Below are 242,622 nucleotides of genomic sequence, written 5' to 3' on the forward strand. Positions count from 1 at the left end.
TTGTATAATATATATACCATGAGCAATATTTTACGCGCAGGGCTAAGAACCTATTCGCGTGATGTGCGTGTATTTCGCGGAATGCTATATGATTAAATAATAGACAAGTCGTTTGCGGAATTTCTAGCGAACGGATGATGAGAAAAAAGAAAAATATATGTATAATAATATATCTATACGAATAAAAATAAAACGGTACGGTATATAGGCGGCGGAACGAGCTCTAAACGAGTCGCGCGAGCATAAAACGCGCGCGGGTCGACGAGGAGGTTTGGTCCATTGTTTTTGCTGTGGCAGTCTCCAATCGTCGTTTCGCGCATTCCACAACGGGCGGCGACACGCACGCGATCGACTACGCGACGTGTACAGATAGACTTTTTTTTCAAGCACCCGACCAGCGGGAAAGGGTCGTGCAGAGCAATGTCTCTCCTGTATATATATATATATATATATATATATATATGTGTATAGATACATGTGCGGTGAACACATTACAATGTCATATACATATTATAAACACGTGCCGATGCATTAACGGTTTAAGCTAAGTACCTACACGCGGATAGGTATAAAATATGTATATAATATTAGGTATATATATATATGGGGCAACGGTCCAGATAAATACGCGCTCGTATTATGTAGGTTCTCGAGGTACTCTACATAGGTATGAACGTATAAAAAACGTATTGCCGGACAATAAAATTCTGCGACGTATATACATATGAAAACATTCGACACAATTGGCGTATTTACTATATATTTATTGCTGGTATCTATATATATATAGGCACCTATGTCGTGTATAAAATGCGGTCCCACTAGATATATATGTTCATATAATATACGAATCATGAATGCACCTATATATAATATTAGACCACACGATAGTACGGAGTTTTATAATTTTTTCCCGGCCTGAGACACACGATATCGTCGTTGAACTGATTTAAAGAATAAAGGTAACTACATATACAGTTACTTTATCCACAGCTAAACACGTATAATACATGTAAAATATGTTATGTTACGTACACGACAAATATTATATTATTATTGTATTATTATTATAATAATAGGTTTATGTCGTTTAAATAACTAGGACACGATCCGTTGTTGTAAGTATATGGTGGTGTATTTTACGAATTTCTACCCTTTCACTTGTCGTCGCACACACTCCATATATATATATATATATATATATATATATATATATATATATATCCATATTATATACATTTAATATCGTCGCGGGTATTTCGATTTTTTAATTACGTTTCGTAACACTAGGCGCGCCTAATAATATACGGCATACGCATTATATTTATATATTAATATCATTGTGTGTTTGCGATTACAATCCAATAGAATATAGGTACATACCAAATATAATATTATAAAAATTATACACATTTATAGGTAGGTACGCGTTTTTCACCCCTTCCCGTTGATACTATTTACAACGTATATATAAGATCGGCGGAAGGTACTTAATTAGCATATTATCATGTAGTACCTACTTACCACCAAATGAGTGTTATTTACGATCCGACAAGTAATATAATAATAATAGGTATCACACGCCATTTATATATTATACAACATTTACGGTTAATATATATGTTGTTATGTTTGTATAATAATATATGTATTTTACTATTATATACTGTTTCGCACCGCTACAGATATTATACTTGTGATTATGGACATTTGTGCAGTATAATAAATATCTAGTTGTAATATATTAATTTAATTATGATTATCATGTTTTTAATTGTTAAATAATTAGGTTACTTGATTATTATTGCGATTTATTAAAAGTACCAATTAGATACAATGCTTAATGAATTTCAAAAAAAAAATTTAGATTAATCTTATTTTTGACTTGATTGTTTTGTTGTATTTATATTGAACGTGAAGCTATGCGCAGTGCATGACATCCGGACATTCATATTAAAACGTTCTAAATAATTTAAATCGTATAAATTGTAGACGAAACCGCTTGTTTTTTGTAACTATAATATTTTGATCTTGAACTATACACCCGAATCGGATAACGTATGTAGAATTTAAATAATCGTAATTTTGTGTCAAACTTTGACATAATACGATGATGCATAATAACCACCGTTTGAGCGTAGTTTATTGATTGTAGTTGCATGATTAGTTATTAGTGTTATTGCCTATATACCTATTAAACATTAGTCTTTATATAATTAAGAAAAGAAAATCTTATTCTTCAGGTAATATCAATTCGATATATTTGCAATATAAATACTTCTGTCTTCTAATAAAGTGTTATACATAAAGTACTTAATGGTAAAGTAAATATATCACCAAAACGTTTCTTATAACAATATTATAGTCTTATAGAACGTGTTATTTTCCAAAAAAAATACGTATCGTAACTCGTGAAGTGTTCATTGCTAGGTCTTAAAAGACACTTTATAGATTAGGTTCAATAATGTTTTATATTCCACATACCTATACATACCTACTTATAGAGCTATAAACAGCTTTAGCTGCAGTAGCTATTTTATAAGATTATACACCTACCGCACGAGTCGGTATTTTATATACCTATAATTTTTTTAATAATTTATATAGGTACGTATACATACGTAGGATATAATGTACACGTCATTATACTGCGAGTGTATTATAATAAATTTTACGCAAAAATATAATATACGCCTATGATATAATATGACGCGTCGTACCTATACACAACGCGAGTCCTCCGATCCTGTTTAAATTGCTTTTTATGATTTATTATAACACCTCGCGGTAGTTGTTTCCGTCCGAGACATCTCGGGTGAGTCCAAGGAGAACCACTACTTCTTTGGCCGGTGTCGTATATATATGTAATTGATTTTGTGCAGCGCGCGACCGCCAGTGGCTCATCTCGTTAAAATCTGTTATGGGTGTAAAATCCGCCATTTAAATTACGTGAGTATATATATATATATATACTACTACTACTATACTACTACGTTATTTTTATTCTCTCCAACCACCGCCACCGCCACGGCTCGTCCGGTCCCGACAACAATCGTACGAAATGATTTATGCACTCGCTGGCTATAAACCATCGTCCGCCATCGTCAGCAGCGGCAGCGGCGGCGGCGGCGGCAGCCACATCGCGTGAGATCATATTAAAATAATTATAATATGACTTGTCTGCAGGCTCACATATGCTGTGCAGCCGTAGGTTCCTATGCGTATATTATGCCTATACAACTATACGCTGCACATCCGGCGCGAAAACCGGCTGCGCGACAACGCGTCATAAACTGCCACCGAGATTTAAATGAAAACATTTTCCTACAAAATAATGGTTTTCGTAAAAAAATAATAAACCATAATAATGCAATACATCTCATATTATATAGATCGCGTATCTCGTGGTGTAGTATTATCTGCAGCTATATACACCTGATATGAACCATAAATATGGTCTGGTCTTGTACTCTTGTATACCTACCAGCGTGCGTTTTATTAATAAATAAACGTAGAGCGAGTTCACACTGCGCACACATCCTATAAAAAATATGTAATAATAATACATTATTATTATTATTATAAGGACTGCTGTCTGCCGTCACACCGCGGTCCGGTGTCGCGGTTCGTGATTCGTACAAATAAAAATATAACACGGTACATGTCTGCAGGTACATTATATTAACCATTATAACGTATATTATAATATATGTACGTGGTAGGCGAGGAACACTGAAATATATGGCGTCTGTGGACGCGTGTAAATAGTGTTTTAAATTACATTTTTGTTATTCGATTAATTGTCGTATATTGCACCGTATGTCAAGAAAAACAACTTTAAATTTATTATATTTTACTAAACCAAAACTCTCAGGTATATATTATTATATGCTTACTGTTATAAAAATGATTTATGCATTTTTTTCTCGTATATATATATATAAAAAAAATTCACAATATAATATTATAATATATATTACACTTAAACTTATATAGCGTGCAGTCAAAAATAAAACGTTTACTCAACAATAATTATGGAATATTTTATCGTTTGCGCGTTTACGTTTATTCGGCATTCCTGGATAGGTACATATATAACTGTAAACTGTTTATCTATACCTATTATCTACCTCCAACGGGCTCCAACATTTATTCTATTGGGAATATACTTTTTTCAACATTTTATTTTATTTTACAATATTGCTAATTCAGTCATTATAAAAGTATTCATTACTTTATTTATCAAAAAAAAGTGCCTGAAAATATTTTATACATTCAGTAATTTAAAATCGTATTGAAAAATGATCAGTATGAATAGTATATAATACCAGCTACCTATTGCAGGCTATCATAATATATGATATTATGATACATAGTTAGCAGCATATTCACTTGTAAAATTTACAGTTTATAATTTATATTAAGATTCGAATGTGGTACAAGACGGTCTTATACTAAAATAATAGTCAATAAATTATACATGTTTTTGGTAAATTATGTATCTAAATAACAATTAACAACATAACTACACAATATATGTATTTTTGATCTCGAGACGTGTATTATAAACATTTATGATCATACCTACATATAGTTAAAATAATTATGTCTGCCACATATTACATATATAATGTTATTACCTGTGCTACCTATATACCATATAGAATTAATAACATATACTCAATTATATGACGAGCATTTCTAAACGATTGTTAATGTACAAAACGTAACAACTTTAGATCGTAATCAAACTATTATCCCATAAAATTGCATAAATAAATTTATGAAAATTAAAAATAAATATTTGTTTTTGATTAACATGGATTCACATAAGAAATGTGTAATAAAATGTTATAATTTTGGGATTTTTATACTGAAAAGAATAATATTATTTTATGGTTATTATCTAACAACAAACATAAAAATAATGCATTGCCGCACGTCTGTACTTGTTTACAGGTTTTACGGGTTAAATAAATGTTATAATTTGTTTAAAATATTATGATATACGCCATTAATTTTATTAATGTACAATTAACTTTTATTAATAAACATATATTTTTATTTTATTGATTTTAAGCACTGAAATTACGTACAGCAATAAATAGTAATAACCATATTATAACATTTAATATTTCAATATAATAATATGTACACCTGTATATATAAATAATAATATTTATTTATAACAAAAATTATTCCCGAGTTATTATATTGTCATTTAAATCTTTCTATTTGAAAATTACGCATTAAATATATTAATTTGTATAATATGAAACTATTGTAATTTATATAGATTAAAATACTTATAAGAATTAAACAAATTTTAGTTGCATATTAATTATAATAATTTATAATAAACCCATATATTATATGTGTATAGCAATAACTGCACATATAAATACACACACAATAATAATAAAAATACTATAGTTTAAAATAAATTAATGAAAAGCTGAAATTAAGTTTTTATTTTTTTTCATTAAATGTACAATTGAAACTGTAATTTTTTTTTTAAAATCACTTATTTAATTGTACCTACTAACTAACCATACTATATTTATATATAATATATAACATTGGCTTATAATATAGGTAGACCTATAATTATTAATAAATATTTATAATTTTATTCCAGTAGTAAATATTAAAGACCTATACCGACTATACCACCTACGTATTCTATAATTAAGTATATTTTATTTCCATTTACTATAATATAATACCTATATTTAATTTATATAGTTTAAAATAATATGTTGATTGATCTTTAAAATTAAACTTGTTTTAAAATGTTTAATATTAGCTTAATTTGTATAATCTTTGATATTGGGTCATATAAGGCATCGTACTTATTAAAATCCGCCCGAATTGATCGCGAGTAACGCTGTTGGTTCATACATTGTTTATAGAATTAATATCCTTTTGAAGATTTTTTGTTTCGATAGCTCCCGCATGGTTATTTCACTTTGCTCTGAACCCGTATCACGGCCGATCTATTCGATCAGTATTATTGCGCCGTTAAAATTTCAAACTTGCCGTTTTCGGTAAAACGAAAAACAAAATATTCGTCGTTATAGCCTGAGGAGCCGCTAACCGGTTACCTATATAATTTCCGGTAATTATCATTGGTGTGTGCGGGCTGCTTATATTTTCATTCTATCCCCAAATAATAAAAAAAAAAAATGTCGAAAAAATAATCAGATTTTTAAAATGGTCTAGTGGTTGCGTGAGAAGCCAACACAACCCAACGAGTCTTGAGGGTATTTAAAACCGCATTATAGGTATCACAAACACGTGGAAAACGGCTTTTTAATTATTTGAGTACCTACGTAACCTACCTTACCTATCTATCTAATAATAATATGTAATTGAACTTGAGCGTGAGTAATATATTATTTTCTGTAAATAAAATATGAATGATAAATTGCTGCAGGGTCTGCGTGACACTGTTTACCACTCGACGAGAATTATATATTATATACAATTGTCCCATAAAGATTGATAAGGTTGTTATAAATAAAACGAGGGTTGTCTTCGGTCACAACGATGGCGGGGTCATGTCGTAAAATCGATATATTTTTATATGATATTGCGACTAAGGCCGTTGATTAATGTCATGAATATTATACTTGTGCATTAAAAATAGAGCGATATAAGTGATACGGCGGTAATATTCTAATATACTTATGTTTTATATTATATAGATAGATAATGTGCTTTACATAAAAATAATTATATTTTGTGATAAAACGTCGATTCATCAATTAATTAAACAATATAATATAGGTATATAGAAATTATATTACTATAATTTTCTTATTATATTAAGTTAAAACCATAATATAACATATTTGTATCATTATATTCATTAAACAATATAATGTAATGTGGTAGCGATGATATGCCCGAAGATAAGTTTTCATTATTTTCAACCTGCATGTATATAATAAACTAACTAGTCTGCATACGTATAGTTATATATTTTCACAAATAACGCAAATTCAATAGGAATAATGCTGGATTTTGTTGTACCTACATGGTGCTATTGAATACTAAATTAATGTTATTATAATTATTTGCCTCTATGCAAAACTGCACAAACTTAAAACCTATTATATAGTTGCAATTAAACGTCAGTAACACTACTGCAGTGGCCTTGCGTCATGTATACAGCGATATATAAACATGACATTTTCAAACTAAAAATACTATAAAAAAAGAAAATACGACATTAACATGTATATAGGTACTACAGTTGTAAGTATACTATTATAAAATATATTATGATTTATACGATTACACATGAATCAAATATGGCAGTGCAAGAATGACAATCAGACACCTATCATACCCAACTATACTTGCTTATGCATAATACATGTATCTTTATATCGGTAATTTGTATATTGGTATAAGAATTAGGTAGGTTCTAATGTACCTACTATTTGAAAAATAATAAAAAATTTAGTATAGATCTACTACACGTATTTAATATATTATGAGTTATGACACAGGTATACCATATAGATGTGTGTATCGAATATTGTATTATAATATAGGTACAATGTATTAATAGAGGAACCTGGAACATATAATAATAATATTATTATTGGTGGAAAAAGTATGTTGTAATAATATGATTATTATTACAACATACTTTTTCCATAAAATTGGAAATGATCGTTGAACCGTAGTTCTTAGTTACTGTAATGTGCACGTTCAGCCATCAATAGTTTTATGAATAATTTACAAAATATAATACATAATTTACAATACATGCATACACACACACACATATTCAAATATATATATATACATATAGGTGCACGTATATAATGCATTCCAAAATATTTAAATTGGGTATAATTATAGCAGGTTAACTGTCTAGAAAAACAACACACGAAAAAAATAAAAGGGTTTGTCCTAAATCTAGAGTACTTATACATAGTAAAAAACAAAAACAAAAACGAACTACCGTAGGCCGAATATGTTAGCTTTAGACAAATTATCCCTACTATATACCTAGTTACAGTTATTACATTTAGGTACAATATATTTATTACATAATACAAGTTGTTCGACGATTTATAGGAGTTGTTTAGTATTTATATTATTACGATATTATAATATTACACGCGTGGTAATTAATAAACGAAAAATTTTTGTTTATCAATTATACTTCGGTAGTGATGTAGTGCACGTATTAGCGTTTGAAATTAAATAATTGTTGTTCAAAATAAACTACCTTCGTATGTTTTTATAATAAGAGGAATTATGTTTGTTGCTATTAATATGTATATAACATTTACGTTGTGGTTAGTTAAATAACAACTTAGGTAAACACAAAGTAAATGAAAATTATCTAATATTTGAATAATATAATATATAGGTAGACATGAAAAATAATTCTACAATTATTTTTTAGTACGTGTAATTATTATTTAAAATAATAATTATCATAACAATATTATAATTTATAATTTATAAGGTATGTAGGTATATAAGTATAACATTAGGTCGGTATAATAGGTAAGCTATAATATAGTTCTTGTTTCCCAAAATAACAGTTTAATTTATTTTTACCTAGTTCAGGTATATAATTATGGTATCAGTTTTACAACTGGTACTTAAAATTATACATTTTTTAAGTATACATTTATGAATTTGGCTTTGAGCTTTTAAAGCTATTAAAACTAAAAACGTAAACAAATCAAAAACATGGTGACCTATATAAACTTTTTATAAGATTTCAATGAACTGGAGTTGGATATTATTTTAGGATTTTTAAATATCTTTTTTTCAACAATAAGTTTTAATACATAAAAATATACGTAGGTATGTCAAAAATACATAGTTTTCTCTTTTTTTATATTTCTAATCTCTTGCAATATAAGGTATATGTATTAATTTTATAAACTGTTTCAATTATCTCTCCCATTTTTATATATTGATATAAACTCTTAATGTTTTTTGGTGTATATTATACATTTTCTTCATCTCTAAAGACATCTAATAATGTATTTAATATACAGTTTTTGGAAAAGTATTATACTATTAAAACTTGTTCCATTTGTTCTATATTCCAGCAGGTTTACTTAATCATTTACAACAAAATGCCAACTGAAGCTACAAAGTTGTTCATGATTGTTTGAAATATGTTTTTAATCCTTTTTATATTTCTTTTACTTTTCGGCCCTTCAATAAAACTTGCGGAATTCGACAATTATTGTCAAACCCTAACTTAAACTATATAATTTGTTATGATGCTTATGAGTAAGTTTGATGTCCAAAGGTTTCTAATAATATTATGTATTATACACATTAAAAAAAAAAATGTTTATAATTAGTTTAATATTAAGTTCAAATATTATATCATTGAAAACTATAAATGCTATAATTATGTTCTCGAATTGATATTGTATATTTATATACCCATAATAGTATATTAAGCTTTTATTTAAAGCATGCAGTGTTCAACAGACCTATGAATGTTATTTTTAAAACAAAATTCTTCATTACATTCGTAAAATTGAATGTAATATTATTAGAACTTAATAAAGATTTTATACGTGTGGAGAATGGTCTTAAGACGCAAGTATACCAATATAATACGAGTATCTATTGTACATGCTATATTATACACTGCAGTTAGATACATTCAATGCTTTATCCTTTAATTTAATTTGATCTTGAAATTACTACCAAGAATAAAATATAATTTGAGTAACCAAATAATTTACTTAAATGTTTTTTTAGTGAACAAAACCGAAAACAAGAAAATAAATAACTTGTGTTGCGGTTTACTTGTGCTATATTATATATATATTATAATAATGGCCATTTATTATTTATATGGAACATGTCACATGCAATAACGATACGTAATAAATAACCGACTTATTTTTTATCTTTAAAAATATGAGAAGGATTTAGTCTCATTAGCATTTAGTCGGTTTGAAACCATGCACTGACCCATTAAAAGCGTGTAAATATTTATAGTATTTGTACATAACAGAGACAGCCAGCAAAAAGGGACTCGCAATAAGCCATATAAAATAAAAAATATGTAAGAGCTAAGAGCAAAACAAAATGTTCTATAAACTTTCGTAAAATACAAAAATATATTGTCCCAATATTATTATTATTATAGTACCGATTAGGTATCTATCAAAATATTTATGGGTAGGTACAATAAAATATTAATAATTACTATACATTTACATAACACATAATATTCAAAACATTTTTTACACAAATAAAAATGTTTTGTGTCTTACGACTTACAGTTAGATACGAGCAACAACTTTTCCATTTTTACATGATATATAAGCTTTTTAACAAAATTGTTGTTCAGAGTTATAGGGAATACCGGCATAGATATTGCAGGCTTGGGTATTAATAAGTTTAATTTTAACAAACAAACACGCATATTACCAAAAGTCACATATATATAGGTACTGTCGAAAAAAATTTGAATCAGTATTGTTTTCAAACGATTTTTATCATTGCAGTTGAACTGAAAAATATATGTACCTATGCATTGAACTGCAGATTGATGCAAAATGTTTTGATATAGAACATAGATAATAAGATCTTGGTACTCAGAATATGTACTTTAAACTTTCAAATTCCAAGGAATAAAATATCCTATATTGATAAGAAACAGATTTAATAAACAATACCGTTAATTTATACATGCCAAGTGTAACAATTTGAACAAATAAAAAAATATTATAATTTCGTTTCACATTAAATTTGTATAGATAATATGTGAAAATACATGAAATCATGATAGTAATAGGTTTGAAGTTAGTATATATTTTAAACGTTTATCTTAACGCTGAAATCACATCCATATAGTCCAACGTTTTTATAGGTATACAAATAGTATAGGTATTTAATATTTATGCTTAGTGTCATCTGTCCGAAAAAGTGTTTTTTTTTTTTATATATATAAAGCATAGAGTATATAGGTACTTTAAGTAGTTAGATTATATACCTATATTTACGACATTCGTATATTACTTATATTTCTACTTATATAATATGTATACAGTAAAGTCATATAGCTCAGTGTTACCGAAGAGTCACGTATATTACCAAACCAAGTTGCTTATTATATAGTTATACTATAATATAACCTAACCTACCTGCAATATAACATATATTATTATATATAATACACTTACTGAAAACGCGGTTTGTTCACCTAACTAATCGTTACCATCGTATACCAATGCATGATAATATAATAAATGCATTGCATATACCTTATAACTATATGCCTATACATAATATATATTACCTATGTATATAGTTTGTACACTATACACATCGGACTTACCGGACGGTTTGTATAGCGCTGTAGTCGAATCGCGCTCTAGATATACCACGGACGATCCACAAATCGTAGATATTTAATACCTATACCGCGTAGCTACGTACATTTACACAACCCTTTACATGACCATACTGCAGTTGCGCGATATGAGTGAAACGTTTTTGAAACATACACACATATAGTAAGTACACGCGAGGTAAACAGACGCATACATGTATATAGGTACATACTATATATACAGGCAGGTACACACATATAGGCGTGTGATGGACACGGATATACGAAACGGTTTGCGGACAGTATATACCCACCCGTGTTGTTGTTATGGACACACGCGAAAATGAAACATGCGTGACGGACGGACGGACGGACGGACGGACGGATCGCGGACGTGTACGCACGTGTCATCGTATACCTACGTTGCAGCACACAGCATGTTGTACACGACGAGACGATCCCCGGCCGGCCCGGACGAAAAAATAATAAAATAATTTGTAGGAGAGAATCGGAGGGCCCCGCCGTATAATAACGTATGTATAAAAGACCCGACGACGACGAAAGTCGTATTATACGGCCTTTTTTTTTTCCCCCGTTCTCGGGTTTTATGGCGACGAGGCTATAAAAACCTCTGACGATCGCGCAGCCATGTTTGAATGCCGTGGCCCGGCCGCGCATCGTTGTATGATAATAACATATAGTCACCGCGAACGCGGTGTAAACATATTATATTATTATACTCTTTCGACGACCGCTGCATACCTTTTTGTACCTACTGCACGATATTCTGATGGAGTATATATACAGTGAAAACGACTGACAAGCCATATTATATTAGCATATTATTATTATGCGGTTACAGGACCTCGGAATACGTAGATTTTTACCATGATGTTTTATTCCGTATACCTAAATATTATTATATACCTATATAATGGTTACAATTTCCAATCTTGGTTTTGACGTGAGCCCAGTCGGTCGTTGGTGATGATCTCATAATATTACTAGGCACCTATTATTTGGTAAAACGACGAGTTTTCTATCGTTCGCCAGAAAGCGCGTGCGGGAATAATGTTAGTCGTCGGCCGTCACCGTCGTCGTCGTCTCCGCTCGTCGTCCCGACCGACCGTTGGCGACGACACACGACGACGGCGACGACGTATGCGCCGCGGCGGCCACTGGTGTCGGTCTCGGGCGCCGACGGGTCGGCGGGGAATCGATCTCCGCGCGCGCTCGCACACCGCATTACCCGGTTAAGATGGCTTCCAGGCGCGCGCAACCCGAGGGGCGGGACTCACGATTGAGTTATTGGACGGGCGTCTGGGGCGGCCATGAATGTGCCTCGACGGCGGCGACAAAAGGTTCCCCTCCGCGCCACGTCCTGCCACCGTCCGACCGTTGGCCGAGCTACTCTGCAGCCGTCCGCGCGGAATTTCGTGTGGGTATTTTTTCCGTATTTTGTTTTCATTTTTTGTTTTTTTCTTTCTTTCGTTCACCCACACGCCCGCCCGCCCATCAAAACGCTTTGTCCGAACGCTGTGTCCATTGTCGCGATATGGCGAAAAATTCTTACGACGACAATATGGTTTTTATACATACAACGTGGAACGCGATTTTTCTGCGAAATCTTCGGCAACATTTGCGTTAGGAAACGTGCGACAAAAAAGAATTCGTCGAGTGGAAAATATAAAATAACCGATGACTTCTATTTAAGGTGGGAAAAAAATATACGAACAGGGCCCGCAACACATGTATAGGTACAATATGTGCTTTGTATACTTGTATCTATATAATATATATCCAAAAGTACCTATACCTACCTATATGTAATATGCATTACATTATAATATTACCTATATAGATTCATTATACAAATAATATATAACAGATATAAGCGTGTATAGTTTGATCGATTTTGTGCCGTATGAAAATGTGCACGAGAAAAAAAACTTCACATCTGATATCAATATACTTTTCACTATTAGGTATATAGCTATATATATTAGTATATATTACTATAATTGTTGTTATAATGTTAGGGTTGTAAATTAAAACTCCGTTAACACTGTTTTGTATGATGATGAGTGATGATGCCATATGATGATGTAATAATAATCTAAGGAATATTTTAAACGTGATACACATCATAAGGTAATAATTCTTTTTATACTCAGAAGTTCGGTATATTGTAAAATTGTTTGTATGTAGACAATATATATATATTTGTATAGGTATATGCCTTTATAATATGTCTATATAACATATTTTATTGAATGATTCATTTCAAACGTCTTAGGTTTAATGTACGCGTAAATTGAAAAGTGAAGGTTCGATATAATAATAATATAAATTATGTATTATATATATGTATTAGGTATATATACACATATATATACCTAATAACCTAACTAATATATAATAAGTTCACGAATCATGATCCATAATTGATATACAGCTTTTAGTTAAACATAACAATTTTATACTTAACTATGATAATTTAAAATAATGATATATATATATAATAATTATTACGTAGTTATAGATGCACTTTTAAGTAGATTTAATAAAAACAGTAAGACGTATAGGTATTAAATGTAAAGAGAATATAGTTTATTATTTTAACCGTAATGGCTATTATTTACGTATGGACGGTATGATTATAATATAAATCAATAAATCATATATAATGTATACCTACACTTTGTATATTATTAATTATTTAATGATATGTTTTAGTATATTATATCTAATACATATAGCTACACATATATTATATTAACAAATTACAATTTACAAATGCTAGTGCTAACTTATTTTTATAGTAGGCGGTATATAAACGAGCATCAAGTTATTTATACTTAGGTACAGTACTACTATAGTTACTATCTGCACTGTTAAAGTACGTCGTTATATCTACCAATAGGCAATAATATTATGAATTATAATAGTTAGGAGTTATCTATTTAGTATCTATATTTTGTATATAACAAATTTGTAAATAAAATTATAGTTATTAAATATACATTTCAGGTATGTGTATCTAATACATATACATATATAATAATCATTCCTTATTATAATATATATGAAAAACTAATATATAAAACTGAAAATCATTAACAAACATTTCGTTATTCATAGACTATTTGTTTAGTATAATACCTATATATAATATTATTGATAATTAGGTATAATGATTTAGTCAAAAATCTAAATAATGTGTTCTCCCGCTAAATACTTATACCACACTCCTCACTCTTTTAATTAGTAAATAACGCCATAATAGCCGTGAGTAAATTTATAGTTTTATTGTGATGCGTTTGTTACCTATATATATATATATATATATAGGTATATACATTACATATATTCAGTTGAGAGGCGTATCGTGTATAGGTACTTATTGCAGCTGCAACCGTATATTATGATCTTAAATACTTATAAGTGCACATGCAATATTTAATTCTGTAAGCATAGCATATATTAAACGATTTTGAGAAAACCACGCCATGGTGCTAGAAATTCATTTACTGTATCTCGTAAAATGTTCATTATAGCGATTTGGATTCGTAACATAACAGTGGGGCCTGTGTAGAGCTGCATGTAAATTTAATATGCAGTGTATATAAATAAAAAGGTGAACATATTATTATATACCTATATATAATATTATTTTGTGTTGTCGACGACCAACCTCAACCCGAGTCAGACGTGCCGTAGGTCGTGGCGATAACTCGCGTATAAATAATAATACGCACTATAATAATAAAAATAATAATAATATGTACCGAGATGTCGGCGAGCAATAAAATTGGACATAAAATTTTTTTTATAGCCCGCATCGTCATTAATGCGTAATAAAAATGACAAGTTTGTATTATAGTGCCTACGCGTATATTATATTATAATATAATATACACGAGGCAGTCCGTTATTTGACTGGGCTGCGCGCGCCAGCTTTGATCGACGCGCGAACTATATTATATCGTATACCTACATATAATATAATATTATTTTATTATATAAACAAATAATATACTCAGTTTTATATCACCGACGGAGTGCGAGGTGAATGGTCTTAAACGGTCGTAATGTGGTGAGAGGGGGTTCGATGGCTGGGGGAACATCGAGAAGTGGCAATTCGGCCCAGATAATAAAAACGTATTTTACGATTATTGCAGTGCTACTCATTTCCTTCACACATACGCGGGGCTTCTTGAATGTGTGTATATTATATACACATGATATACACTCACACTATTTATATTTATAGACATAAATCTTATATTTTATATACATACGTAAGTATACTATACAAACACAACACTGTAGCAACGGTGTGTGTACGTCGCAGAATGCTGCTGCTGCTATAGTCTACACGCGCACGGAATGACTTGTGGGTTTCGTGTTATGATACCAATTAAACAACAGTACAAATAATGATTTAAATAAACTATATATTATACCTATCAGAGGGGGACAAAAATACTCTGTCGACGAGATTGGCCAGTCTGCACATATTGTTTATATTGCGGTATACTCAATACTCATATACATGCACTGTTGGTCATAATAATACCTATGGTCGTAATGTACCTATATATCTCTATTTATACGCAGCGATTTTATAATTGTTTTTTGTATCGCACATCCGCGATATAGTGGCGCCGAAATAAAATCAATATTACTATACAATTTTATCAACGGAAAGCCGTGACTCTGCACGGTAAATTTACTGTAATTTATACGGGTATCTGCAAGTATTAAAAATTCGCACGTTAAAATCAATAAAATTTAATCGTTCGACACGAATAACATACGCACGAATAGTATTACATGTGATGGGTGTATAGGGTATTATAATATATGCGTATATTATCTCTTGTAAACGAATCGTATATGTATTACATTTTGAAATGCACTTGCAGCGGTGCATATAATGCACGCGTACTATAAACTGCAGTTGTCACAAGCTAGAAATATGTAGGTCCAAACCGGTGTAAAATTATCTTCGTTATATCATACCGCCGTGTAGGATAATGAACCATATATGTAAATGATAAAGTGCAAACATCATATGATGCGTTTTTTTTCATACCGGTTTTGAGGGAAATATATTTTTAGATTAACACCAGATTTCGTATCGGTACCTAGCTAATAGCTAGGTATATAATATAATATACGAATGGTGTTATAAATATATAAATTATAAAATATTCTGTGGATAAAAATGAAAAACCGTAAGCCATAGGTATATATACAAGTATTTTACGATTTTTCATCATAGACCAAAAATACAATGTTTCAAGAACTCAAGAATTATGATATTCACAAATTAACGGTTGGAGGTTTATAATGATGTGTAGTTATCTAGTACTTATATATATATATATTATCCTACAAGAGTTATGTAGGTACACGATAACCGTAAGATAACATATTATTATGGTATAGTGGTCGTAATGGACGGTATCGGGCCTTTTTAATAAATACATTGCAGAGTACCTACTCGAGTAGGTATCCCTATATAAACCAAGAACACTCGACCGAACAAATAAAAATTTACCAGATCCTAAAAAAAAATATAGTGGCCCAGGCCGCGTTCGGGTTTGGGGTTCAGTGGCCATGACCAGGCCGACGACCGCGACACTGTATACATAAACGATTTCTTAAACGATTATAATTTATTTAGGTATGCCATTTATACCAGTGATGCCCAACCTTTATTGTTCGGTGTATATACCACTTTGGTAAGCAATCATCTTCGAGTGGGCCACCAAATATACATATATTTTAATTTAATTATTATCATTATTATTATGAAACTAATACCTAAATATAATTTTACCTTTTTTAAAATATTTTGTTTTATTTAAAAAATTGTAACGGGCCACACAGAATACTAGGTACCTTCGCGGGTCATGGGTTGGGCACCACTGATTTATACCTAGAAAAAACATACTCATATAGATACATACCTCTAACTGATTATTGACGATTTATCTTCGTGTGTTCAGTGTGTTATAAATACCTGCACATACAGATTTAACGTGTATAGGTACATACAAATATAGAATCGTTTATGCAGATGGAACAAAACAATTATAAAAATGCACCACATGCATTACGTCGTATATGCATGGACTATATTGTGATTATGCATGCATTTTTTTAGAAAAACGATCACAATCAGTAGCTTACTATACGCGAGATATTATCGAAAAAAAATCACTTACGTGCGTACATGACCATCGTATTTGTGTGTTGTACATCACTGACTGCAGCATACGATGTCCCATACAACACGCCCGGAGTCACATCTGAGGTCCGTCCTTCGAGTGATTTTGGCTCTGAAAAGGATGTAGTGCGTGTCATATTATTATTGTGTCTGCAGGGTGACCGAACAAAATTTAAACACGGGTGTGGCACCGCGGCAGCGGTCCCGGTCGTACGTGTACCTATATATATATATAATATATCCATTGCTATATATAGGTACGTGTGGTCGAAAAATAATAAAACGTAACAAAATAAATGTACCGTTAAGGTTTTTTTTTTTTTTTGTATAAATAACGCGCCGTTGCGATGATATATGACCGGGTCCGGCCGTAAATCAAAAGGTTCCGCCGGAGACGAATGCGGCCTCTCCGACCGCAAAGGCATTTACGCGCGCATCTAGGTCGTCGGTGCCCATTGTCGTCCGCACGTCCAAACAAACGCAATGTTGTCTGTACACAAAGTGAACGACGCGGCCCAACAGAGTTTGGGTTCAATATTTATCATTTATATAATAAACGTTAGATCGGCCGATATATTATTATCGTTATTATATTATATTTTATACCCTTCGCCGACCGGGGTGGTGCGTGTAACAAATTGTTCAGAAAATTGCGGTCTGGACCTTCGATTTGTAGAGACCCACACCAAACTATATATATACACGTGGGACGTTATATTATATGGACATAACATAAACGCATAACACTGTAGCGTATTATATTATACGTTTATAGTTGACTTATATTATACATATTATGACCTCGGGTATACAATCCTTCGGCTTCGTCACGCGCTTCTATATATTATGAATTTTCAATAAATACATATACGTAGGTAGGTACTGCAGTCATGAACATTCACGCCTATATTATATACGCTCGTGGTGTTTCAGTGGATTGTCGAAACGAAAACGTTTTCAATATAATAATATTATGAACGTCGGACCGTCAGAGATGTAGGTATATTCAAACCAGCTATATTAGACTGAAGTGGTTCTCAAGTTTTTTTGGTTCACGGCACACTATTTTACATCACAAGTTTATGCGGCTCACTCAGCACAAATTTAATGAATTTAAAATACAGTTTTAAATATTTTTACCAGCATAGTTACAAATATCAGATATTTCTCGCGGCACACCGGTTGAGAACCACTGAGCTAGAGCAATCCATGTATCATAAACATATTGTGTACACATATACGTATGTACTCTGTGGGTAAGTGTATCGCCGAAAACGCGATGACATTATTGTTTCTTGCTTTATTGAAGTCCGATCGCCAAGACTACTCCTCAGTTCAAAGCTGAAACAAGTTGTTTCATCAAGTTGATGAGTTATAACAAATCCACGTACCTATACAATCATATACACAATCTTATTATGATTTAAGTTCAATAACGCATTCAAATATAGTTAAATTATTGTTTACGAGAGGGTCGAGAGGACATTTTCAATATTATAATTTGCGTCATATATAGTGAATCAATATTATAGAAAACATATTTTAACCGAAAAACTAATTTTTTTAGTTGTTTCAGTTCTAACTGGGGCGTCGAAGGCACGACATCGAGCTGATGTTTAGTATACATATAGTACCTATAACCGTAGAGGTAGTTATATTATACTCGGAGAGTCGGAGATGGAATATTGTCTCTTATTATTTTTGTGCTTATTGCAGTATGCTATTTCGTTATACGCCTTTACACAAAATAAATGATATGATGAAGTTAAATAAATATGACTAAATGTAAAAATAGCTTATTATTGTATAGTATTTCGGTTAGGTTAACGTTACGTCGCCAACTATAGCTTTACCGCAGCTGCAGTATACTTTGACGTGCAGCATAAGCCTATAATATCGATGCACTCGTATAACTAAACTATTAATACATTTATATCCGTTCGTATATACATATTATGTGTACGCAAGTGTGTGTGTGCAGTATATACGTAATATATATAAAACGTAAGTCTTGCGCGACCGTAAGACATAATATATTATTCAGAGACTTCCATATTATAATTGCTTTTCTCTCGTCTCTTTCGCCCGCCGAGTGCGAGTCGAATAAATCGTACGGGGCGAAATCACACGCACACACACACATATATATATATATATCCATGGGGGTTATATAGCAGCGTGTGCTGCTGCAGAAGGGTGCAGAATGCGCGGGGTGGCAGCTGAGCAGCACACCACGTGCAGCGGCTCTTCGCCACTCCTCGTCTCGACGCCACGCGTTTCTAATAATAGTGATTCCGGCTATGTATATGTGTATACGATACATTATTATATTCAGAGGGAAAAGCGCTTGTCTTGTGTATATTATACATCACGCACGCACACGATTTTAGATATATATATATAACCATTAGACTTGCTTCCGTGCGGGAAAGTTTCTTGGCGGCGCGAACGTTGAAACAACATCGTTACTCAGCCGGTGGAAGTGGTGCGGTCTCGCAGTGATGTGGATGGGTGACGGAGGAGTGGGAAGTGGTTGATATAGAAAGACGTCTTCCCGAGGGTTCGACCGCCGCCGGCCATATTTCTTTTTTAATCGCCCGAATGAGTCGGGTTGCCGCCTCAAGAAAACCTATATCATGTACGTATATATATATATATATACACAATATATATTCCCGTCGCGGCAGCTGCAGCGTTTGCTTATATATATAGTATAGGTATAACATATATTATAGTTGTATAATATACACACGGCACTCATCTTTATCATCGTTCCTCTTCCGATATACGCTCTTAAACGCACACACATAATATAATTTCGTATATATTTTGTATATATTATATTGAACAAGATTCGAGACCGATTGATATAATATACACAGCTCGCCCGCAGTGTTATATACCTATACAGCGGACGTACGAGCTCTATAGTGTAGGTTATTATTTATTCATTCGTATGGCAGAGATAGTATAGGTAATACTATTGGTATAAATCGCCTTCATCGTCTGCAGTATAATATATTGCAAGTGTAACCTCTGACGTTTAAAATTTATTTCTCAATGTAGGTACGTACCCTATAACAATATACTTAAGAGGACGTTTCACCCGCATGTGTTGTCTCCGTCTTACAAGTGCGTAACATTGCAAAAACTGTTTCGCGCGGGAAAGAACCGAGAATGATACAGTTATAACTAAGAAATGAAATTTTCATCACATAAAAAGGAGAATTTTGTCTGTGCAATATCGTTTTTATTTTTTCGATATCAGAACTACAAAAAAAGTTATTCGTGCTTAAAAAACGCAAAATTAATGTATTATAAAACAATAAGAATTTTTTTTGTATAAGTGATATCGAAAAAATAAAAACGATATTGCACAGAAAAAAATCTCCTTTTTATGTGGTGAAAATTTCGTTTCTTAGTTATAACTGTATCTTTCTCGGTTCTTTCCCGCGCAAAACAGTTTTTGCAATGTCACGCACTTGTAAGACGGAGACAACACATGCGGGTGAAACGTCCTCTTAACCTAACGGTGATAATTTAACCTATAGTGCACCATTAAAATTATATTGAATAACGAAGTACGGCTGCGATATTACCTATTCTTAATCAGGTATTTGTTTCATTTGTTTTACTCCGCGTGAAGTCGAGCGAAGTGTTGGCTCTGTAGTTCTGTACCCATATTATGTACTTGAATATAATATTTTAATTATTATTTTCTTCGAATTGTGTAATTTGAATATAATTTTATGAGTACTTTTTTACAACATGATGCATAATAGGTGCGTGCACAATGTCCCTTTACAGCATTTTTATAGCGTTGTTATTATGCTATTGTGCATGATATAGGTACCCTATATGGCTATATAGCATACGCGCGTGCGGCGTGCATGGGGTACACACTATATTGGAGCGCAGATCGCTCACCCTGTCTATTATAAACGTAGGTCGTATACTATCGTACCGGCTTATAATATATAATATAATACTTAGGTACCAAGATCACGATGTATGTATATTATTCTATACGTAAATCGTCGTCTCGAGTATATTTATGAGTGCGGTCTCAGATGTATAAATATACGTGTAGATCGTGTGTATATATTATGCTGCAGTATAAACGAGGAAAACGTTCGCGTGATAAATTTATCCAAATGCTGTACAGCCGTAGTACGCATATACTTGAATACGTGTGTGTGTGTGTGGCGGGCGACGTGTATGTTTTACGGGTTACAGAACTACGGTAATCGAACTGTCGCGTTATCGACGCGTACAAGTTTTTCCAATTTCAAAGTCCATTATAATATAATATGTACGACACGTATATTTATATATATATATATTACTATTATTATTATACTTGTACAAACTGTATTATTGTATATTATATATTATATACTATCGATGTATCGCTATCATACTTCGGCATTTTTTCGGTTTCGAGGTGACGACACTTTCATATGTAGATTATATAGTATATGTATAAAAAAAAACAAACTATATTCTACCTTCGTATCAGAGTATATTATAATTTATAAATAAATACAATATTATATAAATATAAGTACCTATGAATAGTACTTATAGTAGGTATTATATGCACCAGTAACCAAACAATGTGTACATTTTATGTTATATAGGTACGTTTCGCAGCGTTTTTGGGCCAGTATTATTATATTTTAATGTTAATTCTAAAGTCAAATAAAATCGTTTTCACCGCTCGTATATTCCGAATGGGGAACGATAAAAAAAAATGTGCACGACGAGACGCAAAACGCGAACGATAGTAAACATAATACGAGGACATTTGCAGTTTAAAACTACTTTAATTAACTTTTTAATGTTGAATTAGTTCGACATGGACCATTTGGAGTTGTTTTATTTACATAAAAAAAAACTCTACATTCATATTATTTTAATTTGAATTGAACTCACAGATATAAGTTTTTTTTTTAGATTAAAAATGTTTTATGTGAATATGACTACAAGGTGAGGGACTTCCGTCTCCGTGTATTTCCCCATCGATGTTCAGTAGCTGATGTAAACGTAAACACTCATTTTAGTAAATGATCCCTTCATATTGTTTATCAAAATAAAACATACTATTTTTTAAAACCAATAAATTATTGATTTCTTTTTAGCGACTATTCGCGCAGAGTTATGAATTTGTCAACTTAAAATGTTGAACATATTATTATAATAAACAGAGTCAAACACGTGGCTATATAGAAGGCATTCAATAATTATTTATTTAGGTATACAAGGCTCGGTGTGTACACAAAATATAATGCGTATTATACATTATATTTTATGTTTGAGGCTAAAATTGCATGTAATTGTTATTGTCAGGAAACAATTATTATTACCTGCTTAAAACGATCGTTGGTCAGATTAATATTATATATGCTTAATTCATTTAATTATAAACGTCAGTTGTCCAGTGTAACCGCGTGTTAGGCGCACTACATAAATTATACCTCAAATGGAATCGTTTCGGAACTACACGCAATAAATCCTGAGCACGGTTCAAATAGTATACAAATTAAAATATTAAATATTACGTACCTATATAATTTGTAGGATGAATAATGTCGTGCGATGATTCCGTGAGAGTAATATTGCAGCTTAACTCACAGTTTGTATACAACTTAAGTGGCCGTTTAGGTGATAATAACATAACCATTATTAAGGTTAGCAAGAATACTTATACTATTAAAGTTGGCGGATTATCTGTATAGGTAGATAATAGGTAACTATGCCGCGCCCGTTAAAATCGAACGCTTTATTTATTTGATCAAATACCCAATATTAAATAAATTCTAGTCGTCGTAACATAATAATATTATAATATAACTTAGGCCATATATTTTTTTACCGTCCTCAAAGCATAAACCCGGTAAATATGGTTATTACTATAGTTAAGGTACTACATTAAGGCAAACAGTAGGTTGACATTTTTCATAGAACTATATAATTCTAAGTAAACATAAGAGCTAGTAATGTATGGGTGTACATCTTTTTTATATATTGAGTTGTATAAGTGTGTTTTTTTTTAAGAAGGTTATTATTTTGGTGTTGTCCTCGGTTTCTGGTCTCAGTGCAGTGTCAAGGAGCGAATCTATTTCGATATTTGGTCTGGCTATAAGATTTGAGACATTCGATTATAATATGTTTCACATTCAGTTTAAGACTATAGACTTCTGCACATGTGAGATCTTCTCCATCGGTCATTAGTCATTACTAATTAATGAATTACCAATCAAACACTTGTCAGCTCAACAAAACCAAATGCTTCATTAATTTTATCAAACACCAAAAATTATAATAGCCCTAAAATCCCAAGTCGTCGTAATGGAATAATATTATGACACAGGCCATACATATCGTTTTTATAGATATTATACCTCCAATTGAGATACTCAAGCGTGTCTGTCTATAGCGTCTGTAGCGTAATATATTCTCCCGTACGGGCCCTTATTTCCTGTTAAATTCATCATTATATACGTGACGCCACGTTCAAGCATAAATCATTATGTACATGTATACACACTGCGGGATCCGGTTTAACGTACCTATTATATATCATGTTGAAATACAGTCGAAATATAATACAAGATACATTATAATATAACCGACGGTGTTTCTTAATATTTTTTAATTATAAGACGTATCATACCGCACCGTACCGCGGAGAATCAACGATTCGTCGAGCGTAATAAAGGTCATTATTTTTTATAGCCACACATTATATTATAAGTGAGCACATGTCATGTATAATATGATATAGGCAAACAATTATATATATATATATTACTTGATCATAGAGATATTTTATTATAATTTATATTTATTAAAAATAATTATCCTATGTGTGGTTTGCTTATAAATATAAATTTTTGTTTTTTACATATAGGTGATAACATAGAGTGTTAATTGCAAAAAATATTTACAATTTTTGTCAAGTGTGACTTAAAGGTTATAGGTATAAGGTTACTGAATAATAATATATTAAATACGTCAACTTTTAAATTTAAAAATATTTAATAATTTTAAATAAATTTATTGCACGAATAGGTCGGCTATATTCAATACAATAATATATTAAAATTCCAAAAGTTGGAAATCATATTTATCCCCACACGATTATTGAATTTTTGCAACAAAATAGGTATTAAACAATAAATTAAATTGCTTAAAATAATTGCCCGTAAAATAAATACATCTATCGTTTATCATATACTATTCATTTTCTGCTAAAGTTCACTGGATTTCCTGCAAATACAGTTATTTATTAATAATAATACGTGCCTAAACCATTTTTTTTTTTTTTGGAAATGTAATCGAATATGATATATGTTGTATGATATATATAAATAAATATAATGACTGTTATAACTTAAATTGTGTAGAGTTGTATAGAATTGATTTGAAAACGTATCCCCTGCAAGTATCTTTATTATTTATTATCGATGGTATATTGAAAGTCCAAATAATATACTAGTATATCAATTTAAAATTATTATAAAAAAAAGGTATAGGTAAATTGAAACCTTATCTTTAAAAGCTACTTTGATGCATTTTTTGTTGAATGTAACTAAAGGTAAAAATACCTACATATTGTATACAACCGATATTTTCAATTAATCATTCGATTGTAGCTACAATTAGGTACCTAGATAAATAAAATTTGAATGGATCATTAATTTTCACTGTAAAATCAATCGACGTTTCTATTATACCCAGGCATGTAGTCCTAAAGTTATTTGTGAGTATGCTACATATGTGGTAGCTTTTGTCATTAACCAGACCCGTAGCCACGGTGGGAAAGGGCGTTGCCACCTTAAAAATATTAGACAGACATTGTTTTATATATAACGCCCCCCCCCTAAAGCTTGCTTTGCCCCACCAGAAAATTTGGTCTGGCTACGGCTTGCATCAACCCCTCCACCTCCACATCCTTTCAGTTATATAAATTAATAACATATTTAATTAATTATTATTTTATTCAGTTGATTTTAAATTATAATAACTTTAACAATGTAATTACCTAATATTATTATAAAGTATATTTATTTATCTAATACATAATACAATAATAATCTGTCAGCTATAGTTTAAAACAATTTTTGTGAAGTGGGAATACGCATGTTCTTCAGCACATACTTCCGGTCTAAAGTTTTTTTCTTTAGTATGCTCTCTTTTAAAAATTTGAAAAGTGGGTATGCGCCGCATACTCACGCATACCCTCCACTACATCCCTGATTATACCTAGCTATAAGAAGCTTACACCCATGGGTGTAAGGTATTTTTGATAAATACAAAGAATAGTTCGTAAAAATAGTATTCCGAAAAAAGCATTTAAAATACTTAAATACTATAAAAGTATTCCAAATATTTTCAGGTATATCGGTAACAATCAATAAATGCTACAAATATATATTATATTATATATTGCTACTACGTTAAAATACCACCCAAATCTTCTTACACATATATATATATAAATCAATAAATATGTATAAAAACTGGTAATATTGTGGTCAATAGACGTCTATACGCCGTATAATCAATGCGTAAAAAATGAACAACATTCTTATTATAAAAAATATTCGATTAGGTAGGTATCTAGACATCTATTATGCTATTAGTAGTAACATTATTATGAATTAGTTATTATTATATTAGATAAAATAAAACCCGAAATTTGTACACGAATTTTATTCGATTATATATAATATATTGCTATAACTATATAGGTACATACACTCACTACAGTGTACGTATGAATATTTAAATTTATGAAGCGCGTATTATAATGCAATACGTATAACATAGGTATGATATTCTATATTATAGATAGTTATTATATACACACATTTATATCGGGTTTACCATATACCTACGTTATTATAGAACCACGACTGTATATAATAATAATTACTGCCGATTTTAGACTATATATTAACACATTTTAAATTTAAATTAGATTTTTAATCTAGTGGTTATTTATTATTAATTATTATTATATTATTATCATTTTTTTTTTTTTTTTTGTCACATAAATACAATCACTCTGGCCAACAGGGCCGTAATTTTTCGTCCACTATCGGTCTTCTGCAGCAACAGTAGCAGTGGCAGCGTCGGACAATGCAAGAGCGACACGAGCTATATTTTTGCCAGTTCACATACATTTTCGGGTAAAATTTCACGTTTTGATATTTACGACATCGATTAAGCACGGTGTAACACGCACCCGGTTAATTACTTCGGCGTGCGTATATCCCAAGGCGTTAATTAAAAATAACAGAAAAATCAAGGCCAGATACGGATTTATATTTTATGATTATTATTCGTTCGTATAACGCACATTTTATCAAATATATATTATTTTGAACACCTCGTGCATGTACACATGTATTATACATGCACCCGGCGAACACGTCCTGCCGGCACTTTTTTAATTTATATACGAACTACGAACGCGTTATTATTGTTCGCCATCGTATATAACATAATAAACATACCTGTTCTCGTAATTTTTTATTTTTATTTAATTTTTTAATTACCATTATTTATTATTGCCGTTTTGCCAGCGCTTAGTACTATAGTAGGTAGTTGGTACCTATATAATATGATACAAGTTGTTTCACGCGTTCGTCCGCATTCGATTTTCTGTTTTTAATATTTTTGTAAAATATATAATTTGTGATTTTTTACAAATATAGAGAGAGAAATCCACGATCATTTAAATTCAGAAAATTTTCAGTTTATCTGAAACAAAACAATTTACTATCGTTGTATCGTGGTATGAATCCAAAGCCAATAATTTAAGGAGTAAACTTTAGTATGCTTGCCATTGGATATAAGTATGGAATAATAGGTACCTATGTAACTTATAAATTACATGTAATATATTAATATTTATCAATTTACGATAAAAAACTGGTGTTTTCGAATTTTTAAGCATAAAATATTACCATAATATCAAATATCCTGCGTTTATGAGGGTTATTTTTTTATTTCGTTTTATTCGTTGTTAATTATTGTCGTTGTATACAGCTATATAATTATTATTGGTCGTTAAAATATTATATATTTATAGCTACTACACCTCATACGTACTACTACATTATGTACATGAGGAGGTAATTGCATGCGTGACATCGTCCAAAATGTACACGAATTATATCGCTATAAAATATTATATTAATCGTTGACATCACGGAGATGAATAATTAGCAACAACCGATTAAATATCCCGTTAATATGATCTGTAATTATAACAATGCTAATTATAATGTATACACGCGCATACCTATACATATACAACTGCTGAAATGAATCGAAACAAGAATTATTATTCGAAATCACGCTTCTCGTAACTCATTTTAATAGGTCTGTAAATTATATACAGCGGGAAGGTTGTGTGTATGCCTACACTCGTGTTCATTTTACGTGTTTTTTTTTCAGCGACTCGGCAAACCAAACGCGATCGTCGCGTGAAAAATGACATTCCTGAATTGTATGATACGAGCATATATGGGTAGGTACATGTAAGGGGTCAGAGGGTGCCTATAAAATATATAGGTATATAAGTGTAACTATACCTATAGTTATGTGGCTAGGTGGCTTAGAGGTACTTAATAATAAACAAATTAGCGGCACCACTAAACCTATATAAAATAGTTAGCCGGTCGTTTCGACAAACACCAAAAGCTAACATATAAAAAAAAAATAAATGAAAATAATAAGCAATTATTATTTAAGGAAACAAAAATACGGAGAAACGTCCTGCCGATGCATACTACAGCATAACATAATATTATATTATATTATATTATATTAAATTATATTATATTACCCTGTTATTAGTTTATTGCTACAGAAGTAGTTTCCATTATAACCTGTTAAATTTCAATATTATCTTTAAACGAACATAATTATATTATAATGATATATTATATTCTCGCTATACAGCAGCACGCGCTCGTGTATATCACAGTATCAAAACGGAGTTTACGTTTGAGATGACTTTAATAATTAGCATACAAAACGATACTTTGCGTCATCATATTATAATGTCTAGTTTTCATTGTATATTTTTGTTTTATATATGTATAGGTAATGCCGTTTTAGTGTTTTACCTATTATCTAATTACTTAAATAGTCAATAATAATAATAACAACGATAAATTCTAAATTATAGAAACAAAACACATCTATGGCACACCAAAATATAATTTTGTTGGTATAAAATACATGCATTGTAATATTTATAACGCACTATTATTATATACATTATTATTATTTATAACTTGAATATTTCAAAAAGTCTGTTTTGTCCAAATATATTATATACCTATTCAATATGTATTTAGATGTATTTTTTATTTACTAAATTTTGTCATTTCGTTATGCTAGATACCAATAATTGTTGTTAGGTTAGGTTATTTTGCAGAAACTTATGTTTATGTAACTAATGACGCCACAGTGATGATTTTTCAATAGTAAGCAACAGTAACAATAGCTGGTATTAAAACTGAAAAAAATATTAGTAACTATTTATTGTAGAACGTAACTAAAATACATATTTAAATTTATTCAAAATAAAGGTCTAACGAAATTTTTGATTTTAGAAACCATTTTTACATACATTTATCTTAAAAATCGTTTATAAAATATCGGTAAGTTTATTACTCTGCCGGTTTCTAATTATGTATATATGAAATCTATAATTTAATTTGTTGCACATCAGTCAATTCCAAATATATTATCATATATATTTGTTGGCTAATTTTTATCGTAAAGACAACTTTGCGGTTCATAATTATTATCACACTTTATTTAATTAAACTATTTATTTCAAATAAACAACATAAATAGATTTTTTATCCTATTAAATGGTTATAATATATTGCGTACACATCCATTAGTTTGACAAGTTTTATTTGCTGGTTCGTGTTATTTAATACTTGTTGTTGACGGTTCGTGTTGATAATGAATACTGCAAGTACAAAATAAAAATTCAAATACCAATATAATAAATATACAACGAATATAATATTATACATTATATTTTATAAGAGAGTAATAATTAATTCATCTCGCTAAACTAACTTTTCAAACTTTGTAGGAGGAAAAAAGTTTATTGCAGATCTATTAGCTGAAATATAAAGGTGTTTTTACGGGTATTCGAATTGTTTTAGTACCGAAACCGTTTAAATGCAATGTAACCATGGAAAGAAATACGTAAAATTTAATTGCGATCAATTTAATTTATGTAATTGGTCAATTTTGTGGTAAATCTGTACTCAGACACCAATGAAGTAGTTAAAAAATAATAAAGTAAAAAATAAGAGGGTATAAAGGTCTTGTTAATGGATTGATTAAACTTAGCCGGTCGTAGATGAGCGCCGTTAAATGGGGTGAGTTGTTCTCGACTTGTTTTAACGGCGCAGTAATATCCATTTTTCCGTTACGTCAAATTTATGGCGGCCACAAATAAATTTAACGTTAGCGAATGCGCGGGGGTGGGACGATAAAAGTTTACGGCCTGATAAAAATCGGAATCGCTTGGTGCCGCATAAAGTAAAACGAAGAAGACCTTAGAAAATAGTCAATTTAGCTGAAAGTTTTCTCAGAGATAATGCCCTGGGAGTTAGTTAGGTAAACCTTGCCCCCGGACGCAGATCTACGGTTATTGCTTTATCAGAGTTTTCTTCTGCCCCCCCCCCCACCGCATATCTAACCGTGCACTCTTATCCACCAACTCTTTCCCGTTTTCTCTCTCTCTGTCTCTATCTGCTTATATACTAGTGAAATTTATTTATATATATATATTATAAATGTTTGTGTGTGTGTGTTCTTTATATAACGCCCGCATTGCGGAATTATATTGCCTCTTTTATCTCCTTTAACGTCCTCGTTTTGTTTAATACGTCTTTGGAAAAAGTAGAAACGAACGTCTCCGTAAAACACCATTCCCCGTAGGGTCTTACCACGCAGAACGATTTATTATACCCATTAGGTTATATTTTTTTTCTTAAGGGAAATTCAAAGATACGAATAATAAAACATGTAAAATTCATTGTTGGATCGGTTGGAGTAAAACGATTCTAAGCGCACTATTGTTGCAGCACCAGTACAATTTTCAGAAAACTAGATTTTGAAGTAATTTTATTTACTACTTATAAAGTATATACGCGACAGTAGCATAAATAGATACATAATCTACCTATGTATAGGATTTTATAGGTTGATTTATGCAAAAATAACAGGAAAATAAATTATTCATGAATGTTGTTGGACTCTGGGTATTAAAAATACATAAATAAACTGAGTAACTGCAGATAATTTATATTATAGTTAAATATAATGGTATACTATTATTATAATAGGACTGCAGCGTTACTACAATTTTATTATTGATAATTTTAATATTGTTTTCAAACGTGCAATCACATAAAAGAATTCTCTTTCAATGCACTCGATCGTAATTCACTACTATTATCTATTTTAGAAAATTCTTAACTATTTAATGGCATAATAAGGGTCATCAAATGAATGGGTAGGCAATCCGAGATCAGTTATCTCACGCATTCCGTTTGATAATATAATAATATATCCATATATAGGTATACGAGTAGGTACTAAAGTACTATATAATGTAGTTAAGCATATGACCGAGTCCGATCTCTTTAAAATATTATAATGTATAACATCCATATTCACACATACGATAATCTCAGATGCCTACTCATTAATAATTTTGAAATTATAGGTACATGTATATTTTATAACTTCATAGCTTTACATATTTAATTACATCACCCGATAACTTGCTCCCAATTTCAGTGATTTTGGAATAAGTGCATACACATGTGTTACTTTTGTGATTATTATACATTGATTGTATGCAATTCTAATAAAAAAAAAAATTACAATTAATAGAAAAATTATATACCTAGGAACTTTGGTTTATCATCAAATATTAATTTATACCTATATATTTATTGCAATATGCAACCTATTTGTATTTATTTCTCGGTGTAATCATTTTTTTCAGTAGCGGAGAAAAAGGAAAATAAATCCCAAAAGAACAGAAAAAAACTCCAAGGGATATCGTAAGTTTAACTCTATTATACACCACTGCGATATAATAATAAAATAATAATAATACTAATATTATAATGCGTATACGCTTGTTTTGTATACAATATAATAGTGTGTTATTATATTACATTATATCATATTATATACTGCTGTGGAAACGTCCAGTTGGCCTGGCCTGCCCGAGTCGTGTTGCCGACCAATATGGGAATTCAGTGTCCTGTTTCGTCGTCGTCGTAGGCGTGTCTCCCCGTCTGTCCGGTTTTACCTTTGATTTACAATGTTACCGGTTGTTATCCACCGCCGTCCCCTCGCGTCCCGATTGTGCACCTCTTGGTAGGTATATACAATATTGTTATGTATGGTGTGCGTGGATTCTATTATACACACACGACAATAATAATAATAATAATAATAATAATGATAATAAAACGAAAGGGAACACACACGAGCGCTTTACCTATATAATAATAATAATATTATTTTTATTATTATACACTCTCGCACGTTATCACGCGTATTATATTATAGGCAGTACAACGCGTACACCTATATAGTGTGTTTAGTGTAAATCTTCAGAATAAATACAACAATGCGCCACTATATGTCTATATGTAGGTGACGTCACGCCGGGCTTATAAGGTATGGGACACGAATAGAGTTGGAGTTCGTGCGTTGTATACGTTATGTCACACGTGGACGGGTAAAAAAAAAATAAAATCGAATGTCGTTTTGTTTTGTTTTTTTCACTCAAGGGTTGGACGCGACTTCTGTTTTCACTTATTTTAATATTTTATTATACACGCAGCGCACAAGGCACATATAATATTATTATGTTATAATAAAAGAATATTAATTATTATCGTGTGTGTGTGTAAGGTTGCGACGGTCGTGGACGTTTATGTAATAGAAATGTAAATGTTTTTTAATTTTTTTTTTCTCATTGAATTTAAGAACTCTCAATAGAGACCAGTGCTATAAATCGTATTAAATATTCATATATAGCTTGTATAGTTACTAGTTTACTACAATAGGTAGTTATATTATATTTAACGCAGTTAAAAGCAATTCTACAATTCTACATATATATACATATACGCATATACCTATAGGCTATAATATATAGGACACAGCGTAACAGTGATATGTTTTATCATTGTAGATATAAGATGTACGCTCGATTGTTTGTAGTACGGTTTAACTCTATAATAATATGATCAGTGACATAATATGTGATTTATAGACAACAGAGATTTCAATTTTCAAATCAACTCTGTTGCAACAATAAGCTAAAAGTGCCACTTATAATATGGTGCTCATTTGGTAGGCTTCACGCGATGACCATTACATTCACACTATATGATAGATTTTTTCCTCGAGGATTTTCGGAACCCGTTTGAAATATATTTTAACATGAGTCAACACAAATATATAAAAATTACTACATTACAGTTTTTAGATTTTCTAAATTATTATAGTTTTCATGTGATCATTCCGTATATTTGTTGTTGTAACGTAATAAATGATATATTATATGTATGTTTGTATATTATAATAAATAATAATACTTTTTTTTTTCATTTATATTATTTTTCTCACTGAAATTATGTAATAATGATATGCGAAAACGGTTGAATCCAAAAATCACACACTTTTGATTTTGACCTGAAAAGGTCGATGGACAAAAACTGCACACTTTTTCGGTCATTATATAACAAAATACCCTACACTTATAGTAGTTAAAACCGCACACTATTTTTAGTTCTAACTAACGGATTAGATAAGATAAGGTTATAAGATATACTGCAATAATCATGCTAACACGTTTTAAGACTTAAGTCGACACTCATTATTATTTTATTAGTCGGTTTTGTCTCTTGTGTATACAGTACCCAATACAGTGCTTATCTATAGTTATTCAGTGGTTTTTGTAGTTTTATTAAATTATTAAAATATTTTTAATTAGGAATAATAATGGATTTTAAAATAATTGAGAGTAATAAACGTGCTAAGTGCTCAATACTCGACAATTTTAAATACAGAAAATTTAGATTGTGTAATGGTGTAAATGTGGTTTGGGATGTTTTATTGAAAATTGTACGTCCACGGTTACAACATGCAGTCAAATTATATTAGAGACCTAAAAAACGTTGGTAATAGATTTCTGCCAATCAAACTTTAAAAATTTTACACGCTTTACATTTTTTTTTTTTTTTAATTAATTACAAATTATTAAGTGTATCTTATCTAGGTAAGTATAACCTTTTTGGGGTCGTAATTAAAAATGTGTGGTTTTGTTCTGTACTTAATTAAAAGTGTGCGGTTTTAGGAGTCAACGGCAAAACCAGAAGAAAAATGAAATTCGGCGACCAACCACACCCTTTGCATTCAGCAAGTAAGATATCGTGTGACAGCTGACGGACTTCAAAGCGTCGGATGTGCATAAATTTAACGTAATAACGTGGTCTAATTACGACCAGCCGCATAGTTTCTTGCGTATAATAAGTGCTGTGCATCAGGAGAGGTCTCACGCCGCGGGGGATTTATATATTTACAATAATATTATACGGTTCGCGCGAATTTCATTTTTTTTCGACCAAGGTTCTTCTTAATAATCTGAGGACGGGTTTTTTTTTGTCATTCTCGTTATTATTTTATATTCAACCGTATATAGTCGGCCGAGCTCACTCTTTACAAAGCGTTTTTTCCCTCTGTTTCTTTAAAGTTTTATACTACTCGCCGAAATAATTTCTCTTGTGCGGCGGCGGTTTCCAGTCGCTTTAAATATCAACCTTAAACAAAATAAAAAAAATTCGACGAGATTTATCGTTAGTCTGTTTTTTTCTCATTCTACTGGCACAAACCACTCACTCATTCTTTCTCTCTCACTCTCTCGAAAAACATAATAACATCAGAAATCTCCAGGAAATCTAAAGCGATTATATTATATACGAGCGACATGACCGTAGTAGATTTTCGTCGTTAGCGCGCCGCCGCGCGTGTGCGTATATTGTATACGTATAATATGCATATAAATAATTTCTATATACCTGCGTTTTTCTGTATCTATATAGTTTTTTATCCACAAAAATATTTAAAACCCGTTCACGATCAAACTCGACGACCGACATCCAAGTGCACGTACTAAAACGTTGCATTCTGATCACGAACTGATGCATTTCTGATTGTCCAAGTGGTCTTTCTCGCGCGCTCATATCCCTTGTATTATTATACATTTAGGAAGGTACCAACTTGGTGGTATTTTCTCCAGCGGAAATACATGTTTTATTTAGGTGTTTAAGTGAAAAACTTTGATTGTACAATAGTAATACATAATTTTAATGTATCATCTTTCAAGTTTCAATTATAATATGACAACTTACTTTCTTTTTATTTGTCACATTAAAAAAAGCGTTAAATTATGATTACTATTTAAACGCATATGTACAGTACCTACCTATGTATCGAAGATTTTAATGTTATATCAAAAAAAGTTACGGTACACTGCACAGTTATAATCGTAATTGAATCGACGAGTACTTATAGGTAGACTAGAAAGTTTTTTTTACAATGAAATCGTTTGTTTTATTATAACCTTTCACGGCCCATAAGTAATCACAAATGCTATTGTTAGAGGAATGGTAGTGTCAAATTCATAAAGTAGCTACACACTACACATACTTTGTTTTTATCTCGTAATTTAATTTAAATATTATTACAGAAAAATAACATAAGTCAGGCACTATATATAATACCTACAACTGTATGGTAATAAAATCGATAAATTGTTTGTGCTTTAGTAAGTGAGAGTTAGTAATAGTACGTATGTAGTAGTGTATATTAATTTTTTCAAATGTATATAAATGATCCTATACAGTATATATATATATATAAATCAAGGCACTAGCTATAAATTGAGAGATTAAATATATCATTATAGTTACAATATAATATACAATACCATCGAAGAAGAACGATAATTTAGGCACTGTAACGTGTATTTATTAGTTATTGGGTACTTAGAAGTTATAACATAATGTATATGATTATATGGACACTGAATCACACAAATCATTGTTTAATAACGTGGAAATAATTTATCAGACTAATTCTCGCGCGTAAGAGATATTATTATTACCTAAATCTAAACGAATACTTAAATACTATGCCATTTTAGTATGTAGGTATTATACTATAACTTCTATAATATTAGTATAATTAATGCAATTGCACTATGTTGAAGACAAATTACAAAGACTTGTTTACTTTTTATGAATTTGGAAAACGTATTTCAATCAACATAATATAATATTATTGCATTATTTTATTCATCGATTTATAACACATTATTTTTCAATCGTAATTCCATTAACTTTTTTAAATAAATAAAAATTTTATTTTATTTATTTAATTTTTTTAATATTTAAACACTAAAATACTAGAGAAAATATTATTGTAAATTACTTACTAATATCATAAATACCAAATGGTTTTTAAGCAACATCAAATAATTTATACCTTACATTGGTATAACAGATATATAATTAGGTATACTAATTCAATGATTTTAATATAACAATTTATTTCGGGGATAAATAGAAATTAAGCAATAATATATCATAATATGATATCTGATTAAATATAATATCAGCTATATTTTTAAAATTTTGTTTTTGGTGGTGAATCGTGGTGCTACGAGGCGGTACTTCACCCTTGCGGACAGTCCTTCCCCTCACTATAATATCTATACTATAATATTCATTACCTCTATGGATGAGAAAGCCATTTTATGAACCTAAATGTACGTGTATATATTTAATCTATATATATAATATAATATATAACCTAAATTTATAAATCTACAGTTGAGTGACATTTTGTGATTGCTACTAATCGTTGATATCTGATAAGCTGATAGGATGTGCTTGATAAGTATTGATGCACGATGACGAAACACATTATTTATGCATAGGTCCTTATATATTATTATGCGATCAATCGCATGTGATACTTATCACATGATATATTTGCAGGTTAAAATTCAACAATAGTTGGAAAACAGTTTACTTATATATAATCTATTTACAATAGATGGTTGTACAGGACGAATATACTTTATACTTCTAGAATTAAAATTTTCGCAAGTTAAAGCTCTTTCCCAATCAACTAAAAATATTTATAGGATCCCTTCCTACCCACAAATACATTCCGCAACTAGTATATCCATCAGATACTTTGGAATCTGAGCAAAGTGAAAAATGTATTGGTTATATGTATATTTTATATTCATTATACATAAATTAATGTCGTTAATATATAAATATTTTTAATTTTATTTTATAACAATACTGAACGACAATCGCTGGTAATAATTGACAATAGGTACGTTCCTATATGTGTACTTATACAAGCCATAGACTATTCTTAATTGTTATAAAATACCGTAAGCATAATTTTTTATATACCTACGTATTTAATGTATATATATTTTTATTATTATATACATAAGTGTGTAAGTGTACTCAAAGATTACAAAACATTGTTATACGTCAGTTTTATTCATTTTCCACGCGTAGCATATTATACATAATTTCTAAAAGTAATAAATGTATAGCTAACTGTGAATTGTGATACATAAAGTTCGTGTTGTTATGAAATTATTACACTCATAATGTTATGTGAAATGCTTAACTCGGGGGGACCAATTCTTGAAAACACACGAACATGATAGTGTATAATATTATATGTATGTATGCTCGTTTGCGCGCATATACATTACGTGATATACTTGTATACATAAATACCTTTGTATATATATATATATGTAATATTATATTATATGGATACGAGATAAAAAAAAAAAAAACCAAAGTCTGAGTTGGTTCCGTGTTGTCTGGCGTAGGTATAATACCTAACATGCCTACGAAGTATGATAATATATTATAAAGTATACTGTATTATATATCAGATGTAGTTTAGAACGAACTTTTTAATTTCCTCGATAATGTGCGTTTTCTATAAATTACAAAAAACGCATTATGAATCAAAACGTCACGATTGTTATCGACTATGTAATATATATATATATACACACACACACATATAGGAACTTACGTCGTATGTATGTATACTGCAGTTTTTGTACTGCTTCGGCGGCTATTCGAGTGCAGTGTAGTCTATACATCAGCTTGCTTTATATGTTTGATCGTAAATACACATTGCAGTACTTATAATGTACAGAGTATATTATATTATATTATATGATATGTATACGCGTGTACATTCGTTCGAAGTATACTATGGTGAGTGTGTGTGGGCACACGGAAAATTTTATAGTCTACATCCTACATGTCGTCTGTTATTATTTACTTTTCGTGTTGGTTGACAACTTTTAAACCGTGAATCATGGTACAGGTAGACTACATATAGTTAAAAAACATAATATAAAAAGTCGTGAGTTTTCTTCCTATGCGGTACAATATACGTTTAATATACGTATATTTTTTTTTTATCAAAATGCATTTTGACCCCGCAGTCGAAAGCATGAAATATACTTTGTACATGACTTATTCTATATATATTATATAATAGGTACAAGCCGTACATATATCAATACTATGTAAACAGAAAGGTACTATATATGTATGAAAAACTGCATGGTCCAGTTCATATATACCTTGTCCCTAGTATGTATAGAAATTATTGAATTTTTAGTTCAGAAAATATTTTTTATGAGGTATATGTCAAATGCATGTATAGGTATGTTTCCAGTATTATTCAATAATCCGTATCATATATATATAAATAGTAAAAACTTGGATATATAAAACCTAGTTAAGTTATTTTTTAAAGATATATATCTAAATATAATTTTTTTCTGTTGATATATCGGGTTTTATATAATATAATGTTTACTTAGGGGTTCAATACTACAATGTACAAAACAGAAACTCACGCAGATAAAACATCTTGCAGCATTCAGTACGTACCTTATAACAATGTTCAGTATTTTTTCAAAATGTTTGCACTATTTTATTGTGTGGTATAAATGAAAATGACAGATATCGTATACCAAATGCCAAATGGCTAAAATAACAGAGTTCTTGTAATTAAAGTTTGTGAACGGAATATATATACAAAATATGAATTTCATATTATCAAGTGCCATTTACTGCTATTGCTTAAGCTATATTTTAGTATTATAGGTACATAATGTGGTAATAAATAAATGCTGCAGTTTGGTTATTGTGGTAAAATATTTTCGAAGTTTTATCAAACGTATAACGAATTGACTTACTGTATCTAATCACGATGTACCTACTTTACTATTTGTTGTTATTCGGAAGATAACAACGTTTCGATATTTGTGTTGTGTCAAATATTGCTTATTTGCACCATTACTATTATCGTTCAATATGCGCAAAAACAGTATATCTATAATTATGAAATGTCTAGACGAGTAGCTTATTAGTTATAAATTTATAATAATATTTAAATTAAAGCTTAGATAAGCATAGTATGGTGGACGAAATTTTGTGGAATACCACTGTTCTAGACTAATACATTTATCATTTACTGCACTTTAGAATATCATATAATAACTAATGAACTAATAGTCGGAAATTTCATCTTTATGGATTGAAATACTCCAAATAATATTCTATTGTGGTAAATGGAAAAGGTATATGCTCATTGAAAAAAACAATTTTTTTTCTTAAATTACAATATCACATAATATTATATAAAAAAATATGTTCAAAAAATCGGACACTTAAACGGATCACCCTTTTTGAAGGTATATACTAAACAGCAAGTACCACGCGTGCATAGGCTTACGTTAAATATATAATATAAATATTAAATATGCACGGCGAGTGTTTCTTTATGATAGGTACTTATCCTGTATAATATATATTTATATATGTGTGTGTGTGTGTAGGTTACCTATATGAGATTGTGCGCCGCGTTTCGACACTATATGCGTCCCAGCAAATTGTTTACGACCCGACAACACACGAATGTGTAGAATACCATCCGAATTGGCCGACCCGGTGCGCTGTATATACCTACACATTTTATGCTATAGTGTCGCATAAACCAGGTTACCTACTATATTATACAATATTATGCAGTATACTGCGTGTGGTGTTTAGTGGCGGTAAAGCGATATAATACGTCGTTCAGAGGAGAAGCGCACAGTCCTCATAATTTACCATATTTTGTTATTATATACATAATATATTATATGACTATATAGGAATTTCGACCGTTCGTCGGATGTAAATTTCTAATGAGGTTCGTTTTTCGCCACAAGTGCAGTAGGTAAACTTACGTGTTACGTCTTATCGTATAGAATATTCTCATTAGTACCTACCTACATTACTTACAGTAGAGCTGCGATCTCGGTATACGGTGCGGGTCGCGAGACGAGAAAAAACTATACGATCATATATAGGAATAATACATAAATGTGTGTATTATATTGCAAAAGTATAGGTATATAATATAATGTGTGTTTGGTAGTGTAGTGTGTGTTTTTCGCGTTGTAGGAAAAATCGAGTAGCGTGTATGTATATAATATAAAAACGGAAGAAAACTATTCGGCCGTCGTACCAAGCGTCGTTTGCGCAACCCCTCGCACCACCAACAACCCGACCGTCATCTATAACGGCTCCACCCCGTATGTACACGGCGGTTCTGGTCTTCCGCGTGACCGAACGCCGCAGCTATATAACGCACACTTTATGTACAATAATATATGTGTAGCTGCCGCAGCACTGCGTATACCCACTTTATGTTATATACACACGAATACAGAGAACGCGGGTGCGGGAATTCACGGACCATAGGGTCCCCGTCCCCCGGTTCAATGTACGTCGGCGTCTTCGTCGCTCTCCTATCCCTCGGCGGTCGGTTCCGGACCGGAAGACGGAAACGGTCTCCGCGGGTTTTCCTTCCGAACTGCGTCTCGGCGGCAGCAACTGCAGCGGCAAACAAACGCGAAAGATTAACATTCCCGCGCCAAAAGCTCGCTCCGGCTTCCGCCAATACTCAGCTGCTGCTGCGGCGCGACAAACACCGTCGCACAAATGGCAGATTTCAATCAAAGAGACTTGCAGGCCATACCCGACGAGAAAACATAATATATGTCATGCGAGCTTCGGCAAACAATATTATTATAGCTGGTGGTATATATCTATATTCGTATGTGCGTCTACATCATACCTATATATATATAGGTAGCGTTCACGAAAAGAAAAATATATAATAATAAAACCACCGGGGCCGATCTTCTTTGCACGAGTGCCATAAACACGAATTTATCGCCCGTACAATAATGATCGTTTTCCAGAAGAGGGTCGTTACACACACACACACTGCAGAGCAGTAGCATTGACCATATTAGTATGGCGTATATAGGGGATGACTCGCGCATCACATATAAACATATAATTGTAAGACGGCAGTGATGGCATTCCTTTTTCATTTTTATCGCGTGTAAAAATTAGACCTAGTGATGGTGTTTATTACGTGTGAGCTATATACTACGCTGTTACGATGATGTACGATGTACCGACTTATACAAGAAAATTATATAATAATAATAATAATAATAATGTAGTGTTTGATCATATTATATTATAATACACGTTTTATTATGTATCTATATAATATTGACCGCGGTATATATGAAGTACTCGTATATATAGGAATAGGGTTATAATCTATATATTTTATCATATCAAAATAGTGCCGCGTTCGATCGCTACTACCGTTTTTTTTTCGGTTCCTCCTTGTTATATCGTGTATACAGGTTGTAAATAATTGGACACGTCGTTTTACCGGTATAACATCGGTATAACATCGGTTTTTAGAGAATATTGCGCTATAAAACGTAGGTGGGTGTATATATATATTATATACTGCTGCGTAAATAGGTAAATTATTTATTCTCATATCGCTGGCCCGAGGGAGTCAAACTTACCTATGTGTATGCCTTGTGCTGATATAAGATACCTAAGGTACAATAAAGTCGGGTAGACAATGGTGCAGCGTGCGTGCGGTGGGGTGTGTTTCGGTGGATGAACTGCTGCGGAGTCGTTCCCGCGGCAGTTATATTATATATAGGTAAAGGTGTATTTGTAATGTATATATATCTATTTATATACACTATAATATGTATTACGTGTAATATATAATAATACCTATGATATAGGCTGGTCGTCTCGAGAGTTGCAGCTAAGATATGGACGCCGTAAAACGAAATTATTAATGAAACGCGTGCAAACGGGTACGAAATGATGTGGATAAATATGCAATGTGCGACATATGCAACTACAACACCAATAATATATAAAACGAGTATCGCACATACTATTATCCTCGAGACGTCTACGCTTACTGATACTTACACTTCGCGAAGATCGCGATTGGAATTGATGTGAAACTGTCGCGCGAGGGACGGCAAATCGGCGTCTGTTTCGATCCGGAGACGAGCGGTTCACGTACCGCATATTATATATATATATATATAAAAAAAATAAAAAAAGGTTTTATTCTTCATCACTCGTCATATTTTCCCACCACGAGCCGGGGATGCGGCACATAGATTATAAACATAAATAGTCGCTTTAATATTCCCACACGCTGGAAAGCATCCGCGACCGACGTTCACTGTCTATTTGTATTATTATTATTATCGACGTGAGGTTTCGTATAGCTGCGGATCGTGTATATACCTATATATTATATGTACGTACATCGCATATATATAATTTTTTTTTTTATTTGCTTTATATGGATTTTCCCGCGTATACAGTTAAATAATAATGTTTCCAGCACATTCAACACGGGGCACGCGAGCCCATAATATTCGCTGGAACCTGCACGCGTTAATAGACCCACATGCGTTGCGGAAAGGCGAAAAAAAAATATGAAATTCGACGGGGTACGCGTATATATTATTATGATATGGCTATTGTAGGTCCAGCGACCCGGTAATGTTATAACGATGGCGATTGTACGCCGTTATTGCCGCGTCGCCGCGAGTCCGCTGAGAAATGGCGCGTAAACGCTCTGTGCTGCAGTATATAATAATAATATATACTATACCTATATATATATATATACACATGAACACGGCCCCGGACGTGCAACCGACCGGAAGTCCGATATAATAATGGCGCGCGCGGAACGCCGGCGTCGTACGCACCCCCTCGACGCGAACGCGGTGCATCACCCCACCCGACGGCGTGCGAATGTTAATTAAATTAAATACTGCGAAAGTTTTCCCGAGACGAGTTATCCCGCACGTATACTATACGCCTTTAGATCATTATATTTTATAAAATATTATCGTAATATATATTGTAAAATGAATATAATAATACGCTGTTCGTGAGTGTGGCGGAGGCTGCAGAGGGTGGACGAGAGCGGTGCGCGTACACGTGTCTCGGGATTTTCGGAGACAGCTCCGCAGCGCCGTAAATCAAATTCCGCGAACACAATGGCCGGCGACAAACGGCCATGAAATTTAATGTACAAGCGACCATCTCCCTCTCCCCCACATGTACCCCCACACCGCCAGTCCGGGTGACCGACCGTCGCTTCATTTTTCTACACCGCGCCCGCCATCATCGACCGCCGCGCCACGCAGCCTACCGATTTTGTTCCGCCGAATGTGCTAACTTTCATCGCACCGATAATAATATATTATGATTACTATACGATAATATAATATGTTTATAACTACATAATATATGCAATGTAATTGAATAATTTAAACGCAAACGCATATAAATATAAGTTATGTATATTATGTGCTTTCAAATATATAAAGAAAAGGATAAAAATATTATTGTATAAATTATATTAATTTGATTTACCACGCAGTTGTTATGAACCGTATTATTTTTTACATAGTCGCAAATCAATAAACAAATGCGATTTCTGTAGCTCGCAATTACCACGCGTTTAATAATATATAATAGTTTAGTAGGTATATACACTTTATAAATACCTATATAAAATACGTAATTATATTTCGTATAGCAATAATGATATTATGAATGAGAATCAGGTGTTTGAGATGGTCTATACTTCAGTACTGCTATATTATAACGTGTTATACACGTTTCGATGCAATAAAATACATAATATTCAAACGTATATAAATATTAAATATATATTCATATTTCAATATAATATGGACACCGATTGTAGATCATAATAAATTTACCTACCAATGCTGTTCATAATTAATCCTCTAGAAAACATATATTTGTATAAACGTAGTCTAACCTTTTGGATATTATAAGACTTTATTATTATTACAATGTAGCTATTATTTAACCTTAATGTTAAAAAACAAACATTATATATATATATATATGTGTGTGTGTGTGTGAAATATGTTTGCTAATTTAAATATACTCTTGTAAATCGTCCATATATATGTATATAATATGTTGTACACTTGTAACTAGATATCTATAAAATTATTGTTTATACACACATATAACTAATTCTAGTTTAATATATCTTGATAATATCTATATGTATAGTATATTACTATGTAAATATTTGTCGACACACGACTGTTTAATGGTCTATATATTATAATTATTGGTATATCACGTAGCTACGAAATACTATATTATATAAATGCGCATTATACCTATAATAATAAGGTACCTACATATAATGATTTACTAATCTACGCGGGACGTTTTGTGTTACCCCGGCAGTTAAAATGTCGATATCGTATAATAAACTATACTCGACCAAATTGCACGTGTAATAGTAGTAAGTATATCATTTATATACTTTAATGTTAAATTTAATCATATATACACGTACTATAATATATTATGTAGGTTTGTGCTCTAAATCTGTAATGCGTGTAGGCATAGAGGTATAGTAACAGCAAAGGCTCTTTAAAATAAATAAATCGTATAATATTGGCAGGCAGGTCGTATTACCCGTATAGTTTTGTAGGCGTATATAATACACTGCAAACTATAAATTATATAGCTATTCGATAGTTCCAATTTTTTGTTGTTCGGCCATTATATAAAATATAATATTATAGTACCTATATTACAAGGCTCCCGTATATGAATGTAACCATAATATATTATACTGCTGCAGTGTAGCATTACAGGATGTATTATAATTTATAAGAGACGAGCGCGGGAAAATACACGTGTAGGGTGATATAAAACCCTTTTATACATTACGTATATACATGTACGATATGTATATATATATATATAATCTCGATGGCATGACACCTTAGGAGAAAAAAATAACAAAATATATTGGGGCAAGAACGAGGTTTGTTCGCGGTTCCAGGCCAGTGTAAAATATCTGCTGGCCTGCAGCTGCAGGTCGTTTACCTTCTATTCGTGTATCTATTTAATAATATTATATATCATGTTTAATGCAACATAAAAATATAGTATAATATAATGAAAAATTTAAATATTTTTGGACATCATTCAATAGGTATATTATATACGCGTGGTATAATAATATGTAACTAAATATACGAATAATGATTAGGTAGGTATATACATTATAAATGTATTTTATGCGTATACAGAATCGTAAATTATCATAGTTAACTAGGAGGGTGGGGTTTATTTGGAGTAGGTACATGATATTTAATACTTTTAAAAAAGTAAACCTCAGTAAATTAGATTTTTTTGTAGTCGTCAATATGCCATTTGGCGATTGGCTGTCGTGTTTACTTCCTATAAATTATGAAAACAAATATGAAATGTACTATAAATTATTACATTATTCTTGATAAACTCTAAGAAATGTCATACTTTGATTTGGAAAATGGTTTATACTAATAATTTCATCATGGTCAATGGTGCAGTATAATAATTCAAATTACTATAGTAATCTAAAGTGGAATAATATTGAAATCATATAAGTACCTAATATTATAAATTATACTATAACATATCTATAATAAATATAGGTATAAAATCAACGATTTTATAGTATATCTTTATTTGGTGCGTATAATATAATGATATAACTAGATGTATATTTTTTTGTGATTTTTTTAAAAATTATACTTTTATTATACAAATGTATAATTTGGCTCAATAATATATATTTATTCAGTAGCTTATTTCAAGTGTAATTTTTTATATTATTTTTTTAACTGTTAGGTAAATCAATTTCTTTAAATGTTGCTGTACTCTTGATTTTATCTGGGTATTTTTAATAATAATTAAATTACAATAAGTCTGTACCGTAGTAATAATATAATTCACTGTTAAAAATGCTGAAAATACAATTGTATTAAATATCTGTTGATCACTGATGCATCGATTATAGTGATTATACACAATAATTATACTATCCACATAAATCAAATCCATACATAACGTGTTATTCAGTAATTTGTATAAAAATGTTTGATCACAATAAACACAAAATCATGATTAATCGGTTTTACAGTATCATATTATTACATATGTACCTATTTATATTTGAGGTACTACTTTGGGGTGTTTAAAACGTTGACACATACTTTATTGACTTTGCAGTACATAATATATTGATATTTTTTTTCAGATATTATACTGTTGTGTTTAAGTGTCTTCCACCAGAATCAGTATAGTAACAATAATATAATATCATATGTTTTATTTGCCACATAATCGTTACCTACGCATATAATAATAATATAATATAGTTTCTGCGATGCGACAAATGATGGGTTCGCGTAGCCTGCAGAATGATATATAAATATAAATATATATATATTGCGTATACCTAAATATCCACCGAACTGTTCGTCTACAAGAGTTGCAGAGTGCAGTAGGTACGTGTATTATATTATATTGTATTTCTCTTTATAATAAAAACCATCATAAATTTACGGGTTACCGCATTTTTCCCGCGATAGGTGTCGCACGGCCGTTTATTTATACGCGATGATATAATGTACATATTATAATATATTATATTGTATACATATACCTACACGCGTAGGTATAAATTTATTACGTCTACAGTCCGTATCTACTATATGACATACACGTAAATGTGAACGTACACGTAATATATTTAGAACTGCGGTCTGCGCGGTGGAGGTGGATTAGTTTTGGTGAAAAACGGATTGGTATTTTATTATTATTATTTTTTTTCCCGTGCGTTTCTCGATTATTTATCACGTAATTTTTATTTTTTCATTCCAGCGCAACTGCGACGGGTTCTGCCATATCTCATCCACATCATACACTATATATACTGTATATATATAATATATGTATGTTACACTGCCCGGTGGCAGATTCCTGGCAACGCGGATGACCGTGGAAAAAAATATGATTAATATACCGCATCGTAGGTATATATTATTATGTAAGGGAAACGCGCGAAGATTATGAATATTATAAATTTTGTTTTATCGGATATACCAACACACAACACACTGCTGCGGCATGTTCATGATATTATGTATATTATGCTATATACACAGTTGGACGATAGTCAAGACGTGGTCCGTGAGGTTTTCTTTTGCTACATGATAGAATACAATATGACGTCATAACATGACATTATTTTGAGTAAATTTGGGAAAGATTGAGCACAGTATATTGTTACGTTTTTCATTAATTCATTGATTGTCTAGTAGTATAGGTCTAATGGTTTGTAGCCTACATTCGAACTCAATATAATTAAAAATAAATATAAATATATATTTATGTCTTTATATACATATGCAAACAGATGACATGTTTGGGAAGATTTAGAATTTATCTTATGGACAAATGTATCTACAGATTATTGCTTTATACTCTTTGTTGAAGGCTTGGTATAAAGTGGAAAAAAATAATGGTCGTTTTACTGCACACTGATAATGCACAAAAATCTAAAAACAGTTTTCCACGATAAAAATCAACTGATCTCTCCCGTATACATCAATATACGTGAGAGATGATTAAATTAAATCCAAAAATCAAGCTGCAGCGTCAAACATCGTATCTTAAAAAACTGCGCTTTCGCGTGAATAGACTTATTATTATGACTATTTTAGAGTAACTACTAACTATATATATTGCAGTATATTTAATGTTAAATTATGTATGTACATATATATTAAAATCAATGCATCGTGTCGCCCTTGAGGTTTTCCACAAGATACGTTTTTCTGAAAATTATACACCTCGCGTATTAATAATATCATGTATATGATATTATTATATATGCCTATATAATGCAGCTCAACATGGTATTTATGACTAAATTCCAAATTATATACCTATATTGGTGGGATATGTATACTTCATTTGAATTCATTCTTAAATTCTAGACATATATGTATATACATATATATAAATGATTTAGCTGACTTATATCATTCGTATATATATAGACGCATATAATATCGTCCCATATCATATTATTAGTCATTAGGTATATATAGTATATATGTACATATGCTTAATAAGGTGTTAGAGGTTCGATGTATACAAAACGTTGAACTACCAGGTTATAGCTACCTATATTATTATCACGATATAATTTTGGTAGATATATAGCCATACCAATATAGGTATAAGAAGAAATACTTTATATATATAATATATATGATATTATGCACTGATGCTGAGTTAGTGAGGTGCAATTACAAAATATCTAGTAAAAATCAGTGTAAGAATGCATTTTATAGATACATCTTATAATACAGTATAAACAGTAGATATAATATAAGTGAATTTTAAATATTTTATATCAGAAGTGCAGTTAAATTATTTTTAATTAAGTATATTATATTATATAACCTTGTATACAACTATTAAGTCATCAAATATGAAATTAATAAAGTATTATATAAATATATAATATCGTCCAGATATATTAAGCTGAAACGAATAAGAGCGATCATCAAAAAGAAACCCTAATAATAATGTATTATAAATTATAGTGACATATATATTGTATAGTCGTGTTATTTTCGAAAATAGTATTTTTAAAATTCACCGGTTTGCTAAAATATAGGATAGTTTACTTTTGTTTTTTGATTGTGAATTTATTCAAATTCTGATTTTTGTAATTTTTAAACATACCTGATACCTATTCAAATACGATTTTTCAAGTTCTTGAATTTTTTCGTATAGGTAATATTTAAGAAGTGTCCTGAAACAATAAAAACTTCTACTTTTAAATGAAAATCCCTTTTTTACAGTGAATTATTAAGTGGATATTTTTTTCAAAAATGTTAGTGTGTCTTATTTAAAGTTAGAATGATTATAATTTCTTGGTTATTAAAATATTTGTACTAAAGATAAAAGTCCTTAAAATGGTGTTATATAAATAGTAATAGTAATAGTAGTATTATTGGAACTATAATATCTATAATTGAATACTGAAATGTTTGAAATTATTTACAAGTTCATAGTCTTGTTCTTGGATAGCAGTTTTATGATTTTTGTGGAATTTTTTTCATTGAGAGCTTTTTTCATGTTCATTGGTATGTTATAATGAATATGACATGTATACAATACAATATAAAACTTTGTATGAACATAAAATAATACCTATAAATTTAACACATTTATGTACCACTGCATGTGTAGGTATATACCGGTATGTTTTGTTATATAATCGTATACAACGATTGATAAATGATAATATGGCCAGACGAATACACTATGTTTGGAATTAAGCCGTTTTTTTTATCATTCTCGTGGTCATGATTTATACGAATACACGGAAAACCCTTTAAGTTTACACGAGCGTTATACATACATATACATATGTATATATATAAAACTAATAAAAGTGACGTTGGATCGTACAATTTTTTACACTGTATTAGTGCATTAACTCATCGGCACCGCCGACATATTTGTTTCAACGAACGCGAGTATAATACCTGTATATAATATATATATATATATATATATATATATGTATGTATATACACTAAGTATTTGTATAAACTTAGCGATAGCCAATAATACATAGTAGGTATACCTACATTTATACATACGTCTTCACTGCTGTAGTAGTCATTTCTTTCTCGCAACAGTCTATCGTGTGCGATTTCAACGATTATTGTAACAATATTTTTTCACGGTCGGTATAACAGTTCCGTCAACGACAAGTAAAAAATTATCAGCTTTAAAAGTGAACAAAAAAATCTTAATGTCATAGTATTATATCTATATATATATATATAATATATATGTCATCGCGAGTATCTTACGCATATATAATGTGCATATATCTGTATATATAATATAAGTACTGTAATAGTCCCACGGAGATTTTCATTTTATATATTTTTTTTTTTAAGTGGTGGGTGTAGTTAATATATTGTCGTGCACACTGAACACCGCCATTAGGTACCACACATACCACTTTAAAATCGTAAATCCTCGTGTGACACCCTTTGTATATAATATTATATATTATGTATTATACAGAATAATCTAAGACAAATATGTGTATTATTGATATATACAAAAAAAATCCGTTTCCTTTGAATTATTCAAACGACTACAACGAAGGTTGTATTCTTATATGTTGGTTTTCAGACAAATATTATACAATATTTAATAAATAAATATATTAATATATTATACATAAAAATATAACTGATTATATAATAAATGCGAAAAGATTGAGGGTGACATGATATAATATTCCGGATGGAAGAAGACTTTTATTCGTATGTTATTGTAAAATTCATTACAACGTATATACATATATGTATTTATATTATACAATTAATACACACTTTAATATAATTGGCCAATAAAAAATATACACACTCAACAATTTTCTATCCGTACACATTATTTCCTATTATTAAAATGACACGTGGAAGTTAGTTAGCAATAAAAATCATCAGGAGCGAACTCACCTATAAGCAGTACACAGTTATCTGTATACTTATTAGAGTATTATTTTCAATATAATAACTATTATAGATCTATAATCTAACCGATTCTTATTATTTATTGATAAGATGCCTCATACATAGTGCTCTAACCTCATGCAACGAAAAACTTATCTATAGAAAACCTTCTCTGGATAACGTATAACAAGCCGCGGTTCCCCCGACCACGTTGCATCCAGCTAACTAATTTTTAATCAAAATCGTAGTGTAATAGGTCTCTCGAAGCGTCCCTCCATATATACCCGCGTAATAAACATTCATTAAAACGTATGTGTGTGAATAATATTATTATACATGCATATTCTATATATCTGAACACCACGTCGACCACCCTCCGTACTCCCAACATAATTGTTAACCTGACCCAAACGGGGTCGATAATACTGCCCTTGTGTCCGGCGATTTAATCCCGCGAATTGACCGTCGTCGAGCATTATACGAGTATGTGTATGGTATACTCAACACCCCGTTAACAACTAGAAATATTTTACGCGGGCGCATACGCATATAATATGTATATTGTATATATAGCTGGTAACTACTGTATACGGTCAACGATGTTTGCTATCCCCTCTGATCGCGTTATTTCACCCTTTCGAAACGACTTTCACCTCTTCATCAACCCCCTCCCCCGTTATAGTTCTCCATAATATCACTCCCACCCTCTTGTGTGTGTATATATATATAGGTAGGTACACACATAATAACTACGTCTGGGAGTGTCGAAACGACGTTCGGACACGTCGCTAGAACACTACACCTACTTCGCAAATCACGAAAAGTAAGTATCCACGCATAACTGGCGTTGACCGGTGTCGCAGAAATCGGACCCGACAACGGATTGTTCAAACAGACCGCAAACTTATCGGACGAAACGTGCCACGTCGTATAAAACGCTCCTGCTGCACCCCTACCACTCGCGTGCTCTATAGACCTTATTATATACATTATCGTTTACGCAGAGTTGCACGTTTTGCGGGTTACGCCCGTCGGCTACGTGTTTGCTTTGCGCACAATTTGTTTACACATGCAGTATAATAATAGTATTATATTATATACCAGCGAGAACCCGTGAAAAGGTTTTTTCGTTCTTTGGATTATTGCGGACGTTTCCTTATTCAATGTCGGCGATGAAACGAATTTCCACGAAAGTACCTTTGCATAAGTATATATTATATATAGGTACCTATAGGTACAGCTGAGCTTATTAAATTTCGTGTTACAAAAACATCAGAGATTGCGTCAGAGTTCTAACATAATATAGCTTCCACTATTTTTGTCGGACAAAATTTAGAAGTCCTTGTTGAAGCGTAATGATAGTTGATTTTGTATCTCTTTCGGTAGTTGTTTAAACCAGAAAATGTTAATAGTTGTCCAATAGTATCATTGACGCTGATCAAAGGCGTGACGTCATGATTTCATATGGCTATAGACAAGCGTATTAAAATAATAATTTATCCTATTTTTCACATAACAATACTAGAATTATATATACATACTTACATATTATTATAATACAATAACGTTCACCGTCGTACATTATCGTACATATTATTTTTAGATAAGAATAAACATCGCAACAACCATAGCCGTATAATATTTTTATGCACCTAACAACGGACGTGTGTATATATTACATTGTAGTATTGAATGAGAGGGAGAGAAAGAAAAAAAAGAAATAAGCAGCTATAGAGAATGATATAGAGAAAGAAAGGCAGACAAAGTGAGGTCCCAAGAGTCCCGATTCCGCTCCGAGTTTATGTGAGCGCGCCCCCACCGTTATTTTTATCCGAAAATTTTCCATCGAATAAATTATATGCTATAATATAGTACAAGTGGTTATGTTTACACATAATATATGTATATATTATGCGAATAATAATAATAATAATATAGTAGAAGCCACAGCAAAACGACTTTAGCGGCACTTCTAAACACGTGATAATATTATATACCTTATTATGTGCAAATAAAATATGGCATATGATTGCGTATTGACGATCTACTGTTGTACAATAGCGGTCCGGACGTAGCACGTCCTTTATTGTCGAGACATCGATTTCCGATAACATTGCCTTTCCCGCGATCGTATTCGTTTAATGTATTCACTGTATTATATTATAATATTATCACCATTCTTCGAGACCAAGCAGCTCGAGTTTTCTATATACCTATACTAGGTACTTACATTATATACAGGATGTCAGGATGTAACAGAAAGTCCTGAACAAGAAAAAAAAATTATGCTAATTCAACACATGACGAACATTTTTAATGTTTATATGATAAGAAAATAATTTAAGAAATATACTCATATCAGCAAATTCTCAAAAATCATATTTTTTAAAAAGTTCTTAGGTACGTTCCAAATTAATTTAATCAAAAAAATATTGAATTTTAAAAAATAAGCTACTTGACTTAGATAAATCTTTTTACCATCAAAATTGTTCTTATAATCAAATTCACAAATAGGTTATTTTGAATTTATCCAAAAAATTTTTTTATTAAATTTAAATTTTTTATATTAAGTACTAAAACATCGACATAAACAAATGTATTATACATGTATAGCGCTATATGGTCACTTAATGGACAAAAACTAAATAAATAAATAAAAAATATTAATTTGAACAAAATTTATTCCAAAAGTCAGTTATATCTGTTACATCTTGTATACGTACTTATATACCAGCTTACTGGGTAATTACTAATTGCCTCATCAGTATTTGTACGCCTGGTCAGGTTTTTATTCCATTGAGAGAACTAACAATTAAAATTTTGATACCATAATCAAGGGCACCGTGAGGGGGTTTTTTTTAAATATTGATTAGAACAAAAGTTATTTCATTTGTCAGGATGTCAGATCTCCGTGGGACACCCTGTATATGTACGAGAACGGAAATGAAAAAGCTAATTATATGTATGTTCTTCAATGGTCACATATTTTCGAGTCATATTTCAAAAACTATTCATCAATTTCATTAATAAAAATATATTATGTACCTATTTATATACGGCATAATGGTTGAATGATGGTTAAAACAACAAACAATTATCATTCACCTGTGAATCGACCTTTAGAAATTGGAAATAAATCAATAATATTTCAATAATTAAACGGACTTGTACATATTTATATACCTACCTATAATAACAGGTGATAAATTCCCTATATACCGTCTCATCAGGACTATATATTAAATAATGTTTCTGAATTACAACAAATCATTATTTATTTATAAATATACCTGATATCAAAAACGGGCATATGCCATAAATTTCACTTCATAATTTTTTTTGTCGTTAAGCAATCGTTCAGAAGTTTTTTCTCTATAATGTAAAAAAAAAAAATTTCTGAAAATGCTAGTCACAGGTTCAAATTAATGTTTCTTTACAAAAATGTGAGTGCAAATCGTGAGGCTGAAAATAATCAAACAATCATACAATTCTATTCTGAATTCAAGTTGTTCTCGCATATACACATAGAAGCGATTAAATAAAACATATATTATTAAATATATATTTATCTATAGAATAATAACGATGAACCGAACTTATAAAGTTTCAACGATTTACACACTCTCGATATATATATATATATATATTATACATTTATTAAGTTCGACAAGCGTGAACCGAAATAGTTGAAAAAGTAGATGTACATATTATTATATTGTTTGTCTCGACAACTTTTCTATCGTTCTAACAACAGATTTGAGATCTTATTTTCCAACAAAGTGCAGATTTGTACCAATATAGTACATAAAACTTGTAAGTATATAATTTGTATAAAACATTGTGTATAGAGCATAACGCTTTAAAAGCGTTGCTTTTAGTAAATTATATATGCCAAATATATTATATAAACGTTCATTTTAAGTTTGAAATTATGTTTGTATATATTACTATTATTATTTATTATTATTATACAAAGCACAGCATAATATAATCAACGCGAAAAATTTTCGACTGATTGAATATAGAAAACACACTGTAATATCTTCATAGTATATAATAAATTATCCGTGTAAACGGAAAAAATGCGGCAACATGAAAAACAGTGAAAAAAACATTTGTCTTGTGAAAAAAAAAAACTGTATGATTAAATTTTTTTCAGATGCTACAAATAACAATGAAAAAAAACATTTAAACATAAAAATACGTATCGTATGTACAACACTGGAACGCGATTTAAAAGTATCTTTTACGCTAAAATAAGTGAATACACGCGACTATATAATATATTATATAATATGTACCTATATGTATAAATGTATATAAATACATATGTACTTACGGCGTTTAAACCAAAAGCATAAAAAAAATTATTCGTGTTTTATAATAATATATTCATCTGGCGTTCGAAAAATTGAAAAACACGTGTCGCACACGAATTCTAGTGGAAAATCGGTAAGTATATAAGCGATGCCATAGTAATATTATAATTATTCACCCTGTAGCACACGCGTATTATATCGTTTGAATAATCGTTATTCGCAAGCCATTTGATTTCACGAAATTTTTTTAAACTGCGATGATCACAGCCGACGTTTGGCGTTAAGGTTGTTATGCAAACAGTCGTCACGGAAATTAATTTTTATTTCTACATAGTCAAATACGTCTGTTTTTATATTATAATATATATACTCTTCAAAATGTTGCACCCTGCACCGTGCCTGAGGGGTTGAAGCACGAAATGCGTTCTATGCGTCGTTATGATAAAAAAATCACGTGTGTCTTGTACACACGACTCGACTTATTGACGCCTCTTTTTAAAAAAAAATACTAAAAAATCGTGATAAAAATCGAATTAAAAGAACGCAATGTTGCAGGAATTTGTTGTCTCCATCTTATGATTGCGTAACATAACAAATTTAAACACATCGGATCCCGTCAAGTTTCTTTAGTTTAAAAATTTGAGTGAATCAACATATATTATGAAACATATAACGATATAGTAAGAATATTAGTTTTGTTTGTATGTGGGTCTTATGCGATACTCACATTTTTTAGCAAGTTTTGTATATATATATAATATGACATAAATTAAAAACGCTGATAACTATTTTAAAAATCCTCAAACGAAGCGATAATGTTGATACAATCGTCAAGCTTCATACGGGGTTGATTCACTCTAACTTTTGAAGCAAACGAAGGTACATATGTTGCACGTATAATGTTGTGTAACGCGCACTTGTAAGACGGAGAAAACAAATGTCAGTAATGATTTTACGTCCTTTTAAATAAATGATAAATACAGGTGGCTATACGTGATTCGTGTAAATAGTTGCAGAGGGGCAGCGTCCGCGATGAGACAGTTAAAATTAGCGACACCAACTCGTTCATTATTATATACATCGTGTCAGGTGGCCGGTACTATATATATAACATGATCTGTCACACGACAGCCGTGCGTTAAAGGTCGTAAAAGTCTTTGGGCCTCCACATGGAAACGCTAACCGAGTAATAAATTCAAACGAGTCCGGTGCGGTGGCTGCGGCGACGGATTTACGATGCGATTCGTGCAAATCCACGCCGAGACGATTTTTATCGCCGTTTAAGTGGCGCTATATATCGCATGTATAGACGTACTTTAGTATACCCATTTATACCTACCAAAACCACATTTATCGTTCGAACAATGTATATATATGATTATATTTTAGACATGTATTTTGCAGTATTATACGCTAATAATATCGTATATATATATATATATGTTTCCGCTGCGGTTACTGCAGCCCAAACGGTTTTGGCGGGCAATAGAGGTCTTCCACAAGTGTTGATACAAGTCATTACTTTTATTGACCCGAAGAAAAATACAAGGATATACCATATACTGAGTATATGTGTGTGTGTGTGTGTGTGTGTGTGTGTGTGTGTCGCGACCTAAGGGGGCCCGAATTGATGTATATTATTATGTGTGGGCGAATGGGGCACTGCACGTTTTATTGCCAATTCCGTGACCTGTACCGCCATCCCGTATGACATTTGCCACGGACGATTTACTCTCGATCTTTACTGTGTTTTTTTCGTAAAAACCGGCCCGTTGCGCGTTATCGACGATTCGTGTAGGAGACTGGACGCCAAAGATTTTTTAAACAGAGTAGAATTAATGTTTCAATCTAAATCAAACCAATGATTAGGACCGTAGTCCTAATATTGAAAAATCGTAATAATATTCAAAAATAAAGCGAATTTTTTGCTCTGCTATTACTCAGGACACATCGATAAAATGAATTATATCACGCTTATAGTACATTCTACGTACATTATATTATCATTATACATAATAATCCAACGTAACCCAAAATTGTGACCCGATGGCCTATGTCGCCGAGGGTGAATTTTTGTTGATAAAAAAAAAAGAATACTAAAGGAAATGATACAAACAAATATGAGTCGTGGCGGGATTACGTGATTTATAATGATATGATAATATTATTACTTCGTTGAAAAAAATTTTTTTTATACAAATCAGAATATAGATATATATATATTTGCATACATACCTACAATGCAAATATAATTGGTTTTTTTTATCGGTTTATACTGTGGTGTGCTTCTCCGATCGAGCTTTTCATTTATAAACTGTATAATGTTATCGTTATCTACATATATTTGGGTACACGGCCGCTAGCACTGAATGTGCCATAAATCGACACGACTACGCACACCATTATAAATATTTCGTATATCGTCTGCAGTGGCGCGCAAGGGGAGGATCAGGGAATATATAATAATATAAATATATATTATATGCGGATTTTCATGTCGGGCCGCTGCAGGCTTTGCGGGGATTGTAATAATAATAATGATCGTAGTTTTTTTTGTGCGATTTTTTTTTCCGCAGCGCCATAATAACGGATGAATGCACCGCATCGAATATATCTCAGGGGCGCATATTAAATATATACGCGATGGCATTATAATTGTATATTATGTTATTCATACCAATGCCGATTTATTTCGATCTCCGTCTACTCGCCAACATGCAAATAATATTTAAATGCATGCAGTCTATACCTATATTACGGATACTCGACGAAACCAAACCTACAATAAATCGCGAGGCGGCTCGCGGTGATTTATTTACGTGCAGTACCTATATAGGAGGCATACCTACTTATATAGTTTATGTATTATTTTATTAATCGCGAAGACTACACACATATAGAACAGTAGTCGGCAAAATTATATACGAGTAATTATAATATATGAATGCACAATGCACATTGCACATAATAAATATTAATGATATATATTACATTATTGTATAATACCACGCGTGGGTAGGGCTTTTGTCGTCGTATTCGTGTACGCACACTCACACGAATCGAGACTTCTGTCGTCGCCGACTGGTGTTTTCATTTTTCACGATGTGTGTATACGCGGTGGTGTTGAAATAATAGCTAGTGCAGCTGTAAAACGATCATCGGCGGCGGGGTCCGTCGGATTTATGTGAACCTTACGACGACGTTGCGTTTATGTACGAACACTACGCACCAAGAAAAATATCGTTATTATTATATCGAGTATGATGCAATTGTATATCGAGACGAGGAAAAAACTTGTGTCTGTTCGAGCGCGTTTTTATCGTACACCGTTTTTCGTCGCCGGGCCTATAATAAGTCGCTGCTGAGTCTCTACACGTTGCACACCAACCCACACCGCGATGGTCTTATAATAATAATAAACCAACTATTGAATTGTATATATATATATGTGAGTGTGTATAAATCGTGTAACGAGTCCATTTTGAGCGCGTGTAGTATATTATACTTGACAAAACGTGTGTATCTCGTTCACAGTTTTCCATTCGAAAACACGTCTTCTATATATATATATTATATTAATGTATGTCGTATACACACGTATATATGTGTTCAAACAAAATGAAAGGTTTGTATTTAAAATATGTATGAAAGCGCTCGTATTTGTCGTAGTGTCTATTTTTACGTCTCGTTAAACTCGTGCATAGACGTAATATTATGTATATTATTCATCCTAGTTCCTAGGTATATTTTCCAACCTCACTACTTATCATCGACCTATATTAGCCTTAGGACACAAAGTTAAATAGTTCAAATCCATGAATTTGAATTCTAGTTTAGATACCTAAATCAACATTTTCACAAAAGTAATCTAATCATGAATTATTCGAAACGAATATTGAAAAATATAATGAGAAATATTTTCACTGTAACTGCGAATTTGAGAAAATGAAAGCACAGTTGATAAAATGTCATCGGCTCTCAGAAGAAATCGATTTGCAAATTCTCTGCATTATATATAAAATAATAACATGTGTTTTTTTGTTGATATCTGTCAGTTTCTTTGACACTCATTTTTGAGTGACAGAACATAAAAATTACTTGTAATCAAATATTCTGGTTTTGCTGTAACTCTTAATATATTGTATAATTATAGACATTTGGCTTGTAGTTTTTAACAATAAATTTGGGAATACGATCAACATATTATAATTAGCGGACAATATGATTCACGACGAACTCAATTGTAGAACTGAATAGTGATTATTAAATTACATAGTATGTATTTCTTATATACTATATTGCTTCAATTAATAATTAATATGAATATTTTTAACCAGTAATCGATAACTATATTATGTTCAGCGGTTTATCGTCAGACTCTGTATACACTCATAAAAATACATACAACTAGTCGGTGGTGTCCCATCCCTCGTATGAACACACAATAATATATGAAGACAAACAACAATCGTTTTATCTTAATCGCAAGTGTACGCGCGCGTGCCTAATGCCTATATGTGTTATATACTTTTTTAGTACATTATATTATTACCATAAAACGTTTAATATCAATGCGCGAATTACGCAATAAACGTCATCGTATTAACATTTACCACTGCCACCATCACATCGTGTACAACAATATAACAAGTTAAATATATATTATTATTAAGCCGACGGTCGTAAAACAGACTCGGGTGAAGTGTGTTTTACGATTGTCGTTATGTGTATTATAAACGATTTTATGCGACACACAAACACACACACACACAAATATATAACTGTCTGGTATATATTCATCGTAGCACACGCGCTTTCCCGCGCATACCCGAGACTACCCGTCGTAAATAGGTCGTTTTGAAATGAACCATTAAGTGCAACAACGGCCTTGGCCGCGAGATAGGACGGAAAAGAGGAAAGAGATAACGGGAAAAAATTTGTTTATACATATATAGGTCCAAGTGGAATTTTATTTTTTACTCGAGTGAGTGGACGAGACGTTCGGATCGTAACAAAAGGCAGGGTAGTGGTCATGATGCGGGTGATTTCGGGGAGAGAGTTGCCTCCCCGGATAAAATAATCGGCGAATATGTGTATATAGGTATTTATGTATATATTGTATGAACTGCAGTCGGTGGCCGTCGGCCGATAAGTTTTCAGATCTGCCACGAAGTTTCGGCGTTGGTTTTGAATATTTTATCGGTCGTTTGGGCCGGGGGCGTGGATAAGAAAACGCTCAGAACTCAAGTCCCGCGAGGAATTATATATTTTATATATATTGTTATCGCAGAACAGACGTATCCCCTTCCGTCCAACCCTTCCGGACGCACGACCCCTGTGTATCTCTTCTCCGGCCTGCGGCGTCTTGGAGGTTATATTATTATTATGTTATAATATGCGCAACGATAGGGTGGTGGCGTCGGTTTAATTTCGAGATCTCGAGGCGAGCAGGCACCAGTGCGCACTGAAACACACACACACACACACACACGCATACACCATGTAGACTTTGGATTATTAAACTTCCCCTAAAGGCGGATGTACACCCACAATAGCCGCCGCGGACGGTGTATATCTTTTTCCGGCCGGGTTCGTTTTATTTTAATTCCCCCGCCGCACCGACCACCACTCTTCTTCTTCAGAGGTTAGCCCATCAAGACGTTTTCCGTTTTTATTTTTAATCCGACTTTTGGCTCTCAATGACGTCGTTTATTTTTTCAACCGCTTCCTCTACCCTACACAGTTCCCGTCGCTCTGCCTGGGTGCGATACATTTTTAATTAAGATATACATATATATATATATATATACATGCATGCACCACGTTGATACTTGTCTACTTAGTAGTAGACGTCGGTTTTACATTATTTCCTTTCCGCGTTCGTTATTTTTTCCTTCCACTGTCTTTTAATCCGCATAAACGGTAAATTGCCCATGGACCCGAGTGGGTTGATTATTATCATTATTATTATTATTTTTATCATCATCATTATTATTGTTGTGTATAGTGTGCAGCGCTCGCACGTATATATATATATATATATATAATATTGTGTAAGAGGGACCGCGGCGGATTTAATTCGTGAAACTTTTTTTCCCCGTTTTTTTTTCTCATATCATTTGCATTCCGTCGTAAATCTTGGATTTTTTTTTGGCGGCACCGGTAGGCGGGTCTCGTCCCGAGATCGGAGATGTTCTGCAAACATGCGTATGGTACCTATATATATATATATATATATTATAAACATACAGCGACCTATCTGTATATATACCATGTACCTGCAGCAGCAGTACCACTCTTGCGCTTCATATCGCATATATACCTACATAATATATATATACATGACTATATCCTGTGTACTCGCCGCTCCTGCAATCCGTTCCGCTCCACGAGTACAAAATCCGATTGTCCAGCAGCAGCCGCCGTAAATCACGGACGACGCGAGGTGGTCGACGGACAAGCTGGACGTCGAGTATTATAATCGTACATTATCGAGGTATATATAGAATCTCGCACATACACACACACACATACACGGTGTGTTTATAATGTTTTCGATTGCACGACGGTAGGTATATTATTTTTATTATTATCATTGTACGAGCACCTACGTATGCGTACACATATTTTAATCGCCGCGACACATGTAGAGTACCTATATATGTATATTATATTATAATACGCATGATGTACGTGGCCCGCGCGTATTATGTATAGACACGGTGGATGTGAAAACATGACGAAAAAAGGGTAACAATAACGGGCGTATACCGGGAAAAAAAATAACTGTCACACGTATAAAATATATCGGTCCTTTTTACATACCTGGGTTCCTATTTCGGTAGGTACCCTATACGGTTTTACAATAATAAATGTTATTACCGTATACGTACGGACGACTGTCCGCGCATATTTGGGTGGATCTTATGCGGACGAAATACACCTAGCACGTATATAGTACCACACTACAATGCCGCACCTGTGTGTCGTAGGTATAAAATATTTTTAAAACTGTAAAACTGGCACGTATACATTATAATATTACCGTATGACTGTAAACACTATGATATATTTAGTATTTATTTTTTAAACCAACATAGGTATTAACTATTAATATAACTAATGCTGTCATCACTATATTCAAGTTGATAGGTTGATTATTAAAACCACAATACCTTTCACAAAATGCAATTAATCCCTATAATACAAATTCAAAGAGACGAGCGAACAGCTAATTTAGCATACCATTTTTAATTTAATTGAAATGAGAAATATATTATTCTGGCACAATGTTTTATTCCATATATATGTTTGTTGAACAGAAATATTATCAAAGTCAGACTTGTTTAAAGTCGATAGAGCATTTAAAATGATCATTTTTTAGTTACAACTATTTATAAGATAATTTGTTAATTGTTGTTCTATAGGTACCGAAGTATTACTAGACTTTGCAGGATTTCTTATACGAAATTATACCGAAAACCTTAATCCAAGGATAACTAACCTATACCACAGTTATTGTAAGGATAAGACATTGACAAACTATTTTAAAATACTTAGATATTTCTTTGACAATTGTGCTGTTTACTTAAAAAATATATAGTGCTGTATAGATTTAAAAAAGAAGTGAAATTTCATTATCAATATTTTAAAATAGTAAAAAGCTACCACAACTTTAAAAAAAATCTAGCTTTAGCTGCTTCCACAAATGTGAATTTAGTGAAATAGCAGTGATGATCATCGTACCATAATATAATATTAATATTACAGTATAATTTAATTTTATGTATAAACCGTTTTGTGTCTTTGTCCGTCGCCGTCGCATGTATTAATAATATAAATTATCTTATCGAAGTTCCAAAACGAATTGGATTAATTTTTTTAATACACCGAGTGGCGAGTAATATAGAAAATGGACGGAAAATACGAGAGGGACGAATCGTAAGTATATATATATTATATACATATTACACATATACACATATACATATATATATATATAAACCTAGAAGGTCAGACAAATTACGTTACGATAAAATGTTGTGTATATTACGAGCGCCTCGTTGCCGGTCTCGTATACGTTTATATATGTGTGTATATATATAAATATGTATATATATATATATATATACATTGATGCTGCAGAGTCAACGGCGGCAAAATGGTCGAGACACTGCACGATGCAGTCGCATATATATTTTTATTTAAAATAATTATCGAAATGCGCTTCGGTCGCGTGGACCATAATATATATGCATATAGTGTATATATATATATATATATATATATATATATATAATATTATATGGATAATATAGCTGTCACAGTTTCTGCGCCAATTCTATGCGTTTGTTCGGTCGCACTGCAATAACAGTTATACTAAATTATATATTATACTGTCCGTATAGTACGTAATATAGTGGGTGTGGAAATATTATACGAGTTCGGGTCCCGCTGCTGTTGGGTTAAAAGCCCCTACAGTTATGTATATCATGTACTCGTAATTTTTAAGTTCCCGAAATAATATGAAATTGTTAATTTTAGAACTGAAAATATGCTTACGGCCTTACGGTAGGTACTTAATGATGATATTGAACAGCGTACATTTTGCATAGACATTTAATGTTTACGAACATTTTGAAGTTATGGTACAGAAGACAAATTCGTGAAATGTTGAAGGATAGACGGTTTCACATACAGTGTTCCCGGGTATAGTTTAACATCATGATATACCATTAAAAATATTTTCTCCTAGTGAAAATCGGCGTTCACAATTCGCGAATAAACGAAATTATTTAACTGTAACCTACAATGTTAATATCTACAACGAGTGATTTAGGCACAAATACAAATATTCGGTTATAAGATCGATAAAGGTTTACATGATGTTATAATAACTAATACGTTTCATTCTTTGTTTTAGGATAAAGATCACTATTCTGAAGTACGGATTATAATTTTTCAACGAAAACCTAAAAATATATAATTCAACCAACCATTTTCATCTGGTTCTAAAAAATTAATTCCCATAATATATATTTATGTAAATTTTAAAGCCATCTGCTCTGGCATTCATTTAAAGCTAAGCGTTTACACTGGTGTATGAATATTTATTTTTCATTTTAGCCATTTTTATTTGAATACAAACCATTACATACCTTGGCTAAAAAAAAACTGACTATTACATCATGTTATAATTAAAAAATATTCTTATTTCGGAATAATCAGTCGGTATAATATGCACTGTTCTAAGTTAATGAAAATTACACCACAAAAACAAGTGTACCCAATATCTTATCTTCTATAAAGTATATAAATTATAAGTAGTTACACACACGTCGTGTATTTATGGATGTATATTTCCTAAATTACACACGGATGATATCGTTGAAGCGGATCTCTGAAATAACTATTTAGATTATAGAATACCCGCGTTTAATAACTGTAATATATGTACCTACTATCTATACGTATAATAGGCTCCGATAAATAGGGAAATGCGATTAAAATATAAAAACTAATCATCATTTTTGACTTAAGGTCAACGAAGCTAATATACGGTATAGAATTCAAATAGTGCGGTATTCCGGGAGTTGAATAATAATAATAATATTTTAATTTAATCTTATCTCTGTTATTATCTCTCAAGTCTCTAACAGTTATATATAATGTTATTATAGAGCGCGTACGGTTGATTGATTTCTCAGCGGATCGCGTGAAACTAAAATGATAATACATAAAATAAAACTATAGCTGTCTACAAAATGTATAAAAGTTAAAAACATTGTAGATACGCACCAATGTAAATTAACTATATTTATGTTAAATGACTAAAATTTATTATTTAACTATATAATTATTATTTATTAATTAATTATATAAATTACTATAATTTAATCATAATGTTAAGAAATTTATTTTTATTCTAAATTATCACGTAGCTTAGATAACCTAGCCCAGTCAAGAAAATATTGAAAAACACAGTTAATATAGAGGATAAGATTTTTTTAGAATTTATATTACTTCTGTTTCATTTCATGGTCGACGAGCAACTATAATAAAATTACTGCTTAAAATAACCAAAATAATATTTCATTAAAATAAGTGTCAAAAATAAATTGCACTTGAGTGAATAATCCCGATTTTGAATGATCTCCGGAACGAAAGAAAAAACGAAATAAAAAGTGCAAACCCATTTGGATCAATGGTATTCAAATTTCTTTCGTAAAATCTATATTAAATAATTGCATTTCGATCACAACTGAGATTTCAATTACAAAAAAATAAATATCATTAAAATAATTAAAACCGTATTACTTGGATTAAAGTACCCATATTTATACTTAATAATAATAGTATTAATAAAAAAATATTTACATATTCTTCACTAACTCCCACTATATTGTTAAAAATTACGAATATCCCTATAATTTTAAGATCAATATTTTGTAATTATTACAGACTAATGACCTTAGAAGTGAACCCTTATTAACTCAGTAATAAAAAAAATAAAATAAAAAAATAACTTTGGCAAATGAACACTTTAAAAAAAAAAAATTGAATTTATAGTCTATAGTTTATAAGTATTTTAGATGCAAGTCAGTGAGTGCTAAAAAAAACTATTCATTGACTGAACAAGGCAGATGGACTAATCTGGGGAATTTATCTGCATTAGGGACGTATAAATAAAATATTATGAAAAAATGCTTTTTAAAATTTATGAGAACAATTAACAAATTAAACTCATTTTTAGGATTGAATTCCATAGTTTCTCGTTAATTACTCATTATGATAGTTTAAACAATTAAGTCGATTAAAACTGCAAAACATCAGAATTGTGTGTCATCGTGTTGTAAGTCAAATATTAAAATCCAACTTAGCTTTATAACTCAGCTAACCTATTAATTATATAATATATTATAATGTTTAGCATCTGGGTTTGTATATATACTTCTATAAACTAAAGCTTAAGTATTTAAATATCGTACATACTATTCAATGAAACCTCTAAATACCTATAGTGTAAACTCTAGGTTACTGAAGTTATGTCTGCTTTTCAGATGAGGATTGTAGAAAAATTGTGGTTTTTTTACGAAAATATGTCCGTTATTTGGAGGTGTGCACTATTGGAGAGTTCATAGTTTATTATATACCTATATAATAGAGGAGTATGTGTGTTTATGTTGCAGTATACTGCAGAAACTGTATAAAAGGGGGAAAATCAAAAGCGTCGTTACCGCACGTTTTATGGTCGTTCCGGAGCAGCAACAACCGGTTAAGAAGAGCACTTACCTAACGTTATATGTACATTTCTATAAACATATATACTTAGACGTCGATTGGGCGGGCTAGAGCGCTTTCGAAAATCGCCGGTATATAGCTTTTAAATGGGTCCTTCCGGGGGCTTTTGAGAGAACGGTTATAACCGCCGGATCGACGGCAAAATGAGCCCATTGAATGGCAGCCCAAATGAATTTTTAACGGCTAGTGGCGTCGACGTGTGGACGAGAGGGCGGTGGTGTAATCGACCGGTCCCGTCGATGACGATGATGATGGCCGCCATCAAGACGGTAATATAAGCGCCCCGTTTGCCGTTCGGCACGAGCCGAGAGGGTTTCGTTTTCGTACACCCGACGGGGAGCGTCGCAGAAAATAGAATAAAATACCAATGACATAGACATATATTAATATTATTACGTTTTTAGACATTTGTCTGATCGTTTCGATGTTGGGTGAACTCAATCGGAAAGACTACACTGCAGCATATACGACCGACCGATAAAAATGTATTTTCGCGATATTCATCGCGTTCGACATATTTTATATTAAATAAACACCTTATTATCGCGGAAAAGGACTATCATTGCAGTGTAAAAAATAAAAACAAAAAATAGGCAGAAAGAGGAAATAAAAATACGATTTGTTCGTTAACGGACTTTAGAAAGCTGTTTTATTTGATCTCATTGGAAAACAATCGTTTTACCCTCTCGTAAATAAACCCGAAACGATTCATATGAAATTTAAATGACGATCGCCATGAACAATGTCATTACTACGGCTAAATATAGATATACGTCCGTACTTTTTATATTATATATATATATATATATATATATACCTATATTATTACACCTAGCGTGAACAATTCTCTGGTTAGGTTAGGTATGAATATATTACACCGTAACGAGTTATATGTCTGTACACTTTTGTATATAGATATAGATTCGTTCAATAGGGATGACGACAAAATTTTTTCTCGCGAGTACCTATACATAGGCTTTCGTAACGAAATATATAAGTGTAGGTATCTTAATATTTAATATTATTTTAATTAATTACTACAAAATACAATAATATATTGTTTTAACGCCTATAGAACCGTCTGTATATTGCCACAATACTTTAAACATAGGTTGACGTATTGGTATTCTGTTGAGCACTAAAAAATCCTACGAAATTGACATGATACACATATTACAGCAGTTTAAATCCTATATATGTATATGATAAAGTTATAAGCAAATTTAAAATGTGATATAATATGTACCAATTGTACCTATATATTTACAAACAGTTATACAAATAATAATAATATAGTAGGTATCTCGTCAAACAAGTTAAAAATGAAGGTTAACATATTATAACGTAGTAATGTAAATACATTTCATCTTTGTAAACATACAAATGTAATCGCATCACGTACATTAACAGATTATACTATTATGAGATTAGGCACTAAGATTACTATTATAATATTTTACTTTAAATTAAACCTATAACGCATAACATAATAAATATATGTGTCACTTTGTTCTCTAGCAATGAGTTATCTTAAACATATTATTATATTGGTACATGGATAAAAATGAATTAATATCACAGCGGTATTGAAACACAATACTCACACACAGAAAAAAAAAAGTTCCTGCAGTTATTTATTATATTTATCCATTATGAGTAATTTGGTTTATGAACGTCTGAACGTGGTATCATTTTTTCAGCTTAAGCTCATATATACGTATAATATAGGGGAAGTTTGAAATTTATGCTCGGTTTCGTAGAAAAAAAAAAATGTTCGCAATGCACAAAGATCGTACGCGTCCACCTATTATACCTTTTTAACATTATAATAAACAGATTTAATAAATTTCGATTCCCGGCTGTGAACTGTGCAGGGATAAAAGGGGTTTCTTTCGGGACATATATATACTGATGTAGTAATAAAGCAAAACGTAATAACCCCCTCCCGCCGTGTCCATTATCTTTTCGCTTCTTCCCCGTCACATCGCTCAGTCAGAACCCCCATCCAATGATAATGTTATATATATTTATTTTTTATATAAATAGGGTGAACCCGTATCGTTTATTGACAAACTTTTGGGGTGCACTCGAAATATTAGTTTTGCAATCTAAAACTTCACTATAACATGATGTGCATGATTAGATACAGTGGAATTTTAAATATAGTTAAATATACCTGTAAGATACCATGGATTCATAATATGTGCAATTTATTTTATTTTCGTAATGATTTTTTAATTTTTTTAAGTAGATAATATTTCATATGAAACAAATTAAGTTAGTGAATACGATTTTCGTATCAGCGTACAAATTATAATAACACGCACTGTCAAAAATAATCGTGTAGATAAAATTAATATTATACTTCATTCACAAACATATGCGTATACATCCGTGTTATTCCTATACACAAAACATATGGACATTAATTAACTTCACACGAATATGGAAACCAGACATGTTATATAATAGACTACCTTTGATATATATACATAACACACGTACCAACTATAAAGGGTTATATTGGAAATATATGTAATTTGCCTTAAATGGACCTAAAAAGTATCAAGTAGAATTCACGTTTGAATTTCGAAAATTAATGCGTACAATCGAACAGTTTACTACAGACTATCGAACAAATGTCGAGAAACCTCGGTCTGGCCGATTCACATTTTTATATTTCTAAGTACTCGATGTTAATCAAACAGTCGGAGTATAATTTTATTTATCTATTTATTTAACGTAGTGTATTGGTGTAGAAATAATCAGTTGTTGGCTGTTGTTGACGGTTTTTAATCTACTGTTTTTGTTTATTTCTTATATGCGATACTGTCCAAAATATAAGAGCTTCAATAATATCGTATTAATAAGCACGTTTTTGCGAAAATACTAACAGCAAACAATTTATCATAAATTATTTTGGCGATAATTTTATGCCATAACTGAAAACTGTTTACTATTTTCTATAAAATGTTTGATCTTATCACTAACCATATTTTTCAACGGTTTAGTGTTTCTAGTACACTTTTGATGATATATTTTCTTTTTTTTTACAAACAAAATTTATGTGAAAGTAAACAGCCTGCAAACTAATTTCTTTCGTTACCTCCACGAAAACACTTATACTTGATTTTTTTGTTTCAATGTCTCTCCCCGCCTAAAGACTCATGCCAATGCAGTGTGCAAATCACAAGAAATCGAACATCAAAATATATACAATCTTGACAGGCAGAAACACATGGACCGATTGCTTAATTGGGTTATGCTTTAATACAATATATTGTGAAATATGTCTACCCGCACGAACGCTCTAGTTGACATAAAAAACGACCACTGATCGACAAAATCCGCATGACAGGACTTTAGGTATAATATCCAACATATATGCTCTCTAAAATATAAGCACATATTCGTGTTTATACTATACAGCTATACTGCTGCTGCAGTATTACGTATTACGACACGACGCGAGGTGCAAAGTTTTTAATTAGGTTTTTATCGCGGCGCGCCGGTACTCGCGGGTTTGTTTGAATTCTGCAGCGCGTCCGAATTTATAATAATATTACGCACCGCCGCCGCCGCCACCGCCTCCGACGTCCGGATTTCCGAATATAATTATAATATATTATGTTATTATACGAAAACGCGCGCGCTTCGAAGAAGTGGATGTAACACAATATGGTTGGCGGGCCGGAGGAAGAGATAAAGATGGCGGCGGCGGAAAGGTTTTAACTTTAATCCGAAAAGCTGATATTTCACCGGCGCGGCGGCGTTAATGGTCGGAAAAGCCGGGCGCGCAACACACACACGCATACACAAACACACTCACACTTAGGTACCCACCGCCGTTTCGGATTCATCCCGTATTCGCGCCCGGATGTGTTAACACCCCCACCCGTGATTTACAGACGCCATTTACCCGGGGATTTCGTGAAAACCGTATACGCGTATAATAATATGCGCGAGTATAAATCTTTGTAATCTTTTCCCGCCTATGCGTAGTACCGACGCGCGCGCACGTGCTCACAAACACACACACACACGCACACCCATATTATATTATATTATATTACGCTGAACTCGTTCGAACTGCGTAAATATTATTCGTATAGTTTTACTTATATGTTTGTATGTACCTATGTAACGATGTATGTATTTATGTAAGTATGTATTTATATGCATAACTACCCCGCGAACAGGACAAGCGTACAACACATAACGACGAAACTGCATCTATTTTCAAGACCTACTCCTATATATATATGTTACCGTCAATGATGTAAATTAGTTAATAACGTAAATGCCTAGCCAATATTATAAATTCCTAACATTAGTAGTCGATATTGTCAATGCCTAGGAATTAACTGACAACATAGGCAAGGTTGTAAAATTTAAATATTTTGTTAACACATTTAGAACTATGACTAGGAACTTACTTTAATGTCTAATACTGATAGGCAATGTTGATAATTATGTTTAACGAAATATTTTAATTAGGTCAGAAATGTAAAAATACAAGATAAATTATACATAATTAATAATTATTTATTTTCACAATCTCCAGCAGCCTCACGAACCGTAATTTCTTTTACTCCGGCAGTCGCGATTGTTTTTTCATAATTCAATATATTTTCAGGACACGGAACGAGTTGTGCTCTAGTGAACCTATTTTTTAGCATGCCATACTCCGTACCTACATAGTAATTTATTTTAATATTGTTATTAATTTATTTTAACAATTAATTTTTATTGTACTTACATAATTTATACATATCAGCTTCATATGAAACAATGACCGCCAAAAGATTAAGGGGTGAGCCACGTGCTCTATCCACGTCAGGTATAAGTACTCTTACAGTAATTCCTACTTGAAGTTCTGTTAACTTAGTATTAGAATACTTCATCATTTTTTGTGCTTGCTTTTAAAGGTTAGTTATGGCCCTTTGTCTATGATTATTAATTTGATCTTTGTTCGAATCTAAGATATTACAAAAATCCAAAAATGTAAAAAGGATTAGATTTATCAGCTTTATCGTACGTACTTATTATATCTAGATAAATCGATTTTACAACGCAAGAATATTTTATATTTTTGTCAATTATGCCTGAAAAATCCCGGAGTTATTGTCATTACCTAGGAGATATTTCTAATTGCATCATTGACTGATTATAATAGACATTAACGATATTTACTAGTCAATATCGTGTACTGCCTAATTTGATCGGAAATATCGTTATTGACTAGTCATTAACATTAATTCCTTAATTTACGTCTTTGCCGGTAACATATATATATGTACAATCGAAATTGTTCTAAACCGTTTTTCGTATATAATGTTTACGATGATATTTTAATATAGCAGGCAATAATTTTAACATGAAATAATATATATATAATTATGTCAAAAATTACTGATTCGACCTGTAAACCTATAATATTATGTGTTTAATATTGTATAATATAACCGGTTTAAAGTTTAAATCGAACCTAAGCCGCATGACGGGAAAAATAGTGGTTGTTTCAAAACTATTCACAGCCTACTATAATTATATTTTAAAACAGTCAAGTACATAATAATAATAATATATACCTACATATATTACTGCAAAACAAACAATTTAAAATATGTACATAGTATATTATATAATTTATAAATGTTCATAAACTCGAAAACGCATAATAACCCACGATGATAATATTATATATAGTAAGTGTATGAATTCAGAGCTTTTTAAGTGGTGTCGTTATACCAACCCCCTTCCACTCCTCCTCCTGTTGACATAACATTGCACATTATCATAACTATATCACGTTTAGTTATAAAATATAGCGTATAAAGAATATAAGTGTTTTATTAAGAAACTTAGCAAAATACTGGATGAAGTACTTAATTGATAAACTTAAAAATTAATTTTTACTCATTAAATTGATGCAGTTCAAAGCATTAAATTCATATTAATTTTGAAATCCCAAAGACAAATTAAAGTATTGTAACAATTATGTTGGATAAACATATATAATATAAATATATTATATATTATATAAATTTTACTTTACGCACACAATACAGACATACAATTCGATACGGTTAACCACCGACCGCTAAATGGCTCTACCTGATAATCTCATATTTAACTGGCCATCACTAGACCATCGTGACGGTATCAAATTGTTTAGTCCTCATTGGGATTTTTTTTTATGATATTAAAACTATTCCCAATTATGTTACATTACATAATATTATCAATTAACTATTGTAATAGTTATATTACAAAAACCCGTCATTTGGAAAAATCGAGAAACCAGAAACCCTTATCGCGTGGTGCTCATTCCGCATTGACGACAATATTACTATTATAATAATATAGTATAAACTATATATAGTTATGCATAATATAAAATATGTTCCTGGGTCATTATTTCAGCAATTGCTCGTGAAATAATAATATTAAGCGCACGATTATTAATAACATCATATGCCATGTAATAATATTGTAGTGTACACAATATATTTTGTAATAGCCGTCTGGACGCGATTTTCCGCGTCGCACATTCGAATCGCTCGTTCCATTTGGCCGGCAAACGGTTATATGACCGTCGAAAAGACGAAGAAATTATATTTTCGAAAACACCGCCAGACCGGACCGCAATAACAATGACCAGACTATTATTATTATCATTACTCGTTTAGTATGTGCTTCTGTCCTTGCACACACTGACACACATAAAACTTTAATATGATATGATATTGAAATTTAGGACCAGTGTGACCGACACAAAATATTTGGGAGAGAAAGCGAAGAAAAAGAAGAAAGATTGCTAACAGAAATGTCAACGACGACTCCAATTAGGACGGTTTTACACGCATTCCGAACACGCATATATCTCCTGTTTATTTGTCTGCAAGATGATTTTTTTTAAAGTTAGGGCCTAGATGGCAGTTACGTTCTAGTTGTCACTATTTGCACAACAAACAGTACTGAATATCGCTTTCCGATACTAAAATTGGTTCTCATTCCCACTGCCAAGAAACAGGCTGACATATTTCAACACAATCGTTTAACTTAGTTTCTCGGCGTTTTACCCCACTATTATCTATCCTTATATATATATATATATATCCTAAAAATTTCTTACTCACCTTTTTTTTGTTTAAATGTTGCAACGAATATAAATACCTTTATGCCCTTTTACTTAAACCATCATTTATAAATCAACTAATATCAATTTTTCAAGAACCAAGGGGGAATATGTTTGTGCCACAATATATTAATTATCAATGTTTTACGTTATCATCTTCACGTTAGCGTAACAGTTCATGTCGTGTAGTATCGTAGGTATAGGACAGGTACTATCGTTATAATAGTACCTATATTACATTTTACCTTTTTTAACGACAGCAATGTTTTTAATTTCATATATATATATATATTATATAAGTATATATACCGAAGAAGTACTTTAAAAAATATTTTATGATGATAACTTCAAATTCTGGAGTAAAATAAATAACTATTAAACAAAAACGGTTGATCAGTAAAGTCCGTCACGGAAACGTCCACCTAGTGAATCTAATAGTATATAATATATATCTAATAAATAGTAATAATAAATAGAGACAACTAGTTACTTACATAATTTATATTTTTACATGTGAGGTGTATTAAATTTAAAAAAAAACGAAATCAAAATCATTGAAGACCATGGGAAATGAAATAAGTAATCTATTTTGGTGATACTATCTTAACTATAAGTTTATTAACTACCCATTAATTTTGTTCATCAGTATAATAATGAAAACCCTACTAATTAGCTATTATTTTGCATGATTTTTCGATTTTGGGGCTTGTTGTCACATATTACATCATAATATTTTTTTATCAAATATCTTATAGCGTAGATTATCAATTATATAAAATTACATATTACGGCTTCAAATAAAATAGACACTGTAAACAATGTAATAATATCAAGATGGTAATAATATGATATGCCCTTATTTGTTTATTTTAAATTACCTAAAGAGTTAAAACATTGATAGTTAGGGTATATTGTATTTGTTTGTGTAGTAAATTCTAACAAGATATTACAATCTAACAGTAATTATTTATCACAATATACTAGTACATTAAGCCTTAATATTAAACTTTATTTTTTAAGGCGGTGCAGTACAACCTGCAACTGCCCGATCATGTCAAGTGTAATATTATATTTTATACTATTTGTATTACTCTGAAAAAAATTGTTCATCAATAAACTATCGCAGTGGAAGAGTAGTATTGTTCCTACAGAGCTTCATTTTCTCTCGGTTATATGGAAAAAAGGTACATTACATACCTACCTACAAATTTATGTTTATATAGAAATAAAATACGAATTGATATCATGATGTGTTATAAATTATAATATAAATAGGTTTTTCAGTAAATGTGTAAATGGTTAAAGTTTGTTTGACATTTATTTAAGGTTAATATAGTAGTTATTTTAATATTATTGGATTGCTACAGATTAAAAAGGAAAACAGAAGTTAAAATATCGATTACCTACTTGATCGTTTTACAGTTAAATCGTTATTATATTTTGCTTTATTTTTTTGTTTTACCATGAAGACTAGGTGAAAAAAATAAAAAATTATACAATTTAATTTGACGAAAACATGTTTGTAATCATTTTTGAGAACCGGTTACTATACGGAGGATTATAAGCGTATAATAATAGGTAACCAAAAAATACATATAGATAATAATATTATTTTGATACCTATCTTTATTTGAGAACAAAAATGGTATGATTAAATTTAAAAAACAAATCATGGTTCCACGATTTTGACCTTATAATTCTCACATGTAATCATACAAATCTGACGTAGGTAATCATATTATTTTAACAATATAATAAAATATGTAATAATAGATTAACGTTATAAGTGTAACGTTATTCAAAAAATTAGCAGTTAGTTTTGGGCGTGAACCTTTGTTTTTAAACATTTATACCTAATAACATAAAATATATTATTTTTTTTCATGAACTGTAATAATGATATAGTCGGTGGTTTTATCCAACGTTCATTGGATAATGTTTTATAAATAATTACCACCAATTAAATCATAAATTCCAGAAATGTACATAATATTATACTTTATATAGTATTTTAATCTCACTTGAATAACGTATATAACTATTTTTTATATAAACTATATAGTCGCAATTTGAACATCATCATATTATAATATTGGTACCTACATAATAACAGTGAGCCTAATCTGTTTTATAGAAAAATCTGCAAGGATAAATAAAAATATATAATTTCAAACAAATAACTAGTAAAACTCAGTATACACATTTTACGTCTTATAAAGTAGATATACAATTATTATTATTTTTTACATATTTTGATACAATAATAATTTTTGCACCGTTTTAAGAAATATAATAACACACTATAAATTTAATCACACGTATAATACAATATGATAATAAAAGAATAAAACTAATATTATAATAATGTTGATATACTCTAAGTGTTTAATTTAATATTATGATGGCTTGCACCCTCTTTTTCAGAGATCACCATAATACGGATCCAAAAACTTTTTCCAGCCCCCTTATATAGAACTGCAAATGTTGTGTATACTGCAGAGATACTTTATTTAAATAATAACAACTGATGCCAAAACATTATTATTTTTTTCATGACTTTATTGCAGTCGATATTTAACTTTTCATATCTAAACTCAAAAAGAAAACAAAGGGAATAAAGCACTTGTACGTTTTTTTTCTTTACATAATAATTATTGTTTTAATGTACACTGGTTCAAGTCATTTGGTTATGAGTCACAATAAAAATATTTATTTACTCACTTTTAGAATTCAAACAACATAATTATTATTATACTATGTACGCGCGGTTTCTTAAGTGAACCCCGAAATGGTTTATATTTTCCTCGTTGTTTTATTTGTTTTCATTGTTGATTTTACAATGGGATTCGATTTTCGAACACTTGGAAAAGCGTGTATGTATGTTAAACATATATATGTAGCTTGATTGATTATATACATATATTAAAAAAAAACATATAGTATCATTTTCAGCCATTATCTTAGGTTTCTAATTGCATTAAATATATTTTATATGACATTATATTGTAACTGCCAATGAATTGTCGTTCATTTTCCAATAAAATAATAACAATAAATTTTTTGGGGAAAAAATCGAAACAATTTCTACGTATAATACAGTTATACGTATCAAGTTTTAAAAATGATTCTTATCAATGTAGTTATATAGGATGTCTAATATTCAATCGTTTTATGATATTTTAAAAACAGCTTAAACGACCGGACGTTGTTTAGTATGCACGACGGATAATTTTCAATTTATTTAATTTGTACAACCACGTACAGTTAATACAATAAGTCTCAACTTTTGATTTACCTTTTATTTATTCAGAAAAATTGAGTAAAATACGTTCATTTAAAAAATATAAAAATAAAGTACCATACTAGTCACTATTTTACTAGTCTTATTTAAGGTTTAAAAACGTAAGGTTGAGTTAAGATGAATTAGCTGGCAATGTTTTAAGTCCAAAATTTAATATAAAATGAAAAATTAACTTATTGTATGTATAGATTGTTATATTATTTTAAATGGTAATACCTACATTACAAAAAACTAAAATTTAGGAAAGATGAACTAAAGCCAATATAAGAAGTCTCAAGTTATGTATCATACTGTGTAACAAATTATTATAACAGTTAATTAGGGTTTTATATTAACATGGTATCAATATTTTGTAGTATATATACAGAATGTTCCATGAGGATATACTCATTAGCCGTAGAGGGGGACTCGCCACCCGGATAAAAACTAGTTTTTTGCCGTTTTATCTTTAAACTTAAAAACTAAAAACTAAAAACTAAAAAATGTTTTAAAAATCATTTGTTTAATGAAGATAAAATAATGAAAAGTCAATGTGAATGAAATAAAAAAAAAAACAGATTTATGATATATTTACTATTTCAGGAGATAGCTCAATGAGTAAAACCCTTGCGGGACACTATAAATATTGCAGTGAAAATGTCTAAATTCTGTGCACTCGTTTGACGCATCTCGATTGCGATAGGCACAGTGTTGATCGTTGATCGACGCACTGGTAGGCTCATTCCTAAGAAATAATAATGCTCAGATATTCATTTTTTTTCAGGGGTTGTTTTTCACACGCATTCAATCCAACTTCACACTTCAGGCTAGTGGTTGCCCATTTCGTAATAGGTAATTGGATTAGGTGAACGCAATCGATGTTTTTACTACGAACGATTTGTCACCACAATTTATCTTCTATTATGTGCGTTTAGAGTAATTATTATTGTCATGACCTCCAGTGTAACAATAATAATACAATGGGAGTGCGCATGGTCTTGTAGTGAGGTAGAACACGCGACTGTTCATCTGGTTTTTAGTGAAATGAACGACCGTGGATCATGATATTTTCTATTTTGAGTTCTACGTTTGTATAATATATATATATATATACATATTTATTGCACACGAGCGTGTGTGGGTGTGTGTCAAAGTATTATTATTTTATTTTATTTTTTGTTTGTTAGTTTTGTACCAATCGGCAAAACCTTAATTAAGTTATAATGTAGCCGAGGCAGAGGATAGGGTGGATCGGACTGTGGGCGTATATTGGGGCCAACGTGATTTATGCTTCAATTCCGTTGGATATAGTCCCCACTGGACAAAAAAAAAAACAAACAAAACTAAACTAAACTAAAATAGAGAGAGAACGAAAAAAAATAATCTCCGACGAAACTTTTACATCAACTTAATGCTCCGGGGACCGTGACCGAGAACGAAAATTGGATTTATACACACACAACGTTTAATTGATAATATAAATTCAAAACCCGTTTGTAGAAAAACTGAAATATAAAATTACAAAACGTAAATATTCTCTTTATTTAATTTGTTTTTAGATTGTACAAACTTTGTGCAAGTGGAACGGAATATGCTACGCAGCGAATGAAGTATATATGTTATACGGCTGCAGGTATATTTATCATCAGAGTTCGGGTCCCTTAGCAATTAGCATTTCGCTAATTATTAATAAATACTGGATAAATAGTGGTGTAACTAACGACTAGTAAGTTAAACGCTATGTCCGTGTATATATTTTACGACCACAGCCATTGTTGATGTCGTGGATTTCAATAAAATAACATGATAATATCTATTAGTTCTCATTTCTTCTAGAGTGTAATTTTATTTTTATTATATTTTAATAATGTACATTTTTTTTTTTTTTTTTATAAAGTCAAATATTCTACGACAATACATTATATTTATGATTTAATGAGCATGACATAATATGAGTAAATCAATCAGATGTATTTCAAAATAATTTTTTTCACTCAATGCCCTCTTATATATCTTATACAGGTTTTCATATCTTATATTATTTTTTGGTAACGAATTGAATGCAATATATATATATATATATATATATGTACCTACATACAAGGGCGCAAGCAGGAGGGGAGGGAGTAGTAAAGCCAGTTTCCCTCTCACCATTGGCCTTTTCTGGGTAAATGATCATAATCGTTATTAGGGCTGTAATTTTAACTCCTTAGAAATTCTGATGTACTAAATTATTTTTATTTTTAATAGTTTCGATACGAATTCGGTATAAAAAATTTTAACATACTTTTCGAGGAATAATAAAAAATATTTACAGACAAAACTGTTCATTTTGGACTCCTCCAAACTAGAAAAACTATTTATATAAGTATTAGTTATACCTACCTTATAATAATTTTTTTATTTGTTTAAATCAATTTATTTACGTATATTTAGTTATAGTTTGAAAAATGTATATAAAAACACAAGTAATATAGTGTAAAAATATAAAAATACAATTTCAAATTCGAATTCATAAACTCTAAAAACCTTAAAATACCATTAAAAAATGATCTTAAAATAAGAAATTATATCCTGATTCAAAAATACGCAATACGTATATGGTATATAACAAGCATGACGTAGTTAGATTAGTAAAACAATGAAAAATTCAACGATATCCCAGCCTTGGTCATTATTTAGCATAAAACATAAAAAATTAAGCAATCTTTAAAGTAAAAATCAAAATAATTTTGTTTACCAAGTTTTTTATTTTATTACACTCAATTATGAACTTTGAATTAAGATTTGCTTTTGTAGATTCATGTCATTAGTGCTGAAACCAAGTGCATCAATACAGTGTCAACTAAATTTTAACTAAAAAAAATTAAATTTTCATAAATACAATAGTTTAAAATTTTAAATGTTTAAAATGTATGGTATTTGTGTGACTAAAAAAGTAGAAATTTTTAATTGTAAATGTATCTAAGATTATGAAATCGATGGAATTCACTAATTTAAAATGACATACCAATTAATTAAATTTAAAATTAATTTTTAGTTAAATTTTACGTCAATCGCATCTTTGCAAGTCAAAAATGACAGAAAATCGTACCTAAAATAACGACAGTATTATTTGTTATATTATTAATATCATTAATATTATTATTATTGTTATTGTTATAATGTACTTGTACTCAGTGGTGGATTTAGTGGATGCTTGGAAACAGAAGCACTCACCGTTCCGCATATTGAACATTTGTAATTATAAATTACTTAGATATCAACTATCAGGTAGAACTAAACGTAATAATTGTAGACTACTACCTAAAAATAGGTTATATTTGTTTTTAACCAGCAATGTTGATCGTGATAAGTACCTACCTAAAAAGCTTAATTATGTCAATATAGAATTCATCATAAATATACCATCGTCCTAGATTCGTCAACGCATATATAATGCTCGTTTAATTATTGTCCTCGGAAGTCATATAAAGTCGCACTCGTCTACTTATATGTAGGTATACCTATAGGTACTCATATAGTCATATAGACATTATAGTCGTTTGTGCAATACAATCTGTTGAACTCGTGGTGGAACTTTGGCGAAATATCATATATATATATATATATATATATATATATATACATCTCGCATAATAACGTTTCATCTCGTTGGTATTGATCTCGTGTAATATATATGCGTATATATACATTATTATTATTATAATATATACGAGAGCACGAATTCGATAATACGGAAAATGCACGCGATCGAGGAAACGATATAATGTACAATAGTATATTATAATGGTCGAGTATATAGACGACATCGACGGGACAACGACCGGAGACTAGCGTCGGACGCTCGCACGGGGAGGAGACGACGTATTATTGTACAGCACAGAGAGGGCGCACAAAGGGCATTCGTGTGCAGTATACCATATTATTATTATCATGTATTATTATTACAGCGACTGTGCAGTGGTGTATGGCGACTTATTCGGTGTTAAATCGCTCGTGTACTCGCGGGGTGTATGATATGCACACATAGGTACTGTAGTAATATAGGTATAATATCACCGCAGTGTTGTTGCTGCAGTTCTCAGAATACCTAATTCTGCTTGATGCTGGATGCTTCAGAATCGATTTGTGTGCGAACATCATCGCACGCACCGAATAGCCATATACATGGCAGAAAACGAGGAGATATTCGTAGTATATATATTGTTGCATAATATACTAATATATTATAAAAAAAAAAAAAAAAAAATGAGACAATATTATTCGTGCGATTCACATAGTGCGCGTGTGTGTCGATTTATTTTTATTTATCCAAATACGTTACACACATAGTATACGAATGACTATAATATATGTATATATATGGTTAGAGGGGATTGCGAGTATATAGTGATAATAAACGTGGTATATAATAGTACCATAATGTAATATTACCTATATATATATATAATATATATATTATAACACGGTATAGGGAAAAATGCGTTTACGGAGATTAGATATTATATCTAATATATTACATATATACGCAGTAGGGAGGATCGCATATTTATTGTTATATGCAAACACGATTACTTATTATATATACACGTTTATTATGTATAAGCGGTGTCTATGACATTTAATCCTTTGAAATATTATTATAGGTACACGTTTTTAAAAAATTGGATTTCACCGATCGAGCAAACTATAGGTATATAGTTTTACTTCATCTATAAAATAGGTACTTGCCTTTGCGGCTCTGTAATTCACCTGCAATGTATTATTATAGGTATCATCACTCGCGTGCGTTTGTACGATTGTTTTATAATACTAAACGACCAGCCTAGTTATTGTAAACGCAACAAGGGTCTTAATCATTGGTACGATAAACGCCCCGATCGACACCTTATAGTGCAGTGCGAGTAAGTTCTGAATATAATACGTTTAATGTTATATAATATACACACATTATAATATTATTATTATTATAAGTCTACATTTTATTATACATTATACTATATGTTTATTATAGTAAGAGTGTGTTAATTCCCCTTAATTTTTTTATGTACATGTGATTTAACTACTACCGTTTCGTCGCATGTAATAATAGTAATAATAATAATAATAATAATAATAATGATAATACACAATGTTTTATGTACATAAACTGCGGCAGCGCGCCATCTACGCGGAGTGTTTATCATGCGGTCTCTTATTATTTTTTCCAACCTTTTACGACTATATCGGTTTCTTTCATACATCTGTTCGAATAAAAAACAGATAAACACGAGTCGTTTATAATATTATCATTATCATTATTGTTATTATTATTATTATTATTAGTAGTAGTAGTAGTAGTAGTAGTAGTATAGTAGTGTTATTGGCTATATTGACTGAGCAGTGAGCGCGCTCGCGACGTATTAAAGCGATGTTCACACGTTTATATCCACATAAAAATCCCGATAAAAAACCTGCAGAATAATAATACAGCGTGCCACCAGAGTGTGTGTGTGTACAGCCTTTTTAAACGGTCAAAAATATTCATTACCCCATTTCGTATATTATTATAATAATATGTCGTACTTGTATAATATAGTGTGTGGGCGCGTCTTTATAACGAACGGAAAGCTGCTGCTGCAAAGGCGCAGAGGCGAATAACTTTGAACATTACATGCACCGGCTTAATTAAAGTTTTAAGACGCCACCGCCACGCCGTTTCGCCCTTCGCAAAACTTAATAACACTCGCGCGGTTGCGTCTATATAAAATATAAATGTGTGTGTGTACAAACTGTAACCCCAGAAGTCTTCCCTCACCGCAGAGCCTTTGCTTGTGATAGTATATATAGGAACCCTATTTGTGTGGTATCCACTACCTACTTATATATGTGTGTGTGTGTGTGGACTACACGGCGCGGCGGGCTGCTGCGGGTCCATTAAGTTTTAATACAATAACGTTGCGGCTTGGAATTTTTTCCTCTCCCTCTCACATGCACTCACTTTCTCGAATTTTCTCTAAAGATATTTCTCGCACCGTGCTACCAGACGCGTTTTCAAATAATACGATAATAAACCAAATTATAAGACGCGTGACCGAACTCTGTGTTCTGCTGCTGCTGTAGCTACTGCAAACGGTTTCTACGGAAAATGTATTTAAAAATCCAGTGCTGAACGATGTATGCACGCTTAGTGCCTCTGGCAGTGTTAGACGTCACATTATATTATATAGGTATATTATGATAAGAGAGAAGAACCCATTAAAACGGCCCCAGTCACCATTCTCTTAAGTTTAAATCTATATACATATAACATATTATGCGTGTGTGTGATGATAATAACACGCTGCGCTGGTAGAAGAAGTAGAGTCGTCGACTATAGTGCTGTTGTAGCTACAGCCGTTGCTGCGATCCAATACAAACACGCGGTGGTTGCCCACCCGCCGTTGGGGAGGACAACCGTGCCCGACTGCTGCAGTTGCAGGTCGCTATTCAACAGGAGGAGCGACGGTGGAACATTTTTATGGAAGTTGTTCGTTTTTGTTTACTGGAGATTAAATCTGTTCCGAGACTATATCATACGATATATATATAAATATATGGTCGTCGTTACTGTTATTGCTTTTGTTTGTTATTATTACTATTTTTCCCCCTTTTTTATTTTGTTTTTGTGACTCGAGAGAAATATAATTTAGTAGTTACTGTATTATCATTTTTATATTTTGAAGAGAGCTTTTTCGATTGTAATGATGTTGTGTATTTCAACTACACGCAATTTATTGTACACATATAAATCTCTGAAAGACAAAAACCAACGGTGTTAAGAATTTTAAACGTTTGTATACGCGAGTTGATAGAGAAAAGCTTTGGTCATTTTCTATTATTGTTTTATTACATATTTAATAATTAATAATTATTATAATATACTCACATGAATTTTTAGGACTAAATAACAAAACGTAGTTTTCTATCATTCAATTTTAATCGATACCAACATATATTATGTTACATAATAAATAACTATAAATAATTCTTGTAGCTGTGGCATAGGGAACATAAAAATTATTGAAACATATTTTTAATATAATCTGATGATTTTAAATAATTGTATCAAATGTTAATCAATTAAACTAAACTAAGAACCTAAACATTTTCCATTATAATATGTTTATAAAACGAAATTATATGAGGACAATATATTATATCTTATACTATCTATGAAATATTTTTACATGAAATAATTATAAATTACTCGAGGGAAAAACAATTCCTCTTTACGGTCTATTAAATTTTAAATACTTACAATAAAACGATTGTACAAAATAATATGACAAGATAAGGCTGTCAACACAGTTTTATTTTTATTAGTAATAAAGTTTAACTGTACATAAAATATATTATATTTAATTAATGAAATAACAGTGAAATTAATTGACCTTTTTCAAATATATAACTTTATTATGTAATAATTGTATCTAGATACTTAAAAAGACGGATCCATTTCATTTAGATAAACATTTAACTGGATTGAGAAATCGAGGTTGACACAATATAGGTACCTATATGCAGTAGTATAATACACTATAATCTGTGACATTATGTCAATCGAAACGGTAAAAGCATATTTTTTCTCTTCTTAATTTTATACGTGTTAAAAAACTATAAAAAAAACTATCAGATTACAGTTTATGTTTTATATGCGATGAATCACGTTCGCTGTGGTATCTGATGAAATTTTATTGATCGTTATATAGAAATAAAAATAACTAAAACGAAAACAAAATACGATGTACATATATAATAATATATAATAATAAGAACCCGTTTATTCATATAAGAAAATCAATTTACATAATAAGTGAATTACAATGTTAAACGATCAAATCCAAGTGTGAGATTCCCGCGGTGGTTCCAAAATATTTATATAATAAACAAATTATTATGAATAAAGAAACATAATATACCTACCTATGCGGTACCATAATTTTCAATTTATAGGAAAATAATAAATTAACTTTTTTTTTAACGAAGATCCTATTCATACCGTCCTATGATATTATATACACAGAGACTTATGGATTCCAAAATTATCTAAATATCGTTTCATTATAAGCTATTATAGGTATGCATGTTAATAATTTGTTGAATGAATACTTAATATTATTTTAATTTATCAGTATAATATACAGAATAATTCCTCCAACTTAGATCACCCTATTTGTCTTCTTGAATAATAATGCAATCATTCAAAATCTGCATTTTTACATTTTGAAATAAACTTATAAGAGGACCATATTATTTACAAATTTTTGAGATTTTTCGTAGTTACTGCTTGAGAATTTTCCTGTGGAGCTATAATCTCATGTTTTATAAATGAAAACCCTTTTTACCGTAAATTATTTAACAGATAATTTTTATGAAAATGCTGACGCATTTAAACGAACAGTTTTTAAATTATTTAGCCTTTCCTACAGAGAATAAAAGGCCTTTATAATGGGTTCTGCACTTCGGAATTTATGAGTGATATTATAATATAAGGTTGTGAGAAATATTTTATATTAATCTATACATTTTCATAATTTAAAAAATTATTACTAGATCCGATATTACATATGTTATTTTGTTTTATATATTTGTAAATCCATTTTTAAGGACTATTACTCTTCATGTAAATATTGCGTAACGCCTGATAAACAACTCATTATTCACTTAATAATTTATATTAAAACATATCTGATTTGAAAAAAAGTTATTCTTATTATAATATTTCTTACATATTACATTTTTTTATTAGAATAATTGTATAACCTGTAAATATATTTTTACAATAAGTACAAATTATGTATTTAAGTTAATTTGAAATAAAGTGTAATATACCTAATAAAATTAATTTTCTAGATTTTATATAAACTATAATTTATATATTTTATTATCTACTTGGGTGAAGTAGCCATATATTCATAGAACTTCATGACATGGAGAATTTATAGCTACTTTAGTTATTAGAGAATCAGTTGATCACGACACCATGTTTGGATGAGGAGGGGGATCAATGTATTACACTATTATCTACTATTGATTTTTATTTTATTAGATTTAAAATAAATTTAAATTCATCAAGAAACTAAAAAAAAAAATTGTATTGAATCATAGGAGTTTAATTTACAAGTCTAATAAGTCTTGCTGGATTGATGATGAGCTTTTTCAAAAATGTTGAGCTAATTGTTTTAGCGTGATACTAATATAATTAGTAAATAATTATACCTCGAATGTATATTAAATAGAATATACACATTGCAACTTAATCTAGGACCATAAATTACGAAATGCAGACAGTAATAAATATTTGAAAATGTGTCCATAGTTCTAAGCGAAGAAGAATACGATCGGTAGTCGGTTACCCTCACACTGAAAACGCATCATGGCAAAACCGAACCGTTTAGAAATAATAATTTAAATTGATATTTTCATGGTATTTATACAATTTGAATTGTTTTCAAGTGTTTATTTTCAAATCACTTTAAATTATAAACGCAAGAAAATAATAACACATAACTCATAATTAACTCAACCACCTGCAAGCCAAGATAATAGCCAAAATGGATTTACTATATAATAACCGTTGCTATTATTTTTGGTAAGTTCTCTAATTTTTTTAATTATCTGCTGGTAATTTATAAAAATAACTTATCTAAAGTGATACTTAAATATTGATGAATGTTAAATATTTATAAGTTAAACTCACCTATTAATTATTCATCATATTCTATTAAAACAACAGGATAACTTTGATACCGCGCGTACGAAATTACTATGAATATACAATTGACTTTCTCATTTCATTGATAGTTAAATATGCAAAATGAAGTGCTTATTTTAATTAGTTAAAAAACGTATATCGTGTATTTTCATGAAAATAAAAACATTTTATACTTCAAAAGATATTTACAAACATCAATACATAAATTAAATATTTTTTTAAGTTTAAATAATATATGAATTAAAAAAAAAAAATATTAGAAGATTTTGTGTTTAATATTATCCATTTTTATATTATTCTTTAACTATTTCTCTTATAAACAAATTCTAAAAACTTTATATTTTATTTTTTAATGGTGTGATGGGTAAATATTTAGTTCGTGCTAGGTTCATTATTTTAAATCATTACATAATAACTACGGTCGACAAATTGAGATCATTTTATTTTAACAATATTCTAATTTTATTTAACTGTGGTGTAGGATTAATTATTTCATCACATGTATACATAAATAAGTATTATATTGCACTAGAACTTGTATTGTATTTGTACCTATTAACGATGACGGTTTTACAATGCTAAATTAGGAAATCGAACACAACGGACCTACTAAATTATTTGAAATATCTTTTGTAAGTAATACCTTTTAAAGTTTAAAACTGAATGCCTCCTCACAAGAGACGCCAGACACAAACTGATGCCCAACAATCTGTGTGAAATACTTGCACCAAACGAAGAGAGAACATCATCACTTTTAGAATTTCTCAAAGAGACCAACCTAGGTTAGAAGATTCTGCATAAAAATATAATAGCATATTTAGTAAAACTTAAAATATCACACAAAATGTAAACATATTTCTCTTAAAATTTATTGTATCAATTTTTCACCTATTTACAATTTATTATTTCGTAAAAATTAAGTAAACTATAATATGTATTTTGAAACGCCAATAACCCCAGTAGTAAAGGCGTATTTGTTTAATAAAAAAAAAAAAGTTTAAAACGCATGTCAATAATATAACTCACGATCTGTTTTTTTTTTCAATTACACGATGTATATAGTTTTCGAAAACTGATAGTTAATGTATCGGAAGGTTAGTTCGCCTTTAGATGGCGTATGATGATGGTTAATTCAATCGTCTACTCGTATTTCATAAATAATAAATGTATCTACCATTTACATTTTCAAACGACTATTATAGTACTATAAACGAAATTTCATGTCTGCAGAAAATGATCCGACTGATAAATTCGAAAATAATGGTATATATCTAGTTCAAGTGCGTAGGGTAAAGTATTGAATATTTTAACATCGACCATTTGTACATTATTCTGCAGCTTGTATTCGCGTACTTTTTCACTGCTTAATACACGTGAAGATCTGGAATTCGTAGGTAAAATCATATAAAATAGAAATAAGGTGAAATATCGAAAACAGAAGAAGGGGATAAGATAAGCGAATACAAAATGAATGAATTAAAGTATTAGCGAAAACATATACATAAAGAGCGAAATGATAGATAAAAAATAAAATTCAAACTGGATATAAATAATATAATACTTTTTAATATTTGATTGTAGTGACGCATGATGGACGTGGTATTTAGTATACAGTTCGTACCTATAAAATAATTAAAAGACAAAAACCTAAATGATAAATTTTTATTAGCTCATTTTGTTTTCGATCTCATTCTTTCGCTCTATTAATGGAATACCTTATTACATGTATCCGCTATGAAAAATGGACGAAGGCGAACGATTGCTCTACAGTGCAGGTAAGTATTCCTCTTTATAGCGGTTTTCACGTGCTATATTCGAAATAACATAAATTTGGTATTTATTGTACTACGTCATACTACAATATTTACTTGGGCACTGCTGCTGTATAGTGAAAAAAATATCATACATAATATTATGGTGTACACGGAGGTGTAGGTATATCTAGCTGATACCTACGAACGCACGTGAAAGTTAAAAATTTAAATTTTCATTTCTCGTGGGCATAATACGTCCTATGTATACATTGTAAAATATAATACGAACACACGTCGTGCACATAGCAATACGATGCTTTTTTGGAATTTTTCTACGACAAAAAAAAAAGCTTATATATTCAAAAGGCGGATTTTATGTGTGCCGATAACAATATCAATATCTTATACCGTGAGTATACACTCCGGTATCCGGTTTATTGCGCAGGTTGAACCTCATAAAAACGAAGGGAAAATACCGATAAACTTTACGTCTACATATCCACATATATATCGACTCGATGGCGTGTGAGGGGTTGGGGGGGGAATATTCCCGGCCGGATTATCTGCGTGACATCCCTAACCGAATCGCCGATCGGGGAAGGTTCGAAAAAATCTACAGTAATAATAAGATGAATAATGATACGGAATTATAAAATATATTATATTATTATAGTACATATTCGAAAGACGACGCGATAACAACTCCCTAATATATAGTATACCTCCGAGATAGTACCTATACCCATGTATAGTTATAGCGGTGTGATATTTTTTTTCGATTTAAAATTCAATTCCTAAAATATATAATAATACATATAGATATACATCTTTATTATAGGTGTATTATGTATTACGCCCAAAATAGTTATAAGCAATATACGTAAGTATATTTAAATAATATTTTGCTACCGATCACAAGCATGGAGACTTGCGCTACAATATAATACATAATATACTGAACCAACGATATCAACGAGAACCGTGGTCGCGGTACCTCTTGCAGGCTGACGGGTAGTTGATAATGAACCCTCATCGGCCCTTTTTTCGGGCTGCCACCGTATTTAGATTATATTATTATTGCTATATAACGAGGGCGCGTTGGGCGCGGTCCGCCGTTAATTCGACTATAATCAACAATGTTTTATCGTCACGTCCAGATTAAAACAAAATAATAATAACATCATAATATCATAACGCAATATTATCCAATTATAAAAATACAGCAATAAAACAACCCGAATATAAAACTGTGTATTATACTATTTATATTACAAAATAAGAACATCCCACGATAATATAATATTATATAGCGTCATTGTATGTTACAAAAAAGTGTTTCAATGAGCATATAAGACAACAGATTAACGAAGTCACATTATAACAATTAATATGTAAATCATAATTATAACTTTTCAATGTAAAAAAATCAAATTTCTTTTAACTAACTGTTACCACTATAGACATGTAAACTATTGTAGGCTAATAAACCTTTGTATTTGGAGCCTAAAAAAAAAGTTTATCTAAACAATGCGAGTATACAAAGACGAACAGGTGATCATAATTTTTTAAGCAAAAGTTTAAATATTTATACTTTCCGATTTTTACATAATATTACATGCTTATAAAATTATAACAATCGTTAGCTTTCAGGCGGTGACATAATAGTCTAAAAAAAATTGCATTGTGAACACAAATAAATAGCACTAGTATATTTGCTAACGTTTTTTTCATTTAATTAAGAGTGGAAAATTGTTGAATTTTCTTCAAGGCGTTTTCAAAATTATTATTTATTTATATGCGTAATATTATCTGCGCTGCATGCCTAAGTATTCTAGTCAGAAAACGAGATATATTAAAATAAAATTTGAATATTTAAATTATTGTTCAGATTCACAGAATCCCATCGGACAGATGAGCAATAAAATTACAACCACACACTCACCATTCTTAATAAACCGTAAATGAAAATGCAGAACTTTTTAATATACATACATAAGTAATATAATAATAGCAATACTTAAGTTATTTAGAAACCACAATAATCAACAGTGGTATTATAGTACCTAATATATATATATTTTTTTTATTGGTCTTGAAATTTACAAAGAATTTCCGCTTCGACAACTATGGGCCATTAGCGTTAGATTAATTTATATAATTAGAAAGAAAGAGAAAAAAAATTTGTTAATTTTAATATACAAAATAAATATGGAAATTTTTGGAAATTTTGCGTCTTATAATTATGTACATGTCAAAATTGTTGTTGTTAACTTATAATAACTTTAATATTTGTGATTGTTTGAAGAAATGTATTGTTTTTGTTTCGTTTTCAGGATTTGGACCTAGACTTTCTCCAATGTCGTGGCTTATGTTTAATTCTTCTCTGGTTTTTAGTACCAAATATATTGTTTATAATTTTGTCCAACCCTTCATGTAAAAATTGTTTTTTTTTTCAGACGAAATTTATATCTATAAAATTGGATTAACGAACCGCTAAACGATGTTCGGGAAAAAAATGCAACCAAAACATAACATAGAGTCGAATTGTTTTGAGTTGAAAGTTTGATTTTAAAATAGTAAAATCTTGTAAAATAATACAGGTTGTAAAGGTCTATTTGACTAATGCTATACATTTTTTTCTATTCAATATTTTTATTTTTATTTTTTTGTTTTTAGAATGATTTATAGAGCTCTGCGCTATAGTTTTTGCATGTTATATTTTATTTTATTTTTTTCCACCCGAAATTAAATAATTAAAAATATATTGTTTCAATTTTAAAGATAGCTATTTTATAAATAAGTATATAAAAACAGTTTTGGCGTTTAAAACTTTGGATTTGGTTACGTTATTGATTTTTAAAAAATTTTCGAAGTTTGTTAATACACAAATTTATTTCTTAGTAATCAGTGTCATGTTTTCATTAAAAGGTAGGTAATCAATAATAAAAATACATATATTTTGTCAATATTTAACATGACCACGTGATGCATACCACCACTATTATAGTCAAATAGACCTGTTACACTCTTTATATTAATTTTTTATTGTTTAAAAACATATTTTCAAGTAACGATGACGTATTTATGCCCTATAAATGATAGGTATACCTATTAATAATATCACTATAATCATAAGATACATAAACATTTTTTTAATGGAATTTTTCTAGGTTCTCCAGCTTCTAGTAAGCGATATGATGACAATATTTTTACATTTTTTAACTTTTAATTATATTTTTAAACTCAAAAAACTTACACGTCGTGCAATCTAGTAATGCTAAGTCGAACTACACAACACAACACAGCGCCACAGCTGCAACAGTTATCGTAATAATTCTTGTGTCGGCGAGTTAGTACACGTCTTATTTTATATTATTTCGTAAAATTCTATGTAGATATTATAATATGCTATTATGAACGACGAAGATCGTATCCCTGCGTAAGGCCATATCGTATTTCTCCACGGACGATCAAAATGGAGATTGTAAATTATAATAAATATGACTACATTTTGTGGCACGGATAGTGTATATAGAAACTATTTTCGTTCACCGCCAGTAAACTATATCACGTTATAACTAGACATTATGTACGACGATAATTGTGTTGTGTAACTACAGATGACGGGAAAAGATTTGTTATAAACGATTCGTATCGCCGAATTCATCCGTCGTTTGAATTCTATGGTTGGATTTCCGCTTTTTTTTTTAAACGTTTCGTTTACTACAACTTCATTGTTTGCGTTGGTATATGTATATGCACATTAGACGTCTTGTATGAATAATAACAGTGGTATTTGAATGGCGAAAAGCAACCACTCCTTTGGCATGGTAACCACAAGTTTGCTGTCGTAATGTCGTATATATATATATTTCTATTAAGTTGTATATTACACTACAACTTCATCAGTGTGGTTATTATGACGTGTTTGGCTGAATTAAATCATTATCTTTTAAACACGATTAACATGCATAAATATATTTGGCTATAAGTTAATAACTATATGAATCATTTACACATTATGACAATCGACCTTCGTCCATTGCATATGGAAACTTGGGTACGTTATACATTTTAATGTTATAATTTGTTTAAAAATCAGTGTAAAGGTATTCTATAAGTATATATATTTTTTCATGAAATTATATAGACATGAATTTATGATGCAATGATATGCACATGATGTGTACATATATCAGCAGTACATTGGGGAGCCAATAGTAAAAGTTTCCCTGATAAATACTTTAAAATAAAAACCAGAAAAATTAAAAAAAAAATTTACGAAAAAAATGAGAATATATAGTATCAGCAACACGAGTTTTTGTCGTGTTCAAAAAAAAAAAAAATATCAGTAAAGAATTCTTGAATTCTTGAAACTGTGACCAAAGATTTATGTAAGAATTTTCTGGAAATGATATAATTTTTAAACTATTTATAGACATATGACATTTTCAACTTCTTAATTTTTTTTCTATTTTTATTCTAATTCAAAAACTTAAAAATATAATTTGAGGTTATATCAAAATAAGTTGTACATAAAAAAATTTAAAAGAATCAAGAAACTTGGTTATATTTTATTAAGTAAACGTTTAAATTTAAAATAATTGACAAATATTAAAGGATATATTTAAGTGAAAATTACGATTTTTATCTAATTATTTTAGTTTTTAAGTTTAATTAAAAAAATTGATTAAAATGCCTTTAAACATATCATTATTAAATATGTAATTATTATCTTTACATACACAATAAAATTTATTTATACAGTTTATAATATAATAATACGTGCATTATATATTATTATTAAATCATAAAATAAACGATATATTCCGAAAAAAAAGTTCGACATATAGGCAAGAGTATATATATACCGTATAATTAATTGAAAAATGAATTACTAAACATTTTCAGAAATACATACGGCAACCAATATCTTCACTCAGAAACGTTTTTTTGTACAATTATTTATCATTGAATTCAAATTTAACACATCCATTATGGCGACTTACTCAATGACAAGGTACACACAAAACGTACTTCACAGCAGAGAGATTACAACGGGTTTTCAAAAAATATTTTCGTCTGCAGTTGTAATTTTTATTAAATTACATTGAAAAAAACTCGTAAGTATACTCAATTTATTGCGACCAATCTCCACTAGAAGAATGATTTTTTTGCAAATCATATTATTTATCTATTCTTAAATTCTTCATTGCATCTATTATGATTTAGTTGAGAGTATAAGTATTATTTACATGTATCGATGTATGTATAAGAATTTATAGTCACATAATATATAGATATGAATATATTATATAAATATAGTGCAGATACATAAAAGTCATATAACGATTGTAAAAATAAAAATAAAAATGAAAGTTCTGAAAAATGTGAAGTTTGCATATTTATATTATATTTATATCTATACAGCGCGTATTAAATCACTATTTATAATACATAATAAGTACCTACTGATCTACAGACAAAAAGGTTTTTATGTATTTTTTTTTGCACTTTAAAAAAAACAACAGTGCACACCATTAAATGTACAATAAAACCAACCGACAATAGATACCTTACCATCCGCACTCAGATGTCAGAACATATAAAGTCAATTTCAAAAGGGTGGCGGTCTCCTACATTACCCTTCAGTAAACGCGAACCTCAAACATACTCTAACTTGAACACACATACCTACGTATATAAGTAAGAAGTACTCACCTTGCATAATTCTTCGTTATTCATCATTCTCCGTACTTTTGGTTTCCGATGTAATTCGCTGTGTGTAGGTAAAGATATAATGGTTTATTCCGATATCTTGGTCTGGAAAAAAAATAACAAAAAGTAACTTATACATTTTTTCTTTCGATTTACAAACATTAAATTATATAGGTACCTACCTACATAAAATAAATTAAATATTATTTTAATAATTGGTAACTGCACATTTATGTGCTACAATATTATAATATTCTATACAAAAACACACGCCAACGCCAATAGAAAGAGGTATAGCTGACATAACACTATACATATATATATATATATATATATATATATATATTATATTAGGTATAATGAGTAAATCTAAATTTTTAATTTTATAAAGAATTTTTGCCATATTTCATTTGTAGTGTTTACTACGTAATCGAAAATGATTGTGTAAGCGTAAGTTTAATTCCAAGAACATCGACGGATCGACGTATAATATAATATAAAATTATATATTAATATCCATGATAATTTACTATGAAATTCAAACGTGAGAAAAATGTACTGTTTGGCAGAAAAATTCACGCATATTATGCGATATAGAATATTATAATGTATAATGTATAATTTATGGTTGACTTGTCTTGTAGGGTAAAATATTTCAATACGCGTGACACCATTTTCATATCTATGAAAATTTTCATATGGACTACGATTAAAAAATTCAAGGACGGATTGGGATTCAAATTCGGCGATCAGAGAAAATTTCATGTGACCGCGACCGATTCAGTATTTATTAACAACATAAATAAATATTTATTAATGTTTTTATAGTTGTTATACCTATGAATTCACGCGTGTAAAATAAAACATCCACATAATCCAATAGCAATCCAATAATAAAATGACTGACTTACAAATTACGATTCTTTTAAGTATTTTCTATATTTTTTTTTAATGGAATATTCAAGCCAATTAGTGGAGTAGTTTTTAATCAATGTTACCCTTACCCTGCAGTTGTTGACCGCAGGTATAATAAAAGAAAATGAATATTAAGAATTATTGATTACAGTACAGTTTTTTTTTGTTGAAAATTCGATAATTTATTGACGAATCAAACAAGTTTCGTGACCAAAATAATTATTTAATTCTAACCTTATAATGGCTTTACAGGTATGACTTTCTTATTCATCATAGTGTCCTTGTTTATCCCACGTGTATCACATTTAGAAAACACACGCTTATAGAAAAACCCGCCACATTTGTATTATATGCTATAAAGCGAAACGAAAGCCATATTATTTGATATATTTTTCCACTATTATTTAACGTATAACACTTTTTTTTTTTTATAGATTTTAGATTTTCTAAGCGAAGTGTTGACCGTTTGAAGTTATAGTATCTAAGTAGTGGTATGAAAATTGAGCGTTGACGACACAGACAAATAGACAATAACTGCACTAATGAACTGATTTTTATAGCAATCTGCGGAAAATAAACTTCAAAGATATATTATTATTAACCAATAAACACACACACAGATGTGTTTAACCTGTGAATAATGCCACCGATAATTTCTAGTTTAGTAATTATAGTATTTTATGTGATATATTTATATAAATCGTAGGTATACTCATAGGCGCAACTAGAGGCCGATCACTGGGGGTGCTAAAATTATGCAGAGGACACAGACTCGTGGGGGCATAGCCCTCACACCCCCAAACACCTACCATACAACAATTTTATAATTATTATAATCATTCCAATCCACACTATAAAACCATAAGTACACTAATATTTAAGTATAAAAGCTATAGTACACCGTATACCTTATAAATACATTAGGTGTAGTATATAATTGTTTAAGTGATAAAAATAATAATAAAGTTTAAACTGAATATATACATATATGTATTATACATAATAATATTATTTTATACTAATAATAATTTTCTATTCTTAGTAGAATACTTTTCTAGTATTTCTTCAGAATTAATTTTGTTAACAATGTCTCTTTCGATGTTTAAAATTGATAAATTTGTGAACCGCTGTTGTTCCATACTTGCTCTTAGTCAGTTTTTTAAACGACACATCGATGAGAAGCTTCTCTGTTACCTAAAACCTTCATATCTTTAAATGACATTAAAATTACTGCTGATTGAAGAATTTATTACCTATCTATGATTGCAACGATATAAATATATAATATAATATTATATTATATTATAGAATTATTATATTCTTAATTCTACAATAATTGTATATTTTAAATAAATACCTAATATATGATATAACTATAATCATCACAACCAATTTGTGTTTCTCCTAATAAACGTCAAATACAAAAAAAAACAACATTTTTTTCATGATTTTTAAATTTTTAGTGGTTTTGGCGTGGGGGTGCTAAATAAAAAGCTGGAGGTGCTTCAGAACCACCAAGCACCCCCCTAGTTGCGCCTATGGGTATACTTCACAGATTCTATAGTATGTATTATAACTAGGTCAATGGTTGTATATTATAATAACACACTAAATATATGCGTTTTCAGCTGTAGTCGATGCAAGTCGCTCTATTTCAATAGAGATTGCCCTAAGTTTCATATATTTTAATAATTTAATCACAATATAACATTAAACGACTATACGATCTTTAATTTTACCTATATAGATACAACCGGTGCATCCACTGTGTTGGTTTTTGGCATTAAAATTTCGCTCTAGAAACCACACTGAAGAGTTCGCACGAGCATTTAAACGTAACAATAAATTATGCACGAGCGCGCGTGTACCGAATACTGTACCGCGGTATATATTATGTCGGTATGTTAATATTGGATGTATGTCTCGTGTAGTTAACGTGAGCTAGGTAATCATACGTACCTATTCATATACAATGGAAAGCGGAAGTAGGTACTTCCGAAAACTTTTAAACACAACCGCCGCCGCCGCCGCCGCTACCTACCTATATATAATATGTATACGCGTCGGGTAAATGTTGAAAGACGACGCGCATTATATTATATATAGTCTGATTAGCGTCTTAAGCGACTTTATCATCCGGATGCGTGTGCATTATATTGTATCGGTAAAAACTAAAAATAAACAATTCCGGCAAAGGCGTATAGCAGCAGCAGTCATAATATTAACGTATTTGCAGCATATACCTATATTACATACCCCCGTTCAGCTGTGTACGTGCGTATATGCGTATACTGCACTTATTTGCGTGCGGATATACATTCATTGCAGCACGCGTTATTACATATATTACATAATACGATCTAGACACACACACACACACACACGTCATACTGTATAGGTAAGTATTATATCCGCACGTGTCTGCGTACACACACGTCACACACAAGACTTCGGTGATAAAAACAGACGATCGCGCGGGGGGGAAGTGTTGCCTATATATATATATATATATATATATATATATTTATTGCAAGTACACAGATAGCAATATTACGGCGGGTTATGCTTCCGCCGCCGAGTGTATAATATGTAAGACGACCGTGTCGACACGTCGTCGGAATGTCTGTTGGGAGTTTTCATTAAGGACCCGGCGGAATATAAAAGGGCGACACAATATCATATATATATATATATACAATATACACGACGATGGCCCCGTTACAACGTCGTTGGCCAATTTTCGTAAACGTTTTGTGTTTCGTCGTGCCCGTTATGCTCACTTGGTATTACTACGACGACTGCTATACTGCTGCTACTACTTTTATATACTACTATAACACTATATACTAATACTTCGCTGTGATATTATAATATATATATACATATGGTGGCATCGGCGAAATTGCGCGGCGCCACCGAGTAAGTTCGACACACGTGTCCGTAACAACATTTATTGCGATTATTAAATCGACCGCCGCCAAAGATATCATATAGAAGCTGCGGACACAATCGATCAAAGAATGTGTATGTTTGTGAGTATAGCCCATATTCAAAAATTGAATTTAAAATGAAAGAATTCATAATAATTAACAATGTAGGTATACTATCTATATACCGTGATATACGAGTTAGAAACGAGAAATGGTTGGTGCTGAGTATTGAACAAACAAAATAACGATTGGAACGGAAATGCAGAGCCGCAGAGGTACTTATATTTCATCAATTTAGTGTTTGCAAATTTTCATACTGTCTTAAATAAGCGATTAAATATCGGACAATTTGTATCAGCTTTAGTACTAAAATATATATCATAAAGTCCTACTCCTACTTCTTCTTTGTACACCTCTAAAAATGTAAATAAAAGTCTAATAGTCGAATAAAATGTTTTTATCGACAACGCTAATAGGTATTCAAAATGTTCACGTGTGTATGCATATAATATGGTGTAGATACTATTATGTTTTCAACTATAGATGTACATTTAGACATTTAGTGATTTACGGTCGACAGCTATGTTTTACGATTTAAATTTGCTAGTTGACGAAAATTCGCGAGTGTGTATATTATATTAGCCTGACGCCACAAACGAACCCTTCAGCAATATTTTCAACTTACGTGAATGCATTATTTACACACCTCATCGGAATAAACGGACGAATCGACCGAAATAATGACAACGGATGAAAAATGGACTTTCCAGAGTGGCTATCTCGTCAGATTTTTTTCCATATATACTCGCGGTGGAGTTCGTATCCGACAGTTGAAAACTACGCATATCTCGTTATGTATATGTATATATATATTCGACTATATACGAGTATAACTATTTACAGATGTGTAAAAAATTCTGAAAAAAAATATAGAATAATTAAATTTTATTTCAAGCACAAAGCCCATATACGTCTTTACCTGTAAATACCATATATATACAAGAAACAACTGAGATGTAATATACGATTAATAAAATGTTTTTTCAATAAAAAAAAACAACGACTTAATGTATTTAAATAAAATGTATTCTTATACACTGCACACGGTCGCCGGTTTCTTTTTTTTTTTTAAATAAATTATTACCGCCGACACAATCTATTTTAACTTGGCGTATTCAATGTTAATTGACTTTTATAATGTTATTTTGTGTCACTCTTTACGACTAGAACAGGTTTCGAATACAGTTTTGATAAAATCGTCCATACATGAAGATAATGTTCAAGTACGATTTATTAAGTCATTTGTTATGTTAGTAATAAAAAATAATTACTTTTGTAAACAAACTTTTTTTTTTTTTTTGTGGACTTCAAAATACCATTAAAATATAATTGTGCACAGGTACTAAACAATTCTTTATTTCTCTTAAATTCATTAAATATTTCTTTAATAAAAAAACTTATCTCCGTCCATATAATGTATATTAGTTAATAATTGACACTTTGTTTTTTATCATCGCTTTTTCAGATTTAATTAGTTTTTATTGCAATGCCAAGTGGATGTTTGCGGTTAGATATAGTTTGAAATCGCTGCTGCAGCGCTATGGCGACAGTAATTCTCCCGTTGAAATATATCTTTCAAAAGATCCCATCGGCATGAGTATTATACAATATAATATCGCGAATGAGGGAGGAGAATGCTTGTGAATTAATAATATATATCATTCACGTGGTCGTAATGGCTGCAACGATTTTCGCGCTTGGGCGGCGGCAATCACGTGATAATAATAATATATCGATACAACTGGCGACAGCAACATATAACCAGTCGAAAACATTGGTCATTGGCATATATATATATATATGTAATACTGTACACTACCATATAACATATACCGAGCGTATATAAACAGTACGTTATACATACTGCACCGAAACCGAACTATATAAACGCAGAACGGTTGTTTTTATTTCGTTTTCTCTCTTTCTCTCTCTCTCTCTGCAAAATCGGTTATACAACACACACACACACACACACACACACACTTACAAAATGTGTGTGTGTGTGTGTGCGTAGAGGGGTTGAGTGTATAACGTCTACTCACCCTTCTCCCACGCAGCAACAGCCAGCATTGTATGCGCGATACGGTCCGGGTGAAGGTTCGCTTATCGATTTTCGCGAGCATTATATATACACGATTTTCAGAGTCGGCAGCGGAGGTGGTAGTGGTGGTATAAACCGAGAACGCGTTTCTCTTGGGCCAGCTGCGGTAAGAGAAGTAGTGTCCCCCGCAGCGAGACGTGAGGGAGAGCTTCGAAGGGTCGAAGAGGGGGTTGCGTTCTTCTTCTAACTTCTTCTTCTTCTTCTTCTTACATATACAATAATGTGTTCGTATATATATTATGCGCACCAGTGTACGCGGGTCGCCCAAGATTCACGTGCGCTCAGAAGTTTAGCCGGATACGGATGTTGATATAGAGGAGAGGGATCGGGGAACCGTTGTATATATACATCTATATCCTAGGAAAGAGAGAGAGGTGAAAGAGATGAGGAAGACTGAGACGGAGAGGGAAAGCAGCAGTGAGGACTTCATCTCGGTTGTGTATGGCCCCGGCGGGTTGGCGGGCGGTTGGGCGGTCTTGGCCGACTCCCGGGCACGACGCCGTATCACACATCATTGCGCACCCGAGGGATTTAGGTGGTGCACGGCCCGCTGCTATCTTAATGCTTTTCCGAAAAGCTTTTCGCCCCATTCCCACTGCGGCAGCAACTCGCCGACGACCCGCGGAGGGACGTAATTGCAGCCAGCGCTCGCGATTTCTCTCTTCCTCTCTCATTCTCTACCTCTCTCTCTCTCTCTCACTCTCTCTTTCTCTCCACCCGCCGAGTTTCCTCTAGCGAAACAACAACAGTAATAATAATAGTAATAATATACAGTTACATATAATATTATATATCTATACACACGACGACGACGCCTTGTGCAGTTGTGCGCCTATGGCCCAAACTCGAGAGATTATTACTATTGCCGTATATATATATATATATATATATGATCGACCCCACGTGAGGTGTGCGACACGTGTTTCTATATATATATATATATATATACCCTTGAGCTTAGTTGTATTCTTATAAATACACAGATATGTATAAGCATATATAAGATATTTGCCATATTTATTGTACCTACTGCAGCAGCTGCGACTTCTGCTGGTAGCTTGCTGCAATACATTATATTATAATATTATATAGTATTGTCACGGATATCGCACTGCGTAGAAGCTTTAATTTAAATATAGTGTATGTTTTTCGACTGTGTCTATGCGATATGAGCATATGCGTAAAGGCCACGAGTCGTGTACGACTCATTCTTAAGACAGATAATTTTAACCATATATATTATATATATGTGTGCTAATGAAGGTATCATAATAAATTATTTAGAGAATTAAACTATAAACTTTCGTACATATATCAGCACATACAACAGTACAGCAATACATCAGCCCTCCATCAACCATATTATTTTACATACATTCGCAATCACTGCCTACTATCAATGTTTAATATTAAAGTTTATTCTCGTGCATGATACACAAATTGTAATAACAGTACATAAAACAAATATTATATCATGGTCGCTTTATTGGGTTGAAGATATGAAATTTCAGTTATCTTATTATGTATTTAAGTCTACAAAGAATTTTTTTCTTCCAAAACGTTTGAATCGAACCTTCAAAAAACCGTTTGGTCCTTAATGTTGAATACAAATACTTGTTCTCGTGATATCGGAATTTGGATTACGTATCGGTTAACTCATTGTACCTAGGTATATAAATATTAATGCGTGTTCCTATAAAGTGCATTTTTTTTTTTTTTTAATTAACTCACATATTTAGTTTCGATCCTTAGTTATTATATGCATATTATAGATCAAGTACGAATGATAGGAATAGGTACATGTTATTATTTATTATTTATATTATCATTGAATCTATACAGGTGTACGTTTTTCGACGAGAAAATTCATTCCCACGAAAGACCCGCCGCGGTATTATATTACGACGGTAAAGTTTTTCTACTTTCATTTCTTTTAACCGACGCCGTTAGTACCGTCTGATACCGCATTCCGAAAAATCTCCATATAAATGAGATTTCCCAAATGGCCGCGTTTTCTAATGCATCGTTTTTATAACGCGCGCAAAGTTAAACGATTCGTAAAATAAGCTCGAGACCGACGCGTTCTCTTCTACGTCGACCTATATATATTATAGTATATATAATATATACGTATATATAGATTGTACACGCGCAGTTTTAAACTTATGTGTACTTTAAATAGTGTATGCTTAAAAATAATAATAATATATAGGTAAGTACTTGAATATATCTCGTTGGGATTTTCTATTAGGCCAAATGCCGTTTATTCTCAGATCTCAGATACCACGCGCTGTGAAAGTCGATTCAGATCACGTTAACCGTTCTTATTTTTTTATATATTTTATTTTTTCGTTCAAATAATTTTAAACCAAACTTTTCCGATGGCTTAGGTATTACTCGCGATACAAACGTATATTATAGCGTGGCACAATGCGTGATCATATATATATATATATATATACGCGTGTATGAATTCACATATTTATCTTGTATTATAATAATAATATCGTGAGTGCACAAAGTAATACCATATGATTTTTGTCTCGTATCGATATACGCGCGATTTCACCAAACACAATTCATTGTTTTTCACGTAATAACCCATAAGTGTATTAAACTACTATATATATAAAGATAAAACTACTCGATCTGATATAAATCTCTGTACTCGACACAATTTTATACAATTTGATGCATAAAGGTACTTTATGAACAACAACATTATATATTATGGATACGTGCATATAATATATAGTATATACTATTGTGTATATAGAATATCAGACCAGACAGATAGATAATATTAAGTATACCTGCACTTCAGTTGTGAACATCAATAATATAATACATAATATTGCTATTATTAATGCGCATTATATCATTTTATTTTCAAACAACTGTCTTAAAACACGTCATAAATTTAAATTTAAATTTTTTAATGACAACGCTAAATGTTTTTTTATTTACAGAAATGAACAGTTTGAACATTTACACGTGTGTATCGGGTCACATGGATAGTACGTTATACGCATTTATCTACTCACGTTTGAATATGAAATCATATCGGATTATTGAGGCACAACATCAATATAGATGATAGCATAATAGTGTTAAATTTTACTCTGGGTTACAAGACGTATAATAAATTATTATGCTTATAATCGACAGAAGACAAGGCTATACGTTGTCGTCCAAGTACTATAAGCTATACAATATTGAACAAAATTCCATCGGATAATACGAAACGATTTAGGTCAAACGTAAATCATTTACTGACATCTGAGGCAACAAAATAGGAATCCCGTGACCACTTAAATTAGTCAACCCGTATCTAATATAAAACACATTTTTGGGAAAATCATTGTTCGAAACGGATCCAAGTGATTTATGTGTTTCAAAATCAGGTCAACCATGTTGGGTTTAAGTGGCTTACCGACGATTTTACAATGATATATAATAATCTAACAACAAGTCACAAAAGTCATTGCATTTAAAAAACGATTTTCGGCTATCGTTGTTTCCATATTACGAGTATTAATATTTTTTCTTTTTATTACTAATATTATTTTATGGCTTAATTTGTTCCACAAACGCGTTCAAGTGAGCCTACACAAAAATTAAATATATAATATTGAAAAATGACGTATTGTATTGTATTGATAAACATATCATAACCAATAATAATTTATAATAATTTAATGATTTCTGATACAATAATCAACAAACTTAAAATACAATATCATTTATTACTTATTACTTATTACTTACTAGTATTTTATATTTTCATGTTAATTTAATATGTAGATAATGAGCTCACTGTCATGCAAATAAAAAAAAACCTAATTAAATTAAATTAAATATAACTCAGAACATCCAAACTGAACTATATTCTACAAAAAAAATATATATATAGAATTTATTAGGGTACCTTTACACATCGGCATTGCTGCCTACTGGCAACAATAGATAGCCGATAAGTCAGCAGACAAAGCAGCTAAAACCATCTTGCATCCAACAATCACTGACATACCAGCAACGACATAAATATATCCATTAGAAACAAAATAAATACGACATGACAAAGTTACTAGGATTCTGTTCCACCTTCCAACAAATTAAAAAAAAATCAAAAAATGCACCCAGAAGTGGCACCATCTGAATAATTTAAACAGACGACAAGAAGTCACTCTAGCCAGAGTGAGAATTGGACATTCCTTTCTTACCCATTAATTTTTAATCAGTAAAGATCCACCACCCATATGCAATAAATGCCAAGAAGATCTTCAAAACATCCAAAATACCTTATTAATAGGTACCCAACAACTTAGAAGAAGCTCTCCATGAAGACAACACCATAAAAATCTTAAATTTTCTCACACAAATTAACATTGTTAGTAATCTTTAACTAACATGTATTCATAATTTAAGACTATTGTAACTTTTGAATTTTAATTATTATTTATAAAATTTAATATATACACAAGGCTTATATGTAATAACCTTAATTGTTGAAGCCCCTTTTCTCTTTCAATAAAAAAAACCTAATTATACATATTATCAGTAAATGGGACACACAGAAAGATTTTCAGAACAAAAAAGAACAATTAAAAGCCCTGCAGGATTTGGTACTAAAATTCAAAAGTGGGAATGGCAGGATTCTGTACCTAATAGGTATTATTGATTACAAACACTGTAGCTTGCATTTATAGTAAAAAATGATTGCCGATCGGTGTAATATGATACATTCGAATTTAATTTTATTCGGATTTGTTTATTTATGATATAAGTATCAACGTAAACAAAATTATATATTGTTGTGATATTTGATAAAAATATAAAGAGATATTAGCGATATTTAATAAGAGTTATTAGTTATTACACTTTTTAATTATTATCCACTTAAATACGCTTCGTAAATATAAAGAGTGATTTATTCCAAACATTGATCTATATAGTAGGTACATGTGTTAAGAAATAATACCGCACTTCAATACTACTTAATACACTTAGGCACTGATTATAATACTGTTAAACTGTTTACTACAAACTTTTTGCCTCTCGTAAATCGATATTAAACTGTTGTATAAAAAAACCGTTTTTGTCTCGTCGTAGCTCGGCAGATCACTTAGTTTTATATTACAATGTTTATTAAGACATTTGGGATGTGGATTGACCTTTAAAAGCATTACAATCAATAAGCACTTTTTTTTCGGCTCACCTCGTTTTAAACGAGATTTCAACTTGACCTCCATTCACACACACACCCCTTGCGCACCCTCACAGAATTGTACACAATTATATATTTTAACGCATCATTGTATAAATTACGTGCAGACACAAGCACAGCCTGGTATACTATATCACTCCGTATACTCGGGTAACAAATAACAATAATATATTATCATATAAATATATACTTCGATATATTACAATATGTGTGCATAAAATTTGATTGTTTAGGGCATGTATACAACTGTTTTGCAATCTGTATAATAGTACCTACATATATATATATACGAAATATATAAATACTTATACATATAACAGTTTTGTATAAAAATAATTGAACAAAAAAAAAAGTTAGAAAAGCTCACTCTGCGGGCGTACTAAATGCCAGGTTTCCAAACTTATTTTAATGTACAAAACATTTGACTATAATTTCGAACACGATTTAAAAAGATTTTGATAACCTTAAGAATATTTTGGTACCTAAAGCACATATTTTTTTTACACAGAATTTTTTTTTAAAAATATTTATGTACCTAATTCAAAATTCAAATGAGTATAGTTTCTTGATTATTAAAATGTTTGTACTAAGATAATAGTTCTTCAAATAGTTTTTCCAAAAATATACAAAATAGCTGACGTAATATTGCAACTAATGCAACTAGTATCTATATTATTATACTTGGGCATTTTGATTAATTATTAGGTAATGTAAATGGATTAATATAAATGGCTAAAATCTTCGAATCACCATAGCCCCCATATAAGATACCTATATAATATAATACCATGGACGTTTTAGCCATAAAAATCAAAATCTACTAGTACAAATGTTGATTCTGATACGTTAAATTTTTCAGAAAAAATATGAAGTTGAAAAGCAGGATTATCATTAGAAAAACTGCTGGATTTTGTATATATTTAGGATATTCCTCTTATGCAGTACAAAAAAATTTCAAGAATTTGAAAATATGGTCTTTAGACCTTAAGTATACATACAATTTTTCAAAATTTTAATTTTAAACAACTGCATACTTGGTGAATCTTTATATCTCTGCATATAGAAGGGCGAAGGGTTATTTGTTCAAAAATTATGTGTACGAATGAAAAGTGTTCAAATTTTATATGTTAGAAAATTTTAATGTTCGAATATTATGTGTGAATGAGTGTATCTAAAACTGAACTTTTTTGGAAATCTTTATTTTTTGGATGCCAATATTGATTTAGGTATCAAAGGCACAACATATAGGTACAATGTTCACCTGCACACATGTTCCGATACGAATAAAATGTAATCTCGATTATCCGATATTGTTGTAGTCATTAGAATGATGACTACGAATTTCTATAATATACATACAATATGGCTGGTCTTCGCACGATCATAAAAGCACACCTATTATCTGGCTATTAACAAATTATTAGGTACATTATATATCTATATCTGTGACTATGACCGATATTTGTATACTCGTAATTATGTTCAAATAGGAAAATATAAAATTCGTGCATAATACTATTCGAACACAAGTCCATTCGAACAGATTTGTTTGAACACTCTTTATTCGAAAACAATTCATTCGAACACTCGACTAGTTCCCATGTAGAAGAAACTTTTACTATAGGTATCGTATCGCTTGTAGTTTATCTTGTCTAGGACTATATCACATTATTTTAACTCGCGTATTTCATTACACACGTCATGTATATATAATATCATATTATATATTATTTATGGTCGTATACTAACATAATGCGCATAAATACGCTCACTTGCAAGAAAATGTTATATTATTATATTGAATAATATTATATTCAAAAGAAAACGCCCGAAACAAAGGGATGAACCTTTATTATACCCTCGCTTGCACGTATATATAATATAATACATATATACATATTATACGCGTGGGTTTTATACATTTTTTCTCTACGCGAGTTGTATGTCTAAAAGGACTCTGCGCTATTTCTCCACCTCCACACTTCCTCCACCACCACCACATCCGTACTTCCATCGCGGCGTAGTATCTGTGTACACATAATAATGTATACGTATATATATATATATATATTTATGTATACGTAGGATACGCGAACCGTCACTATTATAACTTACTGTTGTGCCCTGTAGGAAAAATAAGTTATTCTGGCAATACCAAACGGCAGTTTGTTTTAACGGCCTCAGTTTTCCCGGGTTTATCCCCGTCTGAATACAAATGGCTAAGAATGTATATATATAAATATATACTCGTCGGGCGTTTCCTCCTTTCTTTTTTTCCACGCCACTCTTCGCCCCACTCCCACCCACGTCACCGGTCAAAGGTCCCGCAGCTCGTTCGCTTCCGCCGCCCGGAGGGTTATTTCCTCTCTCGGGTTCTTTTTTCTTTTTTTTTTTTTTTTAACTCTTAAATATATTTCTTTCCGAATTTCCCGTCGGGTCCGCCGAGCTGCTCCGTTACTCTTGCGCGCCGCCGTCGTGTACCATTTTTTCTCTTATTTTCCCGTTCACCCGCCGCTTGCCATTACAGTGGGCAGAGTCGGCAGCTACGCGCGTTTCATTCCTGCCACGTAACGCTGTTAAATCGCCATGCGGAATCCAATTCCTGAACCGGGGAGAATAAAAAAGGGGCGAGGACGGACGGAGTGGAACGGGTACGATGGCAGGCCGTAAGAGGGAGAGTGGTCTAGTATAGGGTTAGGCGGGGAGGGGGGGAGAAGTGGAAAAAACACGTGGAAACGAACCTACGAGGAGAGAAAAAGCGATAAAAATAATTCACGTATTTCTTAGCGGGCTTGTTTTTGCCGCCGCTCAGATAAACCTATGTTATATTATTATAGGTACAATGTACATCTATATATATATATGAATGAACCGATGTGGAAATTGCCTTCCCTGCAGCTCCGCACACGCATCATCGACTTACCAATAGCTACTTGTGCACCAACACAGGCACGCCGCCGTCACCGATACTCCAGCTGCAAAAAAAGCAAAAGAAAAAAAACTGGCTTTTCGCAATTATTTTTCGTTATATATTTTTATTTTTTTATTTTTTCCGTTGAAAAACTATTTCGATCAAATGGTCCGATCGGTGAAATGGCTGTCTGGAGACGTTTCGCTCAAGTTACAATAATATATTATATCGGATACAATCGAGATTCGCCGAAAATAAAATCCGACATCGCCTATCTACAATACACTGTATATACTTATATATAGGCAGTATGCGGATCGTTGGATAAGTTTTATTTTTTTACGTTTCGATTAAAACTACCTACGCCCTCTGCATAAAGTTTTTTTTTTTATATTTCTACCTCCGTTCGTGAATCACTATACACACTGCAGATTTCAGTAAAGATATAACGTGTAGCCATCATGTATGCTGCATACTATGTATAATAAATAAGTGTGATACGTAGGTGTTAGATTTACTATGGCGTTAAAGAATATTCAGTTTTAGACTCAAACATTCTGTAAGATGGCAAAATAAGATTATAAAATATTTCTAAAAGCCAATATTAACTAAGCCACACAATGTGTAGTGTATAATGTTCCGTTATATGCGGCGTTAGTAAAGTCACGTCGAGTGTTTTTAACTTAGTTTTATATAAAGACTTAAAAACGATTTTCTTTATTTATTTTGGCGTCGACTGCTGCAAGGTTGTTCGGTTCAAAATTATTTTCATTACTTTATTATTTCTCTGAGTCAACTTCGTTGATAAATCAGATGAGCATTATAAAGCTTTACTATAGTCGACTTTTTGTGCCAGAATATTAGCCTATTCCCCTTTTTTAGCAGATATATCGTATATTTATTAAGTATATAAAGCACATAAATATTATGAAGCTGCACAATATTCTGGGTTCAGTTATTATTATTTATACTATTTTGTCGCATTGTCAGTCTGTACTCTGTAGTAGCCATAGCCCATAGTTATATTAAACGTTGATGTGACTAGAGAATATGTTTTAATTTATGTATAATTATTTTAGAATATTATTATTGAATAATCGTAAAATAAACAAACAAATATAAAACAGAACAATAACGAATTGTATTTACTAACATTGTTCATATAAGTATTTTATTAATATTTTATCATCTTGGTACGACATGTATAAGATATATACCGAAGTTTGAAAAAATCATATATTTTGGATCATCCAATTACTTCCTATTCAGATCGACCAAAAAATTACAATTTTATATTATTTACTAGATATTCATAATAATAACGATAAAATATTGAACTGATATTTTAAACATTTTTTTGGATATTTAAAATATCAACTCTTATACAGTGCCAATTGTATATTATATATAGTTAATAATATATAAAACTATCAAATAATAGTAGATTATCCAATAATAAAAATAAAATAAAATAAATAAAGAATCAAGTTTTGTAGTCGTAATATAGTATTGTGGATAAAATGATATTAATATATTAAATAACAGCACGAATTGAAAACTGTAATAATTATTATTGGAATAAAATGAATGTATCTTATTTGTAGCGGCAAATCGATATTATATAGTAATATAATATATACCATGTGAGTTACATTTGGATATTACTTGGAAAATTATAAGTTATATTTTCGTTACAGCTTGTCAACATTGCCGTCATGATATGTAATTCAACGAAGAAAACGTCGAAAGTCTTAACGGCGTGATTGTTCGCGTTTAAACAAATATATATATATATATTTCGACAAGATACTCTGAAGTTGGATCGTAAATCGCTTAAAAACCGATTGCGACAAAAATGAAACGACTGCAGTGCTTATACTCGGATATTAAATTATGCTATAAATTTGTATTATAATATGCACACTGCAGGAGTCTACAAAATAAGGGATTGCAAGTTCGTGCGCAGTTGCATGTGTGTGTGTGTGTGTGTGTGTGTGTGTGTGTGTGTGTGTGTGTGCAATAAAATATGAAAGTACGGTTTGGCGAGTGAATGTATGGAATTACGAAAATGATCGTAATTTTTTATCGTCGATAATAATATAAAATCCCCAATTTCACGTTGTGTCGGATGATATATACACACGCACGAATTCTACCACCGTCGTCGTCGAGACGACTTTTTATTTTCAAAGGGGCGGCGGCGGAGGCGGTGCAGTAATATTGTTAAAATATATAAAATATTAATAATAATATATTGTGCGATTTTATTTAGGTAAAATGTTGTTCTGTCGGCGATTGGCCAACAACTCACTAATTCTTAGCTGCACACTCCTCCTATATATATACAGGGCGATTTTTTTATCATGAACCACTCATTATTTCAAAAAGTATCAATGTTTTTGGAAATATTTTTTTACAAAGTTTCATGTTGTTAAAAAAACAACGTTTTTATAAAAAAATTATATTTTTTAATATTTTTTATCCTTATAATTTTTTAAGTTTTTTACTTTTTTGAATGGCAACCTAGAGTTTTAATTTCATATTCCAAAGCAGAATATTTTTCTAAGTATTTTGATACGTAAAAGTCGAATTTTGGACGAGTAGTTTATGAGTTATAAGTATTTAAAGTTTAGATTGGCGGAGTGGAGTGGTACGGGGTTACCCCGCAAAATGTTTGTCCACTACTCCGCTTGTCTAAACTTTAAATACTTATAACTCATGAACTACTCGTCCAAAATTCGATTTTTACGTATCAAAATACTTAGAAAAATATTCTGCTTTGGAATATGAAATTAAAACTGTAGGTTGCCATTCAAAAAAGTAAAAAACTTAAAAAATTATAAGGATAAAAAATATTAAAAAATATAATTTTTTCATAAAAACGTTGTTTTTTTAACAATATGAAACTTTGTAAAAAAATATTTTAAAAAACATTGATACTTTTTGAAATAATGAGTGGTTCATGATAAAAAAATCACCCTGTATATATATATATATTCCACAGTAGTACGGGAAAACCGAAAGATTGTACAAGCCGGCGCCTATAGATCGCACAGTCGAAGAGTCGTACACGCATCGTGTCATATAATTTTATAATATACAACAGTCATGCGGGGATCTTTATATAATAATAATATGCAATTTATTATTACAATAAATCGTTTAATTTTTTTTTTCTGATCCTCCTCTCGTAGTGGATTTTTTTTTGTATTTTAATCTCGTCCACCGTCATACGGTTTACTGCTAGCAGCGCGCGCGTAATTTATTCGGGTCGCACGGATGCCTTTTATCGGCGACGCCTTTTTCGTTTTTCAGTTTCGTCTTTTCCCTCGCGCGCGCGTTTCTCTTTGCCGCCGCGCCACACGCAGTACATTGTATTATACATATATAATATCAAAACCGAAACGGCGGCGGCGTCTTATGACTTATATACGCGAGGCGACATGTATATTGCGTAGTAGGTAGGTACATACGAGGGGGAGAAAAAAAAACAATAAGAAAAACAAGACATCGGCCATTATAAAAACCGATAAAGAAAACAATGAAAACGTTTTTATACTTGGCACGATACGAGTATATATTATTATTATTTGTTTTATTATTATTATTGTTATTATTGCATTTTATATAATATTATGTAGGTAAATCCTCGGTGCTGCTGCACGTACTACATTACACTGCACATAATAGCCAATCCCCATCATTCCTATTTACGCGCACACATAATATAATATAATATTATGTGTAGGCGGTGAGTGTGTATTATCAAAATGAGTAACGCCTGTATGGTCGTTTACTGGGAATACAGAAGACAAAGTTATTAATTATTGATAAAAATTTACATCCGAGACTCATGTCATCTACCCCTGTGATCTCCATCGATTGATTTACGATCGGTGGCTCGGCACCGCAGTAAGTTTATAATTTCGTATGTATATTGGTATATATTACGTGATAGTCAGAGTGGCAAATCAAAAGCCTCTAATATTACGTGTCAATAAAGTATAATATGTCAAGTTATGTTGTATCAACGGCTGTATATTATGTTATACGAAGTATGTAGAAGGAGGAACAATATTAATTTTCGGACGTCTTTTTAATTTTTTGATTTTGTAATGCATTATGATATATCAATACAGAAAAATGTCCTGCACGCACATTTTTAAATAATTTATGAAAAACAGATCCTAACAACTAAAGCGAAAACCTATTATTTATTAAAAGTAAAACTAAATTACCCAAGGTATTCGCATATTTTGATATTTTAATTTTATTGCAAATTTTGAGGAATTGAAGCAAATATTATTATTTTGAGCTTATAATCTATCGATCACCGCATTCGTAATAATCTTTTTTGATCATGGCATGAAATATACACAGTAATTTGCTCATATTTTAATTTTTGGTTAATGTATATTTTCCCGCGGATAAACTTAAGATGTGGTTCTAAGTTGTAAGACATAGATACCACTTACTGAACAGCTGCACATAACCTAATTGGCAATTGCTTAATAAATCATATTATTATTATGATTTTTTTTTGTAATTTTCTAAATGGTTACATCAATATAATCAACAGATAATATATAGGTATAGTTATAATGGTATTCCAACACTGTATAATAAGATGCATTCAAATAATTTATGTTATTTGACGTTCTTTAGTGCAAAAACTTGTAATATCAAATCCGTAGTCTTTCCTTTCAACCAAATTACCTTTTACGATTTTAGCATTGAACCCTTGTGTATAGGATACACAATACACGGTGTATTTATATATATATATATATTATATATACTGTTTATCGAAAGACATAAGACTTCAAAATTATTATTTGATATATTCGCATGTACCATGTACGTATAATAATTGCGTTGTACATCAACTTTCATCGGTTCTGGTATTATAGGTCGTCCTCGACGAATCAGATTGCGACTCGTCCGGGCTTGTTATCTGTATTAAGACATCAGTTGAACTTCCTGAAAACATTTATGGAAACGATTTGGTAAGACGCCAGTGAATTTCAAGTCTATACGACTATAATATATATTACACAGTATATGCAGACCAACAGTTACACTTTGTTATATTAATACAATATAATGCCATTATTTTAGTACTCCTCACTGCGTCGCACACACGCTATTGTATTATACGGTAATTATCCGGGATAATTTATCTCACGTTTCAATTGAAAACCTATTGAAGATTTTGTTTTAACCCTTTTGAGGAATTACATTGTGCTCATTAGAATTCATGTGAAAACACGTCGTTAAAAAATACACAAAATACACAGTTCTATAGTTCCCACTTATATCCACTTATTTCTATAGTTCCCACTTGTGACTAAACGAGAAGTTGTTTTACATTGTAATGAGGTTAAGATAACAATAATCTTTAAAATATACATACAATAATATAAAAACAGTTGTTAAGTTTAGATTTAAACATAATATTAAAGTCATAAAACTATAGAATAATAGGACCCATTGACTGTGTAAATTAAAATGAATCTTAATTAATTTTTCTGTCATAATAAGAATTATTTGATGTCCGTGTAAAATTATCAACCAATAATATCATACACTTAAATAAAAAAATTAGTGATTACACTATATATGTACTACACACACATGTCCGATCAGAACATTTTGCGATTGATCTAAAACTTCAGCAGCTATAAAAGGCCATTCGTTTTCTCACATTTTTACACAAAGTTAATCTATTTATATATATATTTAAGTTATATAATATAACATTAGATTACATTATGTGCATTGGCAGGCCATGATTAATAATGGACGTTAAATTATTATGTGCAACGAAAATCTAAATATTTCAATCGCAGTATCTTCTACGATTCAAATCGAGATTTTATTACTAGTAGACTATCTAATCAAAACCTATAGTTATTTTTAAATTCTATGATATTAATATTTTGTTCAAATTACTTTATTGCTTTATATAGCATGTGATAAATTGCTTGTATCTTACATCTTACGACAATGTATTTATTAAGAAACATTGAAACAGAAACTGGTTTTAAAGTCAGAATTGAGTCATAGAAATTAGATTTGACACACCCCTCGCGCATCTAAACCTTTTGTAATCTATGTATACAGAATTTATTGTATACTATACATAAGACTACGTTATAATAATTCTACGTGGTATATGTGGTATGCATAAGGGGAATTGAGAGTATAAAAGTGGTCAAAAATATTATTCAGAGTGGCCCACCGTGTTTTCCGTTTACTATTTAGCTGGCCACACCCTTTGGTAGCTTATAAGTAATAATATAGGTAGATAATAGTAAGTATTTTGTATAATATATAAGTAGTCAGTTAAATTACCTTGGTTTCTATATATATTCACCTAGGTTTGTTTTTACAAGTCATACATTGATATTCACCTATATTATGCATTTTCTAAAAATTTCCATAACATTTGTTTTTAGAATCTTGTATCTGTTTTTTCACAATCTCAATACGATTATTTATTATCATGATAATATAAAAATATGTAGGACGACAAATACATGTACTTACCTACACGTATATGAGAATACCTTCATTTAAAGATATTCATGAAATACCATGTCCTAAGTAGTTACACGTATACAATTTGACTATTAATTATTTATTTAATATTTATTATTTGAAGATGTTGATAGCAATTACAATCTGAGATATTTTTCTTCGAATTTTCGTGAAAATATAACAATATAAATACTAATAATTTAAAATTCAAAGCTTTGTACAAGTGAAGACTGAAATGTTTTTAAGATCAAAATCGTCAAACGAGTTAAATTGTATTAATTATGTAGAATCATTACAGTTGCAATATTAAACAACGCAAATCCATAATGTCTGAAAAGATTTTTGTGCAAGAAAATAATAATAGGTAATACAAACATTGCTGCAGGACGTCGTGCGGCGGTGGCGCCGGGAGGAGTACAACACGTCGACGGTGGTATTATAGTTTTCTACATACCTATTAGAAGTCGCATTATAATTTATAATAATGTATTTAATTGGGGAGAGGGATAGGAGTGGCTCGTTAGACTACTGCAGAGCATATAATATACACAATATGCATCACATACTTACAAGACGTACACTATCATCATTATCGTTATTATTATATCGTCATTATTTTTATTATTATTGTACGACGTCGAATCAGTATTGAAATGTTATATTTTTACGACCGGTAAACAGACGCCTGAGCGGTCGCCTCCCCGAGCTACGATCAAAAGAGAAAAGAAAAAACGCAGTTTATCATTGGCCGGTGACTTAACGACGTAATCACGCGTTGTCGTTAACGAGATTTACGCGCGTATTTTCGTTACCTGTACATAAAATAATAAGACAAACAACACGACCGCGCGAGCCACGACGACAGGACAACAATATAATCGCCGAATTAATTAGCATTAACGGCCCGTTAAGGTGACGTACTTTACGACTTTACGACCTACATATACACGATACACGTAACATAATATTTTAACGCCCCGTTCAGTATTCACCGGCGGGAAGGGCAGTTTACAACCCGTTGTATACCGCCGCCGTCATTGTTCTAAGTATACAACTATTCTATAATAATAATATTATAATCGTATACGACTTTTTATTTGTATAATGTCTCGTGTATATACGGACACGCAGGTATTCGAGAGCGCGTGCGTTTCGTCCGTTTTAATGAGCTCGTAATTATGCGCATTGCAGCGTGGCATACCCGCGGAGACTTTAACGACTCACTCGGCGGTTGCTGCAGCAGCAGACCGGGGGGCTAACTCTGCTGCTCCAAACGTACACACACGTGTTGATTTACCCATGACGAATACGACGAAATCATTTGAAATAAACGCTGCAGTAACGTGAAAAAGGTATTCTTCTATCGTTTCTCGAAATAAAGTGGAACCAGTAATGCGACTTCTGTACACACATACCTATATATATATATTCATATACTATTCTACCTAATTATTTCCTAAAGTTATGTCAGAACCTAACCTAATCTAAGATCACAACAAAATCTGACCAAAAGTTACGAAGCACTTTCTTCCATTTCTCATTTCCCACCGATACCCTGTATTTCCGTTCAAGATAATATCTGAAATCCCACTATGTTCCACGAAAATAATTCTGACATAGGTACATATAGTATCTGCCACGAATTAATATTTAAATTAAACAATATTATTACATGTACGAAAAAATAGAACTATCAACAATCGTATATTTGATTTCCATCATCACTGTGCTGTAAATGAATTATCTCAGATTTTTAAAATCAATTTTGATGGATATTCAGGATGTTGTACAAAAATAATGTTCATATAATACAAGTAGGCAGTGATAGGTATCATGTACGTACTATAATAGACTAATTCGATATTTATATTCGCTTTAACGAACTCTCCTGAAGTGTTATATTATATGCCATTGCAGTCTCGCGTCGAATTTTATAAGTTGTTTCAGTGCACCACGGAAAGAGATATTATATTTTATTCGGTGGGAAATTATATTTTAATACCAGCTTGTATTATATAGAAGTACGCGGAGTATAGCACGCATACATACATGTATACAGTGGGGTAATTATATTATAATATAACGACGACGGGGTGCGGGAGAAAAAGAAAAAAAACGTCTCGTGTACTATAGGGTATACAATACGATGTAGTAATAACAATAATATTATATTGTATCCGAGAAACATGGCCGGCGTGATTAATGAATGCGACCGGTGTGTGATACAATGGCCTCCGGACGGTGAGCGTGCGATGTCCCACGTCTACCTGCTGCAACTGCAGAGAATATATTATAATATTATATTGAGACGTAACTCTGGCGACGCGTCCTCTGAGGGTCGTGCGGAGACGTTATGATTTACTCGGATAGGGCCGCGACGAGTATCGTATTATTATGTATAGCAATATAATATGTACGTGGCACATTCCTCTCGCGTCCAAGCGGCCATTCGTTTTTATACGTATATACATATTATAATATGTACAATAAATTAAATGGGTAGGTGAATGTGATATATCATATTATACGCGGGCGACTTCTCGTACTTTGTTATATAATAATAATAATAACGATTTTGTTGCGTTGTCGCTCTCTTGTGTTATATACGTACGGCATATTGTATTATATCATATTATATTAAATACCTATTCTTATGGCCGAGACGAAAATTTTAAAGGGATTTATTTCGCGATAAATAAGACTATCCGCTGCTGCTGCTACGACGACCGGGTTTGTTGTGCTTTAAATCACAATATCGCGCAGTGTGTATAGCTATATATTATACTGCTGCAGCGTCAGCATTCAGCACCCGTCGCCTGTATATAGTATTACTATACACATTACAATGGCCTGCACCTATACATCTATATATGGTATACATATATATATGATGCGTATGACCGCGGCCTATGGTATACGCGCATGATGTGAGATCCTTTTGATCTCTTTATAATGTATACCTACCTACATATTGTTGTGCGCTCGTCCTTTTGATTTTCTTTTTAATATCATATTATATTATATATTTTTGATATAATACATTATGATAATGTCGTTTCTTTCTCGGGGTGATTTTTTTTTTTTTTTTAATCGAGTTCTAAACGGCTTGTGTGGACATGTTTATTGCGTTCGCATCGTTGTCGTCAGCTGTTTATCGTATAATAATAATATAACGCCGATACGCCGGTCGAATTAAAAATCGTTATACGCCGCCGCCCATCATGAGAACAAAAAAAAAAAAGAAAAGAAAAAACGCGAGAATAGACTATGGGCCGACGGCGCGCGGAAGGGGGACGTGGTCGGCACGCTGCTGTTGGCGCAGCGGTGCCGACGCCGCCTTTGCCGCCGCCGTCGCCGACTCGCTGCGGGCTGCATATTATATTATATACCTTAGGATCGTGTGACAAGAACGCGTACAGGTTTCCTTCACGTGTCTGTGCATGTGTGTGTAGGTATATATATAATATAATATATATTAAAAATATCACAAACGTACACGCCGCGTTTTACCCATAGGTACGATACACCTATTATATACATAGGTACATGTCGACATTATTCAGGACCCGCGGTGTACAGCCGGAGTCGTTCCCAAGGGTCGTTTTCACCCCATAGATGGTATCTGAGTTTTTTTTTTTCTTAATTTTTTGTCTTCTTAACAAAATAATAATAATCCATCGATGTATCCCGTTCCCGTGTATATTGTATACCTGGTGTACACGTGTATTCGTGTTGTATGCCGTCACTGGAAGACGTACCAGACACTGATGGCCCATAATAATAATATATTATTATAACACACACACGTGATGGTATATAACACATAAAGGGGACTAGAATAGTTGCATTAATATATACTATATGTATATCTATACACGCGACGATGTATACTACTACTATTATTATTATTATTATTATAGGTAGGTATATTACACTTCACAGCACACTATATGCTGCAACCGTATACGCCGCCAGATCGTGTAAACAGGGTACTTATAGACGTAAATGGCTAATTTTAACACGATTTTGTGTGAAGATTTAAAGCGATTTTATAGGCTACAGAATATATTTTTATTTTTATCAGGTGACCTTACTTACTTATATGTTCATATTTTTGTACACGCGACCAACGCCTATATATATGACAAATACGACACGTCAATACTATATGATATATTTTTAACGATTGAATTCATGCACTGCACTCGCAAAAGTATCTTTACTAGAGGCAATATTGATTGCGATGTAGAAGGAGGAATACAGTTAAACCATAATGGTCGCATTATAAAATAAAAAACTATAGCATCTTATACTGCACCTCAACCGCTTATAAAATTATGAAGTAAAAATATAAAATTAACAAATAAGTTAATCCTTATTCCATAGATGATAGATACTTACATTAAATTATATAGATATGGGTACCTCAGCACATGATTTAAATTAAACTATCTGTAATTCACTATTTGTATCATATTGATATTAAGTATTGTATTATTCATATTAAAAGTTCGAATTGAAAAGTGTACATCCACAGTATATAGATACGGCTCAGATCCAATGGAAATTGGATTGTATGCAAATCTAAGCGTTCAGCCTGAATAATGACAAATGTGTGTACCAAATATTTCTAACGTGTTTACAAAGTTTAAATATTAATAAATCAATACAAAATTAATCATCCTTTTTTACCTCGACCTAAATTTATACCAACCGGTTTTTTACAATTCGAGTACTTAGTGCTTATTTAGTACCTATTTATATTTTTCTATGATAATAAAACATTACAGTATAAATTACAGAACTTATTATTGGTTAATATAAATAAACTATATACATATAGAGTTGTATATTCTATGATTTTGTATGATTTTACCTTATTATAAGTTATTAGTTATTACTTCTTTTATTTATTTGATATGGACAAGTTTACTATATATCTAGGGATAAAATTTCTAAAATTCAGAACTCTTAGTGATTTAAAATAATTAGAATATATAATTGTAAATTGTAATATAATTCATATACCTACTTATATCAATAGGAACAAATTGTGTTCGAAATTTGGGGGAGAGGCTGAAGTTCAGATTCATATTGGACACTTTATTGACACTTATAAGTTATGAGTTATAATGTTGTGTATAGTGTATGAATGACATTAGTTTTTTTTTTTGGAGGGGAGGCTATACAAAGTTTAGAGTGCTTAGTCTCCCAGCCACCCTTATTTGTATCTATGCTTGTATCTATTAAAAACTATTTTGGCTGTTAATTTAAAATAATTATTTACAAAACCTAGTTTATAGAAGTTAGATCCTTTTCATAACAATCATTATTTATAATCATAACAATACAATTTGTTTTAAAAATATTAATCTTTTATCATCATTATTACTGGAATGATATTTGCGTCAAATGAATTTCTATTATTCTGTTGTACATTTGTTTAAATTCTGAAGGATCAATATAAGCTTCTATAAGTTATACTAGATTATAATAATTAATAAGTATAAATAATTTCATGTTTAATATAATATTAGGTAGGTAATAATAAACAGGAAGTACCTACATATTATTATGCTGGAAAATATCACTAAATACGAATCAGAATTAGTAATACAATTTAATTTTCAATAAATATACCACGCAAAAAAGTTTATTAATCAATTATTAAATTTTTTAAAGCTGATCGAACTTTATCTACAGTGTTTTCTTTAATAACATAAACGAAAATGACAATTACAACAATATATTAAATCTTGCATACGGATAGTGGCGAAAAAAAGAATGTTTACTGTTTAGATAATAAAGTACTTGTACCTTATAGACTAAATAAGGAATGTAAGATTGTAGTTCCTGTTTCAAATATATAGAGATTTACTAGTAAGATACAGTCAAGAAAAATAAAAATATATTTGAGATTCATTTATTGAAAAAGTAATGTGTATTTATATATTATAATAAATTAATAAAGATCAGCAGCTTTTCAAGTGCGGTAAAATGTTGCAGGGACGCCCGGAGGGAGGGGTCAGTAGGGGCCATCGCTCTCGCTGAGATTTTTTGTGTCCGTTACAAAACTTGAAGGTTTTTTTTACATAAATCTGGTCTTGGGTTTTCAGCGACTATTAGAAAATCTTTGTACCTAACAACTCATGTAGGAGGTATTTAATCGTAAAAAAAAAATATTATGATTAACGATTATTTTCAATGACTGAGTCACTTTTGAGTGGTTCCTACAGATTGTCTGTTATCACAAATGAGTCAAAGTAATTAAAAATAGTTGATCTCACTTATTGCCGAAATCGGTGAATACACGAGTTATGTTATACGAATCGGGTATAAAATAGGTTAATTTATTTACTTCAAACTTTTTGTAACTTTTTGAATAAAATACGATGTAAATTCAAACAAATGAAGTTGTTTTTTGTTTAAACTTTATTATGTTTTTTCTTATAAATATTTGAACTAATAGTATAATTTTCTTTTAACTTAAATTAGTTTTAAGTAAAAAAAAATTATTAATGATAGTATTGCAAAATATGAGTACTTGAAAGATGTAGTGGTAAATCTTCTCATAAGTATTTAGGTAGGTACTTTTTTGCCCCCTGAGCTACCTTTCTGCGGGCGTCCCTGAAATGTTGTATCTGTAATATTTTAGACTTTGATATATAAATTTTTAAAAAATCAATTTTTTTTTTTTTTTAATTTCGTTTTCATATTATTGTAACTCTATTTTGTAAAAGTTCTATAAATTAAGCCACTATATACGATACTTCAAGTAAATAATTACTAGCTCAAAAGTGTCTAATAACACAATATTTTATTGAAAAATATCTGCAGACAATTTTTGATAAATATATATTTTTCCGCTTTTAACTTTAATAAACATAATATTGAACTGTGTAAAATGGTACAAACTAGGTCGTGGAACACAATATACTAGAATGTATGCATATCATATATATATATATACACGTAGTATATGCGTATGAAAGCAAAGGCTACCACCATTTTTTTATTAATAAAAAATGTAGGTATACTGTTTTTCAGAATTTTTGAGGATATATAAGAGACATCATTATTAATTTTTAATACTTAATTTTTCATATGCTATTAAGGAGTGTCCTGAAATGATACAAACTTATAGCTCCCTAATGAGTATCATAGTAAGTACTCTATAATTGTTACTAGATGATATAAGTAGATGATTTTTTAAATAAAGTTATAGAAGCTCGTTATGTAATTTTAATATAAACAATCATAAGTCATAACTGTGTTCAGTATAAAAATCGTAACAATGAAAAATTGTACTGTTGTATCTATACTGTTAACTATATGTTCGTAAATGAACAGACACAACAAAGATATAGAGTGTTCTACATTTGTGTTTAGATACCTAACATATTGTTGTATTTAAATCAAAATTTGAATGTGTTGTTCCTTAGTCAATAAACTATATGCACTAATATAGTAATAATAGTAATTAAAAATCATAGATGATAATTTTTAAAAGTAGTTTTTCAAAAATATTAAATAAATGTAATATTTAATATAGTATACCTACATGTCCTATATAAATGCTTATAATACCTATTTATAAAGTGTTTACAAATTATAAATACTGTTTATCTATATTAATATTGGTTCCTAAAAGTTTAAAATAATTTAGCTCCCACGGGGCCTAATAATAGGTACCTTCCAAACAATTCAAACCTATTTTCATGGATCTGTTCTCCTTAGCAATAGTCAAATTTTTCAAAAACGATTTTGGTTTCTTAGATTTAAAATTGTTCATAAAAGTCATCTGCTTAACAGTATTTAAAGAAAAATTACAAATATTAGAATTATTTGAAACGCTGTACATTATTATAAAAGCAAAATTGTGAGTAAGCATGTAGCTTTGTTAATCACGCTGTATAAACCGTATAATTAATCAATAATTGACAATAATCGATGTTTGGGCCAGAAACGAATTGATATTACATTTTTGTATTAAGCGAAAGCCGCATCATAAATAGATCGCGGTGTACTGTTGTGACTTGTAAGTTATTTTCCTGGCGGAAAGCTCACACGCTTTTGGTTCTATAGTTTTGTATATTCACGATAGTATGAAGTGTCATAGGAGAAAAAAACTATAAATTTACATTCGCATTATAGTGTTACATTGTAATTATAGTTCCTCCGTTTTTACAGTATAATCACGATTCGTTTATAAACTTGCAGCTTTAAAAAAAAAAATTAAAACAAAATAGCGGGAATGGTGGTGGAGATTATTATTTAATATCTGGAAAAGGGCTACGAATCGGCCCGAGATGTGTCTAAAGAGGGTCAAAGTTATACCACACTTAATACAGATTTAATGCTCACGGAAACGCGACATTTCTCGTTTCCGTGCGTAACTAACTGCAAACAATTTTTTTTATTTTATTTATCTACAGTTTTATATTCACGAGGTGGAAAAACGCGGCGCGCCGTTCCTATGGCATTTTAAATTTAACATTATTGTGTAATATTTTCATTTTTGCGAAACAGTAATATTACCACACCACGCTATATATACTGTAGCCAACTTTTTTTTTTACACCGTAATAAGAAAATATTGCCGCGAGAACGAACACCTGGCCTCTTAATCGAATCGTATATTTTTTCACTAACCCACGACGAACAAAAAAATATAATATAGTAAAGTAGTTTCTGTACATATATATATTTATACTTAATAAACCTAATTGTTTTCGAAAACCATTTTTCAAGACTGCTGCAGTGTTATCATTATACGAAACGCGTATAATATAATATATATATATATATATATATATATGTAGGTGTATCGCAAGTAAAACTATATTATACGCAGTAAATGTCGAATAAACGGATAAAAATGTGTATTTACTGCGGCGAGTAACATCGATCCAAAAGAACTAACCATATCTACGAGTATACTTGATACGATTTGTTTTCTCGCCAATGCTATGTAATATAAAAATGTTATTTTAATAATTTTCAACTCGTCGTCGGCTTATATTTGACTCCCTATAATATAGGTCCTATATACACTATGCGTAATCAAATATTATTTTAAATTTTTAAATTACCAGAGAATGTAATTCAATACTACGATGGCGTAATTGTCCTGTGTATAACATGGTTCTAAATTATAGCTACATATTAAGGCTCAAATTTAGTGAAAGGAATCATGTGGAAAATTGCCCCATATTTATATTTCTCTGAGGGGAGTGGCAATTTTTTCATACTCAAATATTTCGTACATCATTTGAACCATTCACTGTATTCACACATTATTATATTATTATCATATTACTAGTTAATTCCTGTATTATAGTTGTTTATGAAACATATTATTACAACTCGAAATCATAAATAATAATATATTGACGTACCTACTTATAGAATATTATGATTCATTGTGACAATTTCCTCAGTGGATCTCGAAATTCTTGTTTAAGGACATTTTTAAGATACAAATTTTAGAATATCCTTTCTCAGTGGGTTTCAACATTTTAAAATGAAACTACTGACCATATCTCATACTTACATCTTTTATAGTTCTGGCAAGTCGATGGACTAGTTATTTACTATTTAGATGGTTTATTGTAAAAATCAAAGTGTGAGTCCCACACATTACCTATTATTATGCCGAAGGAAAAACATATAAATATATACCTAGTTCAACCTTTAGATCTAATTAATATAGTAAGTTATATAATATCGTAAAATGAGTATATAAAAATGGTATTGCTGAAATCATTGCAATATAAACGTACTAACAGTTATAGCAACAGTTGCATTTCGAACTTCGAATGGTACGTCGCACATATATACATAAGCGGTTTTACGCATACATCTAAAGTATAGGTAATATAGCTGCAAGGTGGTGGCGTGCCAACGATTAAATCTGCAGAGGTGAAATTTTTTAACCCGCAGTAATACGAGGTAATGGAAAGTAGGTTGCTGCTATATAATGTAATGATTTTAATATATGTACAATGTTTATAATATATATATATATATATATAATATTTATATTATAATATATGGCGTATAATCTGCAGTTTGCCAGATTATGATAATAATATTGTGCATATACAACCCGCTCATGGTACATAACATATTATTTTGTCGCGATAAAAACGCGTCCACCGCCCAGCCAAAAGTGCCATAAGGCGCGCGTTTTTGTTTACGGCATGCTCGCTATATACACATACACTTATATATATATATACTCGGTATGCTGCTTACGCTCGCAATTTCCCGTCAGAGCCTGCGGAGCACTGTGAAATTTAACGGCGACTTTAATCGGCCAATTATAGGGTTATGAAAACCGAATTTCCCTGCACTGCCGCCGGTTCCGAGATAAGGATATATAAACCGGGAGCTTTTACCCGTCCGGCCGATTTATGCGTTCAATTTTCTCGGCAGCCACCGCCGATGCCGTGTTGCGTATATACATATATATATATATATATATATACAGACAGATATTACCTATATAGATAATGGTAGCTGGGTTAGGTACCATCTACAGCTGCAGATGCCATTTATACATCATATATACATTATACGCAACACACACACACACACACACATATATATATATACACACACGGTGTTAACCTTCGCATCCTATACCGCACTGCAGTACCACCAACTCCAGCGCGGGATTTGTCACAAATGAAATACGTGTCCTATATATACCTATAGCTGTATATATCGTGAAAAGCGTTGTCATATTTTGTGATTTTTTCGCCAAGAATACAAGTATAATAAAAATAATACATAGCGTACCGGAAAACAAAACGTGTGAACCAAAACATATGATATTATATACCTTGATTAGGATACAGCAGCAGAGTGGGTAATGTTTAATCGCGTTATCGTATTATATTATATTATAAATTATAGTGCTTATTTGCATGTGATTCGGCCCACACGAAAGTTCATATTAAAATGTATTGCTGCTATATCGCATAATGCTTTTGTGTAGTATTGCGTTTGACTCAGCTAGGGTTACGACTTTTTTTCCGATAAGAGTGCGAAAATTGGTATTTTATACAAAATGCGTTGTTACGAATGATGTATGGGAAAAATCCACGACTTATGTGGATGAAAATTTTTCCACGACAATCAAAATGTTTTTATTTTTTTTTTATGTCATGTGATGAAAACTTTGTTATTATTCATAACAGTGGTAATATACTGCACTATCGGTAACCACATGGAAAATAGTGTTTCTGCAGAAGTATAATATATAATACGCGATTAATAAAAATGTGGTGTAGATATACGGAACAAAAACCATTATTGAATGAGTGCCATATACTTTTTTTACTCTAAAAATTGTATTTATTTTATTAGAATTTTTTCCTTTTTTTTTTTTGTTATAAATTGCCTATGTCGAACTCCTTAAACGCACAATTCACTCAACATACATTCGCGTCGCTTCAACGAAGCTACTCAAAGACGAACGATCGACGGAAATAAATATTTTTTCTTGAAATCGTGTTAAGCTGTGTGCAGTTGATTACCGAAACTATTATCGTTTTATGCAAAACGAACAACGTGATGTGACGCGTATTTATGCGTTTTTCTCGGTTTCTTAAAACCACCGACACTGATACAGTCTAATATAATATAATAATATTATTATATACGTCCCGGAATGTGTATTAGTATGACGTGCTCCATCATCAATAATCGCTTTATTTTCCATTAGATCCGAGTAAGGGTAAAAAATATGATTTGAAGAATAAATGCGCACCACACGCTGCACAAAAACGTAAAAAGAAATCGAACAGCGATATTTATTTATTTTTAAAACATGAGTTATTGTCGATAAACGAAAACGTAATCAGTTCGTAGTTTACATGCCTTTACGTAAAACGACTAGCCATCGAAATACGAGTATCCAATACCTAAGAGATGAGTTTTATCTCTGAAACGTGTTAAAATCTATACGGAAACGAGAACTGAATGGATCGAATCATTATAGCTTCAATTAGCGCAGAAATATCACTACAATGTATGGCAACAATTACGACAATAATACATTATAAATTATAATAATATTAAAGTATTTTCATGATGATATGCGTTCGGAGTACCTAGGTACCTCAAATCTTTCTACTTTGCATCGAAACAAGATTTAAGGCCACGTGATTATTTTTACCGCATAATCGATATAATTACACATCAACGATAGCGACAGCGTTTAGATGTCTATATATGGGCTGATTCACCAAGCACGCTCACCCTTTTTTTCCTTCAGTTATTCAAAACCTGATTTTTGAAATTTTCAAATGTATACTTAAAAGTCATGTATTAAAATTCTTGAGATTTTTTTATACTTGAGTGTCTTGTGAAAATACAAACTTCCATTTGTGAAACGAAAACCTCCGTTTCAACTATATATAAAGTATTTAAAGGATAATTTTTCTGAAATGTTGTCATATAAATATCAAAATTCAAACGAGTAATTTTTGAGTTATTTAACTTTGTGTAAACACAAAGTAATAGTTTTAAGAGATGTGCTGAGACTAATTTACTGCATAATAGTATGGTCATTTTAATAACTCATATTATATATTAATCTATCAATATTTAAAACTTATAACGATGGTCCAAGTAAATAATAAATATTAGTCTAATAAGTATTAGATCTATATATGACTATAAGGACTACCATAAAATAACTGAAAAAAAGAGTGAATGGAAGTGAATATTCTTAAGGAATCACCTCGTATATAATAATTTCTCACATAATTATATTATAACCCTCCGTATACTATCTGAATATTTGATCGAGAACCGTGGCACACATGGTGCATACTTTGTATTAACATTGAACGCAAATTATACATTTATTATAACTTTTTAATCATATCTTACATTACATTCTTATAGATAAAATAAGTAATGACCGTTATTATAGATCTGTTAGCGTGACAACGTGTTCCGCACATCCAACGATACTAAGTCTTGGGTGTTGGGTAGAATTTACAAGCATATAATAATTTACGAGGAAGAGAATACATACGGAAATTTGCGTTTCCAACAGCGCATAAAAGGCGCACGGATCATTTTGTTGATAACAATATGACGTGGGTTTTATATGCTATTTTGCAACAACCTTGACATTTTCGGGCCTCGGGGCAACAAACATCATATATAATATTATAATTATCAAAGACACTAATGCCGGCGTAAGCTTCAAATAATTGCACCCTTAAACGCGTGGTAGGTATGTATATTATAAAATCATCTATTATAATAGATATAACTAACCTAACCTAACCTAAGTATAGTATTATAAAGTAGGTATTACCTTGACGTTTAAATCTTCACGACCTCAAATGCATAAAAGTTATGCTGTGACTTTTTATATTTCTAATTTCAAAATGCAAACGGTGTCAGTGTACTACAGTAGTTAAATGCTTTAACTAAAAGTTTCCATTTTCCTTTACATGATTATTAAATATTTAAACAATACAGATTTCAATTAATAATCTAACAAATATTAATTTTTTTAAACCAAAAAACAATTTAAAGGTCGTATTATACTATATGGTCGTCTAATAAATATATCTACATATATTATACAAAATAGTTTTGTTAAGAAAAAACATAACATTTTGTATAGTAATATTATTGGTTTGTTTTTATTTTTTTATCAATATTTACGTATAAAATCATGAAAACGAAGCATCTCAAAATACTTTTAACTTGAAGGATTGATCTAAAATTAACAGAGAAAAGCTATTTTGTTTCAACTCATCAATTAAACCAGTTAAGTTCATGAGTCGATTAAAAAATAAATTTATTAATTAAAGTCTAAAAGTTAAAATCATTTAATATTTAAACTAGTTATAATACCCACATTTGTTATTTTGTTATTGATATTACCAATAACAATGATATTAATATGCAAATGTACCTGTACAGTGTACCTACATACATTTGTAAAATATGTTCGATTATAAATTACGGCTATATTTTCAACTATAGGGTTACGAAATATAGACGACTTTCAAAAATGTTACAAAAAAATTGTATTTAGGTACATTAAAATATTAAAAAATATTATTATTTTTAAATATTTAACATTGTCAATCATAGTTTAATTGGACTATTTGGATGCTTTTCACAACGTACAATCTACACAATAATTATCTCAGTTAGATCTCTGATTAGATAGATGTGATATAGATTATATCTGAAACGATTATTCAATTTTAATATAAATACTAACAAAATAAACTGCTGAACTAAAAATATTTTATAATATTTTTTTAGTTTAGTGTAGTCACCAAGTTATGAAATTAAAAATATATTTAGGATCTTTGGGATTATTTTAGGCCCCTATAAATTAAAAACATGCACGGGTTATGGTCTGGTCCGCGGGGCTTGATTTCGTTTATTATTGTTAACAATAAAACATTACGATTATTATTACACCTGATAATTTAGTTATTTACAGAACTACCGGGATATTATAATTGGCGTTCAGATCAATTCTGGTCATCGTAGTATATGCTTTGAAAATTAAAAATAAATTTCCTTTCTAATTTACTTGGCACTAATCGGTAAGTACTCGTCGAGAAAAATCAACATTTAATGTTCTAACGTCTTATAATACCTTGGTATTCTAAAAAGTGAATAGGTAAAATTAAAACACGTATTATTAACAACACCATATATATTGAATAACTATAAGGTGACTAAAAATACAAAGATTGTTATTTGAAAACTTTTTTAGTTAACAAATTGGTTAGCGAGGTTAGCGATTATATCGTGTCTTCTTTCGAGTGAAGAGAATGCATAAAAATATGTATAGCCTATAGTATAGGTCTATCATGACCATAAAAAACCTAATAGTTAAAATAGTACGTTTCAAATTATTTAGTAATACTATGGGTGAAAGTCACTTTTGAGCTGCCATTTTAAGTCGGTAATATTACTTGACACTACAAATGTTGTCACGACCACAGCAGTATAAAACTACAAATTTTAATTTATATTATTCTTAAACATCATTATAAAAACCTCTTATGTACATAACTATATAATCTAATTGTAAGCTAATAAAGTAATAACCACGATGTTGATGCTGTAACAATAAAAAAAAATAAAAATAAAAATTACTGAAATATTATTAAAACGTTCGTTTATCAGTAGTTACTAATATAATATAATGTATACCAAAATTTCGATTTCTGTCTAGTTTGGTTGAATAGATACATAATATAATATTTGTGGAGTTCCGCTGGCACCTGAAGCAGACGCGTATCGAAACATCGAATCGTTTTGGCAAGCGATCAAAAACCTCCCCAAGAATAAAACAGATATAGTGAATTTCGACTTATGTATAATATTCAACCCAATATTAACGAGACAATGTTTATTGTAATCCCGCGGGAGAACCGTGCCCGCGTATAAATTACATTAGACTGAAGCTTTCGGGTCGTCAGTCAGATTTTATCTCTCCAAGTCTGTTTAACGAAATAATAATATTAGTATGTCGAATATAGTCACACGATGTTGGCGTCTTGATGTTAACTCAGACAACAATCACAAGAAAGGGCTAAATTTAGACTAATGAGTGATTGGTTAAAGACGAAAAGATGTGGTATTGTCCTTAAAAATATTTAGAATCTAAAAATAAAAATATTGCTAAACGTAAATAATTCAAATAGAATATAAACAAAATACATAATACATTGTTTGCTACAAATTCCACAAACTCCACAAACGATGTCTAAATAAAATGTAAGTTAATCATTTCGTTAAAAATATTCGTGGATTCATTTTTTAGAAAAAAAGTGAAATAGTACCGATGGCAGAAAAAAAAATACAAAATATATAATATGTGTTATACTATTCAATTATTAATCATCAAATAGTATTAAAAAAATTATTTTTGTTTTCAGTAATACAGTCAAAAGCAGTGCGAAAATTTCAATGAGACCATAGATATTAAGAGGACACCATATACTCTCGTGTACTGTTTCTGTCTTAGAAGTTAATAACGTGGTAAATTATTACTAAATAGTACATTCTGAATAATTCATTTATCTCTGTTATGCTTAATTTTAGAAAAAAATGATCTATTACAAAAATTAGAATTAAAAATATTATCTAGACGATGACATAGATTTTTTATATTTTAATATTAAAGAAATTTATAAATATTTTATGATAATGAATTATATTTGTATGGTTATTGCAGTAATTATTGTAGTCTTATTTTATATTAAAAACGTATTAATTATATTATTTTATGATCAAATTTTTTTTCTTATCAAATTCATACCATATAATTTTATTGAGGTCATTATAATCCGAGCCAGAATAGTACATACTTACCTGACTCACTCCTTCCTCATCATCAAGGAACTTGCTCCAATATGCAACACATGCAACGTGAAAATTATCTATCGACCATATCATCACAAGATGCCCAAAATACACCAAAGCTTGAACAATTTTTAAAAATGCAACTTTTCTCCAACTCGCTCTCAGCGAAGATATAATACTGAAGCGGTTTATAATTTTTTTTATTATTATTAGAAGCTTTATCATTATTTTAAAAAAAAAATTTTATTTTTTTTTATATAGGTATATTTATCAATTAATAAAGTTAACAAATCAAAATTAATAAGTAATTTCACTTTAAATTTATAAAATTTTAAGAAACTTCTTAGTATAAGCTTTTAACTTTTTAGAAGTGAGTCAATATACTACAGTACTATATTACTATAATAATATATTACTTTTTTTTCAGTCTTATTAGTTGCAAAATGTTGTTAATTTATTTATAGGTAGTATTCTGATATATATATTATATATATATATATAAGTAAACCTATATTATTTTTTTTTCTGGGCTGTTAAATTTTATATCGGGAAAATAAACATATTATTATTATTATTATTATTTACTATTTTATTATTACTATTTAGGGGTAAAAGTTTACTGATATTACACATTCACTACACCATGTATCTTTCGAGTTTTTGATGAAACGTTTTTCAGTAAGTACTGTTTCTTCTGTATGGTTACTTATAAAGATTCAGAATCCCAACCACCTTAGACGCAGCACTCGGTCCAAATGCAGACTTCACACTACAAATCTTGAACTTTTTAAGAAAATATGAATTGTACAATTTAATTTAAAATATTATATTTAAGATACTTAAAAAAAAAAATGTAATCAATGTAACGTTTACGACTAATGGCCGTTGTCGCCGATGTCTTTTGATCAATAAAAAAAAAAAGATTCAGAACATATAGAATACGAGTAGATACCAATAAACCTATAAGTCTTTCCATAATATATTATTAATTATTAGTGTTTTTTCGAAACCAGCCATAAGTCAGATCGTTCGATACGTTGTTGGGAAGGGGGTGGCGAATTTCTTTACCTCCGCGGTACCCTTCACGGACAAAGGGGGATACTATAATATGGTATTGTCGTGCAGAAAATAATACAAAAAGGCGTGGTTGATGGTTCTTTTGCACAGCACTTTATATTATATTATTATTCTATAAAGACGCTCGCATTCGCATCATTAACGTCCGCGGGGGTCAACGGGATGGGCCGTATGGAGGGAGACACCGTCGAAGCGACTCTTTCCAGATTACAAATATTTATTTACCTACACATAGGCGAACGCGGCCATTGTGCGGTGGCGATAAATAATACCAGTGACATACATAATACATATATATACCATGTTTTACGCGCACATAGATGTATATAATACATATTATATATATATTGTATTGCGCCCGAGACGGCGGGAAAACTGTGACAAATTGACGGTCGATGGGTGTTGTTATAATATCATTGTCATCTGATGTATCATTATGTGCTTGCGGTTTTCGCCCTGACGCGGATATAATACGACATTACATAATATATTTAATTCAATTATTTCTTTACACGCATGCACTATACACCGAGAGCGTCGAGTGTGAAGATTAAATGAGCTAGAAACGCGACTATTCGGTACTATACACAATAAATTAATAATACCGTATTCGTCGTATAGGTTAGGTACGAGTGGTGTGACGTGGGTATTGTAACCGTTTTCTCGGCGACTCGCTGAAGGAGAAGAAGTTTTCCCGCCCTATTGTTGGGCGCGCGCTGGCAAATCACAAACGTAAAATAATAAATATATATCACGACATCGCTGAAGAAGTACACGAGCTGAAAACACACTCGACACGCATAATACAATATAATATAATATATAATATGATATTGTTATGTATGTACCGATCTACTATACTGCGCGTCTCATGAACTATATGACTGCAACACCGCTCATGCGCACATGAGTTACGATTTACGTCGATTCTCGACATTCCGTATACGGTATTATTATTATACAGTATATAATATAAAATAATAATAATAATATTGTTGTGTGGAAATCAAACGACACGAAAAACCGTCTGTCGACCCGGGACGTTGGCGTTGGTAAGTATACATAGGAGGAGTGTGAGGGGTGGTCGGTCCATGACACTAAAGGTATACGTGGTCTGAAAATCGAAACATTATTCTTTTCCCTCCCCTCCCCGCGATGAGACACAACACCACTCGACCGTGTTATTTATATCTATCCGTCTTGAGCGCGTACCGTACCGGTACCACAGCTAGTCCACACCACGCGGTTTCAATGGCCGACGTATTATATTATAAAATCGCTGCATATACCTATTATAATGCTTTATCTTATTTTGTTTTCGGTTCTCGTGTGGTACCCGGACGTCCCATAAATTTACGTCGAGTGAGTGGGTGCGACGGCGAGAGGGGATGGGAAAGAGAGAGAGAGAGAGAGAAAGCCATCACACAGCGACCACTCGAGGGAGGAAAACACTGCACGCCGATGTTGCTGTAGTCATCGCCTGAGATTAGACGAAACATTGTATAATGTAAACTGGTTTTCCAAGAAAAGATGTATCTGTACATAGGTAGCTAGGTTAGGCGACGATAATTTTTTATCGGGTTAACCGCGGTATCTATCGATATCGCTGAGGTCGCTCGCAAGGGCTGCAAATATAGGATCAGTGTAAGAAAGGGGACACTTAAATGAAAAAAGTTTAACGATACTGATTTTTTAATAAATACCTAATGAAAAGTCATGTTATATTTTGTGTGTGTGTGTGTGTATGTGTGGACGGGGGTAGACTCCCCCCTTAGATCCAGCCATAGTCTATCGGTGCGTACATAATACGATCCGGATGCCTGGTGAGTTCGTCTGAAATTTCGTTCAACGTAAACTGTACGATTCCCGAGACACATGTATCATAATCTGCAGCCCTTGATTAACTGGATAATATTCAATAACTTATACCGCGCATACCTAACCTAACCAGAAGGTGCATATATTATAATTTACATATTAAACATAACTACATAAGTATGCATATTTATTTCATATCTGTTATACCTACAAATTATTATCTGGCAATTTCGGTACAAATACCTGTAAGACACTGCTCTATTTATACGTTAATACTTCAAATTCTATAAAATTACTTCATGTACCTACCTTATACATCTGAGATACCTACTCAGATATTTAATTGAACATAATAATATTATCCTATAAAATAATCGAATATTACTTTAGTTTTAATCATTATAACTTAGAACTAGTACTAATATACTAGTAATACTAATATGAATTTAAAATGTCTTTGAAAATAGAGACTGAGTAATGAGCGGCTATTATCTTACATACTGTCTCCGTTGCAGAAATAAAATAATTAATCTGGGTTTTATTATAATCAATAATTTCGCATTATATTATATTTACATGTAATTCCTAGGTAAATTGAGTTTTGAAATATTTACTTTTATTTAGTACCTATGTCGTTTATCTATATCATATAGTTAACGTGTAATTTATAATTTTATTTAATTCATGTATATTTGTACGATATACGATCACGTCTTATACGTGCTGATAAAACTATGTATGCACATAGAATTAGTTACTTTCAATTTTTTTTTTTTTTTTTTTTTTTTTTGTCATACTAGTCATTATAGTATTGGGATTAGCTATAGTAATTAGATAGTAGTTGATAAATAAAATTGGATACTAGGTAATAAAATAATAGCTTAACACGATATTATACAATAAAACATACTGTAAAATTTGAATATGTACTAAAGCAAACACCCACTGTATGGCTTGTATGCTTTAACATGATTGGGGATGTTAAATAGATGGACATGGATATTAGTCGTCACATACGGTCTTCACCCGAACGATGTACACATAATTAATGTATCACTATAACCGATACTTAGTTGGTGGTCGAATACGACCTGTGGTAGACTTAGTTATAAATTGTTTCCAAATGTTTTAGAATGTGGTAAACATTCAACTTGACATTTGGTCAGTTATTAGTAACGACATTCACGTTAGAAATAACCAAACGTATTATCGTCAAAATATGCTCGTATACCATAATGGCGTATGTAGGTATAATAATATGAGTATTGAAATAAACAGTTTTTACTCGTTCTTGGTTTTTGAACTGGAAAAAAAAGGTACAATAATATACAAGTCTTACAGGTCATTTTTTATGCTTGCAATATATTACAATAACAATAATATATTAATTAATATAAGAACGCTCATGCAGTTAATGCAAACATGCTATAATATAGGAGACTATAGTATAACACTTTTATATTTGATAAACTGTATTATAGCTATTACAGTTTTAAATTTGTATAAGATCAAGATGGACAGTTTATAGTTAAATACTTTTATTTTCGAAATTTTCTAGAAAAAGATCTTTATAATGCTCGATATATAAATCGAATATAGGCGTTCAATTTTCCAAACTATTGTATTAATGGTGAATTTATCACATAATTAATGCATGGGACTTGTGAAGCTGTTTTTTTTAATTAAAAAAATAGTATGTATTAACAACACATTTTAATATGTAATACTATAATACTATAATAGTATAAAAAACAAACGGAGATGTGCTTCTTTGCAGCGCCGGCGGAAGGGCAGGGCAGAAGGGGCAGCTGCACAGGGCCCCGCCATTTTAGGGGCCCCGCGCCTAAAATGGCATGTAATAATTTGTAATACTATAAATTTGTTTTTAATATTAAAAATACAAGTCCCATCTGTAGTGGTGCCTTGTGGGTTTTTAATGAAGTGCATATCAAAAAAAAAAAATGTAACCAATATATTATATTACGAATAATTTTATGAATATTTAATTATAATTTCGATAGAAATCAGAAATGCGATTGTTGTTTTAAATTTACGATGATGATTGATGAATATTATCAGCTTATATAATAATACGCGTGAGAGTAAAAATAAATTATAAGACTGACTAACAACGGCAACGGCGACGTCTAAAATAATTCGCTGAAAACAATGTAATTTATTATGTGTACATCAATTCCAATAATTCAATTATAACCCGAGTTGCGTGTTTTTCTTCCCAAAAATACGTATACCTAGTTTATCGTATTATTATTCATTTATAGTTGAAGAATGATTGTGTACTCCTTATCTTGTATGTGATGGGTGTCCGCATGACCACGAAGACACAATCGGAGTGCACTTTCTGTTGTCATTTCATTTTTTTTTTCATTTTAGAGTTTTAAAAAATAAATCCAAATTGAAAATTGTACGTTTAATATACTTTGTTTAATTGTGTACATAAAAAATAAAACATTTTTTAGGGGTTATGTAAAATAGAAAAAAAATGTATTTTTCTTCTTTAATTTGTATAGGGCCCATGAAAAAAATCTGCCCTGGGCCCCGCAAAATCTCCCGCCGGCACTGCTTCTTTGACTCGTTATCGTTATAGGCATAATATATTATGCATTTTACTAGTAGAAATATCGTCTGAGCAAAAAACTCTTTTTAAGTATATATAACTAAATAATATATTATATTATGATGTACTAATACGTTACACATCAATTCGATAGTGCCAACTATTGTATAGGCAATATAACATACATAGAAATTTTTAAACATCCTTACTTAACATTCAAAAAAATCAATAAGTGTGTAACGAGTTTAATTGATTATAAGAATTGGTTATTTTAATTTAATATTTTATAATAATAATACGATAAGTATAATAACCATATCTCATAATTATCGTTTTTAATTTCGTTTTTGAGGGTGGCATAATTTTAGCTTCTCCGTGCAAAACATCATTATTCATGAAATCAACAAACAATAAATGGTATCAACATTCTAACTAGTTGTTCTAGAAACTTCTATTTTCTTCAGTAAATTTATTATTATTGCGTATGTTGTACAGTATATTGTATACGAATTTCAGTACAGTATATTTTATAAGAATTGCTTGAAGTTTTTTTTTTTATAAAAATGTAAACATCGTAAACCAACTAAAACAACATTTGAGATAAAATGCGTATATTCTAAAATTGGATCTTACCAATCACAATTATTAGACAATAGATTTCAACAATAAATAAACATATATAATATAATGTATATTACATTACAGTACTACTAAAAAAGAAAAATTAAATGGATAATATATCATATATTATTTCAGTTGTTCAACTAAAATTTTGAAAATTTTAACAACCCCTGTAAAGCACCCTTAATACTTTTGTGCTATTATTATAATTAAGATAAACTCATCGAAAATATAAGATGACAAAAGACTCTTTAATATAACTTATATAATTACTATATAACATAAGGGGGTAACATGTGTTTTGAACGCGTTCTTGAGAAAGATACAAAACAAATTAAGTGGCGTCTTAAGTCCCGCAGCACATTCAAACCATCTGTAGCAACTTTCTAATAATATATTGTAAAATTCGATATTATAAAATATTATGGTTTATACGTGGAGGAAATCCTATTTCCTCGTTTGAACCTTAACGTATACTACATAAATCAGTTACCTTTATTATCCGTCCTATATACCCGTATCCCCACCCTAGAGTAATTAAAATATAGTAATTTTATTGACAGTTTAATATACACAGTGCAGTACCCTTTTTTCGCGGACGCACGGTTCATCCACACAAAACACAACTTTACTTACAATACGGTGTCACGGCAATTCACGCGTTTGAAGCGAAAGAGTTCTGCGGTGAAAATGGTAATAATTTTATTTAAGCAAAAAAAAAAAAAATAATAATATTCTAATATTCTAATTAGTCACGGGATTCGATAAGACATTATACTATTATTGATTTGACCCGCGCCGCATCTTGCCGCAAATAGACGATAATAATATTAAAGATGATTTAATAACATAATATAATATTTAATATTATTATGATAAAATTGTGTTCGCGCCGGCGCGGTGGCGTCGAACAATCATATACGATCCGCAGTCATCGCGATAAATCTTCTCTGCGGTCGTTTTCGGGTTTCGTATATACATAATATATTATAAATTATACATCCATATAGGTACATCACGAAGAATTCGTACATAGATACACCAATGTATTATAATAATATGTGTGTGTACATGATTATATGCGAGATTACGCAATCAGCCAGCGCCCAGCGAGCGCGTGTGCGTGTGTAATATACGCGTCCAGTCGGCCGTGAATTATTCTCGCATTTAATAATATGAAAGCGTAGGTAATATAATATATTATCGCTAGACAGTAGAAGGATATTATAATAAATACGACGATTTTTTTTTCCCCCGGCGAACGCGTAATTTTTTCTTCTCTCCAAGCTCGTAATTTTATCCGCGCGGAATATCCGCGTCAGGACGTCACCAGATACCCCTCCCCCCATACACTCCTACCTAACACACCGACCACCCTAGGACGTGCTGCAGTGTTTGTATGGATCCTCGCTTATGCAAATCGCGTTCGTCGCTATATAATAATATTATAATATTATTGTATTGAGAAAATCAAAAAACTGGTTGGCGTCCGCAACGCGCGCTTCACTGTGCTGTGCGGTGTATTATAATATATATAATACGTATAGGAATTAAAATATTATAATAAATATCGTAACAATATATATACCTAGGTATAAACCTGCAGCCCTCCCGTCTACCGCGTTGTACACAGTATAGGAATAAGATACCTAACCTACCTAATGTAATATATTATATAGGTACACCGCGGCGGCGGCGCTATACATATTATACGAATTACCGGTTTCGGCGCGGGGTGCCAACAGGGTGCTTGTACGCGCAGACTGCTGTGAGCAAGACGTAAAAAATGACATAGTAGACCTACCGATTATGGACGAGAGCCATTAATATCGCTGTTATTATTGTTATCGCATCGTTATTTTCTGTCGTCTTCGCGCGCGCATAATTCATGCACAGCGCGCGGGGTACTCCGCCGTGGAGGTCTCGGGCGGATATATTATATTATTATTATGTGGAGGCCACCATTTTCGTGCGCATAAATCGTTTTTAATGGGCGACAAAAGTACCCATTATATTATGTTATATTATTTACGCCACCGCCGCGCGTCTTACGTGGAAAAAAATTAAGCGATATAACTACACATGCACTGCACCCCCCCCCCCCCACCATCACATACGGGGCCGTGACGGACCGCTTATTGGTCCTTATGATGTACAATTTTATAGCCGTCGTCGGTCTCGTTTAGTGTAGTTATAGGGAGGCCTATAGGTACACAAATATTATACATATATATATATTGTATAGTTATAATTTATACGTTTTATTTAAAGACTTAATTTCACTGCAGTCTGCAGCGGTATGTGTATATTATTTTATAAATATATCGTTAGGCATGATGATAATATTATACAAAGCACAAGAATTCGATAATCACGTGAAGGGGCGTCGTCCAGAAATCGGTTATTAACGACGACAAACTCCCTTCGTATATAATATTATGTTCTCTGAAGTTAACGCGCACCGCCCAATATACCCTTAACATTATTATTATGGCCATTTCTTTTAACTGCCCTTTAGGAGACACGTACATTCATATTATCGCTAGTATTAAATATAATTAAATTAAATTAATTATTAACAATAAAGGATAAGGTGCGTAAGACCCATTACATCGCATGTATAGGTAAATTATAACAAGTATATTATATACCAAGTACGTGTGACGTATATATGTATATTCTACCTCCGATAATAGATACCCTATAATTAACAAAACGTCAATCTACCTACTTATAGACTTACACTTAAGTCTTACCTTAAACAAATATATGTTAGAGTAAGTAAATAACATAAGCCTTATAACATTTAAGTGTAGAACACACACACATATATATATATATATATATATTTATCATTTATGTATATATAAGAAAACGTATTAAACATTAAAAACACGAATAATTATTAGTATATATCAGTTTTAAATTAGCCGAATATTTTACTTATTATACAGTTATACACATTTTCATAATATTTTAGTTTGTTATTTTGGTAGATATATACGAAGAATTATAATTGTCATTTATATGAAGAAGAAAAAAGTAAAAAAAAAACATCGCAGTAACTATCTTCCGAATGTCTTAGAACCGAAATCAGAAATGGCCGAGTTAATTAAGATAATTAGCTCTTTTAAAAAGTCAGTTTTGTTATAAAACAAATTTAAATGTTAAATAAAATATATTTGAAAAACTTTAACAAGCATTAAATTATTATACTCTAATTATAATTCGTATTGCATACATTTTTCTATTTCTCGACATAATATTATTTATAATGCATATAGTAAAGCATAGTACATAGTTAAAATAAACCTAACCATTTAAATGTATTCAAACTATAAATGTATAAGCTATAACTGTAAATAATGTTGAACTATTATTTTTCCTCGTATTCAATTATCGAAATCAAATGTCCATACTTATATTATAATTAATGTAAATACCGCAATCACAACATATTATATTCGTTAAAAATATACCAAAAGTTACCTAGAAGACAAAAACCGATAGAGGAAATATTTAAAACATAATAAAAACTATATAGATATTATTCTCATAATATTAAAACATCATAACACCTATAGGTAGAGATTTTCAGATTTATTAGATTTATAATCTAAAATAATTTTGAAGGACCAAACCAATTGTTATCATAAATGATTTTAAGAATATACATGATATATTTTATGATATTTATATGAATATATTATTGTGTGTGTGTGTGTACACAGCGTATCTTATGACATCCACAATTGAGACATAAGCCGGCGTTATGACTTCCAAGTGTCATAGTGACCTCCAAAATCCGAAGGTCACAAAAGTTGATGTCATTTTCGTAATTATAACAAGTTTTTACCTTATAAATTGTCTTTCAAAGATAGGAATCCATAAGGTCCAAAATAATATTATTGTGTGTAACGCTGGTATGTTAAATAGTACCAATTTTTGAATATAGGCGGCGCAACACTTTGAGATTTATACGGGTTTATGGTGTTTAAACATGCTAAAAAAGTATAAGCACTATTAAAGCTTCCAACTGAATATTATTCAATATTTTACACGTCTTAGTCAGGGCCTCAGGCATTGGTTGACATGGAAATAAAGTAGTAGAGGTACTCAAGCTACTTTTAAAATGTAGCGTCCCTAGAATTTTAATAAAACTTACATAATCATGGCGGTGGGGGGTTAAAACTTTACATAACAATCCGTCCCATGCGTTTCCCTTTAAAAAAAAAGTAGGGGTACACTAGCGTATCCTAAAAATGAGTTGAGGTACTCAGTCCCCCTCGCGCCCCCCAAGTCAACCACTGGCCTCAGGGGATGCTACTATTGACTCCAGTTAATATTACAATAATAACACAAATTACAATACACAAAATTGCTAATTATAATTTCTATAAGTATAAAATACAGACCACCTTTTATCACACATCGACAATTTCAACATGTATTGCAATTTCTACGCAATGAACTTCAAAGACAATGTAATACAGCTATTAAAGTACTAACGAAATTGAGCCGGCTTAGGGCATTGAAGAGCCAGACAACGGTGAGGTCGTAGGTAGGCTGGACCCGCCAGCAACAACCGGAAATTCCGACCACCCACGAAGGCACAAGACCTCGTGCTGGAAAGGCGTCAGGCGGATTTTCCGACGTCTATGTTGCTGGCGAAGAGAAACCGTCCGCGACCCACGTTAGTCTGGCGGTCCCCTAAGGGCCGATGATTTCGTCAGGAAGACGGTGACGAATAGGAGGGGAGGATACGGGAAAGAGCACGGAAGGTGCACGGTGGTAAATCACCCGAACGCGTTTCCCGACTACCCACGTAGCGACGGGTTCGCGAGCGTAGCGCGCTCGGTCGTCGTTGACGCGCGAGACCCTCTGGCGGCTGGGCGGGCGCCCGGCAGTTACGGTCACGTGGATCGACGGACGACGATGTCGACGGCACGGTGGTTAGTTGAGGTAACGGCGCGGGCAACAATTACGCCCCGACCGTACCTACACGATGATGACGACGGCGATGGCGACTCTTTACGATGGCAGTAGCGGACACTTTGGCTCGAGGTAAGTGGTATAGAGATTTATGCGCTAGGAGCACGGATGTCAGCGGCACTGAACCCGAGGAAACTATGAATGTTTTAGGGTCCGGTGGCGTGTGACTTCGTGGCGACGGTCATTGCAGTGCAAAGACGCGGCTGAAGGGTCAACGCCAGGGCGAAAATTACCGATTGTCAAGGATCGCGGTCCGATGGCTCTCGCCTTTTCGTCTCGCGGTAAACCCACATCGACCCGGGTCGCTTGTCCGTATAGCAATCACCGTCCATTCCGCATGTGCCAAATCTCGATTCTCTCGCTTCGTGTCCAACAGTATCCGCTGCAAGTCTGTCGCCAGAGTCGTCTCACCGTCAATCATCAAAGCGCTAACATCGCGCACTAACCGCCGTTGCTTGTCGCCGTCGACCATCGCTCCCGCGGCCGTCTCGGTCTGGCCTCGCCGGCTGGGCAAGGTCGTCACGCGTCCGAGCAAACGCGCCCGTGACACTCGTCTACCCGTGGGAACGGTCGTGAAATGTTGTGGAGGTGACCAGTGGCCAAAACTGTTACAAATCCGCACCCAATCGCCATCTCGTATCCTCTCCTCCTTGTTTTTGTGTCTCCTGACTGACGTATTTTTTTTTTTTATTTAATTTTTTAACTTTTTTTTGTGTAGGTATATATTGTTGTCGTTTATCTCCTTCTTCTATGTTGTTTGTCTCCCCCCCCCCTTTCTGCTAAATCTTGTACTCGCAACATTTAAATCATAGTCATTTTGTGCTATTTTTCTCATTTTCTCATTTTTTTTTTAAATGTGTCCCCTTTTTGCATTTGAAGCATGTGATAAAAATTATATTTTTGTAAAATTTTTTATTAAGCTTCTACTGTAGTCTGTATGGGACATTTATTTTGTGTATTAGTTTGTTTCTTAATATTCATGTATATTGTTTATTCCACCAACCCCTTTTATGACTTTGAAATATTTTTACTTGTAAAAATGTAATAATTTAGCCATTTTGTGCTAATTCATAAAAAATTATACATATTAAATCTTCAAAAATATTTTCCCTATAATAATAGCAACTTTGCTTTATTTTTTATTGCCAGTTATAAAATATTTTTTTCAAAACTTAATTTTTTTTATTTGAAACGTACCTATATAAATTTATACATTTGTAACTGTTCGTTCAATTGTTATAATATTTGAATTTTGTAATTGATTATACATTTGTTAAAAATAAAAGATAACTTTTGTATGCACAAGCAATTTTAGTTTCTTCTTTTTTCGTATTGTTAAATGTGTAAATCAAATTTTAATGACTAAAAAATCATTAAAAGGTATATTTTCAACAAAAACCTTGTTTGTTATTTATACAGAGTCGAGAGTATATAAATCCGCCGACGTTCAGTATAACCCTTCACGATTATCAGATTATTATATTGTATTCAAGGAAATGTAGTCACATATGACATATCGTGTGTGTATGTGTGATGGTGGTACGTTGCTGCAGAAAGAATCACTGCGATATATTTTCTCGACAGTTTACTGCGGGCAAAACATATAATAAATATAATATACACTCTTATCGAAGAAAATAAATGATAGTATAATAAATATTCTTCACGATCACGTGCCTTATCATACGTAACGTTTTTGTCGTAAAACATAATATATATTTTTGCCGATGTTATCTTATTCGCTGTACGAATTCACATTTATTGGATCCACTGTTCGGCATGTACAAATGCTGCCGCGAACAGAAAAAATATACATAAACATACATATTATCATATTATATGATTCATATACTGCAACATATTTGAGATTTTTTATTTTGATTCTGAATAATCATTTATTACTTTAAAATATGAATACAGTTCGTTTGTGTTCATCAAGTTATTATATGGTGTTGTTTTTATGCATATTTACCGAAGCATTATAAACATTTACATCGGCACGAGCATATTTTTTTATATTATATGAATTTACTCATTTATGGCGCAACACATGAATAATTGCAGAACAAACGAATTTGTTACATCGTCGTGAGGGTTATTCGATAAAAACTTTCGATATTTTTAGTTTAAAAATAAAAAAAGTTATATTTTATATCAGAAGCCATATCATACATAACAATATAGGACTATTCGATATGAATGATTTTAGATGCTTAATCTTAACAGTGTACCGTGTACCTATAAAGTATTTTGAACAGCGGTAGTCTTCAGGGACCACAAGAATTGGTATATATAGGTGCCTCGACCGAAACAGAAAAAATCTCAAAGATAGATATTATCCTTCATGAATCCTGATAACTCGTGTATACATTTAATATTTATATACCTACCTATATATATATATATATATATATATAATATATTATTCACAAAATATATGTCTATCGGACCCGGTCCTGAAACTGTGCTCTTGCCCGTTTAGACCACTTATTATTTTATGACAATATACTTTATTACTATACACCATGTTACAAGTGGATAGACGACCACTTATGACTTATTATATCACTATGTAAGGTTTACATTTTATCTACACACACAACAATGTACGTAATAACCGTGGAATGTTTTAAATTATATTTTGTTATATCGTAGTATCATACTATCACAGCATGACTGCGAGATTAGTTCAAATCACAATAAGTGCTTGTGAAATTCATGTTTTTTTCAAATAGGACGTATGATATAATAGCTCTATTATAATTTATAACGAATGAATAATAAACACTAAACAGAATAGTGGCGTGTACTGTACGTATATTAAATACCTATTGACATTTAAATTTCAAACCTAATAATAATTATTGAGTTGAAAAATTAATTTTAATGGAATACTCTCTTTGCTATAAAATAGCTACCTACCGTAAACCAAAAGAGACAGCCTTCTCATTTCCATAAACAATAGACTAGGTAGGTACCTATAGAGTTGTGTTTTCATACCTATATAATGTATTATTAACTAACCATTGATACATTATGTATGTCTACATTGTAGACTATGGAGCACCATACAAAACAGTAGGTACTTTTTTATGGAACACATATATACAATAATACTCTAAAGGTTTACCTACTCAAAAACTTAATCGCGTAAAATAGATTTCTGAAACTTTTGGATTTTCCTTCAGAGAAAAAATTTTTATATTGATTAAAATATGCTTAAGCAACCACGACCTTTATTAGTTGTAACCCTGCTATATACCATTCATCAATCATTGTATACGGATTTCCATGGGTAAAATATATCTACATCCAATTGAAGTTTATAGGTAAATATAATATTATGGATGTGATTACATAAACATATATTCTTTTTGTACAAAAATATAATATATGGGTACTCGATTTTATTTAGGTATCCCTCTAACTCTCTCTCTCTCTTTCTACTTATAGCTTATATCCGATATTAAATAATACTTAAAAGCGATAAATACCTAAATATTATAATATGAGATCACGTTATTACACACGATATGCATATTATATCATAAGTCTACATATATATATACGTGAAGCGGCAATAAGCGTCCATTGTAAATTCTACTTAACAGAAAAAGGGAAATTGAGAGACTTTAAAACCGTCGTATTCGCACCTCGTTCATTACAATTTACTTGACCGTTATACAGCCGTAATGCCCGGATGATGATAAAATATGCGCGTACGGACGACGAAAAAAAAAATTAATACCCGCCGGACGCGTTTGCATCGTCGCAATAATAGGCAATAGCCGAGCATTGCGATTTATGGATGTATTATAATAACCCAGAAATATTACATACGGTGCCCAATAACAAAATCGATTCATAACGACTATTATATTCGCGAGCATTCATATTCATACAATACTGCCAAAGAAACCTGCTCTAGACGTATAGGTGCGATTTACTAACGAAATATTACAATTTTCCATCCCATTGGTCCGTTTATGCATTTTCTACATTTCATAAGTGCCTACTATAATAAATAGCTAGGCATCCCCAAACTCGAAAAATCAGTAAATAACGAATAATATTAGGCCTACAACAAACTTCACATGGTGATGGTAACTAATTATCTATGCTGAGTGATGGATTTTCAATATTTTTCTAGGAGGAGAAGAGTCCAGTACCCCTGTATCCCTGCTACCATAAATCCACCACTTTCTATAATATGTATATAATATTATATGCATAGTTATGGATAGAAGGAGAGGTTTAAATGATGTATGTTATTGTATTGTGTGTATGACGCTAAAGTATGATTTTTCTAATTAGTTTAGATGTGAGAAATTAAAATTACCTACATGTAGTTAGATTGCATTTTATATGCGCTTTCACTAACCTAATTTTGAATAAAATGTAAAATTTTTTTTCTTACAAAATATAATAATACACAGACTTCAAAATATAAGTATAAAATAATCATTTGGTTCATATTAGTTAAATCCTTATCAATTTAAACGTTTGGTTAATTAAATTCAAATAATTTACTTATCTCAAACACAAAAATAATAACCATAGCCATAGTCATAAGATCTACATCTAGTACGTGGTATAGTATAACCAATCAGTCTTTATTGTGATAATTGTATAATCCGTTTTATTACAACGGAACCTGTCTATTCAATGTAGTCGTAAATTTCAATTGAAAATAAAATACCAAAATAAACGGTAACAAACTAACAAATAACCCAATAAAACCATAGAATCTCGCGTGAAAGATACATAATATTTTATTATTTGTATTATGGTTTGATTTAACGAGTATAAAAAAAAAATAAGAAAACTGGCAATGAATTTCAAAATCAGCTTATTATAAATGTCGATATTTTACAATTTAGGTAGTAGCCAGCAGTCGGTACTCTAAACAAAAACAAAGTAATGTTAGGTTAGTTATTGCCTTATAAGTTATTATAATATAATGAAGGTAAGAAAGCCTGCTTTAAATTAAATAAATGTAGGATAAAATGTAGAAAAAAATACCTCAAGTGTTCTATCATATATTGTAGTACAATGATATAATAATACATGATATTAAATGTAAAAAAAATTTGAATCTCTTTCTAAAACTCATATTATTACTATTAATTGCAAATGTATTTGATTTTAACATCAAATGATAAATTCACGTGCAAGAATATTTCTTGACGGATTACTATGGGTACGTAGATATACGTATAGTGATTACTGATTAGTAGAATTTTTGTATATGACTTTCTATGTACCTATGTAATAAATTTAAAGTCAATTACAATATGATATTAATATGTAAATTAACGTTTATGCAAAATAAGTAATTTTGTTGACGCAAGTGAAAATTCGATAATTATTTAATATGTTAAAACTATAACACATAATATATGGTTGGATTAAAAATAATATTTAGACATTAATGAAAACCAAGAAGATTTTTTTGCAATGATCTATAAAATATAGAATAGCCAATTGGTAATAAAAGTAATCCCAATTCATATGGTTTAATGGTTATAAATTATAATATTTTGTAATATTACAAAGAAGGTACTTCTGATAAATTTTATAAATGGGATACATAAAATAATTAAAACTACGTCGAAGTTATAGCATAACACGTTTGTTTCGAGTAGTTGAATTTGATTTTAATTGAGATTTGTGAATAAGTATAAAGAGTGTAAATCCTAAATGCTCATTATTTTTTAGTCAAACCGTACAATAAAATAATATTATTATGATGCTTATTGATCAATAATTATTATACATTGAGGTCATCATTAATCGTATTCATTCGTAAACAGATAACGCAGAATGAAATTGATTGATAGTTATTTTTTAATAAATTATCACCTTAATTTGTGTTCACTGTTCAGATATGTACGGTGCATATTATGAATCTATATATTGTGAACTTCTGTATAAGTGTCGTAGATAAGAATTATAACTGGATACAAGAAAAATTGTATTTATAATAATTCTTGTTATTTAATTTTTTGATAAGCCTACTTAGAGTGAACTCAAAAATCATTCCCAGTGACAACATTCAAACCGATGGAGCAGCAAAAAAAAAAACAATTATTGATTTAGTCTTAAGGTTTATAGGACAAACCATCATAATATATAGATGTGAGTACTTAAACCTATTATATGACTAAATATAAATTAAATTAAACCAAAACATGAAAAATACACAAAAAAATGTGCGGCGACCGAGAAACTATTTCATATTATTATAAAAAAAGACCTTTAAACCTAAAAATTGACTCGACCCATTTCATCGAGATAAAATCAAGTACTTAATTTTAACGCGTCATTATTATACGTGTCTATATATAGGACACACACACACACACACAACAAATATGTAAACATACGCATCTCGTATCCATTTCTATTAGGAAAATAATCTGCATTGGAATGAGAAAAATGTGCCTAGTACAAGTTATACAACTTTCACGGCACTTATGTTTATTTTATTTTAAATGCTATATAACAAGAATGTATGCCATAAACAATATTATGATATATATATATATATATATATATGATTAGTTTGTACAATGGGCCGAAAAAAGTACTACGTTTGAGAGTAGATAATCAAAAAAAAACCTCGGACATTCTTAATGCGTAGGTATAAGACATAATATAATAAGTAAATATAGGTACATGTATTACTATAAATAGAATAATGTAAAATAATAACATTTAATGTAATTGTAAAATAATAATACATTGTACTTACATTAATGGTAATTGTATTGTAAATAATATTTACAAATTGTCTACATTATATTATTATATGAGACTCTAATTAAAACAATAAAATATCAACGGTATAAATTTGTATAGCAAATAAACGCCGAACTTTTGATGATGATATAATGATACGTTATTTGATTTTAAAAATGTATTACAATTTGTAATATTTTAACTTGTTTAGATACCTATTATTAAAAGGTTATTTAATTTGTGTTTATGAAGAATTGAATTAGTTATCAAAAGGAACCACGCATGAGCATCTTATAACAGCTATTTTATATACCTTTCATAAGATTATAGTATAGCACAATGAGAATATAAAAACACTGAAAAATACCTAAAATTACATTTTAATTTAAATACAAATGATAGTTATTATTTAAGTGACCTTTCAGTGAAAGGCTTTCACTTTATATTGTGTCATTCATAATAAAACGTTGCGCATAGTCTCTGTTAAAATCCCAGATTTCTTATTGACCGAACAGTGAGGTCATCTTTTTAATATACTATTTTATCAAATACCACAGTTAAGTTGAAAAACACTAAACTTGTAGACGTCTGATTACACTGAATAATCTCTAACCATCCTCTAAATATGCCTTCCTACATAAACATAATATTGTTACAAAATAACAAAATACAACCAATTATACGATAAAGTGTAAAGACACATTTAGCAAAACCATTATAACTTTTTATAGTGTTTAATGAAACAAGAAACAAAAATCTTATTAAGTAACAACCTTGTATAGTTATTAGGTAATCTGTATTTGTCAAATAATGATTTACGTACATCATTATTCTTGATTTTCGAATAGAACAACAATATAAATCTCGTTTCTCATTTATTGTTTCTTCTTGAATTGTTCGAATGGGGGGGAGTGGGGGTCAATAACCGAAAAATTATTATTTTTATAAGTCATAACCATAGACTTCTATATTAATTTCCCTATCCTTATACTTCCTACTGAATTCAAAACTTTCATCAGGCCAACCGATTAAATGAAAACCAAAAGAAAATGCATTTAATCTTCTAGGTATTATTACACATCAACGAAATATATTTGAAGCCGATACAAAATTTAAACTGCCCTGCATAATATAGCAGAGAGTTTATTTATAATTGTTTAAACATAATAATAAATACAATTAATACATCGTAAAGAAAGTTTTATGTTCATTTTTTATCTGTCGTGTATTATAGGTACTTACAATACAGTTTTATCGTTTTTTTTTTTTTTTTTTTTTTTTTTTTTTACTGTTGTTTTGACACGTTACAAAAAATACGAGTTTATATATGGGTTATAACGGTTTATTATGCATTAAAATCACTGGAGAATAGTTGCAATTTTGTTATACGACTGACGGACATAATAAAAACCGTGTACATTGTAATTTGTTCGTACATGATACACACCCCCTCGTATAATCATAGTGTTCCAAAGAAATAATTTTACGAAATCATTCGTTATATTATAAAAAACGTGAAGAAAATTAATATAGTTATATTAGGCGCCACCGTATTTATACGACGCATTATCGAGAAGTCGATATTATTATAAGAAATTGGATTTAAACACTACTTAAATAATATAAGTAACTAAAAAAATTGTGATGTAAATAGACTATAGTAATATTTTCTAGAATATCCATTAAATCAAAAAAGATTAAACCTTGAAAGAAAAGTATTTTGATATTGTTACGATCAAAACACATCTATAAAATAATCAAACTTTTCTCACCAATAGATATTATTATTATCGATGATTACTGCCGTCGTGTTCAAATTATTAAGCCCGACGTTTGTGGAGGACATAACAGCAGCGCTAGCTATTGAACTCCAATCCAATCACGCGGGCCCGGCGGCGAGGTCGGCTGACAAACAGATGGCGTGCACGCGACTACCGATCGTACGGCAACGACGAGATCTCTCGGACACCGGAAAACGGTATAAAATATATTATTTTCGTATTCGATTGGCGTTTAAAAAATATAATAATAATAACACATCAACAATAGCGTCGTGCAACATGATATGAGGAATCTGCCGACACCGTAGTACAATGATAAACCTCCTAAGTAATTGAAAATATTTATCGAGTTTCATGTTAGTTATATGTATACGTATTTTTCATTATACGGCGAAACCTCTGAATTGCGGACAATCTCGGTTACCGTAATCTTTTCTACTATTCGGAAGTGTACGTTATTCAGATGGAATACATTTTAAGAGTTCATAAAAAAGGTAAATATTTTAAAGTAAAAATTTGCCTAGTATAATTATAGTGTTGTTTAAACTTTTAAAAAAGTCTGTCAATAAAATGTTTATACATTGAAAAGTTAATGGAAATGTCTCCGAACCTAAGAATTTGTCCGCTATTTGGAGGTCCCGTTAGAGAAGGTTTCACTATTCACTTATTAAATTATTTATCGGGCACCAAAGATATGCATTTAATGCGCTAAAAAAAATGTTTTACAAACGACTAACAAAATAGCTGAAACAACTTCAAAACATCTTAAACCACGCAATTTAATTTTTTTTTTTAAGAAAAAGAAAAATGGTTTTTTTAAATACGAATTAGATATAATGATAAAAAAATATTTTAAATGAAGAAATACACCTTCATTGGAACATGGGTACTTTTAAAGGGAAGTACTTATAAAAGTAATGAAAAATAGGTACAACTGGTGAATACAATATTTATCAAAGAGCTGCAGCAAATAATACATTTATGCTAATCTTGCTGATGCTGATGGTACATATTATATAATTTATGTAGTATATGCGAATATGTGGAAAAATGGGTATTAAAAAAAAATAAACTAAGCAAATAAGAATTCCTTAATATGGTATTATACACCAGTAGTTATTTTTCGCACATTTTTGCCGACTTATTTACCAGGCGTAAAAAAAATATTCAAATATTAATTTCAAACCAAAAATTTATTTTATTTTTTCGTATTTTCAATACACACTGGACGACGTATGCTATGTCGTTGCGGCGTAGACGAAGTTATTATAACGAAAGGAACGAAGGTGTAGGCAAATCATGATTTGTCCGAGCTCTGCCTCGACGAACACCGTACAAGAGGGAAAAACTCTCTCGTCCGTTTTGTATCGTTGCGAAACGTTCGGCAACGATGGTGATGGAGCGTGCGCGCACGCCACTCAACAATCACGCTCGGCCATCTTACGGACGCCGCCGACGCGCAGCCCGCGAACCGAACGTGAAAATCGATCGATAAACGATGACCCGTCAAGCGCGTTTTTAACACGAGTTTTATATAAAATCCTATTTTCTGTACGTGCAGTTGCCGTTTATTATAGATAGGTATAAGAAACTATTATATAAAATTAAAAAAAAAAAAAATAGTTTTGTGATATAAAATAGCATAATATATAGTACCTAATGTTTAATAATATGATCAATATGTATTTTGTGATATTGGTATAGCAAGAGTGGTGAACCCATCGCACACGTGCCAAATGTAAGTACATATGGGCAAATTTTCACGGTGAACGCAAAAATATTTGTTGTTTAATCACAAAACTGTTTACATTAGATACGTCTAGAAAATAAAGTCATCAATAATTTAAGTTTGGAATTCACTGATCATATTTTAAACATAGTAGGGTACCTACACTTCGAAATTAAGAGCCACGTTCCAAATTAACTCAATATTTGCGGTGACCTACTATTCTATTATACATAATATTATTATGGGAGTTTATTTTCCACAATGAATTTTTATTTCATATCAAAACATAACAATAATATTATACTATTGAACGAAGCTAATGCTCCTTTATTTTATAAATATGTTTTGTCAAACAAAATATGTAACAGATATTACAATCAGTTCAGTGAGCCTTTTTATAAAAACCTCTTTCACCACGAGAAAAATTGTTTATATAGGACTTGTGAACCCAATACAACACTGTACGTACACTTTTTTTCTTCAAAACTGATAACAAAATGTCGGCACGTGGCTTGAAAAAGATTTGACACCTCTTATATTATACAAATTTTCATGCTCATTAGAATATTCGACAAGACGCACATGGTTATTATTTTTTTACAAGAAAACAAGTACCTATATATCTCGCTACTTATGTTATGTAGAATTAAGTAAAATACACCGCAATATTAACTATAAATAATTATGTAATGTGTTACGAATTTCTGACAATCGTACTATTTTCGGCTGAACTTAAGATAGGTACTTTCGTTTACTGTCATTTTTTCTAGGACATGCTTATTTACCTATATCATAATATAAGAACATAATACACATTTAGATAAAATCATGTGAAATTATTTTGTTGAACTAGATTACAAAGGTTAATACTATAAGATATATAGGACGAACCTCTGAATAACTAACAAAACAAAAAATTTGTTAATGATTTAAAAATATAACAAATTCAGTGTTTAATAAATTGTATTAGGTATTGAATTCACCTATATATATATATATAAATTGAATTTGATTACTAGTATTTCTCATAAAAATTTTAATACCGCACTTTTCAATTTTTTATAGATAGTTAATATAACCGTGTAAAATATAAATATGAAAATAATATATAATTTGTTCATAGGAATACCACAATACTAAAATTTACCTTAATGTTTCAAATATACAAAATTACGTAATGTGAATATTATAATAATATTTACTATATTATATAGTTCAACTGCATTGTTCATATTACATAATAACATAATTATAGCATTAAAACACAATTGATAATATATATTATTATCACAATAATATATAGTTACTATATAGTACCTAAGTATATAAATTATGTTCGCTGGTCTGTTACTGTTAACGAAGTCCAACCAAGCTATAAACTATTGATCGCGTAAAGGAACTTTTATAATAAACTTTAATGAGAACTAATAACTCTAATGTGGTTTACCTACATTTAAACAAGCCGCCGTGGTCCACAAGCATTTTACTTTATTGCTTGTATCAATGCGAATTTATACTACCAAAGAAAATCATACAACAATATAATCCAAACTTAAAACGACACTACAGTAAGACACTATATATTATATGGTGGGTTAATCATATAAAACTAAATGTACAAATACACTGTATTTTATTGTTATACATATACATATATATTTATATATGCTATTCGATTTTATTCGTCAGGAATAAATTTAGTTGTAAATACAATTAGTTTGCGAACCCTAAAAAATAAAATACAAAAACGTCTTATCGGTAAAACTATTTATCGTATATATTGTACAAATCTAATCAAATAATATTATGTTGTTGTACACGACTGTGTAGCAATACGATCATACCTATTTAATATATAGACCGTAATATTATTATGTATTTATGTGTATTTTTAATTATTTTTAACATATTATCAGTGTTTAGCGTCAAGTATATTTTGCTACATTATATTTATTATTTTTATAATCTATATTTATAGTTTCATTAATATTGTACTTTATATCACATAATATATACAATATATAATATTCTAAATAGGTTTATTTAAATAATATTATATATAGGTAGGTATTTACCTAAAGTTTGATTTTTTTTTAACACACATTCCTCACAAACTTGCACATGATTAATTAGAAACACCTAAAACTGTTGAGTAGTCGTTATTTTTGGATTTTTATTTTCGAACCGGGTCGTAAATGACAAATGCACATGATTAACGGTTTCCCGCACACTGTCCCCGCGCCAACCGCGCGTTCGCGTCAGTCCTACATGTACATGTCGAGAGGGCCATTAAAAAGAGAGAAAAAATTTAAAAAAAAAATCTAATCAGTCGTAAAAAAATGAGAATAAAAAATCCCTACTCTCGAGGTGCACGTACACACATATTATTATATATTATATACGCGCGCATACGTGTAGTCGTCGTGTATTCAAAGGAGCTGGGTGCGTGCCACCAGAGTCGTTAAAAATCTCTGTTTTTATGGGCACCTGTAAATTATTATCCGCTATGATATCCCGACACACAACACGGCGATTTAACGAAATTTAATGTCTCGCGTACACGTAAATAAATCCATTTGAATATATTTCGAGGTAAATCGTAAAAATGTCGAATGGCGGGGACGCACCACGTATTACGTTGGTTCGAAAAATCGTATAATTACGATGATGAACCGCCGCGACGATCGAAAATCCGTGACTAAAATATTATAAATCGATATAGAATAATAATTTATGCACAGTCGTATTATAGGCATAAACCCATTGACGACTGACACACTATAGACTCGATTTCCCCATCTTTAATAAGAAGTATAGGATAATTATTATAATATGTAAGATAATTTTAGCGTAATAGGCACCATAAAATATCTATCAAAACTTTTAATAATAATATTATGATGTCAATATAGTGATAATTGTACCGTCGTTACATAACTTTAATAGAATAACATATTTTGCTGTAACTCTATAATCCACATTAAACGTTTCATATTTGTTCTCATTTTCTGCACACAAAATGTCACATAACAATTTATTATTTTACTCAAACAACTGTAAGTAGCTTATCCAATCTATTATCCTATCCATTTTTCTAGGTCAACGTGGTAAACTCATTGGAAAATACAATAAAGAATATGAACGTATTGTATTAACAGTTTATTATATATAATTTTTTACTACTTCTGTATGATAATATATGGTTTGGTAAAAAAAAAAAACTTTAAACGAGTACTAAAATCGTGTTTGCTGGCGTAATTTTATTAACTACATTAACCGGTGGCGGAAATTAATCAGCTTTAAGTACTGCTGTCTGCTGAGCGCATTATATTTAACCTACTAGAATGGTTCAGAACTTTATAGTTTATATATAATATATATGTTATATTAGTATTATTATTTATAAAACGTCAACACATGGATATAAAATGTAAGCATCTGATTCTATATAGGATAGGAATAGAAAATGTTTTGAGAACGGCTTATACTGTGTAGTAACAAATAACAATTATTACTTGTGTGACTAATATAGTAAATAGTAATATATATATATATTTTAGTTAGATAAGCCATCACAACAACATAGATCATTGGTTATGATAAATAAAAGGGTTAACATGTTTTGAATTTGTAAAATATCATATAAGATTATACAAACTGGTAGTTTTTAAACATTTCAAAATTTTTTCCGTGTTGGCTGGATCAGAACCAGGTGCTTCCTAATATATTAAAGTGTCTATAATATGACACTGGCGATAGACAAATATAATTTTATCGATTATATTAGACACCAGCGATGGTTTCAATATTCCGTTTTTTAGAAATGGTCAAACTCAATATTATACGTATACCTTTAAGACTTGATTGTAGATACCATCGCATATTATGTTACATATATATATATTTAGAAACATCAAAATAACGTCTTCCAAGTAGGTATATTTAATTCTCACACCTGAAATATCTGCAACGATATGCGTCTTGTAATATAATAAAATAACAGTGCAAAATAAAAAATAAGAGTAAAGACCAACCTCTGACTAAATAATATATTAAGCAAGACATATAGGTATACCTATAATTATACAAAATTATATTTTTTTCAAAAAGTAGGTTAAACGAAGGGGTGAAAGTATAAAAGACATTCAACAAACTTAAATGTAAACCAATAGACATGAAGACCCAGGTTATTAAATTTAATCAATAGCCAATATTAACGCATTCTGTGAATACTTAAGACGAGTTTAAGAAGATATTTATTTTATTATTTTTTTTTTAGTGCCACCTGTGTTAAAAATGTGTATAAACCTATGAATGAAGCATTTATTAATTTAGGCGGATACTTTATATTTCAATAAAAACAGCTTACATAAAACATTTTAAAAAGTACCAACATTGACAAAATGTACATAGTGAATAAAGTAAAATATAAGGTATTAAAATTATATTATACAATCGTCATCTGTTATTTTATATGTACGGAAATGTAAATTAATAGGGTGTAAGTTTCAACGAAACGAACAGTTCGGTATTAACAGAACCTATTCAGCCTTTACGTAAATAATTTCCAAATTTTAATTTTTTTTCAGAAAATTATTCGTAAAAATTTGATAAAAACTGTTTACGGAAAAAAGTGGTTGAATATCACTAGAAATGAATAAATTTAATACCAAATGCGTTTCAAATCTATTGTCTCACGTTATCGCCCGATGCTGCGTCAAACTGCTCATTTATTTTATTTGAGTTTATTCGATCAACGTCCGTCCACCGTCGTTTCACGATTTATTTTCGTGTAATACACAATTGTAGGTATATATATTGCTTATTAAATGTTGGCGAACGGCGGTCTTTTGAACTATGATTTTTTCATCAGGATACTAAAGGACACCGTTGGGATTTTTTTTTCCCATTCGCCATCAGACACGCCGCATTTACCAACCGTATATATATTATATCCACATTCCTTGACTGTCCCCTTGGACATATACCCCAACACCTACACCGCAGTCGATGCGGTTGCTTATCGCCGACAATGTGGCTGGTTACGGGTCGGATCGCGTTCATTGTCGATTCGTTATAGGACCCTGGGAGAAATGAACGCGAAATAAAATGCATACTCGTGAGTGCAGAATACATTATCGCAACCATTTTCCACGGTCCCATTTTGTCTGAACGTTTGTCGAGCCGCATTGTCCATAATATGTGCGTGAAGTACCTACCCTGCAACGTTATAATATATCACGTAGGTATATGTGTTACATTGTAGTATTATGGCTTTATTATATATTATGTTTTGATGAACCCAACCTGAGGTTCTGCGAGTATTGTACGAAATATAATATTATAGATATTACACATAAAGATGGTAGACAATATCTATATATCTATATGCGAGTTGTTTAATATTATGTAAATCCGCATGAAACCAGTTTTCTTTTTACTCCGTCGCATTATTATAAACTATGCGCATACGCCCGTTTGAATATTTAGTGTAATAATTCTGTACGAGGGTCTTGTAAATTAGAATAGAAGAACTACGGGGTAACCCTTGGCAACAGCAGAGGGAGGTGCTGGTTGTAAAAATGAGTGTACCTATATAGACGACATGATAAAGATGTGCGCGGTAATACTAAAAAAAAATTCCCAGTTCCGTTTAGTATAGGTATGATATAAACACTGTACTCGTAACGAGTATGTATTTCATTTTTAATAAGCATACAAATATTAAGTGTCAATTAAAAATAATTATATTTTTCATATAATGTGATGAAATGTTCAAAACGCATGATTTGATATTTATTATAGCCACAAATACGATCATAATAATATTATCATGAACAATATTATGTATTCGTAGGCATCTAAATCAAAATGATAACTAGTTGAATGTTCAAATATATTTTTAATGTGATGCACAAACTTAATAATATAAAATATGTATTTAAGCTTGCAAGTATATTGTATTAACTCGGTTATACCTAAATGTTTTTCAATTCGTCAATTGACTATAGGTAATAATAATACCTACCCACAGTCTAGAGAATTTCGAAAAATCGTTAAATGGATTTATATATCAGGATCAGATCTATGTTAGTATTATATTATCTTAAATGCGATTAATGATGAATCTATAGTAAAAATAAAAATACGATGACCAACATCGCTGCACATAATGTAAAGAAACGGTTGCAAATTGCAATGTAGGTTAGACCTTAGGGTATATGTCGTGACAAACATTAGAAATCTTGTATTTGATGATTTCAGATATAAAATAATGATAGTGGTAATGTATTAAATTCACAAATACGCTGAGGCAATGTTATAACTTATATGTATAAAACTATCATTGTTCAGTTATACGAAAAAAATTAATATTTTTTAAAAATCTTGTATAATTGTCTTACGGTAATTAAAAATGTAATTAATTCATAAAATTACATAAATTATGTTAGGGTTCTAGTTATTTAAAAAAATTAATTTCAATAAGAAATTTTAGTTATTTTTTACAAATAAATGGTTAAATTTTCCTAAATTTAACAACCAAGTTTTAATTCTATAAGGTGTAAAAATATAAAAATCGTAATATCATCAAAGAAAATATCAAATCGTGTGTTAGTATCATAAAAACAAAAATAATATATAAAATTACAAAAAGTTAAGTAATATAGGTACCAATCAACGTATATTATAATATTTTTTAGTGTTTTAACAAATCATACAATATAATATTTAATTTTTCAATTGTTATACTATTAACATTTCAGCCAAAAACCATTATTTCTCATTAGTTAATATTTAAACTTATTTCACTAATATTGAACATTTAATTTCACTCAATATGAGAAAATGGAATATTTAAACATATATTTATTATAAAAATATTTAGACATTTTTAAATATTCAAAATTCAAATACGATTGATGTAAAACAAAATGCTGAATTATTGTCTAAATAAAATAACATAGTACATTTTACACAACGACATGAGTATATAATATAACTTCCACATAAAATAAAAAACATAAAAAAATTTATAGTAACTAAACTGACAACCATAACAACTTTATTGTTAAAATATTATAGTTACTATATGGTTATTGGCTAGAAAATGATTCAGACATCAGAGTTTGTTATTTTACAAGTCAAATATAATATATTAGATATTTATCTGCCTATTTTGTTTAAAATATTGCGTAAAAAACGTAGAAAATTAATTTAATCTATTGTTTTTTATTCCCTTTTCAATCAAAATATCTTAAAAACGTTATGATGTTTATTATTTGTACATAATTATTTTTATACGAATTTTATACACGTGATAAATGTTGCGGTTTAAGATCCTAGCGGAATCATAATATTTAAACGTTTGTAAAACATCTATAAAGTTTGAACAATTGGGGAGACTTCAATGAAAATATATACAGTATGTTCATTCGTAAAGACGGTTTGTCGCGTTCTTAACAATACTCGGGCTATAAAATATTATACGACGGCTCCGGGGAAGGTGTTTAGTGTGTATTTGATATATGTGAAAAAACAAGGGAAAACATATTATATTGCTCATATAATACATAATAGACTGATAGTATAGTATATAAAGGTCCATTTCAGATTCAGATATAAACGACCACAATGGGGTGTTTAAAATATTACAACACCGCGTTAACATGACATAATATAACTATAAAAATGTGTAGTTAATAAAAATAAAGCAAAAATATGCTAATTTCCAATATTTTTCAAGAAACAGGGTCTGAAAATCACCGATACTTTATTTTATTGTACATTCGTGTGTACACAAAGGGTGACAAAATTGTTTTCATCGCATCCCTTCCGATACATAATTTGTAGTTTAACAGACAGTGGCCTTTGGCCTTACAGCTAGATAACGGAATTACAGAAGAACTTATACTACACACCTATAAAATGTAATATACCATATTATTATTTAAGATGGTAAATAATTTCTGAATAGTTTGATACAAAAATACCCAAATAACGATGGAAGTTGTGCACATACTGCACGTGCCAGTCAATATACTCGTAGTTTGTTTTCCGACAACAGATCACGATGACACGATACAGATTTAGGTACAGTTAGTATACACTGTAATATACTTGATATTTGATAATTAAATTATTATTTAAAAATCTGAATTGTTCAAAATGTTCCTAGTTAGATTGGGATTTAATTAAATTTACTGTAAGATTGTATACAAATAACTTCAAAGCCCTAGAAAATTAACTGACATTTCAACGAGTAAAAATTTGAAGTATATAAATATAATAAAATTGTATAAATAAAACTAAATGATTAAAATAAATTAAATTAATGAAAGAACTCAAGTCGGACTTCTTCTTGATCTTCAAAAGTTTGTAACATTAAGTATTTAAATCTCAAGTTAAATAGACTCAATAATACAATGATAAAAATATGATATGGATATGAAGAAATTCTCCTAAATATCATGTAAAAATTACTAAATTAGGTTCACAAAAAGCAATTTATGTATTGATGTAGGACTCAGTAAAATGCAAAAGTAAAAATGTAACACACAGGTAGTTGGGTTTGTATGGCAATGTATTTAAAAGACAATAAAAAATGTAATACATACATATAATAACACATTTAAAATGTAAAAATCAATAAAAGCCTATAAGATGTTCTAGTCTGCAACTTTCGGCCCACCAAGTAATTTTTATTCCAGGTCCTCGAAAATAAAATTTTTAAGTATAACATGTATTTTTTTTTAAATAGTACACGTTAAAAAGTATTAGTTATGCTAAACGAAAATTCATTATTTTAAACACTTCTGTCTTGTACGCGTTTGTAAGGCGAAGAGGGTTCAGAAACACGGATATTCGGCTCCTTTATTTTAATATTATTAGGAACTGATTCATCATCAAACACAGAATTGGCTCTGCTGGACGCAAGTATGCCATAGTGTTCGATTGTAATACGGAGACGACCTTACAACACATTATATATTATTCGAATTTATTATTATTTTATATTTTAGTCCACAAACTAAATTGTTTCACAAACATATGCACGTGTTAGTTAATAGAAGCTTACACATAAAAGCATATTAGTTTATTATTATATTATACATATTACTCTCGTATAACTACACGTATATTGTTATGATTTTAATATGTAAAAATAAAAGGTTTAAAAATAATGAATAACTAAAGTCGAACAATATATCCAATATCCATCATCAATCAAATTGGTTGACAAATTAAAAAAAAAAATATGAATCTACGATAATTATCATAATAATATTATGTGATCGTATTAGATGATTTAAATGCTATAAATGGGTAGGCCAGGTAACTTAATACGAATATCGGTACATATGTCTAATGAAATTTTTGAATTTGTACCAGTCGGCATCACGTATGCAAACCCCGAAATGTCTGTAATAAATATACAACTACAGGATCCAAAATGGGGGAAAAAAATAGGTACAACTAAAGCGGTTTGTAAACGTTAAGCCCATGGCTGGAACTCAAACGGGCGCCGCGGCCGACGGCGGTGAGTGTATGTAAACGAAAGCGCATTTTTTCTATGAAACATAATATACGAAACAAAAAACAAAAAAATTTATAATATATTATAATAATATATAGTTATAACAATATTATTATATTACGTGTCGGAATAATTACGCGCGTAATATTTTCGTCGGCCAGCGCATTAATTTTTTTTTTTACGAGCCAAACCGGCCGTAAACGTGATAAATGTCGTCGTAAAGTACAAAATGCACACGGCGGCGGTTTAAAGCGAGTCCTGGTCGCAATAATGGTCAGCGCGAGCGGCCTGCTATATACACGCACGACGGCAATAATCACGAGAATAATAATAATATAATAATCATGATGATGACGACGAATACGATGGAGACGATGACGATGACGATAATAATGATAATCCTAACGGCGCAAAACGACGATAATAATGATGCGGATAAAATAAAAAAAGCACATAATAATAATAAAAATAATGTCTATTATTATTATTATTATGTCGACGGTGGATGTCATCGCGCCGCGGCAGATGAGAAAATCAAGTATAATGTCGTGCGTACGTCCACGTCTGGATTGCACTTATCCCAAAAGATACCTGCCGCGGCAGTTATATAAACTCTGGTATATAAGTGGAACATAAAGGTTTCCTCTATATACTGTTGTATAAACGTATACAGTTTGACGTCAGTAAAACCTCTAAATACCGGACACGTTCGGTGGCAGTTATAATTTTGTCCGCTATTCAGCTAGTTCAGATGGTAGAAATTGCAGTGCATGTGATTGGTTCCCAATAAAAGTCTGTATAGCTATTGGGAGTTGTCCGTTAGCGGAGATTTCACTGTATCAAGATTTTCAAGGAAGAAATTGGAGTATATCGATACGTATCGATTTAATTTTGGGTGTTCAAGAAGATACACGTTCACAATACAAGCGATGCGTACCGGCCTGTGTCGGTCTTAGATTTCGATACGAGTCGGTACGTATCGATACGCATCGAATTCTTCTTCTTGAAAATCTTGAATCTTCTTATTTCCAATGAATAAAATAATCCTCTAGGTTCAACCCTTTAGCGGGGATGATGGTGTACCGACGTGGACGCCTTGGGACTTGGGAGTAAGAGTTCACGTGTAAAAATCTGTATCTACGTGCTGTAGGTATATGAAATATTGTATGTTCGGATAGAAGACGCTGCACCAACAGTCGTAATTTTTTATTGACTAAAAAACCTCAGATGAAAACTTAAACTGAAAACCAATATATTGTTCCACGTCTAGCTAGTTTTGCAAACACCGTCGAGTTTAGTACGTATACAATATTATATCGCCATACAGCACCATCACGCCATGTACTTCTTGGTTATCTTTATACGTCTAGAGAAATTAATTTACGATCGTAAACTTAATAAGAGCGCAATAACATATAAATTGTTTACGAGTGCTTATATTTCAGACGGTTTTCTAAACTGCATTAGTATATATAAACTTAAACCGTTTCGTATACGACAATGTGGAACTATAATAATTTTGTTGTGAATTGACAATTTCCAAAGTTTTCTACAAAGATTACAACGTTATATACACGATATTTTATTAGTTGAAACTATATGTACAAGCCACAAAATTTTCTATTATTTACCCAGTACATTCAACAAATATAAAATATTACATATTTACTACTTTAATATTAAGTATTTATAACTCAAAATTAAGTATAATTGTGGTGCATTAATTATTTTTATAAAATATTGCGGCTTTATTGATTTGAATATGAAAAATTCTTATTTTCTATAGTATGAAGGTATTTAGTTTTTATGGTGAAAAATATAGGTACATACCATGCAATAGTTACTTACGAATGTTCAAACTATAACATAGCAATTTATTAGGTATATTGATTTTAGAAGAATAAATCAACAAGATAAAATCTAATCAATTTAAATTAAAAAAATTGTTTAGGATGTTTTAGGACTTTAACAGACACACTACAATACAATGCATTAAATTATACACATTCGATATTACCTATGAAATCTTAAACTAAATACAGTTTTCATATAACGTATATATTATAGGACTTTGAATTGAGTTCTAAAAATGTGAACTTACCTTATAATGTTCAACCTGCATATTATTTCCAATAGAATTCAATGTTTGTAAATAAAATTTCCATAACTAATATGTTTTATCTAAAAAAAAAAAGAAAGGACCGCAATTCTTTCTTTCATTCTCAATCTAAACAATTATATATCTCCTTAACAAAAGACGTCACAAAGTTGTAATTTATAGACTAAGAATTGGACATACCTGGCTTACACATCGTCACTTCATGAGATGAGAAAACCCAGATCTATGTACAACTTGTAGGGAAGTTTAACTGTTAAACATATCCTCCTATACTGTCAAAACTACGCAGACACCAGAACAGCTATAAATATACCTGAGCATCTATATGAAGCACTTGGACCTGATCACGAAAACACTATCAAAATCATAAAGTTTCTTAAAATAACCAAATTGTTAACCTTATCTGACATTTGTATTTTTTTTTATCTTTCTCTCACTACCAATGCTGTACTTATATATTTTAACGTTATACCTTTATAAATAATCTACATTGTACTTAATATTCATAAAGTTATTTAGCACCTAATTTAATGTTTACATTGTACAATATGCCAATAACCTAAGTTGTTACGGCTCTAATAATTAATTTAAAAAACAAAATTATATATCTACGCACAAATTATGCTTGTATAATATATACTTATTAGGTACCTATACATGAATCTAGATTTGTCAGTGTGTGTAACTTTGTGTATGAAGATGAAATTTAATTAAGCTGTTTTTTGCTTATTTATAGTACCTGCTCCTTATCTAGTTTTCATAAGAAAATGAAACATCTAAATGTACTACACTTGAAAGAACAACGAAGTCGGCTTGTTTTTAAATCAAAGCAAAGTATTTTTGTTTAATTGATAATTAAAAAAATAATAATAACGAGATTAAACTTAATATATAATATCTCATTATTAAAATTATTAATCAATAATATTATGTTACATAAAAACATAAAAAATAATAATCTAGTCATTTTATTGATAGCAGTTTGTTCAATAACTATAATCATCAGAAATGTACATTAAATGCACTAAAAAATATAATGGTTAAATATTACTTAAAATATGAGAAAATAATAAATATGCACTATAGTAGCCACAAAATATCTATAAAATCATATATTCTATATGTATACATATTGTGTAATTAATAATTATATTTGTAAAGAATAAAAGATTTGAAGATTTAGTGCCTAAAAAGTCATATTTATTAAAAATGCCTTGAGGAAAACGCAATAAACAACAATTCTTACAGTTAAAAGCGAAATGTACACAACAATTATTGCGTTCACGGTTAGGACATAAAGAATTTAATGCCTTTTAGTTTTTTCACATTTTCTTCTAGCACCTAAAACTACTAAAACAGTATTTATATTTGCAGTATCTATACATTAATAAGGATAATAATTTTGCTGTCACATGAAGCGATTTATAAAACCATATATAAGTAAATAACTATTAATGATTCATGAATATATTTTTAATTTGTTAATTATTTGGTTTAGTACATACCTAGTTGTGTACTACTTTTCCTAATAGTACCTACCTAGCACTCAATGTTATTGATGATACTACAACATTTCATATAATATTTGTACACTAGTATTATATGAGTAATGCTGAATGAAAAATGTTATCATTTGTACTTAAAGTGTCAACATTAATATTTATTTATACCAAAATTAAATTATTTTGAATTTCGGACATAACTATCCAACTATTTCTGCAAAAACAATCTACCTATAATAATTAATTGATATAGAAAAAATAAAGAACAAAACTTCATTTTCCCAAAAATTTAGTTTTTGCAGTTATCAACTGCTTTTACCAGTAGCTAAACAATGACGATAATGATCGTTTGCGCATTTTCGGTGCCTGTATAGGTACTAAAATATTATAATACTGTATAGTGAGGTTTCTTACTTTTTATTATCATTTCCAGGTCGATGGTGTCGGACGAGTCAGCCAAATCGATTTCCGTTTACGATTTGTGAAAACTTGAAAATATACAAAGCGTATATATAGGCACGTTCAGCGTCCGATGGTGGTCCGGGCGACGGGTCCGCTTCGACTTTCGATGACGAGTGCGGCAAAAAACGTGTACAGTTGCGTGCGAGCGCCCCTCAAAAACGTTCGAAACTAATAACAATAATGATCGTGGAAAATAATAATAATAATATTATTATAATGTGAAACGAGATAGTGAAATATTGAGACGCTAGAAAAATAACTTAATAATCCAGCGACAATATTTGTAAATTGCAGATTTGAAATATTTGCATTGAATTTTTTGTCGTAAACACAAGTAAAAATAGACTTAACCTTCAGTATCATAATATGATTATTGTATGACTGCCCAATCCATTGTCTAAGTATACTTTAATATATATTTAAGAGTTGGCTATCCAGTATCCTTCTAAACAGTCGCGTAGGTTTTGTTTCCCGTTTTTAGAAAAGATGATTAGATAACCTAACCTAAAGATGATTCCCGGAAATCAGTGCTAATCGTATTAATCCATATTATCTATATTTTATTTTATAATTAATCACATCCTACAATTTTCTTGAGTGACATGGATTATAAAACATTAAATTGCAAGGTTACTAATTCTTCATTACTATTTATTTTTTAGAAAGTGATTGGTATCATATTTGTAACAATTAAGTTTCATTTTCTGTTGACAAAAATCAATAACTATTAATTGTAATAGGCTAAATACGCCAAATTCCTACACCGACATAGATTTCAGGTGAAAAAGAGGATACAATTGGTAACCTTAAGAAGAGGCTAAAGTAAAACAGTCATTATTTTATATAATCATAAAGTAAAAAAAAATGTAAATTAATTTTTTTTATGAAATAGTTTTTGGCAAAATCCATTTTTTTTTATTTTAAATCAAAAATAAATACCTGTATAGACTTGAATTATTACCTGAAATATTTAAGTTTATATTTTATGAAACATGAAATTAATTTCAAATTATTTTGGCATTTTTTGTGCTGTTTTTAGAAACTCAAAATGCTCAAAACGTGCAATACAATAGATTCTTTAAAATTCGTAAATATATCAATTAAAAAAAAAATGACGTCTCAATTTTTTTTTAAGCATTTAAAGTTCAAATTTTTATTAGATTCATCAAAACCATGAAAATACTTAAATTATTTTGTGATTGAAAATTCTTATCTATAAGGATTGAAAATGTAATACATATTTGCTTTGTAAAATTAGTTTTTACTGGAAAAAATTGGCATAAAGCCACATACATTTTTTATGAGCAATTGAAGTTCAATAGGTATTTGTGACTGGATATTTTAAAGTGCAATAACGATTTCTCCTTAAAATGATTTATGTGATTTTGTCGTAAATCAAAAATTGTATTCGCAAAAACTTGAGATCTTCTACTATATAATATATAATGACATTTTCCAGACATTTAGTTTAATTTTAAGTTATATTTTATGAGACAAACTTTTATATTCTCTATGGTACGTTTGCATTGAATTGAACATTAATAACAGGCAACAGCTTATATTATAGGAAATAATATTATAATTATCATTATTTTATGTATGAGATTAGCATAAATTAGAATCTATCTACCGTTCTAATAGAAAACTAAATTACAAATATAAAACAGATTTATGATAATTAATAAATAATAACTATACAGGGTACAACAGATCCATTTGAACATTGGTGGTGGTATATGCATCGCAAAGTCATGTTAAATAATGATAAAATATATGTAATTAGTATCGATCTACCTTTTAAATTTTTAATGATAACAAAACGCTGATTAGCAAAAAATAAATTGGAATATTGTTTAAAAATCAATGACTGAAAAAAAAACTGTTTTTAAAAACGTATTTATAAAATAGCTATCTTGGATTATAAGTAGAAAATTTAATTCAAACTTTAAATTATTTAATTTAGTTGTAAAAAAATAAAATAAAATATAAGGTATAAAAATTATAGTGAAAAGATTTAGAAATCATTAAAAAAAAAAATAAATAAAAAAATACTGATAGAAAAAAAAACTATAGCAATGGTCCAATAGATCTGTTACGCCTTGTATAATAACCTTCAGTGGCGTATAAAGGAATTATTTTCAATGTGGGCCAATTCACCACTAGTCAAGCATAGCACTAATGCCACTAATATAGCAATAACTAAATATTTTTTTGAAAACCAAGTGGTTATAATTATAATATAAACAATAGTACCTAGTTGATGTTATTTTATTATTTATATTTAACACTTATTTCTAACCATATTTATTAAAGGTTAGTAATTATAATATTGAAAGAGTAATGTTGCCAATTATTACTTACGTTACAAAAAATTCACTTTTAATACTCCGAGGTGATAATACTATGTTTTTATAACCACCATATACTCGTATTAGTAGACCAAAATAACAGTTTACCAACTTAAATTGTTTACCTTTCATAGAGCACGATTTATAAAGACTCCACAATACTATTTTTAATATGACATTTTATGACATTAGTAGTTCTTATTAAACAAATCACCATGTCGTAATGTTAGGTTGAAAAATAAAAAGTAGATACGTCGTGTATGCAAAAAGATAAAGGGTGGTAAAGTATTTTCATTTTTTTATGTAGGGAAGGCGACTAGATTAGTGATTACTACGGTTTCCTAATTACATATTTCAGTTTTAGTTATTACCTACATATGAATATAAGATTTGGGCGAAACACAATGTTTAGCTTCATTTTTATACGAAATATCAATAAAAAATCATTTCATAATGAAATATTCAAAGAACTATCACAAATTAAATAAGATATGATATCTTATAAGAATTAGAAAAACATTTTTATAAATATAATTTTGATAAGTATATTCCTATACTCCAAGATGGCAGATTTATACTTTTCTAAACAAATATGTTGGTAAGAAAGGTATTCTAGTTAGGTAAATGCAACCAGGATGAATCTAAAAAAAAAAATTAATTTAAATTGACTGTTAGTATAAATTAATCGATTTTAAAAATTCAATAACAGGTATCGTGCATCTTTTATAACACGATTTAAAGCGATTGCATAATATTATTCCTCGCCATCGATTGACGTAAATAAATAATGGATTATAATACATTCCTGTAGATAAAATATAGTCCCATAAATAAAATATAGTCTATTTAAAAATACAACAAATTCAATGATAATAATTTTTAACCATAAATCGGTGATTTCGGTTTGAAAAAAAAATTAAAAATACATTGATGGCCTACTGGTTTAAATAAATGTTGTTTTACATAATCTAGTTATATAACTTGTATGTACTCTTCGTTAGTCATCACGCATACCTACCTACCTTATAGTGTTACTCAAGTCACATTGCATTTTCGTTGCATTCTATGATGAAATATATAATATATTTTAGAGGATCACTGAGGAGGCTTAGAAGTAGGTATTACAAAAGTTGATTTATTTTCGGACGATAAATTGCTTTACACAAACAGTGTACGGACGATGATATTAGTACACGGAATATGAATATAATAAATATGCACAGCGCATAATGCGCTCCAAAACTTAAATAAGCATAAATAAAGGTCCTTTGAACGTTACTTATTTTAGCTATAAGCTATGTCATAAATATAGCTACTAACAATAATTTATATAAACCATGCAAATACAGAATTTTAAGTAAAAAATATGGTTTCCAATGACCGTATCAGCCAATATTTATTTCAATAATAATTTATTTCTATCATCTCTTTTACTGTAAATTTAAACAAATGTTCATACTTTTGCGTATAAAATATTTTCCTTTTTTATCCAAATAAACAATTTAAACGGTTCAACTTTGTTTTCATAAAACGAAAGTATGTTTTTAGTTTATGCGATACATCGATATTTGATAAATAATTTTTTTTTATTTATTTTAATACCTAGTTTTCAAGCAGCCTTTCAATAACTTCGTTGATTTTATATATAAAAACGACATATTTGATTAGTGATAACTGATTGATAATATTACGTTACAGGCTGAAAGATCGGTAGATCACTTAAAAATCTGACTTTAAAGTTATTAACACATGGGTATATACAAAAAATAATATACAGAAGCCTTGGTCCAGAGACCAGTCGACTCTGACAGTGGCGATCGCCAACCTTGGACTTTTTTTTTTAATTGTTAAGCTAAATCACCATAATAATATGGCATATTAACAAATATTAAATAGTACTAAATCTTATCCTTTGATACAAATCATCGAATTTGATAATTTAATATGTTGGTCGCAAACTTATATTATGACGACAGTAGACCACGATAGTCGGTAGAAGGTAATTATTGCCTTATTGGTTATAGGTAGGTAATAGATAGTAATAATATTATCTATAAGCCTTTAGATGAAAAACATTCATCATTATCGTTCAATAACTAACGAACTTACAACTTCGAATTGCCAATGAAAAAAAAATTAAATACTTAGTACAATATTATTATTGTGATTATTAGGTACATATTATATATTATACTATTATCATTATTATATTCTATTGGGTACATAAGTACTATTCATTATTGATTAATTCATATCTTGATATTAAATAAAATACATAATTTCCCACGATTAATGATATAATACTATGATATTTTATTATCTAGTATTGGAATTTGGAATATTTATTTACTTGGCTCACAGTTTTAGCATAATTTGGTTAAACTATTTGTAGGTGAAGACCATTTAGCTACCTAAATAAAAATAATTATTATTGGGAAAGAGGATTAATTAATCTTATTATTCATATTTATATAGAATAGATACAGTTTAGGACTTACCGTGGGTGGAATTGGTTTTCAGTTACTGGCTTTTAAGTACCTATATTATATTTAATAAGTATTGAAAATTATATTGCTAAAAAAATTGATAAAGAAGCCATACTAGATTTATTTGCACAAAAAAATAGATATATTACCTATTTCAAAATAAATATTTTCTAGTTTCATAACAAAGAGTTTTCATTGTTAAAATGTAATTATATGTATGAGTATCTAAGTTATATGCATAGTATACTATATCTATATCTAAAATAAATCACGCTTAAGTTTTGAATAATGTTTAGGGTAATATTATGTGTATATATTTTTTTTTTTTGCTTTGATATGCAATAAAATATTTTTAAATATCAGCCCCCTCTAAAATTATGGAGAATTTCCGCCTATGGAGGTCATATTAAATGATGAGACACTATGGCCTCAACGGCGATAGGGGAGACCAGGTCATTTACGATTAACCAGAAAACTAAATCGAAAACGACGAACGATATGCCAGAAGTTATTTAATTATTTGTAAAATTTATGGCGACATTAATTCAAAAATTGTATTATGACAATAGTATTTAGGTACTTGTATACTTAAATCGATGCGCAGCGTATTCAATTAAAATTAGAGACATTAATTCTAATGATTTATACCAGGGGTAGCGCTCTTTTGGGCCTAGTGTCAAATTTTTGCAATCAAGGGGTTAACAATCTTTCTTGTCCCCAAAGTTTGTAAAGACTAAATAAAACATAAAAAATATAGTAATAATATAGCAATATAATCAATTTTACATAATATAGGAATATCATAATTTTTCACAATTTTAATTTCCCGCGTGCCATTGAAATTTGACAAACGTGTCACTTTTGACACGAGTGCCGCGTGTTCACGCCTGATTTATACTATACGTGATCATGCTGGGCTTTGTGTTAAAAACGAACGAGAGCAAAATCCACTACAGAGAATAAGTAATTTTATGGAACAGAAAAATTGATCAAAATTTAATTTAAGCGATTATTTTCGCAATTTTTCCTGTAGAATGGCCTTTTGTAATTTTGAAAACGTTGTCTTACAAAAATCATCATACGGTTTATAGCGAACAATATTTTAGTCAGTTTTCGTATGCGGTAAAAAAAACGCTCGATATTTTGATAGAAAAAATTACGTCGCAAAGGTTACCGACGATCCAGTACTGGTTTTAGGGCAGTGCAACGGCGGTGAACAAATGCATCGGTAGAAGTGCGCATTGCAGTATACAAATACCGATAGCACGACGTTGCACCGATCTACCGCGACTATACATGCACTGTGCAGAAAACGGTCTGTCGCAAACATTGTCGAGGTCGCTGAAAGTTCGTCCTGCACGCGTTAAATAACCAAAATCCGGTGCTGGTACACGCGAACGCGTCGTCATTTGTCTCACAATAATAATATCATATTGTTATGTCGCATTGTTTCATAAATCATTATACATAGGTACTTAATATACGCTTAATTTTATTATTTCATTCCCCGGCCATCGTCATTCGCGTACCACGCATGCACACACACGACGCCGTATATTATAATGTTTCATATACTTTTCGTTTTTACTCGCGCGCACACGACAGCGGCGACCATTTGGAAACCGATGTCTGGAACATTTTCCCGGGGAATACGATCAATTCGGAATGATAAAATTACGTTTTACCGCCCCGGGGTCCGCAGGTTATGTGCACATTCCGCAGGGCGTAACCGTTTTCCATAAAAGTTTAGCCGCTCGCCGCCCTCACCCCCTCCCCACAACCACCCCCCACGTATATGTATACCGCCGCCACTACTGCACACGCTATACACACTATTGATCGTCGCCGACGCTTTTATATGCCCTCGAGCACCCCGACCATCCCCTTCGCAAGCCACCACGTGCGTATACCCCCCCCCCCCTCGCAGTAAGAAATCTACCACCGCCGAACCACTACCACCCCTCCCCACCCACACACGGATTCTGTGTAAGCGCCGGCTGACAACCCCTCCTTCAATATTCTACCGTAATTTTATCTCGCACACACACGCACAAGACGCTCTCGCGTTTATATATATATATATGTGTATAAGGTTTTTATAATATGGATTTTCCCTCGCCCGGCTAAAAAGAGGGCTACCGCCACGCCGGTTGGCGTTTTTCCTCGACTTGTAGTTTTCTACCCGAAAATCGAACAAGGGTGGTTGGCGAAAAATTTAAAAACGACGCACCTAACATGGGTACTACCTATACATATACACCAACATAATGCTGCTGCAGTCGCGGTATTTAAATGATATTATCTGTGCCTACCTAATATAATATATGCTACGAGAACGAAGAATTAGCGTGCCGACGTGCGCGGAAACCAAAAAAAAAAAAAAAAAATACCAAACTACTTTTACGACATTTTTTTTTTTTGTTTTGTTTTACACACATATAATGTAAGTATATTAATAATAATAATATTATCGTCGGTACACGCGGCGGTTTATTTTATACACACGCCAAAAGCTCGTATATATATATATATATAAATATGTACAACGACGGAGACGAAGGTTTGTGTGTACACGACGGTGGCGTAATATTGGGTATTACATTTATAGGTCTGTATAAAAAAAAAAACACACACAAAACTTTATTACGTTAAATCGCGTGATTTGCCCCGAATTATACGAGGCGCGCGCGCGCGCGCACACACACACACACACACACACACACACACACACACACACACACACACACACATATATAACACTACAGCTGTGTGTACGACAGAAGCATACCGCACATATTATACCCGAGTTTACCCACCCATGTATAAACTTAGCTGTAGGCAGTGGCGGATTTGACGATCGTTTAGCCGGAAAATTCCGATCGAGATCACTCTCTCCTGATATTACATGACGTGTAATAGGTATCGGTACCCAACTAAACTACATAGGTATAATGTAGTTAATTTAAAAAAAAATTGCCATCACAAAATAATAAATATACTTTTAACTACATCGCAAACTGCAATAATAGTCATTTACCTTTGTATTACTCGTCGGGTTAATAAAAAAAAAACAACAAAAATTTCGTAAATAAATGTTACTGGTATATGGGTACGAGGCCCCTGTATTATGAATTATTGACCGACTTTACTAGAACTTTAGGTATAGTATATCTGCCACTCGTTGAAGGTATATATATATATTATGTACATTGTACCTATATTATTACTGTGTAAAACCTTTTCCTCTATACTATAGACTCTATAGTATACAATTAAATATATATACTCACGTAGTCTCACATCGCGCGGACGACAACTGCGCCATATACATACAATGTACAAAGCGTATATTTAAATGGGAAGAGGTCAATAGAGGAATTTGTACCCCGCAAGACGCTTTTTAAATTGTACCTATTATTTGATTACCGCATACGTGTTTTTTTATTTTTGAGTATATATAATAATATGTTTTTAACAATTTTTTTGTTTGGATATTAGACACGATTTAAAATATATCCGAGTTGATAACTTAAACTTACGTCATTATAGGACGTTATCGATGATTATTTTAAACACGAGAAATTAATATTAGCCCCACTCTACCAAAAAAAAAAAATCCATTGTTACACCATTGACTGTATACGCACATAACCTCGCACACATATACCTTACATGTTAATTCATGTCATGAATGACGGATTGTGGGAATTAAGCTTCATCGTCATATCCGCAATATGTAAAATACTACACCATATCGACGTATCGTCATCTTCACGATTTAATATATTTTGTTAAAGTTAGAAGAACAAAATTCCTCGAAAATCGCGTTTATTTTAGGAATTTTACTTTTTTGCAAAACAGAAGCCAAATGGGCCATAACTGGCCTAGACAATTGCCAAATAATTTTTGAAGCTCCGCATTAACCATCAGTCATAGCCCGCATGAATGTGTAATACACCGGAACCATTTACCAAGGAATTTCTAACTTATAAGACAAAAAAAATATCTTAATATTTAACCTGTGCAGTACCTATGCTATAAAATGTACCAAATTTAACATCGGTAAAATGTTCTCATTATATGTATAGTAGTTTCAACAATTATATAGGCTTTAAAGTAATAAAAAAAAAAAAAAATTATATTTAATTTAGATGAATGTTAATACTTTGATTACTACTACTACTATGTATACAATATTGTGATGAGCTGATTTTTTCGTTTTTTTTTTTAACCTTAACAGCAATCACAGGTATCACTACGATGATCCTATCTTAAATACAATTTTTAACATTTTAAGAGCTATCGTCGAGATCCATAGATCCATCCATCAAATCCAGCTATGATTTCACGTTTAGAACTTGGATTATCCTACGAATGACGGCACAAGAATCCTTATACGTAGCTGAATATTTTTTTAAGTCCCCACCCCACGACTTAACACAGCCACACACCGACGGGCCACGACGCTATGGCGTGTGCAGATCATGATGTACTTTTATATCGCTTATAATCGATTCCGGCAGGTCGTTGTGGAATGACCGATTGAAATTATTTGGAAATCGCAGAGGAGCAGTCAAAACATTCACGATTCACGATCAGCTACTGCGCAGCACTCGGTTGCGGAATACAGCAATCTAGTTTTCGTCGTTCGGTAATTTTATAGTATTTTGAGAACAGTGTCGGATAATTTTACCTTACCTCTCAACGACCAATTTCAAGGAACAAATTCGATTTATTTTATTAAATAATTGTTTATTGAAATACAATAACATACAATAAAATAAAATAAAATACAATAACATATTGTACGTCTTTTTTAAATGTATTTAAATAAATAAGCTTCGGCGTCATTGGTCATTATTGGCATACAAGGATTTACATATTATATATAAACAAGAATAGATTATAAACTATATTTTTAAGATTGGTTTTAATTAAAAAGGCCATCAAGTGACTTCGTCATATCGTTTATCGAATTATATATTATGCATAAAAAAAAACGCAGTAATAACGTTTGGTGTTCATATTCTCGGGAAAATTTTCAAGAATTTTCAAGATTTGAACGACAGGACATGAATTTTACTCAAGTTTATCTTCTTGGCCTCATTTACTGCACATTTAAATGAAAATATTTTTTAGACACACACACACGTGTGTATGGTACCGATGTAGATGAAACCTACTCGTTAAGCTTATATATTCGGAATCGTCTAACTTGTTTCGCTAAAGAACAAAATTTACTGCCACTATAGTACGTACACAAGGTAAAAATAATAAATGCCTGACAATTCCGTACCAACGTCGCTTCTGCAGTTTATATTTGTTATTTATTATAATTATTATTTTTTTTTTCTATACCAGTAACGCGCGATATTTCAAACATATTGTGTTCTTGTTATAATAATAATATACGAAACAACGAAAACCTACAACTGTGTATAAATATCTATAACCAACAGTTAATATTTGCGTAGTCGAATCTTAAATATCTGCTAAGTATGTGACATTTATAAATACCCGCCGAAGCGCGACATACGTACCTATAGCGACGCTGTACAGCACGATTCTGTGCTTACATCGGAATGTGAACACACATTTAATTCACGAGACAAGATCGTTTTTTACGAACACGCTCTCATTATATATTATTATAAAACTCGAGAACAACACTGCACAAGGTGTACCAGCCATTATATTAAGTAGGTTTAATAACGTATAACAATATATACATATTATATTATTATTATACACAAGCGTCTCTTAATTCAATGGTTACGTACAATATTGTTTATTGCGGCGCCACATAGTATTTATTCTTGTTCTAAGAGCTCGCGGGCGATAGGTACTTCAGCACTGAACACGTTGGCAATTAAGTATCGGTAGGTACTCGTATTAAACACGATATAAATATTAAATATATTTTCGTCTCCACGTGGGTCTTCTATACGAAAAAGGAATTTCAAACCCCAAACTATACGTTGGGTTGGGTCCGGCGGTGGAATCGATACCGTTAGATTGAAATCTAACGAACAATTTGCAGTTTTCCAACGTCAGAGCACATAGTGTGAATCGCAGTTGCGCACAATGCACACGCATCTTCATAATAGTGTATTTTGTGCAGTGAAAAAGTAGTTTACATGAAGCTCGTTTAAAATTCGTTCGAAGTCGATATAACACTATACGATAATAAAGTATAATATCATAATATTATATTAAACTGAAAACCCACAGGCTCCAAGATTCCGGTTAGAAGATTATAGATAGTATAACATTGGTCAAATACATCACCGTTAAAAAGATGAATTTCAAAAAATATACGTATTATATTGCACTGAATTTAAGCTTGTTTAATTGTCAAAAATAAAAATAAATTGTACATTTGAAAAACAAAACATTATTGTTTAAAACTAACATTTCGAACATTATTAAAAAAAAAAAAAAAAAAAAAAAAAATGAACAATAGCCTACAGTGTTGCACTACTCTTATTATGTATTTACAGATTAAGTACATCCATTTAAATAATTTACGTTATATATAATACGTATATGTAGTAAACGTACACACATATATATATATCTATATATATATACATATATATTATCGTAAACACACTACGCTAAAAACTGCATACACTAGACAGAGAAAAAAAGTCAACGTATCATTATTATATATAAGTAATAAATATAGTTAAAAAATATTAGTCTTAGCAGATCGAATTTTCACACATTATATTATAATTTATAATATATATATATATGTAATTATATTCATTAATGCTATTTACGTATTTGTCTTTCGTTATAATATAAGTTATATTATAACTTTCACTTAGCGTTACGGTTTAAATTGGTGTGAAACAACAAAATATATTATTTTTAACAATTATGACGATATAAGAATATTAATATCATATTTCCAAATAATATAATCAGACAACAAAATATTTTTGCTGATAATGATTTGTATTAAATAATTTTAGGAATTCTATGTCGTTTCGATAAACTTTTGACAGTCTATACAATTTTAAAAAACCTACCCTGAATCTATAATTACGTATATATGTGGATATAAACAAAAATCGTTTCCAAATTATGTTTTTGATGGCCTTAAAAATATAATATGCATAAATGCTTAGGTACCTATAAATTATGTTAAATTACAATATTTTAATACGTATATAATTTTTAAAATTAATTCAATCAATCTAAATAATAGTCTAAACGCTCGCGATAAACTTCTTAATATCTATAGAAGCTGTTTACAAATTCTGAATTTTGGATAGGCCTAAAATATATGTTTAGATTGTCGAATTTACGACTGATTTATAAAAGAGGCATAATAAAAAAAATATATATAGAGGTATATCATACAAATGAAAACAAAACAAAATAATAATAATAATAATAATAATAATAATAATAAAAAACTTCAGTAGGTATACAAAAAAATAATTAAATATATATTAATTGAATAGTTTATTATTATGTTTAATCGTAAGAAAGATTTGTAAAAATAAATTAAATATTAATAAAGCATTAATCTATATATATTTACATAAGTGTCGGGAGGAAATACTTTACTCGGTAAACATCAGGGTTCATTCGGTATTATTTTTTTTTTTTGTGTGTAATTAACACGTTAAATAAACCCTATACGATGAAAATTTTAAACAAACAAATTATATTATAATATATTACGCTTAATGATTGAAGTAAAGAAACAATTTTTATCTAGGAATATGGGCATCAAAAAAACGAGCTAAACTATATTATCTTGGTAAATGTATTTAAAACTAAAATAAATAAATAAAAAATATCGGTCACAACGTACGGAGAGATAAATGAAAAAAAAAACGTAATAGATGTGAACGAAAATGCGTCGATGACAATAACGTATACAAACTTGAACTAAAAGAAATCGGCGATAACGTAACTGCGCGCCATTCGGAAACTTAAACGAAACGAAAAATGATATCGAACAGGAAAAAATAAAAATGCAAGTCGTACACCGGGACACATATTATGTGGTACATACGCGCCCGAATCAGACATAACAAACAAACAAAAATGGATAAAAAAAAAAAACCGTATCATTATACAAACGAAACAATATTAAATATATTATATAGGTATGAGGTACATAATATTATAGTATAATATTATTATTATAATAATAATACTTGCAAAGTATATAGGAACAACGACGGCCGCCGTTTCAAAATACCTCATCGGGAAACTGAATATCTAAAAAGCAGGCGCCCCGGTGCAACGGATATCCGCGAGTACCGTACAACAAGGTGTACCAGTTGTGCCTACCCGTGTCGTTGTACGACCGATTGTGTGCGGACCAAATAATTATGAATAATATTCTCAGTCACCGTGTTGGAAGTAGGGAACAACATTGGGGAATGGGAAGATTTTGTCAGTTTACAGATAAGCACAGGTAACCCTAGGCACAGAGAAATCGACCACCACAATAATATATTATCACTGCCGTCCAATCAGTGATCCCGTACAAGACACGATTCGAGACATCAGACGTTTTTCACAAATATAATATTAAGAACGGATTTTTTTTTTAATGCTTAAGTTGTCACGCAAAACACGTATATAATGTAAATTATATTATTAAGTATGATCAGAATGTTATGTAAACCAATATTTTGTCGTAAAACGTTGAAGACGATGGACAAAAAAGAAACAAAACTAATGTAATAAACATCATATTATATGATCAAAAAAATTTAAAGAATATATATTCTTATGGAGAAGACAATTGCCGTACTAGACAGCAAAGATTTATTATTATTAGTAATAACAAGAATAATATTGTGGATCGTAGAACACCGGCAATCAAGGGAAGTGATTTTAATGCTCTTGAATCTCTATTATAGTGTTTGTTTTTTCTCGAATATTAATAGTACGAGTAAAAAAGGACAGAGAAATGTAGGCCTACGAATAAGAAACTCGCGTCGTTTCTTGTACCGAAACAACAATATATTGAAAAAAATACTATTTTGTCAAAATATTTCTTGAGTTAAATTTTTTTTCAGTTTTTTTTTTTTTTTTTTTTTAGTGATTAATATAATAATTAGGTATTATTTAAATTAAGTCTATGAATGTAATATATTTAATATGTATAAATATTATGTAAGAATAGTTTGTATATAGATAAATATATATTATATATATTTATAAATTATTTACGTATTTTTCGAATCGAAAGAGAAATCCTATACAACTGTTGATACAATAAGTAACAATAATAATCATGCGACACCTTATTATAATTAATCATTATTATTATCATTATATCATTACTCTATTACTGTGCGAAACGTTGTTGCGCGCTCGCTCGCGGCGTTTACGTTTTGGCCTTGAGCATGTCGGCGGATCCCTTGTCCAGGCCGCCCATCTGCAGTTTGTGCTGTTCGTGCGACATCTGATGATGCGACATTTGCTGCTGCTGCTGTTGCTGTTGTTGCTGTTGCTGTTGCTGTTGTTGCTGTTGCTGCTGGTGCATGCCACCACCGCCGCCCACTACGTCCATTTTCGTGTGATCCTGCTTTTTAGCCTGTTCGTCTCGTTCCCGGCGGGCTTGCTCGTTGATCTCCTTGACTGCCCGCAGCTCCTTCTTGAGTTTCATCCGTCTGTTCTGGAACCAAATCTTGATCTGACGCTCGGTCAGGCACAAGGCGTGCGCGATTTCAATCCTCCGCCTCCGGGTTAGGTAGTGGTTGAAATGGAACTCTTTTTCCAACTCCAGAGTCTGGAATCTGGTGTACGTCTGCCGACCGCGGCGGCGCGGACATCCGTTCGGACCTGTGGACAAAAAGTAAACAAACAGGCGCTCGTTAAACGTTCTATATAGTTGCCGTGTTTTTTTTTATATAAATATTATAAAGAGCAATATCCGTTCTTGGTTCTAGTACAAAATGTAGGTGATATGTCCTATAGAGGACTGCTGAATGGAAAGTGGCGTAGATAATCTCAACTAACCCGCAGTCATTTAGGGAGAACAATTTATAGTAATAAAAATGCATAGCGTCACCATCGGGTGGCTATAGTTTTTTCGTATATATCAAGTAATATCACATTATAACTGCACACATGGTTACCGAGTTAACAATTATTATACAGGGTGATTGATCACGAGTTCAAAATGTATGTGTACAACAATGGTGTACGGTGTATAATTCGAGTGTTAAGTTCCGTAACACGCCTTGTATATTATATTATGATGAACACCGAAACACCGGATGCATTAGGTCCGGATCGAATAGACTATGAGTGCGCTTATCACCAGCCCGTGCAATATATTTTTTTGGTAGTGGTAATTAGAAACCTCATAGGAAAGTAGTAAATTAAATCTTTAAATATTGTGACCAAATCCGGCGGTTTGATTAGATTTAACGCTAAAAACGAAAACAAAAATAGCCACTCCGGCGTCGTCGAGACTAATACTTCTACAATGACTATCGAAGCGCAATAATTATCATCAATTTTCACCGGAAACAGTGTATAACTATCGCATCACGCCCAAATATACACACAGTTTTACGAAATAAAATATAAGCACAGTATACCTGCAGCTGGTTTGAACACCAAACGATCTCAATATAAAAATATTACACACAGGCCACGGTTACCAACTAGGTACAGACTTCAAAAATTAAACACGTATACTACTCGTTTAGATATGAGGAACGGAAAGATTAGTAAACGATAATGATAATTTAATAGTAGGTATATACATTTCTAAATAATTCGTAACTATAAATTGGTACAGGTATAAGCATTTTCTGGAGAATTGGAAAAACAAAAACTGATTAACAGTCAAAATGGGGCTATAAGTTTTGTTTATGAAATGCGTTGTTTAGACTATAATAGTATTACATAATAATAGTGATTTCACATACAACACGAGTACATACGTATATATATATATATATACGTTTTCATTCATTCGTTCATGGATATTTGTCCGGTTGCAGGCTGGCAATGTTATTACCTACACACACCAAGTTACATAAAATCTCATAATATTATGTATTATATAAATAATAAATAATAATATATATATATATATATCACAGTCGTAGTACCCATATATAGAAGCGTGTGCTAATCAGCAGGATATTGAATTCACAGTGAATTAACATTTAATAACAACGCGAAATTGGTAACAACAATGCATACAATGCGGCCGTTTTGAAATGAGAATATTATATTTTAAACTAAACTGCACTATAAGACGAATACCTATGATGTGACGATATACTATTGCACAGCTTGAGAACACAGATATGGTGCATTTTAAGTATGCACGTGGCAGCGACGTCGCTGTTGGTAGTCTAATGGACACGAATCGATATATGAACCAGGACTTCATTGCCGTCGACCTGTAGGCAGCAATAAATCGTTTAAGACCCCGTTATTATTTATACGGGGTCCAGTGAGGTCGTAAAGTGTTGAGCTTGTTACACGCGGTGCGGTCGGTTAAGCCAATAACTGCAGTATTAAAAACGATAAAAACTCAAAAATATGACCTTTGGTTGGAAAGTCACACTCGAGCTGCGCGATTATATACGGAACCGGCAGCACATGGTACTTAGGCGCAGGTTTTTATGTTTTATTCTAAGACGAAATATACAATCTATATCGGATGACATAATAAGTACATAAGATAAGCGATAGATAACACCAGTATACACAAAACGGCACGGGACTTAGAGACGAAAAACAGACCGACTCTATACAGCACGGCGAAGATCAAGCATTTAGGGTGAACCATCATAGACCGTATACGTAACCTGCACAATATTTCATTTAAAATAATGTAAACTACAAAATGTTGTGATGCTGTGATAAAGAATGAACCTGTGCCTATATATGCGCACTTGTACAATAATTATTCGCCGACGTTACGATATTATAATAATGATAATAGTAATAATAATAATATATTATAAAATAGGAATTTGCTCATTTGCGGCGTTAACTGCGGGCAGTACCACAACCCGGGTGGTGTACGTGTTGAGGTGTGCGACATCGATAATAATAATTATTATAACACACCGCAACCGCGTCCCTGTCACGGCTGCTGCGGATGGCCGTCTCGGGAATTCACCGTGCGCTCTTTAATGGCGCCACCACCAAGGGCGGAGACTGCGGCGGTCGCCATGGTTACGCGCCTTGCTGCCGGGTAAACCGCCGAGAGGGTTCTATTTCTCTCTCACTCGCCCTCGCTCCATCGCTTTCTCTCCTCTCTGTCTCTTACTTTCTCTCGCTCAAATGTTCATCTCGGTCTCCCAGCGCGCGAGAATATTTTCGTTGCACACGACGATCGCCGGGTTCATCTTGAAAGACGGACGACCAAGGTCAACTTTTTTTCCACCTCCACATAAGTATATATTATTGCTATAATACTCTAGTGCTAAAACGTGTATTATTGTTATTATTAATGCGGGAAACGCCAATCGCCAAACAATAATAAATGATAAACAATCGATCGCGTAGGGCAAGATGCGCGCGCAACCAACGCTCGTTTATAAAACACACATCGCATATGTACGACTAATATTCTACAATATTGTAAAATACGATTTTGTATAATATTGTTAAACGTGGTTATGTTACGACCGTTGTGCGTTTAATTTTATTTTTATCCGATTTTTATCGTCTTTTACGCGCGCGCGGCTTGTTTGCGTTTTCGTTGTGTCTACCTGAGCATTTATGATGTATTATATTACACAGCACGCAACGCAATCGCCGTATGGGCATTACAATAATAAAATATGTCTTTTTGCGATAATTTCTAGCCCGGTCACCCAATTTCAAGAGTCCTAGTTCTATATAAAAAGTATTTTACCATTATTATTTCGTATAATATATATAATATATATAAACGGGAATAAAACGCTTCGAATCATAAACGCGATTAAATTATTGGTAGGTAGGTATTATACGTTTCGTGATCGTCATATAATGTAATTTTATCGTAGTTAAATTTTCGACGCTCAAGCACGTTTAGCGAATATATTACAAACGTTTATTATTTATCGACGACTACGCACGAGAGTTATTGTTTTAACGCAAAACATGACATGCTGCACCAGTCCATGATGTTGTTGCGGCGATACGGGTAAATGAGAAAGTTTGTGCCTACCTATCATAAAATCATAATTACGTGGCTACGGGTTATAGATCTTAATTGACATAATATGAAAATATGATATCATAATATCTCTTGTCTTTAATAGAACACAACACTCGCATGTTTGCAACTTGTCTCCACGTGGAAGTCTTACAAACTTGCGACATAATAGAGCGTTATATGAATACATATTATATTATATTGGTATAATCAATTTTAAGAGTGAAATGACTAATTTATCACATTAAAGGTACAAACATAATTTTTGTTGAAACTCAAGTTGTATACAATATTTAAATTTTACAATGCGCATGACTTGATAAAGAATTGAAATATATCATAAAAAATATATATCACATTGAAAACTCTAAGTGCCTATTTTTAAATATTGCTAATAGAGGAAGTTTCATTCTGCGAGTAAAAACATAGGTAGTCTTATTTTTGGAAACCGTAAATGTAATGGATCGAATTTAGAACCTTTCGAACGGTTTATCTTTTATTTTTTGGGGTATTATTACTTGGCCCGTGCCGTCACTGCTACCAGCACGTGCTAAAACATATTACCGTTCGAGAACTTCTATCGTAAGACGCTTATCAAAGAAGTTTTTGCGTAAACGGGTGATTACCTTGTTCGGAAGAATTTTTTTTAGTACAGGAATCTAAATTCTATGATTCTGTTATTATTGAATGTCGAATATTTTAGTACCACTATCATGTCAGTCTCACAGCCTGACCGAGGGTGCAAAATATGGAGTAGGAATGGGGGCGCAAATTTTTATTTTGCTAGGAGCGCCGCTATTAATCGGCCCAGTCCTGGACAGTCTACTAATGTTTGGATTCAAAATATTACACACATATGATTATTGTATCACCTGGGGCACAACGAGTACGCCGCAGAACAAGTTCCGCATAATTAATTATTATTATTAAAATTACATTTTCGATATGTTGTGCGAAAATATACAATGATGTTTATCTTCAGTAATTTGGCACAATAATTTCGATTTAGGGTTGCAAAGTTGCAATCGTAGTTATTATTAAATATAATATTTTATATTTATCTACTGTTTAATGTAACATTAAGGAGGTATATAATTAAACAGTTAAATTAAATCAAATCAAGACGTGAAACAACATGTATCTCCGCAGCATGTCGTCTCTCAGATAAAAAACAACAACATAATCACGAACGTCCGCAATAAAGTTGAAACCTTTATTGTACCTATTAACCTCCGATAAATTATACATACGGTCACAATTCGTTAGGTTGGTATTTTATATACTCGCTTATTAAACAAACAGATTTCAACAAAAAGCAAAATATGACTAGTGTTCTTAAAAAGTCTAATGATCTACTGTACGAGACAGGATAGAAATTATCACTACAACGTACGCAATACATGTTTCGGGTGAAGTTTTCTTGGTTCCAACGATCTAAAACGAAAAATAGATTTGTTTGCATGTCGGACGGACAACCGATGTCTTCAGATTATTTTAACATTCATATTTTATATGCTGGCAGTATCAAAATCAAACTTTACATTACGTAAATAATATAATATAGATAACATATTATGTTCCCCACCCAACACCGATATTTGCACAACAAGCACATGATGCGGGTCGGACTAAAATAAATTATTACTCTATTTAAATAATAAAGTTCTTTTTTCCCAAACGTTTTATATGCGTATACATAATAATGACGACGTATATGTAGGTATAATATAGACACAGACTTCGGCGAGGTGATCGTAAAACGATAGACACTGCAATGAGTTGAGTTGATCAAAGATTCGGAACGATGGAATGATAAATAAACATCTGTCGTCCGAAATAAAATTTAAACAATCTGAGCGTTTAGAGAACCAAACTAAATTTGTTATAATATTTAAAAAAAATAGTGTACCTGATACCTCTTATTTTATATAAAATATAATTTATATTATACAATACATAAATAATATAAAATATAATAAATAAAACGTTTCAACTCGACAACGAATGTGTGAGCGTGCGAATTATTGCGTGCACCACCGAAATAGGGATCGTTCAGATGGGATTTATGAAGCGAATTTTATTACGTCATATTACATATAGGTAGGCGCACGCGCAATAATAATATCTATAGCGATAATCGTATTTTGAATGACCGTCATGCAGACAGCCCATATTTTGAGATGATTGCATGCGCAACTACGAAAATCGTACGTCGTCGAAAATGACTTGGCACACGTAGTCTAGTAAAGTTTAGAAATGAGTTTACCTATGATTACCTATTTATTATAAAAACGACCGGATAATAATAATAAATAATAATAGCAACAATGAAGATAAAAATAATTACTATTCGTAAGAGTCATTCGACGACGATAACCGAACGAAAAGTACGCGTTTATAGCGTGCGAATGTTATTTGCGAATTGTTACTGCAGCGTAACACGAGTTTATTGTATTTTTACATCTATATAATGACTAACTAGTGCGAATGTTTCCCATGTTTATACCTATATATTTGATACGGCTGTATAGCCAACTTTTATTTCAATAATTTTACATAAACCCGCATGTAGGTAGGATGGTAGGAACCTATGATATAGGTATTGTATTATAAGTATTATATGTTTTAGTACAGTGATGGCATAATAATAAAATATCCTAGTCAAACAAAGTAGACTGTAAACAAAAACGTGTTCCAATATTATTTTGTTCTAAATACAAGTTACAAATTGGCAAATCACGTAGAAATACCTATATAATTATTATGACGAATGTGCTTATAAGCTATATATGCGTACTATGAAAACGATTGTTGCCAAAAAATACCAAATTGTTTCATGTATTATAATATTATGTAGCTAGGATGCGCAGAATAACAAACGATAAAAATATAGTATAGACGTTTATTCGAAAAATGAAATGTAATAAAAACTTCCCGAAAAATAAAAACATTTGATAATATTGTTTTACAACTGTTGGCACCATCAGGCATCAATCAACTGATTTCGATTGTTGTATGACGTAAGGTTTGGAGTTGAAGTTAAGAATTTTTATTTTCGAATTATTATTATCTATACGAGTTAAAAAATTTAGAAGATGGTAATTTTCTGTAGTGGAAAATAGGTACTTATAATATGATTATATATGAAAATATTGAATTTAATTCTGTGCATAATATTATATATAATAGTCATACACCTGCAATACCTATATTACATTTCATCCAACTTTAACGGTATATTGACATTTAATTAACTGCCGACTTTTCTAAACAACGATTACAAATAGCAATCACTCGGAGCGTATAAGTTTTTAATACGTCGATTAAATTCAAATTTCATGGTTGGGAAACGTCGTGTCTCAATAAACGTACCTAAATACGTCAAATGTATAATTGAGAGCGTAGTATAAATGACTGTAGGTAACGTTTTATTAACGAACGACACACGATATTATGATGATATACTGGCAGTAAACGATATTAATTGATGGTCGATGTACACAGTGTAACAATTTAAAAACATGACGGTTGCAATCCTTCACACACTTTCGCAGAGTTAAACGCAATGCTAAAACGACGAACCACCACTGTTTTTAGATTGATTAATAATTATTCGTTTCCCTTTAAAAAACTCACAGTAATAATGCGATATAAAAACGTCAGGCGTGTAAATTCTGTGCGACCTCATCCAGATATGATTATTTATGTTATATTAAGTATAATAATGACCATGTGACATGTGCATTATCTATATATAATATTCGTAAAAAATTGAAAACACGGCAGCCATTTATATTTTTAATAACCGCGAAAATCCATATCATTAACACATTAATATGTTAACATTTTTGCTGAACAATATTACAAATTTTTGATAAATATATTTTTTTGATTTACCGCCGCCAGTCGAAAACTTTAACTCGATCTACGAATAAATACACGCGAAAGCGTTGTAACAGTCACTCGTCCTACATTATTGTTATATATTATTATTATATTTGGACCACGCGTATACACGTATAACGACTTCAAAGTGGAGTCACGTCCGCGTAAGTACGGTACACGCACGCAATTATTATATTTCGGTGCCATTAAATTTAACCGCCACAATAATGATAAAAATAATGATAATAATGCAATGATAAAAATAATAATAATAATAATAATAATGATAATAATTTAGTCGCAGCGGTACGGTGGCGGCGGCGGCAGATGCGCCGAGCAAAGAGATCGCGATAAGACGTAACCGCCGGCGTTTTCTCAAATACGATATCATTATTATATATTATACCTTATATTATATTCTCTCGTGTACTTTTATATATCGTTATTATTATTATTACTATTTTTTTAATTAAAATCAACGGCCCCGTTCGCAAGAAGAAGTAAAATAGGAGGATGGAGAAAAACGAATAGAAGAAAAAGAAGCATTAATATATACCTACCCCGTAGTGAGGGTGTGTAAGTATATGCGAAAAGGGGTTTGAGAACGCGAATAGGTAATATTATAGAAGGTTAGGGCGTACGTATAGTACGGTGCAGGGAAGATAACTCGGAAAAAGGGGGAGGACGCGTCGTTTAATTGCACTTAACAATAAAACGCACCCTCGCGCGGGCGCGCGTGTATGTGACGCCGCCGCCGGTATTTCTGATGAAATTACCCCACGCGGGTTTCGCCCACGTCATTGCCATTATAATATTACCACCGCTCTCCCGCTCAGACACGACCGCCCAAGAACCCGTCCATTCTCCGGTCCGTTTGCACCGCCCTCGGTCGAAGATGCAGTCGCGGCTCTCTCCTCCTTTGGCCTTTGCCGGCAGCCTATACACTATGTTATTATTAATAATTTTCTATATCGTATATAACGCAGCTTGACGGCAGACCCACGTCAAACAAAAAAATATGTTAAAAATGGTGAATTAACATTATATGTACATAGATATTCGAGGGCTTCGTACGTCCACAGGGGCTACTGAAGATGCCGTTTAAATTATGTATAATAAATAATAATTTAGTAGTGGCTTTCAGACGCAGGGGTAAAATGCCTAAAAAGAATTTATCATGGGGGCTTAACATACCTTCCTACCAACCTATACGTACGTTGTACGTGCTATGATAATATCGACTACATCATAAATCATCTCACGATACTGATGATCTGGCATGTAGTTTATTTTTTTTTTTTATGTAGAAATATATGTATTTGTAATGTATGTTTTATTTCGGGAAAAAATTTAAATTATTTCAAAATCGAAATATGGTAAATTAAAATAATCCTATGCGGTCAAAGAATTCTCGTCAAACAAACTAACAAAGTCGTACAATATAATATATTATGATACGAAGTAGTAGTAGTAGTACCACCCATGTGTCCCATATATACACTCTACCCACAGTATACGTTGTATAATATGCGACCACGTTTGAGTACTTTAATTTAGATGACATGTCATGCGTTGGGACTACATGTTTTTCTTATTATATACATACACTAGAAGGTCGTAAGTTAAAACGTACATAATATATATCATGGGATCTAAACCATATATCTTAACTGCAGTATAATAAAAACAACATTCACCTAGATTTTAGATCTTTTAGCTCGCGCGACAAAGCTTATAACACAAAGCTGCATATTTTTTATAATATAAATTAAATGTTTTTATTATTATTACTATTTAAAATACATAGGTAGACAAGGTACCTTTTATAAGTAATATTATGCGTAACGTAATCATTATGTAATATTGTTATTATACTTTATAGCATATATTATAGCTTTGTCGAGATCGCTGGAGCTTAATTGTATACCTTAATTCGATAATATTATTGTATTAAGTATCTATATTCGTCGAGGACAGTAATAATAGTTAACAATAAGCTTACTACTATAAACGTTCATCTGACAGCTTACACTCATAAGTACTTACAGGGGGAGGAGGGGTTAGATTATAAAAAGGTATTAGAAAAAATTACGTTATAGGAAAATTATATTCAGTATAGCTGCCGCGGTAGATCAATACTCGATTTATATTTACAAAAACACCTTTTGCCTATATTTTATATTATTGTAATGCAATACAAGCATACATATATACCGTGTGACACAATCAGCTATTATTCTTAGAAGTATATATACCTATATATATGTATCTTATACACTATATCGTGGGGCTTTTTTCCTTTACATTTTTCGCGGCACATATTTCAATGACTATGTTGCCCTTCAAGGGTCCTTCTAATTTAACGCGGTGCTGCAGACAGACGATCGTTTTCACATTATACTACAAGCACATTGACACAAGAATGTAACTGTCAACATGTAGGTAATGTGCCATGTATATGTGCTCAAAACGAGATCTCCTGAATGTTCTCGCGGTATATGGAGATGAAAAACGATATAATATAATATGCGTACCCGCCTATATATATATATATATATGTATATATAATATATAGGTATAGGTACGTGCAATTTAACGTCATCCTTTTGAGTGTTGCTATTGAAAATTGCCCATCCGTCGCGCATACACATATATACACGTATTGGCATCGGACTGCCAAATGGTACATATATCAGTCAACGGGCGCTCGTACATATATATATATAATGAAAAGACCCTCCTCTCGTCGGCGTCGTACATTTTCATCAAGAATTCGGCAAACGGCTCGGAAACAGCAATATCAATTTGCAACGCTGTAAACAATTCTACCACCCTGTCATCCCCCCACACAACAAGCCTCCCTAACCAACCATCCCTCCATCACGCGCATGCCAACAGGAAATTCGAAGTTCGTCTATCGAATTATTGCCATAACCTTTCTTGGCCCTTTTCGAAGCGGTACTTGGGACCGCTGTAGTTTTTTCGCTCTCATTCTCTGATGCTGCTGCAGCAGTCTCACCGGCGGCGGGGAACAATGGTCGCGAACAGATGGCGTATTTGGTGTATATTACACAATTCTGTCCTCCATCAGCGTGTGTGTATATATATATATATGTGTGTGTGTGTGTGTGTGTGTGTGTGTGTGTGTGTGTGTGTGTGTGTGTGTGTGTGTGTGTGTGTGTGTGTGTGTGTGTGTGTGTGTGTGTGTGTGTGTGTGTGTGTGTGTGCACACAACATAAGCAATGCGTATACTGCCGCGGTACAAGGGGTGAGAATAACACCTAAGGGAAATATCGAGCTAGAGATTCCCGATATACACTGCAGCTATATTGTATTACAAGAACCGAGCCGAGTGGAAAATTAAATGAGCTCGTATTTTCCGCAGTTTCCCTGCTCTACGACACCTTATATATAAACGCGTATATGTATACATACATACTCACGCCGCCTCAGGAGCACCTGCGATCTTATATACATATACGCTTCTAATATACGTTTCTCGAGAAAACGACTTTACTTTTTTTCTGTTTACTGTTCTTTACGTGTATACCTACGCGTGTAGATATATTTATTTATTTTTATCTCCGTTTGTAAGGAAAACGAGATCCGACGTTGTCGAAGCCGAATACCAATATGGAAATAACGTCTGCACATAAACATATAAAATTAGGTATATATCATAATATTATAGTGAGAACCTATACCTCTAGTTCGTAAAAAACATAATATTTCAATAGGAGAAAAAACTACGATATGCACGCTTCTATTTCAATCCGCCATCGCGTAAAATATATATAGGTTCACAGAATTTTATCAAAATTAATAACTATACACACACAATGTCATATAAACCTCGATTGGTTGGTCGATCAAAATCAATGTTTAAACGTGGAAGTAAGTATGCTATAGTTTAATTTTAAACCAGGGCTTAAAACCGGTAACCGGTTTGTAACGAAAACCGGTAAAAAACCGTATATTTGAGAACCTAAACTCGGTAATCGCTTTTAGTTTTGGAATCCTGGAAGCGGTTATTGTTAATCGGTAATCAAGGTAAATATCTAAATATTAACATCAAAGCGGTTACCTCGTATTTTCAATCCCGGTTTTATAAACAAAACCGATTCCCGAGTTCCCGACCAAAAAATCAACGGTTTATTTATTAATTGAATTATGTCATGATAACATTATAGTTTAATTTAATTTTCCAGTTATTTTTAAATTTTTTTCCACAATTAATTGCCCTCCAGTATTGTTTATCTGTTGTGAATATCACATATATTATATAAATAGATATAAGTGTATAACTATATAATATTATAAATACTGTCATAAACGTCGCATTTTTCTCAAATTATAGATTTAAGGACAAATGTTACTCCCAAGTTTGGAAACAAATTTAATTTATTTTTAAATCTAACTATGGATTTGGAATTTTAGTAAATAATAATTTTTATATTGTTATTGTGAGGTTTAGTATTGAAATTTATTTATAATTCATATTTTAAATTACTATTACACCCATTATCATACCCATATCTCTAATAAAAATTATTATTTATAAATGAGTTTTTTCACTTACTTAATTAGTATTTTAGATAATTTTTAAGGTCATGTTGTGAAGTTTTTAGGGCATTTTTGCACTTTTTTTAGGGCTTTTTTGCATTGTTTTAGGGAATTTTTGAGTGTTTTTTAGGTCATCAACATCCTAATAACTCCAGTTATTACCAAAAAGATCTGTGTCAATATTTCACTCTTGGTGTCATCTTGAAAAATTATTTATTTTTTCGATTTCTTACAATTATAATGTTATAAATAAGAAAATTATAACAATAACATTTTTTATTTTTTATTTATTAAGATTGCCATTATTTCGATCATATGCTTTAAAGTTTAAACAGTTTAAACTTCAAAGTAGTTTGAAAAAATAAATATTTAAATTATTGAAGGAAATCCGACCAAATTAAAGCATTAAATAATAATACTTTTGTTATCAACCCACGAATGCCCTAAATAAACTGTTTTAAAAATATGATTTTTTTAAAACCGGTTTTAACCGGTAACCGATTACCAAAAAACCTTATCAACGGTTTTTAAACGATTAACGGTTATTATAGTGTTTGAAATATCTTTATGGAAACGGTTACCAGTTACCAAAATATCACAATTAAACGATAACCGGTTACCGGTTTTATTGATAACTGTTTTAAGCCCTGTTTTAAACGAAAAACGATATTGATATATTTCCGAAAACCATGACCAATATTAGACAGTTCGAAACGTTTGAAACGCTACACCTAATAAATGAATAAAGTGACCTATAATATGCACAGCGTGACTGTGGAGTATCCGAGTTCTCTTTGATTCACCCAAAAATACCTATTGTGGCAGGTGTGTGCGTATGTATAAATCGTTTGACCTACATAGCAAATATAACTCTTTATAGAAATCATAATATAATAGAAAAAAAACCACCGTATCGAATTTAACCTCCTAACTCTTTTTTTTTCTCCGTCAAAATCAGGTCACGCCGCCAAGCATATATAAATAACAGGTAAGGACAGAGGCCACAAAACCACATCGACATAAACACACATTATACACACCCTTTAATATATATACATAAACCCTTAAATTCGATCACGTATACTAGTTTCAATGTGAACATGAGAACCGTACGACAGGGAGGAAGAATAGCATCGTTTTTATGTAATAGGTATGTATAGGTTAAAATAAATTTCTTATGAATAGTACAAAATAATATAAATATAATCCGTACGGAAAAATTACAGTTTCACGTGCATATGGCAAAAACACACAAATATTACGACTGGCGAACTAAAGTTTTAGCGCAGTCTTCACCCCTTCTGTTTTCTTTTCAGTACACGCATTTATCGAAAAATTTATAAGCACGGAAGGGTGCAGTGTATCAAAAATATACATAATATATACATGTACACGCATAATGTATTTTTTAAAAGACATTTCACCGAGACCCCGAAACATTATTTTTATGCAACGATCTTTTGAACTTCGGAAATTTATACGGAAGATGTTGTATATATATATATATTGTATATGCGCTAAGTGTAATATATTTTCTTTGCGGAGGGTTACAAAAGGGCTACAAGCAGGATGAGAAAACGGGAGCCGCGCCCCCGCCAGAGATAATGGCGCGGCAAACGCTACAGTCATCTTCATGACGCAATAACCATAATTCTTCGTTTATATTATTTTTTTAGTTTTCGTTTTTTTTCTCGTACACAATAAGAGGGTTCGTAAGGTTTTTAATTTTTCCTTCGTCTTGCCGCCCGCACGCATATTATAATATATATATATATATGTGTGTGTGTGTGTGTGTGTGTACCACCAATAAGCCACCTCCCGTGGGGGTTGGGAGGCGCGAGGAGATTGCCGACAAAGCATTTTATTGGCGCACCGTCGTCGGTGATATTTTTGGCATTATATTATACGAATAGCCTAAGACCCTACAGCAACCGCTTGGCGTAAATATTTTACAAAAATCGATAGTTAAATGTGCTTCTCACGTAGCTCCTAAACTACACGATTCTCAATCAAAATATGGAAAGTATCTACCTGTATTTATCAAAATGGACCCCATAAAATATATTTACATAATAATATTATGGGTAGGTAATACTCGTGTCGTAGGTTACAGTAGACAGACGACCAAATTGGAGAACACTTAAAACGCATAGATATTCCATTCTTACACAAGTCTTATTAAAGAAAGTATACGTAAAAAATAACTCATTTCAGCAATAAAATAAGTTTTCTTTTTTTTTGTATTCTCTCTTAGTCTATTTTTTAAACGAAAGTTCTTTCTCAATTTTATCATAATGTAATGGGATCTCTTTTCATATCCTGATTTTGTATAATAATATCACAACCATATATATATATATATATATATATATATATATATAATATATTAATGTATTGTAAAAAAAAAATTTGTCTTGGCAGGGCAAGCTGCATCACGGCGTACATTGAACGAAACACATTCGATTTCAAAATCAGTGCCCCCCTCAGATGTCGTTCGTGTGTATGGCATATTCACATTATGTTTGTTTAAGAAAGAAAAGCAATATCGGTTTCAACGCAGTCGTGTGCATTATTATTACTATGACACGAAATTATTATAATGGTATAATATAGAACGTGTATGTTCGTTTTCAAAAGCATTTGTGTGCACACAAATAACATACCTACCCCGGTTGAAAATCGAAAACTACTTGTTGTTTGCGAGCATCGAAAATAATAATAATGCGTGTTGGCATTAAAAGACTACCAGGAACGTGTCACATAACAAAATTAATATAATGTGCCAGTACTAAAATCAAACGTAATAAATATAAAAACGAAAAAAAATCTCCCGGGTACGTACACATATGAACACATTACACATGCAGAAGAAGAACCGTTACTGAAAGGACTTTTTTGTACGGGTTTTGAACCAAACCCCGAGAAGTAAAAAAAGCAAAGCAAGGTCATTAGACGATTTATGATTTTATATACACTCCACCACCGACCCGCGAGCATGTCATATATTATGCAGTACCTACCTACCTATAGAATACGATGTACAGATTTATAGACGTCTGCTGCGACGGGCTAAACGAGACAAATGACGTTTGAAAGGCAAGTCGAGTGAGTTCGAGACTAATTGTCACAACAACGAAAAAGGGTCAAGAATGACTTCACGGTCGCATTATAATAATATAATATACCATATATATATATATATACATATATATATTTGTGTACGGGACGGCGTATTATATTATTGTTACTGTAGTGACGTAAGTGTAAGTGAGCAAGGGTTGCAGGGGGATAAAGACGTCACGCTGTAGCACTAATGTATATTATTGTGTGTATACGTCGTATGTGTACATACTAATGCGTTTTATTGATCTATACAACGGAAACCGTATGAGATAATATTATTATGCCGTGGCGATAGTAACGGTCACGCACTTGCGCGCCTACACAGAAAGAAAATATTGTCTCGGACAAATCACAGAGTTAATAATAATAATATAATATTATGTTTAGGCGTTCAACAAAAATCAGTCGCAAAACTTGCAGAGAAGACTTCGTAAACCAGTCTTCAACACGTGATAAAAAAAAAACCGATCGAAGGGAAATGAAATATATTATAATATATCGTACGATTTATTGTTATTACTTACTATTAGGTATATTTTATTATAATTTATAAGTATATATTATATTATTATGTTGCCACTCGTGCATTTTCAATTTTAGCAAAGCAAGCGCAAATGATAGTTATCGTTTTTAACATTATATGCGCGTGTGTAGCTGCCAAACACAGGATATACGTATATGGGATTAGGTATGAACTTATACGAGTTACGACTTCGGTTCCTCGATTAAATTCTTGTTTTGTGGGTTGATAAGAAAACGGATTTATAATACGAGCGTGGTTCTGGTGTGTATATTTTCGTTATATCGGTGTCGGAGCCGATACTTGATGGTCGATGTGCGAAATATTTGTCAATAATTTCCAACGAAATGTACGATTCATAATGGTTTTAATATGTTTTTAACAATATATCTGTTTAAGACGAACGATTTACGCTTTTATAAAAATAACTCACAAATAGAGCACAATTTTAATTGGAAGAAAATCATACAACGGACATTTACCATAATACGAAAGATTATGTTTATTTCATGAACAGGTTTTTAAATTTTTTTAATACAGTACTAAATTTGTACACTAAAAAATGTGTAAGTTGTAAGTTATGCGTAATGGGACAGTTATGAACTATAAAATTTATATTACGAGTAGTCGAACTATTTAGACTTGAAATTGTATTTACGCACGGTTTGTTAGACTGAAACTCTAAAAATAATATAACTCATGCTAAATGAACGATAAATGTGTTTTAAAATTTGTTTTATGTATTTAAAATGAAAAAAAAAATTTATAGTGTCGTTATAAATAACTACTAACATAGTCAATACAGGAAAAAAAACATGACAATATAACTCAAACAACATTCATACAGCAGTGATGTTTGTATATTATATTTTATGGTATTTACACGTTTTAATTTGACATTGCGTTATATATTCTGGAGTGAAGATTTTTCAAAAAATAAAACAAGTGTATGTTTGTAAGATATTTATTTAAAAAAAGATTTCATTAAATTGTGTTCAAAATCAACGACATTCCAAGTTATAATAAAAACATTATGAAATGAAGAACAATATAATAACAACCTATTCTGTTAAGTAGAACATAAGTAGTACCACAATAGTTCAAACATATACTAAAATAATAATTTCAAAATTCGAGTTATATAAATATCATATTCAATTTGTGACATCTGATACGCAGTGATGCAGATCGTTTTCAAATTAGTCTTATACAAGCACTACAGCTATGAACTAAAATACATTAATCGCAAGTATTGACATCGAGCGAGACGAATGCTGTAGGTACCAAATCAACAGTACTAAATTTTCTGTTCGCTAGATTTTTCGATCACGGGTATATAAGCATCAACATATAAACGTCGTAAATGAGTGACCAGGACACGTAGAATGATATATTATTATGATAGTAAATCGTCGAGTTTAATAATTTAATTCCTAGCAAGAGTTTAAAAAGTCTTTTCTCTTGTCTTGTGGTCCGAATTCAATGGCAGTACAAATACCGAGAGAGAAGGGCAGATTCGCGAATAACACACGCCCAGAATAATGCTGGACCGGTTCGGGTAATCTTCCTATCTATATATATATTACACGATGTATTCTCCCTCACTGTATGTATTATTTTTTACACATTTCTACCCCCTCCCCATTCACACCGTATCACGTTTTATAACGAACCGGACTGCTGCAGGTGTTTTTAAATCGGTCGAATTTTATGTTTATAATATGTTCGAATCGTATACTCTCTCACTGCAACTTATATTTGCGTGGTCAAAAACAATAGGATTTTTGGGGCACACGCATAATAATAATTAAAAACGACACGCGTGGGCTTGAGTGAAGAAGTTTAGCAACCAACACGACGATGGCTTTAGCTTTACATGTCGTGATTAAAAGTGGTGTGAAAACCACAGACGTGCAAGTTAACCGTTTTAGCAGACGATATAAACAGAAATGGATCACCCAGAAAAGGAGGATATAGCGAATATTAGAATAATTATCAGTCATGAAACCATATACTCAAACGCACGAGCAAATTTTTTTAAAATAGGAATCGCAAGGCACAATCAGCGAATAAAATATTAAAAAACCAGTGAGCGCGTATATAAGACGTTCTAATAAAGTAAAGCCGCCGGCCGATTTTGAAATACGAGAGCGACGAAACGGTGTTTGGTCGACTTATAAGAGATTTATTATACACGCAACATTAAAATATGTGAGTAATACCTAATGCATATATTATACACATAATCATTAACATATTAACTACGCATTAATCACATAATCATTAGATATATTATTATATTAATTTCAATTGTCGTACATAAACAATTAGAATATATTATTATTGTAATATAAATAAATTAATATAATAATAATATATGTAACGCGTTTAATAAATTGAAGCTGATAGTTCTAATAATGGCCATGAAAAACAATTGTTAGTTGGTTTTATTATATAAAGAGTCATACAATACTTTGGTTACCTATAATATACCTTCATACAAATGGAGCGAGCACGTGATTAACCATAAGCACGCAACATGTACGATATAAATGTAAATTATAACGCATTTGATCTCGACATATCGATCAATGTGCCCACCTCAAAGCCAGCTTTACTTTTGCTTTAATACCTACGTCTCGATTATAATGTTTGTATTATAGGTACACACGTTGTTATTATAAAAAAGTATGTTATAAAACTAAATTAAAATATTGCGTGATTAGGTGGTGGGTTTATCGAATAATATAATAGCGGTTCATACGTACGCTATTGATGTGTGCAATAATAAAAATAGATAGTTATTTGTTCAACAACTGATATTGTAAAAAGGGTTAAATGTTAAAATATAACGGACCACACAATTTGAGATAATTCGTTTTAATGAGTAATCATTAATACCGTTATAACGTTAATTACGCGTGTGTTATAACTTGTATAACTGCAGTTAAATAATTGAATATGTGTTAATTGAATCGTATTTTTATCAATATTTAAATTACATTGGTCTCTTCCAGTCTTTGATATTTCCGACAATACACATAATATAGAATATAGTACATATACGTTTTATATACTAGTCGATTAGTCGTAAAAACACATCGCGAATGGGCCATTAAAATAATAATAATAACACTATCGATAGTATTTTAATATTCATAACGACTGTGAAAAAAGACGTGGAATGACCTAAAATATCATTAGATCAATATACAAAAATGCATAGGATTTCCGAGATTTTTGCCAATTGTCTTTATTAATTCTCTACCAAAGTGGACAAGTTTTTAAGACCCTATCAGACCATACATCGTTTTGACACTGGTATAATTTTTTCTCTCTCTTTTTTTTTAACAGTAATCAAAAAACTTTTCAATCCTACGCACAAAAATCGATTATAATAATTGAAGTTGAATCGAATGCATAAAAAACAACACGCCACTAACAACCATTATTATATTGGCGCCAACATGTACAACTGCGAACAAACGTCTTTATTGTTAGAACGGAAAAAAAATTAGACTAAACACTGAAGACATAATTGCACTTGAGTTACAAAAATCGTGGAAAATACTCGTATAATGCTAGCAGGAACTATATTGAGACTAAGATATATGTCGTACATAACGATTACAAGTATTAAACAGCATGATAGAAAAAAAACATCAAATTTGAAAAAAAAATTTATTTATTCGACTTTAGATATTCACCTCATTTTGACCTTCCATTAGCCCATCTCGTTATCAGCTACACGAAATAATAATGCTAATATGTGTTTCAAACAACAGCTCTGCCGCGACTGTCGGTAGCGATGAATTCGGAAGGGATATCGTAAAAATTGGAGTCGTAAAAAAGACAAAAACAAATAATAAAATATTTAAACAAAACCGGATTACATTTACATCGACAAACTATTTTGACCTATAAGTTATAAAACGTAAATGAATAATAGAATAATATCAAGTGTGCAAATGAATTTAATAATAGAAAACGCGGGCTGTATAATCGTATTTAATAGAACAGTTCAACAGATACGTGAAATGTCGTTACGGTAATCGATACTCAATAATAGTGCAATTTCCTCTGTGTACAGTATTATTAAATTATTTTATGACATACATGTACCTATAATAATGTGTATCCTATAGTATAAAATACAAAAATACGGGTAGCGCCTGATTATCCACAAAATATATAATAACACTATCATACTTACAATAATAGCGTAATGATATACTATAAGACGACGTTCAGTTTTATTAATCGTAAAAACGAATGCTAAGGAAACTCAACAACCCGAGGATTAATAATAATGATAAATCGTAAAAAAACTACTGTCGTTGGAAAGGTTCAATACAGAATCATTGTCCCAAACAAATCGTATTTTTACTTTCGTTTAAAAAGATAACAATGAAACCATTATTCAAATATAGAGGATCTGGGACTAGTTAAAGGAGTGAACATTCTAATTTAAAAATTCTCATAAATTGCCTAAGAATTAATAAAAAAAAATACATCCAACAAACCACGGACAGGTGTTGTCATCTTAATATTTGATAATAGGAGTTAATTTAATAACGAAATTAAGCAAAACGTAAATGGCTGAAGTGTGTATATGGGTCATGTTAAACACTAGAAGACGAAGACATCAAATACGGACTAGACGACCACTTAAGACAAATTACGACGAAAACAAAGATTTACGAATACCCTAGTCGATTTAAGTAACGTTTTTTTTTTCAAATTCAACTCACAGAAATCGGATATCATATGGTTTGTATAAAATAAAGTCTTCGAGCGCCGACAACCAGGTACGTAAATAAATAAATTAGATAATGGGAGGGACTCGGGCGGTCTGTAATAATTAAATCAAAAGTTACGACACATCATAAATGTTGTAATGATTAAAGTCGAACGCCACGCCGTTTAAAAGTGAATTTAGATTAAAATAATACGCGTTCGGTAGTCGCGCATCGGCGACGTCGATAACAATTATTATTCACAACAATATATCCGGTCGATTATTATTAATTTGCCTACCGTTTAATAGTACACATTAATATTACACTTTCTAGTGTACCCGGAATTACCATATTATTGTGTTTACGAGTAAATGAAACGGAGATAGCGCTTGCAATTTGTTTAATGAATATTATTCACGGATATAGTGTATGGGCACCGACGCCGCGGTCGAAATAACCCAACCCTGGTAAATAATTCACACGCGGATTTACCTACCTGTATTACACACGAACGCGTTCACTACAACGAATATCCGGAATGAAGACACACAGACAAAACAACATTAATATTACACACACACGAAACATTAATATTACACACAACTACTACAACAGTCGTAATATAACATATTATTGCGAACGGTTGCAGTTGCGACCTACCTCAACGTGTAATACATATTGTACCAGAACATACATTATTATTTTATGTTTACGATATGTGCGAATAAACGTTTTTTCTCGTTATAATAATAATGCGATTTACAAACGCACACGCACACGGAACGATGCGCACGCGTTTAATAATTTATAGTATAATTATTACGTAAATGTACTCATTTCGCCCGCCGCCCGCCCGCCTGCAGCCAATGCCTATAATGTAATACACCTGGCCATCTGTACACAAAGAAATACTATTAAGAATTAAAAAAGCACAACCCGTGACAAGCATGATTTTTTATAAAAAACGAATAAACCGCGTTTATATAATATTAACATATAGGTTATAAAATCTAGTTTTGATGACAATCCTAATTGGCATGTCCAATAAATATGAAAATGGAGTTTGAAGTCATCTCAACATTTTAGGACTCCAAGCATTTGCCTACTACTCTGACTTTATATACCAACTAACTCAATAGCTACACACAGACTGCAGCTGCATTCATGTAAGCATAAATATATATTTCTCAACACCAGGCACCGGCTGATATTTTCTCGGTCATCGTCGAAGATGTTTCTTCTTTTCGATATACGCGCGCTCGTCTATTTATGTTTGAAAAAAAATGCACACATTATATTGTAATACATACAACACAATAAAACACGTATTACAATAACAAGAAACGACCCGTCCATCCATATATAATATGTGTACGTATAATAAACATGCCACCATTGTCCACGGGTTGTTTTTCCCTCTCGCGCCACCGCTCCTCCGATTAAACACAACGACCATTATTATTCATCCTGGATACTCGTTTTTTCCCCTTTTTTTTACAAGCACGCATCATACATCTTTTTATCCACGTCTACTAAATAATACGTGTACATGTGTGCGCCGCCATCATAACGTTAAACCGGATCGACCCGAAGACTTGCGTGCGGTCTCACTGCGCGATGTCACGGAACGGGTTATTATACTTATGATAATACTATACGCGTCTCCTAATACCCACCTCCCCTCACTCAAACACCTTCGGTTAAAAAAAAAACCGGGCGTGTGAATAACGATTTCCACCATAATCAGGTGGGAAATGTGAAAACCCTGAGGAAATTAGCGCTTCGTAACGGAATTGGTGACAGAGAAACCGCCAAAATATTAGCGATTCATTGTAATTAACAAATTATTATAAGAGCTTCTCTTATTTTACTTCATAAAAGGTAACAAGAATTGAATGATTAACATAAGGCAAACATTGAGTTGAAATTAAAATAAAGTGTTGCTATTATATAGGTACATAATATTATGTCATATAATATATAATTCGCATTTCGCATTTTAAAACATATTTAGAAACAAATTCATATAAGCATTAACAATATTAGCACCGACAAAAATTTCATGATATATTGTTTATATATTTCCATTTTAGATCAAATCGAATATAATATTACTCTCGAAATATCGAATCGATCTAACCGATAGGTATATTTAATAATATGAGTAAACATTATCATACTATCAAATATCACGTAGGTATTTTAAAAATACGGGGAAAATTTTTGACTAATCGTCGTCCTAAATTTAAACATCCTGCGGAACTCCACAAACGATGCCGCCTATGCGTTCAAAATAAGATTTTTCGAATATCGCTTGACCGAAATATAAGAATTTACTAATCGTTAAACTAATCACTGATATTTTATCAACTACAGATAGTACAGCAACGACAGTCACGTTATTATGTCTATTTCCTAATTATCGGAACTAGTCGTTAGAGTGTTAGACGTTTATATTCACGAAAACCTACTATATTTATAAGCATACGATAATGAAGTGCAGTATTGGTGAAAGAATCACCCATATACACGATCAATGATCATTGACCATAATATTATCAAAGACCAAAAGTGCAGCGACGAAAACCTATATACCCTGTCGATCATATACCACCGTTTTTACGAGGCGAACCCAACGATAAACTGCAGGCAGCAGCACACCACATAACATAATTAAACTCCACAGGATTATTATGGCCGATTTAGGAATATTAAAATGGTGCTTGGTGTCGGGACCACGATGGTGCGGTACACGGTGATTAAATTTAGTCTATTAGAGAAGCTCTCACACACTCATTTTCTTTCTCTCTCTCTCTCTCTCTACATATATATATATATATATATATATATATATATATATATATTACACTATTATAGTCGACATTCCTTGTTATTAGATATTATTATGTGGAGGACATAATAATAAATAATAATTACAAATGTCTCGGAGCTACTTAAAAAGCGACCGTTACACTTTACACCACCATAGCCCAGTAATAGGGCTGTGCTGATAAATTACTCAGCGCCCCGCTATTCTCAACCTCCCCGTCATGTCGGACTCCACTTTTTCGATTGGCCTACTCCGTAGCCGAGACTGCTGTTGAGTGTTTTTAACACATCTATTATTATAATTATAATCGTCTGACAAATACATAAATATTATATATTTTTATCTTATTATTATTATTATTATTATTATTATACGCACAACGCCTTTGTTCAGAGTAATTACCAACACGCTTTCGAGATGACGACTCAAACATAGCGTAATAAAACAATTTGCAATGCCAGAAATAGCGCCACCGTTATTTAAGTTATGTACGTATGCCACCACGTTCACACGAGTCTACAATATCCCCCTATATAATCCCATCATCACAAGCACGTTTTAATATTTTCTGTTCAGTTTGCAATAATTGCAAGACTAATAAAGTAGGTATGTTTTTTTTTTTAGTTTTTAAATATTAACAGTACAATACTATAAATAGGAAAATAATCTTAAGAATAAGAAAAAAGTATCCTAGAAGTACCAATATTGATTAAAGTAAAGGTAACCAATACATCAGTTAGTATAAAAAAATATTTAAAGTATAAAATCATGCATAATATTATTTTATTTTATCTGAGATCGAAAAGTGAAATCTTCGACAGTGGAGCAACTATTTTTTTTTCATAGGCATTATACGACGCAAATGAATTACGAGCAATGAGCAAGATAGTTGTATTTTAGTCTTTTCATTATAAATTATGGGCTTACGACTATACCGCAACACGTCGTTAATGTTTTAAAAATAATTTTGACAGAATAATTAAAATACAATGCGACTACCATATAAATGAAAATAAATTCAATTTTACCAGTTTAATATAATTAATACGCATTACCCCGACAGAAACTGTCGTCGAAGCGCATATAAAATAAAATAAAATATACAATATTATACACCGCGAAGACCTTGAGACGTGTAATATTGGCGTGCGTGAAGTAAATTAATTTACAAACATTATCGATGACAATAATATTGTCTTCTTAAATTACGACTCGTGCATGATATCGATATTGCCGGCTACCATCACGGGATAACGAACGGTTGCCACCGACACTATTGTTTTCAATATTTCAACGCACAACTGCCAGACAATAAGAAAAATCATGATCGTCCGTCGACAAGACATTGTTGTTCATCCGTGGACTACTACAAACACCGGTCGCGAGAGAGGAAATGACCGGACGATTAAAATAATAGTTAGAATCTTTACTACGTACACGACAACCAGCGGACATGTTTTCAGATTAAATTATTATAATATACAGCTTGATATTACGGATATGGACTATGCTATAGGGTTAGCATAAATATTAGAATATTTTTTTCCGTTTAAAAATCACTGTCCCATTTTAAGTGAAACCATATTAATATACCTATGTAAAATTAATAGGTAACAGGTGCGGTAGTAACGTTGGTGTAAAGCTTTCAAATAAAAATAATTATATTATTATATAATTATCCGGGATTAAAACAACCTGCGTTAACTTCCGAGAATGGACGGCGGCGACGGCGTCGTTTTTTCCTAAGTCCGTCAGAAATGGGGAGAAAAGTCCTATCCGAACGCCAGGATGACGATGATAATAATATTATAAACGTCGTAAATAGGCACATAATGGGCGACACAAAATATTATAGGTGCTATATACTTATTTAATAAGAGGCGTACAGAAGAGCGCAGCGTCGGCGGCGATGCGTGTAAAATAATATATGACATTTCCGAACGGAAAACGTTTACAGTTCGCATATCGCACGCGGCCATTATCATAATAATAATGGTATGTTATATACGATAATGGGCTAGGCGGCGGTGTAAATTAATACATTTATTGTTATTTTATTCGTTCGGACTGACGGCATGATATACCGACGTTATTACCATACAACTAACGTATCGGTCGGCTTGGACGCGTCCCACGCGCGTTGACATCGCGTTATGGCGACGGTTTTACAATAATGATAATAATGTAGCGCTTATGGTGTGAAGTACACAACAAAATGATAAATACCCCTACGGTGGAAAATTCTATACGTTACACGGTATGCTAATGAGCGCACATGGTATTTATATATACCATGATCTAAGCCCACCGACACCACCACTCCTCCCAAAATTTCGATCAGGACGATGGATCGTCGTACGATGGACGCTATAATATTATTATGGACGAGGCGATTTGCATAAAACTCGGACGAAGAGGATTAAACACGTACGTACGATTTTTTTTCCACGCGGAATGAATAGGATTTCCGTACGGTTTCTTCGCGTTGCACCATCACGGACGCGCGCCCACGGTCCGTTTTTATTTAATTTTTTTAATTCGCGTTTATAATAAATTATTCATCCGTTTGTATTATACGCATACCTACGTTCCCGACGTCGCCATTGGTAAATACCGCCGCCGCCGGTGTATACACTGTATGAGCAGTAGCTGGTATATGCCTAATACATGACGTGTGTACACGCGTAGGTAGGTACGCGACGAATTATTAAAATGATATGTTGTTATATGTGTAATGGCGGGGACATACCTGGAAAAAAGGGTGAAATTATCTCACGCGGACAAAAAAAGGGTAATGAGAGGAGTCAACCCCGTCTGCACGACGGTAGGCTGCTTACAATACACAAACGACGACGCAAGCGCACACGATAGCGATAAATCATAATTTATACCACTCGGCGTACGACGGATAAATATAATAATGATAAAAAAAGAGGAGAGAGAGTGAGAGGGATAATAATATAATACCACGTTGTCGTAACGTTTATTGTTGTCCAATAAAAACCTATTAACTGGCCGGACCGCGAGTGTGTGCCCATAAAAATATTTAATGTTTGCCACGGTTCTGGTGAGACTCTATATAATATGCACGTGTTACGCGCAGAGAGGTAGCTTTTCAAGTAGGTATCGCCTAAATAGTATATCATAATGTTGTATATACGCCTCGTATTAATATTATACATAGTAAGCAAACGAGTGAAAACCGCGTGTAGGTATGACAATGTATAAAATGACATAATATGAACACCACGGCGGTGATGTAGGTAGGTACATATATTTTTCTAGGGGCTTAAAATATAACGCGCGTGTGTGGCTGGAAAAACGGAAAGACGCCGTATATTATAATATATATTATTATTAAGTGCGAGGCTATTGTAAAATCGTTTTATCGACTCTTAAGCTTAACGACAACAATAATATGGATAATAGTACTATTATAGACTCTAAACATGGACGAATAAATAATAAATGTGTTCAGTACTCACCACAAACGACTCTGTCGAACGGGCTCATCCAATCTGAAACGAAAACAAAAAACAAAAATTAAAACGTTTTAAGATAATATTACAACCATATTAGACATGCTACATTATTACATTATACGCGCATTTGTTGGGCGAGCTCGATATACTTATATTTTATTTTTTCTAAAAAATATAGGTAGAACGACAATTTATTGTAACGATTTATAATCTAATAAAAAAAGTAGGTATCTGTCCACATTAAAACTCAAAATCACGAGGAGGACACGAAAAAGCTTTTGTGTATAATTGTTGATTATATTCTGTTGACTCGGCGTGTAAATCAATACATGTATAAACTACGTTTTTATCGCATCAGTATTATTGACAGTTTTTTTTTTTTTAATTGACAAACAGTCTCGTATGTCTGCGGCGCTAACGCAGTATATGGAAATTTAAATATTATTGATACATTTTTAATATGCTAATTGTTGTATGGATTTTATTGATCATCAAGCGAGTTGAAATTGTCTGCATTACGAGTAAAAAATTGACTTATCGGATAACAAGAAATGTAGTACGTCATAATAATTTTGATTTTTAGATCTTTCTACATATTTTTACTCTACGAAAATCTGAAGAACAATCATATAATATACCGAATATCTGTAGTCAATATAGATAACTTATACTTATACTATATTTATAATACTTATAATAAGGATGTTTAGAGAAAAACTGACAAATTATGTTTGTTCAATGCAGATTTTCAATTTAAGCCATACATTAAAAGTAGTTTTTGGTAGCTATGCACTTTTAAAATGTCGTAGACAACAATGTCTTAATGTTAATGTGCCCAAACTGGCACGAAAACCGTTTTTTAATCTTACACGAGTAATGACGGTGTGCATATCATATGTATAGGGAAATAGGAAATAGTTAAATAGTAAGTTAACCATTAGTGTGCAATTGGTAACATAGCTAAAGTCTTAGCGCCCCAGTACAAGTGGAAATAAGATTACGGCCCTACTATTGCGAATAGTGGTGAGGCGAGTGACGGAGGGTGGAACCCCTCTGTAAAAGTATTTGCACACGAGGGTAGCTACTCCCCAACTATACGCCATTGCAAGGTTCAACGGTTTGATATACCTAAATATTATTATGGTATCTGGTCAACACACCCTTTCTGATATATAAACGGTATACGAGTCGTTAAGTGTTCGGGAAATTGGGAAAACCGTTAGTACTTTTTTCCAATTTGACCATCACCGCCGTGAATCAAGGCGCACAAAAGCTCTATTGACGGAAACTCTAAATCGTTTTAATTTGTTTCGTTCGAAAATTCGTATGGACACTCGAACCGGTTTTTGGCGACTCGGTGATGTTCTCTGTGGTATCATAATATTATTATAAACGATGGGCCGTACTCGCCCGCCTACTATAGTGCTCGCTCATATGGTCTATTGTTCAATAATTATGCAAATGGCCGTCAGTCGAATACGCATACTTGTGCGCGATGAACAAAAAATGAAAATTAGATATTTTTTTCAAAATTATATTAGTGGCCACGTGCGGGCCAATTTGGTTTTTTAACGATTGATCATTGCAGATCACATATTATTATAAACGACATTTACCACATAATATTATGCCAGTGACAAGATTATATTGTTATTAGAATTATTAAAGGTCCTTGGTCAGTATCAACGGATGTAAACTATCGCTGGAAATTATGATGATTAGGTTCATTAATTAATATAATTTTAATTTGCCAACGATAGCATTCAAAAGTTATTATGATGGGTTTGTAATACGGTAACTATACCGCCATTAACGAATATCGCTATTTTGTATACAATAGATAAGAAATTAACTTCTAAAGCTAAACTCGTGCTGCAAACACCCACAATGCCACCCTGGGCCCCAGGCACCCATCCATGGATAAATTAATAGTTTATTGAACACTACAGTTTTGATAAAATCTTATTTTTAAATTTGGAGAAATTTTTGTTTATACTTTAAGTTATCTTCCGATTTTTATTTTTTTTTTCATTACTACACAAACGTCGGAGAAGCACAAAATTCACAACATTAATAACATTATAAAATCAATTCTAAACAGGCATATATCATACTTTTTAATCGTATCATTGGCAATTTAAGATACAATGATATTGAAAATGAATTTTCAGTAAAACTTTCAAAATTTTATTAAAGTTTATTAATGGTATTAATTATTTCCTTTCCATAAATTGGTTATATATTATAATACACTACATTTTCATTGTATACTGCATATTTTTTTATTTAAATTTATGCATGTTATTGAATCCAATTGGAATGTTTTATTTGCAATAAAGTAATTGTAAATACGGTTGCTATTTTATATATTTTTACAATTAGGTATCTATATACATATTATTTTTCTCGATGTATTAACATGACTATTAATGTTTTTATAGATTAAAATTTAAAAAAGTTATAGACCTTTTTAAGTAGTTTCTCATCTATATAAAAATGTATTTTTTTACTAAGATATCATAACATTGACAGATTATTATAAGATTAAAGAATATTAATTATATTTGCACCAAATTCCTGAACTTTGACTATTTTTGAGAAGCGTATTATTGTTCTAATAAATTGTAACTATTATAATAATTATGAATTAATCCGTTGGAATAGAACATACTTAATCACCAAAATAAATTTAAGTAAATATAAGAATGTAACAATATTATCACCCTTTATGAGCAATTCGATTCGAAGATAAATTTTTTTTTTTATGTTTTTCATTTCTATATAATAATAAATCTATAAGCGTCTTCTGAAGTTAATTCAGTATTCTTTTTTTTTCCAGGAAAAGTAAAAATAAAAATATCATGAGGATTAGTCCCCTTATTAAATATAGTAATTATTAATTAAATTATATTCATAGTAATCCAAATGTTTTTCATCGAATTTACCAAGAATTACATGTGGCATTTTGTTTATAATTTATATAAGGCGCATTATTTATACCTCAATAACTCGTCAGTGAAATAATTTTAGGAATCGTAGTGTTATATTTTCACAATATTAGATGTCAAGCGGCTATTATTATTATTATTAGGTATTTTAGGAAATAAAAACGTTTTGAAAAATACACAAGAATATAAAATATGACCTTACACTGTTAAATTAAATATTATTTAAACATTCTGGTCAATTAATTTAAATAAGCGATGAAATAATAGTCTAATAAAATAATACTAGAATTTGTGTGGGTAGTAAGTAATAGTCGAGTTTGTCTACAATGAGATGAGGGCGTGCGTATAACGGCTAGTATTAGATTTAGGTAATAATAAATTGGTTGAATTCCAAGCAAATATCCATAATATTATTCAAGTATATTATTTTTATAGTACCATCATCACACACACAACTTATTGGCACTATAATATTATAGTCAAATGAAATGTATTTTCAAACGTTTTTTTTTTTTTTTTTTTTTTGAGAATACCAACTGGTATGAAGATTCACTTTTTCTTCATATTTATAATGTATTTATTGTATTATATTAAAAATGATTACATTTTTTACACAATTTTAAGCTTTTTTCTAAAATTGTATTAATTATTTATTTACTTAGGTAGATACTACAGAGCTTAATACGTTACACATTTTTGGTACAAAATGCAAACTTTAATTACATTATTGTACTTACTGAAAAATAAGTAACGATTAATTTTAACATTTTTATAGTCTTTATAATGAATAATTTGTTTGTTAGTGTATAATTTAGCAAAATATGTATCATTATAATATAATTTATATTTAATTTATATTAGTATAAATTATAATGGTAATTGCTGTACACATAATTAAGTTTGTACGTTTATTGCTTATTTACATATAATTTATAGGGTAATTAAATTTTAATGGTCTTTACTTTATGATAGGGACATTAATATATTTAAATAATATTATTTGGTGGCATAAATATATAAAACTGTTCATTTAATATCATTTTTGTAGTTAAAATAATAAATTAACTATCTAATGTAATCAGACATGAAACGTCACGTTCAAAAAGAAGACATTTGTAAATAAAAAAGGATATGTATAAACATTAAGGCGCATACTAAGTGATATAAGTATTTCCCTATGACCCTATATATATAAATATATATATATATATATATATATAAATACAAATGTATAAATGTAAAACACTGAGAATATTGCTAAAGAAGCATGTGTTTTATTTAACCTAGTTTTATAAATATTATAAATATAAACACGAATTTCAACTACCAAACTTGAAGACTATAAATATAGTAACTAACAAAAAATAAAATTCATATCTTTATAATAGTTGTTCACATATTATTATACTTAGGTTTACTGTTATTTTTTTAATTACATTGTTTTAAAGTCACTTCAAATTGATGTTTGATTTATGCAGTAATAACTACATTAAGCCTGTTACATAAATTAAATCGCAATTTTAGTTTCTATAACAGGCTTACTATTTAAAAATTAAAAAATAAAACAATACTATATAGTTGTTTAGAGTCTTAACGAGCTTCCCAATGATATTTATTGCCGCAAAACAAAATAACTATGCAATATCAATTAATCTGCTAACGTGTGTTATGGATAAAGTAGTTAAATGACAGTTAAGGATCGTAAAAATATACCGCGGAACTCGTAAGCTTTTTTCTAATCTCCCGCAGACTAAAGTACCGTCTATAATCAGGTTTCGTTGACGCTTGTGCGCCTATCATAATCTTATAACTTTAGCCGGGACCTTTAGCTTATCGGAAACGACTGAATGTTCTCGGGAGAGAATTTACATAAAATAATGACTTTAAAGGAGTGTAGGACATACACGACAAACAGCAATTTCACGCTACCAACAGATTTTCTAGCGACAAAATATGTTGTATAGGTATATACATTGTAACTGGTATAGGTAAACGCTTACCTGTAATGGACATCCATGGATACCGAGGTATATCAGGCATGGGTTGTGGTCCGGGGGCTCCGGGCTGTCCGGCGCACGCGGTGTTGAGCGGGTCTGCGGCCACGGCGGACGCGGCGGCCGCCTGATGGTAGAACTGAGCGGCCGCGGCCATGGACGACACGGCGCCGGTGCCGCCCGCGCCGTTCTGGTTGTGATGATGGTGCAAGGCAGCGTAGCTGTTGACCATCGTGTCGGCCGCGGAAACGCCGCCGACGCTCACGCCGCCGACGCCGCCGCCGTACCGGCATGACGACGACGTCTTGTCCGCGGCGTCCTGGACGGCGGCGGCCAAAGCTGCCGATCCGGGCGACGTGAACGCCATGGAACCGGCGCCGGAGCCGAACTGTTGTTGGTGATGGTGGACGTACGCGGGGTACATGCGGCCGGCGGCCGGCGAGACCAGCGACGACGTGGACGGCGGTGAGCCGCCTGCACTGCTCGACGAAGAGTTGTTAGGCGTCAGGCTGTAGTTGACGGCCGACGAGTCCAGCCCGCCGCCGGACGTGATCACGGGGTTCAGGAGTTGGTGGTGGTACTGTTGGTGGTACTTGGGCAGCATACTGTCGATGATGAACTTTGAACTCATGACGGGCGCGGAAGTTGCGACCGGGGACGGGATGATACACTGCGGTGCGATTTTTGGCCGCACGTTCGTATGTAATACTATAATATGTTCTTGTTGCTAGCCTGTTTTTCAGCCGTTGAAATATAATTTTATGTTATATATTACAATAATAATATTATGTCCGAGAATCCGTCAACGCCATCGCATTATGCCGAATGTATCGTCGTCAAACCAAACGCACGGCGTTCGAAAGAAATACTGCTGTCGATATATTTATATTCGAAACCCGAAAATATAGGGCACAGTCGTGTGACGGGCGACGATGACGAGCTACACTACGGACACTGGACGACCGACACGGGAATGCGTGAGGATTATGACCCGCGGGTGTAACGAGAGTAAAAAAAATCCAAACGGGATAATAATATTATTATTAATCGAAAAAAAAAATGTCTTCGAACCGTGTGTAATAGCGGCGGAAAAATAAATAAAACCCGCGCGGCGACGCGATCACTGGCGACGGCGGCGGCCTTTGGCGATATAATATTATATGGCGGCGCGGGTAATTTCCCGAACGTTGAGCACTTGTTTGTGAGATCGTTTATGACCCGGGCGGCGCGCGGAGGGTATTGGCGTGGCCCAGTCGACCGTCGTCGTCTCGTTGCAGTCGTCGTCCGCGTCGCAGTCGTCGCGTTACCTCTTTCTAGACGCGCGCGCACAACACTCTCACACACACACACACACGCGCGCGCACACGACCACACCGCTACGGCACTACCTACACGGGCGCGCGCGCGTGATCCAGCGCGCACACGCGCAGCGTCGGCCGCGGCCGGCTTGTCGAAAGCGTCGGGTGATGCGCGCGGGTCGGCGGCGTCGCCCCCGTCACCGTAGCCCGAGACTAGTCCCCTCTGCGGCAACGGCCAATCGACGATCGTGCTGGTCTCGTGTGTGCCGCGACCGACAGCGCACTCTCGCGGCATATCAACGATCGCTTTTTTTTTTTACTTTTCTCCTCTCCGCCGCTTACACGCGAGTCATAGCACGGCGGATGTTGATGGTATTATCAATAATAACTACTAAAAGTTAATAATTTCTAACAATTAAATAATCTTATTATTATTGCTGTTGTACGTTGATTTAGATTTGTTCTTTTCGCTCTGTTTGCATAATTGTTATTTTTTTTCACATTTAAATCTAGTAACATACATATCACATCCGACCCGGATTCATCGCCCTCATTACATATCGGAGACGAGTGATCACTACTATTTATAAATATCGTCGTCGTCGGTTTCTACGTCGATATAAAATTATTATAAGCACACACCTGTCATATAGCTTATAAAGTGATCGCAGTATTGGGATATATTTAACGAGTCGCCTTGTATGCATAACCGCACCGTGTCCTTTACATTAATAAAATGTAGGCGCGAAAGATAATAATTTATTATACCACAGTACATAATAATTAATAGGTAACCTTAACAGATATAAATTCACGAGACGGGAACATTTTAGCAACTAAAACGGAATTGTACAAATACATAATTAATTAAACATTATACTCGAACCAGCAAAAATGATTATTCTATGGTTATGTATCAACATGTAATGTGCATAATAATAAATTTATGTTATTAGGAGTACTGTTTATTAATGAGTATAAAGTATTGCCATATTAGTTATTAGCACATAATTTCACAATAGTTCTACATATAATTTGTTAGTGCACTATTGATCTATCATATAACACATTTCAAATTTTAAGTAAATTCCATCCATTCTGTGTTTATCAGCTTAAATAACATCAATTCAAATTGGCTATTATCATTATGTTCTTAGGATAATACCCATTGTTAACATGTTAAATTACAACAATGTTTATTAGACAAGCATCTTATAATATGAAACTGGTAGTATTGTTTATTGGATTACACCTACTATTGTAAAGTATTACGCATAGAGTTTAAGCGCATTGTAATAATAATAATGTTGGCAATTATTTTAGTTTTATTTATATTTTTAGTACCTATAGGCTATACAATATACCTACCTTGAACCGTTGGTACATTTAATTATTTATTATAAAATATAAGTACAGATAATAATATTAATTATTAATTCACTATATTTTAATTGAATAATAGGTATATTAAAATGACTAAATCCATTAATGTATTGAATCTTGAATAGGTACTTGTGTTTTTATAATATTTAATATTTTGATATCAAATTGTTATTATAAAGCGTTTAAATCTTTGTTTTAGTATAAAAATATTTCAAGAGCAATAAAAATTAATATTTCCAAATTGCTTTATTTATAAGTTATAAATGCCATAATTTATGATTTAGGTACAGGTACCTACTATTCCGAGCGGAACTAATATTTTTAGTATTATGCAAATTTATAATTTTTTGGTAAAAGTTTTTTTAAGTTTCTATGCATTTCTAATTCACATATATATATATATTGAAAATAAACACACACTATTGTACCTACTTCGAAAATATTAGAATTAGACGAATTAATGTTTTGATAAATCATCACGAGTTAACAGGCTAACGTATTTTAAATAATCTGAGAAATTATATTAGATGTATCTTGCTTTGAAATATTGTTGGTAATTAATGTATTAACTAGATAATAAACAATTAAATATATATGTATAGTCAAAGAGATTAATTTCCGTGAGTACCTACCCATATAATATATGCCTTAAACCGCAGCGTTCATGTCGGTACGAAACGAACAAAGAAATGAATATTTGATTGTAAATCGATTTTTTTATTTTAATAAGGAAACACGACATACCATTGCTGCAGGTATGGGAATATATAGAGAGATCCGGTCGATAAGACGCGTTCTTAAAGAACATGACCTCGACTGCTTGTTATTTTTCGTGATTTTATTTTATTTTATTGGTTTTTACAATGTTGTATTTTTAAAGAAAAATGTCTATACTTAGTTATTTTTCTTGTTTGCGTATGAATATGTATACACTTTTTGGACTAATAAAATCAATCCAAGGCGCATGCTGCAGTAGTCCGATAAACTGATAAGCAATCAGCCACAGAAATTTTGAAATTATTTCTAACAGAAAATTACTGGGGAAAACTGTAAAATTATGGGAACATAGTTTTATAAGAAATACTAATCTGTTATTACCTATAACTGTAATTATAAACAATTTATCCCAATGTTTTATGTATTATACTTACCACCAGTCGTATTTTAAGTTTGTTTATTTTGTTAAAAATATGTGTTGTTTGTCTGGTTTTAATAGCTTATAACATGTATACCTATATTACTCATATAAATTATGTCTCAATGACTCACCTATGTATGCACAAAATGCTTTACCATTTCCTTTTTGAGAAATATACTTATTTTTAATACCGAAACCTTGAGTGTGAAGCCTTCTCTAGGGTTAATCCCCCAAGATATTTTTTAAAAATTAAAACAGTTTATGCGGTCAACGTATAAAAACTATTGCATGAATATATAGCAAGGATTATTTTATGTTCCTATAATTTGTTTGAAACATTTACTCTATTTTTACTCCCAAAAATCAAAGTTTTAAATTTTTCAAATAAAATATGAATATCAAATTATTGTCAAATGCCCTTTCATTCCTTCCTATAACAGTAGTAGTAATATTACGTTCCCCAGATTAGGATTTCATCGCATACTCCACATCAGATATTATCTAGGTATGTTACCAAAAATATATAGGTACCTTCATGTGTTAATAATTGTACTTTTTATTTTAATTGTCTGTTTTGTTTTATATACATAAAATTGTATTCTTGGTAATTAGTATTATATTATATATTGCAGTATAACGTAATTTAAATATTTAAATTGTATAAATATATAAGTATTTATATACTGTACATAGGTATCATAGTGTATCACTCTTATACAAGATTACGTCCTTTTAACAAATATTATTTGATCTTTAAATACTTTCAGGTTATGATCAAGTAGAATAAAAACCGCATGTACAACCGAATCTAAATAACAAAATATATTATGTTATGTATATAGCCCGATATGGGTACTATTTATTTTATGTGTATATATGTACAATTAATAATTAAATTCAGTGTAAAAACGTATTGATTAATACTTTTAGATATTATATGTCGATAAAGATAGGTAGGAATGTGTAAAAATATATAAGAAGTAGAGTCATACATATAATATTATGCTGATTAATGTCTGAATGTACTAGCGATCACGACGAGTATATTGCAAAACGTTTTATTAGAATATCACATACAATATTTAAACACGCAGTTTCATAACTTATCGTAGAGAATATTATTTTTTTAGAAATACTTTATGGTATATACACGAGTTTTATTAATTGAACACTACCAATTCGCCGTGGCTACAAATAACTTGGAATATCGTATACGGAGTAAGTAAATTGTGTATTATCATCTACTCACATTTTGTATATATGTAGAATTATTATAATATATTTTTATTTTTTTCGTCTAAATTATCCCACATATAAATGTTCTAACTTTAAAAAAAGCATCGGTAGAACTTACTTAAAAATACAAGTGAATGGAAATATAGAAAAACCATGGTGGAGTCGGCTGCAGTTAGTAGTTTACACTTTACGGTATACACCAACCCGGCAAACTGTGATGGTAGGCAACCAAACGTACACGACTCGATAAGTTTTTAATAATTGTAAGATAATAATAGTTGAATGATAACTATAAATAATTACAGAACACATGTTTGTATACGGGGCTGGTCTGGGATACAAGTTATTTAAAAAAAAAAATTATTATTGTTTGAACTCAATGGTAGCTTTCACGTGTATGATGTTTTTAAATATATAAACATGGTTTTGAAAACCATTTAGGTACTCCTCAAGTCCAGTGTTATTATTTATTTTATACAAAATGTAATCATATAATAATTTACAAATGTTGTATGATTTTATTTTAATAACTAAAATATTTGATATGTCGTTTTCACATTCTCGAAATACCAAAAATATGATATTGCGAAAATCTTTACATGCGCTACAAACGTAACGATTTTTAAAACAATAAAATAAAAAAAATAAATAAATAGAATAAAATTATTCTAAAACTGTTCATTACAAAACATGGATATTTTAATTAGGTAGGTTATGTGTGTATGTGTGGGGGGGGGGGGGGTCACCACTGTACGTTTGTTCAAATCACCGTGTAGATATTTGTTTAAAAGTTTAATATAAAAAATAACGTTATCCGTGTCCAAATATAGGTAGTCATTGTTTCAAACATTGATAATACATAATTGACCTTAATGACACCTCTATTTTAACCGTGTCAATCACCTGGACTCCAGGAGTTTGGAGAGGGATTTTTACGTCTTGAAGTAACTATCATATTGTAAACGATATCAAGAATGGGATAATGATTATTTTTCTAAAGTATGATGCAATATAAGAAGTTGTAAATTCTAATCTAACGTTAATTGATTTATAATTCGTGTCTCTGATAAAGAATAGTATTTTTCATTAAATATCATAATATATTCACATATACATAGGTTTAAATACGAATAGTGCTCAAATCTATCAACGGTATGGCGACAAATAATATACCTATATGTGATAAGGTGCATGGTATCTCCACTTATTTAATATATAATATAATATAAAATATTATTATGTAATCGAAATAACGATACCTATGTTTTTTTTTCGCAAACCGTGTTAAAACGATCGTAAAAACGATTATTGTTATTACGAAAAAAAAAATGGGCAGAAAAACTGGCCGTATCGGTGATTTACTGCAGCAGACGAAACAAACCGTAAAAAAACGCATAAATGCTGTACGGATAAAACGAATCGAGTAAACAAGAGGCAATTCGTCGTAAAATTATATGCGACTTATATTTTTTTAGATCCTACTTTATAGTTTACACACAAACACACATATTATTAATTTATTATTTTGATGTATATTTTATGTATTGCGTTATATATTATTATAAACGGTTGAATTCGAATATTTGAATATTGCAAGTCACAATTGATGCGTTTTCTCGTCGCTTTTGTCGGTGATGTATTTCGACGTGATAAAAAGTGTAAAACCGAGGGGTTTACATCGATCTGCACGGTGGAAGAGAATCGGAATTTTACAATACACACCCTCGATTGCGGTTTTAAATACAGTGATGCGTATGTGACGGCTCTCGATACGGAAGCTTCGCGTATCGCGAAAAGCTCAGAATCCACAGCTATACCCAGATGCATATATTATATTATACATCGTTATTATAGTTTATTGTTGTATATTATTATTATGTATTGTTGTATAGTATCCGTGGCGCAAATGGTTGCCAGTACATAAAAATATATTATATAACGCCTTGACGTTTTTACGGCCGCTTGAAATACGTGCCGAGAAGTGTTTAAACATTTTCGGCTGTGTTTTTTGTTGTTGTGAAAAACGATAATACTATGTTGGCTCTATTTTAACGGAACACCCTGCGTGGTCTCGTGTTAAAGGTCGTTCTAATCAGTCGTAGGTTGTGTCCAATTCGTACCACAACGCGTCAGCTGTAGCGTGTTTACCGGCGAAAGCATATTATTATAATATATGAGTTATTGCGCCAAAGTTAATAAATATGATTTCAAAGTGTTTACATCGATTCTAGTTTTAAACCATCATATTTCACGTACAATCTATACGGTTCAATAACATCACAAAAAAAAAATAAATGGATCATCTTTGAAATAACCCATTATAGCATGAGGTTTGATCGTAGGTTAAGTTAGGTTTTGCTCGATTACACAATAACGTACAAAGTATGATATTAAAAATATTATTCTAAATACGTAGCTATACATAATGTTGATTACAGTACTTACCAATGACGGCTACTGCACAGCAACAGTCGTAACAGACACGGCGACGAAGGATACTTCTAAAAAACACACACACGCACGCTCAAGCACACTTACCCCAGTTGGCCGCAGGACTCGGTAACACCTGCAACGACACATGAACATTTCAAAAATGTATTAATACTGGTGAAAGGTATTATAATTAATTACTACATTATAATATTACCACACAAAGACAATACAATTTTAATGAAACAGAGTTTGTATTTTTTTTTAAATTTTAGCACGATTAAGTAACATGATATTATAATATGACATTTATATATTATAATGTGATGTACCGTCGTGACGTATAGCCATGGCGCTGTTTGTGAAGTTATCTTAAGTAGGTACGGTATTATATATAATACAATTTATCATTATTCATTATATATTAATAAAATTCATATTACCAATTAGCACGAAAACGCACAGTTCATCAATTATGAGAAAAATGTTATAACACCATGTTACTTTATTGTGTATTATAGATGGTCCAACCTATGATTGAAAATTTGAGTTTTTGTTTTGTTTTTGTATATTGATTAATTTGTGTGGACTGTCCTAATATTATATACAATAATGATTACGAGCAATAAACTGCAGCCAAATATACTGTAAACATGATATACGATTACTTTTGAAAATATATTGATTCCAGTTATAGTGGTTTTAAAATAATGTTTTAATATCATTTAATCAGTTTTTTTTTCTAAATTCAAGAGTCGTTCAACTTCCTCGATAATTCGATATTATTTTAAATGTCACATTAAGCAATATATGACAAACTATTAGGCTACTCCAAGACGAGGAAATAATAGTATAACATATATTATGCTGAAAAACGACAAACCCGAGAAGACATCACACCCGGAGAGTTAGCAACTTTGTATTCGATTTCTATAAAGCTTGAACTATAAAATCAAACCATAGCCCTTATGTTTTATATTTTATACTATAATAATAATTTAGTTTAAAGTAAAGTCTTGAGTAGCATTGTTGTTTTTATTAAACCGTGATTGGTGTAAATTTCAAACGCTCGAGTACGACCCGAGTCGAGTAGTATTGTCCAATAATGAATAATGCGTGCTTTTAAGCCGAATTTCGTGTGCTTTGAACAAGACCGACCATATGAATATCATCCCATATTTATTTTCTTAGAATCCACATTGCAGGACATTTAAACATTAACTATTATATTTATATATTTTTATATTATTGAGTTATTTTTTTTTTTTTTTTTTTTTTTGTGTTAACATACACTATTGAAATTTACAGATTGTTCAATTAAAAATAAAAATTATTGAATTAAAACTTCAACATATATGGTCATTAGACTGAAGGTTATTTATAGTAGGGTTTTAACTGTGTAGAAAGGTACAATCGGTTAAACCTAACCTAACACGTATATACATGTCTAGGATTTGTCACTAAAACCTAAAAGATGATCACCCATCCAGGAACTAGAAGCAGTGTCTGATGCTTGAATACAGAATATGTTTATAACTGAGGCCAAACACTGTATCATACCAATCTACAATTATTATATTATTATTTGACATTCGTCATTAAATCATTTGATTGCAGCCATTTGCGCATTTCCCACAACCTTTACATACGGATACGCATTATAAAAAATACTAATTATCAACGAATAAATATTATCTTGGAATTTAAAAATTAGAAAGAAAAAATATCAAAGGATGACTCACCCCCGTACATTATCACCTCTCTGTAAAATATGTCAAGTTGGCATACGTCTTCATTTTTATTTTTGTTTTATTTTTCATTTTTATTGGTAGAGCACATAAATTTACAATTTTGAAAATTATTCAAAGCTATAATGATGTATAATATAGTCTATTCCTATTGATTTACGAGTTTTATGAGATGAGTAACAATAAAATGAAATAAAAGTCATTCGAGTATACGAACTGTGATGAGGCGGCAATCAAAAATTTTAACCATTAGGTACCTATTCTATCATTTACAACGTTATAAATAAATAAAATAAAATCCAATTCGGTTCTCATGACATATTGTTCGTATACATAATACCTACCTGTTAGTTTGTGCAACTCAGATCACAAATTTGCACAATCTTACAGAACTTTTAACGAATGGCCTTTACTATTTTTATTTTGCTCTAAACCTCTAAGAGCTTATAAATATACAATATAAAAACTGCAACACAATCGTTTATAAAATTGTATTATTTAAGAAGGTATCGCGGGTTCCGTAAACAAAGTTTTCGAGGCCTATGTTGGCAATAAAGATTCGATTTTATCTGTGCCTTATGATTATTTAAAAATATATTTCTATTTTCTATATCGTATATTATGTAACACATATCATAAATTATATACATAAATATGATAATCGTGTTATGCATTTTTATACGTACCTAATATATGTATAAAATGTAAATGCAGCAATGCAATATTTCGGTTGTTAATATTACGCTTGCAATTAAAAAATCATGTTGCACCGATGGTGATAAACTGCGTTTTATACATTCGCATTTTTAACGATTTGATTTTACAATAAAACTGTATTTGAAACGATAATAAAACGTGCGCGCTGAGTATAATAAAATAATATACAACATATACATCGTTTAACCAGTTGATTTATAATATACACTGCTAGACCCAAAATAATAATTATTATCTTAATACCGATTTGCGTAACTATATACATTTTATCGTCGTATAGAACCCAAACAAAACACAATAATATTATATTATGTATAGTATGCGCGTGACGCGTTTACAATGCGTGGGTGTGAAATCGACGAAAATCGTGTTGTTAACGCGTGGAGTTTACGAGCTTATTGATTTATTGTGGTTATATATTATATGAGTACACTAGTCACTAACCCACAATAAGTATCGAAATGCCCATATTATTGCTATAGTCGTTTCCGTATAAAACAAGTGTTTTATATGTACATACTGTTGTGTTTTACGTATCTATGACTTACGTATCACGCCGTATGTATAGTACCCAAACATGTAATATTATCTAGTAGGACGAGTAAATTACGTTGAAACAAATTTTCCTATAGGCGTTAAATTCAGTGCTTCTATAAGGGCACTTGGTATTTAGCACTATAAAACTATCCTAAATTTATATATAGTATAAATAAAATAAGTTCAGGACACAAATCTTATAGAAATCTGAAATGATGAGCGAGGGGAATACATTTTTTAAGAAAAATTAAATTATAATTTTAGTACGTATAATAGCTTATACAGAAAACATTACTAACTTTTTTATTTATATTCAAAATGTATGAATTTTTTAATTTTAAGTATACATAACATTAAAAGTGCCTTCACTGGAAGGTATCTTTAATCCGTCCTTCACGCCATAATGATCAAATTCATCAATTTCACAATTTGTTCAAAATGTAAGTAACAGATTGTGGAAATAAAAATTAAGCAATAAAAAAAAAAATTTACATATGAATTATTATTCAATAGCAAACGATAACTATTATTTAATTTATTATTTAATAATTACATCATATAATGAATAATACAAATAGCATATATAACATTTCCAAAGGAAACTGTTTGAATTCTTTTCTTCGCTGAACCTGCATATGTACAACTAATTATGATTTTAAGATTCAAAATTATTTTTTTTTTTTGATATGTTATGATAATCTGAAACTGGACAATTTTCTAAGTATTTCCACGTACAACAATGTGGCAATTATTGTATAAAGTATATAAAAAACTATACTAGGTATTTGTTTTGTTTTTGTGATCATTTAGATCAAAACTTAATTTAATAAAAATTAAATTTAGATTAAACCAAGTTCAGACAAATCAGCGTCAAGTGTTTGTTTAGCTTGTCACGATTTTAATATTGGTGTTGTGTAAAAACCTTAATATTATGATACTTTTTTATAAAAGATTCACTCATCATAAAATATATTGGACTTCAAGCTGGTGGTGATGACGGTTGGTGATACGGTTTGGAAAAATTTTATCGAGTCGACAAATGCATTCCGTTTCCATATTTATTTCGTTGTACCTACCTGCTAGTAGAACACATTTTTGAAAAAAAAAATAATATAAATAGAAAACCATATTGCATTTCACGAAACTTTTTTCGATATATTCTAGTTACCAGCAGTGCGTTGTGACTCGTACGCCCATTTATCGTTTATGAGAGTGCGGGTGGTAGTCGACTTTTACACTTCCGGGAAAATACGCGAAAAGCACGACGATGACGAAGCAGCGTTAGGGGGCGCGGAAATCCCGACGATTATTGATCCGCTAGTAGTGCTGCCGCTCGTGAGCGGAGGGTATGCGAATGCATTCACAGTGATATCAAATAATATATTGCAATGTATATAACAAAACGTTTCACGGCCGTGGACTCCTAAGCACGGATGTTTTTGACATTTTTATCGCCCAACCAACCAACGAACATTTCGAAATTTCCGCCGATGTAGAAACGATTTCGAAAACAGATCATCGAATTACTAGAAAAATATTTTTGTTTACGAGCCGGGTGATATTACAAGGCCGATTCGACGAAGACTCGAGTCGTCGAGTTTGAGTTATAACAGAAAACAGTATAATATAGGTAGGTACTTAAAGTATTAAACATTTACGTTTAGGATTACTGCCACATCGATGGGTAAAATCGACAGAGCTTTGACGGATAATATTCATTTTCACTTCTTCCCACGGTCTATAATACAGTCGTTGTTCATTTACAAATAGTTTCGAATCCCTATAGTATGCCGATGAAAAAAGTTATTGTTTGAAATTATTATTTATAATCATACAGTTACAATATAGTTATGGATCCCTAAAAGTTTAGATGATTATTGTCAGGAAAACATTAAACAAATAACAAATAAAAAAATAAAAAAACAATATAGTTATTAGTTGTATTAGTATCGCCTACAAACAGAAAATGTTCACGACAATAAGCGCCTAGATATTATAACTTGTATGAGCACTGCTGCTGCGTTCAGCGAGCAAATAGACTTTATGATGCATTGCAATATTGTTATTGATACGTAATTACAAATTACTTTGTAATATATTATGTATCATATGCTATTAGTCTATTATTGGTATCAATCCAGGATCATTCCCACTCGTAAATTAGTTTTTAATGGTTGTTTTAACCTCTCAGAAATACTTTTTGTTTATTAATCCCTCTCGATGACTGCCAAGTGCGTTACTACTTCATTATAATACCGCCACAATGCACTTTTTAACGCCTCACACAATACATTAGACGTATGTGTACGTGTGTTTGTGTGTGTGTATATAATACGCGACAGCAGTAAATCGATACTCATTTATATATTATACATTATAAATAATGGGCAAGTGTATTTAATGCTATACTTATATTATATGCGTCAGCGCAAAGTATATACTAAAATATACTTCTGTTTAACGTTATGCGTCTAATAATTTTAATCCTACACATTATTATAATACTATCCGTAAGCCATACTAATAAAATATTACTATTAAACTGTCTATCCGATCGAACTTGTGTTTAAAATCACGCGTCGTACCCTAATGTGCCCATACGTATTGTCTACAAATAATAGATATGTATGTGTACAGCATATACACATAATATGTCCAGTTATAATATTGGTTAGATTAAAGCTTATAACTTATAATTTATAAAAATGTATAGTCTAGGCTTCAGCTCATCCAAATAATTTTATCGAACTTCGCGTAAGGACGTAGCAATAAAATATATATTTGCTAAATTAAGCAGTTGACTTGGTCTAATCAATGATTAAGTATTGTCAACAATATAATCATCATTTTAGCAGTGGCCAGTGGATGCACTATTGATATGAAAACCACTGTAATTATTTTCTATTTTTGAGTATACTCAAATTTTTCTAGATCTTCAAAAGTCTTCTTCCAACTGTATTGGTAAAACATATATTATGAATTCTATTATTTGAACGGTGTTTGTGAACACACTTGGTACTTAATATATTATAGATAAAATTACACTTAATAATATGTAATTCTAGTTATTTGGATTTATATGAAATAAAAACCAATATAGGTACAAAGATGATAATAAAATAATAGTAAATAGTAAAGTAAAAATAAAAAATAGTCACTTAGATTTTAAATTTATTCATCGTCACTTGATATTTAAGGTCAATAACGTCTCCATCCGATTTTAAATTTGTGTAAAAATCGTGATATAATTCAGGTACAAGAGGTCAGTTATATGCTTCTTGTTCATCAACAATAATAATATTATTGTATTAGAAATTACAATAGAAACGTTATGGTATTTTTAGTGAACAAAGGCATAAGCCACAGTTTTTTTTAAATAAGTGACATTGGGCATAAATTTATGAAAATAATAAAAAATCCATTTTTTACTTAAAAAATTAAAATTGTAATTATTATAACTCAAAATAATAATGTTCAATCTATAAGACTTAATATTTTTGGATTGGGTACATTCAGTGGCGTATTTACAATTTTTGATTAGGGGGGAGGGGGTGTCATATCATAATACAATAATTTATAAATATAATTATTATTATAATATTTAAATATTTAAAATTTAAGGTCTCCAGACGCATTCAATAATTCTTTGGGGGGACCCCCCCCCCCCACCCATAAATACGCCACTGGGTACATTTCATTATGTTTTTTTTTAATTGAAAAACTATGATTTTAGACTTGTACCCTTTCCCCCAAACACCGTCAATTTTAATATAGTTTAAAATGGTTGGAATATACAAATTTTATGACCCGGATAAAATTAATTTAATAATTAATTCGAATATTTATTTTGTTATTCCGTAGAAAGAAGTAAAAAATTCGAGAAAATCTATTATTAATTATTAGTTGAATGTTTATTTAATTGAACATTTATTTTTCATATACATATACCTACCACATGCCTTCATGATCTAATTTTTAGTGTTTATGGGTAACTTAGAAATCTAGCTAATTATCCTTAATAGAGCTTTAATTAAAATATCTTTGATTATTAATATTTGCTCATTTTGTGTTCAGCTTATAAAATCATTTGATCATTTTACTTAAGACTTTTATAATATTTTTTTATCGTTTACGAGATATTTAAATTTAAACTTGAACCGTTAAATTGAGGTTTTCTCAGTGTTACAACGCCCAAAAATCGACTAACTCTTTTCGGGTAGTATAATTTCGAATATCGATGGAACTCATTCGAACGTCCCACAAAAACATAAAACACATAATTATACTCCAAGCTCAGTGACCACGTACATGAATATATTGTAATTCTGTTTGGGAAGAATAAAAACGAAATGATAAATGACCACTCTCACATACGAGTATAATGCTGAAAATTCGGTCTCGGCAAACCGAAACAAGTCAAACGATTTGACTCCGAGTCCACACGCAGCACGGATGGCGGTAATGTATGTAATAGTAGGTCAATAATCCGAATAGTTTTCCCACACGCCCTTATTTGCGCTGCTGCAGCTTCCACGTCGTGTTATACATTGTCGTATTATCGCGCGTTCCAGAGACTTCGTTATCGGTTTCCGGCGGGGCCCCACAATAATGATGATGATAATAATAATAATAATAATAATAATAATAATGGTAATAGTAATAATCATAAACGAAAAGAGCTTATGCCCATCAGCGCACGTCCTCCGCATCACTCTAAGGGGTAGTTTGGAATTGGTCCGTGATGACGGTCAACGGAGGGGCTGTAAATACCGTCACGAAGCACTGCGACGTTGTCGGGATGCGCGAACATTCGAATAACGAGCTCATCACTTTGTAGAATGCTTTTACGGCCCGATTTGTTATTGTTTTTTTTACACGTCGTATATTATTATAGTTATCCGTCCTGCTTTTGTATTCAAAAACAATTCAATAAAACTTGATGCATTCGTATTTTATTTTATTGTAGCGACTACGAGTATACACATATTAATAACATAAGGTGACCGTTTAATATCATTTAAATATAATATTCGAAATGTGTTTCAGCCGATTTGTGTTTAGTTTTGACGGGTTTTTTGTGAACGACACACGAATATCTGGTATATACTTAAATACCACGACTTGAAAAGCCAAAATCGTAACAGATTTCATCAAATAAAATGTCGTTCTACAAATTTTGCAACCAATTGGTAAATAAATATTTAATAATATTTCATATAATAGCATATATTTACAGTTATTTTCACAACCTTGCCTTTACGGCTGTATTTAACAATTAATTTACCTATCAATAAATAATAATAATAATAATAATAATAATGTTACAGTACGAGCGTTGAAATTTACCATGTTTTCATTCAATAATACCAATATATATATATACAGCTTAAAAGGTAAAACCAATTATAAAACGAAAAACTGTAGGTATAGGTACATTTGAAAATTTCATACAATGTTGAGTTTATAATTTTATATAATCTTGAAATCGTAAAATAATGTCTCATAAGTTTTTATAATATTATAGGTAGTTGAAAAATATTAATGATACACAATGACAATTTTTTTTAGTAAGCATTTGAAATAAAAATTTTGAAAAAATTAGTCAACATCATGGAAATTATAATGTATTACAAAATAATAATATTTACATTTAATAAGCCAAGTTTCCTTAATATAATTATTATCGAAATCTGTTCAACTCTTCAGGGTTGTTATATTACCCAAATAGTCAAATGTTATTAATAAATTACTATTCATATTGGCGCCCTTCACCTCAAAATTGGGAAAATAACTAAAAACCGCTGACTAAAGCCACGGCTACCTAAAGACATCTTGCTACCTCCAGAATCATCCTCATCATCTTCATCATCGGTATCATCAGAAACTAATCAACTCAAATTTTAATTCATTTTACTAAAAAATTAAAATAATGTACAAATTGAATTACTCTATATATAAATTGTATGAATAATATAAATGTATAAAAAAAAAATTGTAAAAACAAACATTTTGTTGAAACAATTATAATTAATAAATGAAAAAAAAAATCTATTCATATTATAATTTAAAGTTATATAATCTATTATATTATGTTCTACTAAATAATAATACCATCCTATAATACTATTAAAGTTCTGTTACTGTAAATTTACCTTAACTGTACTTGAGCCTTACAACATAACAATGAATAAATAAATAACAAAACTTCCTGTAAACTAGGTACCTATTGGACAGCTTTAACTATTCTAATGGCTTAAATCATCATACTGGTAAAATATCTATCTACGTGATACGTATTTCAGTATATTTGGGCATGATGCATTTTTCTTTTTCTCTAAAGGAACAAGACGTTGAAAATGCCGTGCCCATCGCGCAGCGACATCTACACGACGGCGAACGCAACATGAAGTGACCAGGGACAATGGCTAAACTCCACAACCTTTGTATTCACGGTCGGAAATCGGCGGAAAGGGTGCGCATTTCCGATTCGGATGTGATACGTCGTCGCGGCTGGTCTTGAGAGATCACAGAATGACCGCGAAAAATACACCAAGGGACTGTATTACTTCGATTAACGGGTTCTTGTACATCATTTATCCGTTTCCGCCTCGATTGTCGTCGGACGCAAACCCAGAGTCAACTCGTGAATCACCTAGGGGCGGATACGCTTCCGGTCTGTAAATAGAGTGGCGACGTGTCCGACGCCCACGCGGGGTCGCGCCCTCTCGCTGTCTGACCGGAAACGACGTACTCGTCGCGCGTGTAGAGCGCCACACCGTGGGTAAGCCGTTTTTGGAGGTGACGGCGGTTCACGACCGGAAACCGAACCATATTCACCGAGGAAACGATTTTTTGCGGTTTCCGTTGAATCTATATCCTCCCGTATCGGTGAAGTCGACATTAGATTGAACAAATTTGTGCACCTCAAATGCATATATATTGTATTGATTTGATACGCATAATAATATAGAGTATAAATGATGCTGTATTGTAGACATTGGCACCTGTTTAGGTAATAGGTATAATTATATATTTATATGTATATGTACCTACGTACGGTGTGCATCAGACCGTGTGTTGTTTTCGTAAAACGACTCCATAAAAAAAAAACATAATTATTATAATGCATACGGAGTACCCGACCGTCAGCCGTCGGTCGTAATCCGTATCATTTATTATTGTTCGGTAAACGTGTTGCGCAGTATGGGTACTTAATATTTATTAGTATCACCCATACTGATGGCTGAAGGTGTACCTGTAGTGGGTGCCTTTTTGCACCAACTGTGATTTTACCCATTTTAGAAACCCAGGTTTTGAAATTAAAAAATAATTGGTTTTCTTTTATTATTTTAGCTTTATTGATATGATCAAGTCTTCAAAAATATGAAATCAAAAGTATTTTCCATAGGATGTCCAAGGTTGGGCTCTATTATTCGTAAAATTTCGGACTGTACACTTAATTTTACTTTTGGAAATCGTATTCTCACTACTATCTTAGAAAATGTATTACATATATTTGTATATAATAATTATTTAACATTTCAATTAAATAAAACAACAAAATTCAGTAAATATTCATATTTCCTAATAGCCGGCATATAATATTACATTTTTGTTTTGTAGACCGTAGTGCACACTTGTACATTCGTGGTGCACATTGTGTGTCGTTGTACACATAAAAATAAGGCCTGCTCAAGTTATATAAATAGTTAAGTTTAAGGTAGTTGGGGTTCACAATAACTTTGGACCCAATAAGTTGATTTTCACCGTGTACGAGAAACACATAGATGTGAAATGCGATCAAATTTGGCAGTCAAATGTAGTAAAGGCATTATAGCACTAGCAGACGATTACAAAGAGAGCTCCGTTACAAGTGATGGCCGTTTGTTTCGCCGTATTGCTGTATATTGAAATAAACACATGGATTGCCTACACGGTACTCCTTGATAAACGCACGATGTCCCTTTAGCTTGTTGTAACGGGGGCGTTTTTATGTTTTTATTAGGTATTTAGTATTTATAGCTAGTGTCAGTAGTTACACTTTAAAAATTTATCTATAAAAAAAAAACATCTATATCCACAGTATTCGAAATAAATTAGTATACAAACAATTCTTGAAAAGCACATTATTTTCCGTTATAAAATGTAAAAAATGTAGGTTGTCATCATAAAAAGGTATAAATATATACCTACCAAATTACTAAATAAATACGAATAAAATTAGATTTGTTCGTAAAAATTTGGTTATTAAAACTTTTCCAAAAAACTCTCTTTATTATAAGTATTAATATACGCCTTACATATATCGTTGCTAATTTGGCGATAACGACCGCAATCGATAATAATAACTCACTACTCAGTATAGGTATAGTAATCACATAACATTTTACATTGCATTATATTTTATTTTATACGTGCACACAATACGAATGAAAAAATTTGAATATTGTGCGTTAGGTACTTGTATAGGATATATCTATACTTTTTATATTATCCACTTATAAATTATTATAATATTGTTGATAACTTCCAGATTTTGTATTTAAAATTATCATTATTTTTTTTTTATTAGAAATAAGCCTAGAAATAAGGAAGAATTATTATATACATTATTTACATACACATATTACACATATTACAACATAATAGATTGTATTAATTATCATTATTAGTTTGATTATGCTTTGGTATTATTTTTTCATTAATTAATTAACCAGCGAGGATCAGATCCATTTAGTAGAATCTATATTAATCATATTGTCCATCATACACATTATGCAATAATTAAAATCTTTTTTGTTCCTATGTATTTTTTTAAATATTTACTTGAAAATACTGTTAATGAATTAGGACAAAACAGTTGGGTCATAATTTATTCGTTATATATAAAAAGAATTATTAATGAATCAACACGCACATCTCTCATCCTCCCACACAAAATCAAAGAAATTCTCAACGTAGATCAAACCTCAAAAGTCATCCAATTCGTCACCAAATGCAATCTCATCACTCAATTCCAACTTAGTTAACCTATATTGTAAATAAATTGTAGATATAATAAAAAAATGTTTTTTTAATTGTAACTTAAAAAAAAATGTTGGTTAATAACCTATGCATGTCAACCTCTTTAAATAAAAAAATCGTTTAATGAACTCTACATAGGTATATTAAATAAACTGCATTTTTAATTTTGCTATATATATTTGCTATAGAAAGATCAAATAAATATTTCAATTTAAATTACTATATGTATCATGCCTCATAAATATAAGTTAAAATCAATTAACCATTATAAGTGCCAAGTATTTAACAATTTAAAATCTTTAAAAAGCATAAAATTGCATTACTATAGTTATAGGTTATATGCTTAAATTGGTAAATAAATAAAAATAATCTTGTAACAATACATATTATTTATGTATTTGGAAATTAAAAACTATCATAAAATGAAGAATAGTAATTGATTTTTCGTTGAAACTGAAGTATTTAATTTTAATTACAAAACCATAATTCCGATACGAAAATATTTACTTGGTAGTTAACATTTAAACAGTATTTGTCAACGGAAAACCTCAATAAATTGTAATAAGACATAATTATATTTATCTTTAAAATTAATGTAAAACGACAATTATTATTCACGAATATATCATTAATAACTAATATTCATTATTTATACGTATTATCAATACCTAGTGTATATAAAATCAAATTATTAAAAATATGCAAATAAGATGTCAATCAACGCATGATTCGGCTATTTAATTATTTTCATTAGCTATATATTTTATTCGTGTTTGCATGGATTTGATAATAAATAATAAGTAATAAAGATATAAGGCCTATGCACATAATAATGAAATAAAACACTATAAAATGGGTAATTTTATCACGCGATTATAATATTGTATATAGCCGCTGTAAAATACTATATAACTACCGCTGTCATTATTTTTCATACACATACTATCATACAATATCTTATTATTATTGCCCATAGTATATATGATGTCGTTATCCGTTCGAAGTTATTATTTTTACAATAATTTACTATTGCAACGAACAATAATATTATAATACAAGACACATAATATGCGCACGTGCAGTCATACCACGCGAATGGTTACAGAACAAAAATCATTCCACAGCTATATAATTATTTAATGTCTATAATGCATGATATGTCTACGTGGACGGGTACGCTGGAGGACCTAAAATCTAGACACATATAGGTACCGTACATTTGTACCATATTGTATACAAATATAATATATATTCGAATGTCTTGGACGCGACGCAGGACCGTCGAGGTCATTCGGTCCATATGCACGAAATCGAATGATATGAATGGTGAAGTCAAATTTATCTTCCGACGTCCGTGCGCAGCACATTCACGTGCTATATATTATTATACTATATAAATATTATGTATTTAAATAAGATGCCGACACGCTCGTTCTAAAACGTTTTCATGGAATCCGTAAGGGTTTTTCTAAGTAATTAGACCATGTATTTGTATGACGTCTGCGCCAAAAACCAAACATGTCATAATGAACTGTTTTTGAACAACAATAACGCACTAAATTACTTCACAATTTCTGAACGTCGAAATATATGTATATTGATATAATAACCTATCATACGTTTTAACAACTATTTAAATTAAGGAAATTTCCCTTGCAATATATATTATCAAATTCAGTCCGTTAAATATATTTTGTCGAAAAATAAATGTTCAAACCTTGTAACATGCCTCGCAAATCGCACTAATAATTATAATAATATTAATAATAATAGTAGCTGTAACAAAAATAATGAATAATGGAGGACATCCTACCTAAATAATATCGTAATACATAATATAATCGTTTACAACCTACATTGAATTATTATGGCAATTTATTATAATATTAGGGTTTATAAATATTATAAATGATATTCGTCTTTCGTGATTAAGATATTAAAAAAAGCGATACAGTCAAACTAACGTGTATATAATGGCTTTAAAAAACACCTTTACATACGTTTTTTACGGATTAATATTTATATCTACGAATTTTAAATATGTTTTAAATTATATATAATACTACATAAATATTAACCGGTTGTTTGCGGATTGTACGTTTGTAAGAGGATTAAAATATTCCTCATACGCGATAAATTGGCATTCATTGAGTTTAGCGATGAATGATAATATTGTATATATTTTTTTTTTAAAGAGACGGATTGTAATTATATTTTACTCGGTATGTAGAAATATGAATTAGTGAGCGCCTAAGCTGGTGATCTGGGCGTATAGGTGTTATTAATTTACTATGGAAAAGTAGATAGTAATTATTTATAAATAGCGGAAACAGTGTGCAGACGCGTGAAGATTTCCTTCTTCCCGATGTTTCATGCTCGCTTTCTCGAAAATGTTTTTCATGACTATAAAATATATGAATCGAGCACTGATTAATAGGTAATATACAATTATATAACCATCATATATATCTTAATAATATTTAGATAGGTACCTATCAGGCACGTTCACAGGGGGGTGTTTTGAGTGTTTAAACACCCCCCGAAATATTTGGTTTTTGTATGGTTACTTACTTATTCTATTTTAATGTTAATTGTCATATTATACTTTAATAGACATGTATAATATTACATTATGTTTCAGAAAAACCAGTTAAAGCAGAATTAAAATGTATTACTAAAAAATTTAAATAATTGATATGATATAGAAGTTAATTGTAAAGATATTCTTAACATAGTGGCTAAAAGTTCACGAAAATTAGATTTTTTTTGTTCTATCAATGCTTATATTTAAAAGCTAATTTTCACTAAAAACAAATGTATGCTTATTGAAAAAAAGTTCTACTTATCAATAACTAATTTTCAAAAACGCCTCTTAAAACTTTTTTCTGCGTACGTTACTGATACCTATATATATATTGTTATGTCAGTACATAAATAATTGATGGCTGCAACACACGAGCGACAACGAGGGACGACGTTTATGACGTGGCCTCAATAATAATATTTCGGCGAGCATCGAAATCGTCCTGAGGGATTTATAACGATTAAATATGACAGTGGTATGCGTCGAAATGATTTTGAGAGTTCGGGGCCCCATCGATGGTACGCGTTTCGAGGTGTTCTCTGCACCGGACGACTATACAACTAAAATATAGCCATCGTCATGACGAGATTAATAAAATAATACTTTATAAGACACCTCGTTAACGCACTTTTTCTTTATAGCGTTATAACATATTATTGTGTACAATATTATGACGTCGTTGCAATATGTGTGAATTATCGTAAAAATATCAGCTGATTGTTGGCGGTGTCATTTTCTGCCAGTATGAAAAAATGTAAAGAAACGGTTTTGTTACGAGAATATTATTTTCCGTTAGTTTTTTATAAGTGAGCATAATATATGTAATATTATGCATGGAAGTGTTTAAGTACCTTTATAGAAAAATTAAAACCCAGCGATTCCTATACAACTTCTAAACCACCCGGATTTGTTGCCAGTATATAAAATTATTTTTCGTATGCCTGCGTGTACGTGCGTGCGTGCGTGCGTGCGTGCGTGCGTGCGTGTGTGTGTGTGTCTGTGTGTGTGCGTGTGTGTTTTTCAGTAACAAATAATATATGACAAAAAACTTAAACGATTTTTGGGTTTGGTTATAATAAGTGCTGCAGGCGCGTAGGTGTGTTCTTGGTATTATATAATATATATATATAAAGTATGTATATTCGAAGGTCATCGAATAGTGTGGGGCTAGTGATTCGACCATTAAGAGGGTGAATTCTCACAATAAGAGTCGACTCGGTGTTCGACGCGTGACCAAAGTAATTTACAATTTGTGTCCCTGAAATGGGTCTCGTATTATTCTCGGTTAAAAAATACAGGACAAGAATCTGTTTTTAATTCGGTTCCTATAGCATTAAAACTACATCACGTTATGCGAATTGTACACATGTGATGCACATACTAACATAATAATTCCTAGTAAACAGTCGTGCATGTGCTCTAGTAAGTCTAGTTAAGTTGATTTAGTTTCACAAATTTTGATCCGAATTCAATTGCGGGATAATTGTATTGGTTTTTTAGCTACGATGACATTTTGACATAAAATTACCTGTCTGCAACAAAACATTGGACTTTCATTTTTTATAGAACGCTTTGCAGATTATTAGCTTTATTGCAGGTAATAACGATTTGAAAATTGAAATAGAAATCTCAATTATATTGCTACCAGTGCATCTATCTAAATCGATTCAATTTTAAGCTATAGTAATAATTAAAATTTATTTAAATATTAATTTAATTTAATACAAAAATTATTTCATGTACACATAATTCATTTATTTAAACAAATATTTAAAAAAAATATTGATCCATTAATTAATCGGGAAATTTGTTCGACAAAGTTTATATGACTTATATTTATTTGTAAATTATCTCAAATTCATAACAATTAAATATAATTTATTAGAGAACATTTAATAATTCGGTTGGATAATTACATTGTTTTTTGTATATAATATATAGATATAGTTATTAAATATGATATACTTAACTAATATAATACTTCGAATAAAATAAATCACTAAAACTTTAATAGTTTTTATCTTTTAAGAGGTCAAATTGTTGCTATTATATTTAACGACCACATGCTTGTATACAATTATTATATGGCTTGTTTTGTTTTTAAATCTATTCGTTTTACTAATAAATCTTGAGAAATCTGACATTTCGCTGTTTTTAAAGCATTATTTACGATAGTTTTGCTTGACGTTTGGTTGGCACACCTATTTGAATTCTACTACACAAAATGTACAACTGCTGCAATTAATAATAATAATATTTAATGAAGGCATTCAACTTTAGCTGCATAATTATTATAATATTTATACGAAGGTTCGATTTGACTTCTAATGTGAAACAATTTCCGTGTTTGCTACAGTTTCTAAATCCATCATGACTTACTACAATTTAATTATGTAAGAAATAATAACATTTCATGGAATTTTATCGAATCGCTTCAAATGTATCATAATAAGTACCTATATGTTTCTAATTCGACCACTGGTTACCGCAGACCATGAAAAAACATACTTAAACAATGTATAAAAAAATATTTATTTTTCCATGTCTCTGCAAGATATATCGGTGAAGTTTTATTGCTTAAACGCACAAATGATAACGCTGAAGCAAACCGAGGATTTTGTTTTGTATAAATTATGCATATACTGCATAAGTTTTTCATGAGAACTCCAATCAATTTTTTTTTAATGTTTTCTATTTTTAAACGAGATAGTGCCCAAAGTGAATAGTTAGCAAGAAAATTTAAACCATCTATTACACGGTTGAAACTTTTGGAGTTTAGATACCATCCGAAAGTATATGTAAGTATACACGAAAGCCTTGGAGATTTTGATGCGCGTTTCTCGTTATTTTTTCTTTATACTCAGCCACCGAAATATGTACTTACATAATATATATATATGTATATGCGTTTATGGTGAAGTGCGTGGGATCTCGTGGTACTGCGACGGTTAAAATTTCTTCGCCGTCGGTTCAGCGGGGCGCGCGAATCTCTGATCGCGTAGGTGGAGCCGAAACTATTGATCTCCATACACCGCCACCGTGCCGGACCATCCGCCACACCAGCACTGCACTTCTACATTTATATATATATATACGTGCGTGCGTGTTATAATGTATTATATATATATATACGCACGTATTTGTGCGCAAAACCCGTCCGCTTCCCCCCCCCCCCGCAGCTCGATCGTGGTCTCTGCAGCCGTTTCGCCAAAATGGCCGTTCGCACTATAAGCCCTCTCGCCGACCAACGAGACTACAAAGACGCTATATATACATAGGTACTCTTCGCCCCGCGCGCCCATTTCACACCCGGATACGCCGTGCGATGTACGGAAGCGGGCAGGTCTCTCCGCGTTCCCATTAAAAAGCGCACGCAGACCTTTTAATATTATCGCGCGTGTGCGGATATATATATATATACATGTGTGTGTTCTTGGGGGGTGAAAACGGAAACGGGCATTTATATATATATATATATATATTACACTTTGTATCCACATACGCCCCCAACGTAACCTGCAATACGTGAGGGTTTCGAGCCGAGCGACCGAGTAATCGCGACTCGAATAAATCGTATCGGCGAGAGACTTTACCCAACGCGCGATATGTTATATTATTATTTCGAGGCTATTGCGCGCGGAGAGGCTGCAAAAGTCATATACCGCTAGGCGCCATAATGCACACACACACTTAGGTAAGTATAACACCATATATATTATATACATTTATGTTATACGAGCGTACGATATATAGATCGACTGGCTAACGTTTCAGTTTTTACTGCACCTCGAGCGTTTTCACTGCGGTGGGTAACACGTTCATAATATAATATAATAATATTACATTGTAGATATATGTACACAATATAACGCGCAATACTGCTACACAGATGATAATAATATTGTACGAGTAAACACGAACGTGCAGTGTAGAATATTATGGGACGTAACGCGACGACCGGCAAGCGCGTCGATTTTATTTTAATCATCGTTGCCACCGGATCGTAAATACCTAATGGTTTTATAGCAGGTGTATACAAAATGTCTGCGGGTCTTGAGAGAGGAGACAATTTGCGTAGAAATATTATATGTGTAGATGTAACATGCGATAAACCGTTGATAAAATAATATTGGGATTGTAATATAATATTATGATATATCGCTGTATATTCGTGCGGACGAATTTCTTGGATATCCGTACGGAGCGCATAATTTTTACAAAGCACTGTACTGCAGTAGGTATAACAGAATTACGGTCTATGTAGCAAATACTCGTATACATACACATAATATATATTATGTAATATGTATAGATTTGTATCATAAAATATTAATTAATACAAAATAAGTATTCCAATGAAAATTTTAAAGTTTCAACAAGCCTTTAAAGAAGCCCGGCTCCCCTACTCCGAAGTCAACAGCTCTTCTCTTCTTTGTAGGGAATTGCGTGTAAGTAAAAACTTTCATTTAGAGTACTATGATATAGATATACTATATACACCTCGCAAGAACTGCATGCTACAACATATAGTCACTTTATATAGCAACTTTATCATATAGGTACTCACACTCATTTATAAATTATATCAGTCAAAACACGAGCAAGTCGAAATCATATTTTTAGATTATTATGACATTTTGGATTTCAATAACAATCTTTTTAAATTCTTAGTGTAGCGATAGAAACGTATTAATTTTTGCAATGATTTGTATTTTCTAGAAGAAAAAATGCTCTGAACATCAGTTTCAATAAAGGTTTCTTGTGGCAAATCGGAATTAATTTGTATATGCTTTTGGGAGAAAGATCAAAATTAAAAATACTCAATCATTTTTAAAACAATCAGAAAAACTAAAAAATTAATTTTTTTAGAATTTTGTAGGGACCTTGCAGGTTACCAAAATATTAGACCGTCTTTGCCAGTCTTTTAACCGTTTTCTATCGTAGACGCTTTATACAACGATTTATCATTGAATTTAGATTTAATACGTCATCCATGATAGGGCACAATATGCAATGATGAAGTATCTACACTCAACTCCTATTGTACAATAGAGAGTTACTTAAACTTTTCCCTTGTTTCATCAAAAATATATAAAAATATGATAATATTTTTATCGTTTTTCGCATAAATTTGGAGTACGCCTTTACCATAGAATACTATAACATTCTGACACCGTTATATCAGCTTATATGCTTATATTCAATACCATGCCTTACCTGTAAATAACAATATACATATATCAATCATGTACAATCAATGTGTATACTATATAATGTGGCCCCAGAGTTATATATTGTGCGACGGTCGCGTATGCATATGTGTGGTGTGCGCCTCACCGAAAAAACGTATAAGCAAACAATTTGTATTCCATAAAAAGCGACTGTTCGGGGTCGTATCGTAAATATCAGAAAACTGACAGCGTTAGGAATATTTTTCGAACCATGCCTGAAAGGTTTTTTTCTTTCTCCGCAGTTTCAACTCTTTTCAATATATTTATACAATACTACCAATATATATATATATATATATGTATGTGTGTGTGTGTCATTTCACGTTTGTCGTACCCGCCCTTATCACAATAATAATAAAAAAACTACTACCACACCAATGCGTAGGTCGTGTGTAATATATAGGTACATATTAATATAATTATTATAAAAAAATAACATATAACAACTCCAAGACGTTGAATCACGTTTACCTGTATCATACAATATAAATACAGATATCACTCAAGGCATATTCTTCTACAACGGTATATTAAATGTAATATATTAAGTCATTAGGCGAGGCGAAATATATCCGTATTCTAAGTGGTAAATCACAAAATGATTTCGAAAGAAATTACGTATATAAATACTTATACTTTTTTTCTTATAGCATATAATACTAATAATAATAATAATAATAAACACGATTCGATTCCTGCCACGCAACATATTTCAAAACATACCAAAACGATATGCTTTTAACGAAATTAATTTACGCAGCTAAATTATATTTTTCGTCACGAAAATCGCTTTTTACCTCGTACTATGTTGATTATTACTTGACTAAATAAGTACACACACACAAACACTCATATATATATATATAATATTATATTATATGTTACACTGTTACACTGTAACGCGTTTCTGCCTGTATCGTCTGAATCGACGCAAAATGAAGCGTCAAAAACATTAGTGCTGCAATGGAAAAAAATACAAAAACATACAGGCGAATGTAAGTTCCTACTGGACGAGACCTAGCAGTTAAAAAAATATATAGGTTATGGTTCCAAAATTGTGTACAAAATAATATAATACTCGTTAAAAAGTTACGTACCTATATGTTGGCTTCTACACTAATTGCTTATCTGCTGTGAAAAATTGGAATAATATCAAATATTCTTAAATTGTTTAAATTAATATTTTTATAATATAATGTAACATTTTAATATTTTATATGTTATAGTGCATAGTCAAACTGATTCGTGTAAATGTCTAAAAAAATATCAAACCCCATTTTCATATAATATAATAATAATCAATTGTAAAAAAAATAATTTATATTAATTTGATTTCAGAAATCATAACCTTATTCATGTAGATTAATTTTATTTATTTGTATTTCGACACTACATCATACTATCTAAAAATATTAATATAATGTGCAGACGTGGCGAAATCGCGACTTTTTCACATCTCGCACCATGACGTGCCGTTTTCGATCTGTGAGACGTTTTGAATTTTGGGATTGGATCGCGCGAGTGCAGACGCCGCTGTAGTGTGCTCATTACTGTTAACGATATGTGACTCATTTGTAACACGACCCGATTCGCATTCGATAGTAATAATAATAATAATAATTGCCCCGAAGACTTAATGGCTTTCGTGTAAGAAGAAACAGAAAAAAAAACACCGACACGGACGAATGTCTATAATTGAAATCATTTTTAGTAGTTTAAACTCTCGCCGAAAACATAATATATTCGTTATGTATAATATCATCATTATTACAAGTTACAACCGACGATGGTTGTTAAGTCCTGCGTAGGTGTAAAGAGTGCTGAAGAGGAGAGAGAGAGATACATTTTTGAAAAGCATTAGTTTTATCTAAATTATATACAATATACATACATTATATGTGGTATAGCCGTATAGTATAGGTATCTATTGTTTCTTTCCACTAAAGCGAAGATTATATAATATATATGGCAATTATTTTGTTCGCGTTTTGTATAATTCACACAGTAATAGAAAGAATAACATATCATCATTTTTATGATTATACACGTGTACAACGTATATACGCTTATGTACACCAGTAGATTTTCATCCTTTGACATGAAAACTCGTTATTAAATCGGTCGAGATACGCGAATGGAAAATTTACGTGCGGTATTGTATACACCGACAAAACGAAAACAATGTAAGACTTCACGGCTCATACGCATCATATGCATATATTTTACCGCATTTAATTCAATACAACATAATAATTATCTCACAGATATGTTAATATGTTATGTAATATCTTACATACTTGTAACGTATATATATTTTTATATCTATTTATAGGTACACGATTTCGTATAGCTGTATACATAGCGTTTAGTGAGTTAACTCCAAACACAAGTCAAATTTGACAATAAATGCAATTTTCACGTCTCACTTTTCATTCTACATTTCGATTATTAATCAATATCTATTGATAAAACACTTTTCATTATCTTATCCGTCACACATATTCGTACCATTAAGTTTGTCAAAAGCCGTTTGGTGGTTATCCATAATAATTATTATTTATAAATCTACATATTTTTACCGATATAATATTTGCAATTATAATACTGTATAAATGGTTGTTTACAGCCGCGAGTGATATCGTTTCTGGTATAAAAAAAAGTCAACAACAGTATCCTGATTTAACATTTTAACAGAATAACAGATTCATCTGACGGTCAGGTGACACATTCCGCGCGACACACAATACCGATTGAACATATACTTACTGATATATAATAATATATATATACATACAACTTAGCGTATAAATATATATATATATATATAGAGAGAGAGAGAGGATATAGTAATATCGATGGATCGTGTTTAAACCATCGCCGCCTTGTATATATCATACTGCTGTGCGAGTTAACTTGGGTCTTGTTATTATCATCATATAAAGTCTATATAATATATGTATATACATAAATAAAGGTATCATTATATTATTGTGTACGTAGATGCGACAGCACAATCGTAATGTTGAATTTGTTTACGGAATAATACGGCTCGGACAAAGGTCTAAGTCCTTGAAACGCGTTTTACTGTTATATTATAACTCGCCGGCAACTGCTGTTGTGTAAAAGGATACAATACAATTATTATTTTAAATGCGATCCCCGGCGTGGCGATGACCTTGTGCAGGACGGGATCCGTTAGATCGTTTGATAATGTCCTCTTTGTTTACGTTCAAGGATACCTACGTATTATGCTCATAATATAACAGACATCCGTACACTCACGAATTCGGCGGTCCATACATGCACACACATACCTATCTTCTACATAATATATGGGTGCGGAGAACGTCATCGAATGTGACCGGCAAAGGGTTAGTCGGATG

The 242,622-nt window shown here is 31.2% G+C and overlaps 1 protein-coding gene and 1 long non-coding RNA gene across 2 annotated transcripts; both read right to left on the reverse strand.

The window, feature by feature from the left end:
- Window positions 1–29,550: 29,550 nt before the first annotated feature.
- Window positions 29,551–166,037, reverse strand: LOC149058815 (uncharacterized). Its single transcript, XR_016190120.1, has 3 exons — window positions 165,792–166,037; window positions 93,836–93,937; window positions 29,551–29,583 (listed from the first exon to the last, which is right to left on the reverse strand). It is a non-coding gene; the product is annotated as an uncharacterized LOC149058815 (long non-coding RNA).
- Window positions 166,038–179,710: 13,673 nt separating this feature from the next.
- Window positions 179,711–214,598, reverse strand: LOC107162302 (homeobox protein abdominal-A homolog). Its single transcript, XM_015509137.2, has 3 exons — window positions 211,920–214,598; window positions 206,975–207,007; window positions 179,711–180,495 (listed from the first exon to the last, which is right to left on the reverse strand). Exons 1-3 carry the CDS (start codon window positions 212,542–212,544, stop codon window positions 180,038–180,040), a joined length of 1,116 nt encoding a protein of 371 aa, XP_015364623.1. The 5' UTR covers window positions 212,545–214,598; the 3' UTR covers window positions 179,711–180,037.
- Between the last annotated feature and the right edge of the window lie 28,024 nt (window positions 214,599–242,622).

The sequence above is a fragment of the Diuraphis noxia genome, unplaced genomic scaffold (genome assembly GCF_037042655.1).
Source record: "Diuraphis noxia isolate RWA-SAM2 unplaced genomic scaffold, SU_Dnox_SAM2 contig0002, whole genome shotgun sequence".
Taxonomy (NCBI): domain Eukaryota; kingdom Metazoa; phylum Arthropoda; class Insecta; order Hemiptera; family Aphididae; genus Diuraphis; species Diuraphis noxia.

What these genes read in the sequence shown, in the direction of transcription:
- LOC107162302 (XM_015509137.2), bottom strand. Translation starts at nt 212,544, where the DNA reads ATGAGTTCAAAGTTCATCATCGACAGTATGCTGCCCAAGTACCACCAA. An exon ending in TCCATGGATGTCCATTACAG is followed by an intron (nt 207,008 to 211,919) that starts GTAAGCGTTTAC and finishes TTTTCGTTTCAG; the next exon opens with ATTGGATGAGCCCGTTCGAC. An exon ending in GTTCGACAGAGTCGTTTGTG is followed by an intron (nt 180,496 to 206,974) that starts GTGAGTACTGAA and finishes TTTTGTCCACAG; the next exon opens with GTCCGAACGGATGTCCGCGC.